The 288,358-nt window shown below is 39.7% G+C and overlaps 1 protein-coding gene and 1 long non-coding RNA gene across 4 annotated transcripts; one reads left to right on the forward strand and one right to left on the reverse strand.

Annotated features, from left to right (window-relative positions):
* Positions 1-14,937: 14,937 nt before the first annotated feature.
* prkd1 (protein kinase D1) lies at positions 14,938-165,310 on the reverse strand. Of its 3 annotated transcripts, XM_008102943.3 has the most exons (21): positions 164,958-165,304; positions 161,179-161,397; positions 73,211-73,349; positions 60,451-60,582; positions 58,570-58,727; positions 56,673-56,696; positions 51,857-52,064; positions 50,799-50,876; positions 42,888-43,089; positions 41,365-41,488; positions 39,202-39,279; positions 38,193-38,472; positions 36,864-36,916; positions 35,951-36,023; positions 34,332-34,438; positions 31,662-31,823; positions 28,644-28,742; positions 26,199-26,466; positions 21,371-21,456; positions 20,377-20,580; positions 14,938-18,570 (listed from the first exon to the last, which is right to left on the reverse strand). In XM_008102943.3, exons 1-21 carry the CDS (start codon positions 164,973-164,975, stop codon positions 18,562-18,564), a joined length of 2,721 nt encoding a protein of 906 aa, XP_008101150.1. In that variant the 5' UTR covers positions 164,976-165,304; the 3' UTR covers positions 14,938-18,561. The 3 variants fall into 3 exon arrangements, with proteins under 3 accessions (XP_008101150.1, XP_008101143.1, XP_062824302.1); XM_008102936.3 differs by lacking the exon at positions 14,938-18,570 and having other exon boundaries at positions 19,567-20,580; positions 164,958-165,302; XM_062968232.1 differs by lacking the exons at positions 14,938-18,570; positions 20,377-20,580; positions 21,371-21,456 and having other exon boundaries at positions 26,358-26,495; positions 164,958-165,310.
* Positions 165,311-221,803: 56,493 nt separating this feature from the next.
* On the forward strand, positions 221,804-237,643 carry LOC134295492 (uncharacterized). The gene is made up of 3 exons (XR_010002087.1): positions 221,804-223,361; positions 224,975-225,060; positions 232,397-237,643. It is a non-coding gene; the product is annotated as an uncharacterized LOC134295492 (long non-coding RNA).
* Positions 237,644-288,358: the final 50,715 nt, after the last annotated feature.

Here is a 288,358-nt window from a genome sequence, read left to right on the forward strand (position 1 = left end):
GATGAAGACCTTAAGCTTCCAAAAATATTTGGACAAAAGAGCTATTTTTATGTGGTTTTAGAAGTCTAGCCCTAGTGTTCCAGCATAGAAAGCTAGTTGTGCAAAGAGTCTTCTAATATTCATTCATTTATTCATTCATTCACCCAGGCCAAATCTGAGGCCTACAGGATTGGCTATAGACAAGTGATTATGCTATATTCTGTATTGTGAAGTTGATTCATCCCAATCCAGGTAGACTTACTGAATCAATTGTTAAATGATGAGTCAACATGTAAGTCTAGTTTGGATGAACCAAAGGATTCAGGCCTAAGTACTATAGCTGTTTCCAGTTATCTGGTATCTTTGTTATCTTTTCTTAGCAGTTTTAAATACAGCTGAATCTTGGCAAATGTAATCAATGTCATAAGTGAATTGTAGGAAAACTTCGCAGATATAAGAGAAAGATGTATGGATGGGACCATAGTTAGTGACGGTTGACTGTTTCCACTCCAGGTTTTTACTCTAGTCTATCCTATACATGGATCTGGAAGTTGAACAGGGAAGAAAACTAATGCATTTGAAATATGCTTCTGGAAAAGAGATGTATTAACTGCTGAAAACAAATAATCAGGTTGCTGTGAGTTTGGGTGCTACAGCAAATGAGGCCTCAGCACTCCCTAGAAGCCAGACTGACCAATCTGAGGATATCATACTTTGGATATATCATGGGACAGCATGTGTCCCAGAAAAAGGCAATAATGTTTGATAAGGTGGAAATCAGTAGGAAAAGAAGACAAAATTGCAGGTAGATATATTTAATGAAAGAAACCACAGCCCTGAGTTTGCTAGACCTGAGCAGGAATTGATGCCAGGGGCTCATGTATGTCTCTCAGTCATAGGATTCACATGAGTTGAATATAACAATGGCAAAAAACCCAACAAAAACCTTTTGGCAGCTGCTTTAAAGTTTGGACTAAAACTTGGAATGGAATATGCCCCTGCCATAAAATCCATGACTCAACAGAATAATACAGTAGGTTGAAGCTATAATAATAGTATAATAACAGTACAACAAATATCCCTCTCCCCCCTTCCTTGACCCTTTGCTCCTTCTGTTCTCTTGCAAAAGCAATTTTGGGGAAAAGAAGAGGTATGCTTCTAGCTTAACCAGTATATTACAACTCTATAAAACTACATAATTGGACTATAAGTAGAAAACAAGCACCTATTAATGAATGACTGTTCAGCATCTTTACACCATCAAGTATGAATGAAACATAATATTGAAAAGATAGCCATCAAGCAAATTCAGCATTTGCAAGGTTTGCTAAACAAGGCAGTCTGATTTTCCCCTTTTATGAACTGCAGCTGAAGAATTTGCTGCAGAATCCTGTACACACTGCAAATTGTTGATAACAGATTCACGAACATATCTAAACCACCCACTAGGTGGCAAGGTACACAAATGCACCAAACCAAAAAAAATAGAAATTTCCTCTTCAAGGAATCAATAAATTCTACACCTTTATGAATGAAAGAGTGAGTTTGTTAGCAATAACTGCATTCCAGGAATTCTTTCTTATATAATTCATCTTTTCTCTAAGTGCGGCATCAATATTATTTGTTCAACATTAGCACGGATATTTAAAAGATTATCTGGTTATACAGAAACTTTTCCTTTACTGTCGCAAATAGATTGTAGAGACAAATGTTTCTCTTGTCACAGAGGCTTCAGTTGACTGACAAAGACTGAGACTTTATTTCTATCCTGCCCTATCTCCCCAGTGGGGACTCAGGGCAGCTTACAACATATAGAAAGGCAAACATTCAATGCCGTATAAAAATATAAAATAACATAAACCAAAAGATAAAACCCAATTTACATTACACAAGCAAGAAAGACAAACAATGAATTGAATTAATCAATTGAATTAATCAATTAAACAAGAAATCCTAACTGGAGTAGGTCTACTGAATCAATACAACTTGCATAATTAATTATTCATTAATTAATCTAGTAGGGCTACTCTAGCTGAATTTAAACTAGAAAATGCAAAGATAGCCATGTTTGCCATTAAGGTACATTCTGAAATAGGATATTGTAGTAATTATTATTAGGCCAACCAAAGTGGCACAAAAAGCTGTGCAAACTTCCAAAATCCCCAGGTCCCTTCTTGATGTTAGAAAAAGCAGGTGAAGAAATCAAATGCACATTCACCTTGATCACCAAGAGTGGCAGTACAAGGAAGTAAATTTCAGGGCATTATTATTATTGTTGTTGCTGTTTTGTCTATTATGTTTATTTATATCCCACTGATCTTGGAAGCTAAACAGGGTTTGCATTGGTTTTAGCACTTCAGAGATTGCCTACGAGTACCAGGTGCTGAAGGCTATTTCAGAAGGAGGAACTGACAAAACCACCTCTGAATGTTCCTAGCCTAAAATTCCCAGTGAAACTCAAAGTCACCTGTTGATCCATAAATCCAATTTAACAACAACAACCTCCCACAAAATGAGGAAAATTTATTTTATTCCTGGTCCTGAGAGATTTTGTATTATTTCTCAAACTGGCTTTTGTGTACTTCTGTAAAAAGTGCAAAACTAGAAAATGTGATAACAATTGCTGTCTTGCATGGACAAATGAAAGTCATAATGCAGAATAGGCTGTTTGTGTCCTTGCGATCATTTAGCACATCCTTTGTGAATGCTATGTTTGTCTTTATTATGGGTCATCTGAGAAACAATTAGTATATGAGTTCAATGTTTAGATAAAATATGATCCAAAATGGCCATTAAAGCCCAGCTGTAGCTAGAACTAACCCTGCTGTTATTACAGTGGACATGACAGCCAAGGAAAATAGAGCCTGGTCCATCCAAATATCTATTTTTCTCCTCATAAGTATAAATTATGGGCCACTTATAACGTTTCCCCTAAAATAAGACAGTGTCTTATATTAATTTTTGCTCCCAAAGATGTACTAGGTCTTATTTTCAGGGGATGTCTTATTTTTTCATGAAGAAGAATTCACATTTATTGTTGGACAAAAAAAGAGATCATTTATTACATACTGTACAGAGTTGTCATCACAAAACAGCATAATCATATATCTGCTTTGAAGTGGATGATATGAGTCTAAACTGTCATAGAAAACAGCTTTGTGAATCCAGATTATCTGTTTTGAAGTGGGTGATATGAGTCTAAGCTGTCACAAAATCCAGGTTTCTGAATCCAGATTATCTGCTTTGAAGAGGATGATATGAGTCTAAACCAGGGGTCCCCTAACTTTTTAAACCGGGGGCCAGTTCAGTGTCCCTCAGACCATTGGAGGGTCGAACCATAGTTAAAAAAAAACTATGAACAAATTCCTAGGCACACTGCACATATCTTATGAGCCTGCTTTTGGCTAATGAGATGCTCAATGTTCCATATTTGTTCCCCTAGGCAAGAAGCAGCCAGGCCTTGAAGCTGCAAGGCTATTCAATGCTAATCAAGGTGGCTAACTGAAACATTCACACTTGCCTCCAACAGTCAAGAGTTCTTTCTCCCACACTGGACATTATTCCACATACATATATAAACCCCACTTGCCTAGTTTCCAACAGACCTCACAGCCTCTGAGGATGCCTGCCATAGATGTGGGTGAAATGTCAGGAGAGAATGCTTCTAGAACATAACCATACAGCCTGGAAAACTCACAGCAACCCAGTGATTCCAGGCATGAAAGCCTTCAAAAACAATGTTTGTTTTTATTACTGGAGCAGCGGGCGAGGGAGGGTCTTTAGGACCCAGCTTGCCATTTCCCTCTCCTTACTTCATCTTCTACCAAAGCAGTGGGCGAGGGAGGGACTTTAGCAGCCCACTCGCCGTTCTCCTGTTTTTCCTCTCTTTTCTTCTCTTTCAAATTGGCAACAGAGATAGCACTGCTTTGGAAGAAAAGAAGGAAGGAGAGGAAAGAAGGAGCAGCAGAAGCAGCAGCAGCCACTCTGCAGGGAGCCCGTCCCCATTGCCACTGCCATTTTGACACAAAAAAATGGCGCTGAGGACGGCTGTGTAGTGAAACTCCCCAGCCTGTCTTTTAAGTTTTACTTAATGTTTTAAATATCTGTTCTATTGTTTTATTAACATTTTATCAGCTATTTTTAAACTATACTTTCCAAACCACATCTATGAAACCGGGGAGGAAGAGAAACTAATTAGGCTGTTGATAATCCTTCAGACAAACAAGGAGAGACGCGAGGCACAGTTAAAATGCCTAATAGGAAGAAAATGCCTAATAGGAAGAAAAAAGTTGCCTTACTTTTTCAGGGCTCTCAAGATGATAAGAAGGATTGTAGAAGAAAGAAAACATCTCCAAAGCCAGTAGGTGAATCTATCTTACTAAAACAAAGTTACTTAGAGGACTCTGCAGCTGCACGCCAAGCTCAAGCCTCAAGGACGCCTGAAGAGACAGCTATCACTTTAACCAACAGATTTGAGCCCTTGAGGGTTGGGGAGCTGACACCACTCCCTGATCAATTCCACAAGGCTCGTGATATATACCTGAGTCCTGAGAGGGAAGATCTTCAGATTCCTCGGGTTCCCCAGTCTCCTCAAGTTTTCCAGGTTTCTCGGGCCTCAGTGGATCTCCATGAGGGGACCACAAACAGCCCCGTGCGATTCCTGGATCTGAATGCGATCTTGGATCTACCGAAACCCCTGGAAGAAAATCTGAAGGGGCCAGACCGCTCAAACTGTTCGGATGATCAGAGACCTGGTCAAGATGGTGGAAGATCAGATTCAAGATTGGTGAGTCTGCTGTTTGCAGAATTCAACCAACTGGCCGATCAGCTCAATCAGTTTGGGAGATTGCTTTGCCTACTGAACCACCCATCAGCTCAATCCCTAGATTACACACAAGGGAGAACCATATGGAATTCGTTGGATCCTGACCCTCAGAATGCCAGAGACCTAGCTTGGGCTCAAAACCGGGACCACCCCATGGAGCCTTCTTCAATTCTGCGAAGAGCTTCGCTGGAAACTGGAGAGCCATTTGAGAGTCCCATGATGAGCCAGGATGCGCTCTCGATGCCGAAGGGGGAGATTTTAGAGTCAGCTTCCCATGGCTGCTTGTTTGGTGGTCTATGCCCTCTTGATCTTGGGCCGACCAACCCATGTCCCTGGTCTGGGCAGGGACCCCCGGGACCACCAGACAGGAAAAGGACTGGCCCTCTCTGCCTGAAATGGAGGCATTGGATGTGACAGAGATCCTTGGACGGGTGCCTGTCTCTCCTTCAGTGCCCCCCTTTTGTGGAAGCCCCCAACGACGTCGCTGCCTCTCCCTGTCAAAGAGGCAAGCACCAAAGATGGCAGCTGACCTTGGGGACGCCATCGGTGAGCTCATGCCTTCTTCTCCAAACCCCAAAAAGCTTCGGCACAGGCGTGCGAGTCACCCGACTGGAGACAGAAACGCTGCCATGATATGCGCCGGACTTCTGGTGAGAAGCCAGAACAAATTATTTTTCTAGCAGAGGGAGTTCCTGGCACTTTGCAGAGTGCTGGATTGGCAGCGGGCCAAGATGGTCTGACCACAGACTCTGGAGAACCTGAAGCCCCAGACATGGACAAATATACAATGATGGGAACCGGTAAACCTCCAAATCGTAGGTCTCAGAGACGTGGCTGCCATCAAAAGAAATTTAAGACTAGAATCTTCTGGGGAGTAGGATTCGGTAACCGGACAAGACCTGCAACTACTACCTTCTCCCACAAATTGGCCAATGTTCCACCAAGTGGTTCTAGATCTGTTAATATGGAGAAGGGAGCACGCCCCCAAAACACTAGTACCTGGGATTCGAGTATCAGAACTGTGGACATAAAAGAGAGAGTGACCTCCCAGTGTGGTGGAGTTAAGAACTTATCCCAACACTCTCGAGGGAACCTAGACTTGACGTCCCCTAGATCACCCCCCCCCCCACCCACAATGCTGGCCGGGTGTTCTGGCCTTTACACCTGCCCCTCATTACTCTGAGGGCTCTATTTATGACCACTTGGTAATTGGCCATGCCCCACCTCCTTTTCAGGGGGCCAGTCGAACATTGGGCACCTAGCTTCTGCTGTAGAGCCCCCAAGAGAAGTAGGTCTGTGTATGGGAATTCCTACGATCTCTGGGAGGGGGAGATATGACGGTAGGCTCAGGCCGAATATTAGAGGGAGGCTGAGTCGACGGAAGACTCAGCCCCCCTCTGAGCTGCGGCCTATCCCCAAGTGCACCTATGACAGGCGACCAGTTTCCTCCCCTCCTACCCTGGTGTTGGTGAATGCTAGGTCCATAAGGAATAAAACTGCTACTATCAGAGATTTTCTTACTGACCAGGGAGCTGACCTAGTGTGTATCACTGAAACCTTGATCCAAGAGGGGGACGAGATCCTACTCCAGTAAATAACATCTCCAGGTTATGTAATCACCCACCAGATGCGGAGTGGGAGGCGGGGGGGGGGGGGTGGCTATGCTCTCCCGAGAAAGCTTTTCTCTTAGGGCAGTTCCTGTTGTGGACATCTCTGGCACTGAATGTGTTGGTCTGGTGTGGGATTCCCCTGAGAGCATGGCCTTTCTGCTGGTGTACCGTGCGCCTAGTGCACCAGCAGACAGCCTATCCCAGCTGCTCGAGACTGTGTCGGAGTGGTCCTTGAGGTTCCCCAGACTTGTTGTCCTGGGGGACTTCAATGTCCACGCTGATACGGACTCTTGCTCAGCAGCGGCTATGGACCTAGTGTCTACCATGGAGACACTAGGACTCTTGCTCTGCAGTACTGGGCCCACACATCAAGCAGGACATAAACTAGACTTGATCTTCAGCGCAGGAATTCAAGTGACCCAAGCCTCTATTTTAGAGGTTCCATGGTCAGATCACTGTGCCCTGAGAGTCAGGCTGGAGCATGCCTACCCACCTGGCAAGGGCGCCGAGCCGATTTGGGCTCGCCCAAGAAGACTTATGGAACCTAGTAGGTTCCAGAATGCTCTGAAGGATCTGGAGCCTGTCAGCGACTAAATCGATGTGCAGGTAGACATGTGGAACATCAGGCTGTCCAATGCACTCGACGAGATCGCCCCTAGACGCCCTCTCCAACCCCGCCGAAATCGGTCTCCTTGGTTCACCGAGGAACTTCAATCGATGAAGCGGGAAAAGAGACGGCTAGAGGGCGTGTGGCGAGAACTTCATGACAGAGCTTCGAGATCAGCTTACAGGGCATTTATGGAGTCCTATGAGCATGCTACCATCGAAGCAAAGAGAGTATACTATGCCTCTTTGATAGAGTCCGCCAGCTCACGCCCGGCAAAATTGTTCAAAATAATTAGATCTCTAACGACGGTTCCTACCAACCCAAAAAGTGATGACCAGGCCCCTTCAGCCGAGGCTTTTCAAAGCTATTTTGCTGACAAGATCTCACTACTACGCCGGGACCTCCCCGCCACAACTGATACAATGAGAGAACTTGAGACTCCGTGGCCACTTGCTGGGCCCACCCTCGACCAGTTCATCCCACTGGACGCAGAGGCTCTCAATAGGCTCATAGCTGCAGCTAGACCGACCACTTGCTCCCTCGACCCGTGTCCCTCTTGGTTAGTAAAATCCTGCTTGGAGGGATTACGTGACCCGCTGCTGAAGATAATAAACAGCTCCCTTGAGCAAGGAGTCTTTCCAGAGGGATTAAAAGAGGCAGTGGTCTCTCCTCTGCTGAAAAAACCAGATTTAGATGGTTTGGTTCCCTCCAGTTTCGAATCTTTCATTTCTGGGCAAGGTGATTGAGAGGGCAGTAGCGGTGCAGCTGCAGCAGTTCCTAGACAACACAGCCGGACTGGATCCTTTCCAATCTGGCTTCCGTGCGGGGCATGGGACAGAGACTGTATTGGTTTCCATCACAGATCATCTCCGATGCCAGCTTGACCGGGGCGGGTCGGTGTTGCTTGTGTTATTGGATCTCACAGCAGCATTTGACACAGTCGATCACAATCTTCTGACCCACCGCCTTGCCGTTGCTGGAGTTAGGGGGACAGCTTTAAATTGGCTGGCCTCCTTTCTTCACAACCATGGACAGCGAGTGGAGAGGGGGGGCCTGGTCTCTGAGAGGTCCCCTCTACATTGTGGGGTTCCTCAGGGGGCCATTCTCTCCCCTCTGTTGGTTAACATCTATATGCAACCACTTGCTCAGAGGTCCGAGATTTCGGGCTCGAGTGTTATCAATATGCTGATGACACTCAGCTTGTGTTAAAGATGGAAGGCCAACCGGAGTCTGTACCCGACAGTTTTCACCAGTGCCTCGAGGCCATTATTGGATGGTTGCGTTCCAGTAGGTTGAGGGTGAATCCAGCAAAGACGGAGATCCTATGGCTGGGCCGACCGGGCAGTGGGGATATCCAGTTGCCAACCCTGGATGGCGAAGTGCTACGCCCATCTTCACTAGTAAAGAGTCTGGGAGTCCTCTTGGACCCTTCATTGACGATGCAGGCCCAGGTCTCTGCCGTTACCAAAACTGCCTTTTTTCATCTTCGGCAGGCTAGACGGCTAGCCCCCTATCTATCTAGGGACAACCTGGCTACAGTGATCCAGGCTACAGTCATCTCGAGACTGGATTACTGTAATGCCCTTTACATTGGCCTTCCTGTGTCGGTGATCCGAAAGCTCAAATTGGTGCAAAATGCAGCTGCCCGGCTCCTTGCGGGAGTCCCGATAAGATGCCACATAACACCAATCTTACGGCAGCTGCACTGGTTACCAGTTGAGCACTGGATCACTTTCAAAGTGATGGTGCTTACCTTCAAGGCCTTACATGGTCCAGGGCCGATGTACCTGAGGGACCGCCTCACCCCCTACAAACCCCAGAGATCCCTCCGTTCTGAGGACCAAGACCTGCTGGAAGTCCCCAGTTTTAAGACCTTGCGTCTAACTGCAACTAGACGCAGAGCCTTTTCAGTAGTGGCGCCATCTCTGTGGAACACCTTGCCACCTGAAGTTCGTGCCTTGCGGGACTTGTTGGCCTTCCGCAGGGCATGTAAGACACACCTGTTTCGGCAGGCTTTTGAGTTCTGTTGCTGATGTTTTAAGGATGTTTTAAAGATTTTTTTTAAAAAATGATGTTTTTAAAATGTTTTTTAAATTGTTGATTTTAGCCGGTTCTTGTAAGCCGCTCCGAGCCCTAGGGGAGTGGCGGCATATAAGTTTGAAAAATAAATAAATAAATAAATAAATTTTCCCCGTCTGGTGCTGGAAGCGCCTGGATGGAAGAGTGGCAGGCAGGCAGGCAGGCAAGCAAGCAAGAAGGAGCCCACCGCACCTTTCTTGATGATGGCGCCTCTGCCAAGGAAGGCACGGCAGACCCCTTCTTGCTTTCTTGCCTGTCTGCCTGCCATTCATACATCTGGGCGTTGGGATGGGGAAGATGGCAGCGGCAATGGGGACACACTCCCTGCTGGGTGGATGAAAACTTGGGAGAAATCCAGCAAGGGCGAGTTGAGTGTGAAGGCCTTGGCCTCCCGGGGAGCCGGGGAGGGAGGGAGGGAGGGAAGTAACACAGTAAATGAGACAGAATATTTTCTTTGTAGGATGAGAATATTTATTTATTTTTAAAGTCTGCACAAAATGACACTCAAAAGCCTTTTCTTGTTTTTTTAGAAATGACATTTCTTAGAATCTTTCATAAAAGTTTAATATAAGGTTTAATATATATATAAATCAGGAAAGCAAAAGGGCTGCAATATGTGTCTATGGATACATATTAAAGAAATGCAGGACACCAGCTTGAATATATATATACAGAAACATTCAAATGTGCAAGGATTTCTGTCACTTCTGTGAAATGACTTTATTTGATGAAATCAGGATATCACAGAATGGTTTGCTGAGGAGTCTGTTATTATTTAATCACAAATAAAATATCATTAAGATATAAAATTATAGGAAAGGTCTAGGAACACCACTCCTTGACTATTTTCTCCTTACATATGAGGTCGCACAGTTATACTAGTTTCTTCACCCACAACAGCAAAATAAAAAAATTACAATTTTAAAATAATTAAATTTTTCATTAAATATATAAATATTTCTCTCTAATATTCTCCCCATGTTCAAACTGAAGTGTTTCAAAGGGATTATTCTGCAGAGAAAACATGTGAGGTTTGTATACACACACACACACACACACACACACACACACACAATTTTCTGCACAGAGCAAACATTTTCTTTGCAGAAAAAACAAGCAGGTTGGAGAGGAATACACAATCAAAGCACTTCCAACAGATGTCCAAACCTAGCTATGATGACAGTGCTCCATCATAGCCACTGAGGAGCAGGATGGTAAGTAAAGAAATGTTCTGATGCTCTTATTGTAATCCTGGCTGTAAGGCACTGCAGGGTCCTCTTGGAATTGCTTATTGCTAAATGCCTCACTGACAGAAGAGTAGATGCTTCCTTCATTCACCACTCCGCAGCCCACTTTCCATCATAGTATAATGGGGCACAGATGCAGGATGAGTAGATGCACTATCACCTTGGCATAAGATTCGCAGCTATCCTATTCTTCCACCCATCCACCACCAGCTCCAAAAAGTGCTGTATATTTCTACAATGCAGTTCTACTGGCATAAATCTCAAAGAGGCTTCCAGTCCAAGGATATGAATTAAATTTCAGTAGCATTTTTGACAGTGTTTTGACTATGGCTAAAACACTTGTGTCCAACCTTGATTACTTTCTGTCTCTGTACCGCCTCCTGGTAAAGTAGGCAGTATTTTTTGAAAAGCATTGTCCTATATAATCTCATCTACCATTCTGCTGTTGATTCTGAAATGGCCCTCTGATCTTCACAACAGCCTAGTATTATTAGAAACATCGGGTGTCATTTGCAAATGTAGAACATAATTGTTGCCCTTTACCTGCAGATCATTTAGACTGCAATCCTGCACCAGGAGATGTATCTACAACACATAGCAACCCAACTTTGCTGACTTTCAGCCTCCTTCCTGAACCTGGCCAATTCCTGGTCATTGGAGATAAAGCAGAGCAGCAGAGCAACAGAAAGATGCACATCAGGAACCACAATGCGTCTTCCTGAAGTGCTTGAAGATTGTGGTATTGCTCTGCATTCAATTGCAGATACTTGTCAGCTGTTCCCTGAATATCCATCTATCATAGAATCATAGAATAGTAGAGTTGGAAGAGACCACATGGGCCATCCAGTCCAACCCCCTGCTAAGAAGCAGGAAATCGCATTCAAAGCACCCCCGACAGATGGCCATCCAGCCTCTGCTTAAAAGCCTCCAAAGAAGGAGCCTCCACCACGGCCCCGGGGAGAGAGTTCCACTGTCGAACAGCTCTCACAGTGAGGAAGTTCTTCCTGATGTTCAGGTGGAATCTCCTTTCCTGTAGTTTGAAGCCATTGTTCCGTGTCTTAGTCTGCAGGGCAGCAGAAAACAAGCTTGCTCCCTCCTCCCTATGACTTGCCTTCACGTATTTGTACATGGCTATCATGTCTCCTCTCAGCCTTCTCTTCTGCAGGCTAAACATGCCCAGCTCTTTAAGCCGCTCCTCATAGGGCTTGTTCTCCAGACCCTTAATCATTTTAGTCGCCCTCCTCTGGACGCTTTCCAGCTTGTCAACATCTCCCTTCAACTGTGGTGCCCAAAATTGGACACAGTATTCCAGGTGTGGTCTGACCAAGGCAGAATAGAGGGGGAGCATAACTTCCCTGGATCTAGATGCTATACCCCTATTGAAGCAGGCCAGAATCCCATTGGCTTTTTTAGCTGCCGCATCACATTGTTGGCTCATGTTTAACTTGTTGTCCACAAGGACTCCAAGGTCTTTTTCGCACACACTGCTGTCAAGCCAGGCGTCCTCAGAAATGGTCAGGTTTAGGGGGTTGTAGCTAGGAACGTGATCATTGCCCAGTTTGGTAGAAAACTCTGCCTCTTGCAATGACATACAATGTGAGTTGTGATAAGTATGTCCAACTGAAGCCATCATCATTCATCAACCAAGGTGCTTTGCATGTGGCTTATCGGCCATACTGGGAAACAATAAATCAGCAGCTATAGGTAATTTTATAGCCAAAGAGTCTTTCCACTATAAGATCATCCTGTTTTTTGTGTCTCCATTTTAATAAATATATTGAAAGGTTCTTTCCCCCATAGTGACTTTAGCAAGTTTTTCTTTAGCTGAAGAATTCATGAGTGTGTCTGCCTGATTGATTTGCAAACAGTTCTGATTTCACAGCATAAGCTTTTTCGAGAGCAGCAAGGAAAAATGCAATTTATTCTGTTGATTAATAATGACAGATTCTAGTACAAAAACCAACAAATATTTGTACAAGAAGTTCTCTAATAGTTTGGCACATTCAGGAACTCAAGTAAAGAGGCTGAAGGAGAGGGTAAAAATATTTTTGCTTGAACAAGGAAAGAAACCCATTGCTATCATAGTTCAATGAGCTGCAAATAAAATATTTCATGAGTGTATGAAGCCATTATTCGGCTCTGTTTCTAATTCATATGTGAGAAATTATATACTTTAGATATATCTATTGTGCTCCAGCAACTTGAAGGATTAATAGGACCACTCAACTGTGGATAAGCTTGGTGCTATTTGTAACTATTCTGTGGTTTTAGAGTTTAATCAAAGTAGAAATTATTTAAAACAGGGGCGATACACTGAACTGAGAGGTGTGTCAGGTTTACCTTCAACCTATTTCTTGCTGGGGGGTATATGTGCCATTCTATATCACACTCCTCACTGTGAGGTGATACAATAACCATTTTAACTCTTTAGGGTAGAGATGGGTTGAGCTGCTTTCTGACACTCAAGTGCATAGGACCTCAAACAATGGATCGAAATCACAAGCAAGGAGAGTCAGACTCAACACTTTAGGAAACATCCTCATGTTACAAATAGCAGAATGAACTGTGTTAGAATGTTGCAGACTCTTCTTGATTGGAGCTTTCTGTAATTTTTTTTACAGAAATTAGAAACTTTAGCTGTGGATATCTGCATTCTCAAATGGTGGTTGGGGTCCCTTCCAACTCTGATTACAAAACGTAAAAAACAGAACATCACACTATACCCAGACTCTAGATTTAGTAGTAATCTCGGTTCATTTCTTACCTTGCATTTGATATGAATCATAGAATCATAGAATAAGTTGAAAGAGATCTCATGGGTCATCCAGTCTAACTCCCTGCCAAGAAGCAGCAAATCGCATTCAAAGCACCCCCGACAGATAGCCATCCAGCCTCTGCTTAAAAGCCTCCAAAGAAGGAGCCTCCACCACAGTCCGGGGCAGAGAGTTCCACTGCCGAACAGCTCTCACAGTCAGGAAGTTCTTCCTAATGTTCAGGTGAAATCTCCTTTCCTGTAGTTTAAAGCTATTGTTCTGCATCCTAGTCTTCAGGGCAGCAGAAAACAAGCTTGCTCACTCCTCCCTATGACTTCTCCTCAGATATATGTACATGGCTATCATGTCTCCTCTCAGCCTTCTCTTCTGCAGGCTACACATGCCCAGTTCTTTAAGCCGCTCCTCATAGGGCTTGTTCTCCAGACCCTTAATCATTTTAGTCGCCCTCCTCTGGACACATTCTATCTTGTCAACATCTCCCTTAAATTTGTGGTGCCCAGAATGGGACACACTATTCCAGGTGTGGTCTGACCAAGGCAGAATAGAGGGGTAGCATGACTTCCCTGGATCTAGACACTATATTCCTATTGACGCAGGTCAAAATCTCATTGGCTTTTTAAGCTGCTGCATCACATTGTTGGCTCACGTTTAACTTTTTGTCCACAAGGACTCTTAAGGTCTTTTTCACATGTACTGCTGTCAGGTCAGGCATCCCACATTCTATATCTTTGCATTCCATTTTTTCTGCCTAAGTGAAGTATCTTGCATTTGTTCCTGTTGAACTTCATTTTGTTAGTTTCGGCCCATCTCTCTAGTCTGTTAAGATCGTCTTGAATTCTGCTCCTGTCTTCTGGCGTGTTAGCTATCCGTTCCAGTTTGGTGTCATCTGCAAACATGATGATCGTGCCTTCTAACCTTTGTCTAAGTTGTTAATAAAGACGTTGAACAGAACCGGGCTCAGGACAGAATCCTGCGGCACCCCACTTGTCACTTCTTTCCAAGTTGAAGACGACACATTGGTTAGCACCCTTTGGGTTTGTTCGCTTAGACAATTACAGATCCACCTAACTGTAGTTTTTCTACCCCACATTTTACTAGTCTAGAGATTAAATAGAGATGTATAAAAATGATTGGCATGGTTCCCATTGGTTGTTCTAACTAGAGTAGGGCCATTAAAACGAAGTGATTTATATAAGTATTGACTCACCATTTGACAGCTAATTCAACTGGACCTTTCTGGTTAGCACTACAACAAAATTCAGGCCTTTGCACTCAATAATGGTATCTCCCACAAATCTGCATGGTTTTTACTTTAAAAAAATTATCTCCTGAATCACATATGATATTTTATCTAATGTAACTTTGCATATACCAGTGTAGTGCAGTGGTTTGTTCATTGGATTAGGACAACTGTTTTTATCCCCACTCAGCCATGAAAACCCATTGAGTGATCTTGAACAAATCATAACCTCTTAGTCTCAGAGAAATCATAGAATCATAGAATAACAGAGTCACCTTAGGGCCACCATAAAGTAGAAACAATTTAGAGGCATGTTACAAGAATAAAGCTACATAGCAGAGGCACTAAGGAATCCAGTTACTAAACTGAGAAAATGTATAATGGGACACTAGCAAGAATGTTGGATGTGCACTGGTGCTTGATGCTCATAAAGATGAATGCAATGTGCATCAGTCCTAGTGTGCATTAGTCACCAGTGCTCTGCTACCTCATAGCATCTCCCAGCAGAAACAACAGCAATGCCATAGTTCTAATTCCCACAGGTATAAGTCCACTTACAAAGAAGAAATAACCCAACAGGATTCCAACCTATTTTTATTTCATTTCACACTAATCCAGCACTCAATAACAAGACCATAAACTGCATTATAAAAGCTAATAAGAAATAAATGTATCAATCCTTTTTTCCCAAACCTTCTTAGCTAGACCTTGTTCTTGTTGCAGGTAAATTTATTTCAAAATGCTATCTTGCTACAGATGACTAACTTGCTGGTGGTCCTTTTATTTTTGCATTTGTATTCACGTACTGAATCCATCAATACTGTGTTGCCCAAAAGTTGTCAACATCCTGTTTTCTCATACTGGTTTAACAGTAAATACTAATTTTCCATTAAAACATGGCAATTTCATAGTTTTTATGCACAGAATATGCACACTGACTGATACAATTATTTCTTGGGAATTTGTTCATTTGAACCACATATCCATGTAAAAATATTGCTTTATCCCCTTTCATATATTTCTTAAACATATCGAATTAGTCCTCCCTTCCGTCTATGTACTTGTGCTGGAACCCAAGAAACCAGGGGCCCAACTCACATGGAAAGTCCCCATGGTTAGTGAATGCTCTCTGCTTCAGATTGTCACTCTCCACATAACAATAGCCTTGACAACTGCATCACAGTCTGTGTGTGTCTACTTTTGAAAACTGTTCAGAAACTTCAGCTGGTCCAGCTGGTTGAAACTGCTGACTGGTGAACATATAGCTCTCTGGTTGAAACTTCACAGACTACTAGTCTCTTTCTGGGTACTGTTTTCTACAGTTTGGATCCAGAATGAACACAGGTGTTAAACTATGCAAATGCACTCCTGGTCACCTATGAAAATTATGCCTTCAGCCTCAGCGTTAAATCCAGGAGTATCCCCAAATGACAAAGCCGTGTATTTAGCAAGAATGCAACCTCATGTAGTGCAAGCTGAATTCCTGTTCCCAGCTCTGTCTTCATACAATAGGCCCTCCACATTTGCTGGGGTTAGGGGAAGAGTGGAAAAACTGTGAATAAAAATTGCAACTCTATGGTCAACTTCTGCTGGAACCACAGTTGTGCTGGCAGACAAATTCTGAAAGAAAACATAGCACTCTGCCATCCAAGTACTAACAAGGACTGATTCAGTTTAGCTTCCAAGTTCAGACATGATCTGGTACCTGTAGGGTATTTAGGCAAGATTCTGGTCTAGACAGAACATAATCAAGTCAGTCTTGGGCTACATGGCTCTCACTTTACAAACAAGTTTATCTCATTTCTATGTTTCCAGGCTATATGCATACAAATATTACATATTACATGATGGCACAGTAGCCAGCACATTCCCTTTGCCAACTCATTCTGATGTACTTTCTTGGGCGTAATTCAAAACATGTCGTGGGCATGAAATATGATCTAGTTCCCTGGTTGAAAGGCAAATATATCTTTCAAATTACAGCCTTTTGAGAGATTGTACTAATTTGCAGCCTCTTCTGTATTGGTTTTAATCTCTAGGAGTAACTTCCAACAATAAACAGGTTTTCAACATTTTAGAACACAATAAAAGTTAGCATACTTTGCAGATTGTATGTATTCCATTATTGTCAGAGCAAATTCAACAATTATTATAATTGTGCAAATTAAGCCATACAAAAGCCAAATTTAGGTTGTTTCCTTACATGAGTCTCTAATCTTGACAAGTTTTCCAAAACAAGAAACCCCCCACCCCCACAGACTATTACAGGGATGGGAGGAAGAAACAATTCAGTTGGCATTCAATGGTTAAAGAGTTTTAAGTAAAAACAAATACAATCGAAGATAATGAGACAATTTGTGTTGCAGCAAAGAAATAATTTAGTTCTCAAATGCCTCTCTTCTCTGCATTGTGTTCTACATAATTCAGAAATACAAACAGCTTATTTTGGAAACATTTGCTGGGATATTGTACCTCAGTTCACATGACCTGATTTTGTTAATCTCAAACTAGTATCCAGTGTATGACAGAAAGACAGGAAGCTATCTTAAGAGTAATTGGTCCAACTAACGCACTCCTGGCAACTCTAAATATCAGCAGCTCTCCAGGACTCTTTTCTAGCTCTCCTGGTATTGTTGGATTTTCTCCCATTTCAAGTACTAGCTCAGACCCTGCTCAAATTCCAAAATTAAATGAGATTTCAAGTGTTCTGGATAGTACTGGTTTTAGAATCATAGAGCTGAAAAGAGCCTCACGGGTCATTTCCAATGTTTAAACAAAATTTATCCTCTTAGAAGTTAATACCATCAGACTTGGTTTTACCCTCTGGAGCAGCAGTGAACAAACCAGCACCAACCTCTCTGTGGCATCCCTTTAGATACTTAAAGGGTGCAATCATGTCACCCCTCAGTCTTTTATTTTCTAGGCTGAGTATGCCCAACTATCTCAACCTTTCCTCACTGGTTTTTTTTCCTTTTGTCTGTTCCAACTTGTCCATATATTTTCTAAAACAAGATTCTCAGAACTATAGAATACAGTGGGATTATCATATCCCTTGAATTTTAACACTATAGTTCCATTCATGCAGGCAAAATATTATGCACCCTCTTTGCTGCAGAACTATTATTATTATTATTATTATTATTATTATTATTATTATTATTATTAATAATAATAATAATAATTTATTTCTATCCGATTTTTCTCCCACAATGGGACTCAAAGCGGCATACAGCATGTAAAATCAAGACAATTACAAACAAAAAATATGAACATGAACCCCAACGAATGAGAAATTAACAATTTAAGACATTAAAACATTATGAACTCCCGTTATCCAGGACAACTAGCATAAAACTAGCACTGCAACATAAATTAAAAACATACTAGTTAAAAGTCATGTAATGTCCTATTCCTTTATGTCAGGAAACAAACCAATTGCTGAAGGTCTGCTATATAGTTCGCATATTGCACATCACAATGACTTTCAGTCTACTGGTCTTCGGGGAAGGCCTGCTTCTAAAGGATGCTTTACTTGCTTCCAAAATGACAGCAGTGAAGGGGTCATCCTAACCTCTTTCGGGAGGGAGTTCCAGAGCCACGGTGCCACCACCAAAAAGGAGCCCTCTCATTCCCCCCTGCCACACTTGAGACGATGGTGGAACCAAGAGTGGGGCCTCTCCTGACAACCTCAGAGCTCATGTGGGTTCATAGGAGATGCCATCCAGTAAGTAAGCTGGGCCGAAGCCATTTAGGGCTTTATAGGCTAAAGCTAGTATCTTGAATTGCAACCAGAAACAAACTGGTAGCCAGTGCAATTGTTTTAGGAGAGGTATCGTTCTTTCCCTATACCCTGCTCCTGTGAGCACTACACTTTGCTGCAATAAACTCAAAGTCCTTCTCCCAGTTTTGATCTGTTTTTCAAGCTATGTTTTAGTTCTATGGAGAGAACCAGGCAAGGAGAAGTAGAAGAATGATACTTTCCAGCAGTACATTTCACCACCATATCCAAAGTGGAGTTCCCACTTTTTGGTTATTTTATGAAGCAAACCCTCCAAGATGCAGGAATTATTCTTGAATTGATCTGTTTCGTTTCACATCAATGTATAGTCATGATGAGTTAATCCAATGGCTTGGGATGCTGAAATAATCTTCTTTGAATGGAAAAAGGAGAGATGAGAGGGACCCCAATTTTAAAAGGAATCAGATTTCCTGCAGATAAAAAGAGAGATGCTATCAATTTGTTCTTTCCTAGCACCACCTCCCCCACAGTGTTCAGACCTATTTTCTGGAACTAATTTTTCAGAGGCCTGGATATTACCATCAGAGACCCTCTTCTATGTTCTATCCTCTAGGGAGGATAATTTGGTAGATACAAGGACTCTTTTCTGTAGCAGCTTCCTGAGTATAGAAATTCCTCCAAGGGAAGAGAATGTTGATTCCACCTTTAAGAAGTTTTAAACTGACAGCAAAACTTTGTCACTTAATTTCTAAAGACATTAGTCTATATGGGTAGCACCTAATTTGAGAGCCACAATAAAAAAGCATTGCCTTGAGGAGATCACCGACTTCTGTGTTCTCAGATATGTAATAATTCATTCACAACATAAAGTTGTTAGTTACTGAAAACACAGACATGTACATTTAAACCAAGTCTTTAGAAAACTTTATAAATCCTAGAAAATTAGCATAATTAGCTAATTCAAAATTCTAGAAAATTAGCCTGAGAGCCATCCCTGCTAGATTATCTGCAGAGTTTGCACCAGTCATCAAAGGAAGTTCTGCATACAATATGTACTATTGTATATTATAGCAACCTGAATTAACATTACATAGATAATCAACTATGAAATGAATCTGAAAATGTATTTTGTGACCATGAGTGGGTCATCAGGAATACTAGAGATATAATAACTTTGTTGAATCTGGTTCCCAAATGTATCTATCAATCTACCTACTTCCAAGCATATAAAATTGTATGGCTAAACTGGATTTCCACTAGAAATGTTCTCAGCACTGTTATCTAAAGCCACAGTTCTAAATTTGTGAACATTTCATCCTCTGTTCCTTTTATTAACCAGACATTAATGGGATACTAACCTTCTTTAGAATCACTGTACCTTATTGATTGAAACTTTTAGTTTACAGAAGCTCTTGATTCAGACTTGGAAATTCTTAAGATTGGTAAAATATTTCACCAACAAAACATATTTTCAGCAAAGTTTTATTCAAAACATACATAAAGGCAACATGATTTTAGCTTCCAAATGTCCATGTTACAGCAAGATATTGTGAGAATAAGGAATAAACTACCAATAAGGGATGCAGTTTACATTACTAAGGCATTTAGGTTTTAAAGTGTTTCACCTTCCATAACCGTGCAATATAATGTATTGGCCAGTGCATCCATACAAATGCTCATCACAGAGTGGCCTCTGGTCTGCACCTGGACAATTCTGTGTTATTCCCCCCAATTTTCCCCATGCAATATGTCAATGTATTGTTTCACAGCAAAACCAAAAACAGAAACCCTCCACTTTTATTGAAAATGTTAAAAATTGTTCATAGAACAGCAGTAGTAATCTACTCTTCAAGAGTTTGCAAACAATTACAATACTATTTAATAATGCACACAAAAACAGATCTGTCTGGAGATGCTTTGTCTTACTAAATGGGACTTGATTAAAGGAAACACTTGTCTGAAAAGGCACAGTAGAAACAGGTCTGAATGCTCAGCATACAACAGGAATCATCTACAACAACAGGTTGAGTGTTTCTGAGAACTTTTTTTGTTAATATAACACAGTTGCTCACGCACAAGTTTTTTAAAAAATGCTTCTGTTGATTTGTCTTGGCAACTCCCATACATCAATGGTGGTAACAGTGTAACAGCTTTGTTCCCATCTGACAGAAAATAATGGCAGTTCTGCAAAGCAAATGTTAAACATGACCGTATGTATTTATTAGTTCCACAGTGTTTTGACAGATTACAAGGGCTGCAATTTAAAGGATACTGACACGCTCACTGAGGGCTTTCAACTCTGCTTCCTCTGGCTCAGGATTTTCACTGCGGTTAGCACTTGAACTGATAAGATGTCCTGGATATTGCAAGCCATTTTCTCCTGCGTACTGCTCCCACCGCGAGTCATCGCTTTCGTGGGTGATGTAACGTTCCCCTATTTTACTTTCAAGTTCTCGTAAATCTAGCCAGGTCTGGTAATCCTGGGGGGGGGGGGGGAGAGAACATATTTTAAAACCATGAAAAGACAATACCACAAAAGCTTATTTCTTTATATTTTGACAAGAGTAAGGCAGATGTTTGACAGTGAAATAAGCTATATTAGAGTGTGCAGTAGTCTCCTTCTCTGGAGATCTTTAAACAGAGGCTGGATAGCTATCTGACATTCCTGCATGGCAGGGGATTGGACCTGGATGGCCCTTGTAGTCTCTTCTATGTCTGATTCTATGGTTCCAGTGGAGTTTATGGTTCCAGTGGAGTTTAATGCAGTTTATAAAATAATCTAAAAATTTGAAAACATTGTCTACTTGAGTGCCCTGATTATACCAGGGACTGAACCTGTGTTTTTCTATATGCAGCATATGATTTACCACTAAGTTACAGCCCCTGCTAACCTAAGGATTCTGCACACACTCTGGCAGGTGTTTAAATAGGAATCCAAAGGTAATACATAGCTGCTGTTGCTACTGCTACTTCTTCCTGTTGTTGTTGTTGTTGTTGTTGTTATTACTACTACTACTACTACTACTACTACTACTACTACTACTATTACTATGCTTTTCTCTCTTGATAAAGACCCAAAGCAGCTAGAGGCTGATATTCTGATTATGCTTTTCAGCAACTCATGCTTAAGGAATGTTCCATGTGACAGTACACTTCCTGATGTACTGATAACTCGGCTTCAGTTTGGAATGCCAGTTCTAAAAAAAATCCTTGTTTGGTATCTAACTAGAAAGATACAGAAGTCAAAAGACATGAAATTTACAGCATTACCTGTAGCCATGGGTGGCTTAATGTCTTGTCCACACTGTAGCGCTTTCTCATTTTCACTTGCAACAAATTATTTATGAGATCAATAGCTGGAGAGAAAAATAATATTGGAAGACATCACTTCAAATGCCTGCTTGAATTTTATATAGCAACAGGTCGGATGTAATGGGAACCAGACTACAAGACAAAACTCATTACCCTGTTTGTGAAATGTACGCCAGTTAATGTAGCCTGACCTTTTGAAAACCGGTTTTGACCAAGTTAGTAAAACTTAATTTTTGATCTATCATTCATGTACTATGCTTCCTTGAGTTCTTAATTTTTCAGGCCAATGTTGTAGTGCAGTGCAATGCAAGAAAAATTGCAGCTGAAGAGGGAAAATAGTATGAAACAGTAAGCCTTCCACGTGTTCCTTGGATTATGAGGCCAGCATGGACCCATACTGCTGGATGTATCTGAAATCTGTAAAGTTGTATGTCTGAAGAAGTGCAGCTATTCATAGTTACGGTACATCAAAGCTGAATTCATGGCTATTGGGGACTGCTTTAGATATGCAATGCTATAGCGTATCTTGGAATGAAGTCCTGCTCCTCAGCCTGTTATTACAGAATACTTGAGGAGCAGATAGTCTGTAACATAAATAGCAAAAGAAGTGTGTATCCTGATTCATCGGGAGCATCACTTGACAGATTGTGGATGTGGGTACCACCTCAATTTTGGCTGATACAATATTCCACTCCTATGGGTGGTAACATATTCTAGGTTCCATTCATAGGGGCTGTTTCTCTTTCCCAAAAGGCATCAGTTTTCCTGGGCTCTGGTATAGAGCAGGAAGACTAGACAACCAGAGACAGACTGGTTGGTGGCAGGAAGTATGGCTTAGGAGCAAGGGAAGATTTTACTGGGCTCCATTCCTGGGACATATATGTTTTCCACACCACACCAATAATCAGACAGCTTCAATCATCATTCTACCAAACCTTCCTCGGTTCTTGTTTAGTTTAGTTAGTGAACTGTAACTAATATAAATGTAAGAACTTTGGATGGGTTTGGCATAGAGGTCCAGATCCATTTTAGTGGTGGATGGTGTCCATGTGGCAGTCATACCCAGTATGAGAGTTCTCTTTAAGAGACTCTTTAAGAGGTCACATCCAGTTCGGAGGGCAAATGGCTCTGCCTCAAACTGAGGTGGTTGAGAAGCCACACAGAAGCCTCTACTCAAGTGGATTCCTATGTCTGTTGCAGTTAATCCAGACTGATTCTGTGAACCAAGTCTATTCTGGAGTAACAAATAAAGATCTTATTTGTTACAGCTAGCTAGAATAGGTCCATTAAATCAAATATTGAATTGTCAGCCAATACATAGATGAATTTGGTAGATTTAATAGACCTCCTCTACCCAAGACCATTGCTTTCTGCACAATTCTTTTTGCAGTGGTTGAAGGCACACAATTTTCTTATATCCCTATCCATCAACATCATGTATCTTAGAGATCATTAAAAGGCAATACTTTCATCTGATTCCTCCCTCCCTCAATTGCAGCCTAGAATGGATACAGGAGCGAGGAATAGATGGAGGAAAAGAAAGTAGAACTATTCATTCAGCTCAGCCTAAAATGTTTTGCTTCCAGCAGTTTACTTTAAGAACTATTATTTAACATTAAGGGTTTGAAAATTCTGGTTTCCTCTTCCCTCCTCTTCCTGATTTCTTTTTTGTTTTCTCTTTTATTGTAAGCCTTTGGGCAGGGTCTGTTGTTCTGCTATCTCTTAAGATTGTAAAGCTATGGAATAATAATGCTAAATAACGAAACAAACATTCAAACACACAAAAATTGTTAACAGTAAATGCTCATTGAATGCATTAAGTGGCTTTTTAATCACATCTGATCACTAGCCCATGTAGGCCAGATGTGTATTACTTAGCTGTAGCAGTTTTTTCAGGGACTTGAGACAGAAGTAATACGTACCCTAGCTTCCTGATAATTCTTTAATGCTGAGAGCTGAAGCCAGAACCTTTCAAATGTAATCTATATGTTCTCTTTGAATATTATGGGCCTTATAATTCATGCATAGTGCTGATATCGATAAAACCAAATACGTTTGCTGCTTTCAATTCAAATATTAGATTAGCATTTTTAAATTTTTTTTGGTTCTTTACAAATTTATTGAAAAACAGACAAGATGGTGGAAAAATAGATGGTGATCAAAGCAATAAAGATATGATGTACAAAACTGAATAGGAATAATAATGATTGAAACATAAAAATAAAATTAAGAGCCAAGCAACCAACATTTAGGAGGGAAATAATATTCAAAGGAATAGTAGATTAGGCATTAAACTCCAACCTGCTCCATTTTCAGATATTTTAACCCTTCTAAGGTCTCCCTTTTTTGCAAACAAATGTTTTAGTCAGGAAAAAGAGAAACATAGGAAAAAAGCAACAATAACAGAAAAAGAGGCAGAAATGTTATATAATGCTAAAACTACACAACCCACTAGCAACCACAACTACAAAAATCAATCAGAAAAAAACAGGCCAATAAAACACACATCTAGATTTTAAATTATTTTTACTGAATACATAGTAAAAGGCTGGGTTTAGAAAAGGCAGCGGAACAAGACATCAAATTGCCAATATCTGCTGGATAATGGAGGAAGGTAGGGAGTTTCAGAAAAACATCTACTTTTGTTTTATTGACTACTCTAAATCCTTTGACTGTGTGGATCATAATAAATTGTGGCATGTTCTGGATGGGATGGGGATAACAAGTCACCTTGTCTGTCTCTTGAGAAATCTGTATAAAGACCAAGTAGCAACAGTAAGAACAGACCATGGAACAACAGACTGGTTCAAGATTGGGAAAGGAGTACAGCAGGGATGTATACTCTCACCCTATCTAATCAACTTGTACGCAGAACACATCATGTGACAGACGGAGCTTGATGAATCCAAGGCTAGAGTTAAAATTGCTGGAAGAAACATTAACAACCTTAGATATGCACATGATACCACTTCGATGGCTGAAAGCGAGGAGGAGCTGAGGAGCCTTATAACCAAGGTGAAAGAAGGAAGTGCAAAAGTTGGGTTGCAGTTAAACATTAACAAAAAACAAGATTATGTCAACCAGACTGATTGCTAACTGACAAATAGAGGGAGGAAAATGTGGAGGCAGTCACAGACTTTGAATTTCTAGGCACGAAGATTACTGCAGACACAGACTGCAGCCAGGAAATCAGATGTTTACTTCTTGGGAGGAGAGAAATGTTGAACCTCAATAAAATAGTTGCCATCACACTGGCAACGAAGGTCCACGTAGTTAAAGCAATGGTATTCCCCTTAGTAATCTATGGAAGTGAGAGTGGACTATAAGGAAGGCTGAGCGAAGGAAGATAGATGCTTTTGAACTGTGGTGTTGGAGGAAAATTCTGAGAGTGCCTTGGACTGCAAGAAGATCCAACCAGTCCATACTCCAGGAAATAATGCCCGACTGCTCACTGGGGGGAAGGATATTAGAGGCAAAGATGGTGAGAAGACAGGAAAGCTTGGAGAAGATCACGATGCTGGGGAAAATGGAAGGAAAAAGGAAGAGGGGCCGACCAAGGGCAAAATGGATAAATGGTACCCTTGAAGTGACTGGCTTGACCTTGAAGCAGCTGGAGGTGGTGGTGGTCGGCAGGGAGCTCTGGTATGAGCTGGTCCATGAGGTCACAAAGAGTCGGAAGCGACTGAATGAATAAACAACAATAACACACAATATATACACACACAAAACATTACAAAAACTACCTTCACTATAAAATAACAACATACATGTATTAAAACCTATAAACTACAATTAACTTATCTCCTTCAACATTAGCTTTTAACATAGTAAGAAATATTAGTATGGACCTCACAAGTACACTCCATAAGTTTAAGGAAGGAGAGTACATATCAATTGATGATGCTGTTGTTCAGATCTATGGTCCAGGTTTACAAAATAAAAAGACTGGTATTCTCTTTTTTGTTATCTTCTATTCAGATTTACTTAGAAAAAATACTCTTAACAAAATATGAATGTAGGATCAAAAATATAGCCAGTAACAAAACTGGTCAGGCACAAGGAACATTTAGGATTGCAAGTTTGTTCAAATATAAAGCAGAAATAACTTGCCTCGAGTGTTAACCTATTTTTTGCTAGATTCTTTGATGGCTAGAACAGCCTTGAGCATAATGAGGCCAAGAAAAATCCATGACACCAATATGCAGTTCTATTGGTAATCTCACATTCTGTTCTCCACATTATAATGAGAAATATTGCCATATATTAGAGAGGTGAAACAGAAGCTCTCACTATAAAATACAGAGCAGCAATCTAATGAATAGACATTGGTGCTAATTTTCAGAGCTACCTCTCTAGCAATAACACACTTTTCCTTTACTTGTGTTATCATGATTAACTAAATCATTACTTCTTTCTGAAGGGCAAAGAACGAGACACATAGCAGAACCAGCTTTAAATGTTGCTGTACATGCATGTATAGCTATATAGATTGTAGTTGAATGTACGATTTGCAGCGACATCATTAGAAGCAGCAGCAGAAGAAGTAAAAGAAGCTTGAGAAATTATTTTGGCACACATTTAGCTCTACTACTTATTTGGAAGCACTATTTCCCATTTAAAACTAGCTGCTCTAAGCAACAAAAAGACGTCTGGTAATATTTTTCATGGACAGCAGGGAAAGGCGGTTTGCAGTGTTTAGTTCTTCAGGCAGCCCTTATTGAAAGACAAAATATAAATATTTTCCATTTTTTTGTCAGTGTGTGTCAAAGTTTAAGCAAAGTAGTACCTTCATGGGAGATTTCCTTCCAGGGGTTGGGTGGGTACATAAAAGCAGCATTCTGGATTTGATCATGAATGTCCTCATCTTCATTGAATGGAAATGTACCACTAAGGCTGACATAGATAATGACCCCCACGGACCACATATCTAATGACCTGTTGTACCCTTTGTTTCTCAGGACTTCAGGAGCAAGGTAGGCTGGTGTACCCACAACTGAGCGTCTGAATGATTTCTCTCCAATGATCCGGGCAAATCCAAAGTCGCAAAGCTTCACCTGTCAGCACAGAAGTCAATGATACAAACCTATTACAGTTCAACATTTCATTCATTTAACTGTACTCTGTGATAACAGATATCATTCATATATATCGAAGTAAGGGGTTAGTATACTGAATTGAGTGGGTACCGCATGCAGGATCATGTTTGTACGATCTGTGCAGCCAACTAGATATGTTCTAGTATGCTCCTTTACAATGCTAACTACATTGGCAGAAGGTGCTCCAAACACACAATAATCTTTCTACAGCACTTTTCTGGCAAGCATCGCTATTTATGTAACTTAGAGCATAGGCGAAAAAAACACATTTTGGCCTCCCAAGTTAGAGGACAGAATTGAGATTGGAGAGGCAAACATATAAGCAAATGTATTTCCATGTGAGGCATGTATGAATATAACAAAACCAATGGGATGTATTGTGTTTCCCTAGAAATATAAGCCTGACTTCCTCGCAAGTTTGAATATTAGAGATAGATCACTTAATCTCAAAATGATTCAATCTATTGTATTGCCTCTTCCTCAATGCTAAAAAGTGCAACAAGTATATTTTCTCACCTGAGATTTGTTCTTTATCTTTAAAACAAGCACACACATAACACATCTAAATTTATTTTAGAAAAGTTTTTAAAAATGCTCCCGGGAGAGAGGGGAAAAGTACTAGTTCCACCATCATACTACTAGAAACTAGCAAGTTGCCATTGTGGCAGCTAGATTTGGATGGAAACCAGAAAAAGCATGTTTCCCCTGAGCTTGACTTTGATAATGCTGGCTCATTGATTAACATAGGCACATCTGGAAACACCCACAGACTTTTCTGAAACTGTAATATGGAACCCCTTTTCATGTAATATGAGTGTGCTTTATTATGTTGTGCAATTGGAAAGACATGCTACTGTTCTCTCTCTTTTTTGAGGAAGATATTCAAAATTTGGTAGGTCAATGGAGGTATGGACTGACTAGTAGGACTATGCTGGATGAGGGGGTTATTCATTTGCAGGCCCACAGAAAATCTGTGCACCTAATGAGCCTGATGGAAAGATATGGAAATTCACATACGGTTAGTTCCATGTGCAGTTTTAGAAAAAAAGGCAACAATTTAGAATGAAGGCAAGATATATCCATTTGCATATTATCATATTATAGGTATGCAATTGAGGGACAGATGGCATATTTAATTATTTATTATTTAATACATTTATATCCTGCCCTTCTTCTCACCCCGAAGGTATGAGGTATATTATTAGCATAGCACAATACTGGCAATAAATTACTATATTGTACTATATCAATATATTGTATTATTATTAGTAATATTACATGTAATATATAATATATAATTAATATTAATATATTGTATTATTAGTATTATATTGTATTACAAAATAATATTATTAATATTATATGTATATACAATATATTATAATATTATATATTATTGTAAATTATATTGTATATATGTATACACACACACATATACATAACTAGCATAGCATGCCACTGGTGGGAGGGGCCTTAGCTGGTGCAAAGAGACAAGATAGAACTGTCCTTGGGTTTTTGTATGTATTCCAGGCTGTATGGCCATGTTCCAGAAGTATTCTCTCCTGACATTTCATCCACATCTATGGCAGGCATCCTCAGAGGTTGTGAGGTATATCTCACAACCTCTGAGGATGCCTGCCATAGATGTGGGCGAAACGTCAGGAGAGAATACTTCTGGAACATGGCCATACAGCCCGAAATACATACAACAACCCTGTGATCCCGGCCATGAAAGCCTTCGACAACACATGGAACTGTCTTTGCTGGCAGCATATGAATTAGATATGCTGTTAGTGTGGTAAGCATTTAGGATAGTGGTTCTCAACCTGTGGGAGTCTAGGTGTTTTGGCCTACAATTCCCAAAATTCCCAGCTGTTTATGAGCTATTAGAATTTCTGGGAGTGGAAGGCCAAAACATCTAGGGATCAATAAGTTGAGAACCACTAATGTAGAAGGAGCTTAGTTTTGGACAAGATGTTTTTTCATTGAACAATCTACTGAAAAACAAAATCCTGTTTTTGTATTCCTGCATCAAAATAGCTGAAGTTATCAATGTCACATTTTAATTTGCTATATTGTAATTGGCTTTAGAAGAGCTGACTTTTCTCCATACACAGAGAGTTATTTTTACTTACTTGTGGAAAAGGATCAGCAGATGCCAGCAATACATTTTCTGGTTTGAGATCACAATGAACAATGTTTTTAAAATGAAGATGTCTCAAGGCAACAAGGATCTATAAAGGAAGAAATTAATTGCAATGTGATACAAATTTTCTCAGTACCAAGATCTGTTTTAATGCGTTTTATGGATATGAGATGTAATAACACCAAGCACAAAGACAACTTAATTTAAGTGATTTTCATGTTTTTATAGTATTATCCCATTCCAAACTGAATTATAAGTATTTCACACAAGGATTTAAAAAAGGAAATTTATACAATAACCACCCACAAGTAATATAGAATTCCAGTTTCTATGACTAATGTTAATATAATTTTAAAACTGTACATAAACATTGATTTTAAGATGCTCATTAATCTATTGGTTAAGGTGATTGTGTTTCATCACCCACTGATCCAAACTGGTGATGATCTTTTCAAGGACCGACTTCAGAAAACTCATTTAGGTGGATAGGTGGGGGGGGGGGGGGGAGCAAAGAAAATTCTTGGGAGAGCAAAATTTAAGATGCGCTGTAAAAGGCTTTACGATATGTGCTAAAAAGCAAGACAGGAAGGAAGTGTGATTTGGAAATAGCTTATTTATTTATTTATTTATTTATTTATTTATTTATTTATTTATACTCTGCTATATCTTCCCCGAAGGGGACTCGAAGCGGCTTAACATAAAAGCATGAACATAACAATTTAAAATATACAAATAAACAAACATTAAAACAGGATTAAATATAGACAGTATTTAAAAATTCACTGTTAAAAACTATTAAACAAATGCAGATTTAATACCACTGTACCAGCTGAATTTATTTTAAACACCTTCATCTTTGAAAGCCTGTCTGAACAAAAAGATTTTAGCCTTCCTCCAGAAGGACAGCAGGGAGGGAGTCATTCTGGCTTCCCTAGGCAGGGAGTTCCAGAATCGAGAGGCAACCACCAAAAAGGGCCTCTCTCTCACTCACTTACCAGTCATCTATGAAGTGGGATTAAGGCGAATGTTACCTTTAATGTGAATTATAAGTTCCTTAATTTTAAAAGGAGGTATTTGTGTGCTGTATATTCAGAAAAGAAGATCAATATCTCACATATATGCGTTACATATACACACTATGTTAACATGTACAATCCACAGTTTGCTGTTAATTGCTGTCGGTTTCAACTAATGGCAACCTTTTGTGTGAGACACCTCAAGCCACCTTGTCATCAAGAGGTCCTCCTCATTTTCTGAAAAATTAGGGCTGGTCTTCCTTGATGAAGTCTATCCACCTGTAATATCACCTTCTTTTCCTACTGCTTCCTACTTGACTAGAATTGTCATTTTTCTAGTAAGTTATCCCATGATGTGTTGTTAGGTTCATTATTTTGGTTTCTAGAGAGAGTTCAGAACTGATTTGCTCTAGGATCAATTTATTGGTCATGTTGGCAGTTCATAGCATCTGCAGAACTCTTGTCCAGTGCCACATTTCAAATTAGTTCAGTCTCCATCTGCCAGCCTTCTGTTGCCATATTCTACTACCTTTCCCAATTATGGAATATTATAAATTGACTTGTAGGTCTCCTATAAATGGTGTTCCAGGGAAGATTTTTCAGTAGGAGAAATAGACATGCCAAAGCTGATAATAATATATTTGTGGAGGCTTAGCATATCAAAATTCACTCATCCTACTGCATTCAGGTAGGATCATAGTACAGAATATAAATTGGGCCAGGTGCTAGTCTGAAACAGAAGACACCCACAGAAACAATTCTTCAATAGTAAGTCAACAAATATATACAGTAAATCCTATCCTATAAAGGTGATGGTTTAAAGCCCTACATGGGTCCTGGTTACCTAAAGGATCACCTTCTCCCATACAATCTGCCCCACAAACTTCAGTCTTCTGGGGGGCATCTACTCTAACCAGCCAGAACATGACTGGCAATCATCACCCAGAGGACCTTTTCATTGGCCATCCCCAGTCTGTGAAAAGACCTGTCGGTAGAGCTCCAACAGCTAAATCAGCTGTCAGAATTTAAGGCACAAGACCTGTCTCTTTCAGTGGGCCTACCCAAACAGTCTTTAAACATAAACATGATTTTAATGCATGTCCTTTGTTTAATCTCTTTTTGTCTATTTTAATGTCTGTTTTAATATGTATTTCATAGAGATACCTTTTGGTATGTAACTTTTATGGAGGTATGTTTTAGTGTGTGTTTTTGTAGGTTTTTAAAATTTGGTTATGTATTTTAATTGTTTTGTAACCCGCCTCGACCCATGAGGAGAGGTGGGTAAGAAATAAAATTATTATTATTATTTTTATTATTTTTATTATTATTATTATTATTATTATTATTATTATTATTAGCATCATCAATTAACTGAATGTACTTTAGTGGGGACTAGCAGTTGGACTGAGACCTTCTTATATGTTAAAAAAACAACTTACAAAGCATAAAACTATATCAGTAATGGATGCTCCAATTTTTTTATATTCTGGATTCTACTTTCTCATTTTCAGCCCGTCAACACACTCCTTCATTTGTTGTCACCTGCTAGCGACATGTAGAGTTTATTTGAAGGTACAGTAGTCTCACTTATCCAACATAAACAGGCCAGCAGAACATTGGATAAATGAATATGTTGGATAATAAGGAGGAATCAAGGAAAATCCTATTAAACATCAAATTACATTATGATTTTACAAATTAAGCACCAAAACATCAAGTTTTACAACAAATTTGACAGAAAAAGCAGTTCAATACACAGCAATGTTATGTAGTAATTACTGTATTTATGAATTTAGCACCCAAACATCACAATGTATTGAAAAGATTGACTACAAAAACATAATACTTAAAGGCAGACTGCTTTGGATAATCCAGAATGTTGGATAAGTGAATGTTAGATAAGTGAGACTCTACTGTATTTTAATTTATAGAAGTGAATCTTTTTGAAGGGAAAGAAATATAACAACTGATATCCCTTAATGGGCTCTTACCTGTGTAATTAAAAACTTGGTTATTCGCTCTGGCAACCTTCCTTTTTCACTTGACAAGATCATTTCCAACATATCTCCATGGAGCTTCTCCATAACAACAAACACTCTTTCTGGTGTCTCAAACATGCATTCCAGATTTACAACCCCCAGATGATGCAGATTCTGTTATCAAAGATAAACACTATGTGAATGAGCTGTATTTGTCTAGATCCAATGTCAAGGCTCAGGAAAATTGGGTCAATCTCTTTAGCATCAGCATTCAATCTCTTTAGCATTAGCATAGTTATGAATAAAAGTACAAGGGATAATCTACTATGTAAAGTGAAACCGCCAGGACAGCACAAACAAGCTGTCAAAATTTTTCTCTGCCAACAATAACATTTTAAGGGTGTATATAGAACAGATAATTTGCCCTAATCAATTTATTTTCAGAGCGGAACAACAGAACCAGTTCTGAAGGAGTTGTCATATTAGTCTGTTGCAACCTACAAGGTCATGTGGTACCTTTAAGACTACCAGGTTCATTATAGCATTAGCTTTTGTGGGGTATAGTTCACAGGTTCATGCCACAATGCAGGGATTCTCAACCTGACATTCATGGACTCATAAACCTTAAAAGGGTATTTTGGGGTACAAAATTGGGTACAAAACCAATATTTTTTATTCCACGTCTTTCCCTTTCTGTTAATGTTTCCTGTCAGAGTGAGTGTTAAGGTAACAATTTAGTCTTTTCATATTTCTATTGTAATTTCTTTTGTTCCAAACTAGTCCCTGTGAAGGTACTCATTTCTTTCCAGATAATTTTTATTCTGCAAAATGATAAAAAGAATATAGCTGTAGAACTCAAACCAAGATTATGAAAATACAAAGCAAGGCTAATACAGTGAAATATAGTAAAAAATTATATGGAGTTCAAACCAAACATAACATGAAACACTAGTTAAAATAAACAATAGAGATTCCAGTAGCAAGGACGTAAAAGGCCTGGAAGACAAAGTAGTCTTAAGTAATGACCCAACAGAAACAATGTTAGTGGCAGGCATATTTTTGTAAAGGCAGCATCCTTTTATTTATTTTTAATGGTGAAACTCACCAGGCCACTGCAATAACAGGGCTTTCTGCAACATATATGCAAAGACTAAAAAAATATTACAATTCACTGTAATCACTAGAAATCTCACCAAGCTCCTCATTTTTTATTTCATTATCTTTAACAACTTTCCTGCTGTTAATGGAATAGAGTTTAAGATCACTGAAAGGGGGTCTTCTCCACCCCAGTCTAAAAGATTTCCAATGCAATAAGAAAAATTATCTTATTTATCTTATTGCATTGGAACGTGAATTCCTTTCCTTCATCATTTCTGAAGATCTTTTCCAGTCTAAAGGAGAAAATCTTTAAGGGATAATTAGGCTAATTAGGCTAGATCCCTATATCCCTGGATCTGATCTCAGATTATCTTCTTATCCCAGATTATCTGGCAGTGTAGACCAGACATGGACAAACTTTGGCCCTCCAGATATTTTGGATTTCCAACTCCCACAATTGGACCAAAAAGACTAATGTAGCACCTCGCCTTTGAAAGTAGAGGGGGTTAATGCTTCTTTTAGTTTCTCCTGGGACAGATTAGGTTCTTGCTCTTCATCACTCTACTCAGAGAAGGGACTGGTACCTTTTTTGATAAGAGTTGAGTTTTCACATTGATCTGTCAATAAGTCAAACCAAGTTTTTGGGGTTGATTTTTTTCTACCATTTCTAGACTTACACATGCATATATAAGGCAAATGTTTGCAAACATTTTCATAGGAATAAAATCAGATTTTTAAAAAGTTATTTGTCCCTAAAGGGTTAAGAATCACTGTTATAGTATATCTGCTAATCTTATAGGCTCAACATGAATTGTTTTGCTGTTTTATAGGAGTTCTGTTTTATATCTTCATCTTGCTCCCAACTTTCTAGACCCTGGAATCTCAGGCTCAAACCTTGCATGCTTTTTCTTAAGTTGTGCTTAATTCTTTAAAGAATGCTGCACTATCCCAGGATTCTGATTAGAGTTGCAGCCAGCCACGCAGTGCACTCCTACAGTAAACTCCCTTTCAACCTAACAATATTCTCTCTCTCTATTCCAAACAGTTAGAATTCCATGGTCATAGGGAATACTCAGTCCTTACCGGTCCCTTCCCTAATATCTTTCCCTTCTAAGTATTTGTTTTTCTTTGATGGTGTTGTTTTGGCTCCATAAATAGCAGCACTTAAGACAATGACTTTGATATGATGTAAAATTTAAAATTGCAGCTTTAATTCATTTCATAGTTTAAAGAAAATATGGCTTATGCTTTCTTTTTTGCTACAGATGAAAGGACAGGTAAGAAAATCCCTTAATACTCACTGATTCGCCATCAGAACAATAATTGCTTAGATTATCTACAAAGTGCATTTGCTGCAAAACACGTCAATTAATAAATTATTAGCACTTTGTTTCAATTTGTCTGTATTTGAAGCAGTGTAGAAATTATTTGAAAAGGAGACATTACTGGGGACTTTATCTAGAAAATCCAAAGAATAATTAGTTACATAGATTTCTACTGCTGAAACCTGTTCTCAGTAAGTTTTATTGCCCTGCTCTAAATTAAATACATACAGGATATAATTGGTAATTAAATAAAAGATACCTGTAAAATTGCAACCTCATTACGAAGTTGGCTTTCTTGCTTAGTTGGAAATCTCAGTTTGTCAATGATTTTAATTGCTACATCTCTTCCCGTTTTGCGATGTTTTCCTGCATGATGAAAAATATGCCAATTAACATGATCAACTCTGAGAAGTATCACCTTTCTAAAACCCTATTTTTCCTGTTACATTAAAATCTCATTGTCAAGGTCACCTTACAATGAAGATTGTTGTAAGACATTCAAGCTTTTTCCCTCTTTAATTTCATGATATTTTTCACGGAGCAAAAAGCAGTAGAGGAGAATTTTAGAAGTAAAATTACACAAGGGCAGAAGTTTAAACCATGCTTTTCACACACATTCCTCCTTCCCATACACAGTGTAACATGTCAGCAACTCTTTTGAGAACTGTATGTAGTCTGCCCTATAAATGTGGTATGTAATTCAGACAATAAATAGCTGTTCTTCATAATGGAAACTACCTTGCATGCAAACTTCCATTAGCAGTTAATGTAAAGGAAAATAAGAAAGAATTTAAGGCTCACTATCTAATAAACCCTAAATGTGTTACTGATGAAATGCAATAACTGTAGTATACACTTCTTTGATCCAACTCTTCACTTCAGATCCACAGTCTCTTGTTCACTCATGGACCTCTAGTAAGATGCACACTATCATTGTTAGGACTAACGCTTGCTATAAGGTACACACTCTACATTGGACTAACATTCAAACATTTTGCGTGTTGCACTTCCATTGGCCCATAACACCCCTTCATTACACATCTCATACTCTTTCGGTAATTGGCTAATAAATGTAAACATTACATCACTTGTCCAAATAGCAGTTCCCATGAGAATTGATCTTGGATCCCAGTTCTACATCCTTTATACTATGGCAGATCCTAGGCATAGGATACTGACACTGGGGCTAAAAACAGACTGAAATGAATCTAGATAATCAGCCTTAACCAGGAACCATTAGAGTTGGGAAGCAACTATTTGCTCTAGTAATTTGCTCAAAAGTAGAAGATTGGAGTCCATAGTAATTAAGTATTCCCAGGTCCAGGGAAGTCTTTTTTTAAAAAAGGCTTACCACCACCTGTATTAGCAGTGTCAAGATCCTGTTTTGTAAAAAGGCATTAATCCCTTCCCTTACCCACTCAGCCAGTCTTCATCTGGCCTGTTTAATTAGCAAAGATGGGCAGTGTCTAGCACACATGTGGTAACTCTCAACTTTCCAAGGATTCTATCTACATCTTCAGGTTGCAAAACCCAAAAAGTATCTATCAACACTGAAGAATTAGGGACCAAGGTTTAATCCACTGGAACTGTGTCTATTCTGGTATCTAGTCAGTGCAAGTTAAAGCGATTTTATCTGTGAAATGATGGGAAAAATTCTTATCTTGGGTCTGTTCATCCACTTTAACAAAACTATGATTTAGCAAAACATTTAAATATGACCGGTTAATGAATGACTTTGTGACAGATAGTAATATTTTGCTCCCTGTCTTTACATAAGAGATTAAAATATCTTTGCATGTCTTTCATTGAGAGAAAAAAAACTATCACTGGGTTCTAAATTCCCTTCTCCCCCATTTTCATATCTATGATTCACCTTACCTCCATAAACAATTCCAAACTGTCCTGATCCCAGCACCTCATCCGGAAAGATTTGGTACACTGTACTGATATCCTACAGGTGTAAATATAAACAGCCCTTTAACCATAAGATATGGAAGTGAAGCTGAGAAATGAATTGTTTTGCTGAAGCAAAATAGGTGAAGAAATTGATTTGACAGAAATGATGCTAAGTGTCAGAGTCTGGATTATGTCTATGCAGGAGCTATGTAGGTGTCACAGCTACTCGTTAGAATCTGCCCGAGTTACGGAATATCTTATAATAGGTGCTGATTTTTTACTGGAAAAGTATATTGTAAGTGTTTGTGTACTCAAAGGCAGTGGCAATCTTGGGATGTAACGAAGCTTCTGGAAATACATATCAAATGTCCTGTATCTATCAAGGACTCTGCAAGGCCTCGTGTTCGCCCTCCACATTGAAAAATCTATGGGTTTATGATGGGACAAGGCTGATTCTGTGCTGTACACAGTGAAAGTTCTGATGAGGCTTATAGACTCCAACCATGTTCACTGACCTCATCAGGGTGCACTAAAGCAATGGAAGTTCCTAGCTCATTTTGAATACTCTCAAAACTTAATAAAATTAGGAATGTCAAATTGAAATTGAACAAACTTACAAATAAATACATTTAAGTGGCTATCTTCATGAGTGCAGCCATGAAGTTTCACAGAGTACTAGAACTATGGAGTACTATGGAGCAACCATGAAGTCAGCTATAAATTGCCTCTTGGATTTTAGCCTGTTAAAAAAATCTAAATGGGTTATTTTCTCATTCTTTTTTTGTCCTTCAGTAAGGAAAGTGAGTAGTGAGACATCCTCTGAAACTTTTCCAAACAGATCAATGGCTTTGCAAACTGCACTGTTATGTCTGGCACCAACACTCAGAACACTTACCACATTTTCTTGGACCTGACAATTTGATACTGAAATACTGATGGATATATTTCCTAGAAGAAAAAGTACAGTAATTATTGTGTGTCTCTGTCTCTCTCTTTCTTACTCACTCTGACATACACATACAGTAGTGTATTTGGGGAATCATGAAACAATAGTCATCTAGTTCATAACATAGAGATTGTTGGTTTAAAATGGTTTCACATGATTGCTGTTTCTCTTCCACATTGATTTTTACAGTTGTCTCAGCCTGTTCTGTAAGATAGTTAAGCTTATGAACAGAACAAATATATATTTTATCTTCCTGCTCACAGACCTGGAAAACCTGATATTGATATTAAAAGAGTATGTTTTGTTAACATCACAGTACTACCCATGATATACATTTCAACACAAGAAAACTGATAAAATAAATTTACATTAAACATAATGTAGTTCAATGATGAAGGTCTTTTATAGAGTTCTTCACCTTTTCCTTAACCAACTCCATGCATTAGTTATAAATACAGTAAGTTAAGAATAATATTCCAACATTACAACTAAAATCCTACCTTGAGTGCCATTTACAATAATGTCCATAACAGCAGATATAGGTTATATATAAAGTATACTGAAGTTTACTGAATAAAGCGTAACAACCTATCCAATCCCAGATTTATTGCCTAGGTTCCTATAACAAACTTTCCTTAAAGCCCAGAGTGCTTTACTAAACATAAGAAAATACACTAGTACAAAAGGCTGTGGGAGGCTAGGGGTCACATTAACCTCTCACCAATTTGATTTGATTTGATTTGTTTTGTTTGTTTTGGTAACTGTGGCTAAAATTCACCTTCTGCTCATTTCCTGTTTTAGCAAAAGCCCCTGCTAAACCTAAAATGGCTATCCCTTGTCCTTTTGTATTTCAGTCAAAAATGGTTTTCAAAAGGTGTGTGTGTGTGGGGGGGGGGGGGTGACTGTCCTTGAGAGCACAAAGATGGTCTTGGTGGATCACATATACCTTGTAGGATGTCCTTTGTACACCCCCTTTTCTAAAGCAAACAATATATACCAGTAAAGAGTTATTAACCTATTTATTTCAACATTCACCAATGTCAATATGAAGAATACAGACTGACAAAACATTTCAAATGCACCTTATTGTTTTGCATAGAATACTATTTTAACCACCTAGACTGTCATATCTTCACTGCTAGAATAGAGGGACAACGCTTAACAGATGTTTTCAACTGCTGTACAGTCTTTCTGCAAGCCACCTCCATGGACCACACCAACAGGTTATTTTGAGACCTTCTACACCAGTTTATTCTAAAATAGGAAAAGTGAACATACTGTGCAAGTTTGGTCCTGAACCAGTGGATGCACCTTTGGGGATAACAGGCATGAGAGCATGCTGGATGGCCATTTCCCACGATCTTGCTACATCCAGGCCACAACCACTTGCCAAAATACCGTTGTTAGATGAAACACTTGGCGGGTTTTCCACATTTTCCCCAACATAGTAGACTACATTTGCTGTGGTTATTTCAAAGCAGTGGTGATTTGCTTCCTGTGGTAATAAATCGAAGGTTTTTGCAGGTTCCAGGGATAAAATTTCAGACAATGGAATTTCCTGAGAAGAAGAATAATTGCCATTATTTCCATGTGCAAAAAATATTTAAGCTTCTTATTTTATTATTTTCATTATTATATTCTGTATCTAAACATTTGACCCAAGCAGAGAACAATATGGGTGCTACGACCTACATAAACCTCCACCTCTGCCTTTGAGCTTGCTATAGGACATCTTCAGTAATATCTGTATATAATGACAACATTTGTGTTCCCTCTCAAATTCTTGGTTTCCCTTGGACCCTGGCAGGAACCATGCCATTGATTAGGAGCTTAATTTAAATAGCAAAATGGATTTCCTGGCTAGCAGAAGAAGCCATATGGATAATTTTGGATGTCTGTTTTACCACATTTTTGATAAAATTATATTGGACCACAAGGCAGTTTAGGTCTGTTCAGGAACTAATATAGTTTTGTCATGAGGAGAGCTTTTGGGGTTCATGGTGTGTTTGTGAGGAGGGCAGGGATGTTAAGTGAATCTGACTCAAGAACAAGCCAAACTATGCCCTATCACAAGCCATGAAGAGAGGCAGGTAACCAATAAAATATCATCATCATCATTTTCCAATTTATTAAAACAACAACTTGACTCAATTCCAAGACAATCAAATATAAAAAAGTGGTGGGTGTGATGCAGAACCTATCCATATTTGTTAAGGTAAACTGTCAGAATATTTCAGTTATTGTATATATCAAAATATTCATAAAAGTAAAACCTAAGCTATTTTACCTTGTAGTATTTGCTTCCAGTATCATTCTGAAAAAGTGTAATACATTTGCTGTCCAATCTCCAATAATGCCGTTTCCTCTGCATTGAAATAAAAAACAATGTAATCCACTGTAACAGCATTTTATGAGACATCAAATGAAATAAAATGAAACAAGACCATGTAATCTGATGAAAACTGAAATTAATGATAAAGAACAATAACTGATTTGAAATCCACAAGTGTTTCATACTTTAAGCTTTCCAAAAATCAACATATTTTTATCATCTGCTAGCTTGGGCATCCGCCATTTCCCGGGTTATTTGAAAAAGTCAATATTTTAATTGTACAAAATGAATAAGGTTTGGGTGAGCTACAACTCACATAATGCCAGGTTAAACCCAAGAAATTCCATCAATACTTAAATTTTGTTATGTTGAGCAAGTTTGCTCTCTAGTATGTTCAGTTGCTGATCAATTCCTCTGTTGTATGTATAGGAAGGGGTTAAGGGAGAGGCAGTGGACAGGGTCATGCAAATTCCACACCAATGGAGAGAGTAAGGAACACTGGGAAGATCCAGGATGAAATTGTCCCCGTATGATGCCAAGGTAATGTCAGAAGACCTTTTCTCACACATCCTGTGCCCTATGGCATCTCTTAAGTGACCAAGAAACATTAAAATATTCTCAGGTAGCTGCGTGTGGTGTAGGAATTAATGGGGTCTCAGAATAGTTGCCTTGTGTGACAAGCTAGTGAATATCAGATGGCAAGAAGGTATTTCAGGTACTAGATGAACTTGGTGTGTATTTAGAACAAAAATCCCACTCTCTGTATCAGGATATCCAGTAAGTGCCTGAATGTATTACACTTAATAGAGATATTTTTATATACTATTTGCCCCACCATCATAACCCAAAATATCACAGGATTATATAATTTATTGAATCTTCTTTATTCAATGCTTTATTTGGGTATTTCAAAATGGGTAAATCTAAATGTATGAGGAACAGAGTGTGCTAGCTTTGCTTCTGCCCCCTCCCTCCCAATAGAGGCTATGCGTAAAGAGAGAGTCTGAAAAGGAGGAATCTCTGTTTAACATAGAAGTTCTCCACATGATCAAGGATCATGAAAAAAATCAGATTTTAACATAACATGGAGAGACTCTTTAAACAGAAGAAGTTGCTCTCTTCAGACAACTATTCATTACATGTGACAACAGAAGAGAGCTCAATTTATAATACATGCTGAATTATACTCCTTATTCAACAGATATTAAGAATAGTCAATATCACTTCACTAAAAAGGTAAAGGTTTCCCTTAACGTTAAGTCCAGTCATGTCTGACTCTGGGGGTTGGTGCTCATCTCCATTGCTAAGCCGAAGAGCCGGCGTTGTCCGTAGACACCTCCAAGGTCATGTGGCCGGCATGACTGCATGGAGCGCTGTTACCTTCCCGCCAGAGCGGTACCTATTGATCTACTCACATTGGCATGTTTTTGAACTGCTAGGTTGGCAGGAGCTGGAGCTAACAGTGGCCGCTCACGCCGCTCCCGGGGTTTGAACCTGGGACCTTTCAGTCTCCAGCTCAGTGCTTTAACGCACTTCGCCACCGGGGCTCACTTCACTACACCTTACTTTATAAGACTTGTACATTTGTACACATTCTATATGTATCACATTAAAATCATTTTCCTAGTGCATTTTCCTAATTCTAATATAAGAAAAATGATACAATAAAGCTGTTCCGAACATCTCTGATACCATTATGGATACATTTTCATTGGGTTTTATAGAACTTTTTCACTTCATATTCTGTGATATGCCTAATGTACATCTGAATTTCTCCCTATATTTTCAATTTTTTTGACAAGGGAAGTAGGTTTTTTTTTTAAAAAAAAAAACTGAATTCAAACTGTGCTTGTTGAATATTTCAATGTTAGAGTTAGAAAGAGCAAGCAGATATTAGTGCCTTTTACATTAAAAAATCACTTCTCCTCATCAGGTTACTCAGATTTGTAGATCTACTCAACATTGTGTAAGCAACCCCCAGCCTTTGTGCTTGAAGACTTCTGCAACTGTTTGTAAATTAAAACATTCCTTAAAAAATCAAGAGAAAGAGAGAGCAATAGCAGCTCCTAGAAACACACTACCAGTGAAATTTACTTCTTTGCTCAGCCTCTTTCTTACCAGAGTGTCTTTGCTTGTGTAGTGAACCACCCATCCCTCTTTCATTACTGCACTGCTTCTCCTTTTTGTGTGTTTGACAGATTGTACCACTCTCATTAATGGGATGTTGTTACTTGTTGAAGGGCTTTTAAGAAAACAATAAAGGGAAGCAAGAGATTATTTTAACAAACATTCAAAACAAATCCTTCCATAGACATATTAGCGGTGTATGGATTGTACGCCAAGGTTTTCTTTTATGGGTGGAATGCCTCCTTCCCTCCATCCAGCTCACCATGTCCAGTGGCAGTGTAAGGGGGAGATCCAAAATAAAGTGGACTCACCACTGAGCTGTTGCATTTGCAGAATTGCAGCTCCCAGCCATGAATGCGGGTCAAAGGAAAATGGGATTTACCCCTGAGCTTCAGAGGTGTGGGTAGCTGAATTGGCCCGATCCCTTGTCCACGCTATCAATGGAAACATCTCTGTCTCACCACCAGCAAGCAGCTCTCTGGTGACATCATACCAGAGCACCCAACCACATGACCAGGAATGTGATGTCACTGGTGGTGACGCAACCGTGGCAATGATCCCAATGCTTCATCAGGGCATATATAGAGTGATTTAACCCAGATTAATCCAGTAAGTGTCAACACGGCCCAATTCTCCTTTCCCTGTAAAGTGGCAGGCGGTTGTACTAGATGGTCCAAGTGGTCTCTTCCAACTCTATTATTCTACGATTCACCTTGCTAAAAAATTGCACAACTTCCATTATGTCTAAGCCCAGCTGCCAAAAAAAGCCCCCCCTCCATCCCAGCTGTCAGTGCTATTGCTTTTATAAAGAGAGAACAGTTAAGGATAGCTCCATTATGCAAATACCCAGCAGCTGAAAATAGGGCCTTCCTCCATCACAATTGCCACTGATATGGCGTCAGTAAGACAGAGAAGAAGAGACACACACAGCTTCATTGTGCTTAATCTCAGCAGCTGAAGAAAGATCCTCCAGCTATCTCAATTGCCACTGCTGTAGCCTTGAAGAGAAAGAACAGCAGCCAGCATCTACTGCACTTAACTCCTTCCCCCATTGCTATCCTATTTTCCTTATGTTGTGCATTTTTAAGATTGTAAGTATGAAAGAACTGTCAAAATTGTAAACCACAACATGTGGTTGGCTTTTGCTTGTTTGTTTAAAACTGATCAAATTTTCTACAAGAGTATTTTATGCACGATTTTTGTTGTGCAAGATAGATGAATTTCATGTAGAAAACACATAGATATCTGGAAACAGTGTTTTTTGTGCAAAAGCCCAAATTTTCACAAAAATAAAATCTACTTCTTTGCAGAATAATTTCCTGAAACAATTCTGGATATTGAACGACTGGGAAAAAATTGCAGAATTCTCATCACTGTATTATTCTTCAAAATTTAATTCCTGAGTGTCCGGAAACCAATTGTTCATCTAGGAAACAAATGTTTCCTACTTCACAGTGTTCTTCTGAGGTTGAAATTGAAGGGACCACCCATATACTCAGTAAGCTAAAACTCACCTAATCATTCTGTTACTCTCATCATGATCCAGATCACCATCTTGCATTTCTCCATTGTCATTCTGGCTCATGATAGACATCTCTGCATCGTGGGCCATAGACTCTTCCATTTCATCTAATAGCCCACTGTTTCTTTCACTGTCATTATCATCACTTCCCTCTTCCATAACCACATCAGACTCTGCACCAGGGCTAAGCAGATCTAAAAAATGTTAAAATTAAATAATTTTGAAAGTCTGAGAAACCGATCCAATATTCACTTTGACATAAAGCCAAGTTTAGTTCTTTGAGTGAAATGCAATTTTAAAGAAGCAACTATGTTGCAATTTTCATCTCTGTTCCTCTTCTCTGAAGCCATTCTGTCAATTTCCAAATAGTAAAACTTTATTACGGTCCATAGACCCACAGCTGTTGAATAAATAGCATACAGGAATTTACAAATCCCTCATAACTGGGTAAATAAACAATGCAGACACATACTACACAGTCACAGGTAATACCCTGATCAGAAACTAGGCTCTTTCTCAGTCTTGCTGCCACTGCACTTTGCCACCATGAAGGTCACCCCGTGGTGCTTGTCTTCCAAAAGATGTCTGACCCTCTCTTGTAGGGAATGGTTGGACAATTGGGTCAGAATTGGGTGTAAGAATTGGCCACCTTGGGCTGAGTAATAGAGACATTGTAACAAGATGTGTTCTAATGATTCTATTTCATTTCCACTGCACAGGCATAATCTTTGGGAGCAGGGGATGCCAGATAGTCTGCCATTTAGCAGCTCTGATGGAAATACATTTAGTCTCACTTTTGTGAAGAGTCTACGGTAATTAGATACTGTGAGACTGTTAGGATATTCACATAACTTGAATGGCTCAGTGTATGGTAAGTTCAAGGATCTAAGGGAACATGATGAATCTGAGTGGGCTCTGAGCTCTCCCACGTCAATGTCCCTCATCCGTTGCTTCAATGATTCCTGTACCATTTTGAAACCAAGATGCAGCAAAAGGGACGCTGATAGACCAATTGAGGTCACTTTCCGTTTGGCCCTCCTTGCCCAAAAGGGGTTGAGTGGTTTCCGATGGGATAAAATGTGATAAGCCTGTTCCCAATTTGAATACAATTGTTTTCAGCCATAGATTCATTTTCAGATTCCAGGCCTTTGTGCTTAGTGGGCATTCACCCGTTTCTAGTAACAGGACCATGTTAGGAATGCAGTACGGCACGTTTAACAGGTCTCTTATAAGCCTGTTATCCACCAAAGATTGTTCTTAATTTGCAAATAACTCCTCAGTTCTTCCAACAGCATAGTGGGGTGTAATAGTGAGAGTCCTTTCCTACAACACTGATAAAAGTCATGGTTTGAATAAGAGAGAATACTCGGTTTCAACAATCTGTGTGGTTGTGAGTCTTCAAGTTGACTCTCACTCTTAATTATCCCATCAGAGTATTCTATCGGCAAAATTTTATTTAGAGGAGGTTTGCCTTTGCCTTTCTCTTAAGCTGAAAGAGTATGACTTCAGCAGTTCATCTTTTCATTCTAAGATATCTCTGAGTAGTTCACTCAAAACTGAAAATACATCAAGACTTGTGTATGTTGTGGGTAGGGTTGTGCATTTGTATGAAATTACCATTTCTGTTTGTTCCATTCGTATGGCTCCATTTCTGTTTCCATCCGCCGCTGACAGAAATGGGCACCTATACAAATGGGCTTTTCTGTCCAAGGTCCAAAAAAAAAAATCAGGCCTTAGGCGGCAAAGCGCCACACCCTGCAAGCCGGGCCTATGACCAATCCCCCCAAACCCCTACTAGGTCTTATTTTTTGGGGAGGTCTTATTTTAGGGGAAACATAGTATGTGCTTGTGAAGAATTTTGCTTTAGCTCTTAACATATTTGTACATACCAGAAGGTTACAATGGACAAACATACCACAGTTAATAAAGTCACTGACAAAGAAGCTTCTTTTTACGAAATCTTTTTGTGGCTTCTCAGCCTTCACCTTTTTCTCCTTGATTGAATTGTGAAGAAGCAATTGAAAAACAACCTTTCAGTGTAATGTTTCTGCAGTAAGCAATGTATTAAAGCATGAACTGGTAAAGAATGGGATTCTACTGTAGCCTATCCTATTGTAGCTATGTGTAACTGCTTACAAAAGATACATTAAACAACAACTGCTTCTAAAATCCCTTACTGAGCTCATCCAAACAACAGAACAGATAAAATAGGGAGCAGAGAAGTCTACATGAGTAATTATATCCAACATGTGTTTTTAAAAAAGCATAGATTCTAAAATTTGGTGACCTAAATGGAAATTTTAAGAAAAGTAGAGGCTTGTAAAGGAGAGTCACCCCTGAATGCATTTTAGAAGAAGCATTCAAATGGTCTCTAGAAATTTCAAAATGCTTTTGTTCACTTATGTAAGGTTTAACCAACATGACTGTTTCATGTCACATCTGCATTTTTGAATAAGAAGTTGAACTTCTGATCTTTTTTTGAGATTCAGGTACCTATCTTATTTATTTTCATCTTATTTATGCAGCTGACACCAAATTTTCTGTTAAAGAAATAATACTCAGGAAAAGATTTACTGCATTAAATGAGATATACCTATTCAGTACTGGAAAACCATAGTTTCTATATGGAATGCATATCGGCTAGAGAGTAGAAAAAAGTAAATGGATATATACTTTAAAAAAACTTTTTAAACAAAATATTATAACACTGAGGGGGCATGCTTAGATTATTGCAAAATAATGGGGGCTATCCTTGAAAAGCTTTCAGACACTCCAAATAAATTCCAGAATCTGCTTGGAAGACCTAATTACATAAACCATGGAAAAACTCTGCTACTTTCCAATTCATTACTGGTTTATTTTACAATGTTCATTCTGGTCTTCAAACCTGGCTTGGGGAACTATGATAAATCTTTTTTATTTTCTCATCAATGTGTTTTACTTGCATGTTGATGAAAAAATAAAAAAAGATTTATTCATTCAAAGGTATCATGTATTACAAATATTATTAATTTGCCAAACCCTATTTTATTGTTTGTTTCTAACATTTTATGTGATACTTATTTAAACATTCACAACTAACACCCAAACCATGGTAGGGCCATTTGTGCCTGATGGTGGCTTCCAATTCAGTTTTGGCATGGAAGTGCAAACATGATTTTATGATTCAGATATAATGGCATACTGTGGTTTGTTGCATATAAGGAAATCAGGAACAAAATTGTAATATGTAAGAAGAGCAGAGAGAAAAGAAAATGAATTGCTGTGATCAGTAACAATGTGAAACATCACAAATCATGCTTACAACTAACCCTCCATCCACCCACACTTTTCCTTTGCTTTTCAACCCTAATCCAGATGGGGAGGATGGAGTAGTGAAATGCCAGAATCCATCAAAAGCATCCTCTTCATCCAGATTCATTATAGCCTGACAAAGTGTCTGAATAATAACCCCCCCCCCCCAGCTCGCCCGCTCAAGGAATCCTCCTGTAATTGACCTGTGTATACGCTTGTTGTTTACATCAGTAGTTGTATTCATTGCTGGTCACAGGGCACAGCTGTTATGCCTTAGCTCCCAATTTCCTGGCCTTGTGGAATTTCAGCCAACAAAATACGGCCTTAATTCTGGGCTTAAACTGGCAGATTTTTAGTAATCAAATATCATACTGTAATATGGACTTCAAAACACTTTCTCCTCACCCTTCTTAAAATAGTTTTTTCTAAGCATCAGAAGTGCATCTAGAACATTAGGGCTGAATGTGTCACAGTGTTTCCTTCCATTCCTTATCCAGAAATAACATCACATGGAGAGGAATACAGCCAATTTTCTCATTTCATTTCTATCAGCCGATATACATTTTGTGCCAAAAGGAAATTGTTAAGTCTTTCCCTAATGATGCTTACTTATTATATATTTATAAGACAGTAATCTTTCTTTCCCTCCTTTGAAATGAACTTCCAATAAACACTGCTGTAATCCTTGGATGGATGCTCAGTGTAACAAACAATTCTTGTGAGTTTCCTGAGAGGCACTTCCCCAAAGTAGGGCTTTGGCAGTCATAACAACTACCAAAGAGAAGAAAAATGATTTTTCCTTCTCATATTCACATGTTTGAGTGAGACTGGTTTTCCATAAAGGGCTAGTTCTACACACGCAAGACGACAAGTTGAGTTCAGTGATACCATCACTGAAAAGACAACACTGAAAACTTCAAAAACAACTGTCTACTGAGTTTTCCACAATATGTTCATCAGGGACACAAAAATTGTGTTTTAGAGGTCTCAAAGGACAAGAGAATCCAGGGGTCCCCAGTGCATTCCCAGCATCATTTAAAATCAACAGCCCTTCACAAATTTATTTCCCAAGAACCACTGTGAATTTTGGGCCTGGCATACAATTACACATTGTGTCAATAAACAATGACAGGGACTGTTATTACACCTCATCCTACTTTGTAGCGGTTAGGATCATGGTTGCTGATGCTTCCATTGCTGCTTTGCAAGTATAAACTTGTAAATGTATACAGTTATCTTTTTATTTATATATATAATGTTTATTTATTTTCATTCATTCAAATATACATACATTGCAAGTGTTTGTTGCATACAGTGCAATACTTTCATCTATTAGTCTTTCATAATCATTTCTCAGACAATATATTTTCAATAAGGGGTCACCGTCTTCTATTTGAATAGTACATATAAAATATTATATGTTCCAAATTTATATCTGTTTCCTCCCTGCCTTCAGTCTATTAGCTTCCTCTATGTACATTTTTAAATTAATTTTACATTGAAATGTTGGATCATTGGTTGCCATTCATTAACAAAGTTCTCTAAAGGTTCTCCTCTTAAGTGCATCATTATTTTGTCCATCATCAGCAACTCTATAATACATTGTTCCAGTTCTGCTAAGGGAGGTATCTCTGAGGGTTTCCAATATCTAGTGTATACTATCCGAGCTGCCACTGTCACGTAAAACAAAATTCATATTTCCTTTCCAATTCTTCTTCAGGCATATTCAAAAGGTACATTTGTGGTGTCATTTTAAAATTTGTATTTAATATTTTTTCTAGATGTACATGAATCTGTTTCCAATAGCTGTTTACTTTGTTGCATGACCACCACAGGTGGTGAAATGTGCCTTTTTCTTTCCCACATTTCCAGCATTTATCGGTGCAATTGTACATCTTCGCCAATCTCTCTGGAGGGAGATACCACCGCAAATGCATTTTGTAAATGTTTTCTTTTAGGTTTTGACATGCCGTGTACTTCATTCTTCTATTCCATGTTTTTTCCCATTGGGCCATTTTTATCTCTTGGCTGATGTTTTGAGCCCATATAACCATTGAGTTCTTTACTATTTCCTCTTCTTTGTGCCAAGTCAGTAGGTTTTTGTATATATAAGATATAAATCCTTTTTGTTTCTGGAACATCGCCACATCAAACCATGTTTTTGCAGTCTGGAAACCTGAGGTTTTGAGTTGTTCTTTAAATTTCTCACGCAGTTGTCTATATAAAAGCCAATTACATTTAAGGCCTCAGTTCAGTTCTTCTAGGGATTTCATTTCTGAGTTTTCCAAATTGGTATGGACCAATTCCCTGTAAGTTAACCATTTCCCTTGTAAGATGTTCTCCCTTTTGTAGTGTGCCTCATGTGGGGACATCCACTCTGGTGTCTTTGTATATATTCTTTTTTTGTATCTGTTCCAGGTGTTTTGAATTGGTCTTCATATGTAATGATCATTAAATATGTCTGTTGGTTTGGCCTTTTGTATATCTAAATATGCATGCCACCCAAAAGGGAGATTTATACCTTCTAAATCTAATAGCTCATTGTCTTCTAGGGTCACCCATTCTTTAATCCAGTCCAAACAGCATGCATGAAAATAGAGTTGTAAATTTGGAAGGGATAAGCTGCCACTTGTTTTATCATCATTAAGTATTTTCATTTTTACTCTTGGTTTTTTTCCCAGCCCAAATAAATTTTGAGATGTCTTTTTGCCAAATTTTGATGATTTTTTCGTTGTTAATAATTGGTATGTTTTGAAACAAAAATAACATTTTTGGCAGTGTTTTCATTTTGATAGATGATATTGTTTGTCCCATTCTGCTAATTCTTTCTTTATCTCTCTCCACACCTTTTCATAATTATTTTTGAATAATTCTGAATTTTTCTTTGTAATGTATATTCCTAGGTATTTGGCTTTCTGTACAATATTATATTCTGTGTTTTCTTTTAGTTCTTGTTTTTCCGATTCTGTGAGATTCTTTGTTAAAAATTGACTTTTCTCTTTATTTACCTTTAACCCAGCTAATTCTGAGAAGTTTGTTAGGATATTGATTAATTCTTTCTTTGAGTCATTGGGGTTTTCCAGAGTCAGAACAATATCATTGGCGAAGGTGCGAATCTTGTATTCTTTTCCTGCTGCCCGAACACCTTTTATCTCCTTTTTTCCATTTATTTGTTTTATAAGCATCTCTATGCACATAATAAACAGGAGTGGCGACAGTGGACAACCTTGCCTGGTGCCACATCTTATTCTGATTCTTTGTGTTTTCTCTCCATTGATTATTAACTGTGCATATTGATCTTTGTATATAGTTCTTATTGTTTTTATATATTGGTCTCTCCTATCATGTGCTTGCAGAGCTTCCATCATAAAATCCCAGCTTAAGCTGTCAAATGCTTCTTCTATGTTTAAAAAGAGTATCGCTAATTTCCTGCTGGGATGTTTATCAAATAATTCTTTTTTATCTGCTATATGATATAGGCATATGTTCCTCTTTCTGTGTCTAAACACAAGAAGCAGCCACCAACGTATAACAAAAAGAAACATAAAATAACTTCCTCGTGTTTGAAACCAATGGTCTTGTTTTCCACCCATTAAGTATATTTTCTCATATTTTAAAGTATGGCACTGAGAGTTCGTTCTCAATTAATATTTTAAAGTTTAAGTCTTGGTTGCCTGAGTAGGCAACATCTACACCATTGATTCCCAAAGTGGGCACTACCGCCCCCCAGTGGGTGCTGGAGCAATCTAGGGGGCGGTGATGGCACCTATTAGGACACGGGGGTGGGGCCAGGGGAGGGGCGGTGCTTCTTCCCTAGAGCCCGAGACAGGGCTGAGAAACTATAACTCTCCTGAGGCTCTTGTTGGAACACAGAGGGCGGAGCTAGGGAATGAGGCAGGGCCTCCTTCCAAGAGCCCGAGACAGGGCTGAGCCCCTATACCTCTCCTGAGAGGCCTTTTAGGATAGGACTAAAGGGCGTGGCTAGGGGTGGGGCGGGGCCTCTTCCCAAGAGCCTGAAACAGGGCTGAGAATCTATACCTCTCCTGAGGCGCTTGTTGGGACACAGAGGGCAGAGCTAGGGAAGGGGGTGGGGCCTCCTTCCAAGAGCGCGAGACAGGGCTGAGCCTCTGTATACCTCCCCTGCGGTGCTTGTTAGAACACGGGGCGGGTATTGAGGCCCCGCCCCCTCCTCTAGCCTCGCCCCATATCCTGGTAGGCACCACAGGACAGGGATAGAAGCTCAGCCCTGCCCAAAGCTCATAACTCTGCCTATCCCAGTCCTGGCCGCCCATTTGTGGCCCCGCCCACCTCCCCCTCCCCGCCCTGCTTCTTGGACTAGGGGAGAGGCTCAGCCCCGCCCTCTTGAGCAGGAGCCACACCCCCTCTAAGCCACGCCCCCTTTCCAGGGGGTACTGAGTAATATTTTTTCTGGAAAGGGGGCGGTAGGTCAAATAAGTTTGGGAACCACTGATCTAAACCATGTATTTCCTCTCTCTTTTAAATCTGATGGCACATGACTTTAAAATAAATCCCAATCTTTTCTATGTACCTTCTCTTCCTTCAAAAGGATTTTAGAACAGAGATTGCTACAATCTTCAATGTAACTTACCTCCATTAATGGCCACTTCCCCGAGGCAATTATTTGGCACTTTAGGTGCACAGCGTTTGTGACAGTTGAACCTGCAATCTGATTAAAAAGAAATTCTGTAACTTTTTCTCATTTACATAATATCACACCTCTGACAAGGTGCGATATCACCTCTTACATAAGAACAAGGAAACCACAACTAGCTGTTGGTCCCAAAGTCAGGATAATAAACATGGCTTGAACCTAGTTTTGAGAATAATACTACAGTTTTCGATTTCAATGTGAAGACTCATCCAGATAGCATCAAACTGAGGTAGACATTAAAACTTCAAAAAAAGTCAGATACAAAATGGCTGGCACTGCACATACACACAGTTCCATCTTTGCACTGTAAATGTGTTCATTGCTAAAAGCTGTATTTTTCAGATGTATCATTCTGAGCCAACATTCCAAATTCTGTGCTGTTTCCCACACATCTGCAGAAAGGCAACAGCTTAAATTTAACAGCAAAAAACAAAACATTGTCTAAACAAGGTTCTTGGGATTAGGAGCTTGCATAGGCATTTTTGCTGTAGGGGGGCATATTTCATCTTATCCACATTGGATAAAGAAATGGAATGTAAGGAATGAGGACCTGGTCTTAATTATTCTCTTTGATGGCCAGCTTTCCTGCCAATGGTGGCCATACTCCCAATTACAATATGTCTGTGGAATGTACATAGTTCTTATTTCCTGCATTCTATGACTCTGCATAGATTTACAAAAGTGGAAAAAATATATTGCATTTTCATTTACTTAAAAAGGGAATATAAAGAAGTATGCTTCCAGTTTCTAACTCTTGTGGCTGCTGTTTGTGTTAGATGAATGCATGGTTAAGATGTATAGTGGGGGATTCCAAAGCACATGTGATACAGAAGCATGCCCATAGGTTGAATCATCAGTGTCTTGCATTACAATATCTCATTCCACACATAGCAGAAGAAAAAAAATCAAATCTGTTAATTTTTTTTAAAAAAACTATTGTTGATATTCTTAAAAGTCAGCTAATGGAGTTTAAGCTAATTCTTAAATAGGGTTACCTTTGCACTGTACACCCTGTCTAAAAAGTCCTTTGAGTAGCTTCTTACAGTACTGGCAAACTGTTGGCCGTGTATATGAATGGATCACAAATGTATGAGGCACTTTAACCTTGGACAGCAAAATCTTGTCGAGCTGAATAGGGCGCCCAATGTAAGACTGTGAATTAGATCGCTTCTCTCTCCCAAATGCCTCAGGTGGTGATTTTTGCTACAATACAACAAAGTGGAGACAGGCACATAGAATATTTTAGTATGCATCATCTTCAATAAAAGTAAATACAAAACTACTATAGTCAAAAAGTTGACTGGTGATCCTAGTATTTAATGTTATACAGGTCACCAATGAAACACCATATGACCTTCAAAAGAGCAGCTCAATATACCCTCTTCATGGCATGATAGTTTTGCATCAAAAATTAAACATACAAAAAACATATGGTGCGCAGCAGCAGATGAGATATCAGAACCAAAGAGAAAATCTACAATTTAAAGACAGAAATGCATCACCTGACTTACCAGGCCATGGGCGTTGTGGTGTGGGGCACCCTCTGACCCGTCATAGCACTGGCAGGGGGCTTCTCCTTCCCAGGGGTCCCCTGCACAACAGGAAATTTTCCCACTGCCTGGACTCCTGGCCAGGCAGAGGCAGGTCCAGCCCGGCCAGGCCTGCTGTGGGCTGTCCCGAGCAGCCCCTTTTTAGTCCGCATTACGGGCTGAAGCAGGCATTGGGCCTGCTTTTCCTTTTCCCATCCCCCTTTTTGTGGCATGTGGCATGGACCCTGGATCTGGCTTGCTTACTCCCCCCCCCCATTGGTAGGAGGGGGGAGTATCTGGTGCTCTCCTGGGGTGCAGTGGTATCGCTGGCCTGGTATGGTTCCAGTAGCACTCCAGCTTGGTTAACGGCATTGGGCAGCAGCGGGCAGCTCGATCCATGATCCAGGACCCATGCATGGCAGCCAACCCTTGTTTCTGTAACCAATAAACGAGTTGTGGCCTATTTTATACCCAAAGCATTCATGTGTCAGTGTTATTCTTGGTTCTCCCACTATGGAGGTGTGTTGCCCATACACACGCAACTGTGTCTGGATCAGTATACATAAGTGTTTTTTAGTACTTTGAGACTGAGGGAAAGATCTTGGTAGCATAAGCTTTCATAGACTACGTCTACGTCATTAGGTGTATTATCTCAGTTAGTTTCAAAAGTGCTAAAAGAACAGCTGAGAGAAAGCAAAATCTCCAATTTGGTTTTCAAAACATATTCAACTTATTTTAGGACTATAGAATATGTAAAGAAGCTAAGAATACTTAAAATTGTAGCTTGTAATGAAAGGAAAGCTATATTGTCAAATAAAGTATAGTTTTATTCCTAATATATTGCTTCTGGGTAGTTGGAGATTTATGTCTGTAGCTTCAATACTGTGTCACTTTAAAATAGTGGGAGAAACAAGGAAGCAGTGTTGGTCAATCATAAGGAGCACTCCCTTAACACAGTTTGACTGATAAAACATGATGTCCTTGTTTAGTTGGGCAGCAGGTTTTTCACCCAAATATAATACATGGGTTATAGTGAGCTTTTTTTAACAGAAGCATTACCTTTTCTCAAAAAAGGAAAAAAATGTTTCTTGAAATAGAAATGTGTAATTCTTCCATTGTTTCCCTCAATTTATTTATTTTATTACATCACTTCTACCCCGCCCTTCTCACCCATCAGGGGACTCAGGGCAGCTTACAATATAAACATACACATCAAAAAACAGTTTACATCAGATTTAAAAATCCATCGAGATTAAAAATTACAATAAAATTAAGAGTATACATTAAAAATACATAATTATACATTTAAATATACATTTAAGGCGCTTTTCATGTCCAGGTGGGGTCTGTCAGTGCAAATCATTCTGAAGAGGATAAAAGGAAGGGCCTGCTTGAATCATTTATTTTTGTCATTTGTCCAACTAACGTAGGGCCCTTCCAGACAGGCCCAAAATGTAGGGCCTGTCTCGCTTTTTACCTGAGGCATCCAAACAATGTCTCAGGTAAAAGCAAATTAATACAGAGTAAATTGGGTTTTCCCAGTTTATTCCACATTAATTAAATACCTCTAAAGATCTGGACCTTAAGTTAAGGTCCGGGTCCTTAAAGGCGAGGACCCTGTGTGGACTGACACCAGTAGTTTTAACCTGTTTCCTCTCGGTTTTAGCATAGTGTAAAAGGGCCCTCACTCGACCAATTTGCTTTGTCCCCTTTGGGTTAAAAAATTAAGGGGCCCGTTAACTTTTCTCACTAAGACTGGAAAAACATCTGTGCAGCAATTATGAATTGAAAGTTCCATAGCACTTGCTACCCTCTTGGGTTCCTACTTCTGATTTTAATATTCTGTAGTGTTCACTTTTCTAAACAAAAACATGAAAACAAAGATAACAGCAGAGCCCATTGTAATCCAATTTGGCCTTAGTAGGATGCTTGCTGAGACAGGTGAATGCTGCTTTAAACAGCATGCTTTAAACATGTAAACACCTACAGATGCATGCATTTTAATCGACTCATTTAACCAATTGGAACAAAACAAGCTAGCTCAGGTTTCTTTCACTGTGGTGACAGCCCTACAATGAAACTTTTGTTCAGAACAGATTTTAAATGTTGAAACAAATGCAGGACAAAATCTATTTTTTTTTTGGTCAGGAAATTAAATTATTTCTCATAGAAGTGTTTGTAAAACTGTAAAGCTGCTGTGCTGAACTCTTTCTTCTTTATGCAATTTGCTGGTTGCTGGTTAAAGAGAGTGAGATGTGAATTATTTTTTTCCGAGTAGCCAGCCAGGTTCCTGACTCAGGAAGCTTGGATACTTACCAGGAAACAATTGCTTAACTAGATTACACTATGGAAACTACAGAAGCCAGCAAACGCTCCAGGCAGTGAGCAAATATGTGCAAAAATTTCTTAACAAAAACATTACTTTAATACTCAACGACACTGTATTTCAACCCTCCCTAAATTGGTGCCCTCCAAATGTCCTTCCATCACCCCCAACCAGAATGGACTGTGGCTGCTGTATTTCAAACAAATTTTGCAAATGCAAAGATGATTGCAGATAAATGTTATGTGCCTTCAAGGCATTTGCGACTTATGCAACCATGACATAGTCTATGAAAGCTAATGCTACCGAGGTCTATCATGGAATTTTCTTGGCAAGATTTGTTCAGAAGGGCTTGCCTTTGCCTTTCTATGAGAAGAGAAGGCTGAGGAGACATGATAGCCATGTATAAATGTGTGAGGGGAAGTCATAGGTAGGAGGGAGCAAGCTTGTTTTCTGCTGCCCTGGAGAATAGGACATGGAACAATTGCTTCAAACTATAGGAAAGGAGATTCCATCTGAACATCAGGAAAAACTTCCTCACTGTGAGAGCTGTTTGGCAGTGGAACTCTCTCCCCTGGACTGTGGTGGAGGCTCCTTCTTTGGAGGCTTTTAAGCAGAGGCTGGATGGCCATCTGTCAGGGGTACTTTGAATGTGATTTTCCTGCTTCTTGGCAGGGGGTTGGACTGGATGGCCCATGAGGTCTCTTCCAACTCTATGATTCTATGATTCTATTTGAGAGTGAGTGATTTGCCTATGGTCACTCAGGGAGCTTCCACAGCCAAGCAGAGATTCAACCTTGGTCTCCAGAGTCATAATCCAAAGCTCAAACCACTACACCATGTTGTTTCCACTTGCAGATGCCTGTATATCATTATTTAAACTGCACAGCTCCTAGGATGCCTTAGTAAAAACCAATTCAATCCAAGCAATAACATTATTATATAGCTCAACGTATACTTGTGGGATTAAAAGAAATAAGGGAAACATTCTACTACTATCCTGGAAAAAAGTACTTCTTTAAGAAAAATCCACAATATGTTCAATAGCATTTTTGATGTTTCTTTCAATCAGGAAATCTCAATGTACTAATCAAGTTGTAGATGAATCTATAACAAAAATATCAAACTGATGGTATTCATATATCAAAAAACAGGTTCTTTTGCTGGGGAAAGAACTATTACAAATCAACCCTAGTTCCTCTCTAGAAATTGTGGCTATTTTCTTTTCACTTAGAACTTGCAAAACTGAGATATGACAGCCAGGAAAAAGCATTTTATGATCTCCACAAAAACACTCATGCTTTATAGACATATGAGGAAAGTACATTTTGTCCATAGTTTCTCCTGCAACTGACAACAATTATCCAGTGTTTTGTTCAGAGGTACTTTCTTACTCAATTATTGGAGATCATTTGAAATGGAGGGACTGAACATACGATTTACAAATGCAAAGCAATCAAACTCTGAACTGTTTCCACCCATACAATCATAAGGTTAGACAAATCATTTTAGATGTTTTATTCAGGATCAGATTTTATTCAGGATCAGACTTCTCTTGCATCTCACAAATCCTCAGGGGGCGGTAATAGGTTTTTGAACTATAGGGACAATGTACACGAAAAAAGACGCCAAAGCCTAGGAGTTTGATAAACCTACCTGCAAACTGAGAAAAGTATGTTCATCCATTTGAAAGCAACAGAAGCGTCTATATACACACATTCTCAAAAGACAATTGTCCCATGAAATAATGTGGCATAATGAAAAAGTAATGTTTTTTAATGTCCGAACATTTTAATTGGAAAATATTTAAAATCAAAACATATTAAAATTATTTCCATCTTCTTGGTATTAAAAACATGTGTGACACAACACTATACTTCTATATCAAATTCAGTGACATTTAGAATAGTTGGATTTTGGTTCAGAAAAAATGATGAAGAATTTAAAATTAGTACCTACCTCAAAGCTAGGGCTTGTAGGAATCTAGATCAGGCAGAAGTCATTCAGAATAGAAAGTAGAAAAGAAAATATGGATCAATATTAGTAAGCATAATAATAACAGCAATGTTCATATAATTGTGCACTGAAATGATTTATTTAAACATCAATTTGATTATTAATTGGTTGTGCAGAGCCGGCTTTTATGGCATTGCTGTATTTTTAACTTGATATGTTGAAATGGTGTTATACTTTTTCAACTGAATGATATTTTAAAAGACAGCTTATTTAATTATATTATCTTTTTATCCACAACTCTTTCTTTCTCCTGACTGGGTCCCGTGTCAGCAGAAAGGTAGGATATAATAAAATGATAAATACATAAACTATGCACATCTTTATTATCTCAATTACAGTAAATTAAAAGGTGATGAAAATCTGTAAAAGTTTGACCAGGACAAAACTATCTGTTTAAATTAAGATGGGATTATAATTCAAAGAATAGACGGGGAGAAAAGAGAAATTCACTTACATAAGTGCACTTACCCACCTCTGGATACTACCCAAATCTTAAGGTTAAATCATTAAAACAATATTCAACCATGTTACTGTTTGTGAATGCTTTCAAATAATTTCTGACTTATGGTGATTCTAAGAGGATTCTATCATAGGATTTTGAGTGGCTGAGAGTGTGCAAGTTGCCCATGGTCACCCAGTGAGTCATAGTCCAGCATTCAAACAACTATGGCCAACTATGCTGGCTAGGGAGCTCAAAAATTAAACATAAAAAACAGTTGACCAAATGTAACTTTTAATCTATAAGTAAGGTGTTTTTTTTTTCAGAATCCAGGAAAAATTTCACTTATCAAATAATGACTCACAAAACCCCTGGCTAACAAATGAAACTATTTCTTAGTAGAATATTTGACCATTCCCAAAGAAACAATAAGTAAATAATACATTGTTATTATTATTATTATTATTATTATTATTATTATTATTATTATTATTATTATTATTATTCACTTTATTTCTTCCCTGATTTTTTCCCCTTGGGAACAAAGGCAGCTAACCTGGCTTGCATTTCAACCACAAAGGATGTATTGTTAAATATGCATTCAAAGTGTACCATTTTTAAAGTAAGAATAATTTTTTGAATATATTCTTGACTGGTCTAAAATTTAAAAAAAATACAGAAACAATTAATGCTTACAATATGTTTAGCCACAGCTAGGAATTCCTTTTATCAGAACAAAAGGGCTTTGGATCAAGTAGTCCAAGAGATATTCTGTCACAGTATCATGAAAGTTAGAATTACAATTGACTGTGCAGGATATTTCCATAGTTCTGATGCAAATGTTTATATCAAGCTACATTAGTCACACTGACATTATGATCTTTCTACCACTTAAATCACTAGCAAGTCTTTTATGAGTCACTGCAGAAAAAGACAACCATCATGTGTTATGCTAACACACTGGCCTCTTCATAATCATTCTGGGCAAGATCCAAGGAACACTGGCTTGACTTCTATATGTTTAAATCTTCTTTTCAAGCAGAACTGTTTCTAAATTGCTCTCAATTTTTTCAGTACACCCAAAAGTGTGAAGGGGAAAGGACTATATATTTTCCTCCACCATATATAATGTTGCTAGAGTGAAGTAGTTATTTCTTCTAGAAGGTTTTGTAACAACCTGCAATATATAAGCTGCATTGTAATGACGTTACCCCAACAACAATTCCAGAAACAAATATATTGCATGGGCATTGTCATATGTAGACAAAAGCAGCAGGAAAAGTAAAATTATAAAGCTTGTAAATGTACATGAAAAGTTGTCTATACGTGGAGGAAAGATGCACCAATTAATGAATCAATTCATTATAGAACCTACTATTTTAATACTGAGAAATTTTGTACCAGGAGAGCTTCGTCTGTAGTAGGAGAGAGTTCTGCAGAAACAGTTCTGATGTTACTGAGTCCTGTTAAGGAAACATTCGAAAGCCGTCTTTTCCGAACACAGCTGCAGTTGTTTGGGATTTTAAATGCACATCTCTTGTGATAGTTTAACCCACACCCTGAAAAATTAAAAAGGTGTATTACAATACAAAACTTTTGTTTTAAAAAAGAAAAGAAAAACAAAGTAGAATGTTAACGTTAATCACAAATTTATATCTAGATTAATCTCTAATCTATATCTAGAACAGTGTTTCCAAACTCTGCTCTTCCAGGGGCTGCACACTGCACATGTCTTATTTGTAATGCAAAAAAACAACAACAACAACAACAACAACAACGAAAGAACAATACAATATTTAAAAATAAAAACAATTTTAACTACCAACATAAACCAGGATTTCAATGGGAAGTGTGGACCTGCTTCTGGCCAATGAGATAGTCAAGTTAAGTAGGATTGTTGTTGTTGTGTGCCTTCAAGTCATTTCAGACTTTGGGCGAGCCTAAGTCTAAAACTGAGGGCAGGGGCCAGGTAAATGACTTTGGAGGGCTGCACTTGGCCCATGGACCTTAATTTGGGGACCCCTGTTATAAATACTCAAAGCTAACAGCTTGGGGTTTGCAGTCATCTGCTTTTCAACCAGACCAAAAGATACTGGTTCTCCTGTGCATGGACAGTCATCCAAGTACCATGACACAAACCTTTTCTCCTTATCTGATCCCTCAAATATAAGTTCATCTAAAATTCACAATTTTGTTCTCTTCTGCTTCTATGGAATCCGTACAGCTCCCTAAAATTGCAGCATAGACGGTTGTAGCCGCTTTGCTTTCTTGCTCAACCATGCATATTTTTGAAACAAGTAATCTCTCATGGAAGCAAACTTCTTCCCTTAGGTCCTTATTGTCAGCTATATTCTAATCATTCATAAATCTTTATGTCTTTTGATACTTTACAACAAACTTCTCCTAGCCTAGTTCTCATTGTTCAATCAAGTAACTCATCAGATCTTTTGTCTCCTTTCAACTGATTGCTTGTTTTACCCAGAGGGACACAGAAATTGATTTGCTTGCAGCGGCTGTCTTAATCAAAACACACACAAACTTAATTCTACCCTTGGTACCTTGATACAAAATGAGCAACCTGAACACAGCGAGTATAAAATTTCTAAGTGAGGACAATTTTCTAGGTGTGTCTTTTTGTAATGCGTGATATTTGGTGACTGAAGGAAAATGGCAATGGATGCAGAAAGCTTATGGGGGGGGGGGGGCAACAATGCCCACATTTTGGATCCCTCCTCCTCTTCTCCATATATAGACCAGTTTTTACACTCTACCCCCTTTTTTTGGCAAAACAACAGTAACAAATAGCTCTCTAGAAGCCCTGAAGAGATGGTATTCTACTCTAAAGCAAGGCACACCACCCTACATACTGCACTTCTTTTAAAAACAAAGTGACAAGAAGGCTTCATCCAGAAGGGCCAGTGGAGCCCACAGTGGGTCTGGGTAGATGGCAAATGGCTCCAGGGCTCTACAACATTGCCCTCCTTTCATGCACAAGGGTACACATATGTGCAGCCTGACAGCAACCAGACCTAAATGTACCCAATTGATTTTATCCCATATTAACAGTATATCAAGTTATAGTCTTTTCACTTTCTCCCTTAGATATAGATATATTTTATGGATGTGAATGTATTAATATGAAATAATATATCCAGGAGGAGTTATGATTGCAGAAGCATGACTTTCATTATTTTCCTTGTCACAGTCCTGATATTTTTTTCACACATATTACCTGTTATACTTAGGAGGACGTTTCAAAGATCCTGAGGCAGATTCACTCACCCTCGCATTTAAGACCTTGACGTACAAGACCCCAAAGCATTTCTCCACAGTGGTCACAGAATGCTGGTGCTCTGTACGAATGCACAAAGAGAGCATGTGGTCGAATCTGAAAGTCTTCAAATGTTGCAGATGCTGGGGAAATAAAATATTCCCAATGGATTTCTTTTCAAAAGAGATAACTCTAATAGTAGGAATGTGAAATTCCTTCATATCATTTCTTATACAAAATCCAAAAATGTTATCAAACATATGATGCAGCCATAAGTGGTACACGTACTACTTACTTTATCACTGTGTATTACTTATCCAAACAACAGAATGCCTGGCACAAAAGTATATGTTCTAAGACTTTTGTTTGGCATAAGCACAGAAATAAAAGTTTGCTATTTTGAGAGGACAGTAAAAGTGAAATTCTACAGCATGCATAAGAACATAAACTATACAATTCCAAACAATAACGTACTTGCAAAAATATTTGCTCTGCTAGCCTTTCCATAGTTTTTACCTTCCAGATGTGTTGTAACGTGCCTCCCACCGACCTATTAGATAGGATTTGTAGGCTAAAACATCTGAAAGACACCAGTGGGGAAAGCTGGCCTATGCATTCAATTAAAAGGATACAAAAGTACCATTTGCACTACTGCAGAATTAAATCCGTGGTGTTACAAAAACACATTGGAATGGGAAATCATTGTTCTTCCATCTCTACTTCAATGGATCAATATGAGTGTGAAGGCCATCTTTTGATCTAGGGCGCTTCCCGACAGGCATTTATCCCAGGAACACACACCCCAGAAAGCTTGTGCTTTCTGGGGTGGGTGCCAGATGTTATCCTGGAACTTTCCAGGAAAAAACCCGGACACTGTAACCCCCTCCGCAAAAAGTAAAATAACTTACTGGGCCTCCATTTTCCCCCTCCCCGCTCTCCTGGTATGTCATTCCTATGTGCCAGAAGAGCTACAGGAGCACTCTAATCGAGACCCGGTAAGTTATTTTACTTTTTAAAAGGGCTTGGGGGGCTTTGGGGGAGAGGGTTGTTGTCCTCATGTTTTCCAAGCTAATTTAGCCCAGAAAATCATGGGACTGCTGTCTGGACCACGTCTGGACAGCAGAAGTATTCTGGACCACGTCTGAACAGCGGAAGTAGTGGGTTTATCCCACACCTTCCAAGAAAGTGTGAAATAAACCCACTATCAAATTAATTCACCACAAACCAGGGTTTTCTTGGTTTGTGACAGATTAATTTGTGTTTTTCACGGACGTCATCTAGACAGCCCTCTTTTTATTGCAGGAAGTCCTACATTAAAGGGGCGCCCCTAGCTAAATGGTATCCACCTCTTTCACAGAACACATGGTGTCTTAGAAGCACAGTATACCAATCTTGGCAAAGATGTGATCAGTCCAGTCACTGGAATTGACCAACCAGCCTGTGGCCTCTCCTACCAGATTCTACCCATTCCTTGGATGTTTCCTACCTATCAGAGAAGCAGCATAGCAGTTGTGAAGGGGAACACTGTCTAGAGCAGGGGTTCTCAAACTTTGTCAGCCGCAGAGCCCTTTTTGGAGCAAACGTTTCTCATGGAGCCCCAAGAAATGTTTATATGCTATATTATATATTACATTATATATAAAATGTTTGCACATGCCTGACTTGTATACATTAAACACATTGTGTTATAAAATTTGACAGATGGGCCAGGCCAGTGGCAGATGGATGGAAAGTGTTTGTGTGAACTAATTGAAACAAACATGAACAAATTCCTAGGCACACTGCAGATATCTCATTTGTGCAAAAAATAAAAAGTAAAGAAAGAAAGAACAATACAATATTGAAAATGAATAATGATTTTAACCAACATAAACAGTGTTTCGGTGGAAGATCCCCAAGGGCTAACTAGTTCAACTCCCTTCTGCCATGCAGTAAAAGCACAATCAAAGCACCCCCAACAGATGGCCACCCAGACTTTGTAATATATTGATCATAGAGATGAACCACCAATCTCACTCAAACATATAGGATCATACGTAGAAAGGCAATACCATATTTCTTTAATTCTAAGATGCCATCGATTGTAAGATGCACACTAATTTTAGTAGCACCATGGGAAAAAAGCTTTCTTTAAATATATAAGAAAGCAGAAGTATAAGATGACGGAAGGCACTTACACAATTTTAAAATAGAAGAATGTAAAAATCTGGAAATTCAATAAGACTTTCCCTCACAACCAAACACATCTTTTCTAATCAAAAGAATCCAGATAGGACTGACAGTTCTATATTATTTATCTTGCTGAGCTCAATGAGACTTACTTCCAAATATGCATGTGTACATACATAAGCTTTAAGTAAAGCATTTTTCTTGCCCATCTGGTTCAGTAGCAGACTTAAAGGTGTGTTTAAATACCTTAAAATGAAATCAGAAAAACTTTATATTTTCATTCTGTTTTTCCAGTTTGTTATCACAAGGTTTCTCTTGTGTTTTCCTTGTATGAACTCCACTAAAGTTACCATCGTCAAATAGTACAACTGCTTAAAATAGTATCATCCTGAATAGATATTAACAACCATGACATACACTTGCTAACACACTGTCAGGATTTTATTATGTTGAATACAAACAGGAATGTTTTACCTTACTCTTTCTGCAGAACTACAATGGCTAATTCCTTGTTTGAAAAACTATCATTAATTTCTATGTACACCACATTGTATATTCATATCAAAACATTCACAACAGTTATGGCAAGGCATTAAATGTAATGTTCTTTCTTTCTTCACATTGTCCCTCCACCTTGGATCTAAATCATTTCCAGCACAAACTTGCCAAATATAATACGCCCACCATGTTTATTCTTGTTACTCTGTGGCTTGGTTAATGCAAAGTTCATTGTTCTCTTCCTCAGGGCATGAAAAAAGGCAAACAACAAGACAAACTGAGTCATCTCTTCCCAGAATTATATAGCTGAAGTACTCCTAAGTAAACTAACAGCTCTTAGAAAATCCTGGGTTCTATTAAAATTATGAGAATTACTTAGACTTTTGGTATGCTTCATTAAAAGGTAACAGAGGGTTAAGCTTCAAAAGATTTCAAGTATCTTAAATTCTTTTTCTCTTCTTATTATTCCTCAGTTCTTGCTATTCTCTTCTCCCTTCTTTTTTCTCCTCCCTTTTTGCTGTCCCCTGTTATTCATTATTCACTGTTCCTGTCCTTAACAGATAAGAGGGGTTTTCTTCTGACTTTCTATTTTTTAGCCATTTGAACCTTTCAGGCCCTGTAGAAAAATGAGTATTTCCAGCCTGCCCCCAGCTGCATGTCTGGGGACTACGGATAGTTCGAGTAAGTTGCTACCTAGTGACCAAAGATGGTAATGCAGGCAATCAGCCCTTTTTAATTACCTAAAATTCATAAATTTCTAGAATTTTCTTGGCAAGAGTTCTTCAGAAGAGATTTGCCATAGCCATCTTTTGAGACTGGGGACGTAAATTCTCCAAGGCGTTTTCCTCCTCCAACTCCACTGCCCATAAAATAGACTATTCTTCTCTCTCTAGTGCCCCCTAGTAGCCTCCACTCAGATAATGGAACAGTTGTTTATTATTATTATTATTATTATTATTATTATTATTATTATTATTATTATTATTATCAACACAACGACGTTGTATGGCACAGCAAACAAGATAGATATGCTGGATTTCGTTTCGCAAAACCACAAGTCGAACACTTCCCAAGTGTCTAGGACTGTGTGATGTATTTTCTGATGATGTGTGCAGATCCCAGTAGGGTGGCCTTTTGCAGTTGGCAGATGGTGATTTTGTCAATGTCTATTGTTTCCAAATGCTGGCTGAGATCTTTTGGCACAGCACCCAGTGCGCCCATCACCACCGGGACCACCTGTACTGGTTTCTGCCAGAGTCTTTGAAGTTCAATCTTGAGGTCCTGATAGCGGCTGAGTTTTTCCTGTTGTTTTTCATCTATGCGACTGTCACCTGGGATGGCAACATCAATGATCCAAATCTTGTTCTTTTCCACAACTGTGATGTCTGGTGTGTTGTGTTCCAGAACTTTGTCAGTCTGGATTCGGAAGTCCCACAGTATCTTTGCGTGCTCATTTTCCAATACTTTTGCAGGTTTGTGATCCCACCAGTTCTTTGCTGCTGGGAGGTGGTACTTGAGGCATACGTTCCAATGAATCATTTGGGCCACATAGTTGTGCCTCTGTTTGTAGTCTGTCTGTGCGATTTTCTTACAGCAGCTGAGGATATGATCAATGGTTTCGTCGGTTTCCTTGCACAGTCTGCATTTTGGGTCATCAGCTGATTTTTCAATCTTGGCCTTAATTGTATTTGTTCTGATGGCTTGCTCCTGGGCTGCAAGGATCAGGCCTTCTGTCTCCTTCTTCAGGGTCCCATTCGTGAGCCAGAGCCAGGTCTTCTCCTTATCAGCTTTTCCTTCAATTTTGTCAAGGAACTTTCCATGCAGTGTTTTGTTGTGCCAGCTGTCAGCTCTAGTTTGTAGTGCGGTTTTCTTGTACTGGTTTTTTGTCTGCTGTGTTTTGAGGAGTTTCTGATTTTTGACTTCAATCAAAGCAGGTTCTTCACTTTGCTTGACATATTCTGCCAGGGCATGTTCTTCTTCTTTGACTGCTTGCTTTACTTGTAAGAGTCCTCTGCCCCCTGATCTTCTAGGCAGATATAGCCGGTCAACATCACTGCGAGGGTGCAGTGAATGATGAATGGTCGTGAGTTTTCTTGTTTTTCTGTCCAAATTGTCCAGTTCCACCTGTGTCCAATTTATAATGCCAGCAGTATATCTTATGACAGGTATGGCCCAGGTGTTTATGGCCTTGATGGTGTTGCCTCCATTGAGCTTGCTTTTGAGAATTTTTCTGACCCTTTGTGTGTATTCTTTGCTGACCACAGTTTTCACATGTTCATGCTTGATGTTGTCCAGCTGTAGTATGCCCAGATATTTATAGGCCTCTGGCTGGTGATACTTTATTGTTTGGCCATTGGGCATATTTATGCCCTCACTTTCAATGATTTTTCCCTTCTTCAATGCCACTGTCGAACATTTGTCCAAACCAAACTCCATGTTGATATCAGTGCTAAAAATTCGGACAGTGTTGGTCAGAGACTGGATTTCAGTTTCCGTTTTCCCATATAGCTTCAGGTCATCCATGTACATCAAATGTGAAATTTTGTGAGAATTCTTAGATATTTGATAGCCGAGATTTGTTTTTTGTAAGATTATTGACAGAGGGATCATGGCAATAATGAAAAGCAGAGGGGACAATGAATCTCCCTGGAAATTATTATTATTATTATTGACACAACGACGTTGTATGACACAGCAAACAAGATCGATATGCTGGATTTCGTTTCACAAAATCACAAGTCGAACACTTCCCAAGTGTCTAGGACTGTGTGATGTATTTTCTGATGATGTGTGCAGATCCCAGTAGGGTGGCCTTTTGCAGTTGGCAGATGGTGATTTTGTCAATGTCTATTGTTTCCAAATGCTGGCTGAGATCTTTTGGCACAGCACCCAGTGCGCCCATCACCACCGGGACCACCTGTACTGGTTTCTGCCAGAGTCTTTGAAGTTCAATCTTGAGGTCCTGATAGCGGCTGAGTTTTTCCTGTTGTTTTTCATCTATGCGACTGTCACCTGGGATGGCAACATCAATGATCCAAATCTTGTTCTTTTCCACAACTGTGATGTCTGGTGTGTTGTGTTCCAGAACTTTGTCAGTCTGGATTCGGAAGTCCCACAGTATCTTTGCGTGCTCATTTTCCAATACTTTTGCAGGTTTGTGATCCCACCAGTTCTTTGCTGCTGGGAGGTGGTACTTGAGGCATACGTTCCAATGAATCATTTGGGCCACATAGTTGTGCCTCTGTTTGTAGTCTGTCTGTGCGATTTTCTTACAGCAGCTGAGGATATGATCAATGGTTTCGTCGGTTTCCTTGCACAGTCTGCATTTTGGGTCATCAGCTGATTTTTCAATCTTGGCCTTAATTGTATTTGTTCTGATGGCTTGCTCCTGGGCTGCAAGGATCAGGCCTTCTGTCTCCTTCTTCAGGGTCCCATTCGTGAGCCAGAGCCAGGTCTTCTCCTTATCAGCTTTTCCTTCAATTTTGTCAAGGAACTTTCCATGCAGTGTTTTGTTGTGCCAGCTGTCAGCTCTAGTTTGTAGTGCGGTTTTCTTGTACTGGTTTTTTGTCTGCTGTGTTTTGAGGAGTTTCTGATTTTTGACTTCAATCAAAGCAGGTTCTTCACTTTGCTTGACATATTCTGCCAGGGCATGTTCTTCTTCTTTGACTGCTTGCTTTACTTGTAAGAGTCCTCTGCCCCCTGATCTTCTAGGCAGATATAGCCGGTCAACATCACTGCGAGGGTGCAGTGAATGATGAATGGTCGTGAGTTTTCTTGTTTTTCTGTCCAAATTGTCCAGTTCCACCTGTGTCCAATTTATAATGCCAGCAGTATATCTTATGACAGGTATGGCCCAGGTGTTTATGGCCTTGATGGTGTTGCCTCCATTGAGCTTGCTTTTGAGAATTTTTCTGACCCTTTGTGTGTATTCTTTGCTGACCACAGTTTTCACATGTTCATGCTTGATGTTGTCCAGCTGTAGTATGCCCAGATATTTATAGGCCTCTGGCTGGTGATACTTTATTGTTTGGCCATTGGGCATATTTATGCCCTCACTTTCAATGATTTTTCCCTTCTTCAATGCCACTGTCGAACATTTGTCCAAACCAAACTCCATGTTGATATCAGTGCTAAAAATTCGGACAGTGTTGGTCAGAGACTGGATTTCAGTTTCCGTTTTCCCATATAGCTTCAGGTCATCCATGTACATCAAATGTGAAATTTTGTGAGAATTCTTAGATATTTGATAGCCGAGATTTGTTTTTTGTAAGATTATTGACAGAGGGATCATGGCAATAATGAAAAGCAGAGGGGACAATGAATCTCCCTGGAAATTATTATTATTATTATTGACACAACGACGTTGTATGACACAGCAAACAAGATCGATATGCTGGATTTCGTTTCACAAAATCACAAGTCGAACACTTCCCAAGTGTCTAGGACTGTGTGATGTATTTTCGGATGATGCGTGCAGATCCCAGTAAGGTGGCCTTTTGCAGTTGGCAGATCGTAATTTTGTCAATGTCTATTGTTTCCAAATGCCGGCTGAGATCTTTTGGCACGGCACCCAGTGTGCCCATCACCACCGGGACCACCTGCACTGGTTTCTGCCAGAGTCTTTGAAGTTCAATCTTGAGGTCCTGATAGCGGCTGAGTTTTTCCTGTTGTTTTTCTTCAATGCGACTGTCACCTGGGATGGCGACATCAATGATCCAAACCTTGTTCTTTTCCACAACTGTGATGTCTGGTGTGTTGTGTTCCAGAACTTTGTCAGTCTGGATTCGGAAGTCCCACAGTATCTTTGCGTGTTCATTTTCCACAACCTTTGCAGGTTTGTGATCCCACCAGTTCTTAACTGCAGGGAGGTGATACTTGAGGCATAGGTTCCAATGAATCATTTGGGCCACAGAGTTGTGCCTCTGTTTGTAGTCTGTCTGTGCAATGTTCTTACAGCAGCTGAGGATATGATCAATGGTTTCATCGGTTTCCTTGCACAGTCTGCACTTTGGGTCATCAGCTGATTTTTCGATCTTGGCCTTGATTGCCTTTGTTCTGATGGCTTGCTCCTGGGCTGCAAGGATCAGGCCTTCTGTCTCCTTCTTCAGGGTCCCATTCGTGAGCCAGAGCCAGGTCTTCTCCTTATCAGCTTTTCCTTCAATTTTGTCAAGGAACTTTCCATGAAGTGTTTTGTTGTGCCAGCTGTCAGCTCTAGTTTGTAGTGCGGCTTTCTTGTACTGGTTTTTTGTCTGCTGTGCTTTGAGGAGTTTCTGATTTTTGACTTCAATCAAAGCAGGTTCTTCACTTTGCTTGACATATTCTGCCAGGGCATGTTCTTCTTCTTTGACTGCTTGTTTTACTTGCAAGAGTCCTCTGCCCCCTGATCTTCTAGGCAGATACAGCCGGTCAACATCACTGCGAGGGTGCAGTGAATGATGAATGGTCATGGGTTTTCTTGTTTTTCTGTCCAAATTGTCCAGTTCCGCCTGTGTCCAATTTATAATGCCAGCAGTATATCTTATGACAGGTATGGCCCAGGTGTTTATGGCCTTGATGGTGTTGCCTCCATTGAGCTTGCTTTTGAGAATTTTTCTGACCCTTTGTGTGTATTCTTTACTGACCACAGTCTTCACATGTTCATGCTTGATGTTGTCCAGCTGTAATATGCCCAGATATTTATAGGCCTCTGGCTGGTGACACCTTATTGTTTGGCCATTGGGCATATTTATGCCCTCACTTTCAATGATTTTTCCCTTCTTCAATGCCACTGTCGAACATTTGTCCAAACCAAACTCCATGTTGATATCAGTGCTAAAAATTCGGACAGTGTTGGTCAGAGATTGGATTTCAGTTTCCGTTTTCCCATATAGCTTCAGGTCATCCATGTACATCAAATGTGAAATTTTGTGAGAATTCTTAGATGTTTGGTAGCCGAGATTTGTTTTTTGTAAGATTGTTGACAGAGGGATCAAGGCAATAATGAAAAGCAGAGGGGACAATGAGTCTCCCTGGAAAATTCCTCTCCTGATGTTGACAAGTCCATAACTTTCATTTCCAACAAACAGTTCAGTTTTCCAGTGCTCCATCATGTTTTCAATGAAGGTGCCAACGTTTTTACTAATCCCGATGGCGTCCAGGCACTTGATGATCCAGCTGTGTGGGAGTGAGTCAAAGGCCTTTTTGTAGTCAATCCACGTCATGTGAAGATTAGCTTTTCGGCTCTTACAGTACAATTATTATTATTATTATTATTATTATTATTATTATTATTATTATTATTATTATTTGAAACACAACAAGATGAGCCCACAGCAGACACTCTGCTGGCTGTTGTATTGGATCACACGTCGGACATTTCCCAAGTGTCTAGGACTGTGTGATGTATCGGTGAATAATGCATGCAGATCCCAGTAAGGTGGCCTTCTGCAGCTGGCAGATGGTAATTTTGTCAGCGCCGATTGTGTTTAAGTGCAGGCCAAGGGCTTTAGGCACTGCACCCAGTGTGCCGATCACCACTGGGACCATCTTGACTGGCTTGTGTCTTTGCAATTTGATCTTTAAATCCTCATATTGTGTCAGTTTTTCCAGTTGTTTTTCTTCAATCCTGCTGTCCCCTAGGATTGCAACATTGACAATCCATACTTTGTTTTTTAACACGATCGTGAGGTCAGGAGTATTGTGCTCCAAAACCCTGTCTGTCTGAATTTGGAAGTCCCAGAGTAGCTTGACATGTTCATTTTCTGTAACTTTTTCCGGCTTGTGATCCCACCAATTCTTGGTCGCAGGCAGATGGTATTTGTGGCACAAATTCCAATGAATCATCTGAGCAACGGTGTTATGCCTCTGCTTGTAGTCAGTCTGTGCGATCTTCTTGCAGCAGCTGAGGATGTGATCTATTGTTTCATCTGCTTCCTTGCAGAGTCTACATTTGGGATCTGTCATCGGCTTTTCAATTTTGGCTTTGATGGCATTGGTCCTAATGACTTGTTCTGGGCTGCCAGAATCAGGCCCTCCGTCTCCTTTTTCAAAGTTTCATTTGTGAGCCACAGCCATGTTTTTTCTTTGTCAATTTGGCTCTCGATTTTTCCCAGGAACTGCCCATGGAGAGCCTTCTTTCGCCAGTTTTCTCTTCTGCTCTGGATTGTGTTATTATTATTATTATTATTATTATTATTATTATTATTATTATTATTATTATTATTATTAGTGCACACTCCAAATATGGAATAGTATTAATTTCTCCAAAAGCACACACTATTTATCTGGAACTCCTAAAATTCCTTTTTTCCATCTAGTCAAAAAGTTTAGTTCAAAACTACAGATAACCCTTGCTGATTATTATTTCTATGAAGTGCTATTTTCTACATGTCTCTCACGTGCTTTATGATAAAATGCTGATATCAATCACTCTAACAGGTAGCACAATCCAACCATCATGGCTTTTATTATAAATATCAAATGACCATTTTCAAGCAATTGATTCTAAAAGATGTCCACTTAATAAGTTTGACTACATGAAACCAACTCTCTATTATGACTGTGATACTTTGAGTCATCTTTTTCATCCTTGTCATGCTTTATGAAATGGCAATAACTGTTAAAGTGCCGTAATGATATCAAAACATTAAGCAATTTCAGTTAGAAGTAACTTAGAAGGAAGAACAGAGTGGCTGTTAACACTCTGAAGCTGCTTTTTCTCATGGTATACCCCTCTACCCTCCATTCCTTCCTCCCAGTATCCCTTCATCCACAACACCATCTTATATTTTTCTTCATCTTGTGATGTTTTCTGTTTTCTATTTTCTATAAAACAAATTACTTTTTCAAATTAATTTTTTTTCTCCTGTGAAATAAAATGACATCACCTAATTACCTACCAGTCTAACTTTAAACTGACTCATAGAAGTTTGAATCAAGTATGAGTCATCATTTGATACAAGTGAGGAATTATTATAGGGGTTTTTTTTAAAAAAAAAAAGTCAATATACACCAGGCAGATCATAGAAGAGATGCAATATTCCAGTTAAAGCGGGAATTATGGTGGTTAATTTTACACATGTCCTTAAATTTAGCAGCAGCAACAACAACAACAGTTCTAGAAAACACAGTTCTTTAAACACACACACACACACAAACATATACAGACAGTTCATCAATACTTTTAGGTACCATGCATTACAAAAGTGCCATACTCCTAATAAAACTATCAAAACTAAGGGTAAAGGTAAAGGTTTTCCACTGACATTACGTCGTATCCAACTCTGAGGGTTGGTGCTCATCTCCATTTCTAAGCTGAAGAGCCGGCATTGTCTGTAGATGTTTCCAATGTCATGTGGCTGACATGACTGCATGGAGTGCCATTACCTTCCTGCCAGAGTAGTATCTATTGATCTATTCACATTTGCATGTTTTCAAACTGCTTGGTTGGCAGAAGATGTGGCTAATAATGGGAGCTCATCCCGCTCTCCGGATTCGAACTGCCAACCTTTCAGTCAGCAAGCTCAGCAGCTTAACAATTTAACCTGCTGTGCCACTGGGGGTTCCGTCAAAAATAAAGTATGTCTAAAATCAGAGAACTGTGATTTGCAGAATAGTGATCATACACGAACTGTAAATTGCATATCATACTGGATTTGTAGAAGGACAAGATAAAGACAACTGTCACTGACTTTGAAAGGATACTGAATATTTTTGATTTCGCGTATTCGCACTACAATCTGATTTGTTCATTAGATGGCTATACCTTGAATAATTCAATATTTCTCCCTACCATCACGGCAGGTATTACGACAATGTTCCTTCTTCTGATCCAATGTGGCACAGAGAAAGAATCTAAAAGAAAACTCAGTTACATTTACCATCACTGGGTGAAAAATTCTCTTGAAATTCTGTGCAAAAGCTCAATATTTTCTGAATAGTTTCCCTTATGGGAAGAAAAAAGATATATTAAAAATATCATTTTATCTCTGATTCTACTAAGTTGATATGCAATGGTCTCCATGTACCTTCAAGAATAAAATTTGGAAAATTAATTTCCTTGAGTTGAATCAGGAGCAATACAAAATTTAATATTTTAGGTAAAATCATACTGCAATAATTTCCATTCCTTTTGATACAATTATACTGTGGATCTGTCTGGCAGGCACAGTGTCAACTTGAGTTTTAAAGGAAGTTTTAATCCATTTATGTCTGATGTAAAAACTTGTGAAAATTCGAGTTTCTACTTTTTTCAGTACATAAGCACCCTGTAATTTTGCATGACAGAGAAGACAGATCACCACAAAATGAATGCATATTCAAATTTATAGAACATTATTTTAGATGCACTGTTCTGCTTCTGAACAAAAGAACCCCAAACATTTCAGAGAAAAAGATTACTTCCAATCCAACTGTATCTAACAGGTAGTATCATAAAAAGATCCTTATCCAGATTTAAGACATCAAATTATTAAACATAGTTAGTGGCTACTTGGAATAATAAAAGTAATCTCTCATTTAAAAAGTAACAATTGAAAAAAGAAGCAGAGCCTACCTTAATGGCCTTAATTTCTAAATTTCAGAAGGAGGTAAGGAAATATACAGTTATAGATGTAAGAAAACACAATTATGAGCTGGATGAACTCTGACATCTTTAAGGGAGGCTTTTCTCTCAATCCTACCACCTTCCCAGCCACATTTGGCAGATTTATAAGGGAGGGGGTCTTCTTGAAGGCTGCCCTAGACTTTGGAACCTGTTCCTGGGCTTATTCTATAGAATTAAATTGTTTTAATTCTACAGATTGTTTTTTTAAAATACACAGGATGCATACTGATATAAATGGAGTATATCTCAATGTGATAAGGTCCTCAGACTGGTCTGCTGTCCACACAGGACATCACTACCATTCCTTTGTCTCTGTGCTTGAAAATGGGGGCAGACCATGCCTATGACACCACCATTCCCAAATGGCTTCATGAGAGCTCCTAGCCAATGCAGGCACCATGTGCTGACATCAGTAGAGGCCATGTGTGACTAGGCAAAAAACAGGTAAGGTAGTATAATAAACCACAAACAGTTAATAAATATCAAATGAAAACCAGAAAGTATTAAAATGAACATTTTACCTGATAAGACAACTTCAACAAGGTCACCTTCTTGGATATCACTAGCTTCTTTGATGAGCTGAAGAATATTTTCAGTGGTCGGGTCATGTCGAAAAAGGAGGATTTTATCATACATTCCATAGAAGCCACACTCAGGAAACTGAAAATGGATAACATTGAGCCTTTAGTTCAGGCACAAACAGCACAAAACTATATTTTGATTACTTTAAATCTGGTACACAATCTGGTAATCTAATTTCAGAATATATAACATTGGGTTGCTGTGAGTTTTTCGGGCTGGATTGCCATGTTCCAGTAGCATTCTCTCTTGACGTTGCACCTGCATTTATGACAGGAATACTCAGAGGTTTATTCAGAGATTTGTTCACAGAGGATGCCTGCCAAAGATGAAGATGCAACGTCAGGAGAGAATGCTACTGGAACATGGCCATACAGGCTGAAAAACTCACAGCAACCCAGTGATTCCGGCCATAACATTATTTGTTTGACTGTAATTATGGTTATTATGTAATTAAGGCTATCTAAAATGTTGATATTTTGTTCTGTTTTCAGTTTTCCTTAAGTGGGACACATCTCTTGAATCCTCTAACCTTCAGAATCACACGTGGTTATGATAACAAAGAAAACTTCTTGGTGGCCACTCCATTGCTATGGATTCAGCTGTAAAAATGAAAACAATCCTTCATACATCCTTCTCCCAACAAGTTGGGTTATTGTTCAAGAAAACTACATTTTTCTTTTGTTGATGCCCATACATCAATACATGAGTCATTAAAAGCAATACAACAGTTGGCAAGAAAAGATAGTAGATCACGGAAATTTGGCAGGGCAGTGTACTATCTAAGATAGTATATTAAACAGGATTTTGCAGCATACATAGATCCATCTGATTCCTCCTGAAGAACTATTGTTATTTTCCTTAAATTAACAATGCTTTATCTTTATCAATTAACATAATAACCTTCCTCTATTAAAACAGGCATGCAATATCAAAACAACTCATAAACTTAAAAAGCATAAACTTAAAAAGGATTTTAAAAACCATTTTAAAATCAGTACAATTAAAACAGTAAACAGTAAGCAGCGCCTCTTTAAAATCTTTCCGCTCAAAATCTTTAATTTTAAAAGTTTTCGCCTGTTAATGGAACAGGGAAGGAGTTCCAAAGCCTAGAGTCAACCATCCCTCTGGAATTTCAGGAAGAAATGAACAAGAAAAAAGACACCACAGTATTGGTGCCAATGATCGCAGTATTGATTACCATTTGCTAATTCTGTGAAAATGAGTGGGATACCAAATGAGGGAAAGGAACCAAATGGGAGCCATATGTGGCCTGCAGATAACCTACTCTTGGGTTTTGAAATTAGTCTTTTGATTTCAAAATGCAGCATTGAAACCTTATAGCATTGGTTGAGTATCCCTTCTTTGAAATACTTGGGACAAGAAAATATTTGAATTTTGGATTTTTTATTTGCATATGCATAATGGGATATCTTGAAGATGGGACCTAAGTTTAAATAGGAATTTCATTTAAGTATACATTATACATATAGCCTGAAGGCCCCGGTGGCAAAGTGTGTTAAAACACTGAGCTGCTGAACTTGCAGACCGAAAGGTCCCAGGTTCAAATCCCGGGAGCAGAGTGAGCACCCGCTGTTAGCTCCAGCTTCTGCCAACCTAGCAGTTCGAAAACATGCCAATGTGAGTAGATCAATAGGTACTGCTCAGGCAGGAAGGTAACGGCGTTCCATGCAGTCATGCCGGCCACATGACCTTGGGGGTGTCTACGGACAACGCCGGCTCTTCGGCTTAGAAATGGAGATGAGCACCAACCCCCAGGGCCAGACATGACTGGACTTAACGTCAGGGGAAACCTTTACCTTAATGTATAAAAATACAGCTTATATATGTTTGTGCACGCAGAAATCGAAAAGCAGTTGGTCGATCAACTTGAAATTTTGACACAACATGGCATACCAATATGTTTGTGTTTTAATAATGAGTTTGGGGGAGGGAAAACCATGGATGATGGGATATGCAGCACTTTCAATCACTTCACCTCCCACAGATCAGCACCAAACCCGGCACCAATGACAGATCAGGACCAAACCCGGCACACTGACCCCCATGTCCTACTTTACGTCCTGATGTGGATAAGGGAGGATAAACCATGAATGATGGGATTTTCAGTACCTTCACCCAAATCAGACCATTGCGACCCCCATGAACGACGGACCTGGACCAAATTTGGCACATAGACACCCCATTAGCCACTTCACGTCCTGGTGCTGATAGGAGGAGGATGGACCATGAATGATGGGATTTGCAGTACCTTCACCTGATTCATCTCCAACTTCAACTGAGACTCACACAAATGATGGACCTGGACAAAACTTGGCACACAGACTCCCCACGACCAACGGGAAATACTGGAGAGGTTTGGGGGATATTAACCTTGATAGATGAGAGTTATAGTTCTCCTGCACCCAGATAAACTGTGACCTCCACCAACAATGGACCATGGCCAAAGAGAACCCCCATGATCAACTGAACATACCGCTGGAGTTTGTGGACATTGACCTTGATTATGGAAATTGTAGTTCACCTTCATCTGGAGTGCACTAAATCCAGTCGACAACAGAAACCAAAAATGTAGTCAATCCACTAGCTTTACAATAAAAGTGATTTTTGGTATTAAAAAATCTCTTTTTTATTCCTTACCTTTCATTTCACATAAATAAAGCAATGCAAGGCAAGGTATTAGACTGAATGATATGTTTTCTTTGTGAATCAATGTTCGCTACAATACTTATATTTACTTTCACATTCATTTCATACCATACTGAGCCACAGCAAAGCATAGCCGGGTTTAGCTAGTATTTTTACAAATTAATTTTGTGCATGAAAAAAAAGTTTGTGTTTTTCACAAACTCCCAGAAAGCAAAGCTGTCATCATCTCATCTGTCCCTGTGACAATTTCAGATTTTGGGATTCTGGTTGTATTAACCATAATGTGCATTTCTAAGGATTTGCATCTCTTTCCCATTAATCAAAAGGATTTTTTATACACAGTGCACAAGTCAAAGAGTATTTGGAAATAATTGTACCTATTTTTGCCATTGCAGAGAGAAGGTACAAGGCAAGAATGATCAGATTGTTCTTGTGATTCTTTTGTCCTGTAAAAAAGTATTCCCTATTCATTCACATGGAGTCCTTACAGCATGTTGCTAGCTTTCCCCTTCTTTTCACTTACTCTCCTATTTTACAAAAGCATCAAAATGGTAAAGTGCAAGCCAGACAAGCCACCATGACAGCTGAGTTGTTTGGTTGCCATGGTAGCCCAACTAGAAGCTTTTTAACAGATGAAACACTTGCTTATTGGACAGAATAAACAAATGTACAGTATATCAGCTTCAGATTTCATGGGGGAAAATAAGATAAATATTTCTTGCCTAAGTTTATCACACTCTAAAAGTGTTTAAACAAGATTTTTTTAGTGGACAGAAAATGCAATTGAGCTATTATACACAGTTAATATAATTACATTCTAATGAATAGGACACACACACAAACATAAATATCCCATTCTAATAAAAACTCATTCCCATATTATGGATGCAGAGATGTGGGGGGTGAATGATTTTACACTTTCTTTTTGTATTTATTGTGCTCTAGTAAAATTCACCACAGATATTGCAATATGCGGTATGTATGACTGTTAGTTCAGAATACAACAGTTAACATTTTAACTCACACAGCATCTTACTAGTTTTGCTGACTGCTTCTTCCTTTCTGATCCCAAGGATGTTATCACATGAGGCTCCTAAAATGGGTTCAGCTGTTGCAAACCTGTCTTGGAGTACACCTGCTTAGCCCCTCTTCTCATCATACCAGGCATTATTGAAAGTAAGTTTAACTTACCAACGTAACTCTTCCTGATCTGTGCATTCCCCCATCTTCAAATATGCCCCCCACTTTTAAATTTTGTCTGTTTTTCTGTGAGAATTACGCAACCAAGAGTACATAATCTCATGCGCTGGCCTTTTATTCTCTTAAAGATTCAGAACTGCACATCTATGTAAGTTCTCAGCTATGCTGCTCCATTTATGGAATTCCCTAAGAAATTCATCCTAGTGAAAGCTTTTTAATCAGTCTGAGTTCTTTTCTATTTGCCCTGGTTCATTTTTATTTTATTGTAATAGTAATAATAGATTTTATTTATACCTCACCCTCTCTCCGCGAAGGGAATTGGGGTGGTTTATTTATTTATTTGTTTTCCACATTGGTACCTTGCCCTTCTCACCCCGAAGGGGACTCAGGGCAGCCTTACAACGGGCAGCAATTCGATGCCATGCACATATATATTCATAAAATAAACAGACAGAATTAAAATCCAAGCAGTTAAAACATCAATTATTAAAACATCTATTAAAATCACACAATTACAGCAATCAAACAGATACAGAAAATAATATAAGCAATAAACAGTAGACAACAATAAACAATGATCGCTTAGTACAATTAAAATGACATAATAATATAAGTACTAATAAATAACTTATATTATTAAATGCTATTTGCCCTTTAAAAAACAATCTAAATATAATCACAGTTTAAACCAGCCATTTCTGTTATCAAGCTATCCAGCAGTTATGATTAATGTTCTCATGGTCATTCAAATTCTGTCTAATAGTTAAATAATAATCTCTAGCCATTATCAAAGGCTTGCTTAAATAGTCAGGTATTTAGCTCCTTCCTGAAGATTAACAGAGTGGGTGTTTGTCTTATTTCCTTGGGGAGAGCTTTCCAGAGTCAGGAGGCTACTATCGAATTTTGAATTTGGCAGAGTAGGTGTAGGGGGCTGGAATCACTATCATTCATATGTTTTCCTGTAGACAATGTGCAACCTATCATGAATGAGATAACAAAGGCACTTTTTCAGAAAGGAATTCCTTCTTTACTATTGGCAATGGAAATTTCTTGTGATAGGGGAAAGAGAATGACCAAAGAGGTTTCAGTTACATTTCTTGAATTACATGTCTTATCCTTCTGCCACCAGGACAAACCTACTGACTTGTTCTGAATTAAAACATCTCATTTCCAGTTAACATAATATTTTATTTATTTTTATTTATGTATTTAATTTATTTATATCGACACCATTTAAGTATTTAATTTATTTCTCCAACATGGGACCCAGGGTGTCCAACAACAAGGCCAAACCAAGATAAAGTTAAAATCTGATGATAGATAGTTAAGAGACAGCTATACCCAAATGAAAAAGCCCAATCAATGTGGTAGGATGTCCCAAGATGTTGTTGTTTTGGAGGGGAAGGGGGTTATAAATTGAACTTCAACTCATGCACATGACAAGAGCTCAGACTGCCTAGACCAGCCTTGTTTTGTGTGAAATCTGAAACAAAACTTGATTCTGAAGAACTAAAATGTATCCTCTTAGTGCACGAGAGTGAAGCATCCTGAAAACTTGAATTATCTTCCAATCCACTATTATGAGTAAAGAAAATTATTCTAATAGAATCAAATAGACCCTTAAAAATTTGGGGAGGGGGGGAGATTAGATCTTGTAGATGTGGCTCCAGGACAATCAACTGAATAACCATAAACAGATGCTGACAGTGAAACTACATTTTAAAGATGCAGTTAGCAACTATAACATTTTCTTTACTTAAAAATAAACTAAGGAGGCAAAAGCAAGGGAGTAGAAGGCCCATAATCCCACACAACTCCCATGGCCCGGATTCAGATCAGCACCTTTCATTTGTAATTTTCATCACTGGAACATGACCTATTGTTTTGAAAAACAAATGACAATAAGCAAGATTTGTGTGCTAACTTCTTTAGAGGAAAAAATGACACATTTCTGTGGGAAAGCTCCGTTATTTTTCTTTTTAAAAGTTACAATTTAATACAATTTAATACAAGGAATACAATACTTATATTGGGTTGTTGTGTGTCTTTCGGGCTGTGTGGCCATGTTCCTGAAGTATTTTCTCCCGACGTTTCGCCCACATCTATGGCAGAATGCCACACAGCCTCTGAGGATGCCTGCCATAGATGTGGGCGAAATGTCAGGAGAGAATACTTCTGGAACATGGCCACACAGCCCGAAAGACATACAACAACCCTGTGATCCCGGCCATGAAAGCCTTCAACAACACAATACTTATATTCCTTCATTTAGGCTTGCCCCTAAAAGCACTGCATCCTGTCTGATCTTGGAAGCTAAGCAGAGACAAATCTAGTTAGTATTTGATAGGAGACTACCAATGAATACCAAGTGTTATAGGCTATATTTCAGAGGAAGGGACTGACAAAAGCATATCTAATTATTCTCTGTCTAAGAAAACCCTATGGAATTCATGAGGCCACAGTAAGTCAATAGGTGACTTGAAGGCACATACACAGACACTTGAACTCTTTCCTCTATATAAAGATCTCAGTCCTGCCTAAGCCACCCATGTGGCCATAATTTACAACAAATAAATGCACATTTAATTTAAATATACACAATTAATGTACTGTAAATGTAATGTAAAGATGAAGTACTTTGGCCACATCATGAGAAGACAGGAAAGCTTAGAGAAGAGGATGATGTTGGGGAAAATGGAAGGAAAAAGGAAGAGGGGTCGGCCAAGGGCAAGATGGATGGTATCCATGAAGTGACTGGATTGATCTTAAAGGAGCTGGGGGTGGTGACAGCCGACAGGGAGCTCTGGTGTTGGCTGGTTCATGAGTTCACGAAGAGTCAGAAGTGACTGAATGAATAAACAACAACATACACAATTAAAACCGACATTTGAAGTAAAACTGTATTAGTTACATGGTACATAATAAAGCTAAAAGGACTGGCCATCACATAACACAATAATCACAATGTTGTGAAAGCTATTACAAATTAATAATTTTGCAAATATTAATAATAATAATATATAAATTTAGAAATAGTGTGGTAATTCTAGAGGATCACACATTCCCCAACCACAGATTACACAATACCAATCAAGATATATATCATCTTACAGAATGATATATACATACTAGTCCAGGCTCAAAAATATCTTATAATCTAAAGTGTACTATGGAAAAAATTGTATGTATTTGTACTTGATTATAGAGGGAAATGAAGATCATGGGGGAGGAGACTACACTCACATGGATAAGTATGTTATGAATAGGGATTTGAAGGAAAAGTACACACCTCATGTTCACATAGGCAATTCCTCAGATTGGGAAGAAATAAATAAAGAAACAATGGAGTTATTTAATAGGATACAAAATATTTGTCATAGTATATATCATGTCAGCAACCACCAAAGCATTTGTGAGTTTTGTTTTGTTTTGTAACTTTAGACTAGGTTCCATAGCTAGGACCTCTGAAGTAAAATGTCTAGAATGAATTATTATTATTATTATTATTATTATTATTATTATTATTATTATTATTATTTTATGACACAGCAAACAAAATAGACATGCTGGATTTCGTATCACAAAATCACAAGTCGAACACTTCCCAAGTGTCTAGGATTGTGTGATGTATTTTCGGATGATGCGTGCAGATCCCAATAGGGTGGCCTTTTGCAGTTGGCAGATTGTGATTTTGTCAATGTCTATTGTTTCCAAATGCCAGCTGAGATCTTTTGCCACAGCACCCAGTGTGCCCATCACCACCGGGACCACCTGTACTGGTTGCTACCAGAGTCTTTGAAGTTCAATCTTGAGGTCCTGATAGCGGCTGAGTTTTTCCTGTTGTTTTTCGTCAATGCGACTGTCACCTGGGATGGCAACATCAATGATCCAAACCTTTTTCTTTTCCACAACTGTGATGTCTGGTGTGTTGTGTTCCAGAACTTTGTCAGTCTGGATTCGGAAGTCCCACAGTATCTTTGCGCGCTCATTTTCCAATACTTGTACCCTGCTTTCCTCCTGGCTCAAGACCCAAAGAAAAATTAAATATGGAATTATTAAAACAAATCAGTTAAAATCACATTAAAACAAATATGTAAAAAATGTTTGAAACAATTGAAAAAACACTCTCAAATCTACACATCTGTATTCAATTGAAAAAAATATTCTTAGTAAGTGATCAAAAAGAATATGACTACATTCTTTTTGAACAAAGCACCTTTCTTCAGCCTAACATTTTCTTTAAAAAAAACCATATCCATGGCCACATTTTTCTCTGCCCTCCAATATTTCCTTGGCACTAATATATGCTTAAAATGTATCCTCATTCCTAAGCCAGACAAGCCAAGTGGTTTCAGAGAACAAAATTGTTGGCATATTATATCCAACACTAGTGGGCGAGAATACAGCTCCCAGTTTTTCATCACTAACAGAAGGAGTTTGACAGTGAAATTCTTCTTAGTCCCTTTTAACAAAAATGACTTCATTTTTAAACAAAACTTCAATATTACAGATTCTTGGAAAATGAATTAGTTCATAAAGTTAATATGAACTGCCTGAATCACTCACACCAAAAGAGCTTTGTTTTTAAACAATTATGCAGCACAATCCTGTTCTTTGCAGCACAATCCTATTCTTTGATGAGAAATGAGTTCCACAGCGTTTGATGTGACTTATTGTTTAGAAGATATGACCAGAGTTCTTAGGTTCTCCCAGACCAACTAAGCCCTTTGTCACTCTATTCAGAAAGGGAAGGGTCCCTTTTTTGATAAGAGTTAAGCTGCAGTCCTTACGTTGACCCATGGATAAGTCAGATCAGGGGTTGGGCCTATCTATGGACTGAAATGCATATACATGGATATATGCTAATATCTTTGAACTACAATTCAAAGAATGCTCTAGCCAGCATGGCCACTGTGATCTAAAGCAGTAACTTTTTACAAGTTCTGAAACAGGCAAACTGTGCAAGTGGGGACTTTCTCACAAAGCCTTTAATTATCTAATCTATACAATTCTTGCAGCATAACTACATTCCTCATAAAACACAGTGATCTTGCTCTAATGTAGACCGACTACTATGTAATTTACCATCAGAACTGTCAACTGCTATAGCTGTTCTATGACCTGAGCTTTTCTACAGCCTATATTCTCCCATTGTCTTAGGGATGCACGGGCTCTAAGATCTGCCAGGGAGGCCCTCCTGTCAGTTCCACCTCCGTCTCAAGTATGGTTGGTGGGGACAAGGGAGAGGGTCTTCTCGGTGGTGGCCCCTCAGCTTTGGAACACCCTCCCAAGAGAAATTAGGCTAATCCCCATTCTCCAATGGTTTTGGGAAAACCTGAAAACATGGCTCTTCAAGCTGGCCTTCAAACATAATTAACACATAAGATAATTAAGGACCAAGAGAATTGTTAATGCAAATGAAAGTTATACACCCATTTTAATCCACAGATAGTGCTGTGTTTTATTGAGCATTTATCTAATTTAGTAGGGGTTTTATATGCTGATTTACGTATATTGATTTATGTTAATTTGACATTGTTGTTTATTCATACAGTCGTTTCCAACTCTTCATAACCTGATGGACCAGCCCACGCCAGAGCTCCCTGCCAGCCATCATCACCACCCCCAACTCCTTCAAGGTCAAGCTAGTCACTTCAAGGATATTAGCCATCCATCTTGCCCTTGGTCGGCCCTTCTTCCTTTTTCCTTTTATTTTCCCCAACATCATGATCTTCTCCAAGCTTTCCTGTCTTCTCATGATGTGGCCAAAGTACTTCATCTTTGCCTCTAATATCCTTCCCTCAAGTGAGAATCCGGGAAGTATTTCCTGGAGTAGGGACTGGTTTGATCTTCTTGCAGTCCAAGGCACTCTCAGGATTTTCCTCCAGCACCAAAGTTCAAAAGAGTCTATCTTCCTTCGTTCAGCCTTCCTTATGGTCCAGCTTTCACATCCATAGGTTACCACGGGGAATACAATTGCTTTAACTATGTGGGCCTTCATTACCAGTGTGATGTCTCTACTCTTCACTATTGTATCGAGACTGGTCATTGCTCTCCTTCCAAGAAGTATATGTCTTCTGATTTCCTGGCTGCAGTCTGCATCTGCAGTAATCTTTGCACCTAGAAATACAAAGCCTGTCACTGCTTCCACATTTTCTCCCTCTATTTGCCAGCTATCAATCAGTCTGGCTGCCATAATCTTGGTTTTCCTGATGTTTAACTGCAACCCAGCATTTGTACTTTCTTCTTTCACCTTGGTTATAAGGCTCCTCAGCTCCTCCTTGCTTTCAGTCATCAAAGTGGTATCATCTGCCTATCTAGGGTTGTTGATGTTTCTTCCAGAAATTTTAACTCCAGCCTTGGATTCATCAAGCCCCACACGTCGCATGATGTGTTCTGCATACAAGTTGAATAGATAGGGTGAGAGTATACAGCCCTGCCAGACTCCTAAATAATGTTTATGTTATTTTACTGCATTTTGTATATTCTGTTGCACTACTATGTGTGAGTCCCTTTCAGGAGATGGTGACAGGATATAAATAAATTTATTTATTTATTTATTTATTTATTTATTTATTTGTAGCTCTAGGACACTATCTTAATACATACCTTTCTTATCCTTAACAAACAGGAAATATGTATCCTCTTATATTATTTTGCACTGTTTGAAGCATGTATTGTTAACAATTGTGCCTGCTTGCTGGTTGTAGTTAATTTGTTCAGACTCCATGTCAACATTCCTTAGTGAACCATAGCACTCTCTCAACAAACATAATTTTGAAACTGAGGTATCAAAACGTTTGATCACGCTCTTTAAATGTTTCATCTGTGGGGAAAGATTATCAAGTCAGGTCAAGGAAAGAAGGAAGAGGCAAAATCACAGCGCACAAAAAGCACCATAGCCAAATTCCATCTCTTACCTTTTGATCCTTTTCTCTTTGTTAACATAGAATCATAGAATCATAGAATAATAGAGTTGGAAGAGACCTCATGGGCCATCCAGTCCAACCCCCCACTAAGAAGCAGGAAATCGCATTCAAAGCACCCTCAACATATGCCATCCAGCCTCTGCTTAAAAGCCTCCAAAAAAAGGAGCCTCCACCACAGTCCAGGAGAGAGAGTTCCACTGTCAAACAGCTCTCACAGTGAGGAAGTTCTTCCTGATGTTCAGGTGGAATCTCCTTTCCTGTAGTTTGAAGCCATTGTTCCACGTCCTAGTCTCCAGGGCAGCAGAAAACAAGCTTGCTCCCTCCTCCCTATGACTTCCCCTCACATATTTATACATGGCTATCTTGTTTTCTCTCAGCCTTTTCTGCTGCAGGCTAAACATGCCCCGCTCTTTAAGACGCTCCTCATAGGGCTTGTTCTCCTCTGGACACATTCCAGCTTGTCAACATCTCCCTTACATTTCGGTGCCCAGAATTGGACGCAGTATTCCAGGTGTGGTCTGACCAAGGCAGAATAGAGAGGTAGCATGACTTCCTTGGATGTAGACACTATACTCCTATTGATGCAGGACAAAATCCCATGAATTATTGAACGTGATAATTAAACATGACTCATCATTAGGGTTTTTTTTAAGACCATGTTTTCAAAAGCAAAAATTGGCCAAGAAATGTAACACATACAAGAATATTTATTTATTGCCTAATGTTAGCTGCTTTGAGTCTCCTTATGGAGAGAAAAAGTGGGATATAAATAATATTCAATCCAAATTTTATTGGAATGAATGGTTATAATAATAATAACCATTCAATCTAATAAAATTTATATTATCTATTATTACAAGATTTTGTGCCAATATAACATGAAACTTTTATCTGAAATCTCTTTTATGATTGAGAAAGAGGTCCACAGATATTTACTCTGCTACTTCAGACAGAGATAAAACTTTAGCTTTTATACCCATCCTCTATCATTAATCAACCTGAATTTTTGTTATCTTAGAAATTAATCCGGAAATTCGGATATCTAAAAACCCAAAATAATTAACAGATTATAAACTGAAGCCAGAATACCCAGGAAATAACTATAAACATTCTTTTAAAATCTGCTTTTTAAATGGCTTTCAGATTCCTGTTTGATTTCATTTTTATAGGAGTCTCAAATATATTCCACAAAAAAAATTCTACCACAGTTGGTGATATGGGATACAGATGGAAGTGTGTCTAAAATCCTACAAGTTATGACTAAGTCTTTGTCTGTACCTACAGCTGTTTGTTGAGTAGGATCTGATTTTTTTTCAAATTACACAAATTCAACAGTGTGCTCATAACATAACTTTCTACTTTTTGAACAGAATGCACTTTCATTGATAGAAGGGTTGAAGTTATGGATATAAAGAAAAATCCTTTAAAAAGGACTCTTCACTAATTTCGTTCAGAAAGAGAGGAAAACCTGGAAAAAGGAATAGTAACTGTAGCAGGATTTTCAATTGTGTATTTGGGTAGAAACAAAAAAAGGTAAACTCCTTATAGTGACATTTCTATACTGAATTGTCATCTATTCTGTATCCTTTACTTAGGGATTGCAATGGTGCTCTTCTATTTTAAAGAGTTCTACAACCAGGCCCTGTACTTGCATGGAACCTTGGGACACTGAATATGTGTTAATTTTTGTGTATAACTGAATTAGATATGCTAATAGATACTAGATAAAATGAAGCATCATACTTACTGGTTTTATAATAGAATAGCATTTGTTTACAGCATCATTTCCACCAAAGGACAGAACATCCATAAAAATATACTCAAAGAGACAATAAAACATCTATATATATAAAAGAGTGATGGAATTCGGGCACCGAGCAAAACAACTAAACTACGGGGGGCCCAACCTCGAAATTGGACAACACAACCCATCATCCACGGCTCTAGGTTGATACAATAAAAAATCCCGTCACAAACCTCCACGGGGCCTTAAAACCCCAGCCATCAGCCTGGCTGGAAGGCCCCATGGTGGTTGGAGGAGGAGGGGCCTCCACGCGGCGGGGCCTGTGACGCCCGCCGAAGAGGAGGGTCGTGAGGCCCCAAGGTTTTTCTTTTCTTTTCTTTTCTTGATGTTGAGGCCTGCAGAGGCGAAGGCGGGGGGGGGGGCTTCCAGAAAGGCCCCCCCACGAAGAGCACCGCAGCCTCCTCCGTGCCCCGCAGGCCTCAGGGCGGCCCCAGCCAGGAGAGAGCCGGAGCCGGAACCTTCCCCCCCCCCCAAGAGCCAGGCTGGAGGGAGGCCGCAAGGACCAAGGTTTCTTTTCTTTTAACCATTTATTTTCTTTTGGAGATAGAGGCCTGAAGGGGTGGCCTCAAGGCTGGGAACAGACCCCCCCCCCCGTCTTAAAGGGTCCTAAACCCTCCCTCCCCTTTCCCCCTCTTCGGACGAAGGCCCTCCCTTCCCAGCCTCACCTGCCTGTGCTCTCAGGCAACAAATATCATATCTACAATTACTGTGGTGTAATAATACAGAACAATATAATCTCTACAATCAGGACATTACATAAAGAGAACACTCTGAAAATGGGAATTCCAGACAGGAAACCAACAGGGCCAGCTAACACCTTCCAACAAAGGATTCCCCCAGGCAGGAAACAACCAGGCTTCCAAACAGCAAGGCTATTCAGTGCTGTTCAACCTAACCAACCAACATTTCCCCATCATAGTACACCCTCAGGGTTTCAAGCCATGACGCTACTCCGTCTCATTCAGCCTGCCCAAGAAAGGATGCCCCTATGTAGAAAGCAGTCAGTCTTTGAAACAGCGAGGCTATTCAGTGCCATTCAAATTGGCTAAAAAACCATTTCCCTACAAACCATCCTTCCAAGCAGCAAACCTATTCCACTGTATTCCAGCTCACCAAACAAGGATTCACGTAAGGAGAAAACACTCAGACTTTAAGACTGCAAGGCTATTCACTGCTATTCCAACTGGTCAACAAATGATTCCCATCAGCCACAGCAACGCGTGGCCGGGCACAGCTAGTAACACTATAAATAAACACTACTCCCTGTCGTCCCACCAGCTACCAGACACCCACACCACCAACCTCAGGCACAACTTAGCAGCTTAATTCTTTGCCTGTGGAACTTAAATTCCAAGATGGTACATACCATGGTACCTGACTGCCAGATACTGGGGAAGATTAGAACACAAAGCCTTAAATATAAGAACCAGTTTAAAATGGGCATTGGCCTGAATTGGTAACCAGGGAAGGGTTCTACATGGGGTGATAGATGTGATAGAAAGGAAACCAGAGTGTATAGCCCTTACGGCGATGTTCAGTTGTACTGAAAGGCTCTGCTAGAGAGTTACTAAGCAAGTAAAAGTGGATCCAGCATGAACGTCCTCCACCCTTAACAACTGAAAATGCAGTCTCAGTGTCCAATTTCTTCTTCTTTCTGCCCCACCTTAGTTCTTAAATATTGTTCTTAAATTTATTCTGTACTTCTCAATTTCAACCTCTTCATTTGGTGTCTTCTACCTCCCTCCTTTTGTCCAAAGGGTAACCAGTTGCTACATCCCTACACTGCCTTCAGATGCAACTATCTGAAACCTCAGCTGTGACTCTTGGTGTCTGTTTTTGGCTTGCTCTGAAATTTGCTAGAGAAGAAGATAAAAAAAACAATCCTGAAGGAAAGTGACACAGTCCTGGTGTTTTAATACAACATAGTGTCTGAGATTAGATTTCTGATTCATACAATTTCTAAACCTTTGTATGTGTATTCAAAAGTATGGCTCACTCAACAATAAAGGCCATATCACTGAACATAACCGTCACCCACCAAAATGAGTAGCAAATGTTACTGCTAACTCATGAATGTTATCTTTTCTGACAAATATTTTCAGTTGTCTGAACAAATGCAGAAGACTGAAGATATGAAAACATGTTCTTATTTTGTATATATGAAGGAAAGAAAGAAGATGAAGTACAACTGTTTGTGAGGAACTAGGAATGAGTATCATGTTCACAGGAGTATCCTATACTTGGCAAACCTCTTTCTACTAGAAGTCAGGACGTTCCGCGCTAAAAGTGTTATCTGTGAATTAATGAATTGGTTGATAACACTATTGAAACAGGGAAAGGTTTCTATAAGATACGGGGGGTTGCTTTATGTGGGTTGCCTTTGAAGACTGATTTGAAGCTCCAGCTATCTAACGGGCGGCAGCCAGGCTGCTCAACACAGTGGCGTACAGGAAGCAAACAACTCCCTAGTTATGCCAGCTCCACTGGATGCCAGTCTCCTACTGAGAACAATTCAAAGTACTGGCCTTAACCTATAAAGCCCTGAACGGTTCTGGCCCAGTTTATCTCTCCGACGTATCTCCCCCTATGAGCCACTTCGGAGATTAAGATCTGGGGAGGCCCTGCTCTCGGTCCTGCCTTCTTCGCAGGTTAAACTGGCAGGGAAGAGAGACAGGGCTTTCTCAGTGGTGGCCCCTCAGCTGTGGCACTCCCTCCCCAGCGATGTTAGATCAGCCCCCTCCCTTCTAGCCTTCAGAAGGAAAGTAAAAACTTGGCTCTGAGATTAGGTTTTCGGTGATTAGTACAGTGCAGTAATAGGTAAGGTAAAGGTTTTTCCCTGATGTTAAGTCCAGTCGTGACCAACTCTGGGGGTTGGTGCTCATCTCCATTTCTAAGCCGAAGAGCCAGCGTTGTCCATAGACACCTCCAAGGTCATGTGGCCGGCATGACTGCATGGAGCGCCATTACCTTCCTGCCGGAGCGGTACCTATTGACCTACTCGCATTTGCATGTTTTCGAACTGCTAGGTTGGCAGGCGCTGGGGCTAACAGCGGGCGCTCATTCCACTCCCGGGATTTGAACCTGGGACTTTTTGGTCCACAAGTTCAGCAGCTCAGTGCTTTAACACACTGTGCCACCGGGGAGCCCCAGTGCAATAATAGACTTGGAATTATGAATAATTGACGACGGAAAGGCCTTGGACTATGGTTTACGGATAATGTGATTTTAATATTGAATGTTTTAAATGTTTATTATGTATTAATTTTAAATTTAATTGATTTTAAGTCTCTGTTTGTATGTATTTTAAGGCATCTAATGGTTGCTGTATGTAAGCCGCCTTGAGTCCCCTTCAGGGTAGAGAAATGTGGGGTAGAAATAAGGTAAATAAATAAATAAGAAAAAGCATGGGAAAACACATGAACATAACAAAAGAATACAGTTTTCATAGTAATGAAAGCACTGAACAGAATATCAGCTGATAAAGCTATAAAGTTAAGTACTATGAATATAACAACTTGAAAATGAAGCTGTTGACAAATCTTTGAAATATCAAACTATTATAGTTTACATAAAATTTGCATTAAAATTCATGGAAGCAAGTAGAACATTAGAACAACTCAGACTCAAAGAAAAGGTCCCACAACACAGAGATCTATAATCTTCTGTGAATTTATATCTCAAAATTATAAGTAAACAGTAAATCTCTAACTTTAATTTTTCATTAACACATAGTATATAAGCATAAATTCTCTATCTCTCACATACCACAGCAATTCTATAGGAACCTTCTCCTTTCTTCAAGAGATGGTGCCAAGTCAATTATTGAATGGTGTAGAATTTAGACAATAAGAGGTTGAAACTAGCAATTTCAGAAGCAAGACTAAAATATCTTGCCTTATTTAGAGTGTTCCATGTTGCTGTATGTTATGTTTGGCACAGCAAAATTTCTCTTTCAAAATATCTTCATCTATACACAGAAAATGAATTGAACTTCAAGAGAGACACCATGAATTCTGTTAAGTCTGTCCTCTGCTTAGGTCAAATCTGATTTTTTTTTTCCTGGACAGAATAGTACAGTTTAACAAGGGTTATTTTCATGTGAAAAGTGTATCAAACCTTCAAGTGTATCAAAAGTGTATCAAACCCAAAGTAGTGAAAAAGGAAAAGAAACAACCAGAAGAGTAGGAGGAACAGGAGGCATGCTAAAGTAACTATTTAGTTCAGAAATGCATCTAAATCCGATTAGTAAACCGAGTTAAAGAATGAACTTTTGTAGTTTTTCGTTACACTAAATATAATTTTTCTTGGAAATCTAGAGTACTTGCTTTAGATTCTGACCCTGAACTATAATCAAGATTAGGAATCAGTTAAATAAACTACACATATTTATTTATTTATTTATTTATTTGCAGTATTTATATTCTGCCCTTCTCACCCCGAAGGGACTCAGGGCGGATCACAATGCACATATACATGGAAAACATTCACTGCCATTAGACATATGACATATAGACAGACACTGAGGCAATTTAACATTTTCCAGCCTTCAGCTTCATGGGGATATGCTCGATTCCGTCCACAGGGAGAGCTGCTGCTTCATCGTCCACTTGTGACACTGAGTCCTTGATTGAGTTCTTCCTCATTCCTTTCTGCACACTGCTGGAAGTTTTTATGGTGTCGTAAATTAGTTAAATTAACCTCCCTGCATAAAGCAGTACCTAATTTTTTACTCAACAGATGCAATTGTCTTTCAAGCTGCTGAGGTCAACAGTAAGCTAGGCTATTAAATGGTCGGGAGCTCAATCTGACCCATGCTTCGATCTTATGACCTCTTGGTCAGTAGTGATTTATTGCAGCTGGCTACTAACCAGATACACCACAGCTCGGTCCATTCTAAAATGAACTCCACACCATATATGAAAGGCTAGCAACTCCTTGAGTCAGAGACTCTTATACACCCCATAAACCACCGATCTTTAAGGCAGCAGAACATAAACCAGAATTCCCCCAAAAATTGTTCTCTTTGCCCCAAGTGACTGACACTCCATGTATGCCAGCAGGAAACACACAATGAAGGAGATCACTGAGGGACAATGATTAGCACAAATTTGGCCAGAAGACTCATCTTTTAAGACTTTCCACTCTCCAGGAAGAAGACTGAACATGAACAGGTCAGTGTAGACCTAAAGGGATCAAAACGGAATTCTGTGCCATGTCATAACATTTTCTTTCTGTTTGAAACTATCCAGTGTGTGCTACAACTCCTCTTCTGCCCCTACTTAACCAAATAAAGCACACTGAAATATTTATTGAACCCTGAACGTCTGTCTATGCTGATGGTCAGTATAAAACAACATGAAATATAAGAGAAGGGAAATGGGTAATGGCTTGTCTTAACAAAACAGTAATTTATTACTAATTTCTTCATCTAATTATCCTTTTATTTGAAGGCTGGGGGGACACGGAAAGAGCCTCCTCAAAGATTGAGTAAATTCAGTCAGGCATCCCCTGGGCAACGTTTCTTGTAAGCGGCCAATCTTTCCAAACCCAAAAGCATTGGATGAATGGATGAATACCAAAGGTCTTTATCAAGACCATTGCTAACGATTATGTCTGTTAATATAGAAGGTTTGTCACTTGTTAAGGAAGAACTATTAGCCAAAATGTCTGAGGACATTTCGTGTGACATCCTATGTATACAGGAAACACACAGAGACATTACAATGAAAAGACCAAAAATTCTTGGAATGCAGCTGGCAGTGGAACGACCTCACAGACAATATGGCAGTGCCATTTTTGTACGATCTGGTGTAGCAATCTGTGCAACTTCTCTCACAGAAGTGAACAACATTGAAATCTTATCTGTGGAACATGATAGTTGCATCGTATCATCACTCTATAAACCACCTGGGGATGATTTCTATTTTACGCCCCCAACCAATTGCCACAATCATGAAGCCCATTTTGTTGTGGGAGATTTCAATAGCCATAGCTGTGTCTGGGGCTATGACAAAGATGATAGAAATGGCAAAGCAGTTCCAAAATGGGCTGACAATAGAATGAGCCTCCTCCACGACAGTAAATTACCACCATCTTTCAATAGCGGCCGATGGAAGCCTGGTTATAACCCTGATCTGATTTTTGTAAAGGAAAGCATAAGCCACCAATGCATCAAAAGGGTATTAAACCCGATACCTAACACACAACACAGACCAATATGCTGCGTAGCATATGCAGCTGTAAGACCAAAAAGTGTCTCATTCCGCAGAAGATATAACTTCAATAAAGCTAACTGGACAAAGTTTACAGAGACCTTGGAAGCTGCTATTTCTGATATAGAACCTTCTATAGAAAATTATGACCTGTTTGTAGAAGCTGTGAAAAGATCCTCAAGGCTCTCAATCCCTAGAGGCTGTCGCACAAGCTACCTACCAGGCCTAAATGAAGAATCGCTAAATCAGCTACAGGAATATCTCAGACTATTTCAAGAGAATCCATACAGTGATGGTACTATAGCAGCAGGCCAAAAACTATCTACAGCCTTAGCTAATGCTAAGAAAGACTGTTGGATAGAGCTGCTTGAGAACCTTGACATGTCCAAGAGTAGCCGAAAAGCCTGGCAACTGCTGAGACGCCTGGATAGTGACCCTCTGGTCAACCATGGACACGCAAACGTGACACCAGACCAGATAGCTCACCAGCTAATTCAGAATGGGAAAACCAACTGCAGCAGAGTAAAGATGAAAATCAACAGGGTGCCAGAACTTGAAACCCACCAGTTGTCTTCTCCTCTAAACCTGAAAGAACTCAGAGAAGCCATCAAGCGATGTAAGACTGGTAAAGCACCTGGCCTAGATGGCCTCATGATGGAGCAAATCAAACACTTGGGGGCCAAAGCTGAAAACTGGTTTTTGAAATTCTACAATCAATGCCTGGCACACAAAGAGATTCCCAGAGTGTGGAGGAAAACTAAGACCATTGCCATTTTAAAACCTGGTAAAGATGCCTCCAATGCCAGGAACTATCGACCAATCTCCCTCTTATGTCATCTATATAAAGTCTATGAGTGGATGCTATTAAATCGACTAGGACCTGTTATCAAACCCAAGCTTATTGCACAACAAGCAGGTTTCAGACCAGGGAAAAACTGTACAGGTCAAATTCTTCATCTGACTGAGCATATTGAGGAAGGCTATGAGAAAGGCTGCATTACGGGAACAGTTTTTGTGGACCTTACGGCAGCCTATGACACGGTGCAACATACGTAGAAGAATGCTGCATAAAGTCTACCATATCACCCGGGACTTTGACTTTACAAAAACTGTCCAGACCCTCCTAGAAAACTGCAGTTTCCATGTAGAGTTTCAGGGCCAGAAAAGTAGATGGAGGAGGCAAAAGAATGGTTTACCCCAAGGCAGCATTCTTGCCCCGACCTTATTTAACATCTTCACGAACAATCAGCCACAACCACCACTCACAAAGAGCTATATATATGCTGATGACCTTGGCCTAACAACACAAGCGAAAGACTTTGAAACAGTTGAAAAGCAACTCACCAATGCCTTGAAAGATCTCTCCAGCTACTACAAAGAGAACCACCTGAAGCCTAACCCTGCCAAGACACAAGTGTGTGCTTTCCACCTACGTAACCGTGAAGCCAACAGGAGACTGAAAGTTACTTGGGAAGGCCAAGAGCTCGAACACTGTTTCCATCCTAAATATCTTGGTGTCACCTTAGATCGAACACTAACATATAGGAAACACTGCATGAACACCAAGCACAAAGTAGCTGCATGCAACAACATCCTGCGGAAACTGACTGGCAGCTCATGGGGTGCAGACCCACAAGTGATAAGAACATCAGCCCTGGCCTTGTCTTACCCAACTGCTGAGTACGCCTGTCCTGTCTGGCAAAAGTCTGCCCATGTGAAGCAGGTTGACATAGCACTAAACGAAACATGCAGAATAATCACTGGATGCCTTAAACCTACACCTGTTGATAAACTCTATAAGCTAGCTGGCATTGCCCCTCCTGACATGCGACGGGAAGTTGCTGCTAACTGCGAGAAAAATAAGGTCAAACATTTTGAAAGCCATCCACTTCATGACTATCAGCCTCCTCCCACCAGACTCAAATCAAGGAAGGGCTTCATGAGAACCACCACTCCTCTTGATGTTCCTGCAGCTGCAGCAAGGGTGTCCCTCTGGGCAACTAAACCTGGCAATTCTAACTGGATGGCCCCCCATGAGGGTCTTCCTCCAGGGGCAAACCAAGAATGGGCAACTTGGAAGTCCCTGAACAGACTCAGAAGTGGAGTGGGCAGATCTAAAGACAACCTGGCAAGGTGGCACTACCTGGAGGAATCCTCCACCTTGTGTGACTGTGGAGCTGAACAAACAACTCCGCATATGTATGCTTGCCCACAATGTCCTGCCTCATGTATGGAGGAGGAGTTGTTTAAAGCTACGGACAATGTGGTTGCTGTTGCCCGCTTTTGGTCTAAAACTATTTAGTTGCTTGTGATTTCCTTTTTTTCATCATTTTAAAAATGTATTTGTTATGCATTGCTTTTGACACATAATTAAATTAATTTTAAGGCTGATTAAACAGGGAGATGCAGTTCTGGAAAGTCTTTTTCAAACAAGGGAGTATCAATAAAACTGCATCATTCATCACTTTAGGTTGATTTCCATACTACTTTGTCATGATGAAGACAAAGAGGGCATAGTTCAACACTTGAAGATCATATGCTATATCAGTAAACATTTATTCTTTACTAGCTGAAGATAGCTAGCACTGCTTCAGTCTGTAACTAATGCAACATAAAGCTCTCTCAGCAAGCTCACTGAAGATGCCTCGGTGAGCCATTTTCTAACCAGGTAAATACCAAATACAGTAGAGTCTCACTTATCCAACGTAAACGGGCCAGCAGAACGTTGGATAAGCAAATATGTTGGATAATAAGGAGAGATTAAGGAAAAGCCTATTAAACATAAAATTAGGTTATGATTTTACAAATTAAGCACCAAAACATCATGTTATACAACAAATTTGACAGAAAAAGTAGTTCAATACGCAGTAATGCTATGTAGTAATTACTGTATTTACGAATTTAGCACCAAAATATCACGATGTACTGAAAACATTGACTAGAAAAATGCGTTGGATAATCCAGAACGTTGGATAAGCGAGTGTTGGATAAGTGAGACTCTACTGTACTTCAAAAGTAAGGGTTTCTTGCCCCCCTAAAAAAAGTCACTTTTTTGATACAATAAGTATTTGATACAATAAGTATATTCTGTACAATAAGTTTGATACAATAAGTATATTCTGATAACAAGTAAGGCTTGAAGTGTATATTAAAACTAAGCATCAAGTCTGAAATGTGTGATAAATTTAATACAAATTTTAAGTACTTGAAGAAGTGAGAGGGAACATGCTGTTGAATGATGTAATAAGACCTAGGTCAAGTGAGACTGACACATTGGAAATGTAGTTCTAAAGTTACTCCTCCAGCATTTTTGGAATTTAGATTTGAACATTGGGGCTGCAATGTGAACATTAGCCAAAATAATCTGGCAAATTTTGAAGGATCTGGAATGATGTCCCAATGAGGTATGGATGGCACAGGCAAATATGCTCACAAGTAGACATTCTTTTTTATTATCATAAAGATGCTAAGTTCCTAAACATTCTTCCAAGAGATCTTAATCACACCAATAATTTAAAAGTGATCTCAAATCTGAAACAGATTCAGGAACAAGCAGTCCTTAAAAGCCTCAGATCCCAAGTGTTGCAGGGACTCTAAAGGTTAAAACCTGCCATTTTAATTGCACTTGGTGAAACACTTGTAGCCAATGTGAGATCTGGTTCAAATGAAGTTTCTAAGCAGTTTTCAAAGCATGCTTCATGTACAACTCATTGCAATAATCTAACTTGAGGTTTTCAGAGCATGGGTAGAAGAATTTATGACTGTTCTCTAAGAAGGGGAGTCACTGCCAGCCAACAATTGTGGAGAACAACAGAGCATGGGCATTAGGTCTATGCGATCCAGGAAAAAAATGTTCAATACTCATTACTAAATTAGAGGGGGGGCGGTGAAAATCTTCATTACTTTTTCGTGAAGTAATTGCACAAGGAGGGGGGAGTTTCTGAGGTTCCTTTCTCCCTCATTGTTAGAGCTATCGAGCTGAAACTTGCTACACATTTGCCACTGTCCCTCACCCCTAAAGTTTCAGAATGTTTCACATATCCACCAATTTTTGAGAATTTCCAAACTACATTTCCAAGAATTCTGCTCACTTTCCACATTAAAGTCTCAATGTGAGTGTGGTCTCTGCCTGTCTCTCTCAGGGCCGGCCATGTGCCGGAGGGGTTTCTTCCTGCCCGACCATCCAGCCAGGCATCCCTCCCACATGCCCTCCCCAGGGCCCCCTTGCCACCCTCTTTGGGGAAAGAGTAGGACTTCTCCCTCTACTCCGGCCTCACCATCCTCCTCAGGGGAAACCAAACCCAGCCCTTTTGGGGAAGAAGTGGCACCAAATGAGGCACAAACAAAATTTTGCTCAGCCCTAATGGACATACAAAGAAAGGTCTGATAGAATTATCCCCTGCGAACAGGAAAATAAAATTCTGACCAGCAAAACGCTGTTATTTCATGCTCACGCTGGTTGGTCCTTATGTAGTCGAACTCTGACTGATTCCATGGATGTGAGTTGTGGAGTCTTTCAAGGACTTGCATTAGTACTGGTACATTTTAACTTTTAATGATCAGGAATTTATGCAAAATGATTACATGGCCAGATTTGCTGATAATAAAAAGCATGAAAACAAAAGTGAATTTTAAATATCCCCACAGCTTTGGCTGTGTGAAAGACTCTATCCCCCCATTGAAGACTGACAAAGCAAAAAGAGATTGCAACGCTATTCCATGACACATCTTAAAATGCTCTCCCCCCCCCCTTCTCTCATTTTATGTGATTTAATCATCTCAAACTTATACAGCCAGTAAAAGAGCAAAAGCTAGGCTTCATACATCGTAACCATGACATATTGAGGCAAGCAATAAATGATATTTTGTTCTTTACTTTGCTGTTTTAGGTAATCTATAGCTATCTTAGTCTTCTGTAGCTAATCTCTCCTCAGCTACCCTGTTTTCCAGGTTTTGGACCAACTGAATGGGCTGTCCCTGCTGTGAACTCTGCTTTCACAGAAAGGTCTCTTACAGAGGACAGCAGGCCTGTTGCTCCCCCCGCTCTCTCTCTCTCTCATTAGCGAGCCACAGTAACTCCTCCCCCACCCCCCAGAAGATATATAGTGCACCAGGGATTTAGAAATAAATATATGATTTTTCCTTTTTGTAAAAAAAAATATTTTCCAGACTTGCACAAGTTCAAAGCATCAGTCGATTAAGCCTGAACCAGCAGCAGCTGTAAACCCCTAAACTCTATTGTACCTAACCCTTCAATAAACTGAATCAACTTTATTATTTTGTGTGATGAATATATTTCAACTGTATATTATATCTATTTCTTATATATGAAATGTATATGAATAGCCTCTTATAAATGTATCAAAATATAACTTAGAAACAGTCACCCCTTTGTGACCCTGTTTAGATAATCTCCTGGGAATGGAAAAGGTTGGGCAAATTCCCCTGGCTGTTTCCCAGATAATTATCAGTTTAATTGTTTATGTGTAAAGACAGACGATCTCCCATGCCAGCCAAATTAGCTCAGACATGCATATGTGAGTCCCCTGAAGCTGAGAGCCTAGTACCGCCACAGAAACAGAGGCATACAATTATGTACATTTGTTAACTCTTTTATTTGACAGCCCAGCTCTTGATTGCCCAGGACTGGCACCTTTGTTTCTGAGTCTTGCGCCTTTGTTTCCTGAGCCCTGTATCATTGTTTGGCATGGAACTGGACAGTTGAGCTAATCAAAAGCCCATCAACATATCACCCGCATTCTTTCCCTGGTCCCAGGGGGTGTCAAGAGAGCTGATTGGTCCCTCACCTGACTAATCCCCAGCCACCATTCTTCCTGCCAAGGGAAGCCATGACATCAGCGGAGCATTCAGCCAATCCTGGCACAGATCCTAGATCTTTTCTGACCAATCAGAGGAGGGAGGGAGAGGTTGGAGTGGCTGTTAGAACTGTGTACAATGTTTGAGTTTCTCTGTATGTTTAAGCTTATACATTTCAAAGTATATTGTTTGTACTTGCATTCTTTTTGGTCAAATCGTAATAAACCTCTGTGGCTTGTCTTCAACCTGGTGAGTTGTTTCTCTGTCCTGGCCCTTCTAGTTTGGCATACACTCACCAGGCATAGATCCTTTTACCTGTGGTCCTTATCTGTGGTCCTAGCTAAATTACTACATTATATTAAACTCTACATGATTTCTCTTAAGGAGCACCTATAAAACTGCCAGATCTACAATTACACAAAATAAATGACTATGTTCGAAGAATGAAGCAACTCTGTTATTAATGTACAAATGTAAAAATGTTAAAAACATAAACTCCTCACTTTTCTAGGTTTTAAAACTGGTTATGGAAATGCATACAGCACAACATGAAATCCTAATACATACTGGGCTTAATTTTTGTAATTTAAATTTAAGCATAAAATAGCTCCAAACTTTGTTGAGTTCCATATCTTCCTCTTGCTTGAAAATCGTATGTAAATCACAATGCCTTCTTGAATGCCCCCCCCCCCAGCCACTTTTTTAAAGATTGAAATATATTATAGGGCTTTGCTTAACTCCACCAAATCATTTTAACTGTCAATTTTATATTTGAATCTGGATGTTGGTTATATGAAATACGTCCACAATTGTTTTCAATATTTAACCACACATGCAGAAGCATGTGATTATGTTTTATAGCAAAATAGAACTAAAGGTATTCTATAAAGGTATTAAATGAAGATTCCATGTCTTTTTGTTATCTGCATGGCTAAAAAAGCCAAATAATATCCAATTTGGAAAATAAGGAAAGGAGAGGGAGAAAGAGTGAGAAGGTGGGGTGGGGAGTTATTCCAACAAGAAGCTGGAAGGAATTTAAAACACAAAATGTGAAAGGTTTCTAGAATAACCATTTACATGGGTTAGCCATTTTTTATTTTATTAAAAATGTATAGTGCTTTTAATCACTATAAAACTATCAGACAAAGTTAAGTGTGATGTAACAGTCTAAGTACTGATCTAGGACTTTGAAAGACCAGGAATCAAATCGCTGCTCACTCAAGGAAACCCATTGGATTACCTTGGCTAAACCACATTTTCCCAGCCTTAGAGGAAGGCAATGGAACTCTTTTCTGAAAAACACTGCCAGGATAACCCTATAGTATGGCGCCAATAAGCCTAAGTCCAATTGAAGGTCTAGAACAGAGCTTTACAAACAATGTGTTGCAACACGTTAGTGTGTCAGTTGCAGTCTGTAGATGTGTCATGTGAATGTAACAAGAATCATAGAATCATAGAATCATAGAATAGTAGAGTTGGAAGAGACCTCATGGGCCATCCAGTCCAACCCCCTGCCAAGAAGCAGGAAATCGCATTCAAAGCACCCCCGACAGATGGCCATCCAGCCTCTGCTTAAAAGCCTCCAAGGAAGGAGCCTCCACCACAGCCCGAGTCTATGTAAAATAAGCAACAAATCACATATTTTAAAAATTAAAAATAAAGGTTTTCATAAGATATGTTGTTGTGATGTCTCATGGGCCTTGTAGTCCCGTTCCTAGTGCTATTGTGACAGATGAGGAGGAAAATTTGGGATTTCCACCGGTTCAGCTTGAATCGGAGCCTCGCCACCTGGAGGATGTTTGTCCTCAGGAAGTTAACCAAACAAGCCTTGGGCAGAATTCTCCCCCGTTTTCCTGAAAGGACAATTATAATAGAGATAGAGGGGCGAGGGAGGCTAATTGCCGGAGCCTCAGAATCGCTGCCAGACAATTAGCTGATTAGGTCTGCTTCCCTTGGGAAATTCTAAGGAGTCATGCATCTGGACACAGTTTGGGTTTCACTTCTTGTTCTCCAGGGAAAGTGTTCTATTGGCGGGAAAACAAGACTCTATATAGGGGTTTTGCCGCAAGGGGAACCTTGCGGAGTCAATTTGTTCAGCTTGAGGAGAGAGATCGTGTGTAGACTTCATACCCCAGTTCCCTGTTTCACGGATCAAGTTTTCAACCTAGCCTTGTTTCACGGATCAAGATTCCAGCCTTGCCTCGTTTCACAGACTTCTATGGACTCAGTTCTTGTTTCATGTTTGCCTTGTTTCAAGTTTGATCTAGCCAAGATTCAAGCCTATTTTCCAGCCTTGTTGTCAAGCTACCTTGGACTTTAGAGACCCTGTCATTTCCCCACACTTTGCTTGGCAAAGTGTGTGTTTCGGTCAAGTGGATTATAACTTTGAACTCTAATATCTTATATTGGACATTATTTTCCTGGACTATATTTGACCTCATCTGAAAGGTCTGCTTCTGAACTATACTCTTCACTTCTTTTTATTGACTTTATATATTTCTTTAATAAAGATATTAGATAGATTCTGGTCTCTGCGCATGGTTATTGGTGCTCTGCAGCCTGGGTCTTGACAGTTGTGTTCCCATACATTTTGTAATTACAATTTATATATGTGTCCATATCTCTTATAAAGCGTTGGTTTAACATATGTTTTGCTAATAAAACTGAATTATTATAACAAAAAATTATGTATGTCAAAAAAAGTGTCTCTCCTACATGAAATGTTTGGAAAGTTCTGATCTAGAGGAACAGCAAAGTATCACAAAGTGGTTCACAAAAATTAGTATTATACATAAAATTTAACATTAAATAGCATTAACCATTGGTACTTATATTCAGAAAATGCTCAATGCAATAGATACAGTCTAAACGGTTAGTACAAACACTTCAATCCAAGCATTCAGCCTGATCTCACTTAAGAAATCACTGTGACTTCAATAGAGATTAGCAGTCTGGAGTACAAAACACTCAGTGCCGTGTTAGGACAGATTCTGTCCTTTTTTGCGCATGCAAGAAGAAAATTGCCTTATCTTCTGAAATTGTTGAAGCCTCACCATATAGTTCTATAAATGCAAAATATACTGTATACACACGTCATACTGTGAGTTCTGGAACTAAATTGAATAAAACAGATTGCCAGCTTTCCCATACAAAGTCACAAGATAATCTTTACAGTTAGTAAAAATGTTTTTTAGAATGTCATTTGTGAGACACGCTATGAAAGTAAATAATATTCCTGAGATGTTGAATAAAATGTGACCTATATACCGAAACTTCAAGTTTTCTGAAGCACAAAGTCTTCAAAGTGAAGCTGTAAGAGTTCTTCCTAACATGTCAAATGTGCAAGGTTATACTCCAAACAAATGGGATCTCTTTGAAAGAATGTGGCCTCCAATGCTTGCTTTTGTATATAAAGAAGCAACTTAGACATCAGTGTCAGAAAATGAAAATCTATGATGGTCTTAATCATATAGCTTGCAAAGTGAGGAAATTACAAGAAAGAATAAATTGTTCCCACCATGAAATTGAGTCAAAATCTTGGCACAAATGTTGAGAAACAGAAAGAAAACTACCTTTACTAAAAAGGAAAAGAGTATTGAACATCAATCTGAATAATCACCAGTATCAAACAAATATCTAAAGTTCCACTTGTTGTCTCATAGTTTGAATGTTTATTCACATGCAAATGCAGGTGTGTAGGAATGGGGTTGACAAAAGAGGCATTTCTCTAATAACAATTCTGCCGCCATGTCATTTCCATTCAGTCTGCAAATTTCTAGCTATGCAAAGAGTAAATACCTAGAACTCGTTCATTTTACTATGTCTGCATTTTCTTGAAAGGTTTGCCTGCTCCTTTTTCTTTTGATGGCTAAACCATATTTATAAATGTTTAAGTGAGCATTACTATAATGCTAAAAATGTGGGGATTGAGAGATGTCATGGGTAAGGCAAGATTCTTATCTGGGAATTAATCTGCCCTCCACCCAAATACCCCTATATAAATTAGGGTGGGTAGGGATTTAATACCAAATTTTGTACAAATTCAGATGTGTTTATCCTTTTCTTTTGGAATTTTTATCGAAGAGTGGCATTTTTATACATTTAAACAGCTTCAGAATGAGGGAGAGCAGTGGGGAAGATCAAATAATTGTGTAGAAAATGACTAGTTTTCATGTAAAATCCCCATCCAAATGATAAAAACAACTGAGAACACAGAAGACTTTAGCTTTAACTATTATGTTAATAACAATTGCAATAAGAATTACATAGATAGTGCTGTCACACTTTGAAAATAGCTGTATATTTTTGAAGGAAATAAGTCAATAAGTAATTTTAAATATTTAAAAGATATTCACTCAATGTGCCAAGAATTTCATTTTAAACTTGCATAATGTTAAGTTAAATCTACAGTTATGGAGATTTAGAGTTAAGGAAGTGCTTCATGAACAACTTGTAATGGTGGAAGAGTAATAACAGGCACTTAATCTAGAACTTTAACTAGTCCTATGATACAAAGACAGTTACTAAACTTGTAGAGATTAGAGATATCTATTATCGCTAAACCATAAGTCAGAACTTGATGTTATTTATGATTCAAATGTTGTAATGAATGATTTATTCCCACTTGACAAGATTAGAGATATCTATTATCGCTAAACCATAAGTCAGAACTTGATGTTATTTATGATTCAAATGTTGTAATGAATGATTTATTCCCACTTGACTTCAGCCAAAGGTTTACTGATCTAAATAAAAGCTACTGACTGAGATTTATTAATTTATTTGCTATATATCTACCCCGCTCTTCTCAGGGACTCAGAGCAGCTTACAGTTTGGCCACTTCAATGTTATACTGCAAATACACAGTGTATAAATATATGACAATAGATAAAAAACAGATAAATATATAAATACAATAAAACTCTTTAAAACTGTTAAAACATAGCCTTAAACCCGTGGTCGTCCTTCATGCGGCTGCATTCAAGTCAATTCCATATAGACTATTCCCCAAACGCCTGGTTCCAAAACCAGATCTTAACTTTTTCCCTGAAGACCAGGAGGGAAGGGGCATAAACTCAGAGAAAGAGACAGAGCAGAGAAAGACTAAGTATTTCTAAAGGTATGTTTGCATTATATAATTTTTTTTTAAAAAAAACAACACTACCTTGGCCATTGATCCTGTTGCCTGGGACAATCTGAGAGTTATGGTCAAACTCTGGTTATAGTGACATGATTTGCAACCTGCTTCTTCCAATTCTATTCCAATGGGAATAGAGTTCATCTGGACAAACAGCCTCTCCCAGCCACAAATCTGCTGCAATTATTGAAATATCAAATAGCCCTTCTAGACATTCTGTGGTTAAATGACTTGGGATTTGGCTAAATAGACGCTTGTGTGTTATACTGGTTTCCTGTCTGTCTCTTAGAGTGCTCCCGCAGCCTTGGGGTGCAACATCCTGTTTGGTTCAACTATATAGTCTCCAATCTGTTCCCCTGCACAGCCAATTCACCTTCCAAGTAGTTCCAGTACAAAAGCACTGGACCTTGTCTTATTTTTGAGCCGCAAACCCCAATATTCATTAGAGCAGAGCTTCCCGAACAGTATATTATGACACATTAGCATGTCAGCTGCAATGTGTAGGTGTATCTTGCAAACCTCTGAGTTGAATGTTATTATCTTACAAATATTCTATTTCCATTCAAAATATAAATGCAAGGTTTTCATGAGACATGTGTCCCCATATATTTCATTATTACAATTTATTTATGTGTCTGCATCTCTTATAAGGAATTGGTTTAATCTCTATTTTCCTATTAAAACTGAATTTCTGTGTTGCAAAATGATGCATATCTAAAAAGTGTATCACTGTCACGACCCTGGCTGCAGAGCACCAATAACCATACACAGAGGCCAGAATCTATCTAATATCTTTATTAAGGAAATAAGTAAAGGCAATAAAAATAAGTGTAGAATATAGTTCAGAAGAAGACCTTTCAGGAAAGGTCAATTATAGTCCAGGAAAACAATGTCCAATATAAAATATTAAGGTCCAAAGTTGTAATCCAGTAACCGAAACACCCACTTTGCCAAGCAAAGTGAGGGGAGATGACAAGGTTCTTAATCCAAGGAACTTGATGTAAGGCTAGGAAGTAAACTTGATTCTTGGAACACAAGGCTTGATACAAGGCAACAAGGAACGAGGAACAGGGACAAGATCCGTGGTAAATACTTGGCAAGGTCCGGGAAGCAAGGCAAGGTCCTGGAAGGCAAGGCTGAGTCCTAGGAAGCAAGGCAAGGTCCGTGAAGCAAAACAAGGCTGGAAACGTGAACGAAGGCTTGGAAACGGGAATGAGGCTTGGAAACGGGAGTAGCGCTGTCCACACACAACCTACTCCAGTAGCTGACGAATTGACTCCGCAAAATTCCTTCAGGGCAAAGAACCTAAATAGGGTCTCGTTTTCCCACCAAAGAACACTTCTCTGGGGAACCAGAACCGAAAGTCAATCTCTGTGTCCAGATGCATGACTCCCTAAAGTTTCTCATGAAAGCAGTCTTAATCAGCTGAATGCCTGGCTGCGATTCTCAGGCTTCTGCGATTAGCCTGTTGAACTCCTTTTTGTTGTTGATAATAATTACGGCGAGAAAATGGGGGAGATTTTGACTCAGGGCTTGTTTGGCAGATTTCTGGAAGACAAACCTCTTGCAGGTGCAAGGGCTCCAAATCAGGCTGGGAAAGTTCCAATTCTGGCTGAAACAGTGGAAAACCCAAGTTTTCCTCTTCATCTGTCACAACAGCGCTAGGAACGGGACTACATGGCCCATGAGTCATCACAATCACCAACATGAAATGTTTAGAAAGCTCTGCTTTAGAGACTTACTAGTACATAAAAAGCTGCAAAATTCTGAAAATAAATACATGCCTATACAGTAGAGTCTCGCTTATCCAACGTAAACGGGCCGGCAGAATGTTGGATAAGCGAATATGTTGGATGATAAGGAGAGATTAAGGAAAAGCCTATTAAACATCAAATTATTTTATGATTTTACAAATTAAGCACCAAAACATCATGCTATACAACAAATTTGACAGAAAAAGTAGTTCAATACACAGTAATGCTATGTAATAATTACTGTATTTACGAATTTAGCACCAAAATATCACGATGTATTGAAAACATTGACTACAAAAATGCTTTGGATAATCCAGAACGTTGGATAAGCGAGTGTTGGATAAGTGAGACTCTACTGTATTTTTAATACAAGCAGACCCAGATTACTAGATTTTTTGGTGAAGACTGATACAAATTTAAACTAGAGAAATTACAGACAAGTAATGTCAGCTATCTGTAAATTATAAGATTCAAGTTAAGGCAATGTTTCTTTCAAGCACTTTCCTGTGGCTTTTTCATGCTTTCCAAGTTAGTCATTCTTTAGTGCCATTAGAATCAATGAGACTAATATGTGACTAATGTATTTTGAAGTCAAACCATTATGTTCTATTTCCTAAGAATCAACCAGGCCCCTCTTGCTTGCTTCTGCATAACATGTTTTACAACATAATCATCCCAAGTAAATGTCATCCTTATGAAGGCAAGGTCTGTGTCACCTTTAATTTCAACTACAAGGATACCAGGCATAAAAATGCCTCAGGCTGGGTTTAAACTGTTTACTGTAACTGTCAAAACCATTCCTTGGTTTAATATTAAAGAATCTGTGTAACCAAGTGATCTGGCTGCAGGCAAATGCTTTTGTTGTTTTTTTTAAATGGACAAAGCATTTAAGAAATGGATATTGCTTCTTAATATAAAAACAGCCTTTGGTGAAATAACAACAGATGAAAATGATGAGAAGCAAGACTGGCCACTGTAGGCAAATTCAAGAAATTGTGTATCAACATAATTATTGCTTATGTGACTTGAAAAAATAATGCAATTAATACATTGTTATTTAGAAAGCAATTAATCTTTAGATATTCTTTCTCACTTATTGGACACATAAATGTTGAGCACATACATGAAATTTTAATTGGATTTTAACAACCTCCCACCACTAATGTACACACACACACACACACACATTGTAATGCTTTCCCAAAAAGTCATGAAAAAGCAGGAGGAATTCAACTAACATCTCCAAAAGCATTTTTAACTAATGACATCCAGCAGTTCTGCCAAAAGTCAGCTTGTGAGTAGGAAGAATGTCTGTGAATATGAACCTCAGCTAATGGCCATTGAACAGAGTTCATTTCAATAACGAACTGAAGCCAGAGTTGTTGGCCTCTGTGTTCTATAGCATAAACATAGCTCAAATCCCAAGTGTGTGTTTTGCCATAAATCACTGAGTATCAGCTGAGGGCGCATTTTAATGTGGGACTTCTTGCAATTAAAAGGGGGCCGTCCAGATGACATCCTAGAGAAATGTGATTGAATTCGCCACAAAGCAGGAAAACCCTGCTTTGGGGCAAGATAATTTGTTAGTCGGTTTATTCTGCACCTCCTTGGAAGGCGCGGGACAACTCCACTACTTCTGGTTCAGACCTTCCAACACAACTCTCACTTTGTATATATCCTCCTGCATATCTGGTCCAACACCACTCCCTACTTCTCATCCTAGTCTTGCTAGGAGTTGCGTTTTTATATACTCTCAGGGCACATCTACACTGATCACTTAGGTCAGTTCAGAACAGGTTTGGCAGATTTGGAACAGATTAGACACCGGGAAAATGATAATATTAATCAGAGAATCTGGCTTCAAACCGTATCCAAAATACACTGTACCTGAGGCTTGACAGCCACTAGAGAATACAGTCCCCTGTCCATCCACCCCCCACCCCCCCGGGGGAAATTTCCTGAAAAATTGTGCACCAGCACTCCAGAGGCATATAAAAAGTAAACAAGAAGGGAAAGTGTAAGCAGTTGAGATAATCAGCTACCTGTCCCAGGAGCTCATTTGCACCCTTACTAGCCAACCACACCCATGGGACATTTTTTGGCAGGCCCTCCCCCCTGCGTGCCAAATTTTACAAAGCACTTCAGAATGGGAAGGTATCTACCATGTGCTTCGCATTCTGCGAAGCCAATTTCACTCTACAATGTGGTTTAAATTTGCGGCTCACTGATGTGCATTTCGAGTATTTTATATTGTAGTATTTGTGAATTTGTTTACCTGATTGTGTTTTATTGATTGTTACTGTTTAGTTTGTTTAATTGGTTTTATATTTTAAAAAATTTGTGCAGTAGAGTCTCACTTATCCAACATAAATGGGCCGGCAGAATGTTGGATAAGCAAATATGTTGGATAATAAGGAGGGATTAAGGAAAAGCCTATTAAACATCAAATTAGGTTATGATTTTACAAATTAAGCACCAAAACATCATGTTATACAACAAATTTGACAGAAAAAGTAGTTCAATACGCAGTAATGCTATGTAGTAATTACTGTATTTACGAATTTAGTGCCAAAATATCACGATGTATTGAAAACACTGACTACAAAAATGCATTGGATAATCCAGAATGTTGGATAAGCGAGTGTTGGATAAGTGAGACTCTACTGTATTATGTATTCTTGGCATTATATGATTACCTCCATGTTGTAAGCCATCCTGAATCACCAGAGGAGAGGTGGGGTGGGACACAAAGAAAGTTGTTTATTGTTGTTGTTGTTGTTGTTGTTATGTTGTTGTTATTATTGTTGTTGTTATTGTTGTTGTTATTATTACTATTATTATTATTATTATGCTTGTTCTGCTTTAAATTCTTTAACCTGTTGAATGCTTTGGTGTCATGCATTATCTAGTTGCCGCAGTAAACTGTCTTATATGGTCAGTGTAAATGAGTCTACAATCTCAAGCAGAAACCTAATGCTTTTCATCCTAACTCACACACTCATTGTTATTTTTAAAGATATATTTCAATTATTTTTAATGTAATAAAATGAACACATTTTGTTACATCTATAGTTGTCCTCAACCATTTCCATTCTCTTAGGATCATGTAGGACAATGGAAGTGATTAGTATAAGATATAAAAGTTAACTGTTCACTATGCTCCAACAAAATTCTCAGAATTTCCTTTGAAAATGAAAATTGAGATGTTGTAGCTGCAAGGTTAATTTGAAAAACAAGCATGAACAAGAAAATTCAAGCCCTTTCAACTTCAAGCACATTGCTGTCTAAGGTCATTCACAGATCATTCATGGTGTATGAAACAGTATTTACAAGTTACAATCCTGCTGTTGTTTCTCAGATAAAAGAGGTAAACTAACAGCCTTCACTTTTACCAAGGCCAGCTGAATCCCCCTTCATTCCATGCTCTGTCTCACCCCTTCAATGTGTAAATAATACACAGTGAATAAAATTTATAAAACACAAAGGAGTATAAAATGAATCTATTTGAATTTAGTTAAATTGGAAATTCATATATTTGGCACTCAGATCAAAAGAGTTGCTAAAAATTAGAAATATTGTTCTCCTGGGGCATTTTAAATTTTCTGTTATTTGCAAGAGCTACTTATGTTTGCATCATAGTAAAAAAGCAATAAAGGCCACAACATAATTGATTTCAAGCTTTCTTTGTTGAAGGAGTATTAATGAAGTAGTAGAATTCCAGCAGACAGTTGGTCCTTTGCCTATATAATTTCATAATACATTTTGAAGCTACAATTCTGTACAGATATAAGTGCCCATTTGCAACAGAACATATATGCATGATGTAACTAAGGACAGGATTGTAGCCATAATTAGCTAATTCAGTCTATCCAGATTTGCAAGTGTAAGTACTGGTGGTGAGGTTTTTATAATTTTGTGCATATCATTTACTATGCAAATCCTAAAATAGCAATTCTTCTATGTTATGGGGCTGGTCTATGAATGTAGTAGTTAAAGCACATTGTTCGAGCATCTGGAACACTAAAATCTGAAAGATCTCATCCTTCCAAACATATCATTAGACAATAAGGATAATCTAAAACTTATTTAAAGTCATGGTTGCAAATTGAATATAATAATTTGGAATACTTGCCGATTCTAGTTAGCAACCTTTTTCAAGGTATAAAAGAAAAAATAATCATTGTTTTTTTCCAAATCAGATGCCTTTCTCTTTATATTTTAAAGTAAAAATTAGTAACACGTAACATAGGGCCTAAATTCCTTAAAGATACCAGACCTTGGAAGTTGAGCAGGGTCAGCCCCAGTTGATATTTGGATGGGAGATGCTAATGAATACCAAATGCTGTAGGCTATATTTCTGATGGAACAAATCTTAATGAAGCAATTTCGAAAATTCAGATTACTAATCAGAATGGGACCCCTTTGAATCTTTATGAAATGAAGTGGGGGGCATCTGCATCTCCGAAACAAATTACTAATTGAATTTCAGCCACTTTGCACACCTCTAGTAGATATTGCTAAAGTAAGAACAAAAGCTACCAAGTGTGAAACAAGCCTCTTTCACATTATACAATTACAGTACTATGATCCTACTTTAGTTGTCAAGGCTGGATCTTGTGGTTTATAGTTTGGTGAAACACTAAAGTTCCCTGACTAATCATTCTAAATGGCCCTCCCTAAACAGCAAATTCCAGAGTTTCATAGCACTGTTTCATGGCAGTTAAACTAATATCAAAATGCTATAAATTATAATGTGCAAAAGACATTGTTTAAACTATCAGAAAAGAATACAGCCAAAACAATATCAAGTCTAGTATTCATGAATTTGTTTCAGCTTGAACCAATTTACTATGGACACTTAACCAGTTCAATTCCAAAATCTGGAGTGAGATTATGAACTTTAAAGGCAATTAGTGCTTCTCTAAGAAAAGATGTAGTTTCTACAACTCTTGAGGCCTATGGAGAAAAATATTTTATGATCCTATGGCTGCAGAAAACTACCTTGGAACTTCCAATGATTGGGATTTTTCTAGAGGGGACCTAGAGCATTATTTGGCTTTTAAAATTAGAGAAAACGATGCATTTAATCCATGCCAATCTTGTTTCAGACCCATGTTCAGAATAGAAACAACTTCATTCATCCTGGTAGATGGCATAACAAAGGGCATGGATGAAGGGAAAGTATCCCTACAATTTTTCAGACTTCTTAGAAGCAGTTGATATCAGTTCTAGCACCTTCTGTTGAGGTCTGTGAAACCTTTGAGGATGGGAATGAGAAGGGGGACCTTTTGGCGGGACCTGGGGTTTTTACTTCTAAGCCTGTTACTTCTGTGGGATCTCAGGAAGTTTCCTTGGATGATGGGAATGCTATAGTTAGAACTGCTTTTAGGGGGAAAGGAAGTGTTTCTCATGAGAATCTGTCTGGGATTGAATCTGAAAAGAATGTGGAGGAAACAGGAACTCTGCCCATAATTCAATGATTACAGTTCCGAAGAGATAGCGCTAAGCACAACTATATTTTCCCCAGAGGCTGAAAAATAAGCAAAGAGAATCTAGGTGTGAGAAAGAGTGATGTCGTGGGTAAGAATTAGAATTCTTAAGTGATCTGCCACAATGTTCATTGTCAGATAAACATTGGATTTTCATGTGCCAAGTCATCTGTTTTGGGAGCTCTGGATTAAGAATATAGTCTTTGATTCTGTGTTCTGTTTTCCTGTTTAAGATCAGATACTCTCAATTGGATTACAGTTCTTTGTTCGTGTTTTCAAGCCTTTGGATTATAGTTCTTTGTTTAAGTTTTGAAACCCTTGGATTGCAGTTTCTTGTTTTTACCTTTTGGGTGCTGGGGAGTTAAGTTCAGAGTTGGTCAATGCTGATTGCTACACCAAAGAATATCAAGTTTATGGATGTTATTTTGCTTGTAAATTCTGGTTTTTTTTATGTACCTTGGTGACTACCTATTCTGATTATTCTCGAATAATTTTTGGATTATTTGCGTCAGCTCCACTGGCTGCCAATTTGCTACTGAGCACAATTTCCCTGTTGCGTCAACTCCACTGGCTGTCAATTTGCTACCGAGCACAATTCAAAGTGCTGGCTTTAGCCTATAAAGCCCTAAACAGTTCTGGCCCAGCTTACCTGTCTGAACGTATCTCCCCCTATGAACTAGCCCATATGTTAAGATCTTCTGGGGATGTCCTGCTCCTAGTCCCACCTCCTTCACAGGTGCGGCTGATGGGAACAAGGGACAGGGCCTTCTGAGTGGTGGACCCTCAACTGTGAAACTCCCTTCCTAGCAACATTAGAACAGCTTTCTCCCTCCTGTCCTTTAGAAAGAAAGTCAAAACTTGGCTATGGAACCAAGCATTTGGAGAGTAGTTACAATGTAATATGCAGCAATGAAGTTAATGTGATTGGAATGGCTTTTGGACTGATTTTGAGACTATGTGCTGTTTTAACTGATTATTTAAATGTATTATAATTATAATATTACTGTTTATGATTTTAATGCACAATATATTTTGTATTTTGTATCTTTTTATGTCTTAATGCAGCATTGAATTATTGCCAATTTGGAAGCTGCTCTGAGTACCCTTTGGGGTTGAGATAGAGAAGGGCAACAATAAAGTAAATAAATAAATTATTGCGTATTCATTTTTGAACCTGCCTTTTCTATTATATACTCTTTTCTTAATAAACTTCGTACTTACTGTTGATTATCTTGTAAATATGTGGTATTTGGGTGAAAAGGAGTCACGCAGGCAGCAGGGCTTCAACATCTTTTGAGGCACCTGGGAGGCACAAAGGCTTCCACTCTCCCTGGAAGAGCAAAATGTTGAACTGTTTGGCCCCAAGATCTTTGACATATGGAGTAGTCCCACCTTGTTTTTTAAAGTCTTTAACATCATGAGTGAGAATAATAGAGCTCTCCAGAAGTTGCTGGACTGCAATTCCAGCACCTTTAGCAAACAAAGTCAATAGTAAGAGATGTTGGGAGTTGTCATTTCCATGGCCATGTGATTCTCACCCCTCATAAAAAATAGGAGAGACACTCAATATCCAAACAGTGTGAGGATTACCCATGTAACATTACATTTCTGACAAGAGTTTTCTAGACATTTCAACTATAGTGTCAACAGTAGACCAACCTTATGTTCTTCAAACTTTGTTTGCAACTTGCACGGAAGCTGAACTATCCCTAAATAGTGGAGAAAAGAAACCAAACCATAATCCAGACAAAGGAAGTGTTGTGGATAGGGAAACCAGTTGATCTGAAGAAAAATATAACGTGTTCTGAGGGAACTACACACACACCCTTCCCATGAAGGATCAAAATTCACCCTTTGAATGTTCTTCTGGAGTAAGTACTGTTGAAAAAGCATAAATGGTGGTTTAGCGCTTTCTGGGTTCTGTGGGGTCAAATATAAGTGTATATCACAATACATTACTGAAGCATTCTGAACAAACTTAAAGCTTAATTCAAAGTGAAAGGGCCTACTCTGGCAACTGGAGTTCCTCTTCAGCTCTCTCTCTTCTGAATTCCATCAGCAAACACAGCTTTCTCCTTAGGATTTCCTCCCCAAGTAGACCTATTTAATTATTTATTTATTGTATTTATAAATGGGGGGACTCAAAACAGTTCACAGCATAATCCATTGCAAAATTCAATGCATAACATGTATAAAATATCACATATCAAATTAGCCAAATATAACAATAGAGAAAAACCATTAAAACTATAAATCTATAAATAACCATCACAAACACAACATAAAACATTTCAGTCTTGCATCTATCCCAAAGTTATCTTAACTATTTCCATATTTCAATACTCCTGTCATCCACCGAATGCCTTCTTGAACAACCAAGTCTTAACTTGTTTCCTAAACTTCTAAGAGGGAGGAGACTGATCTGATCTCAGTGGGGTGGGAATTCCACAGACAAGGGGCCACCACCAAGAAGGTCCTATCTCTTGTTCCCATCAATCACACCTGCGAAGGCAGCAGAAACGAGAGCAGGACCTCCACGGCAGATCTTAATGTTCTAACTGGCTCATAAAGGGAGATGTGTTCGGATAGGTAAGATGGACTAGAACTATTTAGGGATTTATAGGGCTGATCTGAGATGGTTTTTAAACAACTGATTTTGAAGTGAAGACATATTGTGGCTCAGCCATCATGGCCCAGGTTACATCGAGAGTTGCAGTCAGAAACAGATGAGGCAGCGGAATTTGAAGACATTCCTGCTCAGAATTCAGGCCCCATTGTCAGGACCCAGGCTGCAGAGCACCAATAACCATGCGCAGAGACCAGATTCTATCTAATATCTTTATTAAAGAAATATATAAAGTCAATAAAAACAAGTGAAGGATATAGTTCAGAAGCAGACCTTTCAGGAAAGGCCAAATATAGTCCAGGAAAATATTGTACAATATAAGATATTAGAGTCCAAAGTTATAATCCATTAACCGAAACACACACTTTGCCAAGCAATAGTGTGGGGAGATGACAAGGTCTTATAGTCCATTGAAGCTTGACAACAAGGCTAGAACATGAGCTTGATTCTTGGCTGGATCAAAGACTTGAAACGTGGCAACATGAACCATGAAACAAGGTCCGTGGCAAAACGTGAGACAAGGCAAGACTTGAAACTAGATCCGGGAAGCAGGGAACAAGGAATACGAAGTCCACACACGATCTCTCTCTCAGGCTGATCAATTGACTCCGCAAGGTTCCCCTTGTGGCAAAACCCCTATATAGGGTCTTGTTTTCCCGCCAACAGAACACTTTCCCTGGAGAACAAGAAGCGAAACCCAACTCTGTCCAGATGCATGACTCCTTAGACTTTCCCAAGGGAAGCAGACCTAATCAGCTAGTTGTTTGGCAGCGATTCTGAGACTCCGGCGATTAGCCTCCCTGACTCCTCTATCTCTATTATAATTGTCCTTTCGGGAAAACGGGGGAGAATTCTGCCCAAGGCTTGTTTGGTTAACTTCCTGAGGGCAAACATCCTCCAGGTGGAGAGGCTCCGATTCAAGCTGAACCGGTGGAAATCCCATGTTTTCCTCCTCGTCTGCCACAATAGCACTAGGAAAGGGACTACAAGGCCCATGAGACATCACACCCATGGCCTTGCAGATGCCGGATATCATGGATCCGCTAATTGGCAAACATTCTGAATTCTCTCCAGCGTTAACCATACCAGATGGTACAGACTTGGGGGAGAATGGAAGTTTTAATCGGAGAGATTTTGTTACCAAAGATAGAAGTAGAAAACAAGGATTGAGAAGAAGTCAAAGACTCGCTCTCAAACTAGATAATGATTAGTTTTCCCATGAGAACTTTCATGGGCCCTGTACTCCCTAATGCTTACAGATTTGGGATTCTGTTAAAAGTACTCTGCACTGTATTTTCATTGCGGTGTCAACTTTGCCTTTCCTCAGAAGAGGTTCCAGTTTCCAGCTCCTTGCCTTGTCTTCTGAATCCATGCCGAGTTTCCAGTTTCAGGAGAGCCGTGCCAAGCTGCTACTCTCGACTAGACCTTGCCTTGTTACTGCGACTTCCTTGTTCCTGGATCGAGATTGACTCCGCTTTGTTTACCTTGCTTCTTTGACTTTGCTAAGGGACTGTTCAAGCGGATTTGCAGTGCTTTGTTTTCCACTATTGTTTCATGGACAAACTTTAATATCTAAGGGAAGCTATCGAGCTTCACTTGTGGATTACAAATTGGACATTGATGAACTCTTTCTGAATTGCAATAGACTATATATTATGGACTATTTCTTACTTTGACTTTCCATCTTAAATGCACATAGACCTATATATTTACTCTGCTTCAATAAACAGCTTGTGTGTTATATTGGCTCCTGCCTGGTTTTTGAGTGCTCGCGCTGCCTTGGGGTGCAACAAGATAATTGTTTTTACTTCTTCTTCATGTTTATGTATATTTATAATTTATTTTATGTTCCAGCATTGAATGTTTGCCATATATATGTTGTGCTCCGGGGTGAAAAGGGTGGAATATAAATGTTTAGAATAAATAAATAAATTATAGGCTAAAGCCAGCACCTTGAATTGTGCTCAGCAGCACAATAAGCCGGCACTGGTTATTCGCCTTAACAGTTCACCTCCAGTGACTGACTCATCCTCTCATTCCCCTAGCCTGTGGCCTTGAAATTCAATGTACCTTCCCTAAGCTACTGGGCTGGGGAAGAAAGGTTCTTGATGACCTAGTCAATGTTGGGTTATCTATCTCTCCTGAGATTTTCCTAGGCACTCTCTCAAAAATAGCAGGAAGCCAACACTCATATAATGGTAGTGGCCTGGAATCTTTTACCAACTCACATTGTCTGATGCAGAATTATCATTGATAACCTGCTTGTGTCATCACTAGAGTTATTCGTTTTGTATATTTTGAAATGCCTGAAATACAGAATGACAATGTTTCATTTTTCTTATAAGGTTAATAATGTTGTAAGTTGCTCTCAGATGTATTTCATCCATGAAAACTTTTCCCTGATCATTATAACATTTCAGCTGGACAAATTTCTGTTCAAAGGCATATGCTTAATCTCATCACTTAGAAGAAGATGTTTAAGAACAATAAAAGCAGTTTTTACATAGTTGTTCTAGGGCAGCCTGCCCAGCCACTAAGGCTCTATTTAACAGCAACAGTTATATGTGGTGAGCTACTTTCCATCTAACAGGAGGCTAAACACTGGGATTTTTTTGTTAAGGAAAGAGAAGTCTAAAGAAAAGAGAGGGGCCACAAAGAACCAGGGTTCTTACACTGTACTAAGTACCTCCCAATGTGAAACTGTAGCAAGAATCTCAGTGTACAAATACACAAAGAGACATATATATATATTGACTAGCTGTGCCCGGCCATGCGTTGCTGTGGCATTGTCTGGTGGTGTTGGTGAGAAATTGTTGAGGTTTTGGTAGTATTGAATGTCTGTTGTATGGTTGTCTTTATGTTTAGCATGCATTTGGTGGTTTGTGTACTGTGTAAGTGGTGAGGGTAGAGGGGATCTATGTCCCTGTGTAGTATTGTATTTATACGTTGTCCATGTGTTGTGAATGCTTGGATTGTGTCCTGCTGCATAGTAGAAAGGGTTAGACTGGATGGCTCTTAGGGGTCTCTGCAAAATCTTGGATTCTATGCTTCTATTATTATTATTATTATTATTATTATTATTATTATTATTATTATTGACACAATGACGTTGTATGACACAGCAAACAAGATAGGTATGCTGGATTTCGTTTCACAAAATCACAAATCGAACACTTCCCAAGTGTCTAGGACTGTGTGATGTATTTTCGGATGATGCGTGCAGATCCCAGTAAGGTGGCCTTTTGCAGTTGGCAGATCGTAATTTTGTCAATGTCTATTGTTTCCAAATGCCAGCTGAGATCTTTTGGCACGGCACCCAGTGTGCCCATCACCACCGGGATCACCTGCACTGGTTTCTGCCAGAGTCTTTGAAGTTCAATCTTGAGGTCCTGATAGCGGCTGATTTTTTCCTGTTGTTTTTCATCAATGCGACTGTCACCTGGGATGGCGACATCAATGATCCAAACCTTGTTCTTTTCCACAACTGTGATGTCTGGTGTGTTGTGTTCCAGAACTTTGTCAGTCTGGATTCGGAAGTCCCACAGTATCTTTGCGTGTTCATTTTCCACAACCTTTGCAGGTTTGTGATCCCACCAGTTCTTTACTGCAGGGAGGTGGTACTTGAGGCATAAGTTCCAATGAATCATTTGGGCCACATAGTTGTGCCTCTGTTTGTAGTCTGTCTGTGCAATTTTCTTACAGCAGCTGAGGATATGATCAATGGTTTCATCGGTTTCCTTGCACAGTCTGCATTTTGGGTCATCAGCTGATTTTTCGATCTTGGCCTTGATTGCATTTGTTCTGATGGCTTGCTCCTGGGCTGCAAGGATCAGGCCTTCTGTCTCCTTCTTCAGGGTCCCATTCGTGAGCCAGAGCCAGGTCTTCTCCTTGTCAGCTTTTCCTTCAATTTTGTCAAGGAACTTTATTATTATTATTATCATGTTCATCATCATCATTATTATGTAGAGGCTGGATGACCATCTGTCAGGAGTGCTTGGATTGTGTCCTCCTGCATGGTAGAAGGAAATTGATCTGGATGATCCTTAGGGATCGCTCCAAACCTTAGGATTGTATGTTGTTGTTGTTGTTGTTGTTGTTGTTGTTAGTGTTGAGAGGCTGGGTGGCCATCTGTTGGGCGTGCTTGGATTGTGTCCTCCATGGCAGAATTGGGTTGGACTGGATTACCACAGTAATTATTTCATATTACAGTAGAATCTCACTTATCCAACATTCACTTATCCAATGTTCTGGATTATCCAACACAGTCTGCCTTTTAGTAGTCAATGTTTTTGTAGTCAGTGTTTTAAATTCATTGTGATATTTTAGTGCTAAATTCGTAAATACACTAATTACTACATAGCATTACTGCGCATGGAACTACTTTTCTGTCAAATTTGTTGTATAACATGATGTATTGGTGCTTAATTTGTATAATGATTACCTAATTTGATGTTTAATCGGCTTTTCCTGAATCCCTTCTTATTATCCAACATATTCACTTATCCAATGTTCTGCTGGCCTGTTTATGTTCGATAAGTGAGACTCTACTGTATATTTATAATCTTATATTATCTGCTTAGAACTGGATTATATGAGACCCCTTCTACACAGCTGGATAAAATGCACACTGAAGTGGATTATATGGCAGTGTGGAGTCAAGATAATCCAGTTCAAAGTAGATAATATAAGATTATAATTGGGTTATATAGCTGTGTGGAAGGGCCTTGAGTCTATACTGCTATATACTCCAGTTCAAACCTGATAATCTGTATTTTGTAGGCAGTGTGGAAGAGGCCTAAGTGAGACCTAACTCTGCCTGTCCCCTGGGTGAGTGGGTTGCTAAGAGACCAAGTGGGCGGAGCTTAGCCTTCTAACTGGCAGCAATTGGATAAAAACAATTATTCCTCTCTCTCTAATTAGGACTTTATTTTTCTTTTCTTTTTCTTGTATCAACCTAGAGGCGTGGATGAGGAGTTGTGCTGTCAATTTTCGAGGTTGGGGGGCCTTTAGTTTTGTTTTGTTGGTTGCTGGGATTCCATTACTCTTTTATATATATAGATGGGACAAGCATGAATCTCCTTTCATCCTCCAATATTGTATTTTTGTCCATTACTACTTCAGAACAGCAGTATCTTTACATTCAGCACATTTCTAGGAATCACACACAAAAACTGATAGGTTATGGAAATGCCCCAACAGGAGTGGTAAACTCAAACATCACAATTTGGCCAATTTGTGTGCAGGTTACTACTTTGGCTTTATTTTCTTCTCTATTTTACATTTTTACAGAAAAAAACAGTTGTAGGAAATAAAACTAACAAAATAGTAATTGAAACATGGCAGGATTTGGATATGCTGGTACTAAATCTGCTAATGTTTCCAAAATTTTCTTCTAGCACAACAAGGCTTCTATTATATTCAGTGGCCAGCATAATTGAAGTACTGGATTGGTCTACCAGTCTATACTGTAATGAGACAAGTTACTTACATTGTGAGCATATCTGACGAGAACTGAGTAAGTCTCACAGGAAAACATTTAATCAACAGCATATTATTTACAAATAAAATTAATGGACACCAATAATCTATAACTGAGTCTGAATCATCTCCCTCAGTATAGTCGTGAATGTGATTTGCTCACTTCTCTATTCAAGACAAGGGTCATATTTGTCTATATTATACCATTGTTCCATTGTAGAAAAACCTTTTTCAACTGGCACATTATTTGTGGCCATGGTACAAGGGAAATAAACCAAACCACTAACTGAGCCACAAGTTCTCCAATATTCCAGAGACATATTATTAGAATTTTAAAAAAAACTTTAATAGGCGGAAGTACCTTCAATTGGTTACTTTCATCAAATTCTGCTCTATAATAGCTGACACTATATTAAATGATTTTTAATATAGTTCATTCTTCCAAAACTTCTTCCCATATAGCATTTAGTCTTTCCAACTCAGTGGGTTTCTACTATACCATGCTGGATCCTTTCAATGCAGTATATCAATGTAAATTCTATATTCTCAAAATACATATTCTTTTGTATTATACCATCTTCCATGCTTTCTTCCATACAATAAACATTATAGTTCCCTTACTCAAATATGTGTAGTTAACCTTCTACAAAATGGGGTGGGGGGAGCTTTACTAATGAGTTGTCCAAATATGGAAAACACAGACTTGTAATAACTGATTTTGAACTCCCGTCCTGGGCATTTCTGTATAAAAATAGACTAAGATATAGTGTGGAAAACACAGAGACACATACACATAAACAAGATAACACATAATGACAAGACAAATTCAACAAATATATTTCTATTTACTTAACTGTAATAACAATTTTGATGTGATTCCATAAACCTATAATAAAATCTCAAAATAATCAAATTAGAAGTGCTCCAAGTAGGCACTTCAAAGTACTGTACAAAACTATTATAACTATGTATCTGCATAATTCAGATGTACCAAATCTTCATGGGCACAAGTCAAGAACAAATAAAGATCACAAACAGCAAATGAAAATAATTGCTAGACTAAAAAAATACAAAGCACTAATATAAACGAAGTAATGTGATACTGCTGCCTTTTTATGCCAATGTAGTTAGCTTTCTTCTACACAATAAAGCATTTTTACTAGTCCAATAGACAAACATTGATTTTAATTCTGAAAGGTCACATTGGAATATTAATGGGTTATTGCACAAGTTGCAGTAGTGACAATGTGTGAGGCACAATGAAAAACTGGTTCATCCTTCAACTGCCAAATATGGAGTAAACATAATCATTTTCTTAAACTTCATCTGTCTAAAGGGCTCTAGTAACCCTGCTTCCAGTGTTGTGATACAGTTCTCTCCTTCTCTTTTGCTCAGTTTCTTATTCACTGGTTAATTTTATGAATAGAGAGAATTTGGAGATAAAGTGAGTTGTCAGTGAATAGAGTAGCCACAATGGTTTCTGCAGGGCTATTAAAAGTTAGCTTTCAGGACTACAGCTACTAGTCTGCAAAATACCTTTCCCAATTTCTAAGTTTCGGAAGCAATGGATTCTGAAAGGTTAAAATCTTCTATCTTTCCATTAACTGCACACTGACTTCAGGTTGTTGGATAGTTTATATGCACTGACCTAGATCTTGGGAACATTATACTAAAAGGCAAATCCCAGAATCCACTAACCAAAAAGGCCATTGGCTACTCTGGTTGATATCTTCTGGGAGCTATGATAAAAATGTAATATTTCCAAACTCTGCACTTATTTCAGCATATAATTTTTGTTTGTTTGTTTGTTTGTTTGTTTTGGCGGGGAGGAGAGAATATGTCACAATTTTGCCACCATACAAATGATTTTTACAAAAGGATCTCTCCCTTCAGTAGACTTATCTACATACCTTGATACGTTTCATGTTGTATCTGCTATCAGTTTCTTTTTCAAAACATATTAATTTATTAGCAAATAGAAGAAAAAGTTATTTTTTCCACTTAGCTCAATGTTTCTAAGGACATTTTAGACACATATTAAGGATAATCCTATAACTAAACCCCTTTTTTTGGTTCCACCCGAGTTTTCAATTGCAGTTCTCCACATAATTGTAATTTATCCTGGTTTGGTAACATTTATTTCTCTACCCATCCAACTCCTTTCCCCTTCCAATGTAATGGTACATGGACTTCAGCATCAATCATTGATTATAATACCAACCTATTGTTTAACAAACCTCATCCACTCACCCTTAACACCTTGTGACTATCTCCCCAAAAACTACATGGCTCTTTTTTGTTGTTGTTCAGAACTGAAGTAGGAGAGAAAATTGGTGCAATCAAAACTGATAATAACTCTAGTTCATATTCCCTCTACATTTCATTCCATCCCTTAAACAAATAAAAACCAAGATTAGGTTGCAGAGTATGATGAGTAGCAACACAACCCTTCAGCTGCAGTTCTTTTTCACATGCACCCATGCATACTAATATCTGAAAATGTGATGCTGGGAATTGGAGACAATTACTGCTGTACTGTGAAGCATTTGTAAGATGTCAGTAATATCAGAGCAAACACCATGACAGTCAAACCCAAAATGTACTTTTCAGCAAATCAAATATTTATTCACATGAAGTGCAGATGTCAAAAAACTATATGGAGCACAGAGGGGGAAATGAGAGACACAGTAAGCCTCAGATTGGTCTATTTTCTAAACACTATTCAGTTCAGCATGAAATAAACTAAAAAAAAAAACAGATTGCAACTAGCATCACATATAAAAAGTTCTTCTCTTTCTGTGACTACAGTAACTGTAAAATTTTGGATGCCTAACCATACAGTTAGTATTGCTTAGTCCAAACCATTGTATTCTGAGAAAGTATATCCTGACCTTTAATATCTAAACATCTATGATATATATATGTTACAAGTTTGTCCATTCACATTGATTTAGTTTACATATGATTTTATATTACTTGCTACATCATAAAGTAAATGAGCCTGTTAGTTCCAATCAAGAGCAAACCTCTATCAAAGATCTCAATGGTCATGTACAGAGACATAAGCACTAGCTTGACATGGAGTTATGGCCTGAACTTTCTTCTACTTTTCCTGAGCATTCAAAACAGATATGTGAAGAATTTTTGCAGTACAAGATTAATCTCATTAGCGCCATAGGATGTAAGTGCTGATGGCACCATACTTCATATTTCAAGACAGCCTCTCTTATTCAAGATGAATAGAATATCTGTTCTGCTGATAGAAATCTTATCTGTTTTGTTTAGATTAAACTTTAATGTAGGTAGAGTAAGAATCAAGCCTGTCATGGTATGCTGTCTGGACCACAACAATCTCTGTGATTAGAAAAGCAGTCATCATATATATGTGTATTGGATCTAACAACATAGCAGTAACATCGCAACAAATATGATTGACAGGTTTGGTTGTTTTTATGGATGACCAATTTGGGGAATTAGAAAAGGCAACTGTGACCCTATTGGTTCTATGGAACCTCAAAATAGCTTTCAGTATCATCAAACATGGTATCTTTCTAGCCTTCATCTCAGGCAAGCCTTTATGGTGATTATGGTCCTTCTTGGTGCTAGAAGATTCCTGTTTGACCTCCTGGTCAATGGCTGTCCCTCTCACACACTGTTCAAATATTTCCTTGTTCAGTTGCTCCTGTTCAATCAAAAGGCAGATCATGGAACATGGATTCAACCTTATCTGGATGGTGTTACACTCAAAAGGAAATCTCAGGTTCAGTTCGGATGTATTCCTGAAATTCAGTTCTAAGCATGGATGTCCAGATTTTAGCAATAGCCAGGAGTACATTTGCTCATTAAAAGCTAGTAGTCCAGCTGTGTGTGTTTCTGGAGGTATGTGATCTGGTCACAATGACACATCCCTTTGTTATATCCTGTTTGGGTTACTATAACATACTCTTTGTAAGACATCCTTTGAAAAGTGTTTGGAAGTAATTTTGAAAGGCTGCAAGCAGACTGTTTGATAAGGCTGGTTATACGAACATTCAATTTCCTGTTTCAATATCTTAACTGGTTATCTGTTGATTTCTGGGCAAAATATGACCTATTCATCCATGCATAGTTTAAATCCAGAGTACCTGGAATATTGTATTTCCCCATATGAACATAATGTTTTGAGTTCTTTGGGAAAATTTCTTCCTCTGTCCTAATAACTTCACAAACATATTAAGGGTGTAATATGTAGGACCTACATTTTTAAGTCATGGGCTCAAAACTGTCATATTCCTCAAACCCAAGAAAACATTTACTATCTCACAAACAGGGAGAGCACCAACCCTGAGTATATCAAGTGCTTGTGTATTTTGTGCACATAAAATGACCACTTAAATGCCCCAGATTTGTATCCAGATACTAAAGCCAGAATCCTATCTTATACTAAATCTTGCTTAGCAGAATGTTTATAATTTTTTCACATTTTGAGCTGGAAGCATTAAATCCAACATACACTGACTGCCCTCTCCTCACAAAGTGGTTCCCAGCATTTTGTATTTGACACAAGCTAATCACAATGGCTTGGATTATTATAGAGAGACAGAATAATGGGGAATGTGTTCAAGTAGTTGCTATAGATAAACATGCTAATTAAAATAGCCAAATATATCTATATTAGGACTTGAAAGATTTTCTAGACCAATATTTCCTTTTTTCAGTGACACATCTGGTACCTGCAGATTGTATTAACAATGCAATTTTCCAATAAATTATGCTCCCAAATTTAAAGCACGGAAATGCTGGTACCTGTTGTCAGAAACATTTTATCTCTGTCACCTCTTGTGTAGCACCTTGTCATATGACATAACATTTATCATGATACAGTTTAAAATACTGTGTGTGCCTGGTAAGGGTGCTCAGAAAAATTGATTAGAGTTATGTTTGTCCTTCTTAATATTACAAGGTGATCTTATCATTAAGCATTGCAGGAGATGGACTTTGCCAATTTACTGCATATTTATAGTGAGATTCTTTTGGATAAACTCCAGAAGGAGACTAAAAGCAGCTAAATAATAAACCATTTCCTGTAAGAATTTTTAGGGAAAAGTTAAGATTTGTAAAATGAAACAAGTTTAAAATTATCGTTGCACCCCTACCTATTATATTTGCTACCAAGCTACTTCTCAATAGAAGACATTATTTATTGTCTTTAGAGGAATTCTAAGATTAAAAACTCAACATTTCTTGTATAAATGGAATTCTATTCAAAACTAGCCAAACCACAGATGGTACATGTCTGCCAACAGAAGCAGGTTAATTTGTGTTCTTCCTCGCATATATCTGCACTTAGAAGCAGGTGACACCTAACTCTATTACTCCTTTCCACCTAATGCCAAGGAAGCTGTCCTGACCTTAAACCAGTGCCTGTCATCAGTAATGGACTGGATGAGTGAAAACAAATTGAAATTTAACGCAGACAAGACAGAGGTGCTCCTGGTCAGTAGGAAGGCAGAGCAGGGAATGTGGATCCAGCCTGTGCTGGATGGGGTTACACTCCCCCTGAAGACACAGGTTCACAGTTCAGAGGTCCTCCTGGACTTGGCACTGAACCTGGAGGCCCAGGTATCGGTAGTGGCAGGGAGGGCCTTTGCACAATTAAAACTTATGCACCCTTGTACAAACCTGCCCAGACCCTGAGATCCTTCATAGGGCAGAGGGAGCACGCTTGTTTTCTGCTGCCCTGGAGACTAGGACACGGAACACTGGCTTGAAATTTCAGGAAATGAGATTCCACCTGAACATTAGGAAGAACTTCCTAACTGTGAGAGCTATTCAGCAATGGAAGCTTCTTATTTCTTACCTTTTTTCTATCCTTTATTCATCCCCTTTCTTTTTTCTCACCCTTTTTTCTCTTTTCCTTCTCATCTTCCAATCTGGTGTTAATTTCCATTACTGGAAGATTTGGTGATCTAACATGTTTAAAAGAAGGAATTCTAAGCACACAGCAACTGTAATGCACACCTTTTTGGAACAAATTACAATGAGTGCACTTTTTGTTGTTGCCCATTACATTTCCCAGCAATTTTTTTTTTTGGTTTCTGGGTCTTGTGCACTAGAATAGAGTAAATACAGTAAGATAATGTATGTCAATACTAGCAATGTACTACCCCTGCCCTGCCCCCACTGAACTGCAACCATTTGCAATACTGTCCTCACCATTACCAAGGTTCCATATTTACACTTGCCACAGCACTGATACTTGGAGAGTGCAATGAACTGCATACTTCCTTCTGTACATTCAGACTGAATGTACTATCTCTAACCACACTCTCCAGGTACACTATTAGGGAAGAAGGCTGGAGTTGTCTGGTCTACCATTGACAATACAGCAGAACATCTTGGCAATACAAGGCCCAACCAACTAGCTTTTTCCAAGTTCTTCGTACTTGCTGTCTTGTATTATCATTATTACTATTATTATTTCTTCTTTCACCATGACTTAAAGGGTCTCACAACACTAAAAACAGTACAAATTACAATTTAAAACTACAACATATGAACATCATAATAGAACTAAATATAGAATTGTTAAAACAAATAGTTAAAATCACCAGAAACCATTAGAAACTATAAAAATAATTTCAACACTACCCAGTATCCTTTGGCTCTTTCTTTAAAACTTTCTTCTTTTAAAAGCCTACCTAACCAGAACAGTTTTTGCTAGCCACCGGAAACAAAAGGGGGGCTATTCTAGTCTCAGTAGGAAGGGAATTCCAGAATCAAGGGGTAGCCACTGAAAAGACCCTCTCTCGCATCTCACAAACCATGGAGAGCAATAGGACCATAAGCTTATACAGGAGTACTGAAATGGAAAACAGTGGAGTGGCAGGCCCTCATGAGCACATTTCTAAAATTAGCAATAAGGCCAGACAACTTTTAAGTCTTGCTATTGGATACAGCTAGGTGGGGAACAGATGGCACACCAGATAATGCAAATCCCAACATTCCCAACTACTGATGGTTCATATTAGGATTGATAGGAGTTTCTAACAATATCTAGACAATCTTGTATTTTCCTGCCTGGGCCTACAATCTAACAGTAATTGGTTAATTATGGTAGTTTTAGAAAAAACAAAAAAAACCGATTACGGTTGATATTATTGTCAAAAGCATTATTTCACACAAACTCGGAAGAGAAAGAAGTTTGTTAAGTCTGCACAATCTACATGTACCACTTAGCTTATAAAAACAAGAAAGGAAGACAGGGTATTATTTAGTCTAAATTTAAACTGCCACTGGCTTTCAGGACTGTTTCAACACCACTTCAAAAACTAGTCTTCAAAGAGAAGGGTATGGGATCAACCCTCAAAACTGGAAACCAGTGGTGAGCTTTATGCTTGAAGTAGTACAGTCTTCCTTGATCTTTTCAGAATCAGCTATAATTATCATCTAATATAAATGGATCCTATTCAGAGACCACAGCATGCAACAGAAGAGCGTTTGCAGCAGCCATGCTAATTACAATAGTGAATGATTAGATGTTAATATGTATATCAGAGACAAAAACATCAAAGTTTAGAAAACAGATTTTGTTCCGCAAATATATACTGCAACAGTACCTAATGTGCAGCCCCAATATCATTTTACCAACCTCCTGCAGTTTTACTGGCTAGCTGCTACAAGTCTAGTCCAACACCTATTGTCTCGTAACCATGTTCCAGGTTTAGGAAACTTTGAACAAATGACCCAAAATCATAAGAACTGGGTTTCTCCGAACTTCATGCTTTGCACATAATGACCCCATCCTATTCAAAAGCCAAGATCCTATATCAGAGTCATAGTCCAAAGCTCAAACCACTACACCATGATTGCTCATTTTATTTACACCGTCATGCATGTATTTATTTTGAGGATTTGTAACTTGACTTTCAGTCAAATCTAAAAGCAGTTTACAACACATAAATCTCAAAGACGGTTGTAATAGTGCAAACCCACACAAAACAAGCATACACAAGTCAGTAAACCTAAGTCCCTTGGCTGATGGGTAGACTACAATTCCCTTTTGGTCTTTATTCCCAATACATTTAGCATTCAGAACAGTGTATATTTTTTTGGCAAGGAGGAGTGAAGCAAACTAATATCTTCTATAGCAGTTGCTCTTTTCTCATGGATCTTCCTAGTGTCATGATGTTTCTCCTAGGAAGGACAGGGTAAAGATGCCCAGTAGTTTGTGATCCACTCTTTGATGGTAGATCATGCTTAATTGCAAATGAATGATGGTCAAGCAGGTAATCATGCTAGAGTTCAATCTGTTTAGATTTCACAGAGTTGTCTTCCACATTTTCCAGAAATCCCAGGTTATTAATCTAAATATTTATCACTAACAACTCTAATCATTCATTTAATAGAAGTGTCTTTCTCATACTTCAAGTGCTTACATAATTCCAAAAGCACAAAACAGTCAGTCCTCCATATCCATGGATTCAACAGCTTGAATATATTCCCCCCAAAAAAAATTTCCAAAAAAAACCCAACCCTGACTTTACCAATTCATATTAGGCACATCATTTTACTCCATCATTACATATAAAAGGATTAAATCAATTTTTGGTTTTCATAGAGGATCCTAGAACCAAGCTGAGTTGATACCAAGGACTCATTGTATTGTATAATATAATACATTCAATATAAATACAGTGAGTATTTACAATGAGAAATACCATTCCATAAATAGAAAAGTTCCTTCTGTTCAGGTTGAGCACAACCTCACACTCTAACATGGAAGCTCCAAGAGGTTAACAGGATTGGGGCATTTTTCTAATATTTTCTCTAAAGCTCCTACAGTTCTCTGAGAGCTACTGACTCCCAGCTTCCATCCCTGGGAGCATTCAGTTTAAAGCATCCAGTACCAAACAACTCTGGATCTAATGTAATAAAAACAGTGTAGAGAATGAGAGAACATCTCTATGGTGAGAAAACATTCTTTAAATAAATAAAACACCAGGTACGTATTGATTTTGGCCGATCCTATGAATGAGAAACCTGGTCATCAACATTCCTGCTGAGATCTCGGAGTTACAGGGGAATGATTTCTTTTATTTAATCGATCTATTTGTAACATGCTTTTTCTTGTTCTACTAACTGTCCATTTTGTATGAAAGTGGCAACATATCCTCGTTATTGAAGGCTTTACTCTGAAATGGCAGTTAATAGGCTGTATTTCTGGAACCTGTAATGAGCAATAGAATGAGTTACTTTTTATGAGTAACATTCCAAGCTCTGAACTCAAGCTTAGCAGTAGCCATCAACAATTCTGTCATCTCTACTTTCTATTGCAGTTTGCAAGGTAATTCCTTATGTGGTCTTTTTTCCATTCATATTGGAAGACTCACTTTCTCTTTGAAAGGGGCCACAGCCTAGTGGCAGAACAGATGCTTTGCCTTCAGAATGCCCCCACACCTTCTGTTATAGAGACTGAAGGGTGCAAGGCTGGAAAAGACATCTTTCCAACACGTTGGCTGACTGGTGCAGATTCTTATCTAAAGCATGATACCACTTAGTTACCTCGTATGTCTATGGATAGATATGTAAAAATTTACACTAAAGCATGACTGCATTTCCAAATGCCAATATTTTCTTCTACACTTCCCCATACCATAAAAAGGTGTGTTGACAAATAGATCTATCAGTCCATAAAACTGATTGATTCGAGTATGGTACTTCTCTCCTCATGAGCATCCCAATTCATTTTTAGGTGCCTCAGTGCTACTGTACATTTATTTATTGCATTACTTCAAATAGTGATTTCTTGACACATGGTTGACAAGTCAGATGAAGTGTTAATGTCTTTTTATCATTTAACTGTAAGTGTAATTGTGATTTTGAAAATAAAATCTTTTAAAAAGATTTTAGATCTCCTCTGGCTGCAAAACTGAAGAGCATTGCAGTAAAAACCCCATATCCATTCCAAGAAGAAGAAGAAGAAGAAGAAGAAGAAGAAGAAGAAGAAGAAGAAGAAGAAGAAGAAGAAGAAGAAGAAGAAGAAGAAGAAGAAGAAGAACTAGAACTACTACTACTACTTTATTTTTGTATCCCACCACCATATCCTCGAAGGGACTTGGGGCGGCTTACATGGGGACAAGCCCGGTCAGACATAGTTAAAAATATAGGATAGTAAAATGTATAAAAACAACATCATAGAACAACACAAAGCAACAATTCACGAACAACCAATAATAATAATAATAATAATAATAATAATAATAATAATAATAATAATAATAATTTTATTGTTGTACCCCGCCTCTAGCTCCCAGGAGGGACTCAGGGTGGCTTACAAATACAAAACAAGTATACATACATAAAAACATCAAATACCGAAAACGCATGAATGAAAAAAAATGAAAAAAAGAAAAAATTAAAACATATGATTAAACTCAACCATTAATAAGACAAAGTTAAAACGCAGCAATAAAACATAAGGATGGGCTGACATAGTAATCAATTCTAAACTCAGGTAGGCAGGGGCTGGTGCAATACAGTTGCAAGGACAGGGTTGATGGATAAAGTGCAGGAGCCAGATGATAAATTAGGGGTAGAAGAGCAATATCAATTAAAAAACTATAACTATAGGGCAGGGTGGAAAAGTGCGAGGACAAGACATTGAGTTATGGCTGGGGGAGGCAAATTATCTCGTGAACTGTTTAATCAAAGGCACAGTGGAACACCCACGTTTTTAGGTCTTTACGAAAGGTGGGCAGGGTGGGTGCCAGTCTAATCTCTCTGGGGAGAGAGTTCCAGAGCAAGAGGGGCACCACCGAGAAGGCCCTCTCCCTCGTCCCCACCAGCTGCGCTTGTGGCAAAGGCAGGAGTAAAAGGAGGGCCTCCCCAGAAGATCTTAGAGCTCGTGCAGGTTTGTATGGGAAAATGTAATCGCAAAGATAGGCAGGTCGCAAACCGTTTAGGGCTTTGTAGCTAATAACGTGCACCTTGAATTGAGCAGCCAGTGGAGCTGTTTAAGCAGGGGGGTTGACCACTCCCTGTAACTTGCTCCAGTTAACAACCTGCCCTCTGACCTTTGCACCAACTGCAATTTCCAGGCCATCTTCAAAGGCAGCCCCATGTAGAGCGTGATACAGTAGTCCAATCTAGAGGTAACTAAGGCATTCCAAGATGGATACCTGAAACAGCAAATAATAGTGAATCCTGTACTTTGATTATACTTGTCCTGGAAGTATACCATAGAATAGCACAAGCATTTCTGGGAAAACATTTTTTTATACAGCAAGTGAAACTATAGATACTGAGTGTGTGGAAAAGGGGTCACACTGTAATAATGAACTGGGACAAGAAAATTTCTTAATATAAGGCAGATTCAGTAATCTCCTATCTTAGAGGGAAGATAATTAAAGAAATTGTGATAACATTTTGCAAATCCTTGAGGAAGAGGATAACATTGCAATTGTATTCTATATTTTAAAAATCACCACTCGTGAGGTGTGAAATTAAACAGGAAGGCTTATATGAAAAGAACTGGGCGATTCTTTAAAAATCAATTCTAACTACACATGAAATTTAGATTCAGAGCTTGGAAGCTCGATGGGAGGTGGGGGGGGGGTGCTAAATAGCTCAGAGGCTGTCAGCTAATATGGCCAGTGGCCATGCTAACTGGGAGATCCTTGGAGTTGTGATAGAAAAAGGACCTAAAGCTTTCTTAAGCTCTGTCCAAAAATAAGGCAATCACTACATTTCAAAAACCTTTGATTACTCTTTGTGGGCTACACTATGCAGATATCCTCATATTTTCTTTCAGTGAAAATGTAGAGACCAATTTGAATAGAAAAGCTATGCTGGTAGAACTCTTGTGTGTACACACACATGCTTTCCAATAGCCTATTGACACAGTAATTTCATGAATTTCACAGGGTTTTCTTAGGCATGGAATACTCAGACGTGTGTTTGCCAATTCCTTCCTCTGAAATATAGCGTACAGCATTTGGTCTTCTGGTGCAGAAAAATCATCCGTACTTGGGCTACTGCTTGCCCCATGATAGTGAAAAATATTTTCCTGCTTTAGGAATTGCAATTTTGTTGTCTATAGAATTTCTAAACCTATAAGTCATTTCATCCCCCCACTTTCCAGTAAATGCCAATAAAACCTTATTCAAAACCAGTCATTAACTGTACTATGTCCAGAACAAGTTTTTCTTGGGAAATAGCTATTAAGTGTACCAGATGGAGAAAACGTCAGCTTGCCTGAAATAAATGTGTTTTTTCATTGCATTATGACAATGTGACTAAAGAGGCAGAACAATAATTGTCAAAAAACAAAAGAAGTTGGAACTATGATTGAAAACTGTGAAAGTCTTTTCCCTCCCACCCCACACCCAATTTGGCAAACATGTACAATCATGTTGCATGGGATGTTTTTCATTTGTCTTTAACTTGGAAAAGTAGTTATCTGGTTAGTTGCAAGACACTAAAAGGTAATATTTCAAAATAATTGTGTTATAAATATAACTATGTATCCTGCTGTATAATCACTCTCTTTTTCTTGAAGTGATATTTTCCAAGTGCTGATAAAGTCACTGGTTGACTTTTAAATCCTTTTCAAATACAAGACCACTTGGATGATTTGCAACACTTGAGATGATGAATGAAAACTATCAGCTTCGTGTGCAGATACTTGAAGATTTTTCAAGCTCCCCCCCCCCCAAAAAAAGAACCCTCTAGAAAATACAGAATGGTTCCTAATCATTTCTATAAGTTTTTATTATTTTTATGTATTTGAAGTACTTTCGAATTCTTGTCTGTGTCTCTGTGAGAGAGATCAGTCTGAGAGACTCAACCCCTTACACAACTGCACTTGATTATCGTAATACATTACAAACATGCCTTTGTTGCTCATTCATGATTTATAATCTAGATGCCATCCTGAGAAAGAAACATAACCATAAAAACATTAGATTCTGCACATAATTGAGACAGTTATACTCTTTTTGTAAAATTTAATCTTTTGTTCCAGATCAGAGGATAGTCAAGATACAGCGTAGGGAACTGAAAATATCTGTCTCAATTTTTTTGAATATCTCCTAACCCAGCATCATTTTCTTTCTTGCCTTGGGTCTCATCAGATTGCAAGATTTCATGTTCTCTTCCTGTATTGAAATGTACGCAATATTTTGCACATTTATACTGGTTGGCTCACCTTTTCCATATATTCATAGAAATTGATTATTTAGAGCCTCATCACAAAGGCCAGGCAAAGTGTCCCGCTTCGCCTGGCATCACAGCAAAAGGAAAGCAACAGTAGGGTGAATCTGTCATGTCACACACAGCTTCCTCTTGACAATGTTTTCCTCATCACACAGGGAAGCATTGCCCTCCCAAAAAAGACCTGTACATGGGAAGCCTCCCGTATTGTGGAGAAGGCCTCCAGCGTGGGGCCTCTGCTGGAAGTCACACAACGTTGTGTGTTGGCCGGCGTGGGGCTCCATCCAGAAAACAGGGTAAAAACGTCCTAGGATGCTAAATTCCTTCTCCCCCACCCCAGTTTGATGAGATCCTTAGTGCACTGACCATTTCACATTTACATGGGGTGACCATATTTTGAAAAGTTAAAAAGAGGACATGTTTACTGACTGATTACTTTTGTCACTAATCACTATGATGACCCACATGTTATTTAATAAGCTCTGAACAATTGTAAGAGAAGTTACTGTTCAACTGAGTCATTCCAATAGGCAAGAAGAAACTTCCTTGCCTCCAGGCAGCATACCAGTGATGGCAGCAGGGTGGCTTTTTTCTCTCCGCCATTTTCTTTCCTGATGGGTCTTCTCCTCAGCATGGTAGATAGTGGCCCCAACTCAAAGACATTGTGCCACTCGGTAATTTCTGTGGGTCTGAGGCTAACTATTTGGGGAGATTCTCTCCCCCTGCTTTAACTTCTCTTCCTCTTTTCCAGATCTCTACTATCTAAATAGCAGCTTCATCCAGTCCATAACCTGTAGAGAGCCCAGATACTTTAAATATCTACCCAGAGGGGGGAAAAAACAACTCTGAAAAAGTAGATGTGCCCAGGCAAAGGAAGATGCACAGTAACCCTAATTTAAATAAATGAATCATACAAAAAAGCAAAGAATGTAAAAAGTAATATCTAGTTGTAATATAGTAATGCTAGTGATAATAGCTAAGGCAGTGTTTCTCAAATTGTGCTCCTCCAGGGGTTTTGGACTTCAGCTCCCAGCAATTCCAGCCATCTTACCAGCTGTTAGGAATTGTGGGAGCTGAAGTCCAAAACATCTGGAGGAGCACAGTTAGAGAAACTCTGAGCTAAGGGAATCAAATTAAAACAATTAATAGTTTATCCTATAGATGCACAAAGTTTAATTATAAAGTTGCATGCAGCCTCCAAGTCTGAAAAGTCTAGCTACCTCTGAACTTCCCAGACCATCTTCCGAGTACTCGAAAAAGGATGAAATGCTATCCTTGAAAGACTTCAGATGCAACAATTGCACTTTTCAAAAGATTACCAGCACATACACACTTTTCTAAACATTAAATATATTATTTTTCAAAATCAGAAGTGGACATCCATCACGCCCCCCCCCCATCTATTTTGCGGCATTTTTGCCCACCTATATGGTCTCAAAAGCACTGGGGGGAGAAACCTGTCTCCTGCATCCAATAACATCTTTGGTCTAATATGCCAATTAAATTTAAAGATATCACAACAGTTTGGATGATTTTAATCTTTCATCCTTCCATGAATATTAAGAATAATTCACTGGAAGAGTGTCAAAGGAATGGCAATTCCTAATTTCCTCTACTTGACAAAATTTAAAATAAATCAACATATGCATAAGTGTTTCAATAATCTGCATATTATCTTTGCAGCTTTTACATCACATTGGGACCTTGTAACTGTAAATGCTATACAGTACTTTGAAACAGATTCTGCAGGTAACAAGCATTTCGTGTAACGTTGGTAAATGTTACCTAACAAATTAAAGTTGAGCACTGTGAAGGTGTCGCTTGGGCCACCTGGTTCTCTCTCTTTTCATCCCAGATTATTTCCAATAAGGAATAGTGCACAGTTAATAATTAAGAAATAACCTTTTTCCAGCTTGGTTCATAAGCATCCACCAAGGTTAAATAAATTAATTCACTGGTGGACCCATTCAATCTAACAGATGACGAGCAAGTAAACCTACAAAACACTATCACTCATAATCGTGATTTTTGGTTTAATGCTGCTCCTACCACACATCTCGCGAAATTCCAGTATCCTCCTTAAAATCCTACCTGAAGTCTCTCATATGCATCCAAGTAGTCTGTTCACCATACTGGTGTTCCATATAGGATTTGAGTAAATGCCATTGCTTGAGAAACTTGAATAAGAGCTTGATCATATTTCTTTCCTTCACAACAACAATAAAAACTGAGCCTAAAATGCTGGCATTGTCTAGCTCTAGGAATATTCCCCAAAGACCAACCAATTAAATGGAAATTGAAAGTGTAGACAAAAATACTTATATTAACACACTTATCCAATGTCTTATTCACTTCGTTTCCATTTATTTCGAGCATACCCACTTGGAGACTATCATTAACTGTGACTTCCCATGCCTTATATCTAATGCACTGGTTTCTGTAATTTCTTTTATAATTATCTGAAGTGAGATAAGCAACATCATAGGAAAATAGAAAAATAGGTATCTTCTAAGATATCAAACTTGGAGTGGAGGGTTTGAAATTTCACTGTAGATAGAAAGCCAGCTAAATCTCAAAAAAAAAACACTGAGTAATAAAGAGGCAAGTACCAAAATCTTATCCAATTATTTATCTTATACAAATGGTGTCCCTGGGTATAATGTAGCTGTCCTGATGAACACTGATGAAGTTATTTATTTAAATACAAAATTTGTTCTTCCATTTGAAAATGCTGCCATTTGTCCTATAGTTTTGGATTCAACCTGTAATCAAAAGCAACTTAGGGCTGGGCATTCTCAAAAGGCCATTTCAGCTGGTCCATCTTCTCCCACTATTCGCAAAAACTATTGGTAAACGTTACACTCATGTTGGGTTGATTCCAGATGCATTTTTAGCATTTTGCATGGTTTGGGGAAAGAGTTTTCTGCCTAAACTGTAACCACAGAATAATTTTCAAGAGAAAAAATTGCCCAAAATTCAGGTTGGCTCAGTGGCTTTGGGTCAGAAGACCAAGAGTTACAGAGAACCTCTGCAAGTGCCACATACAGCTCACTCCATGCTTCCCATCCCTGTCAACGCAGGCTACAAACATTATCTGACCATTCAGTTCTGAACACTCCTCAGCAATCTATACACATAATAAAAGTGAAAACCTGGATGTGTGTATGTGACTGGGGTGCCCACTTACACAGACAACTCCCACCTCCACAAACAGCTATAAGCCACAGTGAGGAGACAACAAAGCACTCCCTCCTCTGACATTTCAGGTTACAGCGAGCACGATGAACATGTAGCCCAAACCCTGCCAATGTCGTCCCCAAACCCAAGGAATGCTTTCATTCAGGGGCAACTGCATCCTAGATTTCCTGTTTTTCCTCCACAACAGGCATCCCAGTGTTTCTTACTCTCTCCAGTGGTGTGGAATTTGCCTCCACTGCCTCTCCCTTCACCTTTTCCTACTCTTTTCAACTCTGTCTGCATAACAAACAGAGCAGACGTGAGCAGCAACTAAACATACTAGAGGGGTATAGAGGACTGACTCCACATGATGGAAGTTGTAGTTCACCCTGCATCAAGACACAGCACTGTGACCCCCACTGACAATGGGCCCGGACCACATTTGGCACACAGAACCTCAATGACCAATGAAAAATACTGGAGAGGTTTGCAGGGAATTCAACCTGATTTATAGGAGTTGCAGCTACTGGGATGTATAGTTCACCTTCAATCAAAGAACACTCTGGACCCCATCAATGATGGCCCTAGACCATGACTAACTCAACCTACTGGAGGGGTTTGAGGGGACTGACTCACCGTGGGAGTTGAAGCTCACCCTGCAGCCAGAGAGCATACTGAACACCACCCATGATGCATCTAGAGCAAACTTGCCCAACATAAACTTTCTGGGGGTTAACCTGGCATGATGTGAGTTGGAGTACAATTAAAAAACTGACTTTTTCAAATAACCTGAGCAACGGCGGGGACCCAAGCTAATATACAATAAAGTCAAGCAATGAACACTTGAATCCAATTTGTTTGTCCTAAATCACAATATTGGCAGAGCTGGTATTTTTGTTTTAAGATAAGGTATGAAGTTTACAGTTTCTTAACTTTGAATGTGATCTCTCCCTTTTTTCCTATATATATATTCAGAATAACTGCTTTTCATAACTATCAGGAACCTTTCCAAAATGATTAATTATAGTAAAAAGTTCTTCCAGAAGGAGAATATACTAATAATTTTTATAAATTCAGCAAATCAGAGAATAACAATCTAAAGATTAATTCCCTGGTTTGTTGAGCTCACAGAAGGGATAAATATGGCAATTCTATACGTTTGGAGATACCTAGACTCTAGAAATATCTAGATTCTAGAGAAACAAACAAAATAGTATCATTACGTCTACCCTGAAACTAGCATTCCAGTACATATACTGGAATATTAAATTGCAGCCAGGACATGTTGCTTTAATAATTTACCTTGCATGTACCACAAATCCCCCTTTGTTTCCCTTGTATCATGCAAAAGAACCTATCACACTATTGACACATTTACAGAAGTTGGCTTATACAGGGTGTTTGAAAAAGAACTCCCCAGTTTTAAGTTAAAACACATTAAACTTAATGCCTGTATATATCTATTGTCTCAGGTTTTTCCTTAGCCTTGTTGATGGCTATGTTTTCCATTAAATGTTAAAATATTTCAATTATATTAATAAAATCATTGTTTTCCATAAGTTTGAAATAAATGGATTTTACATTTAACAATATTTCTGGGATCTTTTTCAGTTCTATCCATCAAACGTATTCGTTTTCTATTTATCACTGTTTATTTTGCATTTCCAAGCAATGCTGATTTATGTTTCCAATGGCAAATTATCTAATTTATATTACTTTCCCCATGGATGGGTAACTGCTAAAGAACAAGAAGCCAATTCCATTTCACCACCCACATTTTGCACCCACACACCACACGCTCGGTGAATCAAAATATCTTTTTTTCATCAGAGTTTCTCTCAAAATGAGAGACATTCGGAGAAAAAAAATGTAATGAGAGTCAAGATAAGTAAGGGTGGGTACTGCAGGAGTTATGGGGCTGCTTTTTGTGTTTGAGATAGCTTTCTGCATGAATTTCAGGCAAAAATAACTTGAAAATTGTGTCAATTTTGAAAAGAGGCTCAGAGGACTTCAGCAGATTAGTGGGGGACTTTAGAGGCTGCAAAAGGTGGAGCCAGTGGCCCAAGCATGTTTCTGCACATTATAACTATGTGTAACTTGTTCATTGGAATATGAAATCACACACAGTTTCACATGTGTCTTATTTCTTGGATTGGCACCCTGTCATCCTCACAAATTTATGAATATTTGAGGTGAGCTGCTCATGTTTTTATTTATTTCCACTCAAAAAGTATGCGTAGGAGCAAGAATGTTTCTTCTGTAAAGGGTAACCAATCCAATGAAATAACATTCCTAATGTGGCATACTGTTTGGGATGTGGTTCTTCAAGTATCATGAGCACCTATGAAGAATACCATAAAAAAGGGGATTGCAGTCTTATCACACTTTGCCACATCCATTAGATTTTGATTAAATGTGGACATTTATATAGTACTGTGCCCAACATCAGAGAAATACAGGAGCCCATTAAGAATGCAGAGAAGCTCAACTTTTACTACTGTACCTCTGTTACTGTCTTGTAGTTTTCTAATGGAAACAAGAAGAGAATAGTGTGCATCACTTTAAACTTCCATAAGTATATAACCTCAATTTACCTCATGATAAATGCATTCTTCTGATGCAAACAGCAGCCAATTAAGAGGAACATTTCATAAAAATTGAGTTTTCAGACTAAGCCTGGAAAAGTGTCCTTGTCAGTTCCCCTTATCCTGCTTTTCTCTCTCACACACACAAGGTGAAACAATAGTTGAATGTTTTGCATAAAAAATAAGAGGGGATTTGTTAAGGTTTGAACTGATCCTGGATCTAACATATCCACATAAGGGTAGGGTCTCAGGAGGCTTGGGCCCGAATCAGTGTAAACAAAAATAATTTGTAATATTCAGTAGTCCATTTTATATAATCTCCGAAAACAGAATGGAGAGGAAGCCAGGCAAAATGGATTAAGGGAGCCAGATTTTATTGGTTCTTGGAGAGGAAGAAGCGAAGTCTACAATATACCTGAAGCAAGAATCTGCTGCATCTTTTCTCACAGCAGCTTCCATTTCTTTTTGGAAAGTTTTCTAGGCTCCTCCTCCAGAGACAGCCTTACTGGGAATGCGCTTTCCCAGCAGGACTTGCATAGGGCGGGCATTGAAAAGTCTCTAAGTTCCTCTCGGAGCATAATGGGAGTTAAAGTTTTTTCTCTCTGTTTCTCAGCCAATAAAAAGCCTGGTTGTGTCCATGCTCTGATTGGCTGAGAATGGACACAACCAGCAACTACAATTTGTCTTATTTTTAAAAATGTTATGGATAAACCTTAAAATAATTCTAAAAAATCTGTAGATTGGTGAATTGTTTTGAAACTTGGCAGGCCTGCAGTTCTAAATGGGGTCTAAAACTGAGGTATGTTTCATGCAGATAGGCCTTAAAATGACTGAGGATTGAGCCTTTAAAGTTTCCAATGGGCCAAATCTTTGCCAAATGAAAACGGCAACACCCCTCCCCATTTGGGTAACTTCCCAATAAACAGAATGAGGGGTCAACTGACAATGGACCCTGAAACAGCATGCCTTTTGGCCAAATTGCATACCTCTAGGTTTCAGTCTGAGTAGATCTACAGTGCCTTATATCCCAGGTTCTGATCCAAAATTATCTGCTTTGAACTGGATTATATAAATCTACACTGCCAGATAATCTGGGATAAAAAATAATTTGGGAGCAGACCCTGGGATATAGGGCAGTGTAGATCCAGCCAGAGGCCCCTTCTACATTACCCTATATCCCAGGATCTGATCCCAAATCATCAGCTTTGAACTGGATTATATGAGTCTACACTCCCAGATAATCTGGAATAATCAGATAATCTGGGATCAAATCCTGGGATATAGAGCAGTGTAGATCCAGCCTGACTTTCTCCTAATATTTTATATTTATTTAACAATTTGAAAATGGATGAAAATTATGAACTAAATGAATCAAATGAAATCTAAGTGTGCTGAAGGCATCTCCTGATATAAAATAGGTGGTTTTATATATCACATTAGACATTTTTTCTACTTTAGTTTATCAGGAAAATGCATTACTTATTCTGTCAATCCAATTCAAATCTATTATCATCACAGTTTATGGTCCATGAGCCTGCATGTGTCACATGTTTCTTTTTTTAATATTAATTGTAGCTACATGGCTCCCACAACTTGTATTTCACATGGTAACATTTCTAACATTTAACAAACAGTAATAATATAAAAAATCATACTTTGTTAAAAAATAAAACAAATTATATTTTGCAAGTAACTAACAACATTCTAAAGTTACATCAATGGAGTCCCTAAAGCTTAAAAGAATAGTGGTCATGAAGTTCAAATCTTTGGCTTTAACTAGCATCATATACTTTTCTGTCACCTATACACTAGCTAACATAACAAAGGACTTTATACACAAGCACAAACATGGGCACTAAAACAGAGTAAGCAGAATAAATTGCTCCATATGGCTCATACAAATGTGCCAAAAGTTCCCTGCTGTCAGCATTCATAAGTCCCAAGTGCTAGGGGACTAAAATAGAAGCAGCAGCCTGTCCCCAAATATTTGAACATTGGGCACAATGGTTCCTAAATTTGGGGGGGGGGGGGGTGTCAGAAAATTGCCCAGCTACCATTGGTTTGTCCAAGGCAGGAACTACAAGGTAGATCCCTAATCATGAATTCATACAGAATCTGCAGCTTGTAGAAGCAGCATATGTTTTAAGCAAACTTCAGGGTACACTAACTCTTGAGAGTTAGTTATTTGTTTGTTTGCCCATGTATGCAGTCCGCTCTTTGTTATCACTTCTATTATGGCTGAAGGGTGGAGGCCTTAATCAAAGCAGAAGAATTGAGGGAGAATTAAGCTGGTTGGGGTGCATCAAGATAAGTCTCTCACTTCCATCACTACCATCCCTAAAACACAGATCATTCTGAAAGATGCTAAGATTCAATTCCTCAGTGTGTTTTCAGTAGTTAGTGTTTGCTATTTAAAACTAGTGTCTCAAGAAAAGAGCTTTAAAAGTTACTTTAAAAATCTATTCCCATTATCTCTTCTTGTTGTGTGCCATCAAATTGGCTTCAACTGACACTAGATCTGAGAGTTGCAACACTGAATGAATGAGGACACAGCTATGCATTACGCCTGCCACCACTGTGCCCTGTGATGTTTGAAAAAGTAACAATACACAGTTCATTGCTTTCCCATTACCTTGTTATTTAAAATGCTTTTTACAATGACTTCTGAAAATTACATAGAAATCTGTAGTTGTTGCACCAAGAAAGTAACCCTTGTCTTGCTTGCTGTGCTGATTTTGAAATATAATGTTGCTACTCAGTATGAGGAAAAGGAGACTAGTTAAGCCAACTATGCTATTTGCATCTTGCTGCTTCAAGCTAAGCTTGGGAAAAGCAAGTGAATAGAAATCATCTTGAACTATTCTTTGTGGGGGGGGGGGGGGCGGGACGACGACTCCAGGTCTTAAAAAATAAGTGATTTTTAACTGTATCTGTGGGAAATGTGTTCCTTAATTTACCATTGAATAGGAAACTTTGGATGATAACAAACCCTATTGAAATGAAGTAACCACAGAATCTCACTGGAGGACTCTAAAATTCCTAGAGAAGTATGGTAGCCTCTGGTGGAAACATTTTATAGAATTGTCTGAAGAACCTAGAAAATTCTTAGCGAGGAAATATTTTGTTAGATGGAATTATGTGACACCTACTGCTCTTGAAAATCAAGAGAAGTCAAAAGCTATCAAAAAAGATGTGGAACTACATGAGGCCCCCAGGACCACACTTTGTGCACTTATAGATTAAGGAGATTGGAGGAGGGGGCTGAATGTATGCAAGAGTAGGTATTCCCTGTCTCTTACACATTTGGAAGTGGTGAAAATCACTAAAAGGAGAGAAAGTTAGTCAAGTAGGAATTCTAGTAGTTTAGCTCTGTTGTAGAATTAAGCATGCTACATTGAAAATACGAGGACAAGCATTTAAACTAAGTTTAATATTTTCTGTTCTAGATGCTGTTCATTATCTTCTGTATCACATCTATTTTCATAAAATTTCAGAAGAAAGTTGTGATTCACTTCTAATCAGGTCAACCTTGTAATCACTGCTTGTAAAATGTTGCGCCAATGTAAATATGAACAAATTTAACCTTTCCCTGTGGGAAAGGTGCAACCATATTTTATTTACATACTTGGATGTGGGTTGAATGGGCACACTTTTCACAAATCTGCAAGCAACACAGCTTATGTGAGATCATGACTAATCAATATAAGGAATGGGGGAGAAGTAAAGTGCTACTCAGAATGCAGTGGTGTCCACATAAACCTTACAGCAGTACTCTGGAATGTGCGTTGCTATCCTACAGCAGTCCAGGCACAATTCAAACTGAAAAGATTAAGCTAAAAATCTCCTAAAATATCTTGGAGCTCACATACTCCTAGAGGTTCTCCAGAATGAGACGCAAGGCAGCTTGCATCAAGTTATATATTTATTTTTTATTTCATGTCAAAAGCATTGCATAATAAATAAGGTTAAAAGTGATAAAATAAAGGAATTACAAGCAGCTAAATAGCAGGCAGCAGCGTCTGCATTGTCTGTAGCTTTAAACAACTCTTCCTCTATACATGAGACAGGACATTGTGGGCAAGCATACATATGCAGAATTGTTTGTTCTGCTCCACAGTCACACAAGGTGGAGGATTTGTGATGACCCATGGGCAATGTAGTCCCATTCCTGGCACTGTGGTGCCAGATGAAGAGGAAAACTTGGGTTTTTCACCGTTCCAGCCAGAATTGGAACTTTCCCAGCCAGATTTGGAAACCTTGCACCTGCAAGAGATTTGTCTTCCAGAAGTCTGTCAAACAAGCCCCGAGCCACAATCTCCTACGTTTTCTCGCCATGCTTTTTGTAAACAACAGAGGGGAGTTCAACAGGCGTCCCGCAGGAGTGCCAGGATAGCTGCTAAGCATTCAGCTGATTAAGCCTGCTTTCCATGGGAAACTTTAAGGAGTCATGCATCTGGACTCAGAGAATAGCTTTCGTTTCTGGTTCTCCAGGGAACTGCTCTTTGGTGGGAAAACTAGATCCTATTTAGGTGCTTTGCCCACAAAGGGATCTTGCGGAGTCAATTCGTCAGCAACTGGAGTAGGTTGTGTGTGGACAGCGCTACTCCGCTTCTAAGCCTTCGTCCTGGTTCCAAGCCTACGTTCCCGTTCCAGCCTTGTTTACCTCTGCAGACCTTGCCTTGCTTCCTAGGATTCAGCCTTGTTTTCCAGGACTCTGCCTTGCCTTGTTTTCCGGATTTTGGCCAAGTATTCCACGGATCTTGTTCTTGCTCCTCGTTCCTTGTTGCCTTGTATCAAGCCCTGTTTCAAGTTACTCCCTAGCCTCGCTCAAGTTCCATGGACTAAAGGACCTTGTCATCTCCCCTCACTTTGCCTGGCAAAGTGAGTGTTTCGGTTATTGGATTACAACTTTGGACCTTAATATTTCATATTGGACATTGGTTCTTTGGACTAATTTTGACCTTTCCTGAAAGGTCTATTTCTGGACTATTTCATACACTTGCTTTTATTAACTTTATATATTCCTTCAATAAAGATATTAGATAGAATCTGGCCTCGGTGTATGGTTATTGGTGCTCTGCAGCCTGGGTCGTGACAGTTTGACTCCGCCACCCTAAGCACCAATTAACCTAGGCCAGAATGTCTACCGGAACCGTGCCGGGTGGCCAACCACTCAGCTACACCATCGACAAGGACGAAGTGGACCGCATCCGTGACAAGCTCAATGCGCAGGATGGGGAAATTAGGGGTTTGAAGGAGCGCGGAATCCGTCTCCCGGCCATGGCGTTGCCAACCAAGTTCTCCGGAGAAGCTTCTAAGGTTCATGTTTTCCGTCGCCAATGCCAGGCTTATCTAGAGGCCCGTGCTGCCGAGTTTCCCCAAGAAGACATCAAGGTGGCGTGGATTTACAGTCTCCTAGACGGGCCAGCGGCCAACTGGGCGACGGCACTGTTCGACCAAGTCTCCCCACATCTAAGATCAGCGCAACACTTCTTGGACCACCTTAAGGCGACTTGGGGGATCGAGGACAATTTGGAGGCAGCCGGCCACAAACTCCGGCGCCTCTCCCAAGGAGACAGACCCTTGTCCCAGTACATAGCCGAGTTCCGAGTGCTGGCCCATAACACCGGCTGGAACGATGTAGCCCTCAGAGGACAATTTCGGGAGGGTCTCAACATCGAGATGCTGGAGGAAATCTCCAAGGTGGATCCTCCACACTCTCTTGAAGCACTCATTGATCAATGTTTACGAGCTGAAGTCATGCTTGCCAACAGAAAGCAATGGATTCGAGGCCAGAGCGGTAGGGCTGGAGCGAAACCTCCCGCTCCCACCGGCGTCCAGCCGCGTCCTGTGTGGAGACCCCCGCCACCAGCCCCATACCCCCGAGGAAGCGAGGAGGTGCCAATGCAGTTGGGCAACGTGCGTCCCAGACTAGATGCCGCCGAGAAGGCCCGCCGCCAACGCCTAAATCTCTGTTGGTACTGCGGAAACGGGGGCCACTTTGCCAGAGAGTGTCCAGCCAAAGGGAAGCCCGCCGCTCGTCTGGCGGCGGCGTCCTCCACGGAGACGAAGACATCTGAGGCGGCTGGCGCGCAGCCGGCGGGGGAAGCCAGCGACCGGGCGTAGAGAGGCTCGCCAGCCCGGTCAAAAACCCCACTCAAGAGCCGCCAACCGGGGTCCTATTTCTCCTAGTGGTCACCTTGTGGTCAGTGAAAAAAGGACCCGTCATGGTCCATGCCATGATAGACTCAGGAGCCACAAACAATTTCATTGATAGAGAGTATGCCGACTCTCTGGGATTACAATATCATGACTTCAAGAACGCCCGGGTGGTGCAAGCCATCGATGGCCGCCCCCTCAAGACAGGTCCAGTAAGCCAGTGGTCGGAACCCACCAGAATGTGGATAAGGGAACACATGGAAGAGATTTCCTTCTTTGTTACTGAGGTTCCCCACTTCCCTGTGATTTTGGGAATTCCATGGCTGACACTCCACGACCCAAGCATCTCCTGGTCCAACAGAGAACTGCAGTTTGCTTCAAAATATTGCCAAAACCATTGCCTAGTAGCCAAGGTCTGCCATGCCACAGATGCTGAACCCATTATCACCTTGCCCAAGAAGTACTCAGAATATTGGGATGTATTCAATGAAAAAGAAGCCGAGAGACTACCCCCACATAGACCTTATGACTGTGCCATTGACTTGGTGGAGGGGGCCCCGATCCCGCGAGGACACCTCTACTCCCTGACTGAACCAGAGCAAGAAGCTCTCAGGGAGTTCTTAGAGACAAACCTCCGCAAGGGGTTTATTAGACCCTCTCAATCCCCAGCCGCTTCCCCAGTGATGTTCGTGAAAAAGAAGTCAGGGGACCTACGCTTGGTGGTGGACTATAGAGCATTGAACAATATCACTAAGCGAAACCGGTATCCCCTGCCTTTGATCTCGGACCTCTTAGACCGGCTTCGAGGGGCTAAGGTTTACACCAAGCTGGATCTTCGAGGAGCTTATAATCTAGTTCGCATCAGGGAAGGGGACGAGTGGAAGACTGCCTTCCAGACTAAATTCGGTTTATTCGAAACCCTGGTCATGAATTTCGGTTTATGTGGAGCTCCCGCAACGTTTCAACATTTTGTCAACGATATCTTTCAGGATTATCTAGACCGGTTCTTGATCATCTACCTGGACGATTTTTGGTGTTTTCTAGATCGCAATCAGAACATGAGAACCACGTCAGAATGGTGTTACAACGATTGCGGGACCATGGACTTTATGCCAAGCTGGAAAAATGCGCTTTTGATCTACAAGAGGTAGATTTCCTGGGTTATCGTGTCTCGCCACTAGGGCTCACCATGGACCCGGCCAAGGTAACAGCAGTATTGGAATGGCGGGCGCCAACCAACAAGAAAGAGGTGCAACGTTTCTTGGGGTTCGCGAACTACTACCGCAAGTTCATTCCAGACTTTGCCCGCTGGTCTGATCCAATCACCAGCTGCATCCGAGGGAAACAGCCTTTCCGCTGGACAGAGCAAGCTGAGAAAGGATTCCAACAACTAAAGAAATTATTCACGTCACAGCCAATCCTTCAGCACCCAGATCCTGAAACCCCTTTTGTCGTACAGGCGGACGCCTCCGATGTGGCAATTGGAGCGGTACTCTTGCAACCAGTGGGAGAACATCTTCACCCTTGTGCCTTTTACTCTCGTCAACTGACTGCCCCAGAGAGAAACTACACTATTTGGGAAAAGGAACTTTTGGCCATAAAGGCAGCCTTTGAAACTTGGAGACATTGGTTAGAAGGGGCCAAATTTCCCATTGAGGTCCACACTGATCATCGGAATCTAGAACATCTAAGAACTGCTCGCAAACTAAATCAGAGACAACAACGCTGGGCTTTATTCTTTGAGCGTTTTGACTTCCAAATCCATTATGTAACCCCAGCCCAGACCAAACAGGCAGATGCTTTGTCACGAAAACCGGAATATGCTGCAGGGCGCAAGGAGACCTTTGAGTCCCAATTGCTGCAGCCCGAGAACTTTGCCACGCTCACAGTGGGAAACACTAAATCCACCCCAATTGAATCTACTCCCTCAACTCCAGGGCCCCTTTGTGCTCAGGAAATCAGGGCCGGTCAACAAACAGATGCCTGGGCTCAGGATCAACTTCGCCAAGGACTACATTTCCCCTTCTCGCTTAAGGATGGGTTACTTTGCTATAGAAATCATGTCTACATTCCCCCCGGGCCGGGCAGAGAAAAGGCACTTCGTCTGTGTCATGACTGCAAGCCAGCAGGGCATTTCGGACTATTTAAAACCATGCATTTGATCCTAAGAGATTTCTGGTGGCCTAAGATCCGCAAGGATGTGGAAAAATATGTCAATACCTGCCCAATATGTCAGCGCTCCAAGACAAGACGGGAGAAGCCCTCAGGGCTTCTGCATCCCCTTCCTACTCCATCTCGCCCATGGGAAATAATCTCTGCGGATTTTATCACTGATCTACCACCCTCCTGCGGATTCACCACGATCCTAGTGGTGGTGGACCTTTTTACCAAGTTAGCCCATTTCATTCCCTGCGATGGCCTTCCCACGGCCAAAGAGACTGCAGATTTATTCCTTCAGCACGTTTTCAGATTGCATGGGTTGCCCAAGAGTTTGGTCACAGACCGTGGGTCCCAATTCACCTCGCATTTCTGGAGAGCACTACAAAAACTATTGGGCATAGACTCTCGTTTATCTTCGGCTCACCATCCACAAACGGATGGGCAGACAGAGCGCACCAATGCCACTCTGGAACAATATCTTCGCTGCTATGTAAACTATCAACAGGACAATTGGGCTTCCCTGTTACCGCTGTCAGAGTTTGCCTATAACAATGGTGTCCAGGCTTCAACTAAAGATACCCCGTTCTTTGCAAACTACGGCTTCCATCCACGTTTCTTCCCTCCTGTTATTGAAACCTCAGAGGTTCCCGCAGCAGAGGACTGGCTGCAAGAACTCACAGCGGTGCAACAACTTTTGCTCCAGCAATTAGACCAAGCCAAGGAGGACTATAAACGCCACGCGGACAAACATCGCCAGTCGGGCCCCGAAATCAAGGTAGGAGATCGGGTTCTTCTGTCCACTCGCTTTTTGCCCTCCCATCGCCCTTGCCGGAAATTAGATGCCCGTTTCATTGGCCCCTATCCAGTGGTGGCGCAACTTAACCCCGTGAATTTCAAACTCCAACTGCCGCGCTCTATGCGCATTCATCCAGTGTTTCATCGCTCCCTGCTCCTTCCGGCGGATGGTGTGCGTCCTGATGCAGACCGGCCGGCCCCCACTCCTGTTTTAGTGGATGGGGAGGAAGAATTCGAGGTTCAGGACATTTTGGATTCTCGCTTTCACCGCCGCCGCCTGCAATATCTCATTGACTGGGCGGGTTTTGGCCCCGAAGAACGCTCTTGGGTAGACGCTTCCGCAGTCCATGCCCCCGATTTAGCCTGCCGCTTCCATCAGAACTACCCTGCTAAGCCGCGGTCCCGCACCTCGGGGAGAGAGCCCATTTTTGAGAGGGGGCTTGAGGGGGGGGATAGTGTGATGACCCATGGGCAATGTAGTCCCATTCCTGGCACTGTGGTGCCAGATGAAGAGGAAAACTTGGGTTTTTCACCGTTCCAGCCAGAATTGGAACTTTCCCAGCCAGATTTGGAAACCTTGCACCTGCAAGAGATTTGTCTTCCAGAAGTCTGTCAAACAAGCCCCGAGCCACAATCTCCTACGTTTTCTCGCCATGCTTTTTGTAAACAACAGAGGGGAGTTCAACAGGCGTCCCGCAGGAGTGCCAGGATAGCTGCTAAGCATTCAGCTGATTAAGCCTGCTTTCCATGGGAAACTTTAAGGAGTCATGCATCTGGACTCAGAGAATAGCTTTCGTTTCTGGTTCTCCAGGGAACTGCTCTTTGGTGGGAAAACTAGATCCTATTTAGGTGCTTTGCCCACAAAGGGATCTTGCGGAGTCAATTCGTCAGCAACTGGAGTAGGTTGTGTGTGGACAGCGCTACTCCGCTTCTAAGCCTTCGTCCTGGTTCCAAGCCTACGTTCCCGTTCCAGCCTTGTTTACCTCTGCAGACCTTGCCTTGCTTCCTAGGATTCAGCCTTGTTTTCCAGGACTCTGCCTTGCCTTGTTTTCCGGATTTTGGCCAAGTATTCCACGGATCTTGTTCTTGCTCCTCGTTCCTTGTTGCCTTGTATCAAGCCCTGTTTCAAGTTACTCCCTAGCCTCGCTCAAGTTCCATGGACTAAAGGACCTTGTCATCTCCCCTCACTTTGCCTGGCAAAGTGAGTGTTTCGGTTATTGGATTACAACTTTGGACCTTAATATTTCATATTGGACATTGGTTCTTTGGACTAATTTTGACCTTTCCTGAAAGGTCTATTTCTGGACTATTTCATACACTTGCTTTTATTAACTTTATATATTCCTTCAATAAAGATATTAGATAGAATCTGGCCTCGGTGTATGGTTATTGGTGCTCTGCAGCCTGGGTCGTGACAGGATTCCTCCAGGTTGTGCCATCTTGCCAGGTTGTCTTTTGATCTGCCCACTCCGCTTCTGAGTCTGTTTAGGGACTTCCAAGTTGCCCATTCTTGATTTGCCCCTGGAGGCAGACCCTCATGGGGGGCCATCCAGTTGGAATTGCCTGTTTTAGCTGCCAAAGAGATACTCTTGCTGTTGCTGGAGGAACATTAAAAGGAGTGATGGTTCTCATGAAGCTTTTCCTTGATTTGAATCTACCGTATCAAGTTAAAAACAACATACACTACAAATCTATTTAATACGAGTTTTAAAAGCATTAAATAAACAGATCTGTAAAGAACACTGTTAACGACTGTAAAAAGCACAACTCACTCAAATAAAAAGATGCTTCTGCTAAAGTAACTTAAAAGCCAATGTTCTGCCACTAGAAAGAGAACAGGGGTTCAACTGACCCTCCTGTAGAAGGAATTCTACAAGCTGGGAGCAACTGAGAATGTTGTCTTCTTTGTTCTTACCCAATTCACCTGTGAGACAGAGAGAAAGCCTTCCCACAAAGATCTTAGAAATTGTGCATATAATGAGACATGGTATTTCAGATAGTACAGACCAGGGGTTCCTAACTTTTGGTCCTCCAGGTATTTGGGAGTTTGGCTCCAAGATGCCCAGTCGGCTGGTCAACTGTTAGAAATTTTGGAAGCTGAAGTCCAAAACACCTGAAAGACCATCGGTTAGGAGCCAATGGTGTAGACTTAAGCTGCATAGGTATTTAAAGATCATAACGAGCAGGTTTAGTTGTGCCAGAAATGGACCATTAGCCAGACAATCTTGCATTGTCTACTTCTAGACCATTCCCTATACTAACTACACTATGTAACAAAATTTGAAAAATGCTCTGTTCCTGGTTGGAAAGTATTATTTAATTGTGTGGTACTTACTTTGAAAGTACAGTAGTTGTTATGCTCCAGAAACATCATTTGTGATTGAAGTGGTTGAGATTCTATGAGATATTCATTGAAAAACTATAGCAAAATGTACTGCAGGATGTCCTGCAGAAATAAAATTTTGTAGTTTAATAAACCTTTTCCATGTTTTTATGACAGAACCAATTAGGAAATGACATTTATAACCCAGGAACAAAAACCATGTTACATAATGTTATCACATATTCTAGATATTGAACCCATTTCCTGAGATAATTTCTTACGTGTTTCTTCTATATTTTGCTAAGTAAATACAAAATTGTATCCATCTCTGAGATTACCGGGGTACGTACCAAAGTGACCAAGCCTCTTTTTTTCTAAAAAGAGAAACAGCTAGCAAACATATAGAAGATGATATCACTGCTTCTGGTAACACCATCCCCAAATTGGATATCCAGAAGAAGCCCAAGATAACTCTTGGGGCCCTTCTACACAGACCCCAAATGCAGGCCACATGGAACCCACACAAGGGCTCCCTCAGCTACCTCTGAGGCAGCAGGGAATTCCTACTACTCAGCTATGCCAAATATGGTTCACTGGTAACGTGGTAGGTGCTATATCGCCGCTGGTAGGGGGACAACAAAATGCCATCTCATGTTCCCAGGTCACCCAAGCCTTAGAACATGGGATGGCAGTCAAGAGAACTGGGGCCGGTTCTGGTTCGGGCCTTCCCCCAAACTAGGCCATATTAAGGGTGGCCTTGCCCCAGGTTAACTCAGATCGGCCCCATGAGATGTTTAGCCACCGCAGGTCTCGTTCATTTCTACACCGAACTAAATGGTCATGTAAAAATATCCTTAAACTACACCTGACCTTCATATTTGGAACATGAAAACACTCCCAATATTTCATGATAATTGGACATAACATGAGATAATCTTTGCTGTTTGAATTGATATTTGATGTCTTTACTTAGTCCACGCTCAGTCATTTAAATATTTTTTAAATGCATTATCTGGTTTAGAATAAAAAGAGATATACATCTGGTATCATTCATTTACTGATAGCAACCCACTCCATATCTTAAAATAAACTGTGATTTCATGCAGATGTTAAATAACACTAGGATACATTTAGACTGCTGAGAGCTCCAAAATAAATTCCCTTATAGAGGAAAACAGCTTCCAAATTAAGGTTTCAAAACCTCCTAACTATGTAGGAAGGACAACAAGGAAATAACTCACACTGAAAAGTCTAAGAGAACCAACACATACACACCAGCATCTACCAAAACAATAAATGCAGACTCAGCGCCTTATCCAGTCTGAAGATGGGCTGAAAAGAATTCAAACATCCATTACCATCTGAAGTGCCTGGAATTGCCACATTCCCCAATCACCTACTTTAGTTGAAGACTCCATATGAGCCTAATACTCTCTAGGATATGCATGGTGGACCAAAAGTCACAAAGAGATTTCAATATTTAGTAACTCCTTTATTTATTGCTATTAATATACAATTCCATGGCATCATACATAGGCAGTGCCGGAGTTATAAGCATCCAACATACCAACAACTCATAGTTAAGAACGAAGATGAGACAGCAGGAAGTTAGAGAAATCTACTGCTAGGAAGAGAAATTAACTCCTGAAAAAGTTATCATGGGGGGAAAAGCTGTCTCAACTGAAGCTTACTCACCAATCCTTGTTACCACAACAAGCCAATTTTTTCAAAATCCAATCACAGGGACAGAAAGTGAGGTGAAGTCTTCTGAACAGGGACACAGACAGCAAAACAAACATCACAGGGGTGTTAACCCTTCCCTACGCTTTCCAAGGCCTAGATAGATAGATAATCTGGAGTTACACTTTAAAATGTACCTGTTCCAATTTACATACAAATTCAACTTAAGAATAAACCTACAGAATCTATCTTGTTTGTAACTTGGAGACTGTCTGTACAGTTTATATAGGAAACAAAATTGCATTAGATTAGGTATAAAATCTTTTCAGAAAAGCTTTTCAACAAGTTATTAAAACATCAGACTCCTTTGTGACTTTTGGCTCACCCTATATAATATGGATTAATGAAGGTTTTATTCAATAAAAAAAATTCCACCATCACAAGGTGAAACCGTGATGACTACAATGACAACCGATTGTCCTAAAAATCCTCAGTTTTTTCCAATTCATTGGTGGCTGGAAGGACAGAGATAATAAACTAAGCACAGACATTTGATGCATCTATAGAATTAATGAAATTCAACACCACTTTAAATATCCTGACTAAATGCTATGGCGTCTTGGGAGTTGTAGTTTAGTGAGGCACAAGCACTCTTTGGTACAGAAGGCTAAAAACTGTGTAAAATTATAATTCCCATGATTCCACAGCATTGAGCAATGACAGTTAAATTGGTGTCAAACAGTGTCTGAAAATTGAACAGAAATATACCACCAGCTCTTGCCCTCTCAAAATAATGTTTCTGATTTTGCCCATAAGCATAATATTAACTATGGGGAGAGTCGATTAACGTACAACTCTACACTATTTGTTGCTAACCATGCATTTAACTAATACAAACTCCTAAAATTCTGTATTAACTATTACAGAAAACTTTATGAGTATTTTCTTGAATATTGCACTGTATAATTTAACAGAATTACTAGGTGTGTATACATTGATTAAATATTAAACAAAGGCAATATTTGTATAGTTATAAAAATGTAAACTGCCTTGTACAAGGAGAAAGGCAGGTTAACTATTTGGAATACTAAATAACAAGGCTCCATAATCAACTTATTATACTTTCCTTGGCCTCTCCCCCCACTCTCTTTCGTATGACCAAAAGAAGAAGAAAGTACCTCTAAAATTTTCACTTATTTTCAAACCAGCAATTCTACAACCAGAAATTAAAATTCAAATTTTAATGAAATTAGCAATAAAGAAAAGTGTGCTTAAAATATCAGTCTTCATGCTGATGCTACATTTAAAACTTAACTACATAATTTGTATTTTAAAGAAAGAAGATTGTAACAAGCGGAAACACATATTTTAGCACATCTACCCTTTTAAGAGCTTGTGAAAAATAACACTCTGTAAACCAAAAGTTAGGCTGCATATTTAGCAACATTTTACACCTAGAAGATGTGAGAGTAATTCCTCATAAAGTCTGTTGAGCACACATCTTTTACTCTCTAAAATCACAAGACAAAAGATGGTGGCGATGTAACCAGAACATTAACTTTGGGTTCAATGAAGTTAACAATTTCTTCTCAGCATTTATTGCATCTTTGTATTCAGCAGTTCTATAACTAGTTCAGGCTGTAACAAAGTGAGATTCAATTACCCTCATTATGCACAGAGGTCACATGCCAATTCCCCAGGCTGAAATTCAGCACCATTCCTTTTGAAAGAGTCCTGCCAACCCTTAATTCTTCTTCTTTTTGTTCTTGGGTAGCGTGGGACATGACACACTTATCATCACAGCCATTTGCTCCAAGCTCAATTTGTCCCCCCAAGACAAAGCTTGCCTTAAGCATTGAAAAGCTCACTGAGCAGACTGCAGGTGTCAGAACATGAGAACTTGCTGTTCATATCACCTTTTCCCATTCCATATCACTTTACTACCTAGCAGAAAAAGTTAGCTCTTGCAGTCTTTTCTATACATTCCATTGTGATAATCTAAAAAGACTGACCAAAAAGATTTTTTTAAAAAAAAACATAGAGGAGCAGATACACACTGAAAATCCACAGTATGACCAAATGCTCTGTTGAGTCTTTGATTCTGGAATAGACACTAAACCCAAATCTGGAAAAGGTTATTTTTGGACTCTAGCTCCAGTAGGCTATAAAATTAATTTTTCCAAGTTGTGACTACCCCTATGATCTTTTCTACATCCAGGTCATATTTACACTTACAGTTTTAACTGGGATGGGAGAGTTGGCCTTGTGGCATACATATGACACATGAACCCATCTCACCCCAAATGTAGGACAAGGCCACTTAATGTGATTTTGCCCCACATTAGACAAAGTTGGGGAATGCCCAGATCTTCCCCAAAGCTCAGGAGCAGTCACATACTTCAGGATAATGTAAACAGCTGGTTTCATTCTAAATCAGAATCAGCCTGCAGTTCACAAAGCCATCCTGTTTTCCCCAAGCTCCTCACTGCAAGGTCAGAGAGATGGCATCTAACTTAGTGATCCTGTTGACATCATTGCTACAGTCACAGAGCTCCAAACAGCTCCTGACTATCCTTGGACACCATTGTTGGTGTTTGCAAGGGAACCCAAGCAACTCCAAAAAAAGAGCAGGGAAAGCAGCAGTGATCCCCCTCCGCAAAGTGTGCTGGGACCCCTGAAAATGTCACCAGTGGTACTCATAGATGGCCAGGAATTACTTGGAGCTCTGTGGCTACCACAATAACAGCAATAGGACCAGAAAGGCAAGGGTGGCCATCCAGCAGGGCAGAACCAGGTTTGGCCTGGCTGGACAGTGGGGACTCAGTCCTCCTGATGCTTTCAGGGTTGGTATGGAGAACTGAACTGTACTCCATACCAGTCCTGGGGTTTCCTGCCCATGTAGATGCACCCTCAGGCATTGAAACATTGAAAGAGTCTACATCTAGAGATTATACAGAGATGTATAATTGTGTACCTGATACTTATGTCTATTTGATAAAACAAACAATTTTAGAAAACAATGAGAACAGGAACAAGATAATCTACCTCACTCCTGTTCATTGCTTTTATTTACTAACTAGCTTGGGGACCTGGCGATGCCCAGGTCATTTGAGAATGGTATTATTTGTCTTTTAATGTTATGTATTCTGTTTGGAGTGGGTGAACTACAATTCCTAGAATCGTGGCTAAATCCTTCCCAAACCCTGCCAGTATTATAAGTTGGTCATTTTGGGCGTGTGTACCAGGTATGGTGCAGTACTGTCTGGATGGGGGTGAACTACTGCAATTTCTAGATTCCCGGGGCAATTGCCCCGAAATATCTATCAGTATCCACAGCAGGTAATATTCAGTTTGTGTGCCAAGTTTGGTCTAGATTCGTCATTGGCTGGGTTCAGTGGTCTTTGGATGGAGGTGAACTACAATTCCCAAAATCAAGGCTCCTTCCCACAAATACCTGCAGTATGTGGAGTAGGTCATGAGGGTTCTCTGTGTGAAGTGTGGTCCTAGTGCATTGTTGGTGGGGGTCAGTGTGAACTATAACTCCCTTTTTCCCAAACTTGTGCAATATGTTGTATTGGTTATGGGAGCCCTGTGTGCCAAGTGTGATGCTCATTCGTTGCAGGTGAACTATAAATCCCAGTACCTAATACTCCTCAAGTTCCAGTCCAGTTTCCCTCCAAACCCACCAGAAGTCAAATCTGGGCATATCGGGTCTGCATGGCAAGTTTGGCCGAGAGCCATCATTATTTGGGTTCATAGCTTTCTGGGTGTAGGTGAACTACAACTCCTCTATATTCCCCAGTAGGAGTGACAGTGCTCTGACTTGATGCAGGGTGAACTACAACTTCCACGTGGAGTCAATCCCAAAACTCCTCCAGTAAGTTTCGTTGCAGCTCAGTTCTGCTGAGAGATTGGAAAGGAAAGGGCAGTGGGCGGGGCCATACAAATTCCACAGCAATGGAGAACCCTGGGATGCCTGCCTGTGGTGGAAGAAAAAGCAAAATCTAGGATGAAATGGTCCCCAAACGAAAGCATTCCTTGGGTGGTGGGCTGTAGTGTTTGGGAAGGACATTGGCAGGGGCTGGGCTGCATGTTCATGGTGCTTGCTGTAACCGTAATGTCAGTGGGAAAGAGTGACTTGCTAGATTGTTAACCTTGGGAAGTATAGCCTGTTTGTGGAAGCCAGAGGCTGTCTGCATGAGCAAACATCCGTGCCACATACACACATCTGGGTTTTCGCATTTATTATGGATTTAGATTACATATGAATCAGATAACCTTCCATTTGGCATTCCCTCATAGGGCATAAGGATTCAAAAACACCGCTGCTTAAGTCAGAATTAGATTGTTATCTCTCTTGGATCACAAAGCACAGGGAATCAAATTACAAAGATGAACATCATTTATTAAAATGCAGCATCATTTGAAAAGCAACCAGTTAAAATCATGAAACTGGGTTTTATGGTAGTCTAAATACTGTAAAGGAGCCAGATGCTGTCTCATCTTGAAAGCTAAGCAAGGTCAGTTATGATTAGTCCTTGGATGGGAGTCTACCAAAGAATACCAGGTTCTGTGGGCTGGATTTCAAAAGAAGAAACTGGCAAAAACACCTTTAAGTACTTTTTGCCTAAGAAAACCCTACAGAATTCATGAGGTTGTCATAAGTCAACAGGCGGCTTAAAGGAACATACACACACTTATCAGCCATGCTCTTTTAAATTAGACAAGCACAGCTAATAAGTCCCATACATTAATTGCTACAATTTCCCTCCATAGTCTAATTCATCTCAGTTTCTAGCCTTAACCTGGTTGTATGGCTAAAGAGATGACCTCTCTACTCCCAATCCACAAAAGACGTTTAAATCAAAAATCACCAAAGCATTTGGAAGTTTTTTGCCTTCCCCTTGGAGATGTGATCATCTGAAATGTAGAACATCTCTGTTCATCATAACACATATCATTCCCACCAGAATTTTATGTTTTTATGGCACAAATATGATATCCAATAGCTGTTACACTTTTTCTACAGTGTTCTGTGACAAGAAATGCTTGGCACCTTATTTACAGGAATTAAAAAACACACGCAACAATTTTGTCACACATTTGTTACATGGTACTAAACTATATTTCCTCAAAGCTGCATTTCTGTCTCACTGATTTCACATGTTGCTGTGCTCACAATGGAATAGGGTTGAAAAGTGGTTGTAGACACATCTCATTTATTCCAACTCTGAAATTCCAGCTTTGATTGATTTTCCTTTTTTTCCTCAGTGTACACAGTATATAGACTGAAGCAGTGCACTGAAATATTTATCCAGCCTTGTTCACCATATACTCTCACACACCCTATTACTGTGCAACACTCACCACTGCATCTTAGACAGAGTCAGTGCGATATTGCTGGAGTGCTGAGCTTTGATGTGGGAAATCCCTGTTCAAATACTCACTCAGCTATGAAGGTCACTTGATGGCCTTGAACAATCACCTCCACTCAGCTTAACCAAACTGCTATGATGAGGATAAAATATCACTCTGAAATCCATTTCTCCTGCTCTGCCTTCCAGTGTAGCTAACAAATAAATCAATTGAACAGAAATGAAATATTGCAGTTAAGGCTCATGATTAATGCATGCACAGTATTAAAGGTAACAGCTAGACAGAATATTGCCTAGGTACTGTATCCTACATGTAATTTTTCACATATTCTGAACCAAGTATCCTGGGCAATTCCACACAACTGAATAATATACCACATAATCTGCTTTGAACTGGAATATATGGCAGTGTGGACTCAGATAACCCAGTTCAAAGAAGATATTGTGGGATTTTCTGCCTTGATATTCTGGGATATAAGGCTGTGTGGAAGGGCCCTCAGATATCCCAGTTCAAACAGATATTGTGGGATATTCTGCCTTAATAGTCTGGGTTATATGGCTGTGTGGAAGGCTGTGTAGAAGGACTTAGAAAGCTTGACACTTTTCTTGTTTTCTTTTCAATGGTATTCTTAGGTAAAGGTTTTCCCCTGACATTAGGTCTAGTCATGTCCGATTCTGGAGGTTGGTGCTCATCTCCATTTCTAAGCCAAAGAGCCGGCATTGTCCATAGATACCTCCTAGGTCATGTGGCCAGCATGACTGCATGAAGTGCTGTTACCTTCCCGCAGGAGCGGTACCTATTGAACTACTCATATTTGTATGTTTTCTAATGGCTAGGTTGGAAGAAGTTGAGACTAACAGCGGGAACTCACTCCGCTCCACAGATTCGAACCGCCAACCTTTCGGTCAGCAATTCCAGCAGCTCAGTGGTTTAATCCGCTGCACCACTAGGGGCTCCCAGTGTTGTTAAAGACCAATAATCCACAGGAGTATGAATGGAGTATGCCAGCCCTCTAGAACCTGACTGTCTCTGTTTGTGGGCCTTTCCACACAGCCATATAACCCAGAATATCAAGGCAGAATAACCCACAATGTCTGCTTTGAACTGGGTTATCTGAGTCCACACTGCCATATATCCCAGTTCAAAGCAGCTATGTGGAAGGGGCCTGTCTCTCTCTCTTTCTCTCTCACACACACTTGATGTATACAAAGGGATCTTGTAGCACCCTTGAGAGAGAAGTTGGTATCACAAGCTTTTGTAAACATAAGTCTACTTAGTCAGATACACACATTTCTCTCTCTCTCAAAGGTACTTCAGATTCCTTTGCATACCGATTTAGATTAACACAGTTAAGTCTTTGGATTCACACACCTGATTGATTTGATTACAACTTCAACCCTCACAAAATGTGCTTCCATATACTGTGATAACATAAAAGCAACAGTCAACCCTGGTGATCGATGGCATGGAAGAAGCTGTAGTCCAACAAGTCTGCAATGCACCATGTTGGCAAAGGCTGTACTAAGTTATCAGTTCCTTTGCTTGAAGAACAGATGGCTTGATTACTTTTGACACTATGGCTTGCTGTCTTGTTGGGGGCTACACAGATCCAACTGGACTGCAATACACAGTATTCCTTACCACCAGCTATGAATGGTATGAGGCATGCAGTCATACAGCATCTGAAGAGCCATGGTCAGTCAACCCTGAAAAAGAAACTTTAGGATTGTACTGTTTTGACATTGATATGATTTGCCTACCCATAGGAGAAGCTGGGAGACAAAGGTTCAGACAGAAAGAAATGTACTTATATGACAAATGAATTTGTGAGTTTAGTGACCAAGTTCCATTCATTTCAATGCATCTACTCGAAATAGCTGCCAAGTTTTCAAAAGTATATATATCACCCGTTGCCAGTTTTTCAGTCCATTTCATGCACCTAGGAAAACTGTTTCTTAAGACGTTGATGCCACAACAAGCAAGCAGTGGGCCTGTGAGGTTCTTTTCACACGTTGAGGAGGCAGCTGTGCTTCCTGTGTGACCGCCAGATGTCATTGCTTTCAGAGGGTAAAGAGGCAAGTCTGCCAACCAAATGACCTGAGAAGACAACTATCTTGTTTTATTGTTTAAACAAAAAGGATCTGGCTCTGGAAGACAGACCACCTAGAAACCAGTTGTAAGGCACTCTTCAGGGGAATGGAGTATAAACCATCACAAATCATCAGCAAAAGATGGCCAACCAAGCAACACAAATAGAAGAGCACATTAACTGGCTAAATGATGGTGTATCTTTTTACTGACATAATTACATGTGTTTTTCATTTGGGCTTTATGTGTGTGTTTTCAATCTGTTTTATTTTTAAAACGTAATTTTGATTTTACAGCTGTCTGAATATTGAATGCTATATTTGGCAAAGCAGCATAGGATTAACTTAATAGATCATGGAAAAGTTACTTTTTAGATGACATACACAAGAAACCCAGGCATTTTAAGAACTGCAGTCAAAATACTTAACTTTTCCAAGGTGGGTGTAATATGGTAAAGCAAATTAATATATACTGTGGGTTGTTACTAGCCTAATTTTTCTTAATGAGACTGAAGCATGCATCGCATTTTTACAAATAAATATTTCCAATTCAAACATGACTGGATTCACGAAGGATTTTACTCATGAACCAAGAATCAGGAAGTAATAAGCCTGTGATGAAGGAAGGGCTGGTTAAAATCATACAGGCCAATTATAGGAAAAAAGAGTTAAAATAACTTCAAAAGTGAGAATGCACTTTTTGGACAAATGATTAGCCACACTCCTTTCATTAAAGTTAAAAACATGACTCTAGCCCAGAAAACCTACTACACGGCTCCTGTGTATCCTTTTTGTTGAAACTGCTTTGTTGTGCCTTAGGGTAAAGTTTTATACCCAAAAGGCTACCCAATTGAATTCAATGAAGCTTACTTCTGAATAGGCATGTGCAGGCATGTACATTATAGCCACAATGGTGTGCACAGTTTTATGGGAACTAACCTGAACTAGTAGGGGCTTACTACTGATTTTAAAAAAAGCAGAATTGAAATTCCACTTAGGAACGCCCTACACTTCAGCATACAGTTACTCCTTCCACTGGACTTCTTCATACAATTCCCTACTATGCCCTCAGATTGCCCTGGCTTACAGGCACCAGGTTTGTTGCTGGGCTGATGTTTTCCTCCATCAAGGGGACAACCTTGTTTTGTTTTCTGGCTGGCATAAATGGAAACTTTTCATTTCCCCAGAGAGCAGGGCAGGATTACTATTTTGACAGCTGCTGGGGAGCCCCCTCCTCCTGATCCTTAATCACTCTTTGCAACAAGAGCAATGGAAAGAGAGAGAGATGGAAGAAAGAAACAGTGATAAATTGAGAAGGGTTGAACTGGGACTGAACTGTATTGTTATATTGTGTGTATATGTGGCTAAGAATGGCTTGTAAATTCATGAAAACCTCATGATTTTCATAGGGTTTGCTTAGGGTGCATCTACACTGTAGACTCAGCGCAGTTTGACGCCACTTTTGCTGCCATGGAATCCTGGCAACTATGGTTTGGTGAGGCACCAGTACCCTTTTGGTAGAGAAGGGTAAAGACTATGAAATTACAACTTCCATGATTTCTTAGCATCGAGCTACAGCAGTTAAAGCAGTGTGAAATTACGTTAACTCTACAGTGAACATGCACCCTTCAGTCATGAGATACTCAGATGTGGTTTTGCCAGTCCCTCCCTCTGCAATGTAAACTTACAGCACCTAGTACTGGGGGATGGTCTCCCATTCAAAAGTACTAACCAGGACTGACCCTGCTTAGCACCCAAAATCTGACAGGATCTGGTGCCTTTGGTCTATCTGGGCCTTTACATTACACTATACTACAGACAGAGAAGCACACCCACCACCACGATAAAGTGTTCTATGAAGACCCTGAACTCATTAAATAAAAAGGGGGTGGGGTCTAATGGCACCTTCACATTCAGCAAAAGCTTGCTTGGATTTCCCCCGAGTGCTTCAGACATTAATTAGCAGGTAGCCCAGGCATAGGCAAACTTCGGCCCTCCAGGTGTTTTGGACTTCAACTCCCACAATTCCTAACAGCCTACTTAGTGCGACATGCTGCATTATCACAGGATGTCTACGCCCCATACCACTGCAGAAATTATACTGTTTAGTCGGCATCGCACCACCTGACATCCACAGGGAAGTAGCAGCCAACAATGAAAGGACTAAGGCAGTGACATCTCTGGCCCATCCCCTGTTCGGATACCAGCCAGCATGCCAATGCCTTAAATCAAGAAATAGATTTCTAAGATCTACAGAGATACTTGCAGGAACACCTCAGCAAGCGGGAGTCCAAAAGTGGCAGGCTAAAACCTGGAACCTCAAGCCATGGCTGATACAGAATGAAAGACTCCCTCCTGGGCACACAGAAGACTGGGTGACTTGGAAGGAGCAGAACAGACTGTGCTCTGGCACCACGAGATGCAGAGCCAACCTCAAGAAATGGGGCCACAAAGTGGAGTCCATGACATGCGAGCGTGGAGAAGAGCAAACCACAGACCACCTACTACAATGCAGTCTGAGCCTTGCCACATGCACAATGGAGGACCATCTTATAGCAACACCAGAGGCACTCCAAGTGGCCAACTACTGGTCAAGGGACATTTAGTATCATGCCAAGTTTTAACTTTGTGTTTTTAAATACAGTAGAGTCTCACTTATCCAACATAAACGGGCCGGCAGAATGTTGGATAAACAAATATGTTGGATAATAAGGAGGCATTAAGGAAAAGCCTATTAAACATCAAATTAGGTTATGATTTTACAAATGAAACACCAAAACATCATGTTAGACAACAAATTTGGCAGAAAAAGTAGTTCAATACGCAGTAATGCTATGTAGTAATTACTGTATTTATGAATTTAGCACCAAAATATCACGATATATTGAAAACATTGACTACAAAAATGCGTTGGATAACCCAGAACATTGGATAAGTGAGACTCTACTGTACATTACAACTGTACAATCGCTTCTGACATGATAAATAAATAACCGGCTGTTAGGAATGGCGGGAGCTGAAGTCCAAAACACCTGGGGGGGGGGGCGAAGTTTGCCCATGCCTGAGGTAGCCACTCTTGAGTCTCGATTAAAAGAAAATAGAATAATATTATAAGAATCACAACAATAACGACCATCCGTTCCGGGGTTCAGGGTTATCCGAAATCCATCCATCCCTTGACAACTGTGTTATCTCCAATCTAAGCAAGACGACGGGCACTCTGCACGCTCTCAGAGGCACTCCCGGCCTCGAGGGCCTTACCTTCTGGTCGACGATGGAGCACGCCATTTCCCGGACGTGGGCCAGGCTGAACTCCCCCGAGGAGTCCTGGAACAAGAGCACGGGCTCCCGGCTGAGGCCGATCTGGAGGTGGAAAGAGATGCCTCCTCCTCCGCCGCCGCCTCCTCCTCCGATGCTGCCGCCTGAGCCCGGCGGCGAGGGGCTGGGCGGCCGGATGACCGGCGGGGCGCTCATGGACAACTTCCCTCCGCCCCGGGAACCGGAGAAAGAAAGGAAGAGAGAGAGAAAGAATGAGGGGCAGAGTGAGGAGGAGCCGGCCCGCAGCAAAGTTAGTTGTCCTCCGAGGCCATGGGGTCGTCGTTGTCTGCGGGAATGTGCGGAGAAAGGGGGAGCAGAGAAAGAAGGCCGCCTCAAGGCGTGCAGGAGGAGGAGAAGCGAGACAGACTGCAGCGGATGAGGGGGGACGGGCGGACGGGCGGGCTGGGTGTCTGGCTGGCGGAGGGTGGAGAGAAGCCAGCCGAGCGAGGCAGAGGAAGGGCGTGAAAGCCACCCAGAGCAGCGGCAGCAACAGGAGCCTCTCCGGCGCCCAAGCGGCGGGCGAGGAGGGCGGGGCGGCGGAGGCGGCAGAGGCCCGGCTCCCTTGGGCCGGCCCCGTCCGCACTGACTGACCGCTTCGCGCTGCGGGCCACGAGCAAGCCCTTCTCCTAGGCATCAGCGCTCTGTGGTTTGCGCGGCATCCCATTGGGTGTCCTATGGGAACCGCTTTCTTCAACATCGGGTTGGAACGGCCCGGGGAAACGAGGAACTTCCTAGCCCTTGCTCGGACCGAGCCTCGAGGCCACTTTTTTGGTGTATGGCTATGTTCCAGAAGCATTCTCTCCTGACCTTTCGCCTGCATCAGTGGCAGGCATCCTCAGAGGTTGTGAGGTCTGTTGGAAACTAGTCAAGTGGGGTTTATATATCTGTGGAATGTCCAGGGTGGGAGAAAGAACTCTTGTCTGGGAGAGGCTGCAAAGAAGTTGGAGTTATTAAGACCCAGGATCCATCTCCAAAATGTGGGTCTGTAGCAGCCCTGTGTTTTCTGGTGGCCCTTGCCAGCGCCCGGAGCGTCCCTTACTTCCCTCCTCTCTCCCACGACATGGTGAACTATATCAACAAGCTCAACACCACTTGGCAGGCTGGACACAATTTCCACAGTGTTGACATGAGTTATGTGAACTCTTGTCTGGGTTGCTGTGAGTTTTCCGGGCTGTATGGCCATGTTCCAGAAGCATTCTCTCCTGACATTTCCGGAACTTGGCCATACAGCCTGGAAAACTCACAGCAACCCAGTGATTCCGGCCATGAAAGCCTTCGGCAACATTCAGTTCTGTTTAAGGCAGATGTGAATGCTGCAATTGGCCACCTTGGTTAGCACTGAATAGCCTTCCAGCTTCAAGGTCTGGCTGCTTTCTGCCTGGGAGAATCCTATGTTGACAGGTGTTAGCTTGCCATGATTGATTCATGTTTGGAATTCCCCTGTCTGCTAAGTTTTGTTCTTTATTTACTGCCCTGATTTTAGAGGGTTTTTTTTTTAATATTGGTAACCAGATTTTGTTCATTTTCATGGTTTTCTCCTTTCTGTTGAAATTGTCCACATGAACAAAATCTGGCTACCAGTATTTTAAAAACTCTCAATTTAGGACAGTAAATAAAGAACACCACTCAGAAGACAGGGGAATTCCAAACATGAATCAATCAGGACAGCTAACACCTCCCAACTAAGGATTCCCCCAGGCAGTAAATAGCCAGACCTTGAACCTGAAAGGCTATTGAATGCTAATCAAGGGGGCCAATTGCAACATTCACACTTTCCTAAGGCAGACAAGAGTTCTTTCTCTCATCCTGAACATTCCACAGATATATAAACCCCACTTGCCTAGTTTCCAACAGACCTCACAACCTCTGAGGATGCCTGCCATAGATGCGGGCGAAACATCAGGAAAGAATGCTTCTGGAACATGACCATACAGCCCAGAAAACTCACAGCAACCCTATAAAGGCCCAGGTGGGGATGCTACACCTGTTGACACTTCTGGTTGCCAAAGGGAGAGACTCAAGCCCTCCCAAAAAACAGGGGGGTTGGAAAGCCTAACCCTTCCTAGCCCCCCTCTAAAAGCCCTCAAAGGGGAGAATAAAAAGACTCATTCCCATCAACACCACTCTAAAAGAGTTGGTCAATTCCTTCTAGATACCTTCCCAAAAAAGCCTCAAAAAAGGAAGAGGAGCTTGGTTTGTTCTACTATCCCCCTCCCCTCAAATAGAGGGAAGAAATTGATTTAATGTCTTCTATCTACCTTCCCCCCCATCAAGAGAGAGGAAATTAGCAACCCTCTCTTCTCCCCCCCCCCCCCCCAAGGAGAGGAAATTGAGAATTTAGGGCCCTTCCAAACAGCGATATAACCCAGAATATCAAGGCAAATAATCCACAATGTCAGCTTTGCATTGGGTTGTCTGAGTCCATACTGCCATATAAACCAGTTCAAAGCAGATAATGGGAGATTTTATACAGCTGTGTGGAAGAGGCCTTATTCCTCCTACCAAAAGCAATCCAAAAGGGAGAGGAAATGGGAAACCTTCATGTAAGTTTGAAATGGCTACTATATTTTATTTTTGTTTTGCTGAACAGACTGCGCTCTGGTACCACAAGATGCAGAGCCAACCTTAAGAAATGGGACTACAAAGTGGAGTCCACAACATGCGAGTGTGGAGAAGAGAAAACCACAGACCACCTATTACAATGCAGTCTGAGCCCTGACACATGCACCATGGAGGACCTTCTTATAGCAACACCAGAGGCACTCCAAGAGGCCAGCTACTGATCAAAGGACATTTAGTATAATGCCAAGTTTTAACCTTGCTTGTGTTTTCAAATACATTGCAACTATGCCCTCGGTTCGCTTCTGACACAATAGATAGATAAATAAATAATTTGTGTTTGTACCACACTGCTACTATTTGATTGCTTTTTAACTTTTGTATTTCACCTTTTAAACTTGCCTCATGTGGAGGTTTAGCTGCCTTGAGACCTCATGGGGAGAAAGGCGGGGTATAAATCAAGATAATAAATAAATTCTTCCTAACTTGAGCCTCCCCCCCCCCCCCAAAAAAAAAATCCCTCAAAAAGGGAGAGGAAATTAAATTAGCAGTCTTAGTTCTTACTAACCTCTCCCTGCCCACTACATACAAAACCTCTTGCCATATAGGTAGCCTCTCCCTTTAAAAAATCCCTCAAAAAGGGAGGAAATTGGCAGCCTTCATTCTTCCTACTTCTCCTAGCCATCTTGATACAAAACTTCTTGCCAGATAGGTAGCCTCTCCCTTTTAAAAAAAACCATCAAAAGGGAGAGGAAACTGGCAACATTTATTCTTCCTACTCCCTCCCAAAAAGGGAGAGGAAATTGGTAGCATCTTTCTCCAACCCCCCAAAAGCCATCAAATAGAGAGAGGAGGAAAGTAGCAACCTTCATTCTTCCTAACTCCCCTCCCTCAAAAGAAATCCCTCAAAAAGAGGAGGAAATAGCCAACCTGTGTCCTCCTAACTCCTCCCCCCTTCCTAACTTCATACCAAACTTCCCTCTTGCCATCTGGTTAATTTGTTTTAGCACATTCCAATCCATGTAACCCTTTTGCTCCCAACTCCACCTTTCCATAAAGTCCAACTTAACACCTCTCTTTCCAACACGTCTCATAAAGAAAAGGGAGGTGAAGATGGGGGACAGTCTCCCTCCCCTTTCCCTTGAATTCAGCCCTCTGGGTACCTTCAAAGCGGCCTTCATCCCAGCTGTTCTTACTGGTTCCTGCACTGCTGCTGTTCAGATTGAAGAAACACTGAATCCTTCCTGCTTCTGGGCTGGCTTAAGACTTACACGTGAGTAGGAGCTTCCTTCCTTCCACCTGCCAGCCCACTCTTTCTAGATCTCCCCCATCCCAGTTTGCATACACATCCCTCAAAAAAGAGCTAGTCACATGCTGACAGGAGAGGGAGGCAGCTGTCACCACATAAAACTGGGGGCTCTGTTCAGCTGACTGCTGTGTCCTTCATCTCAGCTGTTCCTCCTCACCAATTTGATTTAGTGGAGAATAATAAGAAAGAATCCCACCCACCACCTGTCATTTTTTTTCTATTTACAAAATACACAAAAACATCCTATCTAGTGAATGTCATTTTCTAACCAGAAGCTCTTTATGTTTAATGCAGGAAGGAGGAGTTTGTCTTTCCAGCACCGGAACAAGCGCACGTTTCAGCTCTTGAAGGAATAAAAGCTTTAATAAAACAGGATGGACCTCTTTTCATTTACTTGGCATTCTTTTGATCTTGGGGTGGCATCTGTATCTTGTGTGACAAATTAGGCAACAGGAAAATGCTGTGTGAAAGACTGGGAATTTGAACTTCTCAGGAATTTAAGAGCCACCATGGTGTAATGCAGAGTTTTCCAAACAGTGTGTCGTGACACCTTAGTGTGTTGGCTGCACTGTGTAGGTGTGTCACGCAAACGTAACAAGAAATGACAAAAATCTTGGAAATGTATTATTATCTTACAATTTTTCAAAATATGAACGAAAAGTTATCATGACATATGTTTGTCCCCATACATTTCATTATTACAATTTATGTATGTGTCCATATCTCTTATAAGGGTTTGGTTTAACCTCTGTTTTGCTAGTAAAATTGAATTACTGTGTCACGAAGTGTTGCATGTCTAAAAAGTATGTCACTAGCATGAAATGTTTGGAAAGTTCTGCTGTATTGATTTGAGTGCTGGCTGAGAGCAAATCATCCAGCATTTGCTATATTGTACTGTTCTGGGCATGGCCCCATGTAAGCCGCCCCAAGTCCCCGTTGGGGAGATGGTGGCGGGGTATAAATAAAGTTTTATTATTATATTATATTATTATAAATCCTCACTCAGCCATGGAACTCATAGAGGACTGGTTCTCAACCTGTGGGTTCGCTGATGTTTTGTCCTTCAACTCCCAAAATTCCTAACAGCTGGTAAACTGGCTAGGATTTCTGGCAGTTGTAGGCCAAAACACCTGAGGACCCACAGGTTGAGAACCACTGTCATAGAGTAACCTTGGGCAAGTCACACTTTTTGCCCTAAAAGGAAGCAATGGCAACCCCCCCCCCCCCAAATAAATCTTGTCCAGAAAACTCCATGGTAAGATTACCATAAGTTAGAGTGAACTTGAAGGCACATAAAAACAGGAATATAAAGGTAGATTTCAGTCCAATTCAAATATGCTGTCCATCTCCTACATTGACCAAGTTTTGGTTCACCAGTATAGTATAAGCTAAAGCTTATGCCAGCAGAAGTATACTGGATTACACCACTGCTGCAGCTGATTTTGCACCTGGGGTGTAATGTCTTACACTCGGCTGTCATGCATCACTTATGATCTTTGCACAACCCTGAATTTCTTACAGAATGGCCTAGGAAATGCAACTATTTGCATAACAGTATTGCTAGCAAAAGTCACCAGTGTTTGCCTATTAGTTTTATTTATGTATTAAATTAAATCTAGGTCTCACGATTTGTGCACTTTCTCTTAATATGATGAGACCAAAGATGGTTTTTCCAGAGGCCAAGGCAATGAGAATTTGGACTAGGTGGTTCCAACCTAGTCTTTGCACTGTGCATTTAGGCCAGTTTGAGCTAGTAAATAAAATAGATAAGGCAGATGGCCAGAGGGAAGAGCCCAAAGGGCCACATCCAGCCCAAAGACCTGGGTTTGCCCATGCCTGCTATATGCAGTACTGGAGACAACCTTATTCTCCTTTTTCAAGAGTTGTAGTCTCACACTAAAATTTCATAGCTTAGATTGGTTGTTCTTTAAACAATATTGTGGGTCCTTGGTATCCATTAGGGTTTGATTCCATAGATGGCCAAGCCAATTATATATAGTGGCATAATAAAAAAGCAACCCTTATATAAAATGGCAAACAACAAGTGCTAAAGAGAACCTGCTGATATGTGAAATGACAATAAAGTATGCCTAAGTGTCTGCATAGTGTTCAGCATATGATAAAATTAAGGTTTGCTTTGGGGATTTTTCCCCCTGAATATTTTTAAGCCTTGGTTGGTTGAACTCATGGATGCTGGATCTATGGATATGGAGAGCTGATTGTTAATTGCGAATGCAGCCATTTTGTTATGATGCACTGTATTATAGACATTACAAATGGCGCCTTATGTTCCAACTTAGTACTACTGCATTCAAGAATCCAAAGCACAACCACTGTTTGATAACATGCCAGGAACCTTTCTCATCACCACATTCCACAAAATCTCATTTCACAAGGTTAGCAAAGTTGTCATTATTGTGAGCATGTCAATTTCTTGCCAACCTCAGTCAACTGCAAGAATTCCAACACAATGTTCATATTAGAAGCATGAAGGACCAAACAGTGGTAATTTCAAGGACTGGGTGATAAAGGCAAAATAACATAATAGAATCATACTATGACTTCATCACATGGGCTTTCAGACCCATCCTAGGACGGTGCCGAGACACAGCCAGGACAGAGTTCATCAAATAATACAGGGCTGCTTCCAGCAGGGATCTATGCTGGCTCATGTGTGCTGCATCTGGGCAGCGTGCTAAGTGGCAGTTCTCATAGAGAAAGCTGGAGACAGTGCAAGATCAAGCCAGGACCTGACAGATTTTAGGGTGGAAAGGTAAGAGGGTGATGCAGGACGCTGCCTGACAATTTACCCCGCTGCCCAACAGATTTGCCACATTGCCACACGAATGCCCCTGCTCTTCCCTGGCTTAAGGACCTCCATGTGACGAGGTCCCTAGACAAATAATTACCTGTAGGAAGCTCACATGGAAGATGTGAGTACAAGTACACCTTGCATATTACTTTTTCCAAGAAATAATATACCAACATAGTGAGTCTAACACAGGGATAGCCATCCTTGACGTCTTACTATTGATCACAGATATTTCACATGCTTTTTCAAAGTCAGTTATATCATGTCAGAAAGACTTACCTAGATTAGCCTAAATGCAACAATTGAGATCGTGCTTCAAATCAAAGCACTAGCAGTTTGCTACTTCTCTCAGTAAACACAATGCTAAGATAATTGGAACCTGGTCCTCATCCCAAACAAGGTGGTGTTTATTAAAGTTCCTAATCCAGGAAAGCTCTCAAGTCTGGGTGATCGTAAATCCCATGTGATAAGTCTTATGAATAATGTTTTACCAGGGGGGTTGTATACCACTGATATAGACCAGATTGATTATTTGTATAACGATGCACTGTATGTTGATGCCATAGTCTCCTTTATTGACCTAAGTATAGCTAAGTTCATTATAAGAGCTAGAGACTTATTTGCAAAAAAAAGGCATCACGATAACAAGATTTTTCCAAAAGGTCCTCACTCAAGGAGCCCCAGATGGCACAAGGAAATTGGAGGAATGGCAACCAGCGGTCAAGGGGAGAAGTGGACAGTTGCTGAGCCCCCTTGAGGTCCAAGCTGCCGGGCCCACAATTGAGGGAAAATGTGCCCCCAGCCAGGGAAACCAGTTTTGCTTGGAGGAACAGTCACTGGTAGAGGCATATGCGAACTTGCCAAGAAAGGAGCAATGGGCTATCCTAGATAGATTACAGGCGCTAAGTGATCACCTAGGGGAAATATACTCCAAAAGGATTTATTTAAACGAAGAAGGACATACTAGCCCAAGGGAATGGCAAAGAACAGTGAAGGATAGGACAGACTGGCTGGAGATGAGATTTTTGGACCCTGAGGAAAGAGCAGATCCACCCATTAATCACTTCCCACTGACCCCAGAAGTGAAAGTTGTGAAAGTTGTGAAACCCCAAATTATTAATCCATGTGTGGTTTATGACAATGACCTTACTATATACCCTTGGGACGCTCCTATGAGTACTGAAATAGAGGGCAAGGGGTCAATTGCCAAAAAAGCATGAAGGACATATAGGAGGGCTGAAAAGGTAGGGCTGCACATGAGAATTACACCAGCAAATAGAAATTGTGTTTTGAAACAGACCTCAATTACTCAGTTCTTCCCACCTGCAGTGCCTGGAAATAAAGAGGATAAGGCAAAGTCCCCTGCAGAGGAAAACTCTATTCATCCACTCAAAAATAGGGATATCCAGATAGTTAGTTATCAGAGGACAGGAGGGTTATTAAATCTGATTAAGAGACAACACAATAAACTAGTAGAACTTAGGCATACTGAATCACACCCAATTGATTCTGGCTTGGACAGCCATATAAAAACGAAAACAGCAAAAGAGCTAAAGATTCTGTCCTGGAATATATCTGGTTGGGCCGGAAAACTAGTGGATAAAGAGTTCGTAGAATATTTACAGGAGTTCTCTATTATATTGTTACAGGAAACTTGGGTGGAAGAAACCTCAAATCTTAATTTGCAGGGTTTTAGAAGTTTTGCAGTGCCTGCTGCAAGGCGACATAAGTGGGGGCGTTGCTGTGGGGGCTTAGCAGTTTTTGTTTCAATCGAGCTAGACGCTGAGTGTCAAATTGCAACTAATCAGTCTAACAATAATATATTAGCTATAGAGATAAAACTCAAGGATAACCAGATTTTATTTTGTATTAATGTCTATGTGCCTCCAGTAAATTCAGCGTATTCTGCCAAAGAGGTGTGGCGGTTTTTAGACTCAGCCTTGGGTGATAGGACCTCTGGCTTGGAAAATACGAACATTGTTTTAGGAGGTGATTTTAATGCGAGGATGGGAAAATCAAATGAGGAACTAGCTCAGCATTTTGGGTTTTATTTAGAGAACCAATTCTCACTTAATAGAAACTCGAGAGATGTGAAATTTAATAAGAATGGGCTGGAACTTTTCTTACTAGCCTATAAACATTTTTTATTAATCATGAATGGCAGCCATCTGGAGGAATCATCCGGACTATACACCTATCACTCAGTAAGGGGGGGAAGTGTTCTAGATTATTTTATAATCTCACCTGGGTTGTTGCCAGCAGTCGAGACTTTTATAGTAGACATACGTCCAGAAAGTGACCATCACCCCATTAAACTAGTCATAAAAATAGATGTAGAGCAGTACAGAGTGTCAAATAATTATCCACTGGACCTGGTTTCCATGGGACCCAGACAACTCAAGTGGTCGGAGCCCTTGAACGATAAGGTTATAGACCTACTTAATGGACCTATTCTGGAAACTTGCAGAGATAAGATACTCAAATGTACTATTGACCCAATAGAGGGTTATCAGCAAATTACTACCTCCCTTAAACCGTACCTGATTCACACAGAACCAACTAAAGTCAACAAGTCCAGTAAGGGAAGCTGGTTCGATGCAGAATGCAGGAGCCAAAAAAAGATCCTATCCCTGGCCATCAGAGCAGCCAACAAAAATGGGACTGAACAAAACTATAAAAGCCTGAGTGAAATCCGTTCACAATATAAAACCCTACTAAAAAGGAAGAAACTTGAATTCAACAGGCAAAATTGGATAAAGCTGGATCTGGCAGTTAGGCAAAAGGACGAGGTCAAATTCTGGAATATGGTACATTCAGGGCTAAGGCCCTTGCAACCTCATCTAGACTCTCAAATTGCAGCACCCACATGGGAAACTTATTTTGGAGAAATATTCAGTGACCCAGAGACTGCCGAGGATGTGTCTAGACCCATTAACCCCCCTGATTGGCCACCAGTCTCTCCAGAGGAAATCGAAGGCCTGCTTCACAAATTAAAAACAGGAAAAGCCCCAGGAGAGGATATGCTACCGCCCGAATTGTTTAGATGTAACATCACCTGGTGGGCTCCTATCCTGGCCAGACTGTTTACATATATCAACCAGACAGGAATCATCCCAAATGGGTGGGAAACTAGTATAATTGTCCCTCTATATAAAAAAGGCAATAGGACGGACCCACGCAATTATAGACCTATTATCCTGTTGGATGTAGTGTCAAAAATCTATGGCAGGTTTCTGTTAAATAAATTACATAGCTGGGCAGAGGAGAATAATATTATTGCAGAAGAACAGGCCGGATTTCGTCAAGGCAGAAGCGCAATAGACCAATGTTTTGTGCTTTCGCACCTAATCCAAAATAGTCTGAAGAAACCAAAGGGGTGCCTATACACTGCATTTGTGGATTTTACCTCAGCTTTTGACTTAATTGACAGACAGCGTTTGTGGGCAAAGTTGGCAAAGACTAATGTGGATAGACGACTGTTGTTGTTATTGCATCAGCTATATTCGGGGACAGACCTAAGAGTGAGGTTAGGTCTGTCAGGCAAGCTATCGAGCAACATTGAAACAAAAAGAGGAGTTAGGCAAGGTTGTTTGCTAGCACCTTTTCTGTTTAATTTCTACATAAACAATCTAGTTGCTGAGTTGAGCTCCCCTGACCACTTCCCTCCATTAGGGGGTAGTAGGAAAATTCAAGTCTTGTTGTATGCGGATGACATGGTCCTCCTGTCAACTACGCAAATAGGTCTCAGGAGACTTTTGAGGTCACTAAGTAGAATCTGTGAACAAGAGAAGCTGATGATCAATCACTCTAAAACCAAAGTGATGGTATTTTCCAAAAGGAAGCAAATACATAAATGGAAATTGGATGGCCACCCAATAGAGCAGTGTCATAGCTTTAAATACCTGGGCATACACTTCTCATATAATGGGAACTGGAAGAGCCATATAGAGGCAGCCAAATTATCTGCTTGGAGGTCAGTGAAATCAATCCTAGCCTTTGGGAAAACAAAGGGAGGCTCCTTGGTATGTCCCACAGTAAAGATTTTTGCTGCTAAGATTTTACCTCAGCTGTTATACGGAGCAGAAATTTGGGGACAGGGTAATACAAAACAGGTTGAATGTATTCAGAACAAGTTTGCAAGAGCTCTTTTAGCCCTTCCCCCTGGGACTCCAGGTGCCTTGTTAAGGCTTGAATTGGATCTTCCCTCACTTAAGGCCAGAATGCATAAGTTTAACATCTCATACGGGAAGAGACTTCTGGGAATGGAGGATGAGAGTATAACAAAGCAATGCATGATGGAGCAGTATAAGCGAGGAGGGTGGGTTCAATACTGGCAAGCCTTGCTCCATCAGTATTTTGATGGGTCAACAACAACTCTAATGCATCTAGACAAGAAGGCGATCAGAGACAAAATCTTTGATTTGGACGCAGCTGACAACCTGCAGATTAGTAAACAGCAAGGTTTCTCTACCTGGTATCCCCGACTAAAGAGTGACCAATATTGTCAGCAATATCTTCAAGACCTAACGTCTGCAGTCCTGAGGAAAGCATTTACAGCCCTGCGCTTCCAAACAATGCCTTCCAACTGGCTGGAGGGAAGATACAGAGGGATCCCCCATGTCCAACGACTTTGCATTTGTGGCACAGGGGAAAAAGAAGATCTAACACACTATCTTCTACACTGCCCCTTGTATAATGATCCTAGGAAAAATCTCCTGGGAACACTCTTGGAAGAAAGGGCAGCATGGCAACAATCTGCTGTGATCTGTGACTTGCTAGCAGATTATTCCAAAAATATAACACTAAAGGTTGACACATTTGCAATTGCAGCCCAAAAGATCAGAGCTAAGGTAGCAAAATCCATACTTGAGGACAGAAATGGAAATGGTGATGGTTTGGGATGATACAAATCAGACACTGTCATTGTTATGTTGCTGCTATCATAATTTTAAAGAGCTAGTTTTAATTTTTGAATAAGTTTTAGTGTTTTTATTGGAAAGTGTTTATAAAGGTTGTATATTACTGATGTCATGGCCTATGGCTAATACAATAAACAATTCATTCATTCATTCATTCATTCACAATGCTATATTTCTTTACTAGATAGATACATCACCTATTACCATTACTCCCATTGGCACTTTTATAAAAGTCAGTAATACTTACTGTATATAATTCAGTTTTAGACTATGTATGTCCTTCTTCAGATCATTGCTAGAAAAGGATGGGAATGAATTTTCTTTCGTTTGGATTATGAGAGCTCCAAAATATTTGATAAGTGATCCAGGTTACAATCATACTTTGGTAGTCATGCTTTTCAGAATTTCACAATACAATTTCTTCAACCAGAAAATGTTTAGAAGTTGTATTTTTGGTGTATGTTTTAATAAAAATATTTTAATGTTTATAAACAAATACATTAGGGACACTTACATAAGTTGCATATATTAATGTTTATAAACATATACATTAGGGACACCTATACAAGTTGCATATATACTAGTGAAAAAGCAGAAGTATGTGAGGAAAAATTGTTTACCAAAATGCATATATTAGACAGATTGAATAAAATGCATTTATTAGAAGAATACATAAATATTTTTGTTTAAGACTTTTTCAATGTATGTTTTTAAAAGACAGATCCAAAATTGGGACATAACAAATGTTAGGTAAGGAAAATGAGAAACTAAAATTGACAGATTGACAGATAGACAAATTGTCTATCTCTGCTGTGCCGATCAGAACAAAAATGTGGTGTTATGAGACAAGATAGTAGGTGGAGGTTGTTTGAAGCTGGATGAGTTTCATTGGAACTGTTAGCTACACCTCCCACTACCTTAAAAATGAAGAAACTACTGCCTACATCAATGATGTTGTCATTGTATTTTTGCAGAAGGAATTGTGGGAGTTGAACTACAACCCCATGATCCCTGGCATGAAATGATGACCATATTTGAAGGAGGCACCGCCACATGCTGTTATCTCCTTGCTTTTCCCCCTTGCTGATAGCACAGAGAAGTGATCTGGAAGCCAACTAATTAAAATCAGTTACAATATTTGTGGTTAGAATTTTGGTAATGGGTGACTTTGGCCTGGGCATTTTCAGCTTGAACTATTTATAGGGTTGTGATCAGGATAAAGTGGGAAAGAGAAAAGCCATGCATGGCACCTTGCATTTACTGCAAGAAAAGGGGGAGCAGTATAAGTATGAACAGACCTGTAGCCAGTGGGGGGGATTAAGGGTTTAACCCCCCCCCTCCCCGAAATTTTTCAGGTTATTAAAAAAAAGCCTGGTTTACTCATGAATTTTAACTGGTTAACCAAATCCCCATGCTAAGTCTATGAGACGCAAAACATTAAGAGTCCCTCCAGGCACTATCTCAAGCAGATATTGACAGGTTTGTAGTGGGGGGGGGGGGGGTGCTAGGGGTTCAAACCCCTCCCCCAAATTTCAAAACCCCTCCCGGAATTTTTTTCTGGCTACTGCCCTGAGTATGAATTGTACTTGAGAAATAACTTCAGTGGGCGGAGGTTATGGATATCTTTAAATGGTGCTTGCTGTAAGTTTTTAAATTTTGTTTTATTTGATATGTTAATTGGGTTTTTTATATCGGGATATGATGTTTTAACTATGTATTGCGGTCTGATGTATTTGTATTAATTTTATATGTTGTATGCCGCTTTGAATCCCACCCATGGGAGAAAAGCGGGATAGAAATGAATTAATAATAATAATAATAATAATAATAATAATAATACGCAACTAAGTAAATTCGTTCTGTATTTTTCTCCAATAAATAGCTGAAAGAGGATTTCACTGCAGTTATAACTACAAATACAGCACACTTCATATAAATAGGAATGAAAATGATATTTGTAGCCAGTGTTAACTGTCATTGGTTGCAGACACTATAAATCCTCTGCTCCAAAGTTCCCATGGCTGTTTTCAGGCACAATTTGACATAGGGATTATGATTTGTAAAGCCCTATACAGGCTTTATAAATCCTACCCCCAGGAGATAGGGTTATTATTATTATTATTATTATTATTAGTTCCAAAGGTTTTCCTTTAACATTAAGTCTAGTCGCGTCTGACTCTGGAGGTTGGTGCTCATCTCAATTTCTAAGCCGAAGAGCCAGCATTGTCCTCATGTGGCCGGCATAACTGCCGGAACTATACTTATTGATCTACTCACATTTGCATGTTTTCGAACTGCTAGGTTGACAGAAGCTGGGGCTAATAGCAGGGGCTTACCCCCCTCCCTGGATTTGAACCGCCAACCTTTTGCTCAGCAAATTCAGCAGCTCAGCAGTTTAACCAACTGCGCCACCAGGGGCTCCAGACTATAATGCAGATGATATCTCCCCATATATGCCTGTCCAAAAAGAGGCCCTCCTTCAGGTTGTTGAGAAACAATCAAAAAGAGCTAGGGCATGTCTGTGTCAAAATAATCAGTTGTTGAAATTAAAGTCACAAGCTCAAACCTATAAGTAACAATATGGCAGAAGAAGGTGAGGTGTTGGTAAGTATTGGCATGAATGTGTTTGTGTGTGTGTGTGTGTGTGTGTATTGCATGTGATTTCAATATCGATATTATTGCACTCTTTTGCCAACACTTCAGCTTTTTGTCTGGAGGAAATATTGGTAAACTTAAGAATTTCATTGGTCACTAATGAAGACTGATAGCCAAAATGTATGGACCGTCTCCCATATTGCTACTTATTGGTTTGTACTGTGCGGCATTAATCTAAACTGTGTATTCTTTTGGAGAGTATTGTATTTGTTCATATTTGTTATATACTTATTTCTAATCATCTCAGTGAGTTAGGTCTTACCTATTTCTTTTGTTGTGCTTTACCTTCTTTCAGTTGGATCACCTTTAGTACTAGCGATGGGTGCCATGAGATAAGGCCTTCTCAGATACTGCCCCTAGACATGTCATTTTTATTCTGATGTGCTTTTAGGACTAAAGGTTCTTTGAGAAAGGGCTGTTAAGAGGAAGCTATATTGTTTTACACTATGTTTTGATCCTTTTTCAGTGTATTTTTTAAATTGCTTTAATAATGAGTTGCTGTGAGTTTTCCGGGCTGTATGGCTATGTTCCAGAAGCATTCATTCCTAACGTTTCACTCACATCTATGGCAGGCATCCTCAGAGGTTGTGTTAATAATGATATGTAATTCTATTTAAATGTTAACCCTTTGTATGTTTGTAACTACTATATTAATTTTGATTAGTAAGCTGAGGTGAGTTATATATAAATATCATTATGATAATGATAATATGCCTAATTATTATTTTCAATATGAGGCAGGTAACTAAATACAGATACCTATGGAAATCTTAGTATATTTTAGCTCATGATTAGAGTATATTAGCTTAGTTAATTTCAAGGTTAAAACATCAGAAGTTAGTAAGGGAATGAACAACTTGAAATGGAGGGTCCTCTTTGCATTCATGTCTTATCACACTAGAGCTGAAAGAGTTAGCACTACATCTATAACCCTGTGGCTGCCTCCAGCAGAATTATGGGGCTTGTAGTTTAGTGAGACCCAGGAGCTCTCTGGCTGAGCATTTTAAGGGCCCTTCCCCTAAACAAGAAGTCCCAGAATCTTGCAGAAGGTAGCCATGGGATTTCAGATAGGATGTACCCTTTGCTTACTCTTTAAACTCTAGTGTGATACTGGAAAGCCCTATATGGCTCACATCCAGGCTGTCTGGTAGACTGTATCTCCCCATAGAAGCCTGCCTGAGCCCAAAAATATGAGGAGAGGCCTTGCTATTATTCCCACCACTATTGAAAACACAGGAATGCTAGAGAGGGCCTTCTTGGTGGTTACCCTTTAGACCAGGGGTCCCCAAACTAAGGCCCGGGGGCCGGATGTGGCCCTCCAAGGTCATTTACCTGGCCCCCGCCCTCAGTTTTATAATATAATATTTTTATATCATTTTAAATAATATAATATATTGTATATACAGTAGAGCCTCACTTATCCAAGCTAAACGCCGGCAGAATAAGTGAATATCTTGGATAATAAGGAGGGATTAAGGAGAAGCCTATTAAACATCAAATTAGGTTATGATTTTACAAATTAAGCACCAAAACATCATGTGATACAACAAATTTGACAGAAAAAGTAGTTCAATACACAGTAAGGCTACATAGTAATTACTGTATTTACAAATTTAGCACCAAAATATCACGATGTATTGAAAACATTGACTACAAAAATGGCTTGGATTATCCAGAGGCTTGGATAAGTGAGACTCTACTGTACATATAGTATTGATAATAATATGTTATACAATATAATACTAATAATAATACCATATAATAATATTAATTATATGTTATATATTACATATAATATTACAGTATAGTGGTATAGTTCAATATAGTAATATATAATGCTATATTGTGCTATGCTAAAAATATAATATATTGTATGTACATACAGCTGCTCTGAGTTCCCTTCGGGGTGAGAAGGGCGGGATTTAAATGTAGTAAATAAATGTAGTAAATGAATAAATAAATAATTTTAGACTTAAGCTCACCCAAAGTCTGAAATGACTTGAAGGCACACAACAACAACAATCCTAATTAACTTGACTATCTCATCGGCCAGAAGCAGGCCCACACTTCCCATTGAAATCCTGATAGGTTTGTGTTGGCTACAATTGTTTTCATTTTTAAATATTGTATTGTTCTTTCGTTGTTGTTGTTGTTTTGCACTACAAATAAGAAATGTGCAGTTGCATAGGAATTTGTTCATTTTTTAAAAAAATGATAATTTGGCCCCTCCACAGTCTCAAGGATTGTGGACCGGCCCTTTGCTTTAAAAGTTTGAGGACCCCTGCTTTAGACTAAAACTTTCCAGATAGGTCATGCCCCCCCCCCCCTCTTGCTGTCCCTCTGATGGCAGGCAAAACCCTTTTTTATTCCAAAAGGCTTTGAAAACACACTTTTTTCAGACTGGGCTCAGGGGTAATACAGTGTTTAAAACTTAACTATTTTACATATTTTTATCTTTTTATTGCATTTTTAATGGATGTTTCAAATTGTTTAATGATGTGAATTGTTTGATGCTATTTTAATATTCAATGTTTGTATGTTGTTAGTTGTAGCCACTCTCCCAATTTTGGGGGGAAAGTGGCATACAAATTATTTTATCATCATTGAAACTCATAAACCTGAGACTTCTGGTATCCACATAATAATTAGAAAGCTAAAAAGTAGAGAGTATGGAGAAAAAATACAAAAGGGAGAAAGAGAAAGCAAGATAAGAGTTCCTGATGGGTTGGTGAGAAATGGGATTTTCAAAGATTCATGGGGCTATTTCCTTCTCTGTCAAACTCAAAACAAGGACAGAGTAAAAATATGAATAGTATTTTTAATTTACTTTTTTGCAAGTATTTATTTTAAATATAACATAAACTCTAGTTGCGATTGACAGTTGGATTTAGGTCAAAGGTAGGCTAGCAAGAGACAAGATTTAGGATTTGTGAGTTCACTATTACACAAGCTCACTGAACAGGATCTCATTTATACTCGAAATACTTTGAAAACCATAGAACCACTGTGGAGGACATAGTAATGCCCAAAGAAGTATTCTCCCTAGGTCTTCAGTACAATTCTATGGTTAACATCCGCCAGATATTCTGCCAGAAGTTGACTATGGAATCACACTGGAAGCCTAAAGAGAACACAATTCTAAGCATTTTCTAGGTCCTCAAGAGTGATTCTATGGCATGCTTTGGCTGGAAACTGAAGACATAGTTGATTTCAGGTAAGAAAAATAGAGTTTCCAAATATTTAAAAATGATATTCTGCAATTGGTTTTGGAACTTAATTGGTCATTCACTTAATATGCAGGCCAATTATAGTTTTGTTTCTCTCATTTATTTTTGTATAACTCACTCTTAATTCATGAAGGATCTTATGGTGGTGTACAGAAATTATTTGACCAGCAGAAGAATCAATCAGTCATGTTTTCACACACATGCATGAGCACCATGTAAAGTTTTAAATGCCTAGGAGAATTTTGGAATAATTCTGTAAAGAGAAGAAAAAATGTTCATACAAATTATGTCTTCGTCAGCAAGGCAGTATTAGATTGAAACCTCACCACAAAAAAGCTCCTTTTGTAATCAAATATCATATTTCTCTCACTGCTGGTACCTGGAGATGGACTGATATCAGGTAATTTATTACAGGGAGTGCTTGTCACTTGTAAGAAATAACAAGTGACATTGAGGGCACTGCTAGTTTCCTTGAAAATGCAATGATATTCCTTTCTAACGTCCCCTGTAAAACACTTTTTGTGTCATCATTTCGGACAAGGAACAATTTTGGAAAGAGATGGGGGAGAGCAAGACATTTTAGGCCCAGAGGAAATATTTTTTTAAAAAATAATAATACTGGAAGTGGCTCTCAGGTCACCTCTGAGGACAGGCATCCTCAAACTGAGGCCCTCCAGCTGTTTGGGCCTCCACCTCTCAGAATTCCTGATCATTGAACAAGCTGGCTAGGGCTTCTGGGAGTTGGCAGCCCAAACAGTTGGAAGGCCACAATTTGAGGATGCCTGTCCTAGGAAGCGCTCAAAGACATTATATGGAAAAGCTTGTCCATGAAGTGGATAATCAACTATGTAATCAAACCATTGCCAGAATCCTATCAGCAACTTACACTGATGCAACCCCTGGTTACACCAGCATACATGCTTCTTGGAGAGTTGCCCAATGACTTGCCCAGTACTTTCTTGTGCAGCATCTTTGTCACTTATGACCTCATCAGATGGGCTGTCAAAATCGCCTTGCATCATGGTGAATCCAGCAGTGTCGATTTGAGGGCATTGGAAATCTGTCGCCCCATGCCCTGCATTGCCGAAACTCACCCTAATCCCCATCCCATGAGGGGGGACTGTCACCTGCCCAGCTTCCCCCTATTTTTGCTGGTGCAACACAGGAAGCCTTCCATGTTGCTGCCACTGCAGCATATGCGGGTTCCATGATAGTTTACCCACAGAGCCTCACCGGAATTTCCTCTACATGGGATGGGAGCCAATGGGCTCCGTGGGTAAACTATTGCTGAACTGGCATATGGTGCTGATGTAAGCCCCATCTGATGAGGTTGTTACTGTACAGTGGCAGTTGGACAGCTCCCAGGCATAGAGTCCCCTGCCACTGACTCAGAATAGGGGCACATCAAAGCAGCTTCCAGTACCAGCACCCCACCAGCCACTAGAATGAGAGGGTTGATGGAGCTTTACACTGCATCAATAGTCCAGTTGGATCTTGGCCAGAGCTTCTAAGTACTCAGAGAACATTTACAATAAGAGGATATAATAAAGTTAGAATCTTATTCAAAAAGTGCTATGTTTAGAGATTTTGGTTCATATTATTATAGAAAATAATTTTAGTAAAGGTAAGGTAAAGGTTTCCCCTGACATTAAGTCCCATCGTGACCGACTCTGGGGGTTGGTGCTCATCTCCATTTCTAAGCTGAAGAGCGGCATTGTCCATAGACATCTCCAAGGTCATGTGGCTGGCATGATTGCATGGAGCACCGTTACCTTCCCGCCGGAGTGGTACCTATTGATCTACTCACATTTGCATGTTTTTGAACTGCTAGGTTGGCAGGAGCTGGGGCTAACAGTGGGCGCTTATTCAGCTCATGGGATTTGAACCTGGGACCTTCTGGTTTGCAAGTTTAGCAACTCAGTGCTTTAACACACTGTGCCACCAGGGGCCCCAGAAAATAATTTTAGCTATTAATAATCTGAAGTGGTGAAAGAATAGCTAAACATTTGAAAGCTTTGGAAATGGCTCAATATCTGCCAAACAGATTGTTAGTTTTATCTGAAACATAGGCGATGTAGGAATTCAATTGTATATTTCAGTGGTTTTAATATCAAGGTACGCAGTTCAGCTGTGGTAAGCACTGTGGTTCATAACAAAGTGGCTGAGGCAGCTATTTCATTCATTGAAGGATTAACACCATCTACTTGACAAACAAAGAGTCCAATGATGCTAGCAAATATCCAGATTCTCCTACACATTTCTCCTTTTATAATAAAGAAAGGCACAGTTTGCATTTGTGGTTTTCTGGCCTGGGCATAGTGACATCTTAATGAACAAGAAATTAAAAAATGGCTCAAAAATAGAAACAATCAATGTAATAAATTCCAGTTAATGTGGCCACATCCTTTGACCTCTCACCAATGGCATATAAGCCACTGAAATGAAACAAGAAGAATACAGAACCAGTAGATGGATATCATAAAGCAAAATACTCCATGTTGCTTAATTTTTCAGTTCTTTAGTGGATCTCTATTCATTTCTGTGTTTTACCCTATCTAAGTTTGTTCATATATTAGCACAGCTGAATATCCAGTGCAACTTTGACTGGTATTTAATTCAGGTGTTAAAATTATTTTTCATGTGTTGACATTTGTTTTGTATTTCCATTCCATTAAAAAAAACAAGTTTTAAAGCAGTACAGATTGCGCTCCAAGTCACATTTACTGTGGATGTTAAGTGAGTTTAAACATTTCTGTGGAAAAGTACTTAACTACCCACATATAGCTGGGGGAGTGTAGAAACAATATTGTGCTATATTTGCATTGACAAGGACACAAGAAATGTGAGGAGTTGCAGTAACAGATTTGTGATCAATCATTTCTTGAGAAATGATAACAGATGTCAAATAATTTTGAACAGCTTTTGGTTAGAAGCTGACCATTTTTATGTATTTTTTAAGTATTGAAGGTACTATGACAGGCATTCTTGGTATATAAGCTCATCCCAGAATCATCTTTGTTAAACACATTTGCAAGCTTTTTGAGTGCTTCAAGAACTTCATAAATCTGTTTGATCACAAACAACAGTAGGGCAAAAATGCATTTATTTACACTGAGGGAAATGGTATTTCTATCAAAGAAACTGGAGCTTACTTTAAAATTGTCTCCAGTCTCCAAAGTATATACTTAAACAAGAGGTTTGTCTAAATTCACTGTAACTGTTATATACTTCACCTCTACCGACCCATTAAATTAGAAAGTGGAGACTTCAACCACTTCTGTGAAGATAAATATTTGGGACCATAAAAACCATTGGTTTCATCTATTGGTTTTAGATTCCAAGGTCAGACCAAAACATTTGGAGACCAAAAAGAAAATTATGCCTTCCATCTCGACCATGTGCTTCATTCTGCTTAAGAATAAAGTCACCTCTAGCAATAAGTGTGATATATTCAAACTACAATACTGAATTCAGATGCTTTAGGGAATCCTAAAATATAGAGAGCACACGAACTGAGATTTCTGCTTTGAGATTTTCATCTCCAACTAAAGTAAATCAATTTGAAATTGGCTATCATTGGCACATTTTAGCTTTTGTTGTTGTTGTGTGCATTTAAGACAAACATCATGAGATGAGGGATCAACTTCCCCTCCACCATAGAAATCCACTGGGTAATTTATATTGCCTAATATAAAAAGTATATTGGGATCATTGTTGATCATAAATTGAGCATACAGTCAATTTATGACTTCATGATTAATTTTGGTGCAGCAAAGTGGTGTTATTTTAGCCAGCCTTAATGTAAGTGTTACTATAAATCACATTCTTGTAGGCCCTTCGATATTGCCATATAAAATCCAGATTATCTGATTTGGACTTGTTTATATGGCAGTATAAACTAATCCCCCACCACCTAAAGAAATCTTGAAAAGAAACCCCCAAGATAGGTTTACCTTTGTTGTTGTCAAATGTCTTCAAATCCTTTCCAATGTATGCCAACCCTAAAGTGAATGTATCACAATGTTTCCCTGGTAAATTTTTGTTTGGAAGGTGGTTGTCTTTACTGTCCCCTGAGCTGAAAGACTGTGGTTTGCCTGAGGTCAACCATTGGATTTCCATGACTGAGCAGGGAATTCAACCCTTATCTCCAGAGTTGTAGTCAAATACTGAAACCATTAAACCACCCTACCTCTCCAGATATTTTATTCCGTTTGTCTGTAGGCATGTCACTGTACAGCAGGTTCTCAAAGGATTTCCTATATTCTGCCTACAATGTGGTTTGTAGTTTCTCACAGGGCTGATATCGGCTAAATTTGAAAAGAATTCTAACAATGGGGGGGTATTGCTTTGCTTCCCTCCCCCCCACAATGCCTCATAGCCAATCAGGATTATGGCCTTTACATGCTTCAAACCTTTTGCCATTACTATCTTAAATACAGCTTTAACATCTCAAGAAGGTACAGTTCTATAATCTTCCACCATCATATTTGTTCTTCTAAAATAATATGAAAAAGAAGTTTGTGAATTTTGACAGCTTACATAAAATATTTGCCATCTTTTGATTGACTTAATAAAAATATAAATACAATGTATTCTCTAGATTAGTGCTGTGTGTACAACCTGGCTATTCTGGATATATGTCCTTCGGTGTGCAGGTACCATGTCCGTATTCAGATGAAACACAGTTAGATTTAGGAGTGGAGGTGAAGGGAAGACCATTGAACTGTTGTTGTTCATAGTTGTGTTTTTTTCTCTCAAATATTTTATTACGGATTGAAAAACTCTGTATACATGTTTTAATACTAAATGTATTTTTCTACTTGGAGCCCCCAGTGGCAGTTTAACCCCAGCAGGTTAAACTGCTGGGCTGCTGAATTTGCTGACCACAAGATCGGTGGTTAAAATCTGGGGAGCAGGGTGAGCTCCCGCTGTTAGCCCCAGCTTCTGCCAACCTAGCAGTTCAAAAACATGCAAATGTGAGTAGATCAATAGGCACTGCTCCAGCAGGAAGGTAATGGCGCTCCATGCAGTCATGCTAGTCACATCATCTTGGAGGCATTTACGGACAATGCCAGCTCTTCGGCTTAGAAATGGAGATGAGTGCCAACCCCCAGGGTCAGACATGACTAGACTTAATGTCAGGGGAAAAACTTTACCTTTACTATTTTTCTACTGAATTTCCTTATTATCTAAAGCAGGGATCCTCAAACTTTTAAAGCAGAGGGCCAATCCACAATCCTTTGGGGAAAAATACAAACAAATTCTTATGCACACTGCACATGTTTTATTTGTAGTGCAAAAACAACAACAACAACAATGAAAGAACAAGACAATATTTAAAAATAAAAACAATTTTAACCAAGATAAACCTATCAGGATTTCAATGGGAAGTGTGGGCCTGCTTCTGGCCAATGAGATGGTCAAGTAGATTAGGATTGTTGTTGTTGTGTGCCTTCAAGTCATTTCAGACTTTGGGCAAGCCTAAGTCTAAAACTGAGGGCGGGGGCCAGGTAAATGACCTTGGAGGGCCACATCCGGCCCATGAGCCTTAGATTGAGGACCCCTGGTCTAAAATGTGTTTGTCCATATTGTTGAAAAGTATCCATGTCTAACCATTCACATATTGCAAAGGTGTGTATTATTTTGTGCATGTACTTTTCAAAAATGGTCTAGAAGCTTCACTAATATGTAAAATGAGGAGAAATAATATGCTTTGTATTACAACAAGTCTAAGGCATTGGAAATTCCCCATTTCAAGGAAAACATTAAATAGATTGTATTCATTGTCCAAAACCTAATGGAAGTCCAGGGTATACATAGAACCCATTTTGTATGAAACTTCTTTTACTCATTTCATTTCATGTGGACTGTGACTAGGGGAATGGAAGAGATCTTTCAGCTTTGTATTCCACAGCAAAGTTATTGAGTTAAAGATAGATTGGAATTTTTTCAGTTTTGATTGGCATGTTAAATCATTTTACAATGTTGTGGGATTTTTTTTGTCTTCTTTTATAATTTAACTGTTTCTGATCAAATTACAAAGAACTGGGGTACTCCTAAGGAAACATTTTCTAAGGTGAACTCTTTCCATTCAACTTTAATCACCTTTTCCCATACATTCCACTTAGGTAGAGGGAATCATTGTTCCCCCACTGAAGGTGGTTACATTTACAAGTGAGAATAACCCATTTCAGGTGTTAGACAGGGTTAACACCTGTATCATTTTACTGTGAAATGCAAATAGATATTCTTTATATATTATCATAAAATACAACAGGACTCTTTAAAAAAAATCTCTGGTTTCTGAAAGTCTGTGAAATGACTGTTAATACTACTGCTTAACCTTATGCCCAAATCCAATTATTAACAGCAACTAAAATAAACCCATTGAATCAATTACTGAATAGTAAGTCAACATTTCTGTAAAACCCTTTGATTCAATAGTGTTTCTTCAGATTAGACTAGTAATCAGATTTAGGTCTGTGGGCTCTTGATGTTATGCTTATTATAATTGTTAAGTAAGAGTTTTCTAGCAGAACTCTTTATCTCCATCCACCCTACCCCCCAGTTGCAGTTCTCCCTGAAGTTACAAACTCAATAGAAGTAGAAGGGAAATAACAAAGAAGAAGTCAAGAAAGGGTAGAGTTTTCGTGCAAACTCCTTGTTTGAATGAAGGGATCCTTTATGTGTGACTTGCTACAGGAAACTGAGATACTTCCAAAGGACACCAGTGTCCCAAGCCGCCACCCCCGTCCTCAGCAGACTGAACTCTAGTGTGCATGAAAGGCTTCATTCAGATCTGAGATCAAGTACAAACACACTCCTAGAAGCCAAATAATTATGTATGTGTTTCAAATGTGTCAGTGACAGGACAATTTATCTAAAGCGATGGTGATTGTACATCCTTGAAAGTTTAGCAGCTTTCCCAGTATAAACAGTTTGATTCATTAATTAGATGTCAAAACTAGGTAATGTTTTAATATTGTGATATTTGGATGATGAAAAGGAATGATTATCAAGCTATAGTGTGGTCACTTAAGAAGAAAAGGAGACCTGTCACCTTGAAAAGGACTTAATTTGGGGAGGAACTTAAATTTCATGTGTTCATGCAAGAGGAAGAGGGATGGTTATGGTCAAGACAGATGAGACTGGGATGAGATGTCTCAATTTTTCATTAACAGCTAAAGTGAAAGCCATTTTAGTTCATTATATTAAAAGCAGCCATGAAACTGGTCTCCCCTTATACAAGGTACTTCAAGAAATATTAATGTGAGACATTAATTTTAAAAAAGGCTTGTTTACTCAGTGGGAATCAGTAGTGTAATTTGAACTCTACTGTGGGAAGACAGACACTGGATGTTTTCAGGGCAAAACCCATCTTTTAGATGCTGTGATGGCAACAATTGGTTTGTATCAAAGATGGGCAGTGCAATTGTCTTAGAAGCCAACTCTCCTGCTTTAAAATTGCCAAAATGCTTCCCTATCAATATTATGGTGAATAACATCTATATTTTAGTCTGAACTTTTGGGAACAAGTCTCAGTATCTTAGATAGATTTATTTAAAATTTGTACTAAAACCTGGTGCAGTTTCACCAACTCACTTTCATTGAAGCCATCAGATAGCACTGCTAAGAAACAAAGCTCTCATGGCACAGATACAGAAAAGGGTGTGCAATGGATCCCTCATACTCACAAAAAAGTCCAACCAATGACATGCCCCAGTGGAATGCCCTTCATTTCTCTACATCTGGACATGGGCCCTACAATAAAGCCAGCCCAGCACTGAAGATCGCCTATACAAAATTACAGATTTCTGGATCTATTTAGGCTATTATATATATACAATACATCAAAATACATTACATACACACACACACCTATATATATGAAATTCCAAATTTAAGCTTATTCTATAATCTGTGGCAAAGCATTTGATCCACTATGGGACACATATGCCTGCTGGAAGGCAAAGGTGGTGACAATATAATAATATAATATAATAATAAAACTTTATTTTTATCCTGCCCTATCACCCCGGAGGGACTCAGGGAGGTATCCAATGTTCAATTGCTGGAAGGAAAACCATACAGACAATACATCAACATACATTACATCAAAATAAACGCATTCAACAATATAACACAATTTAACTTAACGAACAAAATAACAACTAAAAGCCTCATAAAATGTTGAAATCCTGTTAAAACACACTAAAAATAGAAAATAAAAATATTAAAAACCCATTTCACTGTAACTCCATCAGTAGAGGTTCAACAAACCAGTGCCCAGGATTACAAAATGAATGTGGCCAACTATAAAAGGGCTGGGCAAAGGATAGTGCAACAGCGTATCAAAGTATAAATGGATGGATAGCATCATCCAGGCAGTATTTTAGACTCACTATTGCATCCAATTTTGCTTAGCAGCCCTCAGCCATGCTCACCTTGAATTGGTCAATTGAGACATTTGTGATTCATCATTCTCCCCTTTCATCCTCTATTTCCCACCTACTATCTTGCCAAAGGTGGACAATTCCACAGTACTCAAAGATTTTTTAGTTTGGCGAGTCTCTCAGAGTTCTCTATGAGAGATGTCTTGTGCACCCTGTTGAACTGCAGTATTCATAGCCTACATACAATGGATTGGATAACAGTAGTACTTTGAAGCATTTTGCATGACTGCCCCAAAAAAATTGCATTGGTAATGAATATCTGTCAGGAGCTGCCATAGACATTAGCAGGAACTGGGGGCCCTTCCACACTATACATGTATAGAACTATGTTTCCATTTAACTGCCATGGATTAGTCCTGTGGGATACTATGGTTTAGTTTGGCAAGGCACTAGAACTCTCTGGCTGACTTCTAAATATCTTCCCTAAAATAGAAATCCCAGGCTTCCATATAATGGAGTCATAAGATTTAAAGTAGAATTTTGGTGAAGGGACTCAGGTACCCATTTAGGTTGCTGGGCAAGTGACAAAAGAGGATATCATCTGAGTATCATTCCACTCTACAAACCTCAGGTGTCCTACAGATCCCCTGTTGATTATGTTTGCAGAGACATATCCCATCCCATTCATGAAATACTGCAGCAGACAGGATTTACTTTGATCATTGTCACCCTGTGCTAATAAACACCTAATACATTTCATTACCTAAAGCAAAGTGTTTCCACCACTGCCAAGAAGGTATGTCTTGGGGGGGGGGGGGAAATAAGTCTCACTGAAGACAGCAGCAGGACTGACTTCTAAATTAATTTCCAACAGTCGTTCAGTGCAGTTTCATCTTGAACCTTTAGGCTTTTTATTGTTCAAGTCTTCTACATTTTGCCTAGCAATCATTCATTTTCATTGTGATACACACACACACACACACACACACACACACAGAGAGATTGCACATGCCTTATGTGGAATTCTGAAATCTGAAATATTCCAAAATCCAAAATTCAGCTGAGACACCTTTGCTTTCTGATGGTTTTTTTCATGCACGTTCTTGTATAAAGTTTGTATGAAACATAGCTTAATTTCATGTTTAAACTTGGATCCATCTCAAAGGTATCTCATGTACATACAGTATATACAAATGCAGGTGTTCTAAAATTTAAAAAGAAGAATCCAAAATCCAAAGCACTTTGAAATTTAAGAGAAAGAATGGCAAAGTACTAAACATTATGGAGGTTTTTAGGCAGAAGCATTTATCTTTAACAGATTCCATTTGGGACATTGCACAAAATGTATTCATCTTAATTGTCAAAAAGTATAAAACATATAATTTCAAATAGATTAATGCAAATGTTGTTTTTTTCCCTTTCTTCCTTTTTTTTCTTTTTTGAAGAACTGTACCTGCCATCTACTGGAAACAAGAAGACAATGCATTTCAGCAGTTATTTCAGTAGTTCTTTCTCCTGCTTTTTAAAAAAAGCAAATTGCAGCATTGTTTTCTCTTGACTTGATTGAATCTGTTGCTCAAGTCCTTTTAATTGCACTTTTGCTAAAACCTCCACAATGTTTAGCTCTTTGCCATTCTTCTTATTATAATTTCAAAGTTCATGTTTTCTGTATAAAAAGGTAAAGGTTTCCCCTGACGTTAAGTCCAGTCGTGACCGACTCTTGGGGTTGGTGCTCATCTCCAATTCTAAGCCAAAGAGCCGGCGTTGTCCATAGACACCTCCAAGGTCATGTGGCCGGCATGACTGCATGGAGCGCCGTTACCTTCCCGCTGGAGCGGTACCTATTGATCTACTCACATTTGCATGTTTTCGAACTGCTAGGTTGGCAGGAGCTGCGGCTAACAGCAAGTGCTCATTCCGTTCCCGGGATTTGAACCTGGGACCTTTTGGTCCGCAAGTTCAGCAGCTCAGCGCTTTAACACACTGTGCCACCAGGGGCCCCGTTTTCTGTATGCATTATATGAAATGGCAGTAAGAGCTGTTTACTTGGAAAATTCTGCTTGTCCCACATTCCATTCCTACATGGGCTTCACAAGGCAGGTCACAATCACAAGTTTAAACTCATTGAAAGCCATTAATTTGATTGCAATGATTGAGAAGGATCCTGCTGTTGTGACAATGATACTACTCATAGCTTTCTGTTACTTTTTGTTAGATTTTTGGAGAAAAAAAACTGTTGACGAGATTCAAGGCCAATGGAATTACAACTAATTGCTCCAAAATTGATAGTAATAATAATAATAGTATAACAACAACAACAACAACAACAACAACAACAACAACTTTATTTATATTCCACCCTCTCTCCCCAAGGGGACTCAAGGCAGGTTTACAACAAAAGATGGCAAACATTCAATATCAGATCCAATTCATACTTCATTCCTCCCTAAAACAACATTCCAAATTTCAGCTTTTCTACTTGTCAGTCTCACATTGGCTATCTCAATTAGCAAAGAAGGGCAAGAGCCAAAGTACACATCCGCTCTTGCAGTCAATCTATCTTCTTAGGCTAAACTCGTTGAAACATATCTTTGCAAATCAAATTTGACAAGCAGATGCAAAAAGCTTATCTATGATGTAGAAATGACATCAGAACAAACGTGAGCAACACTTTCAACAAAGGTGCCTCACCAGGATCCCATAACATTGAGCCTTTGCAATGATGTCAAACTGCATTAATTCTACAGTGTGGAGCCAACCCTTATCCTTCCTTTGGGGAACAAGATGCAACAGCTCCTTCATCACTGATTTTTCTAGTACACTCTTCTCCCTCTGCATCGTTAAGATTTTTTTAACTAAAGCTCCCATCATCCCTAATCAGAATGACCAATGGCATTGGATAAAGACAGAACTTGGAGAGAACCATAGTGAGGAAGACTGTTGATATAATGATAGCTTCATTTCAGTTGTTTGTTTGTTTTTTCAGACAGGGAAATAATTTACTAAACAAAGTGTTCAAAATATAAACTGTAGCAGAAATATTTTCTTTGGTTTCGTATTGAATCTGAAGTGATAAATTCCCTAGAGAGGCAAAGAGAAGGAGGAGGGGGATTTATTTCATTTTTTTTTTTTTACTTTTACCTCATCCCTTAGGGCAATAAAAATGAAAACTTGATTAAGAAAGTGTGGTAAGATCCCTTTTTCCATGGGAGAGGAAATGCATCTTTGAAGCAGTGATAATACCATTTCAAATATGGAATATTTGGAAACGTTCATATGAAATGCAGGCTCAGCTGGTGCCTCGTGAATTTGTTCAACAGTTGGCTGTGTTTGGAAAGCACAAAAACCAAGGCAGCACACAGTGAAATGGAAAGGATAAATTAAAATAAACAAAAACAGTGGGTACAGCCTAAATCTATTAAAATCAAGGAGAGATCTGCCACCAACTACAGATGAACATGAAGGATACCCATCATTTCAGGTTGTTGTTTTCACTTGTTTATGTTTTTGTGGGGGAGTTTGTTTTTTTGGAAGTGTAGTGCCCAGAAATAAGTATGGAATGTGGAAAGAATATTCAGATGAGTGTTCGCCTGCTGAACACTAAAGAAAAACATTTCAGAATAAATTCAAATCTATTATATGTGAGGGTTTTCCCAGCTCTGTATCCTGCCACGACATGTGTTTATTTGTGTTTACTTGCTTCCTTACCACTATTGCTTGTGCCCCCTCTATCCTAGCCATACCCACCAATGCTGCTGTGTTTTCTGCCTTGGAAACCAGAATAAACACTAGCTTCCTCTACCAGAAGAGCAAAATGATGGATCCTGCATTATGGTTCAAAGGGAGGGACAGAAGTCTCCTCTCTATACTTTATTCTCATAATAATTCTATAAGATGAGCAAATCTGAGATAAGATGACAGACTCGATATCATTTAAGAAGTTTCATAGCGTGATGGACATTAAAACATGGATTTCTGAAGTCACAGTTCGAAACTGTTCTAGATTCACTGGTGCTGCAATATCAGTGCCACATAACCTTCCACCTGTTTCTCTCTCTTCTCCCCAACTCCACCCCCAGTTCTTGGCATTGCCCAAACACTGACCTTGGAAGGTTTCCTAGATTTCTGGAGAAGGTTTTTGGGGTGTTTATAGAGTGGAAGAAACAAAGAGAAATTGCTGCCCCTTCCTGTTTTTGCTGACGGAAGCAGTAGCACCAGCAGATGCCCCCCCCCCCAGCTGCCACCCAAAAATTAAGGTTATAACAGCTATACATTTAGAGAGACAGACAAGAACACTTTTTAAAACTGAACAGCACTTGTACAAGTCTATGCTTGATCTGAAAAGGATGCAGTAGGGGTGGAAAAAATATTCAGTAATATTAAGACAAAACCTGTTTCTCAAGTGTTGGAAAACTCTGATGACAATCTTCACTATTTGAGAGTTACTCTGCATAAAATACACACATCTTATTCAGATAACAATGTTTTCTCTGCAGATTAGTTTATGTGCAGAATATGCTGTTTCCCTCACAGAAAATACTAGTTTTGCACACATACAAATTTCCAAGTGAATTTTGTGCAGAATTAATCTTAAAATGTAAAAGCTGTGCATTTTTGAAAGACCAGGTTGCACCAGAAAGAAAATTACTAAAATTCAATCCCTACTTTCAGTAGTGCATATTTGTATGAGTGATTACCAATACATTTTAAAATGGAATATTATTGCAAGACATTTCCACTTTTGCCTTCTTCAAATACTTTGGGGTTTGGGGAATAAAGAGGCTAGAGTATTCCAAACTGAAATAGGTGATATGAGATCCCATCCTCTAGTCTGAGGCCATGAGATGCTAGAGGGTCAAATAAACTACTTCAGACATTCTCCCTTTTCTCCAGTGATATTCCAATCTCTGCCAAATCAGATAGGGCAGGATTTTCTGAATATAAATGTTGGCTTTAGGTTATTACATTTTTTTCTGGACAGGATTTCAGACATGTTTTTAAAGTAAGTGCAGGTCATTTGTACTTTGCCCACGTGCTGTAAAATGTATCCTGCATGTCTGTTCTCCATCACATAAATTAGATTGCAAGACCAACAGGACCTGTTTTAATATCGTAAATCCTGCTAGTCACAGTCCTCTTAATGGCGACTGTCTTTTTCAAAAGCACATGGTGACATAGCACTTGGATTCCCAAAGGTGTGATCCATGATTGCCAACTGGTGATTTGAGGACAGCTCTCACAAACAATCTCCTTAGATTTAGAGAAAGGTAGAACATGAAAAGTCATCCCTCCCAGAAGATGAAAGCACACTGGTTATTTAGATCTTGCTAATCTCTGACAGATCAGCAAATCCCTGAAAATTAATCAGGTTTCTTTGTCCTTAACTAGAAATCATATGTTTCATTCTAAAATGTAAGCATATTTTCTAACATCAACACATTGGTGCCTTTAACACTTATAAATTCCTCACTTGGATACTTCTTATTGATAGTCCAAGGTTGCAGAAAGGAAATGGAATAGCTTGCACAGCTCCATCTTCATGCATGCATTGATGGGTATGGATCTGTTTTGATGCAGATGTCCATGCAGATGTACATCCACATCTGTATGCAAATGCACATTCAATCAAGCACTCAATTCTGCAACACCTCAATTCAATACAAGGAATGCATACCACACTCAAACTGGAATTTTTCACAAAGCAATGCCAACATGGAAACTTGGCCCTTATCTATTCCAATAATGTTGTATAAGAAGATATATTCTTGAAAGTGTCATTCTTACATTAAAGAGGATTATCTCACAGATAGCAAGTAACAACTAAAAGAGAGTATGTTTTTGGGCATAAGGAAGTGGGCATAAGGAAGGGCTTGTACTTAGTGTTTGAAATATCGAATGTTTGCACAAGTGCTAATTAGCAACAATGCATCTTGTACTGAGATCTGAAATGCCAGAGCATGGCAGTAAGTCTCCTTGTGTTTCAACTGGTTTGTGGTTGTTGCAAAGAGAGTGGCTGGTTTGTGGCTGCCATTTTCTATTTTTAAAAATTACTTGGACGGAACTCCTCCTATTTTTTCTCCTCAATTGAACTGTTTGAAAATGTGCTTCCAATACCTCATTTTTCAGAAGCTTTCATCCATCACAAACTCCTTTCACTTTTAGTATTCCTGACCATAGGATCTTCCCATAAGCTTATTGAAATCAGCTTTCTTAAAGTTTAGAATGCGTGTCTGATTATGGCTATGCTTGATCTTCCCTTTCTACTATATAACAAACTCTAGAAAAACCTGCTCACTCCCATCTAAGGACCTGCCACTTCCACTCCATTTCCCAGGCTGTCACTGTTCATTAGGGTTAGATCTAAAATAGCTGATCCCCTTGTTGCCTTTTCCACTTTCTGGACAATGAAATTGTCTGCAAAGCAAGTGAGAAATTTGTTTGACCTGATATTCATGGCAGAGTTTGTCTTGTAAAAATATCAGGATAGTTGAAATCTTGCCATAACTACTACATATCTCTTTTCTGACTGTTTGGTCATCTGTTCTAGTAGGACATCATCCAACTTCTTGATCTGGTTTGAAGGTATACAGTAGCCCCCCACAATGATGTCTATGTTGTTTATTTCTACCCCCCTTAATATTTACCCAGATGGACTTGGCATTTCTTTCTTCAATGCTCAACAAAGGATGGGGGGGGAGTCATCTTCATTATCTGTAGCTCTGCAAACTGTAGTGGACAGTAGGATCCTCCACTGCCCAAGTCCCAATTTCCTAGAATTCAGAGAAGGTTCCATTATCAAAAACTGCCAATTTCTCACAATCCTTCTCTTTGTCTGAGTAGTCCATGAGTTATGGACTAGGTGAGTTATGATACATCAATTCAGCAAAAATACAATCTATTGCTCAAAGCCCACTTGAATAAAAAGACCTTTGCCTCTTGACAGAAAGTCAAAAGGAAGGGTTCTTCTTACCCTCTCCTGGTAAAGAGTTCCAAGGACCAACATCCCTTAGTATGGAATTTTAGTTTTGAATGCTATCTTAGTTCTGGCTTTTGTTTGAGTATATAAAATTTCTTTACTCACTTCCAAATATAAAGAATACTTTTGAGCTGTAAGGAATGTGTGTGTGTTTAGTGGGTGCATACACATGCATCCACAAGCTTGTAGATATACACATATGTCCAGCTGCAAGCATAGGCAAAATGATGACCTATCCTATTTGACAAAAGCAGTGAATCTGCTCTGAACTTAAACGAGCTATTCAATATGGAGTCTATAGTGCAGATAATATTCAGCACCTTGGATAGCTCTTTTTAAGTCTGAGCAGGTTCTTTGCCCGACTGACATAGAAGTCATCAGCCAATATTGTGCAGCCATGAGTACATTAAGTGTCTATCTGTATGTGCAAGATGAATATAGTAACAAAGGAAAATGAGAATACAACAAAATAGCTGATGATCAATCATATCCATAGCTATATTTACTTTCCTGTACTTACTAAGTATATGAAACAGAGCTCAGGCATGAAAACCAAACATCCATACATTAAATGTTCATTTCTATCTAGCTTGCTTTCTTTCTTTTTCTTTTTCCCCTGAGAAAACATGAAAAGTGCAAGCCATCTAATATTTTTCAGAGTTGCCTAGGAATAACAAGAACTACACTTTTTATCTGCTTATAGCTACTCTCAGAAAAAGATGAGGGTTTTTCATATGAGAAAGATGACACTCCACCTCTATTTTATTGTGCACCTGGAGAAAATGTAGACATCCAAGCTTGTACACGAACTCTTACCAAATCTCTCCCAAACAGAATGAAAAAATCATTAATAGTCCAGATTTCAATCTCTCTTAGACAGCTCAGGTAACAATAAATGAGTAATTTACTCTCCTTGGCTTTGGGAAGCTTACACTTAATGGCTTACTAGGTTACTAGGACAGGATAATGGTCCCTTAGTGATTACACCATGTTTTTCTACCACTTTCAAGGCCTTTGCTTTCTGCCCTAATGAAAAGACAGTCCTGAAAATGGAGTCTATTCTTTATTAGAAGTGTTCAGAGAGACTGCACCAAGAAAAAATGAACTCTCTCCTCAAGTTTATGTCATTCAGCAATGCTGTAAAGTGGAGCAAATTCATAAGAGGAGCCAAAGGTATTGGCTAATTCTAAAAAAAAAAATGTCTGGAAACTTTCATTTTAAAAAGTTTTGGATAAGATTGCAACTCTCCATTCTTTTAACACTAGTCATTGAATTGTTAAGGTCTCAAGATGGCAGTTTTTCTGCCCAAAACTCCTAATCTCTTCACCTTTAAAAGGGACCAGCATGGGAAATAAAATAGTAATCAATTTGATGCTATTCAAAGCTTGTGAGTGTGTGTAAAAAGGAGGGTTATAGATCCTTAAAGGAAAATAACATTGTCCAATTGCTGAAGCGACATGCTCTCTCCAGAATTGTGTTGGTGCACTATGCAAGTACAGTCAGCCTTCCACATTCACTAGGGTTGGGGCAAAGGATCCCATGAAATTGAAAAACCACAAATAAGAAAAATGCTGGGTTTTTTACAAAAAATCTCAGAGAACATCTCTCTCAGAATTCTAGATTTTGCAGCACAACAGTATGGTCATCTTGTGCTGCAAGCTGAACATAGAACTGGGTTGGGAGGGCTTAGAGATTGCTAGAGAGGTGTTCTCTCAAGCACTCTCTAGGTGCTCCAGTATGACTGGAGGAAATTGATCACTGAGTCATAATGGGGGACCTAGAGATTCATAGGGAGAATATTTTTAATCAATTATTTGAATAATCATATCCACAAAAGTCAAAACTAGAAATGTGGACAAGGACTACAATAATACTTTTCTAGGGTCACATAAAGGATAGTGAGGGAAAGCAAACAAAGACTAAAATCCTGTATAGCATATCATGACACAGTTATTCCACAGGAAGAACTAATACTCCACATACCACGGAGACACAGACCCTGCCCTTTGACCATTTACTGGTACACCTAGTGAAAAAGCAAGAGAGGGACATAAGACTTGCTATCATGGGGCCGGATTCTGAGATCTGCCAAATCTAAGTGACACCAAGGTTCTGGAACTTATTTCTCAGAAGGATTAAACTACCTTTCCACCAGTAGGTGAAAACTTTTTTTATCAGATCTTGGATGATTGATTGCTCAAGTGCAATGGGCTTTGTGTAATGTGGTAGATTTTCTATTTGCTTCTTCATTCACTCAGTCGTTTCCGACTCTTCGTGACCTCATGGACCAGTCCACGCCAGAGCTCCCTGTCGGCCGTCGCCACCCCCAGCTCCTTCAAGGTCAAGCCAGTCACTTCAAGCATACCATCCATCCATCTTGCCCTTGGTTGGCCTCTCTTCCTTTTTCCTTCCATTTTCCCCAACATCATGATCTTTTCCAAGTTTTTCTGTCTTCTCATGATGTGGGTAAAATACTTCATCTTTGCCCAAGGGAGAAAATGGGGAGGCAGTGACAGACTCTGTATTTCTAGGTGTGAAGATCACTGCAGATGCAGACTGCAGCCAGGAAATCAGAAGACGTCTACTTCTTGGGAGGAGAGCAATGACCAACCTCGATAAAATAGTGAAGAGTAGAGACATCAGACTGGCAACGAAGGTCCGCATAGTTAAAGCAATGGTATTCCCCATAGTAACCTATGGATGGAAGAGCTGGACCATAAGGAAGGCTGAGCAAAGGAAGATAGATGCTTTTGAACTGTGATGTTGGAGGAAAATTCTGAGGGTGCCTTGGACCGCAGGAAGATCCAAGCAGTCCATCCTCCAGGAAATAATGCCCGGCTGCTCACTGGAGGGAAGGATATTACAGGCAAAGATGAAATACTTTGGCCACATAATGAGAAGATAGGAAAGCTTGGAAAAGATCATGATGCTGGGAAAAAATGGAAGGAAAAAGGAAAAGAGGCAACCAAGGGCAAGATGGATGGATGGATGGTATCCTTAAAGTGACTGGCTTGACCCTGAAGAAACTGGGGGCGGTGACAGCGGACAGAACGCTCTGGCATGGGCTGGTCCATGAGGTCACAAAGAGTCAGAAATGACTGAACGAATAAACAACAACAATGTTTCAATGGGTTTTCATTTTAACAATAGTTTAATTTCAGCTTATGCATCTTATGCATGAATTTTAGTTATGTTTGATTCAACTGTTGAAAGCTACCAAACTGGGAATAAGGTTGGATTTACATAAATATAATTAATAAATTATTTGAATAACACACCTGATATGTTTTTTCATCCCTTGTAAAAGTCAGGTGTTTTATTTTTTAAAACTTGCTACATGTAATGTGTGTGCTTATACCTTTAAATCTTAATTGTTGGTGCCAGGTCTAAATGCATTTTATGCCACTGAACTTATTTATGTTTGGATCAATACAAAAAAAAAAACCCTGAATGTGAACACAAATCCCAATACAAAAGCTTGCACGTGTTCCTGCCATATGTGCTAGCATATACAAACATTTGACCGCAACAACAGCTTGTTCTTCTTCAGAATAATATCATGTAGGCTTCTGAAACAAAAAATCCAGGCACAGTGGATGATGAGTAAACACACAATTGTGAGTTATAAGTGGTTCTTTTCCAGACTAAGGTTGCCAAGAATTTCCTGAGAGATAAAAGTGTGGTGAAATAGGGCCACAACCTCTAGGGTCAAATGTCACCATACATTATTATAATTGCAATTTGTGGCAAAGACTGAAGAAAGGTTTGGAACTGTCAGTGTCTATTACGGAGTGGGAATAAATTACAGCTTGTCATAAAATGATGGATTTCAGTTAAGGGGCTTCCTTTTCACTTGAAATGCTCCCGACCTTCATTCACCCAGCAATTAACTCTGTTCACTTTGAATATTCAGCATTGTTGACAGGGCTGACATGGCAAAACTGGGTTTGAGCAAAGGAAAGGCAGATCATTTGCTTGAGGATCTTTTTTTTTCCAACTTGAAAATTCATGGCTGAGCCACAGCTCTTGATAAATGAAGAACAAAGCACTTGATGGGTCTGTTTAAATTATTGTGCCACAAGAAGGATTTCTGAGTTGTTAGTTTGGCTCAGTCATAAGACGGTGTTTGGAAATAAACAGTAATCTTTGCTGAAGAACAGCTTGAGGAAAGCTAATGTATGGATTTCATCAAAATTCCTAGAGTCAGTGCATTCAACAGAGGGTTTCCAAGTAGACCTCTTTGAAGAGTTAAATTGCAGCAATGATCTCTGTCAATCATACTCCTCTGATGAGTTCATGGATTGTTTCCATTTAGTTATTTAATTCATTTATATGCTGCCTTTCCCCAGAGTGGAAACCAAGGTGACTTCGAGAGCATTTATCACTAGGAATATATATGCATGCATGCATGAGGAAAATTAACCAGTTGGTATGATGAACCAAGAAGGTGCAAAGATGTGTTCACCAATAAGCAATAACTAAACTACACAGCCTCGATTTCATTTGAGGTTGCAAATTATTTTAAGGCCTTTTGGTTCTGGTGGTTTAAATGGTTTGTTGTTGTTCTGTGACTTCAAGTCAATTCATGGCAACTCTAGTCTCTTGGTAAGATTTATCCAGAAAAGGTTTGCCCTTGCCTTCATTCTTAAGGAAATCAACAGGGTTTCCATGGCTGAGTAGAGATTCGAACCCTGGGGCCCTTTGACATTGCACAGTTTTAGCACTACTGTTTCCCCTTTAACCAACATGGTTCCATCCTATGGAATCATATGATTTGCAGTTTAGGGAACAATATTTAGAATTCTCAGCTACAGTGCTTTAGTAGCTTAACAGACCACAAACCCTAGGATTCCAGGCTGGTTTTCTATCAAATACTTTTCCTTCAGAAATTCCGTTGATCTCTTCTTTTGTATAAGTCTAAATGTGAATTAATGTTTTTCTCTCCTAGTGGCAGTGGCAATTCATTTCATTTCAATAGTTTTAAAAACTATTATAATCAGCACCATTAACTATCTATTTTAATCAATACTGTTAATTATCTTTGTGATTCTATAGGAGAACAAAACTGCAGAAATATTAAACACATTTAAAACAAACTAAGCATACACATGCAAAGATGTGTTCAGCTTTGATTAATCTCAGTGAGACCACATAGAAGATATTCTTGGGATATACGTGACTCTTTCTGCTTCCAGCTCATCATTTAATACATGTATCAAAAAAGAGGACAGGGAATAGTAATAGAAGTGTGAGAACATCCTGCAAAATGTAAAAGTATGTGTCACAGATGTTGCTTGAAGAGGTTAGCTACTGTTCTTTTTATATTTGTTAAATAAGGTCCAAATCATCTGTTGCTTTTACAAGAAAAAATGGATAACAGTTGGATATTTTCCGCAAGAATAAACATTAGAGAACTATAGGCAGCCTTTTCTTTCAGCACTTCTAGAGAGTATAGAATTCCACCTGTTGCCTAGCATGCTTCTGTCTCATCTAAATTCTCACACTTGTTTCAGTTCATTTTCTTTGTATGGTTCTTCATTGGTCCACCATTTAATGACAAGGAACAAGTAAAACAAGTGTAAATAGGTCCAGCATGTAATGGATCCAGCATCTCCATGTTTTAGACAAATGATGTTTCTTTCCCTCAGCAAAGCTGTATCTGGTTCCCTCCCAACTTCACTATCTCTACTGATAGGTTAACTAGAGGTAATGAAAAACATGACATAATGTGAATCAACACAGAACATTGTGGGAAATTTAAAATCCTGGAAAACTCCCACTTTACTTTCCCTTTACAATGTAACCTGAATGTAGAGAAGGGTATGCAGACTCTGAACAGGTGTTAAAACCAGTGACTCTTGCCAACTGCTGGGACTGACTCTGTCAAGATTGCTCAAAATGTGATGGAAGAAAAATAAAAACAACAGAGCCTTTATTTCTTAAGATGTTGGTACCCCACCATTGATCTCATCAGTGAAGGATGATGGGAAATGGAATTCAACAAATTTGGAGGGCCATCAGCCATAATGTATTACTTTATAAAAGCCATGCTAAATTAAAAACCAGTTAGTCTTAAAGGTGTTCCACAGTCTTTTTTTCCCCTCCTCCCTTCAATGTGTGTGTATGGGAACAAGCCCATGTCTACATGGGGGGAGGAACAGGGAAAACAGGACCACACCCTGAATTTGGTACTAGCAGTCAGGCCTGGGCCAACACGGCACGCTGGCCACGCCCCCGCGTTGGGCGCCACCTTCCCAGGGGCGCTATTGAACCCCTGGGAGGCGGGGCGACACCTGGCGGAGGCGGGGCCATGTGACGTGGAGGCGCGGCCAGCTCTGGCCCCGCCTCCCGCGGGGTGCGCCATGGCGCAGCCAGGCCAGGGCGCACCCCACGGGAGGCGGGACCGGCCACGCCTCCCATGGCGCGCGCCCGCTGCAGCAGGAGTCCTTTCAGGCTGCGACCTGGAAGAACTCCTGCCGCAGCTTCGCTGCGCCAGGGCGCGCCCCGCAGGAGGCGGGGCCACGTTTGGCCCCGCCTCCCGTGCCACGCACCCTGGCCCCGCCTCCCACGCCGCCCACGCCGCGGGCGGCGTGGCCGCCCACGTTGGAGGCGGGGTTAGGGCGTGGGGGGCGGGGCCAGTCCTGGCCACGCCTCCTGCGGCGCAGGGGAGGGGGCGCAAAAAAATTTTGCGTACCCCTTCGAATTTCCTCGGGCTGGTCCTGCTAGCAGTCTTCACAAGACATGGTGACTTCCAGGAAGCTCCAGAGAATCTTGGGACTTTGTAGCTGTATGGATAGCAGGATTAGGTCCATTATGTCCAAGTCCATTGTCCACACACACAACCATTCCCTGCAATGTTCAGCACAGGGAAGAGGATGGGTTGCCCATACTCACCAGCCATGGAGCTCTACCTCATCCTTGTTGATCATGCAGGTACACCTCTGTAGACTGATCATGATGGTCAGTTTCTTGCAGGGAGCTCCGACACTGGTAATAAGTAGTGGCTGCAGCAACACGAATTGCAAGCAAATCTCCTTGCCATCTGTGTTGCTGCTGCCACTTCTCACTGCCAACAATGTTGATGCATTCTCAGCCCAGCTGGACTATTTGGAAATGAACATGGAATCACAAAGAATTCAATCCAGTACATGTAGCCACCATCAAAATTGATCTGTGGTCAATCTGAAGCATGATGCTCCAGACTGCCTCCAGATTAAACAGCTGGTGTAGATGAGATCTGAGTGTAGGGACAGTAGATCTCAATTTTTCTGCTTCCTAATGGATATTGAAAACAAGGAAACAAATTTTCATCCCATAGCTTTGGGACAATGTAACAGTTTTTCAAACCAAAGAGTTGGGATTTTTTCTCTCACAAGGATATGAAAGTGCACAAGTTTTTTATGAAAGCTGTGCAGCTAGCCCCCCCTCGATGGATTGTCACCTTGCCGTGGTGAGGGGGCTTGCGTGTTCCGATGAACCTGTGGGCACAACCACTGGAGTCATGCACTCCCAGAAGTGGCCGCAGGGGAGGTTCCAGACCAAGCACAATCCGAAGACCCGAAGCCTCAATGGCAGAGCAGGCAGAGGATAACATGGTACATGTTACAACGGCTGTGAAGGTGGATGAAGGCTGCAACAGACTGAGAAGCCACTCTTGTGTTAACCACACCACTGCTGGAACCTCACTCTGTGAAGACTGTGTGTTGACCGGCCGTGCACCGACCTCCACACATTAAAAAAAATCACGCACAGGCATCTTCCAACAAAAATAAAAATAAACCTACAAAAGTCCCATGGCGATCAGCGAGTGGTGACGGGGGCAAGACTGTGAAATCTGGAAGCCCCTAGTCATAGACATGGGCGGTGGATATGGACTCAGTCGTTCTACCTCAAGGACCGAGGCAGTTGAGTAGTCCGGCAGCTGTATCCATGACTGAGCAGCCCTTTTTAGGATCCGCTCTGCTCACCCCACACGGGGAAGGAGCTAGAAAAGGTGCCTTAAACATAGTCTGCCTCTCCTACCCTGACTGGACTGCCGCGTCCAGAGGGGTCACCACTCTGCGGCCAAAAAAGAGAAATGAACGTATGGACACTATTGGATAACACTGACAGTGAATGCCCCAAACGCAGGACTGCTATCATTGCAAGGGAGCTGGGACGCTTTAAGATCGACATAGCAGCCCTTCAGGAGACCCAGAGAGCAGGAGAGGGACAGCTGAAGGAAGAAAGAGGAGGCTACACCTTCTTCTGGAAGGGACTGCCTGAAGAAGAGCGAAGAATACACGGAGTTGGCTTTGCTATTAGAAATGACCTGGTGAAGCACCTAACTGAAGCACCCACTGGCATCAATGAACGACTCTCAACCCTCCAAATTAACCTTGCCAAAAACCAACAGGCAACCGTCATATGCGCCTATGCACCAATTCTAGATGCTGACAAAGACATCAAGGAAAAATTTTATTGTCAGCTGGACACCATCCTATCGGAGATACCTAAGAAGGACAAAATCATCCTCCTGGGGGACTTTAATGCCAGAGTCAGACGGGACTCTGACCTGTGGCCAGGGATCATAGGAAAAGACGGGGTCGGAAACAGCAACTCGAATGGTATCTTGCTTCTCACCAAATGCGGAGAGCACAACCTTGTCATCACCAACACGCTCTTCCACCAGAAAAACAAGCTCAAGACCTCATGGAAGCACCCCCGGTTAGAGCATTGGCACCTCTTGGACTATGTAATTACACATGCCAGAGACCGCCGCAATGTGCTTCTCACAAGAGCCATGACAGGTGCTGATGACTGCTGAACAGACCACAGGTTAATCCGATCTACGATGGCTATCAAGATTGTCCCCAAATGCAGACTCCAAGAAAGAAAAACAAGGCGCAAAAAACACCCAAGCCCTTCAGGAGCCCTCCAAACAAGCCCTTCTTCAAACAGCACTCAAGGATCATCTACCCACAGAACACCCCGAAAATGTTGAGGAACATTGGAATAAACTGAAGACCTCCATCATCACAGCCTGCGAAGAAAGCATTGGATACCAAACTAAGAAACATCAAGACTGGTTTGACGATAAACAACAAAGAAATCCAACAGCTAATTGATAACAAAAGGAAAGCCTTCCAAACATGGCAGAGAGACACCAACTGTGCTGCCAAGAAAAAGATCTATGCCAGTGCAAAAGCTGAGGTCCAAAGAAGGACCAGAGAACTCAAGAACATCTGGTGGACAAAGAAGGCTGAAGAAATCCAACACCTTGCAGATACCCATGACGCTCAGGGATTTTTCAAAGCCACAAAGATCATTTACGGACCAAGAAACCATGGCATACAGCCCCTACGCTCATCAGATGGAACCAAAATTCTGAAGGACAAAAAATCAATTGCACTACGTTGGAAAGAGCACTACCAGAACCTGCTGAATCGCAGCTCCAATGTGGCCGAAGAGATCCTCTCACAAATCCCGCAACAACAAACCAGGGATGAGCTTGCAGCACTGCCTAGTTTGGAAGAAGTCAGCAATGCCATCAGCCAACAAAAAAAAAAAAAAACAAAGCCAGCGGACCTGATGGGATTCCTGCTGAAATCTTCAAAGTGGGTGGACCTGAGCTGATACAACAACTCCACCAGCTCATTGAAAAGGTGTGGATGACCGAGAAAATCCCAGCAGACTTCAAGGATGCCACCATCATCACCCTTTTCAAGAAAGGGGACAGAACAGACTGCGGGAACTATCGTGGTATCTCCCTTCTAACCTCCGCTGGGAAAATCCTTGCAAGAATCCTTGCAAACCGCCTTCTCCCTGTCTCAGAAGACACCCTCCCAGAATCCCAGAATGGCTTCCGTCCCTCCAGAGGAACAGTGGACATGATCTTCACTGCACGACAGCTCCAAGAAAAATGCAGGGAGCAAAACCAACGTCTGTACATGGCATTCATTGACCTTGCAAAGGCATTCGACACAGTGAATCACAGCGCTCTCTGGACCATCCTCCAAAAAATCGGGTGCCCTGACAAATTTGTGAACATCCTGCGGCTCCTCCATGATGACATGATGGCAACAGTCTTGGACAGCAACGGCTCCCAAAGTGACCCATTTAAGGTGGAATCAGGTGTCAAGCAGGGATGTGTTATTGCCCCCACCTTATTTTCCATCTTCATCACTATGATACTTCACCTTGTTGATGGGAAGCTTCCCACCGGTGTGGAAATCATCTATCGGACAGATGGCAAGCTATTTAACCTCAGCAGACTGCGAGCCAAAACCAAGGTCACCACAACATCTGTTATAGAACTCCAATATGCCAATGACAACGTAGTCTGTGCGCATTCAGAAGAAGACCTACAAGCCACTCTAAACACCTTCGCAGAAGCATACGAGAAGCTCGGCCTCTCACTGAACATTGAGAAACTGAAAAACTGAAAACCAAAGTGCTCTTCCAACAGGCACCAGCTAAACCCTCTGCAATGCCAGGAATACAACTTAATGGTGTAACATTAGAAAATGTCGACCATTTCTGCTACCTTGGCAGCCACCTCTCCACAAAAGTCAACATCGACACTGAAATACAACACCGCCTGAGCTCTGCGAGTGCAGCATTTTTCCGTATGAAGCAGAGAGTGTTTGATGACCAGGACATCCGTAGAGATACCAAGGTGCTTGTTTACAAAGCCATTGTCCTCCCAACCCTGCTCTACGCCTGCGAAACGTGGACGGTCTACAGACATCACACCAAACTCCTGGAGCGTTTCCATCAGCGTTGCCTCAGAAAAATCCTGCAAATCTCTTGGGAAGACAGGCGGACAAATGTCAGCATGCTGGAAGAAGCAAAGACCACCAGCATTGAAGCGATGCTCCTACGCCATCAACTCCACTGGACTGGCCACGTTGTCCGAATGCCCGATCACCGTCTCCCAAAGCAGCTACTCTTCTCCAAACTCAAGAATGGGAAACGTAATGTTGGTGGGCAGGAAAAAAGATTTAAAGATGGGCTTAAAGCCAACCTTAAAAACTGTGACATAGACACTGAGAACTGGGAAGCCCTGGCCCTTGAGCGCTCTAATTGGAGGTCAGCTGTGACCTGCAGTGCTGCGGAGTTCAAAGAGGCACGAATGGAGGGCGAAAGGGAGAAACGTGCCAAGAGGAAGGAGCGTCAAGCTAACCCTGACCGCCTTCCACCTCGAAACCAATGTCCTCACTGCAGGAGAACATGCAGATCAAGAATAGGTCTCTTCAGCCACCTAAGAACCCACCCCCAAGACACCAGAGATGGAAGACAACCGTCCTCGAACTACGAGGGATCGCCTAAGGCAAGGGAGATAGTCAGGAAAATTACATAGCTTTATGGAAACTTCACAGCTTTCAGCGCAGAAACTGAAAACTTCACAGCTTCAGGCATTGAAAAAATGGCAAAACATTTTCCAAAAGCAAAAGCTGCAGCTTCAATCAGCCCATGTTTCTTTTCTTGCAACATAATAGTTGCAACCTTCAAAGTACAACCTTCAAAGTAGGAGAGACACTCAAGGCATGGCTCTCCACCAATGTTTTCAAGACACATTGGTATAATCTTTGGTCAGTTTTGTTTCCCAAGCACTCCAAACATGTACCAGCCTCAAATTCTTCTACTTTTTTTGACATCATTTTCTGTCACTATTTTCGGAGAAAAGCAAAGGTATTTGGACTTACTGTGCAGGGTGCAATCCATGGGGGAAATTGACTCCTGCCCCTCAAACAATTGGCCACCCCTAGTCTATACTCACCCACAGAATGGAAGCTGCCTTGGGAGGACATTCACTAGTAATAATGGCCAGTCTTATTGATGTAGAACAACTGCATAACTCGTTGTACAGTGAGTCCAAACATAGGTAACTTTTAGAAAATTGTATTTATAACCTTTTGGAAAACCACCTTTTGGAGATCATAACTTTTTTTTAGAAAAGCATAATCTTTCAGAGAAGAGCCAAAAACCCTTTAAAGTAAAATCTTCTCTTGTGGTATACAACCAGACATAATTATGTGAGGCAATGGTTTCAGTTGTTAGACTGAATAACCTCTTATCTGTGATCTGTTAAAAAAGAGAAATTTGCCAGTGCATAAAAAACAGCAGTGCTTCAGAAGTGTTTTTCAGCACACACAAAAGTTTTTAAAAAGTAAAGGTTTTCCCCTGACATTACGTCTAGTCGTGTCCAACTCTGGGGGTTGGTGCTAATCTCCATTTCTAAGCAGAAGAACTGGCGTTGTCCGTAGATGCCTCCATGGTCATGTGTTTGAGATAATTTTCTGTGCCATCCGGCCAGAACATTTCTTATAACAAAATAGCAAGCAAGTGTGTGATCTGAGGTCTGAAGTAGTCTGGAGTCTGTCTGATCATGTGGTCTGCAATCCCTTTTATAACTTCTCAGGAACCATAGAGTAAAGGAAGCTGCATACCAGAGCATACATATAGGAAACAGTAAGCAACCGGATAATAGATAAGGTTGTCATTCCAACAGTAATTGCCATTGATTCAAAAGTCTATTCTAATTTTAACTAAAAATAGAATTCAGACTAGGGGTGATATTTGTGCAACCTGCAAATGAAGCATATCCTTTGTGACCATATTACACATTTATGAACTCATCATACAGGGCTAGATTTGGTGGCAAATGCTGATGTAGCCCTGGTCACCCACAGAACTCATTGCCTCCATATCTTAGAGCAATGTCGGAGTTGCGACCTTTTGGAAAAGCGCTCAAGACTTGGCTGTTTGGTTGTGCATTTAAGTAAATCAGATCTAATTTGCCAAATAGTCACTGTTGAATGTTTTTAGGTTGAATGTTTTTATGTTGAATGTTTTTATGTTGAATGTTTTTATGATGAATGTTTTTTATATTATGGAATGATATTTTAAATTGTACGTCGCTCAGAGCACTCTGGTGGAGAGCGACTAATTAAGAAATAAAGTGAAGTGAAGTGAAGTGAAGTGAAGTGAAGTGAAGTGAAGTGAAGTGAAGAACTGGCCGGCTCCCATCAAACAACGTTGTGCCGGCTCCATGGGTGCAGTGAGGCGAAACCAGCATGTTGCTACCACCTTGGCAACACTGGAAACTTCCCATGTTGCCTAATCTATAGGGGGAAGCAGCATACACCACTAGCACTCCACGTTTCCCATTATGTGATCACCCTCCAAGCAAGGTAGGCAATGTGGGCAATGCAAGGCTTGGGGCTCCAGATAACTCACGCCTCGCAGCAAAGCAGACCGCTGCCTCCTTCTGCTGCCACTGCCTCCTTCTATTCATGAGGTGGATAGTCTCTTGGTGGTGTCTTGGATACTTTGTTTTTGTTCAGTGACTTTAAGTCAATTCATGGTAAATCTAGTGTAGGGGTTTCTTGGTAAGATTTGTAGCAGGCATGGGCAAACCTCGGTCCTCCAGGTGTTTTGAACTTCAACTCCCACAGTTCCTAACACCTGGAGGCCAAAAACACCTGGAGGGCCAAAGTTTGCCCCTGCCTGTTATATAATGTCCTTTGCAGCATTGGGTCACCTGCATACACAACAGTCATGTTGGCTTGGGAGACTGACAGATGGGAGCTCCTTCATGCCTCTATAGCTTGAGTCCCTTTTGAGAGAGATAAAGCATGGTATAAATAAATAAGTCTGTACCCCTCCAGATGTTGTTGAACTGCATCTCACATCAACTCTTGCCAAAACAGCCAAAAGTGAAGGAGGATAGAGCTTCAGCCCAACATCTGAAGGGACACAAATTGTCCATCCATGTTCCACATTTTAGGGAGTTTATGGGGAAAAGGAGTAGATCCAACCATTGCTATTGTGAAAAGGAGGAAAGGGGAAGTTGTTCCTATCAATGACAGAGATCTTCTCCTATCCCATTCTCTGGTTTGGCAACCTTGATGTCTGCATAATGGATATCTATTTAGAAATATATAGAGTGACTGATGCACAGCTAATGAGGTACTGTCACACTTAATGATTCCCAGGAAGAAGGAAAGATCAGACGGTGCCATGACCTTTTCCCCAAATTTCATTTTCTGTCAAAGGTTTTACTCTAGGAATGCCTTTGGAAAGCTTTGAGTAAAACACACACACTCCAAAATCTTTGCAGTTTTATCTACTTGTATCACAGCATTAAATCTGTACATTTGGATTGTTGGCTTTGGCTGTGTAAAATATTTAAGATTAATGTTTTCCCGCGGTTGGCATAATTTTTGGACTGTTTTTAAATTTATGTAAATCTCAAATTCTGACATTATTGAATTGCTCTAAGATTTCTTTTATCCTGAAAAATCTGTCTACCTCCTAGGCCTATATTGCTTTGGAATACATGGCAGAATTTTGAAATCCAAGAGACCCCAAAATCTAAAATGGTCCACATGTGTGGCTGAGAAAATAACACCTTTATTTCTGATGTCCACAAACTTTATTTGCTGTATGAAAATATAAATATTGTGCATAAAATTACTTTTAAGTGTGTTTTAAAGTTTATATCAGACACAAATGATATCCAATTATGTACATATAAGCAAATGCAGGTATTCCAAAATGTGGTCCCAAGCATTTTGGATAAGAGCACTCAGCCTTTACAATTCTTTGAGAATTGCAGATGGAAGACTTCATATTTACAATAGTTTTCAGCTACTTTGGAGCCTAAGGCATTGCTGTTTAAATGACAGCTTCACAAATCTCTTCGCCAAGGCCAGAGTAACCTTTCCTAGCTCTGAGTTACTTTTGTAGAAAGTGTTTGCAATAGGCCAGGCTAATAGATCATCAGTTGTGAGCTTCCAGCCTGGATGTTACTTAGATCAGAAATCTAAATCCAAATATGACTACTGATGAACTGTAGTAACTGCCTTTCAAATGTCTTTTAAAAATCTTAATAATATAGCAACAACTCTGAAAACTGGTAGCATTGCACAGGAAAGATTTCTGATTCAGTGAAAGGTGTCATTTACCACAGGAGGAAAGTTTCCATTTACTATAGGGAATTTTTTTAACATTTTATCTTGTATGAGGTTTTTATTACTTGTTTTTACGGTTTGATTATTGGTTTTATTGGTTTCTTGTCTTGTTTTTATTGTTCTATTCGGGCTTGGCCCCATGTAAGCCGCCCCGAGTCCCTTCGGGGAGATGGGGCGGGGTATAAGAATAAAATTATTATTATTATTATTATTATTATTATTATTATTATTATTTTCCCTTCAATGACAGATAGTAGTTTTGGGTGGGGAAGACTTTAATCTTAACATGGAAAGGGGCTTAAACACTTTCTGCACAGCACTCAGTCTCCCTTCCCCACAGTCTACAGTTGTCTTTTTTAGTTTATTAAAACCAGATGTGTTAAATGTAGCTTGAGTCTAATTAACATCAAAAATGTAATTCGAGCATAAATCAACACCAGGAAGGTCACAGCAAAACAACTAAAAGCAAAACAACAGTATTATCATTCCGGCCTTGTGGTGGTCTTTGTGACTGGAATGAAACAATTCCAACATTCTGTTTATTTTCCATTATAATCTGCTGGATTCTGTTACAGCATTTCCCAGTCTGAATCCCTCCAGATGTTTTCGACTGCAGCTCCCATTGTCTCTGAACATTGGTCATGCTAGCTAGATTGAAGGAAGCTGTTACCTCAAAGCATCTGAAGTTACCCAGATTAGGGACAGTTTATTTAGAAGTCGTTTTTGTCAGCAGGTTCAAAAGACAGGAAACAAGAATATCAGAGAGAAAAATCCAGATGTTATAATAACCAGAGGGAAATTAGTGTCTTTCTGATTTGGGATGGAGGATTTGAAATAGTATAACAAAATCAAGATATTAAGGAAGAGACATAATAGCTAGAAATCAAAAGAAACAAAGCAGAACAGATATTGTTGCTGATCCAGGAACCAAAATATCTAAGGCCCCTTCTACATTGACATATATCTCAAGATCTGATTCCAGATTATCAGCTTTAAACTGGATTATATAAGTCTCCACTGCCAGATAATCTGGTATAAACAGACAATCTCGGATCAGATCCTAGGATATAGGGGCAGTGTGGAAGGGGTCTAAGTGTGGAAGTATGGAACATATACTGCTAATAGACTAGGATGAGCCAAAATTGGTTAATTGTTACATCTTGTTTTTCATCTCATGCCTAATTGCATTACAGTCCAACTCAATACAGTGAGTTTACAAAAGAAAAAGAGGTGTTTCATTAAAGATTGTCAAAAGACCCATAAGATGTAGACAGGGCCCTTCCAGACAGGCAAAAAATGTAAGAGAAATCCCACTTCCTCTTGAGATGAAGGTCACACAGCTGGCCTAAACCCTGGGATTTGCAGTGGGAGTGTCCAGAAACTCACCCCTGCTGATCCAAGAGCCATTGGCTGCCAGCCTGCATGGATGGCTTCATCCTGTAAATTGAGAGGGAAATGGGGGACAGGAGGGAGTTCAGAGTTGGGGGAAGAAAGGAAATACATTTTTCCATGCCTGCTTAGAAACACAGGCATGGAAAATGTGTGTTTCTTAGGAAGAACTGGGTTTAAAGGGCAACTTTTAAATACATGTTTTGCAACATTTAATCCAATTCCTCCTGCATTTTAGCTAAACATCTTTTAGCCACCCCTCCCCTTTTAACCTAGTTTAATTTGGGTTATAATGCATGTGTGGAAGGGCCCTTAATAGTAACAGGTAAAGCTTGCTCTTCTCTCATGCTTCTTTGTGTGATAGACTACATTATGTACTATCACAATGCCTCCCTTTAGTGGACACACTTTGCTGATTTTAAGGCCCAAATGAAATTTCTTAGCCCCTTTTTCTTTTCTTTCCCCCCATACTCTGCATTCTCTTCTGCCAATTCTCTTTGACACACACCTAGGTTCATTGTTTCCATGTGTTGTTTTCCTTTACTTTGCAATTTTTATGAAGAAAAAGTCAAATGTAAAATGCATTTTTTTTCCAGAAAACATACTTTTGTATGTTAGGGGAAAGAAATAACACAGAGGAGGCTGTCTGAAAAATTGAGCTATACCATAGGGAAGGATTTCATATTTCTCATATTCTTTCATATTTCTTCAAAGGGTTGTCAAACTTTCAAACAAACATACCAAGCCAATCTAAATCTTAGCTTAAAAACTGATTAAAAATCATAAACATGTCAACAGTAGGAAGATTTAGGCCTTAGAAGATTATGGGGTTGAGAAGATGTCTTGAGAAAAATGTTATGCAGTCAGTTTATGTTGGTTAATATTTTGGATTTATTTTTGCTTGGCAGTAACATGTTGTTTCAGTTGGAATACTATTTATTTACTATATTTCTATCCCACTCTCTCTCACCCTGAAGGGGATTCAGAGCAGCTTACAGTTTGGCAATATTCAATGCTGCATATTCAGACAGATATACAATACAATGCATCACATAAGCAATAAACAGATAAAACGTATAAATACAATAAAACTGTACAGTATTAAACTTGTTATAAGCAAAATGCTTAATTTCTATCATAACTTGGACAAAACAAAACAGGTTTTGTAAAACAATAAATAAAACTACATGTACCAAATTAAAAAATCTAACTGAAGCTCTCTTAGCTCAAAGTAAAAGTAGAAAACAGCAGTTTTCACTTTTATATGACATTCATACTTCACATAATAACTCATTTGCGAAAGCAGCATGATATATACATTGAACATAAGAACTTTGTTGATGAGACACAAGTGTACTAGATGAAGCAATCTAGTTTAGTCTCCCATTTTCTTTCCAATCTATCCAAGAGTTTTTGTTGCATGAGATACAGTAGTAAATACGTAGCAGCTGAAAAAGCTGTTTATTAATTTAGGAAATTGGCTGTTTGGCTTAGCCTTCCAGTAGCTTGCCAGCCTAGAAGCAGCCCCGGTTATGAATCCTCCTGGGACTCAGGTGCTTCATCAAGAGAAGCTGGAGGAAAGTCCAAATGTTCCAACTGCTCCCTCACTATCCCCTCCATTTTTGCACACCTTAGGGTAGTGGTTCTCAACCAGTTGTTTTGGCCTACAATTCCCAGAAATCCCAGCCAGTTTACCTGCTGTTAGGATTTCTGCCAGTTGAAAGCCAAAACATCTGGGGACCCACAGGTTGAGAACCACTGCCTTAGGGATATTTAAATAAATGATAGTTTAAATAAAGTGACGCTTTTTTCAGTCTACTGCTTTGTACATGGCCTCATTGTTTCCTGTGTTGGTTTTCAAATGAGAATTTAGCTGGAAGGATGAAGGGGCACACAGAATGTACACAATTGCTTCCCAGGACATTATTTCAATGTCTGACATGTTTTGAACTTCTTTGTTTGTTGCAGAGAGAGGGGCTCACTACCTCCACTAGGCTCACCTTCCTCCTGTGAGAACCCACCTCCATGCTACTTAGCAGCCAAAGAACAGGGGGCATTGGAGATGTGCTTGCAACTAGATGCAGAAGACAAAGCCATTCTTCTAGATTTACTGGGAGCTTTCTGTAGGTCATGGAAGTTGAAGTCACTGTTGAAGATTTGATAAGGGATACATAGCCAGATCCAAAGTCCTGGTTTCCAGATGGAGGAATATGACTGTGGAGGGAGCATCTGCAAGAAGAAGGTGAGACCTGTGGGATGATAGACATACATTTATTTCTAGGGCCTCATCCATAAAGGGGGAAAGTGGGAGGAATAATCTTCCTGTGGAGTTCCGTGGCATTAACTTGAAAGACAATATAGAAATTGCTCACCCCTATCACACAGGATTGCCCCCTCTCGTTTCTAGTCAAACCCTGCACTCTGTTTCTCATCACAGTGACATGTGTTGTCTCCTCTTATTCTGTCACCTGTAGAGTGCCCACATCATAGGTGGTTTTAAAAAAATAAATGTAAACAATTGTATAATTGCAAAAATTTGAAGGTTCAAAACTGTGCAGTTACAGCAACATTTTTAAAGGGTTGATAGAAGTCCAAAGAGTAATGGTGGCAGAAGGAACACTGAGGGCCATGAAAAGACCTCTCACATGCACACCCACACTGAAATGTCAGAATATGAGCTTAAAACAGGCAAGTGCACAGCTTCCTATCCCATAGAAAAATGTGAAAGTTTCAGTAAGCCGGTAGGAATAACTATAGCATGTGCTGTTCAATGAAACAAAAATACAATTGAAAAAATGCAACATAACTTGTAAAATTTCCCTCTATTTCTACTCCAATTTAGGCCCATTAGAAACCAGAAGAAAGAATAGAAAAACACAATATGCACGTAGCAATTTATCCTACTCCACAAACATATTTAACTGGAATCTTAAAAGAGTAAGGAATGCAGGTTCAATACATTAGGTGCTAACTGAAAAGGACACATTAAAATAATAATCTGATTCACATGTACATTTCAGATCCTGAAAGTACACTCAGATATGTAACCAAGAACAAGATGCTCTCATTATTATAATCTGAAGGAATAAACTAAGCCACTATAAGCTTTCAAAGTACTGATAATCAATTACTTGTCTAACTGTTTGGTCTGTTTAGATGTCTCAGGATAAAAGGGAAGAGTCACTGATGCAAGAGAAAGGTCAGGAGGGGAGAGAGAGAATAATTACTAACTCGGTGAGAGACGTGCTTTTATATCCCATTATTTAACATTTGTTTTCTTATACTTGTGAAGTCACTCATATCCATGTACAGTCTTGGAAATATAATGTACAACACTTCAAAAAATAGTATGTGTGCATTCCTTCAGATGCTCTACCAATGCTCCCACACTGCCTCTAAAAAAAAACCCACCATAAATCTCCCTCAGCTCTGACTGTCCAGCCAAATCATAATTCTATCCACTCTAGTTATTATCAAATGTTGCCATTTAGTCTATTGAAACTTCAATATTGTATTTTCTTTTTTATTGCACTGGGAAAGGTTCTTTGAAAACATCATTCCCATCCAATAATGCCCTAAAGCGTGTTCTTTAATCTCCTTTGTAGCATAGGTTCTCTATCCTGTATGGGAAGACATAATATCTCTGCTTAATAGGAAGCACATCTCTTTGTTTAATCAATTCCGGGCAAAACAGAAGTAGCATTACATAAATCTAGAGTTCAGATCAACAAGTGTCTTTGATGCTAAAAGTATGAAAATCCTCTAAAATTCTAGCAAATCATAGAAGGTACTGAAGAGTCAAACAAAGGCTGAATTTTATTGTGGTTTTGGTTTCCAGATTGTAGAGATGGCTTAAGTCTCACAGCATGTTTTCAGGGCCAGGTGGAGAAATCTTAGGGCAAGAGCACTATCATTGAAAGTCTTTGTGTGTGGGTGGGTGGGTGGGTGTGCACATGTCCATGTAATGTGTCTGCATATGATTTCTTAAGTTTGCTTTGGTAATCATAATCCTTGTTTTGTTTAATACTCAATATAGGTTTCAGTAGCAAATAACTACCATAAAATAATGGTAGACTGAAATTGGTTTCAATATTCAGTAGAATAATTAGATCTAGATTAAGTTACTTGGAAGTACATGTTGAATGTCCCTTATCTGGAATTCCAAAATTTAAAATATTCCAGAATCCAAAATTTTCTCCATAGATGGATGACACTTGCTTTCTGATAGTTCAGTGTACACAAGCTTTGTTACATTCACAAAGATTGTGTATTATCTTCAGTCTATGTGTATAAGGCATCCATGACACAGAAATGAATTTTGTATACACTTGGATTCCATCTACAAGATACTTCATTATGTATTACCAGGCAGTCCCCAAGTTACAAACATCCAACTTCCAAATGATTCAGAGTTATGAACAGGGGTGAGACAACAGGAAGTAAGGGAAATTCACTCCTGATCTACCCCTAAGAAGGGAAATTCACTCCTGAAAGAGTTATCATGGGGAAAAGTTTTCTCCACTGAAGCTTTATCATTGATCCTTGTTTCCACAACAAGCCAATTTTTTCAAAATCCAATTCTCAAAGGGAAATAAAATGAGATGAAATCTTCTGAACAGGAGCACACACAACAACAAAAACATCACAGGGCTGTTCACCCTTCCCTATGCTAGCCAAAGCATGTATGTGTGCATGTGTGGCTTAAAATGTATCTGTTCTGACTTACATACAAATTCAACTTAAGAACAAACCTACAGAACCTATCTTGTTTGTAACTTGGGGATTGCCTATATAGTCAATTACAGATATCCCCCCCTCCCAAAAAAAAACATGTTTTTATTTTTTTTAAACTGAAATACGGAACACTTCTGGTCTCAAGCATTTCAAATAAGGGATACTCAAGCTGTGCATTCCTTAATTCAATGGAACTGAAGTCAAGTGTAAATAACTTGGCTTACTCATCCCAGTAGGATCCAAGATGAAATCTAATGAAATGCTTATTTATTATGGCATGTCTTGCTTTCAGATACTGTATCTTGAACACATCTAGATCCCCTAACATACTGATTCCAGCAGGAAAGTCTGATTGTTTCTCTGATTCTTCCAGCATTCAGAAGCCCCCACAAACACATGGAAACACGGAAACACATACCCACTTTTTATTAGTACTGAAGAAAAATCTGCTGAAACGGGTGCCTACATTTCACAAATCTCCAGATCACATTTTTAACGGTATCGTAGTAAGTGAGGGGTATGTTTTTTTTCTCCTCAGCAGGCAGAAAACAAGACAGAGTCAAGCTTTTTCTTCAGTTATGATTGGCTTCTAAATAAGGCCTTATGATGCTCCAATGCCACAGAGCATGATGTTTTGTGATATAGGATGGAAGGTAAACAAATAAATGCCACCTGTTGTAATTTGCTTCCTAGAAAGCTAGGAAACTAACATGGCATCTACCAAGAAATGCTTTGAACAAGACATTCTTAGCCTGTGGTCCACAGGAGGTCATGATGTATCCATAGGGGATCCAGAAGGTTTAGCCTACTTCCTTCATACAGCAGAACAACCATATAACAGGATCCAAGATAAAGGCTGGCAGGTTGACCCTGTGCAGCTCATTTTTATTACACAATGCAAGGAGAAAATGGGCTATAGCTTTCTCTGCCAAAGTGTGATTCCATAGCATTGGGCCATAGCAATTAAAGTGGTATCAAACTGAATTAATTCAACAGTGTTAATGATCCCAAAGGTCCAAGTGTTCAAGCACCTTTCATCATATGATGAAACTGTGCCTGACTGTTCTTCTCTCTGTCCAAGGACATGGCAATGACAACTCAAACAGAGAGAAGGACGGCCTTTCAATTTGTACTCAACCTAGGTACAAAATTGAAATAATAATAACAACAACAACTTTATTTCTATTCCATCCTATCTCCCCGAAGGGACTTGGGGTGGATTCCAACAAACAACGGCATACATTCAATGCCTTCAAAAAACAGATAAATACTGAAATAAAATCCCAACAAGACCCCACATATGAATACAGCGTTAAAAACCTAACATCAAATTAAACCTAATATCAGTGAATTGAGTATAACATCAATAACCTGAAATGATTTTATCATCATCCTTTTTCCTTCAGAAATAGGAGTTCCATGAAGGACCCTTTAAGAATATTCTCATGACTCTCCTGCATTGACATTATAAGGTGACTCAAGGCTATGGTGGCCACAAAGCACAAACTTCAGTGTGCACTGCAACATGCACAAGGGTGCTACAGTGCTTTTAAAAGGTCCCAGGAAATTCTGAGGTCAGTAAACACTGTGCTGTAGCTGATCCCTGTTTATCCCAGATCCAGGCTGATAATGGCTCTGCATTAAGTCAAATGTGGGCTAGGCAAAACTACGGTTAGGTGGATCTGCAATTGGTTAAGCGAACGAACCCAAAGGGTGCTCACCAATGCGTCATCTTCATCTTGGTAAGAAGTGACAAGTGGAGTGCCGCAGGGTTCCGTCTGGGCCCGGTTCTGTTCAACATTATTAACAACTTAGAAGAAGGGTTAGAAGGCAGGATCATCAAGTTTGCAGACGACACCAAACTGGGAGCAGGAGCAGAATTCAAAACAATCTTGACAGATTAGAGAAATGGGCCGAAACTAACAAAATGAAGTTCAACAGGAACAAATGCAAGATACTTCACTTAGGCAGAAAAAATGAAATGCGAAGATACAGAATGCCTGGCTCAACAGCAGGACGTGTGAAAAAGATCTTAGAGTCCTCGTGGACAACAAGTTAAACATGAGCCAACAATGTGATGCGGCAGCTAAAAAAGCCAACGGGATTTTGGCCTACATAAATAGGGGTATAGTGTCTAGATCCAGGGAGGTCATGCTACCCCTCTATTCCGCCTTGGTCAGACCACACCTGGAATACTGTGTCCAATTCTGGGCACCGCAGTTGAAGGGAGATGTTGACAAGCATCCAGAGGAGAGCAACTAAAATGATTAAGGGTCTGGAGAACAAGCCCTATGAGGAGCGGCTTAAAGAGCTGGGCATGTTTAGCCTGCAGAAGAGAAGGCTGAGAGAAGACATGATATCCATGTACAAATATGTGAGGGGAAGTCATAGGGAGGAGGGAGCAAGCTTGTTTGCTGCTGTCCTGCAGACTAGGACGTGGAACAATGGCTTCAAACTAGAGGAAAGGAGATTCCACTTGAACATTAGGAAGAACTTCCTCACTGTGAGGGCTATTCGGCAGTGGAACTCTGTGCCCCGGACTGTGGTGGAGGCGCCTTCTTTAGAGGCTTTTAAGCAGAGGCTGGATGGCCATCTGTTGGGGGTGCTTTGAATGAAATTTTCCTGCTTCTTGGCAGGGGGTTGGACTGGATGACCCGTGAGGTCTCTTCCAACTCTATTATTCTATGATTCTATGCAAAATGCAGAATGCATTATAGACACTCGCCTCTGCCTAAGTGCAATAAGGAATCTTGTGTTAGGGCTGCTGAGAAATGCCCTAGGCTAGGGCCTGGCTGGGCAGCAGGGGGCTAATTGATTACCTCTTTTGGTACCTGTCACTTTCCCTTTTATCCCACCCTGTATGCTTCTAGTACACTGTTGCACATCTCTTCAAAAATGGGGGGGGGGGGGTGGAGACCCTGCAAGGCAGTTTGAGAGCAGTTACAGATCTGTCAATCTAATCACCCTGCAGCAAAACTGGTTTCTTTTGAACTGGTTCCAAAATGACTTATTCTGACAGTGCAGAAGCGTTCTCGGTGTCCTCAACAAACAAGGTTTTATGATTCTTTGGGACAAACCATGATAATTTATCTGGCATGTAGTACAGACATTTCTTTAAAAAACAAAACAGCTGATATTGTATGGTGTATCCCAGAAATGGGGAAATAATTTGTTTCGGAATAATTCTGATGTTTTTATTGTCATATTTTTGTTTTAATTTCTTTGGCGTATTCTTTCCAAGTAACAAATTTGACTGCTGTTGCTGTTGACAAGTTTTGATTTGATTTGATTGTTTTCCCTCTGCTTCAAAATACAACTCCAAGCCAGTCCACAATAAAAATACAAAGCAGATGATGAAAGAGGACGAAGGCAGGGAAAACAATAAAACAGAAATGCAAACTATCTGCATTTCATTCCCCACATGGAATTATACAATCCATTAAAATTATTTTGCATGATTGTGTTTAGTTAATTTCAGTTTGCAACTGTAAACTGAGCAACCCTCTTTTTAATTATTTAAAGTTGTCTTTGGGGAAAATCTTTCTACGTGAAAAGAATTTAATATTTTATTAAAGAAAAGAGAATAAAAAACAATGGCCATATATCTTTAGTTCTTTCATAAATCACTGCTCTTCTTTATCATTGTTAGAATATGTAAGCAGTGATTTACAAGCAGTTACCAGCAACAAATTACTTTCCTTGGTACCAAGGGTATAATGAAGTTATAATTCATAAAGTAAAAAGTTGAACTGATGCAACTTTATTAGTATAACATTTTCTAATTTAAAAAAAATCAGAGATTTGGGGGGCATTTAAAAAGTTTTTTTCAAGTTATATCCCATTTTGTTTTAAATCCCAGGTTTTTTATAAATGATAAAATGATAAATAAATAAATAAGAATGTGGCTAACAAAGCAATAGGTTATTCTTTATACACTTATTATTAACTATTGTCAAATGGACCTAGAGTTATGGTAACCCTCTGAATGATAGATCTTTAAGTCACCCCTATCATCAACAGTCCTGCTCGGGTCTTAAAAACTGTATTATGGCTTTCTTGATTGAGTCTATACATCTAGAATGCAGTCTTCCTTTTTTCCTACTGCTTTCTATTTTACCAAACATTGCTGTCTTTTCTAGTGTAGTACAGACATTTCTTTAAAAAACGAAACAGCTGATATTGAATTGTGTAACCCAGAACTGGGGAAATAATTTGTTGGGGAATATCTCTGATGTTATTATGTCTTCTCATGATATGGTCAAAATACAACTGCCTTGGTTTAGCCATTTTGGTTTCTAAAAAGACTTCAGGCTTGATTTATCAAGACATTACTTTCCAAATATTGTATTGAGTAATGAGAATTAATTATATCTGATGATGATGACGACAACAATGACAATCATGATGGCTTGAGATAGCGAACAGCAACATATTAGAATACAAATGAACCATTAGTTTGAAACACGTGCCACATAAAACCAGTTTAAACATCAGTTTAAAAGAACAGAAAAAAAGCAATGCATAAGCAGTACACATTTTAAAATGTATAAGGTTAAGTTAAGAATTCACTTTGCAAGTTCTGATTATCATGCCATTTGAATGTTGGCCTTAGCCATCATCATCACTATCACATCATCACCACCACCACCCCAACAGTGACTGGGTGCCTCTACCAATAAAAACAGAGTCAAAACAAGACCATGACAGAGAAAGAGAAGGCTCTTAAAGATGTAGGGGAGAAGGGGGTTGGACTAGATGGCCCATGTGGCTCTTCCAACTCTATGATTCTATGGTTCTATGATTCCAGGTTGGGAAAAAAACAGTCAAGTATTTACCCACACACAAAAACACATCATATGAGATTGAGCCAACCTTTCATTTTCACTTTCTCCTACTTTTGTTTTTTGTGGATTTTAGTAGATGCTGATAAACAAGACAAATCCTCACCCATAGCCCATCAGGACAGAGCAAGCTCAGTGAACACTGGAAGTGATAATACCAGATGGAAAACTAAAATGATGAAGTAGAGATGGAGAGAGTCAACTTACTGAAAATTAAAAATAGCTGGAGGAAGTCCATGTGTTGGAGGAGAACCATGGTGACCCCCCAAAGGGATCTATAGTTCACCAAGGATTTCACAATAAATATTTTATTTTTAATTTTTTAAAATACTTTTTAGAACTTTTGCTATTTTGAATCATCTGAGATTGGGAATGGACCAGTAGCCCCCCCCCCAAAAAAAGACTTTATCATTATCATTCTAAATTGTAACTGCTTTCCTTGATTTTCTTTATAACTTGCAACTTTCTATGTACTGTATCAATTTCTTTTATATACAATGTATAAACTCTTTCATAAAATGTAACAAGATATAGCCCATAGACAATCACCTCTCCATAATCCTGCTAAGGTATTTCCATGAGAGCAAGAAGATTGAGCAAATCCCTCTGGCTGTTTCCCAGACAGACAATGATAAAAAATCAATTGTTCATGTATGCAGAGACAGGTAGTTTTTTGTGCCAACCTAGATAAACCCGGAATTATTTGTCTAGGTAATGGCTCACTTGAGGCTGAGAGATTACTGACTGTGGAAACAGAAGCTCAAAGTATGTATATTTGTTAATTCTCTTTTTTGACAGCCCAGTCCTTGCTTGCCCAGAATTATCGCCCTTTGTTTTAGGAGCCTCACACCTTTGTCTGCAGAAGCTCATATCTTTGTCAAACTTGGGACTGGACAATTTAGCTAATCAAGAGCTCCTTATCATTTCTTTAGCATTATCTACAAGTGAGACTTCCTCGTGGGGGACATCCCATCAGCTGATTGACTCACTGGCTGGCTAATCCTGAACTGTTATTTCCCCATGAAAAGGAATCCCCACCTGGAGGTGGCGATGTCAGTAGTGCTCTCAACCAATCAGGGAAGGGAGCGGGAGTTTTGAATAGCTGTCAAACTGTATAAGATGTGTTTTTCTCTGTATGTTTTATGCTTGTACACTTTGAAGCATCTTCTTGTATTTGCATCCCTTTAGGCCAAACTGAATAAACCTCTGTAGCTTGTCTTCAACCTAGTGAATGTTTCTCTGTCCTGCCCATTCAATTTAACGTGTGCTTGCTAGGTACAGATCCTTTTATCCACAATCCTAGTTATCCACTTCACATGAGATATCCTGAAATCTTTTTGTTGCAGGTTCTGCTTGTTTTCTCTAGTACCTAACTTAGATATCTAACCATGAACACTAGAATGGGAGGTGGCAGGAGGCTCAAATCCTCCTCATGAGTAGACAGGGAGGCTGAGTCCTCACCACCACCCCCAACAACCTGGCAAAATTGGACTAACAATACTCCTATGTAATTGAGCTTCCTCCAAAATTATTAAACAGAAATGTAAAAAATAATTAAGCACTAAGAAATAGTAAAATGATTGTTATTGTTGAATTATCTCAGGAATAAGAAAGGCTGTACATGAACTATTCCATGTACATTTATTTGGAAGAAAAATAAATGTAGTGTGATTGGAACAGTCTTCATAATTAAAATGTTTCATTGAGAATGGATAAGGACAATAATTTGGCTCACCCTACAAGTACCTGCAAGTAGGCAAAAAGTATTTACAATCTGCCTACCAGTCCCACGGGTATGTATAGCTTTACATATGTGTGTCCTTTTCTCTGATATAGTGAGTTTCGATTTCCTCTGCATCTGGTTCTTCAAATATCTATATCTGCTTTGTCATTTACCTCAGAATTTCTGTGTGTGTGTGTGTGTTTGCTGGCTATCTGCTCATTTTATTATTTAACTAACCTTGCAGGTTTTTCGGAGCCCCAATAGCACAGCGGGTTAAACCACAGAGCTGCTGAACTTGCTGACCAAAAAGTTGCCAGTTCGAATCCGGGGAAGCGCAGTGAGAATCCAGGGAACCTAACAGTTCAAAAACATGCAAATGTGAGTAGATCAATTGGTACTGCTCCAGCGGGAAGGTAATGGCACTCCATGTAGTCATGCCAGCCACATGACCTTGGAGGAATCTACGGACAACACTAGCTCTTTGGCTTAGAAATGGAGATGTGCACCAACCCGCAAAGTTGGACATGACTGGACAATGTCAAGGGAAGACCTTTACCTTTACCTGCAGGTTTTTCATATGGAATATTTGTTTAAATATATTTTACTTCTTCCCCCTTACTTCAACTCTGTTGGATATGTACCCAAACTTGTGGGAACAGTATAAGGATAGCTAAAGCTCTAAGTGAACTGAGGTTAGGTAGTTGTATATCTCACAATCAGAGAAAATTAAATTTCAAGCAGAAGGTGAACAACTACCTGTCCTACATCACCACCACCCTGAGCCGGTCCAACAATGAGGCGAATTAAGTGGTCGCTTCGGGCGCAAAACATACGGGGCACAGTCAAGACTGCTTTTTCTGTTGATTTGTTGTAAAACATGATGTTTTTGTGCTTAATTTCTAAAATCTTAATGTAATTTGATGTTTAATAGGCTTTTCTTTAATCCCTCCTTATTATCCAACATTTTTGCTTATCCAGCGCTTTTATTTTTCAGTGATTGGTTGGGGGGGGGGCGCCAAAACTCTGTTCGCCTACACTTGAAAAATACCCATGACCGGCTCTGCCACCACCCATTCACAAGTTTTAACAGAAAAATAAAATAGACTTAGGCCGCATCTATACTGACCTTTTAATGCAATTGGAATCTAGCTTCAAACTGTTGCAGCAAGACAACAAATTCCACAAAAGCATATGAAAAAAGCCCTTAATGTGCATCAGTGTTCTGTGCCCAATGTCATTATTTTATGATACATTGTAGGTTTGAAGTGATGGCAAGGTGTCCCTATAGCAGGAGAAAAGTGGGATACAATAAAGTATATAAAATAACAATAAATCCCATTGATAGTGGTTCTACTCTAGGTGGGATAAGCAAAACTATTTTGCCCAATAGGTTCATCTGCCATGCTGATACTTCCTTCCTCATGGCTGCTGTCTGATGCCTTTGTCTTATCCCCTTCTATCTACATGTTATGTTTGATGGTCAAGCGTGTAGGCCAGGAATGGCTAATGGAAACATGCACCCAGCAAAGGAAAGGATTCACAAAGAAGGAGTTGAAAAAGCACAAACAATTCCAAGGAAGAAAAGCAATGGGAAACAAGGCAGAGCAAGTCACCTTGTATAAGGAAAGGAAGGTAAGATGAATCACCAAAGAAGAGTATAGATGTGTACCCAAACTTGAAGCAATAGTATAAGGATAGCTAAAGCTCTTAGTGAACTGAGATTGACTATGGAAGTGGAAAGCAATAAAAATAATGTTGCTTTAATCATACTGTCTGCCACTTAGGGATGTTGAATCTCCTGAATTCCATAGGGGAGTGGGTATATCCATAATTTGTTGAATTTAAGTAACTCACATTTCAGTTTTAATCTTTGAGTGAAACTGTCCAAGTACCTAGTGTAACTTTGAGCGAATTCAGTTTATTGCTGGGTGACTAGACTTTATGAAACCTATTAGATGTGAATGCTAGATCAGAGCAGGAAGAAAGACATGACATGGCATGAGATATATAGACGTATCTGGACAGAAGCATATAAAACACCAGTCACTATACAAACCTTTTTATTCTCCCAAATTGCAAATCATCTGTGAGCCAGGATTGTTCTACTAATTACAGCAAGAAGCTGTGCTCATTAGCTGTTCTCATCTGGCTCACTGCACGAGCTAAATAGTCCGTAAATGAGCCAGCAATTATTGTTGTATTACCACTACCAGCTACTGCTCATATCAAAATATCTGCACCAAATGTTGTGCCTGTTGGTGTTCTTGGGTTAGTCATTTCATAAACATATTGGAGCAGTTAATTGGACAATCATTTGAAGGAGAAGAGGGATTAAAATAGTATCAACTATTTTATGTTTGTTTGGACTCCAGAAAGGTGAGCTCTGCAGAACAGAACTTCAAAATCTAAGTAATGAAGCACCAAGACAAATAGTTGTTGAGTTACAAAAATAATCTTAAGGACCATGCCCAATTTCCTCCTTTATCTACCTGATAACAAGACAACTGATTAGAATAAAATCAGCAATAACTGGTGGTTTGAATAAATGCACACTGGTTTTAAAGAAGTTATCCAAGGAGCTGAATTTTGCTCTGCAATTATGTTCAGCACCATAAATGGTTCTTTAAAGTTCATATTATGACTTGTAGCAGTATCATTTCCCCCATTGCCATGATACTCATCAGCTGCCATGAACTGAGATACCAAGTTTCATCAAGACCCAATTTAAGGAAGGGAAGCAGTTTGTGAATTCCTGATTTCTTGAAAGTATTTTCTATGTGGGGATATCTTTATTTATGTATTTCTTTATTCAATCATTCATTTTATTTTATTATACTTAGCATTGTCAAGTAACTAAAATCTTCTGATCTATGCATAGTACAAGGAATAAACAATATTGAAAACAGCTCGCCATATAATCAAGATAAAACTACAACACATAGAAATAAAATAATCCAACCAACAAATAAGAACAGTGCTAAGATCTAAAACATTAAGAACAAATCTTAAAATTTCTGGGAAACTTATAGGATCTTCACCCAGTGTATTTGCACCTTGTCACCTGTTGACATATGGTGAGTCCATAAATGATGATATCAAAGTTATATAAGTCCTTCCTCCCTCCTTTTGTTTTATCCATATGCTGCCTTTTCCACCGTGTGGGACTCAAAATAACACAAAACAGGTCTGGACAGATAGATATCTAACTGCCTTTCCCACTTAGTTATCCAACCATCTTTTTTTAGGTCAACTGAAGTTTCTGAACCATTTTCAAAAGGAGCTGCAATAATCCATGTATGTGTATTTGTACCTTGTCACCTGTCGACATATGGTGAGTGCATAAATTTCATACTGTTTTTCTAGGCAAGGAATTGTCAGAGGAAGCAAGATGGTACTCTATAGCTGTATATGTATGTGTCAACTAGGGTCAGAGCCAATATATCACCCAAAAGTGATATACCTATGCCACAGAAACTATGTAGGCTTGCCATGCTGCACCTAATAGTGCCACCAAATTACCAACATGATTCTTTAGCAAAAAAAGAAAGAAAGAAATCTCCTCAAAAACAAATTGAATGATACTTAACTGAACAGATAAAATTTCACAATCAGTATTCCCACCTTGTTTGAATAAAATATAATTTAATCCAGTGGTTCCCAACCTTTTTCGAATCACAACCCCATTTTATAGAGGGAAAGTGACCCACTACCCAATACATTAAAAATTTCAGCTTTTGGTGCTGCTCCAGTGACAACTATGGTGTTGGGACCTTACAGCACTGCTGAGCTCATAGTTGATTACTCTTGGCTGGCTGTTCAGCTGGCCAAAGAGGAGAAATAATGTGATGTGCTAGGTGTTAGATTCCTGAAAGTGGGATCATTCAATTTGTATCAATAGATGATATATCATATTTCTCAGAATTTCCTGGTATTGAAGAAAAACCATTGCCGCCCACAAGAAACAAGTCTAGGGGCTCAGTGTACATGTATTACTAAGAATCAACCAATCACAAGCCAAGCAGCTTTGGCATTCCATAGAGCTAATCACCAACTGCGGATGAACCTGGACCTTACAACAAGTTAACCTGATGAACGAAAGATTGTTACACTTTTATGCAAACAAATCTCTGTGTAGGACACAATGACGTGATTTTTTTTGTTTTCCCTTTTTAAATTTTTCATCACTTACCACTGCCCAGCAACCCCACAAAAAACCATGGGGTGAGAACAAATTTCAAACAAAATTAAAACTGGCTAAGTAATATTTATCAAGACCATATATGATTCACAAATAGCTTCGAAAAAGAACACTAAGGATCTTCTGGCATAGTTTGGGCTGATCTGGAAAATTTCCAGAGGAAAACAAAAGAAGGTACAATAATTCTTCCATGCTCCAGGCTACTCTTACAGATGAAACCTGAAACTGACCCATCAGTAATAGCCCTTGGGTACCAGCTCATACATGCTCCGGAAATACAGGAAGTCATCTATTTAGCATTAGGAAATCTTGGAGGTGTTTGAGCATCCCTTATCTGAAATTCCCACATCTGAAATATTCTGAAATCCAAAACTGTCCACATTGGTAGATGAAATAATAGCACCTTTGCTTTCTGATGGTTCAGTATACACCAACTATGTTTCATGCACAAAAATATGAATTTCATATTTAGACTTGAGGCCTATCTCTATATCTCATTATGCACATTAATGCAAATACAGGTATTCCAAAATAAAAAAAAATATCCAAAGTCCCAAACACTTGGTCCCAAGCATTTTGAATAACAGGTACTCAACTTATATTTTCAGTCAACCTGTTAATTTTTCCTAAATCCCAAGGCATGAGCCCGGTGCTTTGAGGAAGAAAAGGAGGATGGAACCAAGTGAATGGGAAATAGGCAAAAGTCTGAGGTCACCGGAAAACCTTCCCTTAGGACCTTACCCCACTTCCCCACACCCCTGTTTTAAAATATTTCTAATCTGTAAGGGTGTGATTTATGACAGAGCTCTTCCTATGATTAGGGGAACTTCCTGTCAGCTCTGTCAAGATTCATCAGTTAAACTTCAAAAACAGTCATAAAAAAGGAGGGTGGAGGAGATAGTCTGAGATCGTCTTCTGGACTAAAAAATCAGGATATTCCATTTCAAAAGTACAAAACCGCATGGGATAAGAGCTATCAGAATTTCTCCCATTGAATTGAATCTATGATGTGGACAAATGGGCTGCCCTGTGACTGGTCTCCTAACCAGCAGTGAGTACCTGGTGCAGTGAGTACACTGCCATAATGCAGCTGCTTGATCCTTTTTGGTAATTTTAAAAAAAATAAAAAAAATAAAACTAGGAAATATTGCTAGTTTAGTAGATTGCTATTTTTCTTTTACTTTAATACGGAAGTTTTCTGATTTTTCTATCATTGTTTAACACAAAACTCGATATCGAGAGAGTTTGATCCCTCATGATGTCAAAGTAAGAAAAAGGGAGGGGGAGGAAAATCCACTTGCTCGTGGGATAAGGATGAAAAGATTATTAATGGAAAAACCAGCAAATTCAGATGACATGTGATAAGTAATGAATAACAAAACATAGCTGTTTGCAATGCTACAGGATTAAATGCCACAATTACATGAAGCTACCACACACAAACATGGGATAAGATCCTTAGTCTGGTCTGACCCTTCAGAAGTAGGTATACAAATTCACTTTAGTAGGTATACAAATTAGAAGAAGATATTGAAGTCAGCACAGGGTCAAACACCTTCAGAAATTTCATCCTCCTTTGGCTGCATTCTTCTTCTTTCTTCCGCCAGAGTGGACTGCATTGGTCTGCTATACTCTCTGCTCCTCATTTTTTCTACACTGAATAGAGATAGCTATTTTCTTCTTCACCTCAGGAAGCAAAATAATATGATCCCGCCTTGCAATACAGTAAGATTTATATTGAATCCATGCATCCTGAATCTGACATTCTATCAACTTAACCTACCAAAAATTTCAGAAGAACAAAGAAAAATGCTAAATGACCCTATATCAATGAGTGAAATCGATACCACAATAAAAAGCCTTAAAAATAATAAAGCACCTGGTCCGGATGGATACACAGCATTATTTTATAAAATATTCAAGGACGACCTAGTCCCACTTCTAAAAGATATTTTAAGTGATATATTAGAAAACAAACAAATCCCCAATTCATGGGAAAAGGCAAACATAATACTTATACATAAAGAAAACACAAACCCAACAGAAGTAATTACAGACCAATATCACTTTTGAATAATGATTACAAAATTTTCACTTTGATTATGGCAAATAGACTAAAATTATTTTTTAAAGACTGGACATCCGAAGATTAGGCTGGGTTTCTACCAAAAAGACAAATTAAAGACAATATTAGAATACTTATTAATACAGTAGAATATTACAAAGTCCACAATGAAAAAGAACTGGCTTTATTATTTATAGATGCCAAGAAAGCATTTGACAAAGTAAATTGGGATTACCTATTCCTATTACTACAAGAATTGGATATCGGACATAATTTTCAAAATGCAATAAAATCAATATACACAAATCAAGAAGCATCAATCATAATAAATGGTAAAGAGAGCAAAAAAACAATCAAAATAAAGAGAGGCCATTATCACCTTTACTATTTATAATTATTTTGGAAACCTTCATGAAAGAAATAAAAGATGATAACTTAGAAGGATTAAGAATAAGAAATTGTAATTATAGAATAAGGGCATACGCAGATGATGTCATCTGCATAATAGAAAACCCACTCAAAAATTTGAATACATGGATAGAGAAATTTGAATACATGGATAGAGGAATTTGAAAACTTTGGAAAACTGGCCAGTTTCAAACTAAATAGAGGAAAAACCAAAATAATGACCAAAAAATATGGATGAAAAGAAAAAAGAGAAACTAAAAAAAAAATTCAGGACTAGCTGTAGTTAAAAATATAAAATATTTAGGAATACATTTCATGGCAAACAACTCTAATCTATTGAAAAACAATTACAAAGCAATATGGATAAAAATTAAAGCAGATTTGGAAAGATGGAAATTTCTAAACATTTCCCTGATGTGTCAAATTGCCATAATAAAAATGATGGTTTTACCAAAATTATTATTTCTGTTCCAATCACTTCCAATTATTAGAACCTATCATTTATTCAAAATTTGGACCAAAGACATAAATAAATTCATATGGAAAAAAACAAAAAAGCAAGAATTAACATAAATCTATTAAGGGATGACACCAAACGGGGAGGTCTGGGCCTTCCAGACTTAAAATGCTACTATGAGGCATGTAACGTAATATGGATGAAAGATTGGACCACTCTAAAACACAGTAGATTGTTGACTCTGGAAGGCCACGACCTCCAATCTGGCTGGCGTGATTATATATGGTATAACAAAAGAAAAATGGAGAAAAACTTTAGCAACCATTTTATAAGAGCTTCAGTAATAAAAGTATGGGGAAAATATAAAGATAGGTTCTGCAACAAAACCCCTCTATGGATCTCACACATAGAAGTGAAACACAAAAGAGAATTTAGCAAAGAGAACTGGCTGACATATCAACTACTATTAAAAAAGCACAACAATAAATTGATAATTAAGATGCAAGCCAAAATTTAAAAAACACACAAACACATATCATGGTACCAATATTACCAAGTACAATCAAGCTACAAAGAGGATGTTAAAAGGGGATTCAATCAGGAAAATGGGATATGGGAAACTATAATGCAAAAAGATACAAAATTAATAAAATTATTTTACCAACAATTATTAATTTGGGCAACAGAAAAGGAGCAAATTGAGGAATGCATGATTAAATGGGCAAAATAGGTAGGCCATAATTTAAATTTGGACCATTGGGAAGAGATTTGGAGAGAGAAAAATACACGGAGGTAATTGATATAAGAGAAAATTGGTACAAGATGCAATACCGTTGGTACTACACCCCAGATAGATTGGCAAAATTCAACAAAAAAAATCTAAAATATGCTGGAAATGTGGGGGAAAACAGGAACTTTTTTTCACCAATAGTGGGCCTGCGAGAAAATCAAAGAATTCTGCAAGGCAGTCCATAAAATGACACAAAAGATGTTAGGAACTAAATGTCAAGGTCAGATGCCAGCCAATGGATGGAAATACAGTTTATTGTATAAACAACTCAAAAAAAGCTCATAAAACAAACACAGGAGCTTGCAACACTTAAACTTCAGTGTGAAAAAGACATTTAAACTGAAAAAACTCCAAAAAACCAAACCGGAGTATAATCCGGATTATCCAGAGATATAATCCGGATTAAAACAAAACTGCTTAGATTCAGCTCAAAATTGCAGGATAACTTGGAGAAGGCAAAACAAACTGCGGGCCGAATTCCCAAGGATCCAAAATAAACAGAATTCCAACTGGGTTACAAAATAGAGTTTTAAGGTTCAAAACAAACAATGTTCCAAACCAGGCCTAACTTTGCCACCAATGCAGCGCAAACAAACCGGTGCCAGAAACAAAGCAACGAAGGGCAAAGAGTTACTGCAGAGTCAGAAGCCAAGCCAGTGGCGAGTAACGGAGCGTAACTTCAGAACCAGGAGTCAAACTGGAATTGGAAGCAGAGCGTTACTTCAGGGTCAGGAACGAAACCAACGATTGGTAACGGAGAGTAACTGCAGAACCAGAAGTCAAACTGGAATTGGGAGTGGAGTGTTACTTCAGGGTCAGGAACGAAGTCAACGGTCTTTAACGGAGAGTAGTTACAGGGTTGAGAACGAAGCCAAGCCAGAATAGGGAGCGAAGAGTAATGCCAAAACGATGTCCAGTCCAAGATGAGAAGTCGTCACAGCAAAGTCCTCGTCAATGGGTTGACACAAGCAGCCAAAACGACGGAGGCGAACTAATGAAGACAGTAATCACAATGCAGTCTAAGGAAAACCCACACAGTTCCAGCGCCCGTCGTAGAAGTAACCCACAATAAACTTACGTCGGTTACACATTCCCAAGCCAGTCTTCTGGAACACAAACACGAAACCCAATGGCGCCCAACAACCACCTTGCCACACGCAAGGGCCCAATGGCCAAATGCCCTCAATTTATTTACAACTCGTCTTCAGAACTCGAGCCGGGCACCTCTCTTCCCACAGGTTGCTCCCATTCCTCATCCGAGCTGGAACCGTCCTGCCGACGCCCAGACCTACCCGCAGCTGTGGAACTATCCCCACTCCTCCAATTAGACCACCATGGTTCTGATCCTGAAGGACCCCATGTTTCCTCAGCGTCCCCACTACCAGTGAGCCCAGTCTCCCCATCACATCCCTCTGGAGCGCGTGTCCAGTCCATGCCATCCTCTTCTGCCCGTACCACATCCCCAACGTCCATTTCAAGCCCCTCATCCCCTTCAAAACCCTCAAATGAATCCTCATCTGTTGATTCCTCAAATATCTGTGGTGGAGGCTCCTTCTTTGGAGGCTTTTAAGCAGAGGCTGGATGGCCATCTGTCAGGGGTGCTTTGAATGTGATTTCCTGCTTCTTAGCGGGGGGTTGGACTGGATGGCCCATGAGGTCTCTTCCAACTTTACTATTCTATGATTCTATGATCTCTCTAATCCTCTTTCTCTGTAACTCCTCAAATGAGTCTTGCTCCCGAGGATTCTTTCTTCTCTTCCTGCTACTATCAGTAGTATCGTTGACCCCAGAAGGCTCATTCACAACACCAAATTTAAATTAAAACCAGAAACGTACCTCTTAGGATTCACAACTGCAACATTAAATAAAAACGAAGATAGAGTACTATTCCACATTAGCTCTGCAGCCAGACTGACTCTAGCAAGAGTGTGGAAAGGGAAAGAAGCTCCAAATGCTGAAGATTAGCTAATCAAAATATTAGACATCATACAAATAAACAATTTTGACACAAAAAATAAGAGAAGGGAAAAATAAAAAAGATTGGACAAGAAAAAGAGAAAAAGAAGAATTGACTTCATGATAGATCTGTCTTGCATATAAAAGTGAATTAATAGGATGGAGGTTAGGATAAATGAAAGAAAATTTAAGGGAAGACAAAAGAAGAGTCTTTGAAGCATGGATGGGAAGTCCACTCAAATTGATTTTTCTTTTGATTTTTTGTTTTTTTATTGATTTTTTTCTTATTTTTTATTATTATAATTATTATTCTTTTCCTCCTTCTCTTTCCTCTCTGCTAGCTTTCCTTCTCACTATTCTCTACTATTTATTTTGTTCACCCACTTTTGGTGTATTTATATTCTCAAGAAATAAACAAAAATTATACGGGGGAAAAAATCTGACATTCTACATGCTAACTGCCCTCATATGGGGAACATTGTATAGAATGGGGAATTAATGTGAATTATGCTTATTCTGGTGCTATTTCTCTACTCCAAAATCATGTGTTCCAATATGAATTGAGAGGAAGGGTGCTTTCTTCCAAATTCTGTGGTGCTTCCTTCCAAATTTCACCATTGCTTTTCCCAAGGAAAATAAACAAGTGGACTCAGCTATTGGGATCTAAGTTACAGTCAGGTTCACAGCTGCCATAACCACCAATGCTGAAATAAAAAGTAACTTCATGCCAATAAACAACTGAACGTATTTGGTGGTATATTATTTAAGCTGAATTGTTTCTCTATTTTTTCAGGGTTAGAAGAATTAACACATTTAATGGGTGACAGAAAAAGAAGCCGACATTGACAGTTTGTCCTTTCTTTGCCGACATACACATTAACAAACATATCAAAAGGAAAGTGCTACTGTATTCGAATAAAGCAAAGGCCATAAATGCCACATTTCCTCCATTCTGGGTGACCTATAAGCGTCATTGTGGCAGGTAGTGTTCTCAGCAGCTCCACTTTTCATGTGCTGTGAACTAGCAATTATGCCAAGTGCTCCAAGGCAAAACAGCTTGAGCCAATTTCAGGGTAATAATCTATTTATAAAGATGTATGCCATGTAGACCAAGGGAACAAGAGTGTGGGCAAATGAATACCCTCACTTGTTTGTATTATATGATACAGGTGATTTAAAAGTCAGCGATATATTTTTTTACAGACCACATAAAACTAGTACAAACTTCAGAGCTAACTCAAGGACATCTCCACAAACAGCAACATTTGTAGCCTTTATCTGTAATCTTCCCATTTCTTAGGAAGTACAGTAGAGTCTCACTTATCCAACATTCTGGATTATCCAACGCATTTTTGTAGTCAATGTTCTCAATATATCATGATATTTTGGTGCTAAATTCGTAAATACAGTAATTACTACATAGCATTAATGTGTAATGAACTACTTTTTCTGTCAAATTTGTTGTATAACATGATGTTTTGGTGCTTAATTTGTAAAATCATAGCCTATTTTGATGTTTAATAGGCTTTTTCTTAATCTCTCCTTATTATCCAACATATTCGCTTATCCAGCATTCTGCCAGCCCGTTTATGTTGGATAAGTGAGACTCTACTGTATCACTGAAATCAATGGAAGTGGCTTAGAGACAAGTGTAGAGGACTATAGCTTTAGGGTATTTTCATACATGAAGAAACTGAATTGTTCCATCATTGCTGCTAATACATAATGACTGAGAACAACATTAACTACTTTTATATAGACCTGAGCCATAATACTGAAGAGATTATATTTTGCCCTGGCTTGTGTTTCTGTATTTACATGTGCTCATATACTATAATTGTCGTGCTATGCCAAGTCCCAGTAAACTTATTAACCCAATATTCAATCAAAGTCTCAAATCTTACATATAAATAGCCGAGAGCTAAGTCCTTGTGTGCTTTAACAGTAAGCTACATCAATTGTTGAAGCTAATACAACATTTGAATTCCAAATCCAAATACCATGGTCACACCAAGGAAGTTCCAGAATCAACAAAGCTGGTCAGGTTGAAGACAACAAAGTCCAAGGCTGAAAGCAAAATCCAACTGCAAAGGTCAAGATACAACCCAGAGTCAACACAGCTGAATAATCCAGAGTTTCATCATGAAGCAAGACATTGCCTTCAACAACAGCACTCCAAATTTCAGAACCTTTTATTCTGTGATCTCAGGTGTTGCTTGTGAAAAGCCCATTTCTCTGCTAATCACGCAGACCTGTGGTTAGCAGCGTGCTCTTTTCAAAATTGTAAAAGGGATAGAGTACTTAACCCTTCCTCAGCCTGCCCTGATATACTGGCCTCTACTTGCTCCTCCTGCTAGAAAGCAGTACCTTCTGTTAATGGCTCTTCTTCTGAATTGACTATGGTGGGCTGGGAGGGCTGCTAGAGGCTGTTAGCCTTCAGATCCAATACTAGCCCTTCTGACAACCCCTCGTCCTCGCTGTCAGAGCTGTCCAGGACAATGAGATACATTTCCACCAAACATTGTTTTTCTCTATTCTACTTCTTCCATGTTGAACAGCCACAGAAGGGAAGCAATCAAAGTAGTCTGCCAGTATCTTGACAAAACTCCCTGTAAATTGCAGGGAGAGTAGGGAACACCATATATGGCCTACAGAATTATAACACTATTTTGTCATTTTATGACATTGTTCCATCCTATGGGATCCTGGATTAGCAGTTTAAGAACTAGCATATAGAAATCTCAGCCAAGGATGTCTAATGCCTCACCAAACTACAAACCTCAGAATCTCATATGATGCAGCCATAGCAGTAAATGTGGAATCACAGCATTATAATTATACAATGTGAATAGAATTCCAGTAATGCAGTCGCTTTCAGGAAATGGGTTCCTTTAGTGGTACTACCTACCATATTGTACTGTACTGGAGTCTTCATTAATACATGAAGATCCATTCTTCTGCCCCAAGAGCACTTTGCTTTCTCATCTGGCACAGTTCTCTTCCCACATAGTTGCATGACATACACAGCAGTATAGGAAATGCTCCTACTGACTGCTGTAAAATGTTCAATGCCTTCAAAGATAGTTCTGAATTCTTTTGATAATGGAGAGAAACCCTTTCCCCTTACAATTGAGAAACACTGCTGCTGATAAAAATAACTAATATTGCAATAGCATGCATGATTCCTTATATCCTAAGTGAAAAGGGTGTTCTTATCATTATCAAAATTAAGGACTTAGATCAAGTGTATAAAGATATATCTTTACACTTTACAGAGAGACAGTATGTACCAGACAGTATGAAGGCCAGGGAGTTTTGCAGAAGAAACAGATTTGAACTAGAAAAATCACTAAATGCAAAAAGCAAGGAGGATGCAACTTTAGAGATGGGAGAGGAAGAGGCCAAGAGACAGGGGCTAGTAGTGAAGGAGGGAAAAACAAAAACAAAAAAGAAAGAAAGAAAATAAAATGGTAGTTAAAGTTTTAGAAATAAAGGATGTGGATAAATTGGCTATGATGAATATGGAGGAAATAGAGAAGAACTTTGTTAAGGAATAGGAACTATCTTTGAACTTTTTGGGAAGAAGGGAAAACATTTTGGAATAAATTTCTAGAATAAAATTAGAATAAATGATAGACTCCATAAGCTAGCTGGCATTGCCCCCCTGATGTGCAATAGGAAGTTGCTGCCAATTGCAAGAGAAATAAGGCTGAACACTGTGAAAGCCACCCACTGTATGGCTATCAGCCCCCTTCCAGTAGACTTAATTTTCCTCCAGCAACAGCCTATGGGCAGCAAAATTAGGAAATCCCAGCTGGATGGGCCCCCACGAGGGTCTTCCTCCAGGCACAAACCAAGAATGGGCAACTTGGAAGTTGCTGAACAGACTTAGAAGTGGAATGGGCAGATCAAAAGACAACTTGACTAAATGGCACTACCAAGAAGAATCCTCCACCTTCTGTGACTGTGGAGAAGAACAAACAACTCAGCATCTGTATGCTTGCCCACAATGCCTGCCTCATGCACAGAGGAAGAACTGTTTAAAACTACAGGCAATGCAGTGACTGTTGCCTGTTTTTGGTCTAGAACTATTTAGCTGTTTTGATCCCTTTATTTTATCAATTTTAAACTTAATTATTTATGCAATGCTTTTGACACAAAATAAATAAGTAAATTTTAGAATAGGCTCCATAATTTGGCATTTGTTAGAATTTTTGCTTGTAATTTTTAGATTATGATTCTTGTGCTAGAGGGAAGAATGGATGAATGTTTTACTGGGAAGGAAGGGTAAGGTTGAATATGAATGTCTTCAACTCAACTCAAAGGTCATTGCAACAGAAGGGGTGAAAGGGAGGAAATAGGGTAATAGAGAACAATTATTGTAGGCACTGTTCTAAAGTATATGTGCTTTATGTATATATGGGTAGATTGGTAGATTTGAGGAGGGGGAGGGAGGGGAAGCAATCGTACCAATGATTTGTATTTGATCTTGATTTAAAATGTAATATTTCCAAATTTGATTGTAATAAAGAAGGTTTTGGGACACAGTAAAAGATCAACATCCTCCTCTTTTTCCTCACCATTATTTTTATTTATAACCAGCTTACAAATTAAAATAATTACAATATATAGCCAAAGTATTGAAAATCTAATATTAAAATAAAATTATTATTATTAGTAGTAATAATAATTGTATTTCTTACTCGCCTCTCCTTGTGGCTTGAGACAGTTACAGCATTGCTAAAAACACATAATCTAAAATATTTTATAAAATTCACATATTAAAACATATTTCTACAAAATACATATTAAAAACACAGAACAAAGATTAAAACACAGGACACACGTTTAAAATTCATCATTAAAATTCATCATCAAAAATTAGCAATATTGAACTAACTATTGGATGAGTGTCTCAGGATTTTCTGTCCCAAAATGTCACCTAACCCTAACATCATTAACCCTTGATTACTGAGAAGTGAGCCAACACCCCTACAGCTGTGTTCACTATAAAATGGCAGGAATTTTCTTTTGACAGAGTTGGAAATTGTGTGTTCCTAAAGATGTTGCTGAACTGCACTTTTCAGCAATCCTCACCATTGGCTATGTTGGCTAGGAGTCCAACAACATCTGAAGGTCTGCATAATTCTCACCCCTATGTAAGGAAATATATGGAAAAGTACAACCCTAATCCACTTCAACAGTTGGGACTATCTTATTCAGACTATCACCATTAAAGCTACGGACAGTGCGGTTGCTGTTGCCTGCTTTTGGTCTAAAACTATTTAGTTGTTTGTGATTTCCTCTATTTTTTATCATTTTTAAAATGTATTTGTTATGCAATGCTTTTGGCACGAAATAAATAAATAAATAAATGTTGAGCATGTTATACTTTGGGAAAGTTGCGCCACTAGCTGGATAGAGCCATGCTTATTCCAGAACTCTTTACCCTCTTTGTGCCCTAACTTAGCTCCAATAAGTCTTCAACAAAAGCTCCACATAGTCATCAAAAATGACAAAATGCTGCTAATTATTCATCATTCCTTTCTTTGCTTGTTCCAGCGAAAGCAAATGCAAAAGGAATCCTAGAAGGTGTCATTAAAAAAATGCTTGGGAAAGTTACGGAAGGAAAAAATTGAACTAGTGTTGATGAGGAGGAGACAGTTTAAGGCTGCTTGTTAACATATGCTGAAAGCCTCAGTGTGTGCTTGGAGGTCACATCATTAATTAATATACAGTCAAAGTGCCAAAACAGATGAAACTGAGTCAGCTTTGCATTTCCTAGACTCCAATGGCCGATCAGATTACTGTAAACTGAATTAAGCCTGTCAGAATAATGAAACTGTTTAATGGAATGACTTTACCTTGTCAGCTTGATTTGTGCACATAATAGCTAAGCTCAGTCATTTGGATCTAATGCAAAGGATCTCTCTCCTGCTCCTCTCCTGGGCATGAAATAGCACTAAAAGCTGCAAGTGTCCTCACCATCCTTCAGAAACCCACCAGGAATGCGTAGAGATAGTTGTCACCCCTCTCCCTGCCTCATAGTAGCAGAGAGCACTGCTCCCCCCTCACGTTTTAGAACTAAGGAGTCAGAATAATAACTAGCATTTCCTTGACGCATAGGAAAATATTGGGTAAAAAAAAATTCCTTTCCCCCTTATTACCTTTGCTCCTCCAGAAGCAGTAATGAGGGCCCCAGGCCATATTTTTAGTAACAACATCAGCAACATAATTTCTTTCTTATCCACCTCTCCTTAAGACTTGTGGCAGACTTCCTTCTTTGGAAGCTTTTAAGCAGAGGCTGGATAGCCATCTGTCGGGGGGTGCTTTGAATGCGATTTCCTGCTTCTTAGCGGGGGGTTGGACTAGATGGCCCATGAGGTCTCTTCCAACTCTACTATTCTATGATTCTATGATTCTATGACTACAACATAGTGTTTAGCAACACGTCCCAGGTTTCCCTCAGCCAGGCCCTTGCCGGAGGGAGGAAACTCTTCCCTCCAGTAAGCGCTCGGGCCTTTGGAGAAACCCTAAACCGGACCTCCCTATTATCCAACAGATCCGGTTATTCGACATTCGGCCCGCCCATTTAAGTCGAATAACCGGAACTCTACTGTACATAGATAAAAACAAAAAACCATGAAGATATATGTATTAAAAGATATATACAGACAGTCCCCGAGTTACAAACATCCAGCTTACAAATGATTCATAGTTAAGACCAGGGGTGAGACAACAGGAAGTGAGAGAAATCTACCCCTAGGAAGCAAAATTCATGAAGAGTTATCATGGGGAAAAGGTGTCTGCACTTAAGCTTTCTCAACAATCCTTGTTTCCACAACAAGCCACATTTTTCAAAATCCAGTTCTCACAGGGACAGAAAGTGAAATGAAATCTTCTGTACAGGAGCACAGACAGTAAAACAAACACCACAGGGGCATTAACCCTTTCCTATGGTATACAAAGCCAATGTAGATATAGAGATATTTGGCTGGAGTTGCACTTTAAAAATGTACCTGTTTCGATTTACAAACAAATTCAACCTAACAAACCTACAAAACCTATCTTGTTCGTAACTTGGTTGTACATAAGATTAAATACATTAAAATCATTCATATCCATAAAATGTCAATTTTAATTTGTTGTTTAAAACTGTGTAGGCCAGCTAAAAAAGATAGGTTTTCAATTCTGTTTTAAATTCTGACAGGTGGTATACCTCTTCCTGCAGTCATCCCACAGTCTAGATTCAGCAGGTGAAAAGTTCATCTAGGTGACAGATGCTAGTCCGGTTCTTACTGGTTGAAGTAAACATCTCCCAGAGGACCTAAATGTATGGAGCAGATTGTACAGAAGAAGGTGAACCTGCAGGTAACCTAGACCAAAACCATAGGGCCTTAAACAGGCCTCTAGCCAGGATTTTGATTCTGGGGGGGGGGGGATTTTGGTTCGGGGGGGGGAGTCTGAGTTTGAGTGAGAGAGGCTCTACCCTAGCAAACCTTTTGTATTGCTATCCCAGTACCCCCATGCATATGGGATATATTGAGCATGGTGATCAGATCATGATATGAATAAACATAGCAGTTTAAATAATAAATGTAAGGCCTTCTTGTGGACCACCCCCCGGCTACATGCCTGGTCTTAAAGGTAACCACCTATTTATTTATTTATTTATTTATTTGCATCATTTCTACCCCGCCCTTCTCACCCGTAGGGACTCAGGGCGGCTTATAACAGTCGGCAATTCCATTGCCCCAAAAACACATTCAATAAACAACAGCAGTTCAATAAACAATAACAATACCAAAATCAATTAAAAGTTATATTAACTCTATTAAAACACGAATTATAAAAATATTAAAATGCATGAGTAATTAGATTCATCCGCTGACACCTTTTGCGTACGCCTTGATTCGGCCATATCATCTCAGATATTTATTCCTCAAACGCTTAAGTACACAGCCATGTCTTGACTGCTTTCCTAAAACTTAGGAGTGTCAAGGCTTGTCGGATACTACTGGGGAGAACCAACACTTAGTACTTTGCCTGAAAACTAATTGGTAAGCTGTGGGGTGATTTTAGCATCGCTCTCACTCCTAAATGTACCTGTAACCAATCTGGCTACCATATTTTGAACTAACTGGAGTTTCCAAACTTGGTATAGAGATAGCCCAATGAGCAAATCAAACTTTTGGCCTCATCACGCAGTGCTAAAATTGGCGACATGTGCCGATCTAGCCCCAGTCACCCATGGAGCCAGCCAGCTCCCATCAAATGATGTTGTGCTGGCTCAGTGGATAAAGGAGAGCGGAACCGGCGCATTGTCACCACAGCAGCATGGGAGGCTTTCCGTGTTGCCATTTACTTTAATGGGAGGGAGCCACACACTCCACACGTGTACCACACTTCCCCTTTGGGATCAACAGCTGCAGGAGCTGGGCAATGCAGGGTGAGGGGCAGTGGCCACCCCATGCCCTGCGGCAAAGTGAAGCAGGGTAAGCTTTTTTCGGCAGCCGTGTGATGAGGTCAACAGTCAGATCAATAGTAGAAAGTTTGTAGGGGACAGATTATTGACTCTGGATTACTTGATTCTTAGTAGCCTGGAAGCTATAAAAGCATTCTCTAGCCATTTGCAGTGGTGGTTAAGTTGTTAAGCCTCAGGACATTTAACTTCTCCAGATCTTCCAACAGAGGCATACATCTCATGATATATGACCCTGTAGGTGATGTAGGTTTGGGTTTTGCATGTGAGGCAGCAAGGGTTGGTATCAGTACAGATAAAATGAGCCGGTTTTCTTCCCTTTCTGCCTATGAGGACATACCTGCACATGCAAAGTGACATCATATCACTTCATATCTTCGTGCTAATACAAAAGAATTGTGAAGCTACTGGATTTCTGATCAGTTTTGTTTCATTTTATATTATTTGGAGGCAGAGAGGTATTACCTAAAGATGGGCAACTGGGACAAAATAGGGATTCTGTTTATGTACCGCCCACCCCGCTGCTCAACAATCGCCCTTCCTGAGCTAGCCGGAGTGTTTTCAGGTTTGGTGTTTGAGTCTCAATGTCTAATAATGCTGGGGGAGTTGAACATCCATGCTGAGACTGCCCTATCGGAAGTGGCTCAGGATGTCATGGCCTCATAACAACCATGGGTCTGTCCCAGGTGGTGTCTTGCCCTACCCATGCTGTGGGACACACTTTGGACCTTGTTTTCTGTGCAAGATGGGATGATGGTGATTGTGGTGTGGAGGAACTGCTCACAGTTCCGTTGTCATGGACCGATCATTACCTGGTCAGGTTTAGACTCGCTGGGACTCCACACCTCTGCAGGGGTGGGGGATCAATTAAGATGGTCCGCCCCAGGAGGCTAAAGGATCCGGATAGATTCCTGAAGGCTTTTGGAGATTTTCCTGTCACCTTGGCAAGCGATTCTGTCAAAGCTCTGGCTGACCTCTGGAATGGGGAAATGGTCATCCTGTTTTAATGTTAGGATATTTGTATATTTTAAATAGTTATGCTGATGCTTATGTTAAGCTGCTCTGAGTCTCCTTCGGGGGAGATAAGGCGGGGTATAAACAGTCCAAGAAGGGCTCAGAAGGGTTGGGAGGGCTGCAGGGGGACTCCAGTAGGGTGGGGGGAGTTGAGCATAGGAGCTGGATAAAATCCATAGTTTATACATTCCCCATCGATGATGATGATGATGATGATGATCTTTATTTATAACTTACATTTTCCCTAAAATTGGGCCTCAATGTAGCTTGAGCTAAAGCTTCTGCATCCGTTCCCAGCTGGTGCCAGTACTCCGATCAGTGCAAAGGTGTTTGAATAACAAACTGATGCAATCACCAAGCACCAGAAAACCAGAATAGGGGGCGGGTGAGTGAGAGAGGGTAGATGCACATATTTGGGCCCATCATATCATTTGGAGCAAGTCAGCAGTAGTACAGGGTCTAAGAAAAAAACTTGCTGAGAGGTGACAGTGAGCCTTCTGCCAAACAGTTTTGGGCTTGGAATAGCACAAGTTATGTTATTTGTTCTCACAAAAGAGAAGGAATAATTTAATCAACTTCCTCCCTTCTGCCACACATTGTGAGAATGACATAGTTTTTGAAAAGGACTTGCAGAGACATTCCTAAGGCTGCTGTTGCCTACTTAGGATGAGCAGGTGCGAACAAAGTGTGGTCCAGCAGACTAGGGGTGCATCTACACTGTAGAATTAATGCAGTTTGTCACCACTTTAACTGCCATAGCCACTATGGAATTATGGAAGCTGTAGCTTCACAAAATCTTTATCCTTATCTGCCCCAGTATACTATCTGCCAAAGTATACTGGGGCCTTTCCAAACTGCAATTTCCTGGATCCCACATTATTGAGCCATGACAATTAAAGTAGTGACAAACTGCATTAATTCTACAGTGTGGATACACCTAATGACAATGTCTGCATCATGGTAATCCAGCTATCAGAACACAGGTGGCAAAGCTATAGCTGAACTGATCTTGACCTACAGGTAGGGCTTTTGAAAAAGTCTCATAGTGAGGAGAATATCTCTGGCAGCAAGTCCCCCTCCTGCCACCTGCACAACTTTGAGAGATCCTTTCTAATCATGCTTCCACACATCATCCTGGTGTTATGTGAGGGGCGGGGGCATGGAAACTAGAGAGGATCATGGAAGGCTATATCCCTCCACACTTTACTCCCCCTTCCACATGACATCAATGGGGAAGATTGTGGAGGAGGATCAGGGAGGCTATAGCTCTCCAGGATCCTCTCTCAGCTCCCCCATCCACCCCTGTTGTAACATCAGAAGAGTGAGAATCTAGAAAAGAGTTAAAGAAGCTATGTTGCATGCACATGAGTGACTCGGCAAGAGAAACAGTCTCACACGATAGTGGGATGACCAAAAGCCACAACTTGTTTATTGGTTACAACTGAAAACAGGGTTGACAGCTATACATGGGTCCTGGATCAAGGGTCCTGATTGGTTGGCTGGTAAAGGCACACAGAGAGCACACGCAATACAGGGCTCCCTGGGAAGAAGGAGCCCTGCTAAGATGGTGAGTGGAGGGAGTGCCCTGCCACCAAAACATCCCTGCCCTGTAAGTCAGGCAGGGCATATCTCGCAACCTGTGTTCTGGTTCAGAATGATGTAGACATTATCATTGTGTGCCACTCCACACTTGTGTGCTATATTTTAAGGCATTAATATTTAACTATCCTCCATTATTGTGTTTACTGCTTCACAAAGGCTCACATACAAAACATCTCCTATGAGAAACACTGGGGTGTACATTGTTTCGAACTGCTGATGGCGCAATATTTTGTGTTTGCTGTGCAAATTTATGGGTGTCAGTTCCATCAGGGATTCTGGGCATGAAATGTGATAAAAAATATCTTACTCCCTTTAACTAGTAAAGGATGGCAGCAAGCAGAGGGAGGGTTCCAGAATGTGACAAAACAGAGAAGCAGCAATTGCTAATTACCATGACACACCGCCTGTCTGTAATTAATTCTTTTCCTTTTAACAAGATTCTGCAACTGGAGCATAAAAAAACAGGTCAGATGAAGCTTTAATCAAGGCTGGGTTGTGTTGTTGCTTCAACAGCAACAAGAATTGTTTTTGTCTATAGGTGTGTGCGCGCATCACTACAAATATTTGCTTAACATCTTTGCAAAGTGCTGGTTAAGCATTTTTTTCATGCTGTCTGTACTGTAGGTTGAAAATCAAAATAGGTGCCACCTCTCTCCTTCTCTTTGTATCCACCCTAAGATTCCTAAAACCAATATCAGTGTTGTGCTCCCAACAGCTCTAGCTAAGTGAAAATGAAAATATTGCACAGTTAGAGCTGTGCAATGAAGGGAAATTGTCTTCAGAATGACACTACAGTTTGGGAGTATATGAACACATTTTAATGACTTCCTAGGTTTCATAACATGGCAAAAATAAAGCAAAATGTTACCATCCATGGCATGTTTAATCTATGAACACAACACTCACACAATCTCACAGTTTCTGACACTGTTGACAAGGCACTCTGATCTATCAGCCTAATCTGGAAAGACAATCTGGACATAGTAACAAGTTGTTACACGTGGTTCTCCCTTCTCAATGTGATACTACACAACTATGACATGCTGCTGGACAACAAGAACTGAATCTATCCTTCAAGGAGTTTGAGGCAGTGGAGATATTTGCATTAGGGCCTGTGTAGCAAAAAAAGCTGATGGAAATCTGGGGTGGGATATGCCTATGAAATATAAATGCCAAAAGATTGTCTGTTAAAGGTTTAGATAGATTCAGTTAGGAAAAAGTAAAAGAAAAAAAAATAGATGGAAGTTTAGGAAAGCTGAGAGCTGGGGCAGACATAAATGGATCAATGGGCCTGGATCAGCTCCCTGGCAGCCAAATGCAGGGCATGCAACCTAAATGTGGCTTTGCCCCACATTAATCAAAGTCAGGGGATAGTCTGTTTTTTGCCATCAAATTCCAATATCCTCCAATTTTGGACCCATCTGAACAGTTGGACCGGTTCTGGAACATAACCAGCAGCAACTATTTTCACTTCCATCCCATTTCCCAGGCTTGGATGGCCTGGCAACATGAGATGGCAATTAATGTCCCCTTCTATTCCATCTGTCGACCATCACCTACAGTGACATCATTCAGGACAATTGGGTGACTGGGGAAAGGAGGGCTTAGAAGAGGGGGAATTTCTCCTCTCCTTTCCTGTCTTCCCTCATCACCCTATCACCCCAGCTGACATCCCTGCAGGTAATGAACAAAAGATAGGTCCCATGTTGCAGACAGAGACAACCACAACAGCAGGATGAAAAGGGATGGTAAGAGTGGCTGTCCAAAAGCACCAATATGTGTTCAGTGCTATTGGACAGTTGTGACTACCTCCCATCTCCACAGAAGCTGGGAGAGTGCCTGTATGACCCATTCTGTGGCTGATCCAATCCATACCACATCAGATCAGTCCCAGTCAGGCCCGTAGCCAGGATTTTGTTTCGGGATGGGATGGGATTTTGGTTCGGGGGGGGGGGGGGGGGCTAAGTCTGAGCGGGAGAGGGTCTACCCTAGCAAACCTTTTGTCTCATTATCCCAATATCCCCATGCATATGGGATATACTGAGCATGGTGATCAGATCATGATATGAATAAACATAACAGTTTAAATAATAAATGTAAAGCCTTCTCATGGACCACCCTGAGAATTTCGGGGGGGGGGGGGGGGCTGAAGCCCCTCAAGCCCCCCCCCCCCCCGGCTACATGCCTAGTTCCAGTATAGATCTGTGCAGTCAGTGTAGATCTTTCCATAGATTTATGTGGTCAGTATAGATCTGTCCATAGAAAGAGTTCAGGGGCAATTAGAGAATCATAGAGTTGGAAGTGACCACAAGAGCCATCCAGTCCAACTCACAATTGAAGCAAAGCAGAAGTTTTCTTACATTTGAAATTTTACCATGTACCAATGTAAGGGCTAATGTTTAATTGTTATAGAATAAACCTTTTCTGTTTTTATTTACTGCACCTCTGTAGTGGTTTGAATGTTGCACTGTTCTCCCGGTATGGAATTCAAAGTGGCTGACAATAATATAAAACAAAGTGGAACTAAAATCCTATTTTATGAAAGTTTAAAAAGCAATTAAGCAAAAAAAAATCTCTCAATAAAGCACCAGGTTAAAACGGTTTAAACACAGTGAAACCGTAATTTAAAAGTTAAAAGGACAGGTGAATAGCACAACACTTTCAAAATACTCTTCTGTCATAAGATTTTGAGAACAGCCACTGCAAATGTGCTTTCCATTGTCCTAGCTGAATGTGGTTGGACCAACAGGAGAGTGATATGATCCCTGTAAACAGCCCCAGTTAGCAGCTGGCTGCAGTATTTTGGACCTGCTGGAACTTCCAAACCATTTTGAAAGACAGCCCTCCCATAGAATGTGTTGCAATAATAGGATGTAATCAAGGCATGTTTTATTGTGCTTGGATCTGACATCTCCAACAACAGGAACAGTTGGTCTATGCACTTTAATTGTGTAAAAACACTCTTTGCCATCATCAAAACCTGAGTCCCCTATTCTCTGATCTGCCTTGCAATTGACCTGGAAAACCCCTGTCTTGTCAGAACTAAATTTCAATTTCTCTGCCCTAATCCAGCTAATTATTGACAAGAGACATTGGCTTAATAAACAAACAACTTCCTTTGAGTTAGGTGGAAAGATGGGACAGAGTTAGATATCATCAGCATTCTGGTGACATCAGATCACAAAACTCTAGATAACATATCTCAGTGGTCTTATGTATCACAGATCTATGGCCAGAGTACTGGACAGGAATCCCTACCATCAACTTCTGAGAAAGACCAGAAATACAACAGGACAGTGTCCCCAAGTCCCATCACAGAGAAGATACCATGACTGTTAATACCATAAACCACCAAAAGATCCAGTGGAACCGACAAGAATGCACTCCCCTACCCTCGGTCACATTACCTAAACAGTACTGCCGGGGTAACCAAAATTTGCCCAATAAAGGAATACTGGAGACTGGCTGATAAATATTCAGTATGAGAGGGGTAATTGAATATGTTTTAAAAAACAGCTTCAGCACAGCTCCTTTAGGCATGATGGAAACCTCCCTTGTGATAGTGGCACATTCACTACTCCAATTACCATTTCATCAGTTTTATTCTGACTGCCTTCAAAACCAGGAAGGGCATGGATCTTATACTCATGTGGTGGCTCTCACATCTCCGGAGGATTCTGTCCACATCTTTGGGCTGCACAAATTTAAATGTATCCAATAATGTAGGATAAGCATGCACCACATTTACGTCTTCTGGACCTGTGTGAACTACAACATCCAAAGTGAATCCAATTAATTTCAGTATTTCAATTCATACATAGCCAATTCACTATAACAATTCCTACCTATCTGATATGAATAGACAAAGTGACTTTCAGACAAGGAAGCAGGCAGAGTAGAGATTAAAGAATCTGAGCTTTTGATTTTGCTTACAGTTTCCTGGGGGAGCATTCTGAGAATAATTCCTATGAGATATATATATATATATATAGCCTAGTTGATAGGGGCCTGGCATCTGGATCAGGGCTGCATGTTCTAGATAAGGAGTGAGCATCATGCATACATAGGGTTCACTAAAGACACTTTTTGCAGCTCTTCATACTCCCAAGTCCTCAGACCAGTTTTGCCCCCTATCACAATTCTCAAAATCAGACATTTGGATACAAAGTGTTCAAATTCCCATTGCTAAAGTTTAGTGGGTAGCTAGAAATGATGCTGATCTTATGATTACCTTTCTCAAGATGAACATGCAGCATAAATTGATTTTTTACACAGTGGACCCTTGGGATCTGTTGGGTTTGATTTCAGTACCCCTATGTACACCAAAATCCATGGATGCTCAGGTCCAGTTATATAGAATGGCATAATATAATGGCATCCTTTATATAAAAAGACAAAATCAAATTTTGCTTTTTGGAATTTTAAAATATTTAAAACAAGTGGCGGATTGTTGAATTCATGGATGCAGATCTGTGGATACAGAGTGCAATGTGGATTTCATATACTAAATGCAATTTGGAGGAAAAGATTTGTAATTCAATGCTCCTGACACAACTATTTTGGTGTCAAACTCCAACATATCACAGCATAAATAGATGTTGAACAATAATGCAAGGTTGTGTTTTCTGTTTGCTTGTCACTGCTGTTTTTTGAGTACCTTGAGTTCATCAAGCCCTTGCTGATCCTCATCTCCATGGAGACAAAGACCCTTCTTTATGTAAACAATTCCACAGGTTAGTTGCATTCTGACTTTTTGCCTCTTTTTATATTTTTATCTTACTCCTCGGCCCTGCTGGGCCCTTGAAACAATAACAACAGCAGCAAAACATTAATGTATATGGGCGATTAGAATTTGCATAAATATCACCATTAAAAACCATGAAAATCCTTCACAGCTCAAAAGAAGTTGATTAACCTCCGAAAAGCCAGGAGCAATTGAGACTTCTGGTCATTCATAGGAAGGGAACCTGTAACGAGTACACAACTGAATTCATTTTCTAACAGAGTTTCCAGCTGGTGGATATTTCCTGAGGAAATTCCTTCAAAAAGCCATGCAATCCAAGTACAGAAAAGTATATGCCAACATACCACAGGACTTCCCAACTGGGAAAGTGAGAGGTGCTGGAAGAAATCCCAGTGTTATCACCAATCACTAATGAGAATGCCCTACCTTTTCATTTCATCCAACTGGAAAACTAACAGCCCTGTGATTAGTAATAACAGAAACCATACACACTGTTTGAACTTCCCATGGTTGGTTATATATGTGTGTGTATATATGCCTGTGAAATGTAGACTGTCTTCGAATGTCACTCTGAACTTTCGGAATGATTCCATCAGCATTACCCTGCAAAACTCTTGGGAAGACAGGCGGACAAATGTCAGCATTCTGGAAGAAGCCAAGACCACCAGCACTGAAGCAATATTCTGCCGCCATCAATTTTGCTGGACTGGCCATGCTGTCCGAATGCCCAAACACCATCTCCCAAAGCAGTTACTCTACTCTCAAAGGAAAAACAAATCTTGGTAGACAGTAAAAGAAATTTAAATATGGGCTTAAAGCTCGCCTTAAAAACTGTGACACTGAGAACTGGGAAGCCCTAGCCCTAGAGCATTCTAGCTGAAGTTCAGCTGTTAAAATCAGTACTGTGGAATCTGAAGAGGTATGAAGGGGGGGGGGGGCAAAAGGGAGAAACATGTCAAGAGGAAGGTATGTCTAACCAATCCTTGTTGGGACCGCCTTCCATCTGAAAATTGATGTCCTCACTACAAAAGAACATATGGATCCGGAATAGGTCTCTACAGTCACCTACGGACCCATCACCAAGACTCTACACTTGGAAGGCAATCATACTCGACCACAAATGATAGCCTATGATGATGGGCTTTGAGTCCCATGGTGGGTTTTGAGTCCCATAGTGGGAGAAAATATGTACAAAAACCAGTGGAAAGTACAGCACAGTGGCAAGAATTTCTCACAGTTTTGACAAGTATTAACATATCCTACCATTTTGGGGAGCAATTCTGTACAGAAATCCATGTGGATTGTTTATGTGACAGATGTGAGTTTTGTTTTTAAAAATCCTCACATAAAAAGCATTGTTTTGAGATGCAACATGGATTTTCTCTTGTTTTAGTAACATTGTTGTCTCCACAACAACAAAACCAAACTTTCACAAAAAGCAGCCACTTTTAATGAACAAGATTGCTGATTAGAAAAAAAAATTGTACTGATGAGAATCTTTGAAGTTCAGAACTTAGTCTACACAAAATTAACATGTGGTTGTTTTATACAGAAACCAGAATTTCCTGCACAGGAAACAGCCTTTTCTGTGTGGAAGATACTATTTCAATACAGAAATATCCATTCCTCCACAGAAAATGTTTTCTGTGTCTATCCTCCATAGAAAGGGAGTTCTAGACATTGGGAGCAATATGAAGCCATGAACCTGATTACATGGAGGAAAAGGTATTGGTGACTGGTTCACCCAGAATAGATCATTTTCCAAGGAAAGGGCTCTATTAGTGTGCTGGACTACTTTTATCTTTTGCTTTTTAATCAATAAAGGTGGAATATAAACAAACATATAATTTAGTACATCTGAGACAATCAATATCCCATGATGTGGATCCATTCCATTAATGGAGTAGTGTCCATCATCAGAACGGAAATGGGGCAAGCGATAGCTTGAGATATTTTGGTGTGCATTTATTGTCTGCATGACAAAAATTAACCTGGTGGAACTCAATTAAAATATTATAGCCACTTGCCCTTCCATCAAAGAACATGAGAAACTCTTTTGGGCATGTACATAACAAAAACAGAATGGATCATCTTATGTACATATGTACACATATTATAAGTCATAGGCAAAAGTGTCTAGGCTGTGTAAAATATAAGCTTCTTTGCCACCTTTAGTGGTGGAGGCCACTCCAAATTAATTTTGCATGATTTTGGTCTAAAGCAACAACTGGAAAACAATTCAGAAATAAGGATGTAAGTCTTAATTCACTTTGTTCTCAATGGAAGCAATGGGTAATTTAACCACTGTGAGGAAGTCTTTAAAACTGCATGGTTTGTATGTTGTAGTGGATTTTTGTGCAGAATTGTGAAATTTGTGCATAATAAGTTATGAACTGCAAAATTTCTCATCAGTCCAGAATTATTCCTCATCAGGTTTTCACAACATTCAAAAAACATATTTTAAAAGTATTTTGAATTTTATTGAATGTTTTTCTACACCCTAGAATCGGGATTATTGCATTGTTCCTATAACTAGCCTGTATCAAAGTTCTGGCCACAATTTTCTTAACATGCTGATCTTTCTAACTATATTTTAAGGCAATCCTATATACAGTGTGTAATCCACCAAAGATATATCTAAGGTAAATATCACTGAGACTGGGACCTCATGTCTTCAAGTATTGGTATGCACTAGCTTTAGCTATGCAAGTACATTCTTAAACATGATTGTCACCTAGGTAAAACTATGAGCCCGAGGGTGAATATAACCACATCCAGAAGAGGTTGAATCTGCATTTTTGACCATGAACTTTTCTATTTTGTTTGGATTAAGGCTCAATCTGAGTTATCAGAAAAGTGCTTTTCTATTTTGTTTGGGTTAAGGCTCAATTTGAGTTATCAGAAATGTGTTTGGAACTAGAATAGCTTCAGTGGGTTTAGATGGGGAAAAGCTATCTCCAAGTACACATATCTGTTAAATCAGATGGTAGCCAAGAGAGAACCTCAAAGGGCTACACAGCAAATGGCCATGGTGTTGCTATCTCACAATGTGTATTCCCTGTTGACATTTTGCAATATCATTAATTTCATAGGGTTTTCTCAGGCAAGAAATACTCAGAGGTAGTTTTACCAGTTCCTTTCTCTGAAATACAATCTGAAGCATTAGGTATTTGTCGGTGATTTCCCACCTAAGTATTAGTCACATCCCTATTTAGCTTCCAGGATAAGCAGGATCTGCTGCCTTTAGGCTGTCACCAGAGTTTCTCATTATTACCTGCATCACTCCAGGAACAACTGGAACAAAATGTAAGGTAGTGTTCCCTTGTCTTATCCTAGGCAAATGACCCAGCATCTGTGTTGTTGAAGGCTTTCATGGCCGGAATCAATTGTCAGAGTAAACCTCACTTTCATGGCCAGAATAAATCTCACTAGCCTAGTTTCCAATATACCTCACAACCTCTGAGGATGCTTGCCACAGCTATGGGTGAGAATGCTTTTGAAAAATGGCCATACAGCCCGGAAAATTCATAGCAACCCAGGCCCAGTATCTGCTAAAAGGGCTAACCTTCTGAGTAGTTCCCAACCTAAGATTCAATTAAGGGCTTATTTATATGAGCCAAATGAGTTGGCTAGGGGGTGAATAGACTCCATGGCATACACATGATATACAGGTTTCATCCACCTTAATGCAGGAGAAGTCCACCCCAGCATTGTAAAAAAATTGAGGGTTGCTGTGGAGCTTCCCTGCAACTCTAGAGCATTTTGTAAATGTCAGGAAGAAATGCCTACAAAACCAGTATGAATAAGGGGGGCTCCATGGTCATCTAGGAGCATTGGCAGCAGAAGTGAGATGCAGACCACTCCAGTTGAGCAGATGCAATCCAAGGCCACCTGGACAACAGGCCTGGATTTAGCACAAATAGTTGGACACCACTTAAACTCTTGTGGCTCAATGTTGTGGAGTAATGGGTGTTGCATTCTAGTGAGACACCAGCACTATTTGGCTAAAGACTTTGTAAAACTAAAATCCGTGTTGAGCCATGACAGTTAAAGTGATGTCTAACAGCATTAATTCTACTCATCCAAATCCCTTCTAGATCAGTGCTTCTTAAGCTACTAACATGGAGGTATTGACAGTGTTGACATTTTTATATATTAGCATCCTTATGTTTCACATATTCCTGCATTTATGAAAAATACAGTTACATCAATAAATACAAAACCGCAGGTGTTTCATTATTATGATTTTTAAAAACAAAACAAAACTGGTGAGAGTCAACAATCCTGAAATCTGCCAGAGTGCATCTAAGTTAACCTGTTTTCTCTGCTGACATCTAGTGGCAACCCACAATTAATGCTATATCTATGGATTTTATCACAAACTGTCCCTCCCTCTTCTTTTCTAAACACTTATCGAGGGAGTTGTATTCTAGTGAGGTATCAGCACTATTTGGCTAAATACTTTGTAAAACTATAATTCCCATGATTCCATCGTGTTGACCCATGGCAGTTAGTGGTGTCTAATAGCATTAATTCTACTCATCCAAAACCCTTCTAGATCAGTTCTTCTTCAGCTACTAACATGGGGACGTTGACAGTGTTGACATTTTTATTTATTAGCATCCTTATATTTCATATATTGCTGCATTTACGAAAAGCATAGTTACATCAATAAATGCAAAACCACAGGTGTTTCATTATTATGATTTTTAAAAACAAAACAAAACAGGTGACAGTCAACAATCCTGAAATTTGCCAGAGTGCATCTAAGGGCCCTTCCAGGCATAGCTAAATCCCAGTTCTTCCCAGGATTTAGTCCCCATTCCCAACCCAAACCCTGGCCTTTCACTGGAGGGTGGCTACATGCCTGAGGGTGCATCCAGCCACCCCCTCCCAGCACCCCATTTCCCCCAACTTACCTGAGGGGCCTGTCAGCAGTACAGGCTCCTCTTGTGACAAGAGGTGGGGGATGAGGAATTTCCTTCTCTCCCCCCACCCCCCAACTCCTGATGCATCATTTTTGGGTGTCGATAGAGCTCTCTGGAGGGGCAGGGCCCCCAGGAAAGGTTTTTGGAGAAAATGGGGGGCTGAGAGGGGAGGGGTGCCATCTCACTCCATCAGGCTCTTTTAGCCTAAAAATTGGAATCATTTTGAGGAAGCAGTTCTGGGAGTCAGTCCCCACAGTGCCATCACTTGGAAAAATCCAAACTTAGCTTAAGGTCCGAACCTTTCCAGGTGTTCTATTAATCCAGAGGAAACTGGGAAATCCCAGTTTTCTCCAGATTAATTAGGTTTTACCTAAGGCATCATTTTGATGCCTCAGATAAAACTGAAGCAGTTCCCGCATTTTGGGCCTTTCTGGAAGGGCCCTAGGTTAACCTGTGCTTTCTGCTGACATCTAGTGGCATGTCACAATCAAAACTATATTTATCAACTTTATCCCACATTGCCCCCCGCTCATTTCTAAACACTTAGAATCCACTGAGCAGGCATGTAGCCGGGGGGGGCATGTAGACCGGGGGGGCTTGACGGGCTTCAGCCCCCCTCCCCCCCAAAATTCTCAGGGTGGCCCGCGAGAAGGCCTTACATTTATTATTTAAACTGTTATGTTTATTCATATCATGATCTGATCACCATGCTCAATATATCCCATATGCATGGGGGTATTGGGATAACAATACAAAAGGTTTGCTAGGGTAGATCCTCTCCCTCACTCAGACTCAGCCCCCCCCAAACCAAAATCCCATCCCCTCCTGAAACAAAATCCTGGCCTGCCACTGAGGATACGATTTATTATGTAGCCCTTCCCACGATACAGAGGAACTTCCTGTCAGCTCCATCATGTTTCATTGGGGAAACGTTTGAAACAGTTCAAAAACAGGGAGGGAGAGAAGAAGGTCAGATATTGTTTTCTGGCCTCAGGAACTGGGATATAACTGGAGAAGACACCCAAAATATGTAGGATAAGAGTTGTCAAATTTGTCCAGGTTTAATGGCTTTCGTGAAGTTAAGTAAGGGGCGTTCCTGTGGGCAATCCCCTATCAATATTAACCTTTCTCTACCAAAAACCTGCTTCATGAACCTGGCATGATAATTTTTTTAAATTAATGTTATCATTCAAAATCCTAACATTTATCTTTAAATCAGTGCCTCAGTTCCCATAATATGTTTACTAGACTTATGCAAAAAAAATTGAAGTTTTGTAAGTCATATTAAAATTAGTTAAATTTTACTAGCCAAGATTTTGGCCAGTAAACTAATGCAATGCAAGAAATAAATAGCAAATATGCCAGAGAATAGCCTGGTTTATGATTTTGGATCATGTAATTTTAATGTTTATATTAGGTGTTTTTAATCCTATGTATTCATGTCTAAATGTTATTTACATATATCTTATGTTTAATGATTTTATTGATTTCAATGCATAGTTATATGTTTCTTGTTTAGTTTTTATGATTTAGTTTAATATGCATGTTAGGCTTTGAATTTTGCCATTATTATGTTGTAAACCACTTTGAGTCCCCCCAGGGATGAGAAAAGTGGTATATAAATACAATAAATAAATAAATACTTCCAAAGTGATATCCAACTAATGGGCGTAGCCTGCACCTAAAACTTAAGAATCAAAACGTACCCATTCCTTTTTCGTTTTAATTTTATAATGCTCAGAAGTCAGTTTCATATTCATGGCAAGCAGCCAAAAAGGCTCCCATTCCTCTTTAAATTAATGGCCTCTAGCCATTAGAAGAGGGAAAGCAGGGAGAAAACAGTTCGCTGGGAAAGAAAGCACAAAACTCTGGGAAATGTAGTTTGTTTAGGCGAGGAGCCCTATGCCAGAGAATTCAAAAGGCCCTGCCCTAAACCTCATTTCCCAGAATGCTGCTCAAATCAGAAAGTCCCAGACAGGAGAGGGAAGACATTTGTCACTCCGTAGCAGCAGCCAGCCAGAGTTCCAATGAATGGTTGAATCTGCAATGGGGAGGACTAACTGATACTTCTAGTAAGTAAGTAAGTAAGTAATAGTTGTTGTTGTTGTTGTTGTTGTTATTATATTTATTTAAATCAGTGCTGGGCTGGGGAAAAAATCCCTAAATGGATGGCCCTTGGGGGTCCTTTCTAACTCAATAGGGGAGGTAGATCAATTAGTTCAGAGGCTGGATGGCCATCTGACAAGAGGGTTTTGATGGTACCCTTCTGCCTGGAAGAAGGGAGTTGGACTAGATGGCCCCTGGGGGTTCCCTCCAAATCTAGGATCCTATGAAAATGTAGAATTGTTTAATATTCGTTTCTTTTGGTTACTATGAGAGACATTCAATGATATAGTGGTTGTGGCTTTAAAAAACATTTTTATCACAACCTTTAAAAATTCCCTAAAATTAATAGATGTAAAACTTGTGCACCAGTTACGACAGTACCTCGAAAATCCTGATTTGGCCACGGTGGTCCATACCTTGGTTACATCTAGAATGGACTACTGCAATGCACTCTATGTGAGGCTGCCTTTGAAGACGGCTCAGAAGCTGCAGTTAGTGCAAAGGTCGGTGTCCAAATTACTAACCGGAACTGATTATAGGGAGCACACAATGCCCTTAGTAAAGCAGCTCCACTGGCTGCCAATTAGTTTCTGGACCCAATTCAAAGTGCAAGTTATTACCTATAAAGCCCTATACGTTTCAGGTCCAGCCTATCTTTGAGACCACATCTCTTTCTATGAATCGGCATGGGCACTAAGATTTACCGGGGAGGCCCTCATTTCAGTCCCACCTCCATCTCAAGTTCAGTTGGTAGGGACAAGAGAAAGGGCCTTCTCTGTGACCCCCATCTTTGGAATGTCCTCCCAAGGGAGATCAGGCTAGCCCCCACTCGACAAGCCTTCTGTACACAATTGAAGACATGGCTTTTTTGACAAGCCTTTGACCATAGATTCCTTTAATGAATATATGTGAGGATAAATGTGAGGACCCATAGATTCACTAAGCATTTTACATGACTAAGATTGATAATTGTTGCTTTATATCTGCAGCTATTGCTGTATTTTACTGATTTAAACCAGGGGGTTTTATGGAGATATTTATGTTAGCTGTTATTGTTTTGTTTTTGTTTCTGCAATTTTGTATTTTGCGTGTTTGCACCTTTGGGTGCTTTGTAAGCCGCCTCGAGTCCCTCTGGGAGATGGTGTTGGGGTATAAATAAAGTTATTAGTATTATTATTATTATTATTATTATTATTATTATTATTATGATTATTATTATTTGTGAATATTTCTGAAAGTTGGTGGGAATGATCCCCTGTTATCTAGTTTCATTGTATAGAAAATTTAAGAAGATATCTCTTGTAGTTTTTAAAATGTTGTTTATGAAAACTCTGAAAATTCCCCAAAAATCCATGGATAAGTGAAACGTTCTGAAACTTGATGGACTAACAGTGGTAAATGTGTACTACCATTGTAGCAAGTTTCACCCCAATAGCTGTAAAATGAGGGAGAAAGTAGCCCCTAAAGTTTCCCCAATTATAGTAATACTAGCTATGCCCGGCCATGCGTTGCTGTGGCGTTGTCTGGTGGTGTTGGTGAGAACTTGTTGAGGTAGTGGTGGTATTGAATGTCTGTTGTATGGTTGTCCTTATGTTTAGTATGCATTTGGTTGTTTGTGTACTGTGAAAGTGGTGAGGGTAGAGGGGGTCTATGTCCCTGTGTAGTATTGTATAGTATTTATACGTTGTCCATGTGTTGGGAATACTTGGATTGTGTCCTGCTGCATAGTAGAAAGGGTTGGGCTGGATGGCCCTTAGGGGTCTCTCCAAACTCTTGTGCCTGTCCCCTGGGCTGAGTGGGTTGCTAGGAGACCAAGTGGGTGGAACTTAGCCTTGTAACTGGCAGCAATTGGATAAAAACAATTATTCCTCTCCCTCTAATTAGGACTTTATTTTTCTTTTCTTTTTGTTATATCAACCTAGAGGCGTGGATGATGGGTTGTGTTGTCAAATTTCGAGGTTGGGGGGCCTGTAGTTTTATTGTTTTGTCCACTACCCTGATGCCATCACTCTTTTATATATATAGAATACACAATTATTATAATGCTGAGGTTTATGTGTTTTTAACTATTCTTTGGTTGTCACTTAAGTTTTCAAATTTATATTGATGCTATTTATTCATTGTTTTGATTTGTTTTGTTGCTTACCTTGGCACTGAATATTTGCCATTTTTTTCTGGAAACTGTCTTTAGTCCCCCTGGGGTGATAGGTTGGGTTACAAATAAGGGTTGTTGTTTTTTTAATTAAGCACCTGGTAAAATTTGAACCTTAAGCTAAGCTCTGAATCTTACCAGATGTTGGCCCTGTGTGGATTGACTCTTGGGACTGTGTGGATTGACTCTGGCATCATGCGATCTCAAGGGTCAATCTACACAGCCATCTTGGACTTTTGGGCTCCTAGAGCCCAAAGGTGTGAAAGGGCACCCACCCCTTTACCCCCATTTGGGCCCCCAAACTTACCAGATGGCCTGACAGCCATGGAGCCTCTCTGCAGAGTCCTCCTGATCTGAAGACATGGTGCATCAGGAGGGAGAGGGTGGAGGAGGGATTGTCCTCCTCATCTTTCCCATCTTCAGATTTCAATACAAGAAAATCATCTGGATAATCAAAGAAGTTTCTTTTCCAAAACATAGCTTAATGGAGGAATGTTATTTAATTTCTGTTTGTACATGATTAAAATAGTTTTAAAGACTTTTATTTTACATGATAAATATAAAAATATTCAGCATCTTAATCTCACTAGCTTATGGTAGACCCTGTATAGTAAATGCCTAAATTAACAACGTTTTCTATTTGTAAAATGTTGATGCTTTCCCCCCAGGTAATGTAAAAGTAAGGTTTATTAAGTAGACTAATCCTATAATGTTACTTTCTTGAAGATTTAAAACAGTATGTACTACCTATTTGAACATAATGGTATTTAAAACATCCATTACGTATGAAAAAAGTAGATAATAATACATGGAGATAAATGGCAGGTTCTAATAATGATATAAGACATTACATTACATTACAATTTTATGCCACAGTGAGCCAGTTAGACGGAGAGATACATGCTAAAATTATTTTTTTCGAAATAAAACGTGAAATTTTGTCTTGGTATCCCAGACTGTGAGCATCGGGATTATCTGTGCCTTGGAGAAAAGAGATGAAATAAAAATGTACAACTCAGAACACTTCAAGTTAAAGGCCATACAACATGTGTGGCTGATATCTCATATCCCCATGGAAGCAGTGAATCTACTCCATGTTTTAGACAAACTTTAAAGAAGTTAGTCAAGGTGTGAAATCTTGTCTATACATTAATCACTTTTTATAGTTCCTTCAAATGTCAACTGGAGTCACCCCCCTCTATGGAAGCAAACAACCAAGATGGAAGCAATCAATCCATGCACTCTTCAGTTGTCAGGACCCAGGCTGCAGAGCACCAATAACCATGCGCAGAGACCAGAATCTATCTAATATCTTTATTAAAGGAATATATAAAGTCAATAAAAACAAGTGAAGAATATAGTTCAGAAGTAGACCTTTCAGGAAAGGTCAAATATAGTCCAGGAAAACAATGTCCAATATGAGATATTAGAGTCCAAAGTTATAATCCAATAACCGAAACACACACTTTGCCAAGCAAAGTGTGGGGAAATGACAAGGTCCTTTAGTCCAATGGAGCTTGACAACAAGGCTGGAGAGCAAAATAGATTCTTGGCAAACAAGGCTTGATTCAAGGCAACAAGAAGCAAGAGACGAGAACAGGGTCCGTGGCGAGGTCCGTGGCAAGGTCCGGGGAAACAAGGCAGGGCTGGAACAAGAACAAGGTCCTGGAAACAAGGAACAGGAATAGCGAGTCCACACACGATCTCGCTCCCGAAGCTGACAAATTGACTCCGCAAGGATTCCCTTGCGGTTAAACACCTATATAGGATCTTGTTTTCCCGCCAAGGAACACTTTCCCTGGGGAACAAGAAGTGAAACCCATACTGTGTCCAGATGCATGACTCCTTAAGATTTCCCAAGGGAAACAGGCTTAATCAGCTAATTGTCTGGCAGCAATTCTGGCGCTTCTGCGATTCGCCTCCCTAGCGCCTCTATCTCGATTATAATTATCCCGGCGAGAAAACGGGGGAGATTTCTGCTCAAGGCTTGTTTGGCTGACTTCTTGTGGGCAAACATCTTGCAGGTGCAAGGGCTCCAATTCTGGCTGAAACGGTGGGAAACCCAAGTTGTCCTCTTCATCTGCCACAATAGTACTAGGAACGGGACTACATGGCCCATGAGTCATCACATCAGTGCTTCATTGCAAATTGTATGAGGGTTATCCAGAAAGTAGATTACGTTTTGGAATTAAAAATGAACAAAGTATAGGAGAAAACATTTACCATATGCAGTTGAAAGCCACACCCAAATACCACTTCTCAACATAGTCACCATTCAAATCTAGGCACTTATCATAACGATGAATGAGCTTAGCATTTCCTTCCCCACAAAACTCTGCTGCTTACGTCCTCAACCAGCCGGTCCCCCCTTCCTGCAGCTGCGCATCGTCGCCAAAACGCTCCGTTCGGGAAGGAGTTGCTAAACTCATTCATTGCTATGATAAGTGCCTAGATTTGAAAGCCGACTATGTTGAGAAATGGTATTTGGGTGTGGCTTTCAACTGCATATGGTAAATGTTTTCTCCTATAATTTGTTCATGTTTAATTCCAAAACGTAATCTACTTTCTGGATAACCCTCATATTTTAAGCTTCTCCTATAGTCTTTTGAACAGATGTAGTACATTGTTGGAAGGCTGGTTTTATATACAAAAGAAGAGGTTGCTCAACTGGACACACAAAGATATCCCTGCCATTCTCTGGTCCAATGTCCACAGGGAAAAATTCTTTCAGATTTTCAGGACTTGGAAAAGACTGTATTGAAACCTACATTTGTGTATTTCTTGTACTGAATACATTTGAGGTGCAGTCAGACAAAATATTCCTTCTTTCTTGTCTTTGCAAGCAATTACTAGACCTGACAGCAAGAGATTTTCCTCTGTTAGGTTGAAAGGAAAAATGAAGACTTCATGCTTCTTTAAGCTTTTTGTGCATTATATTAGAATGCCAGGTTTAACCACATAGTCATGCAGGACGTGGCTTACACCTGGGAAATGCCCGTCACCAACACAGAAATAAGTAGATAAGAGACGAGAACTGAGCAAGACTCTTCTCCAATACTTATTGTGCAGTTAGGGCATCATTTTTTTTTTAAAAAAAATCTATGATGCTTCAGCTTATGTAAAGGTATGCAAGAAATCTCAATCAATTCTGCCCTGCTTTGTGATCAGCAATGAAGCAAATGGAGGATTGATTCACAATCAATGTATTAGAGATGAAACATATTTTTGGACTGGGATTCTTGTTAACCTGTAACCCATTGAATTCAGTGAAGAGAAGGGAGATGGTGGTGACTGACTTGGGCCATAGATTTACTGGCCAGTGTGGAATTACTCTTAAACAATAATGATCACCATGAAACCATGTGGGATTTTTTTGTCCATTTCTCATGCAAAAAAATCCACACAAAAAACACATGCAGTTACTGTATGTGCAGACTAACTTCTCCAAACACTTCAGCATGTGTGAATACTGGGTGAGAACTGTATAGAAATATTCATTTTCTCCACAACAGGGGAAAACCATGTAAATTACTCATCCTCTCTTGCAAAAACAAAATAGTCCATTTTTATTGTAGGACAGGTGTGGGAATTATATACCCCCCTTCCCCCAAATGTTCTTGTACTAGAAGTGCCAGCAATTCTAGTCCACAGGGATAATGCAGAGGTATGTTCAGAGTTGCCGTCAACATCATGTTATCACGATCTCTGCTCTATTGGTTAGGATAAGCAGCCACATCCAATATGACTCTTCTAACCTTTTTGCCAGAGGTTAAAAGACTATGGATTTCCTTATTTAAATAAAAACCTAAACAATATTAATCTAAGTCCCAACACTGAAGGCTGGTGGTTTCCCATGACTTAAAAGTCAGACTTTAAGGTAGGTATTCATGGTGCTGGACCAATTTTGGAAATAGGACTCAACATACTGGAGAATCATAGAATCACAGTGTTGGAGGCAGGGCTGTGGCCGGGGGGGGGGGGGGGGGGTTAGAGGTTCATCCCCCCCACCAAAAATTTTTCAGGTTAAAAAAAACTGTTTTATTCATGAATTTTAACTGATTAACCAAATCCCCATGAGTGTCCACTGAAGTTTATCTGTCTTGAGTGTCCACTGAAGTTTATTGATGGAACCTGATTTCGAAATTATTTTGTGTTATGTAACTACTCTTCATGGTTCACTAAAAAAAGTTTCAACCCCCCCCCCCCCCCCACACACACACACACACACAGAAATTTTTTTTCTGGCTATGGCCCTGGTTGGAAGAGACATCATGGGCCATCCAGTCCAACCCGCTGCCAAGAAGCAGGAAAATTGCTTTGTCCTTTGAAGTTCATAATAATTTAAAATGCAAATCCAAAAGTGACATGGAAATTGCAGGCAGACACTGGGCACCAAACAAGATCCCCCTTTGGAGAAAATTACAGCAACGGGGTGCTATAACCAAAAAGGCCTTCTCTTGCCACTCTTCTCAGTTCAGATAGCAGAATGTGGGAAAGTACTACATTATCTTTTACATTGGCTTTGCAACCAATCCTCTGTGATCCCATCTTTTCAGCTGCTTGTAAAATATCCCAATTGTCTCCTCCTCCTTTATCTTCAGGTTATTTTAAGTGAGACAAATTAAGTTCAAAGGGCAAAAAAGAGAGGAAGAGGAAAACTCATGCTACCCCTCTATTCTGCCTTGGTCAGACCACACCTGGAATCACACTGTGTCCAATTCTGGGCACTGCAGTTGAAGGAAGATGTTGACAAGCTGGAATGTGTCCAGAGGACGGCAACTAAAATGATCAAGGGTATGGAGAACAAGCCCTATGAGGGGCGGCTTAAAGAGCTGGGCATGTTTAGCCTGCAGAAGAGAAGGCTGAGAGGAGACATGATAGCCATGCATAAATATGTAAGGGGAAATCATAGGGAGGAGGGAGCAAGCTTGTTTGCTGTTGCCCTGCAGACTAGGAGGTGGAACAATGGCTTTAAACAACAGAAAAGGAGAATCCACCTGAACATCAGAAAGTACTTCCTGACTGTGAGAGCTGTTCGGCAGTGGAACTCTCTGCCCCGCACTGTGGTAGAGGTTCCTTCTTTGGAGATTTTAAGTAGAGGCTGGATGGCCATCTGTCAGGGGTGCTTTGAATGTGATTTCCTGCTTCTTGGCAGGGGGTTGGACTGGATGGCCGATGAGGTCTCTTCCAACTCTTATTATTCTATAATTCTATGATTCTATGATTTTTTTAAGTTCTTGCATACTGTTGCATTTCCTAGTTTGTCCATCTTACCACATTAATAACTTCATCACTTGACCATACTCTCACGTCATTTGGCCACATGATTTTATCTGAAATTTTGAAATGTTTGGAAATATCTAAATTGATTCCCTATGGGACAGGTTTTTTTTTACAAAATCCTAGCCATTTTGGATTTGCAGTGATTCTTTTTTCCAAAATGTTTGTTGCTGGTTTTATTCACTACTGCTTTTTTCTCACATGTAGTAATTTTTAAAAAATGTCAGTATTAAGGCTATTCAAGGATTCTCCTTTGCTCTGTTTTGTACAGAGCGGTGGACTTTAAAATTAGGGATTGGGCACTGTGCATCCTTCTAAATGTCATTGAATTCCTTCTCATAGTTTTCTTCTCCATCGGTTAGTCTGATTGGGGAAAGTAGGTGTTGCGACCCAAAATCTTAATGAGCAGACTTTGCCTTCTCCTGTTGTTCAAAATGATTAACATCTTGGAATGGAGCAACTGGAATGGGACATCAATAGCCTTGGAATCAATTGTTTCTGGGACTCAGGTGGGGACAATCGTCTTTACAGAGTGAGATGCCCAAGTTTCTGCATCCCCAAAGTCATATGTGAAATCTCCTGTAGCCATGGATCCAAAGGTGCATCTTTGTCTTGGCAAACCCAGATCAGCAAAGTTGTTCCTTCTTGGAGAAGTCTCACACTGCCACCATGTGGCTGGACGCCCTGAGAAAAGAGTGGGGAAGTTTTTCTGAAGAAAATCTCTGATGGGTCTGATTCATACTTTACCTATTTTATGAGGGATGGGGGCTATAATGGCATATAGTTTTAATTAAAAGAAAAACCAGGGATAGCATCACTTGTTTTGGATAACGTGATCCAAAAGCTATGTTTCTGTCTAAAGCATATGCTACAGAGAAATACTGAATGCTAATGGAATATTTATTCTATGTTACATTTGCTATAGTGACAACTGGCTTGCTGCACTTCAGAGAAGCATCAGATTACTTAGCATTCTTTCTTTTTTAAATATCTTGCATTTCAACATTTTGAGGTTCAAAAATTTTCAAATATGAAAATTTTTCCCTTTTCCCCTTTCAGTGCTATATTGATAACAAAATGCATAGCAATACAAGTAGTATAGAGATGTTTTCACGAAACATGTATGAAATTTTCCTTATATATTTCACTAAAGGTCTTTGCATGACTACCTATACTAACTGCTAGTCTGCTGCATACCTCCTATTCATTGGATCTTTATTGCACACTATCTTTCTGCAACACAAGCAGCCATTTTCTTCTTTTTTCTCCTCCATTAGATTATGAATTTTATTATGCATGTGTTTTATATATTTATCAAAGAAAACTAAGGTCTTTGGCTTCTCTTCTGGACCTTGTGTGTGAGAAGGCCAATGTTAGAATGGTTGCTGTTCAGCTCCTTCTTTGCCACCATTCTCATTACTTTGTTTGTGAGATCCAGGTCTATCTCTCACATTTTTAAACACATCCTTTATCCATTTGCATACTGAGATGTCATACCTATTTTCATGTTCTTTGGCACTTCAGCATTGTATTCCCCTGCTCCGCCCCAGGTTCCTTTTATGTGTTCATATAATTAGAGTTCTTTTAAGTAGATGATCTGAAAGTTATGAGTACAGGAGAGGAAGGAATCAGAAGAAAATGAATAATTTCTTATTCTATTACTTTAGCTACAAATTAACCAAAGAGAAAAAAGGCCTATTAATCTCTTTTTTTCTTGGAGCTTATTCAATGCTGCAATGTGCAGAGTACTTATAAACAATAAAGAAAATAACCTAAGAAAATGAAAGAAAATGAATTTCCAATTACTCTTCCAAATGGTAATAAATGCACTTGCAAAGCAAAGAGTAAAATGTAACTTTGTTCTGCATAAATGGAGCTTGCCTTTTGTGCTTAATATAGTTCTCTTATAATTAGCTGAAGATTTGTTCTGGCTTGAAACAAAGTTCCTCCTTGAGACTGCTGTGCTCTGTGTATGCAGAACTTTTCATCAAGGCAGGCTGGAACGGCAGGATTTGCTTTGACAGCCTTTATAATCTCTTTATAGAAATGAAAATGGGAAAGAACACAGCTGGTTTGAACAATGGAGCATGTTCAACATTAGACCAAAACACTGGAGATATTGCAAAATATTGCACAATATATTTATAGCTCCCTGCACGTTTTTTTAAATTCATGCTGATGCTCTTCTGCTTGCGTCTCTTTGGAACAATCTGTCCCTTAATTAACTTTTAGTCAGAAAGATTGCTTTTTAGACAATTGGTAAGAAAATTTACTAGGACACAGTGGCACTTGTGCATAGGTGGAAAGGAGCCATCCTCTAAAGGAGTCACCCAAACTATGGCTCTTGGCATAAAGATTAATGGTGCTCACTCTTGGGCAGCCAAATATGTTTCAGGGATAAATTTGATAACATCCAATTTCCCAAGCAGCTTGGGAGGGGTGATCCCCCTTCCCTCCTCCAAACTTGCCAAGCTCACGTAATGATGATGAAACAGGAAGTGAAGAGCAGGCAGCTCTGGTAAAGGGAAATTTCCTTGCTTTGGGGAGAGAATTCGGGTACTGGGGGCAGGGAAGTGACTGCCATCCTACCTCCCTGAGCCACCTGGATCTGGGAAGGATGGGATGGCTGTGGAGACTGCCCAACACTGGGGAAGATCCAAATCCTGGAGCCAAAGTACCACCTCATTAAGCAGTTTACGCAGATTAAATCACAATTGCCTGTGTGCATTGTATGGATGCACCAGGCTAATGTGATATCCACACTGCATTATTTGGTAATGTAAATGCACCCTTTGTAAATGCACCCTCAGAGAGCTAAGGACAAGGTGATAAATAAGAAGAGGAAAAAAACTGAGACATTTTAAAATTCACTGATCTTGTCCCAAAAAGTATTGCTCTGCCCATCTGCTATGTCAGGCATGGACAAACTTCAGTCCTCCAGGTGTTTTAGACTTCAGCTCCCACAATTCCTAACAGAACTATATGCTCTGTTTCTTACCTACATCCCACTGATTCAGGTGCTAAGAGAATGTTTGGTTTAAGGATACACCAGAAAAATATAAATGTACCACCTGAACCGTATGATGTATTTAGAGGTGGTTTTAAAGTGTTGGTATTTTATTATAGTTTAATGTTACAGCAACTACTAATATTTGGTTTTAAATATGTTAACTTTTGTTATGCATGTTTATTTCCACATGAAGTTTAAGAATGTGGCCCTCGCTGATACTGTATTTCTAAATGTTTCACCTTAAAAGGTGGAGGTGTTAAACTTGTGGCTTGCCAGATGTTTGGATCTCCAACTCTCAGAAACCCTAGCCAACTTTTCCAATAAACAGGAATTCTGGGAGCAGAAGTCCAAAACATCTGGAGGGCTACTGTTTCAAGGGATTGTAGTGCTAGAAATTTGAGGGGGACAATTTCAATTGGGGACAGCACTTCTTCTATTTCTGGAAGCAATGCCTTCATTTTGCCCACTCTGCCCTAGGTACACCTCTAAGCAGCAAGCAGCCTTAGGACCTTATCATATTGGCCACTGGAATTGGCATGCATCGTGTTGTATCCGGTAATGCTCAGCAGGGAGAACCTGTTGCCCACACCCTGCATCGCCCAACTTCCCCCTTACCTGATTCCATGAGGGGAAGTGTCTGCTGCCCAGCTCCCCCCTTCCCGTGTTGCTGTGGCAGCAGCATACACTGGTTCTCCTCCATTTGAACGGTGGAGCCCTGCCAGAAGTAGCTCCACACTGTGGGATGGGAACTGGCAGACACCATCGTGCAAATGGTGGGGAACTGGCACCTGCCACCAAAATTACCCCATATGGTGAAGTCATTAGTAGGCATGATGTAGGTTGTGTCCTCACACAACTATTCACTCAACCATCCTATAGGATCTGTTGCCTAACTCTGATTGTAGGATTGAGCATAGAGACTGGTCACAGGTTTCTTATGTTCCTGTTGAAGAAAGGCCACAGTTCAGAGATAGGGCACATTATTTACATGCACTCATTTTTTCTGCAATTTAATAAACTTTTTCTATGTTTTATGATCGAACCAATTAGGAAATGACATTTATAACCCAGGAACAAAAATCATGTTACACATAGTGTTATAGAAGGGCCACAGTTCAGTGATAGAGCACATTATTTCCATGCACTCATTTTTTATTTTTAGAGTAATTTCACAATTCCAACTTTGAAAAGCAAAAAAAGACAACTATGAAATAAAAAGATAAAGGACAGTTGGAAATAGTTGAGGGTAGAATTTTATCATCTACTGTCACTTTATTGCTAACATACCAACACAGAAGCTGAAGAGATCCAAGGAACCAAGAAAGCTGATGGGAATGTTGCAGGATTGGGAGCTATTGATGGCCTTACCTGTTAATAGCTAGAGATGGGAGAATCACAAGGAAGAGACAGATCAGTAGTGGGATGAACTTACCATGCAATAGGTGACCAACATTTTGTGCTCCCTGTACAATGAAGTCCTAAGACTCTAGAATGCTACTGTCAGTCAATGTCGACAGTATTAGGATACAGTGACAGATGATCTGATCTTGCATAAGACAGGCTCTTTGATTCAATCAACATTTAAATGCCATTATGCATGAATGGCATGGTTTTTAAAAAATAAGTAGTTCATTTTTTCTATGGATGGTATTCTGCTTGTCTGTTGATACTTAATATAGTCTGTATTATGTTCACTTAGAATCACCTTCAGCCACACAAATGAGCCAGGAAGGTATGTTAGTAGTAATAGCTCATCATGTGTATTAAAGTTCAAAAGATACAATGAGCAAACCACTTACTGTTGGCTTTTGATCAGCTAAGGATCATTTGTTGCTTTAACTCAGACAATACTCAGAGCAAATTTTAATGATAGCTTTCCAGGGAGGGAGTGCATTCCACATTTTAGATTCAATCAGAAGACTTAACGCAGGGCTTTCTTGCCAGTAACCATGTTGTTGTTCTGCATGAAAATGCACATCATTTACACGCTGATTGTGTGTATGAATAAAAAGAATATAAATTATTTTCCCTGGCTGATTTTAGAAATAATGGCCTTCCCTCTCGCCCCCCCCCACCCCCCCCACCCCATTTCTTTATTATCAATCTAACTGAATACAATGTATTGCATAATAATTCAAATGGGTGGGAAAAAATGAGAACAATCATCTGTTTGTATGTTGTCATCTTTTGACATTAATTATATGCATTCTCCTTTTGAAATTCTTCTAACTGAATATCACAAGGTTGGAATCCTGAAACTGCATGGCAGTAACTTCCCAATAGATACTGCCAAACATTTCAGAAAGCTAAGTAGAAAGGAAAAGGCTAATGTTCTTCTGCATACAATATGATTTTCTTTGCATAAGGAAATCCAATACAAAGAGATGACAAGCGTTTATTGGTTCCCCAAGTTCAAAATATTTTGCATAAATAATATAAAAGTGTGTGTGTGATACATTGTTAAAAGATGTTATATAACAATATGAAATATGAGAGATTTCAATATGGAACCCCTCCTGCATTCACAAGTGTATGCTCCGATGCTGAGGTTATAATCTATAGGGAGGTAAAAATCTATTCAATGACCAATCAAGCACAACTTGTTTTAACTTCTCTTTTATATAGGTGTTGGCTTTCAACAGATGGTCATATTTTTCTTTTTAGTATTATTTGTATTGTTAAGCATACCTATCATGCTGTCTCCATACAGACATGTCCAGAAATATGCAGATGACAATGGGAAATGGGATAGGAAATTATTTCATTAAACCTATAGAGAAAATTGAAGCAAAATTAAGGAATACAAATGGTGAAATATGTCAAAATATGGGAAAACCAAGATCAGCATTTAGAGATGGTACTCTGATGGAGTCCAGCTCCTATAATCAACCAGCATATCCAGTAGGAGAAAGCTTTCCAATCCCTGTGTGAGGTTGGTACCTAATAAGGGGATAGGAGAATAATAGCAGCACATAATACACACAAGGATCTTGGGTAAGATGGATATAGAGGACATCATGTAACCAGCAAGACCCATAGCCAAGCAGTATTCTAATGTACAGTAGGAAATAGAATTTTGTACAGTTCATGGTTATTTCTTAAACATGAGAAAAGAGAAGAAATAAATTTTTAAAATAACAGCTGTTCCCTTTCAGTTCTCATAACCTTAAATTAATGGTATATTAGAGTACTCATATATTTGACTAGCAAAAAACATTTCTATCAACTCACATTGAGCTCTTTAAATGAAAAGTTTAGGGACCTCAGCACACAGATGAGGTCCAGTATTGTGATTTGTCAGCCTCCATGGCGAATCAGGTTGGCAGTGGAGCAACCCCAGCACCACAGCCGGCAGCTGACCCTTCCCCATCATATGTGGGGAAGCATCATCGCACAACTTAATCCCGTGTTAGCTCCGTTGTTCCTAATGGAACACGGGAAGGCTACCGTGTTGGTGGTGCAGTGTTCTACCATGCTGCCACGTCAGTTCACCCATGGAGCCCTGCTGGAAATCAGCCTACATCATCTGATGGGCAACGTGGGGCTCTGTGAGTGAACTATAGCAAAAGTGTTCTAGGGTGTTATTTTTCACATGTGATGAAGTCATTAGTTCGTATCTAACAATTACACAGTTGTACCAATGAAGTACACACAGCTATATGATTGTACTATGTGCCATATAACATACTGATCTTGCCAAACTTTACTATCTTGCACGATGGTCATGCAGTAGAACAAACAGTTTAGAAGAAACCTTACTCATGTAGTTGTTCAACACTTAAGACAGGCAGGTAAGCAGAAAAGGAAGAGGCATGTAGATATTACTGGCTCCATTGCAAAGACAGAATGATCTGCTCCTTAATGCTTCTGTGACTCAAGATTTGTGGGTTGTCTGAGTTACTGAATGAAAAAGTATTCTGGCTCAAGTTGGGTTGCTCAAGTTGAGACCATACAATCTGGACTGATACATGTGGTCCCCAAGCCTAGCTCCAATACATCAGTCGCCACAACCCATATGACCATGCACAAGGTTTCTATTTTTTTAGACAGAAGTGTGTGCTAAGCTCCAGGACAGAAAATTTTGACTTTGAGGCTTCCTGCTAAAGTTCCAGTCCAGCATGTGAAACTGTTGATGCATGTCACTCTCTTGGAGTTCTCTTAGGGGCTGGATCATACAGCCTGCCTCACTAGGATGAGTCCCATGCACTTATTCTTTGGACCAGAACACAATACATTCATCATTTTGTGGTCTTTTCTTTCCCTTACTCCTCCCCACATCCCCTTAGGATATCCAAATAGCCACTCCAGACAACTGTAAGATAGCCCTTGCTTTTCCATTAGAAACCTTCTTGAAGCAAGGGTCACTCTGAGCCATGTGTGTAAAATCACTTTAAGGGTTCCTCTCTGAAGAGCAAAATGCAATCCTATAGAATATCACCAACACAAGTGGCCCAAATTATCTTTTGTACTGGCAGAAACATGACTTTGAGAATATAGGTTTTCTTTATTTTGTAAAAAGGAATGTGTGGAAGAGATCACAGCTACCTCATCTTTAAACGTTAACAGAGAGGGAGTCACAGACACAGAGGTAAAAGAAATCCTTAATGGGAGCTTTTTGACAGTTGGACATTAGACTCTCCTTCACTACACGTTTTTAAACAAGAGTCGTTTGATTAAAGAGATGCTTTCATGGTAAATTTTCTGCATTGTTAACAGGATGATCCTTGGACTGCCTTTCAACTCTAGGATGAGTTTAGAATTCTCATCTTCTTCAGCCTCCTTTGTTGTTGCTGTGGTGTGCCTTCAGGTCGCTTCCATCTTACAGCCACCCTAAGGCTCAGGCCCCATCAACACTGTCATATAATTGAGTTTCTGAATCCAGATTACATGCTTTGAACTGGATTATTAAATGAGTCGACATTTCCATATAATCCAGTTCAAAGCAGATAATCTGGATTGAGAAACTGGATTATTTGACAGTGTTGATGGGGCCTCAGGTTGTGCTACTAATCATACCAAATACTAAGAATGGTACCGTCATTCTTCAATATGTATTATGATAGTCAAAAACATAACAAGATAGCTTCACAAACATCCATAACTATTCCGATCCTGCCATCTACCTACCTACCAGATAAGTGGGCTGAAAGATCAATATGTGTAAATAAAGGTTACAAGATCTTAATCCTATGTGCCTTTTCCCACTCCTCTTCCAGCATGCACACGCAGTATGAAGAGGGAAACATCAGGATTCTTCATGTATAATTTTTATTGTCATATATAGACTGATAGTTGAGGGCTAGAAGCTGAAACAATATTTTATGAAAGTATCATGTTGAAGTTTCTGCAGGTTTCAAAATATTTAAATATGTAAATTTCAAAGAAGAGATTTCAGATTTTTTTGATAGCCTAATGATTTTAAGCATCTCATTTCTAGTCAAACAGTGACAAAAGATGTGCAGATTGCAGTGTGAGATGGTTTCTATGGTTACAGTTGTTTCCTAGCAGTTTAGTGACATCTTTTGTGAGCATTGGCTGCTTCACTTATTTGTCACTAATGTATGTGTAGAACTATAGTTAATAGCCTTGGGCGGACAATTTTTTCCCCTCTAGAATAGCTGTATTGTTTTTTAGCAGCATTTTTCAATAAGGTGACAATGCACCAGAATACTAATGGTATGTATGGTATTTTAAGATGTCAAGTTTTCAGTAAAATGGTGATGAAAATTTTGCATTTCAGTTAATAGTTAAATATTCATGAATTTTCACAGCACGATCAAGCAAGCGAAAAATAAACTGTATAATGTGTAACACTAAACATCATAAATCCAAGCCCTTTTCATAAAATCTATCCATAACTGTTTAATATAAAAACCTTTATGGTTTTAAACCAGCTTGTGATAAATTAAAGGTATATAAAGTCACCTTCAATCAATCAAAAATAATTCAGCACAGCATGTTTACAACTTAAAGGGAAAATATACCTTGGAAATAAATTATACTTTTTTGTCATTGTAATTTATAATGACCATTGGGGGAGGAATGTAACAATATTTAAGCCCTTGCAAGGCTAAGGGTGTGTGTGTACCTATGTATACACACATACACACAGTTTTAGTTAACATAATGCTTTGGTGATATTTGCATGTATTTAGATTTATATAAAAATATAGCTGTGACGGTGTTAAACCAGTAAGTGGGGGAGATATATTAGAGGATGGTATGTCTAGACCATTGCCAAAATAATCTTACCACACTAGTACTGAAATTGTATCTCTCTAGGGATCAATAGGAGTTTGAAAGAGAACAGAGATTTCAAATGAACAAAATCCTGTACCCATCAAGTATGTGGGCTTTCATTACAGTATGTAACAAAAATTCCTGATCTGAAAGTTTTATTTGCTGTTAAATTGTGTGGTACTTACTTTGAAAGTACCACGGCTTTTCAATTATGGAAATTCCAATTTCCAAGAGCTTATCATGAGAGACAGAAACTGCTGAACAGCCCCTCTGGTCCAAACTAAAGCAAGTACTCGAAGACCTTAAGACACCAGAACCCGGGTGACAACAAACAACTGACTCGCTCAAACTTAAAATCAAAGAACCTGAAAGTAGTTGTTATACTCCAGAAACTTCATTTTTCTGGCTGCCATGTTTAACCTTCCCACATGCCATTTTTAACCTTTCATATGCCATTTTTAATCTTTTGTGCAGACCACAAAAACATTTGCAGTTTAACAAACCTTTCACATGTTTTTATGATAGAACCAATTAGGAAATGACATTTATAATCCAGGAACAAAAATCATGTTACATAGTGTTACAGTATCTTCTCAGCAGGGGATGGCATTAATATAGAACCAGAACACATCATCTCACTTTTCCTAAGGTCCTAATCAGAAAGTCCTGGCAAAGCATCCCATTTCAGCTGGCATTTGCGAGAAAAGAAGGAGCAGGTTGGGCAAATCTGTCGCCACGCACACAGTTCCCTCTTGGTGATGCTTTCCCCACCACATGGGGAAAGTGTCACCATTGCGGGGAGGTCCCATGCTGGCTCAACATGGGAAGCCTCCCTTGTTGGATTGGAAGCATCGGCAATGTTTTCACCCCAGTGGGAAGCATTGCCTACATAATGTCGTGTGATGTCCGGCATCGGTCTCTGTCCCCCAAACAAACTGAAATTGTCCTAGGATGGTAAAATCATCCCGTCTGATGAGGCTGTATAAATAATTGGATGTACATAGATATAGATGAATAGAACAATCCTCCTGGGCCAAGCTGATTAGACTCAATGTGTTGGAATTCTATGACAGGTCAGAGAGCTGTGGGCAGAGGGATGCAGGTGTCTGGAGGGCATGTGCCAGCTTCAGCAGTTGAAGAGAGGGGGCATTCAATCTTATCTCCTCTCCTTAAACATGCTTTGCAGAATAGGAATCCATCTTCTGTGTCCCACCAGTGAAATTAATACAATGTGTGAAGATGTGGGAGTGTCATGGCCTTCTCAACCACGGCATTCCAGTTACGGAATTTCCAGTTTCCAAGAGGTGGTCATGAGAGAACAGAAACTACTGAACAGCTCCACTGGTCCAAACCAAAGCAAGTACTCAAGGACCTTAAGACACCAGAACCCGAGTGACAACAAACAACTAACTCGCTCAAACTTAAAATCAAAAGAACCTGAGTTTCCAGACTGAAAAAAATGACTTTTAACTTTATTGAAGGCATTCAATAAAGAGAGGGGGGAATGTAGGGACTGGAGAAAAGAGAGAAAGAAAAAATGGAAAATTACTAAACCAGCCAAAAGGTTTAGAGAGTAAGGAGGGCCTGAGAGAGAGATAGTCAAAACAACAAGGGAAGAGTTGAATGAAGCAGGAGGGGAGTTTGAAGGATAGTGCTTGATGACCTGCAAGCTGAAGAGAGGGCCTTGAAGTGGAAAAATACCAGCTGAAAACAGAGAGCTCAGCAGGAAGGGGGGGGGGGGGGAGAGATAGTAGGAATGCAAGCTGAGAAAGCAGGCACAAGAACTAATAAGAAGAGAACAAAGGAAAAGTTCAAAGAACTTTGCACATACTCAAAAGTTCTGATTTTAAAACTGAACTGCACATCAATTCAGTGTGACACTTTCCTTCTGCTCACCCACCAAGGTGACTTGATCAGTTAAATGATTTGGGCCCTGCCTGTCTTTGTGACCGCATCTCCCTCTATGGTCCCACCATCTTCACAAGCGCAGTTGGTAGGAATGAGGGAGAAGGCCTTCTTGGTGGTGGCCCCCAGCTTTGGAATGCCCTCCCCAGAGAGATTAGGCAAGACCCCACACTGTCCGCCTTTCATAAGGACTTGAAGATTTGGTTGTTCAAACAAGCTTTTGAGAATCCCTAGTCCCTAGTTGTTCTGTGCAATTGTTATGTAGTCTTGCACTACATTCCATGCCCTTATTCCATGGCTGAACCTTTGCACTTACCTCATTCCCTTGCTCATTGTTTACAGCTGGGCCATATTTACAGTAGCTTACTGCCAAATGATCACAATTTTTGGTGCCGTGTATAAGCCACCCAGAATCACTTTGGGGAGATGATGGTGGGATACAAGAATAAAGCTATTATTATTATTATTATTATTATTATTATTATTATTATTATTATTATTATTTGTTTTGCAAAGATCTTCTGTCATTAGCAATTGATTGGATAAAAAAGCTCTGGTTTGGGAGCTAATTAATAAGGAGAGATGGCAGCTTATCCCAACACCACCAGCAAATCTGTAGAGGTAAAGTAACAACATTCACCAAATCTCATTAAGCTTGCTTGATCACTATTTATTGCCAAAGCCCTCTCTAAGTTATTTCAGAACAACATCTAAAGCCTCAAGGCACTTAAATGGGGCTATTTCTCTTCAACTGCAGATAGATATCACTTTCCATTTGTCACAACATCACTCTCAAGTTCTAACTTCACAAATCACAGAAGTCATGAAATGTTGCCACAGAGGTCACATAGGGTGACAATTGGATCAGCAGCATCAGGGCCGGTTTAACCTATAAGGCCGCTGAAGCGCCCGCCTCGGGCGCACGCCGCTAGGGGCGCTGTCGAGGCGTCGACAGCGCCCCCGTAGCGCCGCCGATGCTGCCGCTGCGCCGCCGCCGTTTGGCTCAACGGCCTTGCAGCCTGGGCTCAACACAGGCACAGATCGCCAGCCGATCTGTGCCTGCGTTGAGCAGGCAGGGAGGAAGTGGGCGATCTGTCCTGTGCGCATGCGCACAGGGCAGATCGCCCATTTCCACGGAGCCTGCTCAACGCAGGCACAGATCGCCAGCTGATCTGTGCCTGCGTTGAGCAGGCAGGGAGGAAATGGGCGATCTGTCCTGTGCGCACGCGCGCAGGGCAGATCGCCCATTTCCACGGAGCCTGCTCAACGCAGGCACAGATCGCAAGCTGATCTGTGCCTACGTTGAGCATGCTGGGAGGAAATGGGCGATCTGTCCTGTGCGCACGCGCGCAGGACAGATTGCCCATTTCCACGCACAGGGTAGATCGCCCATTTCCATGAAGCCTGCTTTCTCGGTGATTGGGGTTTTGGGGGGGGGCACCAAAATCCTTTTTCTCTTACACTTGAAAATTTCCTTGGGCCGTCTCTGAGCAGCATCTACACAGTGAACTCTCTGGTTCAAGTAGGTAAAGGTAAAGGTTTCCCCTGACGTCAGGTCCAGTTGTATCTGACTCTGGGGGTTGGTGCTCATCTCCATTTCTAAGCCGAAGAGCTGACGTTGTCCATAGACACCTCCAAGGTCATGTGGCCAGCATGGTTGCATGGAGCACCGTTACCTTCCCACCAGAGCAGTACCTATTGATCTACTCACATTTGCATGTTTTCGAACTGTTAGGTTGGCAGAAGCTGGAGCTAACAGCGGGCGCTCACTCCACTCCCCAGATTCGAACCTGCGACCTTTCAGTCTGGAAGTTCAGCAGCTCAGCGCTTTAACACACTGCGCCACCGGGGCTCCATCTCTGGTTCAGACAGAGTCCTAAATAACCTTTTCTGAAATGCACATCCCAAGATCCCATGGAATCATGAGAATCAAAGCCTTTAAGTGCATAATGTGAAAGGGCCCAAGACCATTCTGACTGAGAATTATAAGTACTTCTTCCTTAACCGCAAATCCCAGGATTCTATAGGATAATGTCATGGCAGTTAAAGTGGAATCATAGTACTATAGTTGCATAGTGTGAAAGAACCAAAGAGAATAAAGAAGTTGTTGGGATCTAAATTCCTATTGCATTATTATTATGAAACCCATACCTGAAATACTTAGAACCAGAAGTTTTTCAGAATTCCCATTTTTATCAGATTGTGCTGGGGAGCGGGTGAGATTTTGGAATGTTTATATTTGCACATACATAGTAGATGGGGGAAAGTGAGCTAGGCACATATTCAATGCCCAGTGAGTTTTAAATTGGGAAGCTCTTCATGGGGGAAGGGGGTAGGACTCAGCTTACATGTAAAAACAAAAGTCCCAGATGCTTTTCCAGATGTCTGCTAATCTTCTCATCCTCTCATACTGTTTCCAGAGTGCACCACCATTGGTGGGTACTGAATATGAGATTAGTCCCTTTCCCTAAAGTTGGGAGTGGGTGACTAGTGGCAAAACATTTGAGGTTTTGGGGTATTTTGAATTTCAGATTTCTGTATAAGGTAGACTCGATCACCTTCTCTGGAGGTTTCTAAGCAGAAACCGAATGACCATCTCTCAGGGTGCTTTGATTGTGTGTTCCTGCATGGAAGGGGGTTGGACTGGACTCTATGATTCTATTATTGTTACTCTTCTTATTAATATTCAGTTTTTAAAGTAAACTCAAAGAAAAGCAGTAAAAAAAAATCCCTGAATCTGTCGTGTTTTTAAAGACTTCTTTTCTCCATCTTTTTTTAACACAACACAGAATAGGGCTGCAAAACTGGATAAAAACCAGATTGGGGAAGTGACTGAATTTCTCTCAAATATGCCTACTGATTTTGACCCAAAAATGATCTTTAACAGCATGCTACATACCTAATATAGAATGTTGCTTGACCCTAAGAGGTGGCATCACAACTGATAAGATTCTGACACACACATATACACCCACATACCACCCCTTGCTCTACTTCAGCCAATGCTTCCTTTTCTGCTTGCAACTGAATTAGATCATTCAAGTGATAAGAGGGGAGACTGTCGTGTTGATTCTAGAAGCTGACAGTTATCAAAAAACAATTTCTTACACAGTTTTTGACAATAAAGTTATGACAGACTGACACCATCATTTTTCTCTCACAGACTGGAACTGGTCATATGGCATGAAATTTCATTTCTAGTGACTGTGTGTCCTCTCACACACCACTGCTACATGACATGGTTTTAATACTCAAGCAATCATATAGATAAATGTGCTAAGGAAGCAGCAGAGAAGCTGATTTAAAGGATATGTTTCAGTTCTTAAGCCATATTATTTATGTTTTAAAACAACTGAGTTTCTATCACAAGTTATTTTCATGGGGAAAGTAACATTATGCATACAATTTGAGGTCTAGGGCTGAATGCTGTTGAATAGTCTCAACGAAAATAAACTACTGACACAATTATTGAATGGTGAGTCAACATATAAATTAATTGAAGTGATTCCCATTTGGGCTTTGGAATGATTTAAAGATTCAACAAAGCTATCTAGATCTAAAACTGGGAAAAGTTACTTTCATGCATGACAAGCCATGGAATTTTCCAGCCAGCATTGTGTTTCAACATAGATGGTCTTTCTTTTGACTTCATCGCACACAGTAATATCAACATTTCTACACATTTAAGAAACAGCGATCCATGGTGCCCTTCACATGACGCAAGTGTCAACTGTGGGGCTGAGGCATTTTGCCATTACTAAAGTGTTGGTTTTCCCAACGATTGCTAAGCCATTTGGCAATCGACTTATTATTAAATTCCCTGCATAGAAATGGGCAAAATGGCCAATTTCCCCATGTTGCCTGCTTGTAAATAAAACAATGATGCTGTGTGTGAGAGGACCTGAAATGATCCACTTCCTACGATCACCAATGCAAAGGCTCTGGGAAAGATTAGGGTTAATTTAAAACCACTTCTTACAATCTGGGGTGATTTTTCAAAAAAAGATAAATTATCAAAATCCTGGAGGAACAAAGGGAGGCAGCAAATCTCAGTGCAAAAAAACCCCATGGAAAGTGCCATTTTAAGAAAAATGCCTTAAATCTGCTTCAATGGAAAGGTCCTGGAGGCAGAGCTGCCTTAAAGGATGCCAGTTTTTAAAAATGTGTTGGTATCCTTGAAATGGGTGGAGTCACTGCCTGTCCATGTGATGGGAAGCAAGTGAATGGTAAAATTAGAAATTGGAGGAGGCTATCTTGTGTGATGGGAGTGAGTAAATTCTTCGTTTTCTTTAAAGACAGAACCCTGTGAAACTCCACCCTTTTCCCTGGTTTCCCTCATTTTCTTCAACTCCTTGTGATGAAGTCCTCTGTCCCATAGTCTGTGGGAATAGCTAGAAAAGTACAATGGCCATTGGATGCAATTGCATTGTTCTTGAAAACAGTCTCAAAAAACTTGTTTATGGGCTCTGCCAGACATGTCAGGTATGTTGGCTAGGTTTCACCAACACATCAACCATGGAGTTGCAGTATTTGTTGTAACAGTCCTCAGCGTGTGTGTGTGTGTGCATATTAGTGTTGGTGAAAGCTCCTTCTTTGGAGGCTTTTAAACAGAAGCTGGATGGCCATCTGTCAGGTTGCTTTGAATATGATTTTTCTGCTTCTTGGCATGGGGTTGGCCTGGATGGCCCACAAGATCTCTTCGAACTCTATTATGCTATGAAATAATTCAAAATGAAAAAAAAATGCCTTCAAATCATAGGACCACCTCAGCAAACCATGTGTCAGGTTTTTAAAAGCTTTGAAAGAGGCCTAAGGTAGTTCTAAGAAATCACTGTAAATGATTTCTCCAAAAACTGGAATGAATGAATGTGGGGGTAGTAAGAGCTGGAAAAACCCAAGAATCAATACTGCAAGAATTCGCACTGCATTAGACCAAGTCTCTATCATTTCAAACCTGAGTTGCTACCAACTGGTCCAGGAATGTCCTAACCCTGAAAATTGCAATGGGAAAGCAATTGATGTTGATCTACTGGGTTTAAAAGGCTAACCAAACATTTTTACAGATACGTATACTTTTTATAATTAATTGAATTTTAAAGAAAAACGTTATCTGTTGTGATTTATGCTGAAAGCTAGGTTTGTTCCTATTGTCCTTCTTCAGAATTAGAAACTACAATTTTTATACCTAACAAAGGCATCTTATGAGTGCAGTTTACAAAGGCAAGAGTTAAAATAATCCCAAAAGAACTTTCAGGGGCTTTCTTATAACTCTACTAGCTGTGCCCGGCCACGCGTTGCTGTGGCGAAGTATGGTGGTATGGGAAATAAAGTATTGAGGAATTGGTGGTAGTTAAGGTCAAGGGTAAAGGTTTTCCCCAGACATTAAGTCCAGTCGTGTCTTACTCTGGAGGTTGGTGCTCATCTCCATTTCTAAGCCGAAGAGCCGGCGTTGTCCGTAGACTCCTCCAAGGTCATGTGGGATGACTACATGGAGCGGCGTTACCTTCCCGCCGGAGCAGTACCTATTGATGCACTCACATTTGCATGTTTTCGAACTTCTGGGTTGGCAGAAGCTGGAGCTAACAGTGGGGGCTCTCTCCGCTCCCCCAATTCAAACCTGTGGCCTTTCAGTCCAGAAGTTCAGCAGCTCATCGCTTTAACACGCTGCGCCATCAGGGGATATTATTTCCTAAAGGTTGTGAATATACAATATTTCTGATTGGTTTTTTTTTGTTTGTTGGAGGCAAGTATGAATGCTGCAATTAGGAAAAATGATTAGGATGTAATGGCCTTGCAGCTTTAAAGCCTGGCTGTTTCCTCCCTGAGTGAATTTTTTGTTGGGAGGTGTTAGCTGGCCCTGATTGTTTCCTGTCTGGAATTCCCTTGTTTTCAGAGTGGTGTTGTTTGCGATATTTTATGTGCTTCTACTGTCTGTGGCCCTGAGAAAACAGAGGATTTTCCAGACTTTGATGATGGGAATACTTTGTTGGGAGGTGTTAGCTGGCCCTGATTGTTTCCTGTCTGGAATTCCCTTGTTTTCAGAGTGGTGTTGCTTGCGATATTTTATGTGCTTCTACTGTCTGTGGCCCTGAGAAAACAGGATTTGCCAGACTTTGATGATGGGAATACTTTGTTGGGAGGTGTTAGCTGGCCCTGATTGTTTCCTGTGTGGAATTCCCCTGTTTATTTACTGTCCTGGTTTTAGAGATTATATTGTTCTGCATTATTCTATCCCAGTAATTCATATTAAAGAAGAATCTCACTTATCCAACATTCGCTTATACAATGTTCTGGATTATCCAACGCAGTCTGCCTTTTCATAATCAATGCTTTTGTAGTCAGTGTTTTAAATTCATTGTGATATTTTAGTGGTAAATTTGTAAATACAGTACAGTAGAGTCTTACTTATCCAACATAAACGGGCCGGCAGAACGTTGGATAAGCGAATATGTTGGATAATGAGGAATTAAGAATAACCCTATTAAACATCAAATTAAGTTATGATTTTACAAATTAAGCACCAAAACATCATGTTAGACAACAAATTTGTCAGAAAAAGTAGTTCAGTACACAGTAATGCTATATAGTAAGTACTGTATTTATGAATTTAGCACCAAAATATCACGATATATTGAAAGCATTGACTACAAAAATGCGTTGGATAATCCAGAACGTTGGATAAGCGAGTGTTGGATAAGTGTGACTCTACTGTAAATACTACATAGCATTACTGCGCATGGAACTACTTTTTCTGTCAAATTTGTTGTATAATATGATGTTTTGGTGCTTAATTTGTATAACGATTACCTAATTTGATGTTTAATTGGCTTTTCCTGAATCCCTTCTTATTATCCAACATATTCACTTATCCTGCCGGCCTGTTTACGTTGGATAAGTGAGACTCTACTGTATATTTCTAATCTTATATTATCTGCTCAGAACTGGATTATCTGAGGCCCCTTCTTCACAGCTGTATAAAATGCACACTGAAGTGGATTATATGGCAGTGTGGAGTCAAGATAATCCAGTGCAAAGCAGATAATATAAGATTATAAATGGGTTATATAGCTGTGTTGAAGGGCCTTGAGTCTACACTGCCATATAATCCAGTGCAAATTAGATAATCTGTGGAAGAAGCCTAAGTGAGGCCTAAATCTGCCTGTCCCCTAACTGAAACCTGGCTGTCCCTTGGCTGTTTGCTAGGCAACCAAGTGGGCAGAGATTAGCCCTCTAAACTGGCAGCAATTGGATAAAAAAAATTATTGCTCTGCCTCTAATTAGGACTTTATTTTTCTTTTCTTTTTGTTGTATCAACCTTGAGGCGTGGATGATGGGTTGTGTTGTCAAATTTTGAGGTTGGGGGGCCTGTACTTTTGTTGTTTTGTGAATTGCCGTGATGCCATCACTCTTTTATATATATAGATTTACTTTATGCATGAGTACTGGGGTAGCACAGTGCGGTCAATATATTGTCCTTTATGCATTACTGAGGTCAATATATCTATTCCCAAAGTCAGTTATGAATCCTACTTGAGGCCTGTATATCAAGAAGCACATTTTGTACCAGCCTTTGCTGCTGCTGGCTTCGAGGCATGTGGGTGTGATCCGTTCCTCAGCTTTGCATGAAAATATTGAGTGTTGGATGCCAAGCATTCACTACACATTTCCTGTGATGGCATCACCATGGTAAAAATGTTGCAGATAAGAAAACAACATCCTAGCTATTTAAGGGACAGAATCTTTCTTAAATCAATGAGTCAAAACAAGTCAAATGTTACATGTTAAAATGTTCCTATATATGGTGACATCCACCCAACTGTGGCCTTTTCCGAGATACTCCACAAGAACATCCCTCATACTTTCCCTGTCACTCAACAAGTCATCATTTTCTGGGCATGCTGAGACCTTATTGGATAGTAGAGATGACTTATTTCCCTAGAGGCTTACAAACTGGAATAACAGCAGGATAGCCTCAACTCTTGCTATGACACAATATTGTGTGCATTCTGCTGTTGATTTGACATTCCTTTTTTTGAGGGGTCAAACCCATCAAACTCATCAGTGCTTCCTGATAGCCCTACTTTCCCGTTACTTAGTAAAGGTAAAGGTTTCCCCTGACGTTAAGTCTAGTCGTGTCTGACTCTGGGGGTTGGTGCTCATCTCCATTTCTAAGCCGAAGAGCCGGAGTTGTCTGTAGACACCTCCAAGGTCATGTGGCCGGCATGACTGCATGGAGCGCCGTTACCTTCCCGCCTGAGCGGTACCTATTGATCTACTCGCATTTGCATGTTTTCGAACTGCTAGGTTGGCAGAAGCTGGAGCTAACAGCGGGAGCTCACTCCGCTCCCCAGATTAGAACCTGTGACCTTTCGGTCTGCAAGTTCAGCAGCTCAGTGCTTTACCATACTGCTTCTATTCCAATATGCCAGCAGTCAAGTGTCATCAGGAGGCATGCTTTTCCTCCTTTCCTCCACTCCTCATTCCCCCTTGCTATTCCCAAACTGGTTGTTTCCTTTTCTCTCCTCCCCGCCCCACATCATCATCATCATCATCATCATCATCATCATCATCATCATCATCATTATTATTATTATTATTATTTGTATCATTATAACAGGGCAATTGTGGTAAAATGAAAATGAAAAATATATAAACCACAAAGCATGCTGGGTGGGGCATAGGGCAGCAAGGCAAGGTTGTGGAGGCATCATAGAAGAGGGAATGCAGGACCATAGACCACCAAACAAGCATTGCTGCAGTGAAGACATGAGAAGAATGAACATGCCTATCTCAAGCTGTTTCCTTTCCTGGGATGTTTCCATTCTCTTAACTAATGCAACTGCAGCCAGACAGCAGGATGTTTGACAAAGTAATGAGTATTCCTTACCTACAAACGAACACCCTAGGTCAACAGGTGATGTTAAAGCACACACATCCGATGTCAGCAGTAGCTCTCCAAAATTTCAGGAAGGACTCTTTCCTAGCCTTTCCTAAAGATTGTTCATATTCCCTGCTGGGCCCCTGAGGTATGTACCAACTAGGCATTGCCTTGTTTGGCTTCTTTCCAGGCCAGGAATAAGCAACTGCGTGGAGACCAGGGCCAATTTTTCTGCTCCAGAACCCTCTACAAGCCACATTTCACTCACACATCAAACTTCAATTTTCTTTTGCATTCTCTCCCAAAATACCAACAGGAAGTCTCAAGCATTGGATGTGGGTCCTGTATATTACACTTTGAGTTGGATTGTAACAGACAAAATAATTCCCTATAAAGTATCTATTTTAGTACTCTCTGTTGTGCAGTTTTTAGCTAATATATAGCTTGAGATTGATCTGGCTTAAAATTTTCTTAATGCAAAACACCATACTAGTAGCAGGATGGTGCAACATATTCTCTATTTCTACGTGTTTTGTGATCTAGAGCAGAGGGAGAATAAGTGTGATTTTCATGCTAAAATAACCTGTACTCCAGTGAAAAAAAATCCAATAACACTTGGGGGTTCCAAAATCTGATTAATGACCTATAAAGCTTTATATGGTTTAGGTGTCGGCTTTCTGATGAACCGCATATGATGATGATGATGATGATGATGATGATGATGATGATGATGATGATTTTATTTCATATCTGCCTCTCCTCGTGGTTCGAGGTGGGTTACAGAATAATTAAAATACATAAACATTGTAATACCACAAATACACATATCAAAATGTGTTTCTATAAAATACATAGATTAAAATGCATTAAAATACATATATGAGCCTGCCTGGGCCGTGAAAGTCTCTGAAGAGATTCTTCTTTCCAGCCAGCCACCTTTACAGCCACAGCTAGTGGATGACACAAGACCCGGCCTACTTAGAGGCTGCTCCATGCATTGGAACTCCCTCTCTACAGAGGTTAGACTTCTACCCTTCTTACTGCCCTTGTTATGCTAGCTTACACATGGCTTCATAATATTAGCTACCAGGTTTGGTTGTGTAGGTAGGAGATATCCTAGGCAAAATAGCTAATATTCCCAGTGCTTCCTCTTCCTTTTTGCTGCTTCAACCTGCTTGCTCTCTCCATCTGTATGAGGAGAGGGAATGAGGGAAAGTATTAGCTTTAGTGCTCTACCATCAATCATTTGTCTACTCACCCAGTCTCAGGTAGAGAAGGGTTGAAGACAATAGGAAAAGGACTTTGATCCCTTTACTACATCAGTGCACTTGGCAAATACCCAAGGATTCCAAGCTTTGAACTTTGTCAGCACAGGCTTGCACAGGTGGACCAGGCTAAAGGAACTCTTCTACACTAGACACACAATTTATTTAGGCTGTGACACAGGTGTCTAGAGGCTTTTCTTGAAAATCCATTTCATTGCCATGTTTGGATATATGGAATAGACCTATTCTACAAGATTGGGTTGGTTTATTATGATAGGTTAGAGGTGTGTGCATACAACGTATGTAGTAACATGATATCAATAAGTAATTTTACGGGTTTTCGAGAACATTTAGGAAATATATTTGAGATAATTTTTGATATTTTAAAAGTTTTTATTGTATAATTCCATATAGTTTTTAATAAATCTAAATATTACTTTTTTATCATAATTATTTTATCCTCAGTCCTATAGAGAGCATTACACTGCCCTTAACTTTACCAGAAGGTAGGACGGCCCACCAAAGATCCTGTCCTGAGCACACACTTTGGGACATGGCAGTCATGCATTAGGAAGCACTCATTTGCAATGATAATGATGATGATTTATTTATTTATCGTGTCAGAAACAAACCAAGGATAGAAGTTGTAATGTATTTGAAAACACAGTTAAAACTTGGTATGATACTAAATGTCATTTGACCAGCAGTAGGTCACTTGCATGTGGCAGGGCTCAGACTACATTGTAGTAAGTGGTTTGTGGTTTGTTCTTCTCCACATTTGCATTTCATGGACTCCACTTTGTAGCCCCATTTCTTAAGGTTGGCTCTGCATCTCATGGTGCCAGAGTGCAGTCTGTCCAGTCTTCTGTGTACCCAGGAGGGAGTCTCTCATCCAGCATCAGCCACTGAATGAAGTTCTGGGCTTTAGCCTGCCATTTTTGGACTCTTACTTGCTGAGGTGTTCTTGCGAGTATCTCTGTAGATCTTAGAAAACTATTTCTTGATTTTAGGCTAGGCGCTAGTGTGCTGGCTGATATCCGAACAGGGGATGGGCCGGAGATGTCAATGCCTTCTACTGAGACATCTACTGTTTTAACATAATGAGATTTATTCCACACTGGGCATGCATATTCAGCAGCAAGTAGCAAAGCACAAGAACAGATGTCTTTACTGTGCCTGGTTGTGATCCCCAGGTTGTGCTAGGCAGCTTTCGTGCTCTGTTATTTCTAGAGCCCACTTTTTGTTTGATAGTCAAGCACTGCTTCTTATAAGTCAGAGCACGGACCAGGGTAACTCCCAAGTATTTTGCTGTGCTGCAATGCTCCAGTGGGATTCCTTTCCAGGTAATCCTCAGAGCCCGAGATGCTTGTCTGTTCTTAAGGTGAAAAGGACACATCTGTGTTTTAGATGGATTAGGGATCAGCTGGCTTTCCCTGTAATAGGCAGTAAGAGAACCTAAACCAGAAGCGACTTGAAACATGATGATGATAATAACAATAATAACATTTTATTTCTTACCTCTCCTCACAGCTCGAGGCAGGTTACCACATTGCTAAGCACATAATCAAACACATAATCATTTAAAAACACACATATTAAAACATATTTCCAGTAAGAACTGTTCAACAGTGGAATAGATTGCCTCAGAAGGTGATGGACTCTTTATTTTAAATTTTTGAAAAAAAGTTCAACAGGCATTTTTCAGGCCTACTGTTGTGGATGAGTTTCTGAGTAGTAGTAACAACAAGGAGCTGGAGAGTAGGCAGGCAGAAAGGTCTACTCGGGAACAAGATCCTATAGAAGAGCAACAGCAGGAGAGGATTCGGCAAATACTTACTGAACCCACTGATGAAGAGTCTTTTGAAGGGTTTGATGGGGATGTTGGGTTTGACAATGAAGCAGTTTCTATGAGAAGTGCTGGGAGTGACACTGATCAGGTTGTGGATGAGATGGATTGGACAAAAGTAGCAGAAGTGGGTGAGGAGCCTACAAGTAATGGCACATTCAGAAGATCTGTTGGGAATGAAACTTGGAGGGAAGATGATTTGTCTGCTGTTTGGGAGGATGTAAGTAGAAGCAAGAGAAGGGCCGCTTGGCAGGCAAAGCAAAAGGCAGCTCAGGCAGCACAACTGGCAGCTGAGCATGGGGTGTTGTCTGATTCTAGTTTGGAGGAGAATGCAGAAGCAGCTGAGGGTGGGGCGTTGGCTGATTGCAACTCAGAGGAAGGTTTGTAATAAAAGGAGGGCTGGTTGCAATAGGGACCTTGCAACTGGCAAAGTGTATGCTGGGTTGCATGTTATACTGGGTCGTGATTCCTGAACTTTGTGGATTTTTTGGGATTTGCTACTGTTCTTGGTTTGGACCTCGGATCGCTTCTGGACATCGTGTTTGTTCTTGTGCCCTGACTTTGGATTGGACATTGACTGCTTCTGTATCCTGTTTGCTGTGGTTGACCCCTGAATCGGCGTGACTACAACTTTATTTCACCTTGGAACATGTTCACTGAGACGATAGCGAATATCTCTGCCAGGCATTTTGGTTAGTGGGTTAGGATTTTTTTAGGACTTTGTGACTCCTTTTTGACCGGTTGGTCTGTGTTTGTTTCTGAATACTATTTTGCTGCTGTTAAGCATTTTTGATTCTTTTGATCTGTTTCTTCATTAAACTATTGTTACTTTGTACTTCGGACTGACTTCGTGGTATCTGTACCTTGACACCTACCTTAAGTTGTTTGACAGGGTACTTCTTGCCTTTCATATCTATGATTCTATCACCATTTGTTTTCCTTGTTATTTGTTGCCTTATACATTTCAATTTAAAGGTTTCAATCAAGAATATTTGTCTCTTTTTCAGTGGAAAATATATTATGCATGTATTGTCATTTATGACTCCTACTCGGTATCCTATGTGGAACCTATGCAGAACCCCAATGAAAATCTGTTTAGAAAAGAGCTAATTTCCACAGAAGGCCTTTCCATTCCTATAGGCAGAGCCGGCCCTAGGTATTTTTCAAGTGTAGGTGAACAGAATTTTGCCCCCCCCCCCAAAAAAAAACCAATCACTGAAAAATAAAAGCGTTGGATAAGCGAAAATGTTGGATAATAAGGAGGGATTAAGGAAAAGCCTATTAAACATCAAATTACATTAAGATTTTACAAATTAAGCACCAAAACATGTTTTCAAGAAATCAACAGAAAAAGCAGTCTTGGCTGTGCCCCCGTATGTTTTGCGCCCGAAGCAACCGCTTAATTCGCCTCATTGTTGGACCGGCCCTGTCTATAGGCAATATTTTCCTCTACTTAATGTCACATTTTAAGGAATATCTACAATTTAAAGAGGAATGGGTAATAATTTACATTTCCAGAGGTAGGAGAAAAGTGGTACTTTATCCATTTAAAATCTGCAAAGTAGTCGGCGTTTTCTGTTTCTCACAAAATCAAGGAAAGATAGGAATAATTTAACATAATGGAAAGCTACAGGAACCAACGTGTTTCTTTGCCACTACACATTTTGTACTTACACTATCCCTTCCAGATATGATGTTTTGTTTTGTTTTTCTTTCAATGCTATGCTGCAAATGACAGCATTCCAGCCTGGGCTTCTAGTAGTTAAATACATTTGATTTGCAAGAACACAAGAGAGCTAATTAACTTGTGCTGAAGAAGCATAATTTATTATAACAAATTAAGGGCATTTCTAAAAAAATGTTCTGCCACAGTGAATTTCAATGATCACTCATTCAAAGTGAGGAGATACAAACATTCCTTGTGTCTTTAGTACCATATTAGCAATCTAAACTGTAAATATATCAGCACCGTGAGGGCAACTGACACAGAGAAAGGCATATTTAGATAGTAATGTTATTATACACACACAATTTCTTTTATATTTCTTCTATTATGTCATTTTTAAAATTATACTAAGGTCAATTACTAACTTGCTTTATCCCATTTTGTCTTCCTTGTTATGCCATCATGCCATTGGGATTTAAACAGGCAATTTGATACAGACACAGAAAGAAGGTAAATAAAAGAAAGGCAAATTTCATTGGATAGTACCCTCAATGAGACACATCTTGGAAAGTTCAGAAATGATTTATTTTAATTTTAGCTTTGAAAGTAGTATATCTTGCTCTTACTTGATTGTTTTGGTTTATTGCCCATTCCATTTGAGCTTAATAACACTTCCTACCTCAAATCATATCCACTGACAAGCAATGAAGAGCTGAATTGCAAGTAGTTAGACACATCATACATTTTCCTAGCAGTCGCCTTCTAATATCTCTCTTGCAAAATAATTGTGTCTGGGGAACAGATAAACAAAATGGAAAGCAAAGGATTAAGGATTCTGCCTCCATTGTGTCTAGCCACATAAACCTGTTTACTTCTTTGGAAGCTCATAATTGTGTTTGTGTGTATATATACATAGAGAGATTATACACACACATGCACACACACACACACATTCGTTCGTTAGGCAATCTCTTGTAGAGCAAGGGTGATGGTTCTCCAGTTGTGGGGTCTTGGGGACGGGTCCGTAGGTAGCTGAAGAGACATATTCTTGATCCGCATATTCTTCTGCAGTGGAGACATCAGTTTCCAGGTGGAAGACAGTCTTGGTCAGGGTTGGCTTGGTGCGCTTTCCTCTTGGCGCGTTTCTCCCTTAAGCCCTCCATTCATGCTTCTTCGAATTCTGCAGCACTGCTGGTCACATCTGACCTCCAGCCAAGAGCGCTCAAGGGCCAGGACTTCCCCGTTCTCAGTGTCTATGCCACAGATTTTAAGGTTGGCTTTAAGCCCATCTTTAAATCTCTTTTCCTGTCCACCAACTTTCTGTTTCCCAATCTTGAGTTAGGAGTAGAGTAGCTGCTTTGGGAGACAATGATCGGGCATTCGGACAGCGTGGCCAGTCCAGCGGAGTTGATGGTGTAGGAGCATAATTTCAGTGCTGGTGGTCTTTGTTTCTTCCAGCATGCTGACATTTGTTCACCTGTCTTCCCAAGAGATTTGCAGGATTTTTCGGAGGCAACGCTGATGGAATCGCTCCAGGAGGTGAGTGTGACGTTTGTAGACTGTCCACGTTTCGTCAGGCGTAGAGCAGCGTTAGGAGGACAATGGCTTTATAAACAAGCACCTTGGTATCTCGATGG

Source organism: Anolis carolinensis, chromosome 1, assembly GCF_035594765.1.
Source record: "Anolis carolinensis isolate JA03-04 chromosome 1, rAnoCar3.1.pri, whole genome shotgun sequence".
NCBI lineage: Eukaryota > Metazoa > Chordata > Lepidosauria > Squamata > Dactyloidae > Anolis > Anolis carolinensis.

Bases quoted from the DNA above. Each gene is read 5' to 3' on its own strand.
- prkd1 (XM_008102936.3), bottom strand. The intron at 21,457-26,198 runs GTACTACTTTGC...TTTTCTCTCCAG, and splicing joins GAAGGAAATCTCCCATGAAG to CTATTGATCTCATAAATAAT. The intron at 20,581-21,370 runs GTAATGCTGTAA...CCCCCCCCCCAG, and splicing joins TAAGCCACCCATGGCTACAG to GATTACCAGACCTGGCTAGA.